General features: G+C 42.9%; 18 protein-coding genes and 2 long non-coding RNA genes across 30 annotated transcripts; 11 read left to right on the top strand and 9 right to left on the bottom strand.

Moving 5' to 3' along the window:
- Window positions 1-8,179: 8,179 nt before the first annotated feature.
- Oct-tyrr (Octopamine-Tyramine receptor) lies at window positions 8,180-48,208 on the top strand. The gene is made up of 3 exons (XM_076388350.1): window positions 8,180-8,305; window positions 30,148-30,347; window positions 46,871-48,208. The coding sequence occupies exon 3, from the start codon at window positions 46,888-46,890 to the stop codon at window positions 48,085-48,087; it is 1,200 nt and encodes a 399-aa protein (XP_076244465.1). The 5' UTR covers window positions 8,180-8,305; window positions 30,148-30,347; window positions 46,871-46,887; the 3' UTR covers window positions 48,088-48,208.
- A 16,196-nt stretch (window positions 48,209-64,404) lies between these two features.
- On the top strand, window positions 64,405-66,530 carry LOC143186290 (ionotropic receptor 25a-like). The gene is made up of 4 exons (XM_076389864.1): window positions 64,405-64,677; window positions 64,879-65,417; window positions 65,679-66,008; window positions 66,208-66,530. Exons 1-4 carry the CDS (start codon window positions 64,405-64,407, stop codon window positions 66,503-66,505), a joined length of 1,440 nt encoding a protein of 479 aa, XP_076245979.1. The 3' UTR covers window positions 66,506-66,530.
- Window positions 66,531-67,830: 1,300 nt separating this feature from the next.
- On the top strand, window positions 67,831-72,130 carry Ir25a (ionotropic receptor 25a). The gene is made up of 5 exons (XM_076389640.1): window positions 67,831-67,948; window positions 68,024-69,162; window positions 70,297-71,135; window positions 71,208-71,537; window positions 71,659-72,130. The coding sequence occupies exons 1-5, from the start codon at window positions 67,831-67,833 to the stop codon at window positions 71,999-72,001; spliced, it is 2,769 nt and encodes a 922-aa protein (XP_076245755.1). The 3' UTR covers window positions 72,002-72,130.
- A 34-nt stretch (window positions 72,131-72,164) lies between these two features.
- LOC143186163 (uncharacterized) lies at window positions 72,165-78,606 on the bottom strand. 2 transcript variants are annotated; one of them, XM_076389641.1, is made up of 7 exons: window positions 78,528-78,606; window positions 76,828-77,122; window positions 76,338-76,740; window positions 75,898-76,251; window positions 75,403-75,808; window positions 74,677-75,316; window positions 72,165-73,782 (listed from the first exon to the last, which is right to left on the bottom strand). In XM_076389641.1, exons 3-7 carry the CDS (start codon window positions 76,662-76,664, stop codon window positions 73,722-73,724), a joined length of 1,788 nt encoding a protein of 595 aa, XP_076245756.1. In that variant the 5' UTR covers window positions 76,665-76,740; window positions 76,828-77,122; window positions 78,528-78,606; the 3' UTR covers window positions 72,165-73,721. The 2 variants fall into 2 exon arrangements, with proteins under 2 accessions (XP_076245756.1, XP_076245758.1); XM_076389643.1 differs by lacking the exon at window positions 76,828-77,122 and having other exon boundaries at window positions 78,528-78,585.
- Window positions 78,607-79,621: 1,015 nt separating this feature from the next.
- Letm1 (Leucine zipper and EF-hand containing transmembrane protein 1) lies at window positions 79,622-84,260 on the top strand. The gene is made up of 7 exons (XM_076388400.1): window positions 79,622-79,783; window positions 80,145-80,596; window positions 80,657-80,827; window positions 80,894-81,208; window positions 81,289-81,762; window positions 81,893-82,324; window positions 82,392-84,260. The coding sequence occupies exons 1-7, from the start codon at window positions 79,726-79,728 to the stop codon at window positions 82,788-82,790; spliced, it is 2,301 nt and encodes a 766-aa protein (XP_076244515.1). The 5' UTR covers window positions 79,622-79,725; the 3' UTR covers window positions 82,791-84,260.
- A 149-nt stretch (window positions 84,261-84,409) lies between these two features.
- Mob3 (MOB kinase activator 3) lies at window positions 84,410-86,366 on the top strand. The gene is made up of 5 exons (XM_076388402.1): window positions 84,410-84,681; window positions 84,856-85,006; window positions 85,084-85,311; window positions 85,384-85,499; window positions 85,588-86,366. Exons 1-5 carry the CDS (start codon window positions 84,637-84,639, stop codon window positions 85,750-85,752), a joined length of 705 nt encoding a protein of 234 aa, XP_076244517.1. The 5' UTR covers window positions 84,410-84,636; the 3' UTR covers window positions 85,753-86,366.
- Window positions 86,367-86,415: 49 nt separating this feature from the next.
- Window positions 86,416-88,947, bottom strand: Uqcr-c1 (Ubiquinol-cytochrome c reductase core protein 1). The gene is made up of 7 exons (XM_076388401.1): window positions 88,794-88,947; window positions 88,181-88,399; window positions 87,721-88,106; window positions 87,458-87,651; window positions 87,226-87,395; window positions 86,906-87,160; window positions 86,416-86,842 (listed from the first exon to the last, which is right to left on the bottom strand). The coding sequence occupies exons 1-7, from the start codon at window positions 88,860-88,862 to the stop codon at window positions 86,702-86,704; spliced, it is 1,434 nt and encodes a 477-aa protein (XP_076244516.1). The 5' UTR covers window positions 88,863-88,947; the 3' UTR covers window positions 86,416-86,701.
- A 666-nt stretch (window positions 88,948-89,613) lies between these two features.
- On the top strand, window positions 89,614-92,786 carry Nup107 (nuclear pore complex protein Nup107). Its single transcript, XM_076388545.1, has 6 exons — window positions 89,614-90,136; window positions 90,208-90,698; window positions 90,807-91,014; window positions 91,097-92,268; window positions 92,345-92,596; window positions 92,655-92,786. The coding sequence occupies exons 1-6, from the start codon at window positions 89,614-89,616 to the stop codon at window positions 92,754-92,756; spliced, it is 2,748 nt and encodes a 915-aa protein (XP_076244660.1). The 3' UTR covers window positions 92,757-92,786.
- A 6,153-nt stretch (window positions 92,787-98,939) lies between these two features.
- LOC143185495 (protein Skeletor, isoforms B/C) lies at window positions 98,940-148,598 on the bottom strand. 2 transcript variants are annotated; one of them, XM_076388546.1, is made up of 13 exons: window positions 148,426-148,450; window positions 133,348-133,428; window positions 131,214-131,387; window positions 116,983-117,208; window positions 115,915-116,026; window positions 102,569-102,807; window positions 102,252-102,432; window positions 102,136-102,156; window positions 101,607-101,979; window positions 101,062-101,385; window positions 100,858-100,981; window positions 100,281-100,575; window positions 98,940-99,902 (listed from the first exon to the last, which is right to left on the bottom strand). In XM_076388546.1, the coding sequence occupies exons 3-13, from the start codon at window positions 131,278-131,280 to the stop codon at window positions 99,783-99,785; spliced, it is 2,082 nt and encodes a 693-aa protein (XP_076244661.1). In that variant the 5' UTR covers window positions 131,281-131,387; window positions 133,348-133,428; window positions 148,426-148,450; the 3' UTR covers window positions 98,940-99,782. The 2 variants fall into 2 exon arrangements, with proteins under 2 accessions (XP_076244661.1, XP_076244662.1); XM_076388547.1 differs by lacking the exons at window positions 133,348-133,428; window positions 148,426-148,450 and adding an exon at window positions 148,546-148,598.
- Window positions 148,599-149,864: 1,266 nt separating this feature from the next.
- On the top strand, window positions 149,865-151,486 carry LOC143185839 (protein BCCIP homolog). The gene is made up of 3 exons (XM_076389115.1): window positions 149,865-149,992; window positions 150,462-150,716; window positions 150,792-151,486. The coding sequence occupies exons 1-3, from the start codon at window positions 149,876-149,878 to the stop codon at window positions 151,329-151,331; spliced, it is 912 nt and encodes a 303-aa protein (XP_076245230.1). The 5' UTR covers window positions 149,865-149,875; the 3' UTR covers window positions 151,332-151,486.
- Window positions 151,487-151,547: 61 nt separating this feature from the next.
- On the bottom strand, window positions 151,548-157,312 carry LOC143185838 (uncharacterized). 2 transcript variants are annotated; one of them, XM_076389113.1, is made up of 10 exons: window positions 157,253-157,312; window positions 154,418-154,850; window positions 153,522-153,635; window positions 153,365-153,459; window positions 153,139-153,292; window positions 152,937-153,065; window positions 152,708-152,853; window positions 152,112-152,643; window positions 151,967-152,025; window positions 151,548-151,894 (listed from the first exon to the last, which is right to left on the bottom strand). In XM_076389113.1, the coding sequence occupies exons 1-10, from the start codon at window positions 157,295-157,297 to the stop codon at window positions 151,748-151,750; spliced, it is 1,854 nt and encodes a 617-aa protein (XP_076245228.1). In that variant the 5' UTR covers window positions 157,298-157,312; the 3' UTR covers window positions 151,548-151,747. The 2 variants fall into 2 exon arrangements, with proteins under 2 accessions (XP_076245228.1, XP_076245229.1); XM_076389114.1 differs by having other exon boundaries at window positions 151,548-151,888.
- A 16-nt stretch (window positions 157,313-157,328) lies between these two features.
- On the bottom strand, window positions 157,329-158,801 carry LOC143185840 (uncharacterized). The gene is made up of 2 exons (XR_013002962.1): window positions 158,330-158,801; window positions 157,329-157,656 (listed from the first exon to the last, which is right to left on the bottom strand). It is a non-coding gene; the product is annotated as an uncharacterized LOC143185840 (long non-coding RNA).
- Window positions 158,802-160,401: 1,600 nt separating this feature from the next.
- LOC143185440 (hexosaminidase D) lies at window positions 160,402-163,481 on the top strand. The gene has a single exon (XM_076388440.1). It carries the CDS (start codon window positions 160,616-160,618, stop codon window positions 162,368-162,370), a length of 1,755 nt encoding a protein of 584 aa, XP_076244555.1. The 5' UTR covers window positions 160,402-160,615; the 3' UTR covers window positions 162,371-163,481.
- Window positions 162,906-165,596, bottom strand: LOC143185443 (ras-related protein Rab-28). The gene is made up of 4 exons (XM_076388445.1): window positions 165,291-165,596; window positions 164,281-164,466; window positions 163,983-164,216; window positions 162,906-163,911 (listed from the first exon to the last, which is right to left on the bottom strand). The coding sequence occupies exons 1-4, from the start codon at window positions 165,363-165,365 to the stop codon at window positions 163,687-163,689; spliced, it is 720 nt and encodes a 239-aa protein (XP_076244560.1). The 5' UTR covers window positions 165,366-165,596; the 3' UTR covers window positions 162,906-163,686.
- Window positions 165,597-165,746: 150 nt separating this feature from the next.
- Window positions 165,747-170,426, bottom strand: Fipoq (F-box/LRR-repeat protein FipoQ). 4 transcript variants are annotated; one of them, XM_076388444.1, is made up of 8 exons: window positions 170,191-170,426; window positions 167,892-168,091; window positions 167,382-167,656; window positions 167,042-167,308; window positions 166,591-166,960; window positions 166,289-166,492; window positions 165,995-166,230; window positions 165,747-165,901 (listed from the first exon to the last, which is right to left on the bottom strand). In XM_076388444.1, the coding sequence occupies exons 1-7, from the start codon at window positions 170,299-170,301 to the stop codon at window positions 166,095-166,097; spliced, it is 1,563 nt and encodes a 520-aa protein (XP_076244559.1). In that variant the 5' UTR covers window positions 170,302-170,426; the 3' UTR covers window positions 165,747-165,901; window positions 165,995-166,094. The 4 variants fall into 4 exon arrangements, with proteins under 4 accessions (XP_076244559.1, XP_076244557.1, XP_076244556.1 ...); XM_076388442.1 differs by lacking the exon at window positions 170,191-170,426 and adding an exon at window positions 169,624-169,886 and having other exon boundaries at window positions 165,995-166,245; XM_076388441.1 differs by lacking the exon at window positions 170,191-170,426 and adding an exon at window positions 168,197-168,594 and having other exon boundaries at window positions 165,995-166,245.
- A 3,451-nt stretch (window positions 170,427-173,877) lies between these two features.
- Window positions 173,878-186,905, top strand: Zip99c (Zinc transporter Zip99C). 4 transcript variants are annotated; one of them, XM_076389902.1, is made up of 6 exons: window positions 176,018-176,322; window positions 176,516-176,700; window positions 182,751-182,861; window positions 184,392-184,669; window positions 184,747-185,305; window positions 185,394-186,905. In XM_076389902.1, exons 2-6 carry the CDS (start codon window positions 176,595-176,597, stop codon window positions 185,567-185,569), a joined length of 1,230 nt encoding a protein of 409 aa, XP_076246017.1. In that variant the 5' UTR covers window positions 176,018-176,322; window positions 176,516-176,594; the 3' UTR covers window positions 185,570-186,905. The 4 variants fall into 4 exon arrangements, with proteins under 4 accessions (XP_076246016.1, XP_076246015.1, XP_076246017.1 ...); XM_076389904.1 differs by lacking the exon at window positions 176,018-176,322 and adding an exon at window positions 177,086-177,292 and having other exon boundaries at window positions 176,588-176,700; XM_076389901.1 differs by lacking the exons at window positions 176,018-176,322; window positions 176,516-176,700 and adding an exon at window positions 173,878-174,097 and having other exon boundaries at window positions 184,395-184,669.
- Window positions 174,570-175,921, bottom strand: LOC143186324 (uncharacterized). The gene is made up of 3 exons (XR_013003037.1): window positions 175,796-175,921; window positions 175,451-175,694; window positions 174,570-174,921 (listed from the first exon to the last, which is right to left on the bottom strand). It is a non-coding gene; the product is annotated as an uncharacterized LOC143186324 (long non-coding RNA).
- Sil1 (Sil1 nucleotide exchange factor) lies at window positions 186,329-189,555 on the bottom strand. The gene is made up of 4 exons (XM_076389899.1): window positions 189,248-189,555; window positions 188,567-188,850; window positions 188,235-188,494; window positions 186,329-188,159 (listed from the first exon to the last, which is right to left on the bottom strand). Exons 1-4 carry the CDS (start codon window positions 189,363-189,365, stop codon window positions 187,406-187,408), a joined length of 1,416 nt encoding a protein of 471 aa, XP_076246014.1. The 5' UTR covers window positions 189,366-189,555; the 3' UTR covers window positions 186,329-187,405.
- A 629-nt stretch (window positions 189,556-190,184) lies between these two features.
- LOC143185932 (nucleoplasmin-like protein) lies at window positions 190,185-193,067 on the top strand. Of its 2 annotated transcripts, none has more exons than XM_076389262.1 (5): window positions 190,185-190,346; window positions 190,604-190,719; window positions 191,491-191,704; window positions 192,022-192,098; window positions 192,929-193,067. In XM_076389262.1, the coding sequence occupies exons 1-5, from the start codon at window positions 190,325-190,327 to the stop codon at window positions 193,037-193,039; spliced, it is 540 nt and encodes a 179-aa protein (XP_076245377.1). In that variant the 5' UTR covers window positions 190,185-190,324; the 3' UTR covers window positions 193,040-193,067. The 2 variants fall into 2 exon arrangements, with proteins under 2 accessions (XP_076245377.1, XP_076245378.1); XM_076389263.1 differs by lacking the exon at window positions 192,929-193,067 and adding an exon at window positions 192,396-192,631.
- A 1,615-nt stretch (window positions 193,068-194,682) lies between these two features.
- LOC143186289 (uncharacterized) lies at window positions 194,683-196,128 on the top strand. Its single transcript, XM_076389863.1, is given in 5 exon segments — window positions 194,683-194,796; window positions 194,863-195,027; window positions 195,029-195,469; window positions 195,567-195,769; window positions 195,837-196,128. Coding segments are annotated over 5 exon segments (1,215 nt in total).
- Window positions 196,129-213,974: the final 17,846 nt, after the last annotated feature.

Below are 213,974 nucleotides of genomic sequence, written 5' to 3'. Positions count from 1 at the left end.
CTCTAGGTTTTCCATGATCTAGTTTCGAATACTCGAATATTTGTCGGCCCGTAAGAATCGTGTGACGCTTTAAATCATGTCAACGAGCAATATCGCTCGATTCGACGCAACGATATCGCGCGGCATTTATCATTCCTACTGTCAAACCCATTGTTCGTAGTGGACTACTTATTCGTCATTGTGGGCAACGATTTGACTCGATTGATTGCGTGTGCATTTCGCACGGCTCGCTTCAGTCTCGTCGTATGGAGATTTATCAGGGCTCGTGGCACGCTCGCGGGTCCGAGAACCGAATTTAATTAGGCGATCACCAATTCAATTCGCGATCGATGATAAACAGTACCATGTTAAGTATTTGCGTAAACAATCGACCGTCCGCGGTGCAGCCGTGTTGTGTCCACCGATGCCGCCCGTAAATGCCGATAAAAATAATTAACGTTGCTTCGCTGTTTGACGCGGTTCCACGACAGGAAACCGATTCGACGCGAACCATCCTTCCGCGTTACGGCCTTTCCAGGCGGGACGTTTCGGTTACCACGCCTGACGCAAAAGTAATTGGACCCTCAAGATCACTTGCCCGACTGTGAGTGACATCACGAGCCACCCCTTTTTACGGTCCCGCTGTCGGTCCTCTCAAGATATATGGACGGCCGTCTTTGAATTTTTGTACCAGGGAGCAGCTTTGTGGCTACGCTAAAGGCCAATGCTCTCGTCCTCTCCTCTTCCACTTACTAGCGCGCGTCGACTCCGTCACCACCTGATTGCGTCCCTCAATCAAATACACTTCCCCTTTCCCTGATAGCACAGCGAAAGTTTCTCTTTTCGAATTTTTCGACCAGTCCACGAATTGGACTGTTCTCTTCTTAGCTATTCGAGTTGATTCACAGCAGCTCGAACACCACGGATAGTTTCGACGTGATACAGACGGATCGAGGGTAGCATTCTACTTGAAAATGCACGAAACGTAAAGGGGGAATCGCGGGAATCCCGCGAAAAATGCGAAACGAAGACGCGCCAAGGAACCCTTTTGTTCGCCGTTTAGAACAAAGTAATTCCTCTTTCCAGCGGCACCGGAAAGTTTTGAAAGCTATTTAAAGTTATTGGACGGCGCTCGTTATTCCGCGACCGCCTTCCGGTGGATTCACTTAAAATTAAGGAAACGTCGGCACTGATGGGCACCGTGCCTTGCGATGCGTTTGCTCCAGTTCGTCGAATCCCGCGAAAGTTCGTGTGAGCTGGTTGAATCCTACTGGCGGATAACAAAAGAAGGAGGGAGCAATTATGCCGTGGAATGCACTTCCGTGGATGATTTTTAGAAGTTTTAGTAGTCCTGCTGATTCTCACTGGTCCAGAAAATCTAGGTGCCGCGCGCGTCTCAAGGGGTTGCTTTCGAGGTTTCTCGAATTAAGAGCTCAGGTTTTCTTTTCAGGCAAGAATTATGTCAGAGCTCACGGAGCAGTTTACCTGGTTAATTTAAGTTCCAAGCTTAATTTTTTAAATTACATTCGTTAAAACTGACGATAATGATATACACGCTGTTTCTAAGCAAATACAGGCACTAATCTTCCGTCAGCTCTGTGACTAATAGGCTTAGTTGATAAGTGCTGTGTACTGACTACTTTTAAGATATTCGTCACTGTGCTTGAGTTTCGTTTCAAGGTTCAAACTAATGTGTACTTGATTTACTCATACAGCAATTGAAGGCGAAGTATAATGCCTCTTTGCTTATTTTGTATACTGTCAGAACCATAAATTTGCTAACGTAGATTGCACTGTATCAAGAAAGTGATTAGTAAATGTTTTCGCGTTGAGTTGCAATTCTGTGACAGATTGTAAAGACTTTGACTCGATTTGTATTGTTGTTAAATTCCAATGGCTTTGTATAGTAGTTCCTAATATATTTAGTTAATTAAGGAAATAAATAACTATTAAAATTGCAGAGAAAATTATGCAGGCAATTTAAATTGGAGAAGGGTGAATCCAACACAAATTTCATTTACAATAAATTACTTCAAAATTGGAGAAATTAACATAAATTTCAATATTGGAGAACAATAATTATTGACAATTTGCAAGAAATAATATGCAACATTATTGTTAATTACATATCTAATCAAACTTGTCATTAGAATTATTAATTTAGTCGATATATTCATCTTTTGCAGATTAATTCTCGATAACTCAATTTCGCGGGTTTAATTATCCAATCAGGTCATTTCTTGTTCTTGATGGGTTATAAATACCCCCACGAGACTGCGAATTTCTCAGATCAATCTCTGGCCTCGCCAGAGACAAATCTCCCCTGGGCCCGGGGGTCCTTTTGGTGATCACTACTCTGGAGATCCCCATGATGGAGGTGGAGAGGAGGTAGAGAAGATAGGGTAGAGGGTTGACGACTGAAGACAGGAGAAAATGATTAGTGTGAGTTATGGGGGTTAAGAAAGGATAACTTACTTTTTGGTTATAGAAAAGATAGGGTTTGTATATTTTCAGGTTTACCCCAAGCAAGTCAAGCTCTTCTATATGATGGTAAATGCAGGTAGATGTGTTCTTTCGTATTTGTCGTCAGCGTGGATAGGGAGTAAGAAGAAATCTCTGGAACGTAGACTGTTTAGGCGAATTTGTTGAATACAAAGCGTCGCCAAGTGATTACGGGCGAAAAGGCACAGCTCTCGTGGATCTCTTGAAGTAAAACCTTCTCATTTTTCGCTCGCTCGGGTTTCTTTTCTCTTCCATTTGACAGGCGTACCTCTGTTTCATATACTAACAATATCACGGTGTAATATTTATTGCTACAAGAACTTTGTCGAGAAATCGCCTCCAGACCAGCAGGCATTCGGATCTGTAATGATGTTCTGATAACGAAGCATGGCAAAAACATTTCTCGCTAGCATCAGAAAAACGTGATCGATGTAGTAACTCACCGTCTAACACGATTAGCGCTTTAAGATCTGTCTAAACGGCTATTACTCTCTAGAGAGCGGTTCTGTTCTTATCCATAACGATATTGCTTGTCACCTTGCAAACTACGAGTTGAAACTAATATCTTACGTGCAATTTTATCTTATTGCGAATTAAATGGTTTATACCAGAGAGAGGGCATGGATAATCTTTCGATTAATCGGAGCTTAAAGTTTCGCAGCGCAAGATTAAGGAATAAGATAAGATACGAAGAGGCAAACGGATTAACCGCTCGACTGAGCTTTACAAGCAAACTTAGGCGTTAAGGTGCATCTCAAACTTTCCTCGAAGTTTGTTTGTCCTGGCTCACAACAATTTTTAACAGCTTTTTTAATATTTACTTATGTTTGTTCCGATGGCAGACTTCTTTGTTTCAACCACATGTTGCTGGCATTGTGTGCAAGCAAGTCTCAATAAGAAATTTTCGCGTGTGCAATACCGTAATGGATAGCACAATGGAGCACTTGGGTAGAGCACTGAAAGAAGGAAAAATTAATGCATAGGTACTATAAAAGTTAAAACAACATACCGTAAACATTACTCTCACGAAGCTTATTACCTACTTCCACAACAATCCACCTTCACTCTTCAAACGCCATCATACTTCCTTTAACATACCTCAAGGAATAAAGGCAAGGGTATCAAGCCACCGAGGTCAGGCTCTCGAGGGAATAGTACGCAGATCCTCATTCATATTCTGACGAACGCGTTTCTTTTACAGCTCATCTTTCCTCGTCATCCGTGGTCTGCCTAGGAATCGGCAGCACGCGTGTCGCTCTTCAGGGTGAACTCCAGCCGCGACCATTCCCGAGGAAAACCGCCCGACTAAGTCTTCCATGCGCGCCGAAAAGGTGAGGTAAAAGTCACTTAATAAACGGAAGTGTTCACGTGCGCGTGCGGCCGCGCGTAAGCACGGGGGAAAGAAAACCGAAGGGGTCGAGGGTGTACCGGTAGGGTGAGCAAAGAAGCGGGAAAAGCAGAGGCAGTAAAACCGCGAGCGAATCGCTGCGTATTTCGCCTGCATGTCACAAAAGCCTCGTAGAAATCTTTGCAAGCTAGCTGGAAGCGCGAGGAAACAGGAGCTTCATCGAATTGAACCTGGACCACGGGACGAAGAGGGGAGCGCAAGGTTTTCGAGGCGTGTTGCGACGTCGCGTGGCACGGGGACAGGAAAATAGCCAGCCTCTGAAAATGCAGGGGTGGACAAAGGTGAACTCAGAGAGCGGAACAAGAAACGGGGAGGAGGGACCAAGGCTAACGGCACGCAAGGGGGATGAAGCAAGATGGTAAGCGCGTAGAAGAAGAAAGAGGAGACACAGGGAACGGGGAAGAAAGCGGCGAGAGGGAGAGACAGAGGGAACATACGTTTTTCAGAAAACACCGCCCCCTCGTGTCTCCCCCGAAACTCTTTCGCCCTCCCTCTCCGTTCGGCGGCCTCTTCCTTTTCCCTCGGCCCGTTTTTCCCAATTCTGGCAGCACTACGAGGAGAGAGTTTTGTTGTACAGGGGGGATCCGCGCATGTGCCACGGGGTTGGCTGCCTCGAGGACGTAACAGAGAACCGGAGACAGCGGGAGGAAGCGGGAAAGAGTGCAAGGGGATGCGAGCCGGTGCGAGAAGGACGAGAGTGGCCGAGGGAGCGAGGATACGTGTGAGAGTACCCTGAAGAGTGGCGTCGGTACTACGTGGAGTGGGAGGCGAGGCGAGGGGCGAGGGAGGACCGTTCACGTCTTTTCGACGTCGACGCAACCCCGTTGGCGCAGAATAGCTGCTCAGTGCTCGTCGAACGGCGCTGTGTTGCGACGGGACCATGCCGCCGCGCCCTGCACCACCGATCAACCGATCTCAGGTACGCGACGATTCATTATCATTCACGGTGTAATCGCTCCCCTTCGCCCGCGCGACAACCGCCCGTACCTGTTGTGTGCACCCCCAAGCGCTGTCACCGCGCGACAACCACGAAGCGTGTCCTCAGGCGGCCCTCGCGCGAGACGCGAGACGAACCTCTGTCTCGCGGTGCCACCCTCTCCTCCTGGTTTATCATTTGTGCGGGATCGTGTGCTCCGAGACGAAAGGGACACCCCGTCGGTGGATCACGAGCGTGATCAACAGTTTCACCCTCGACCCGTCGCGGTTCGCGCTTTTTGTTATGGTCCTGTGCCGCTACAGTGTAGCTTAAGTTCTGGTGAGAGCCTCCTCGTGCTTGGGTGTCCTCTGTCCACGATTCCTGCGATCGTAGGCGTCGATCTTTGAAAAGAAAAACTTCCTAGGGGTTGGACTCGCAATGCTGCCTGTCACGGGGTCACGCGCAATCATCGACCGGCTATTGATTAATTATAAAAGAAAAAGAGGGAACAGAAGGCAGCTCGAGGGAGGAAATTATTATCGGTGAAAGTCGGATGCATCTTCAGTCGGTGTCCTCGTTTTTCCCCGCGAAGAACCGTCGTTTTCTCCGTCTCGATCGTGAGCCTCTGCCGGCTCGAATCCTCGATCGCGAGCGTGATCCCGTCCGTGAAGAGGAAACAGGAGAGCGTGATTTATTAACGCGTCGGGGGAGCTGGAGGAGATTCGACGGTTCACGCAGCGTGCATTTCGGCGGAAGCGTTGTTTGTCTCTGGAGGGCTTTCACGGTGTCACCGGTGGGAGGGTGGGATACTTGGATGTGGAGTGCACGAAGTGGGTCCTTGGGCAGTTTGCGGCCTCTGCTTACCCTCGCCTCGTTAGAGGCGTTTTGTGTACGCCTCGAGAGTACGTGTGAAATGATTAAAACCATTTTCCGCGGCTCCCCCTCGGTCTTCCCCTTTCCACTGTCGCTGGCGGAGATCAAAGAAGCGCGAAAGGATTGCACGGCGGATCCCGAAAGGGGGATGCTTTTTACAGAGGTGTTGCTAGCAAGAGAGACGGTTTACCTCGTTTCCTTGCCGGCGCTAACCGATCTTCTCGTTTGAGGGCTTCAATGCGCCGCGTGGTTGCTCTCGTTTCAAAAGGGAGCCCGCGTTAATCAATGGTACAGTGCACGCAACGACGCTGAAATACTTTTTATTGCAGTATCATTTAACCCTCTGGGCATAGTTGCGTTATCGATAGAAAGGGTTCATTTTCACGGTTGAAAGGACCCTTCCCCAGGGTTTTAGAGACGGTGGTCTTGAATGGTCTTCGATGCTCTTGATTGATGAAGGAAAAAAAGTTAAATTAATGGAAAATGAAGGGGGAAGAGAAACTCTCGTTGAAAAGTTGGGGTATTTAGCCGATCGGTTAAGAGTATTGGTTCTCTTCGATTGCCCCGGGAGAGAAAAAGAAGCCCCGCCTCCAGTGATCCCGACAACTTTCTTACGTATATATTTTATAGATTATGGAGGCGTATCGTAAAGATAGTTAGCCAGTTAACGATAGTCGCGAGCACACTTTCCGCGGTTTCAATCAATCGAATTCGCGAACTGCTTAAACTTTCCTACGCGTCGTAACTTCGTTTCATATTGCTCTCTGGAAAAACGCAATCCATATTTTCGGCTTTTCGATACAACGATCATCTTTCCATTTTTCTCTACATATCACCGATACCAGTTACGTAAAACTGTTTTCGTTTTTCACCCATTTTTTATCACGAATTTTTATTTACGAAAGCTTTTCAATCGCAGCTCCGAGATTAAACAAACAGACGTCAGTTACACAATCCTCGACAAACTCTAATTAAAATCCAGGAAAACGTTCCATCAATTAATGTCGGCTATCAATCCGGAGTTAAACCTCCTTGTCAGCTTGCCAATTGAATTCTCAATCTTCTCTATAATCGAAGTGTCGAAGTGCAATGAAGATCTCGGAAAATTCTTTGCTCATCTCGGAGCAACCGAGATCCTTGTACATGGGACGGGAGAAGAAAAGCGGCGGAGAGGAAAAAGGGAAAGTAAAGGTAACAAATGTCTAAAAAATAACATTCTGCCTTGTTCCTTTTTTGCTTCGTTACGCTTTAGCAGTGATACACGCGAGTATCTCGGCCGCGCGACACAGAATAGATATTTCATTGTTACGGCTCGGAATATTTTTCGCTGACAGGAAATAATGCTCGTCCCGTCTTGTCTCGTTAGGAGGATTCCTGTAGCTATTCTTGCATGTCGCTCGCGCGCGCGTCCTTTATACCGCGCGCGACCGGATTTAATGGCACAGAAAGAGGACGGGAGGAGATACTTTTCGGTTGGCCGGTCGTCCCGGGAAACAAAGTTCAGTTGTGTGCCTTCGCTTCGTTAGGGAGGCGGCGAGCGGCCGTGGTTTTCAACCGATTCACGATAGAGCTTTCTCTCCATTTGCTCGACCATTCGTTTTCAACTCTACGCGAAAGAAAGACTCTCGCGATTCGATGGAACCCAGTATTCGACGAGCCATAACAACTTTGCGATTTACAGTGTTCTGAGAGATCTACCTCTCTATGAACAAATCCAAATTTTTACCATTTCTGATTCTTTTATTTTTAGTGGCATTGAGTTCCTGAATCCTCGGGGATTTTTATTTGGAGCGGGGTATTTAGAGTTATCTTTGTTTATAAAAATTGTCTAAATAGAAATTTGTAATCTTCATTTTTGAAAATCCTATTTAATAGGTCATAGTAAACAGGAAGCTCGACCATTGAAATAATCGCTGAGCTTATCATAGAACGCGAGATCGTTAATATGTCTGTCGTTCAAACATAACATCTCTGCAATCAGTACGTTCAATCTCTGTCCCAATTCGATTCGTGCCTCGGTCGCGTTAGTATTTAATAAACACATCCCGTGAGGGTGTTTAAGGGAATTGAGAGGGATTTCACGATCCACGATAGGGGAAAGTTTCGGTATCGTTTACCCTTCGTGAATCACCGAGCCGAATTTATGCGTTTTACATGGACGCGCCTCTCCCGTCAGGTCTCGATAAATATTCTTCGGCCCTCAGCTTTAGATGTTTGGGGGGAACGGAAGAGAGGCAGAGAGCGAGAGAGGTTTTGCAAGTGTTTCCGAGGTGTTAGTGAATTTTCGCCCCGCGTGCAGGGGAGCGGCATAGGTTATTGATTATCGTGAATGGCTTTATAAATAACCGATCGTGCAGGAGCAGCCGCTGGAGACGCGTAAATATCGCTCGCCAGGGCTCTCGATTCTTTAAACTCGCCACGACGATACTCCGCAGCCTCTGGCACTCGCGTCTCCGCTTGATGAAGTTCGGTCCCGTTTGATCGATGGCCTCGTAATTCGCCTCGAATTCTCATTTTCATTCCTGTTATTCGTGGGTGGTCGCAGCAGATAGACAGTCACGCAGGGAGACAGATAAATTCGACGAGCAAAGGTCGCCTTTATTCTACTCGACGTTTTATAAATGCAGGTAAAATTCTAGCTGGTTAGTGGAGCTCGTGAATAGACAATGCGAAAGTTTTAATAAACGCGAATGCAGGAAATAATTATTTTCAAACTACACGTTTTATTCTATCTTTAATGCACGGATTCGTTTAAGAGCCCGTGAAACCTTACATTCTATCATCTTTCTTTCCGGTAATGACCTCTCTTAATTCTGCTCACTCTGCAGCTGCTCGTCTTAATTTAAAATTGTACTACTGAAAACATGGAGGAAACTAGCCCATTGTTACGGGGCCTATTGTTCACTAAATATTCAAATACAAGTGTACCCTGTGTTGTTGCCCTGTTATATCATAAAACTCCAAGAGAAGGCTTTTTACGAAAAGCTGAATATCACAAAAATCATTAATCTGCTGACCTGTGGTCCCCAGGGTATTCTTCCCTTCCGCAGCTTCTGATAGCAAGTGGAACCTCTGCTCATATATTTGAGACACTTTGCGCTGTTTATTTGCGCGACATCCTGCGCTGTGCCCGCAGGAGAAGATGCCGGTGTTTACACAGACCATTTTTTCCACCCCTTTAAACCAGCTCTTCCGTCCCACCCCGTTGACCGCGATATTACATTTTTTTTTCCACTACCCATTTTCTTTTCAAAGTAGAATGTTTCTTTTCGTAACGCACCCCCATATAAAGTTTTTTTCCGACAAACGATCGACCACTCGAACGTATCAAAGTGATGGGCACTCGTCGGACGTCCGTCGTTATTTACGTAACGAGACGCGCTTCACCGAGAAACAAGGACGTAAATAGTTGCGTGTTTTGCATCAGTTAAAATAGCTTCTAATAAGGCGAGCAGCAAGTCGAGTGTCTCATCGGCCGCCAGCAGATCGTCGATTTTACTCGAGCCGCAACCACTTCCGTACCATTGATTTTCATTCAGCAAATAGCTCGAGACGAATGTGTGTGCGTCCGCGCCCTCGCGAACGTCGTGAAATTATTAAGGAGCAGGAGACAAAGCGCGGCACAATTGGACGGCGACAAAAGACGAATCAGAATTAATATTTTCTTTTTGCTACACAGCCAGCGGACGGGACAATTGACTCTGTAACTCCGCTTGTAAATATTTGTCCGTGAATGAAACGCGTCTTTGTTCATCGTTCTCCTTGTTGTCCTTTGTCTTCTGCCCCGGTAAATTTGCCGAAGTTCCTCGAGCGGTATCCTCGCGACCAGTGAAAGAAGCACGGCCAATCTCCAGATTGTCATTTGGATTGTCAGGAAACTAATTTAAAGGGAGGAAAAGTTAACAAATGGGTACGTCTAAAAATTAACATTGAGGACGGCACGACGGACGGTAGCTTTTATTTCGAACTCACAAAGAACACAGAAATTTAATCGACCTAGGACAGACTCGAGCTAAAAGAAAGAGTTTCAATTAAAACTGAAGTTTCCAATGAGAACTGTAACAGCGAGGAATTAGAATTAGAACTAAACTGGCCAGAAATTGAATGACGTCTTTCAGGGAAACGTGAGCGAGATTCGACAGCGAAAAGTCTAGAAAATGTTTTCAGTTCATCTGGGAATATTTCCCTGAAAATGAAAAAGGGTAGAAATCTTGGGAATTATGAATAATTCTCAAATGAATAATTTCCTCAAAGACTCACTGATGCTTCTGATCTGCACACATTGACCGCTGGGTACGTGACTTCTAACAAGTTCTCAAAGCACCTCCGCATTTATACTTCCAATGAAAAGTCAAAGGTGCAACAATCCCTGCAGTAGTTAATTATTTACTGCTCCCTAAATAGTATAAAGCTGAAACGCCCCATGTTTGATATTTTATTCGATTATAAATAGGCAAAGGTCTTTTGGTGCTTCATCGCTTGGAACTCTAAGTTCGTCAATTAACCGTGCTTCTCAAAAACGAATTACGCCGTTTCCAGGAACAGCTAGCGAGAGTTTCCAGTAGTATAGTTCTGTCTTTGCGCGACGAGTCTCGCGAGACGTAGATAACTTTATTCTTTTCGATCCAACGCCGGTATGCAAATGGGCGGTCTACGTACGGCTCGCCCTAACTCAACAAGCGGTCGCATAAATTTCATCTAATGTCAGGCAATTAAGGGGGTAACAGTGCGTTTGCACCCACACCCTCTGTGATCTTCTCCTCTGCAGCGGCAGGGAAAAGTGAAACGCGCGATTACGCGGTTTAAGAAAATTTAGTCCATGAAAATTAACCAGACGCGTTAATCATTCCTCGGCCGACGATTTAGCGTCGCAGAGAGCACCTTAAGTGCCATCCACTCTGCGAATCGTCGAGTCGCGAGGTAGATGGCATCATTCTCGCACGTGTACGGATACAATCGTTTCGGGACGAGGATTTCTTTATCGATACGCAAGAAGAACGAGGGCGAGGCATGTATTTTCCACAGCATTAACTTTTCCATTCAATTCAATTTATGAGTCGCCCTGAGATAGACGTCTGACTTTGAACGCGGTCATTTAAATCTACTAGCTGTGGAGTTGAGAATGTTGTAGGATGATGTCTCGGTGAAGATGCCAAGGGAAAGGGTGAGGGATAGATCGTCTCCAGAGAGATTATCATGTAATCACGTTAATTATTTCCGAGATTCTCGCAAATGGGTCACACCAGGGCGGCATGGTCTTTTTAATATGTACATTTATAGTCCATTTTTTGTGGAAAAGTAACTATGTACAGTTAAGGTTTCACTAAGATTGCAAGGGAGCCTTAGGCGTTCAATTTATTTACTCACCATTTTTTCACAGCGACCTTTGCGTGACTTTAGTCATTCTACTCATCGGGAAATGACTACGGATCTAGGTCTGTAAAAAATGTAGGTGTTGCTCTTGGTATGTCCCACATATTTGCTCGTAGAAAGAAAATGGAGTGATTGCACGTCCCCTCGGGATTATTGCCCACCTAAAAGACAAAAATTCTATGCGTCCCTAATTTCAAAGATATTGCACTGTTTCTTCTTGTACGCTGGCCGAGCAGCGTTTTTTCGAGGAAAGATAGAAAAAACAATTAATCAAAAGAGGTAATACGATAGCTGACGGCTGAAACTACTTGGACCGTATCAGTTAACGAACGTGAACCAGCGAATTTTTCGTCCATTTTGCGAAACTGGTCCAGAAGCGTTGTTTCCTTAACGCGATAACGCGAAATTAATTTCCAGTCACTCGACTAACTTGACTGACTCTTAAATCACTATCCCTCAGAAGCTAGATTAATCGAACAGAACTGTTTTCCGCTTCATTCTGCTCCCCCATTTTCCCTCATTTTTTCTTTTCTTTTTTGATAAAGCGATTGTAAATGCAGCACGCTGCACCTAACGCGAGATTCCCGGCTTACTTTGCGACGATAAACCCGCCGCTTTGGAGTTTCAATCGAGCGTGATGAAAGCGTACGTGAAATGATTAATTAGAGTGCAAATGGGGAGGGTGTGGGAACGCCCGGGAAAAACTCTGTCAGCCCTCCTCGGCAGGGGTGTTTCTTTTAATTAAAAAGCGTGCGTGCGCCGCCTAGTTAATTCGGCTGTACTCAGCAACCTTCCGCGAAGTCGTCGCGAATTCGCAGCCATTTCATCCAGCGACGCTGCTCCTCGCCGTTAATCGATCCTTCATTGTTTCGAGAGACACTCCTCTCCTTCTTCGCCCCCTCCATCGAGGTTGCAAGTCGGTCGAATTTTCGTTAATCCCTGTTTGTAGAAAACAAGTGGAGAAGCAGGGAGTTGCTTGGGAATTCTATGCAATCGCGGAAGCATGTGCTCAGCCGCTGATAATACGTTTTTCAAAATTGCGGTGGCAGCGGTGCGCACTGATGGCGGCTGATTGGCTGGAAGCGAGCCGTCTATTGTAATCGCGTGGCGCTCTTTTCATGCGAAAAATCTCTTACGCTCGCGTTTGCCCGTCTCCACGACGCTGGAATACGTTTCCTCGCGCGGTAATGTTATCTTTCAGGGCCGCGGTTTGTCACTTTTATTACGTTGGTTCGCCCAGTGCGGGCAGATTTCGGGAAGCAGCTGTTTCCGAGGCGCTCGTCCGTGGACATTTTGGACACACGATCCTCATCAATCCTTTTTCAAATTTAGTAATCTGGTAGCGTGGACTGTGAGCTAGGACTAAGAGAAAAATTACAGGGGGCCTATAGGCCAGGATTTCATGCTTTAAGGTGTCTCATTTCTTCGTATACGACTTACAAAAAAAATTATTTTCGAGATATTAATCATCAAACGTCTCGTTTAATTGGGAATACCTTTTTTATAAAATTCAATTTGGACCAAGGATTAAAAATAGTTATCCTCTGTAGGATCTTCTAAATAAGTAGGGAATATTCTACTGTAGTAACCCACCTTTTTTTATATGAAGAGTGTAATTAATCGTTGCGCAGTTTCGAGCCTCACAAAACCTTAATTCGACCCTGGCGGACGGAGACCCTTCGAGTGAGTTTGATAGTTCAAAGAGATTATCAGAGCAAAGAAAAATCGACTCGGCTGAGAATTAACGCGGAAAGGAGGTGGTAAAGTGCGAGTGTCATCGCGAGCGTCATTGCGGGCGCATCCTCGATCGCTATTATCTTGAACTGCGTGAAAAGTCGGCGTATGGAGGTTTCATTGTGTCGGGAAAGCGCTTTCCAATCGCGGTGCTGAACTCGTAAGAGAATCGACTGACTGTTAGCACCAATCGCGTTCCATTTTCCTGAGTGCTTAATCGGACGGAAATGAATGGCGATATTCCATCTGTATCGGATGATTCAATCCCTCAAATATCGGCAAGGTATATTTTCGGCACGATAATGGAAGGACTGATCGGCAGGTTTCGACTCCATTTTCGTGTTGGAGTTGGGGCACGCTCGAGTTTCAAAGTTGTTCAGCGAACTCCAAAAACTAAATCGTCCAGGTTGGACGATAGTGACGCGTGCTGGTATACTCCGAGCGGGATGGTCTGATTAAAATGTGGGACTAGTCACTTGTCTACCTTCTGCCTCAGGTTCACTGATGAAATAAAACTAGAAGCAACTTTCACGTGTGAATTATTCGTATCGAGGGTGCTTAAAGAGTACCTCAATATATGAAAAGATGAGGAAACCATTCAAGTTTGTTTTATTTTATTTAACATACATTGGCTTTTATATAGCGCAATTTCACACGCCCCATGTGGCCCATCGTGTTCTTTCCCACGTGGCGCGTGGGGGGTCAAAAATACATACATTGCGGTCAACAAAATTGCCATTATCATGATTCACGTGGCCATAATTCGCAATAACTGTATCACAGTTTAATCAGCACGACTATTTCAGTAGCGCTCGAAAAAAAAATTGAAAAACATAAGAGAGAAACGAGGGAGAGCCGCTCACAATCCCGTATTCATTGCATAGTGCATTTCGTTGTATCGCGGTTGGAATCGGAATTAAGAAATTCAAATTTAACGTCGACCTCGGTTAGCAGGCGCCCTCACGGAATATCGCCGCAGAAATTTACACTGAAAAGTTCATCCAGTGGTCGGTGAAACGCTCGCGACGCTTATCTGCCACCGCGCAGACGGAGTTTGCTCAACGTATGTTAAGGAAACATTAATTTGCCCGCAAAAGTTTGCTTTGCATCGTGCTCCGCATTGTATCCGAGTCGTCGGGCACGGTTAACCCCGCGAATAGCGTTTGTCGCCGCTGATCCTTCTCATTTTCGCGGTCTACTCGCGAGATCTACCGCAGTTCGTTATCTTCCCACAGGTTGAGTACGTGGGATATTGAGAGACAGCGTAGGACATCTGATCTTTGCGAGATTTTATACGCAGACTGCGTTTCGGAACTTGATCTGGACACGTTTCGCGTGTAGATTTCCAAGAAGAAAATCTGGGATCTAGAAAATTGAAACAAATATATGAAAAGTGTTTGACGGTGGCATAGACAATTTTTGGGAAAAATTGGTCAACTTTGACTGGCGATAACTCCGCGAAAAATCATCGAAGGAGCATGATTTTTTTTCTGTATTAAAGCTTGAAGATTTCACTTTAAGGTACTATATATTATTTTTAAGTTTATTGCACATCTAATATTGTAATCTCTTAAATCTGAGGGTATGTTTGTCATATTGAAAATCACAAACTTTGACGGGATGTATGGGCCTGCAAAAATTTTTTCCGGGAATACCGCTTACAGCAGCATAAAGTGCGAACCTTCGTCTTTGTTTTAAAAAAAGATTCAAGTCGATACGATTTTTTTTCGCAAAGTTACAGCACTTTAAAGTAACCCTTGCATTTTTAGGGTGCATTGATTACTATCAATATACCAGAAAAATGCCATGGGTACTTTAAAGTGCTGTAACTTTGCGAAAAAAAATCGCATCGACTTGAATTTTTTTTTAAATTAAAGGGGAAGAGTCGTACTTTATGCTACCGGAAACGGCATCCTTGAAAAAAATTCTGACAAGTGCCAGCATCCCGTCAAACTTTGCAATTTTCAACATGAAAATCATGCCCTTAAATTTAACAGGTTCCAGTGATAAGAGTGCATTAAACTTCAAATCGAAACGCACGGTTTTAAACTAGAAATTTCAGGCTTTCGGTTAAAAAAAAGATCACGATTCTACGTCCATTTTTCGCGAAGTTATCGTCAATCAAAGTTGGTCAATTTTCGCCCAAAGTCGTCTATCATTTTTTGCGTAATTGCCTCGCATGGCAAAGACACAATACAGTCGAAAATTGGCCCACCCTCTGTACACTATTAAGCAACGACCTAGCACGTTAACTTAAATAAGAAACTTTCTGAGGGTAGTAACTTCTCGCCGCTGTAACTCGATCACAGTGAAACCGACCGTGCGTGCACGCGCGTCCTCCCCGTTTAACTTGCTGCTCGTCGGTTCGTTTGTGCGGCTACGTTAATTTCATTCATTAGCCGCAAGTGATCAGGGGTGAAACGAGTTTGTGGTTCCTAAAGAGTTCGTGACTTGAATGAATATCCAGGGTGCTCAAGGTGATTCGCCATTTTGAGGGTGAAAAATAAAAGGTGCTTCCATAAACCGATGTTTCTACGACACTTGTGTACACTGGAAGATCTGGTTTATTGGAAGCGCTATGACTTCAAGTTACTCTAACTACCTGTGTCATCTAACCTTACAGTTAACTCAAAAGTTAGACCGCTCTAACTAGCGAAGTAATTTCACCGTGCATTCGTAGTCGAGCGGTTAGAATCAATTGCACTTTGTGTACTTCGCGGTCGAATAAACTTAACGTGCTCTGAGTGTGAACGAGAAGTGTTTAGCACAGCGCTGATAGAGGTCGAGTGGCTGTTTAGACTCCAGAGTTTGCGACGAACGATATCGAGCGGGATTTTTGCAGTTGCAATGGAAATTCCAGGTATTAGGTGCTTGTCAACGAAGTACAGTTGAGGTGTTAGCAACATTTACATTTTCCACTTGTTTCCTTCACTTTTTCAGCGTGGTTCGAACCCCTCGCCTTCTTATTTTCGATGTATTTCATCGGTGATCCTCGAGGCGCCTGCCCCATTTCCTCACACCTGACAGGTCAAAGTTAAATCGCGGCTACCTTTATGCCAACGTGGTGTTTGTAAATCGTCGCTTTGAACTTGAGCCTCGAGATGTTCAGCCCCCCAGACGATAGCCAAAGGCCTTTACGTAATTAGAGAGGCTCGGAAAGGGGAGCGACCGATCGCGCGTATCCCTGACTCTGGTTCCCCGATCGACGCCTCATATCCGCTCGAGCGCCAGTTCCTAGCTGTTCTTACCTTCGTCCACCTTGACTTTATCAGATTTGGTTTACGTGGTGCCCGCCGTCAGCGACGAGGTTCCGACCAGTTCTTCATTTCCGTGTCCCCGTTTCGTGCTCCCAGCAAAAAGAGAGCAGATTTTCCTCTCGGTGCTCGATTTCTATTTGACCAGTTCGCCAGGACCGTTCGGTAAGCCTCTTAGCATTTTGCCAATGGTACGCTTTGATTCGGTTGTCGTGACTTTTCTCGCGGTTCCCCGAGCGAACAGGCGCGCCGCGGAGCGGCGAGAGGAGGGGAGGAAAGCTGATTCTCTCGGTGCACTCACACGGGCCAACCATTATGAAAATACTCTCACACAGAGAATTATGGAATACGAAATAGCTGGCGTGCGCGTGAGATTACAAGGATACTTTGTAAAATTAATGGTACGGAAATTAATTATTCCGCTCGTCTCGGCGTAGCGGTGATAAACGTTGAGTTCCGTGGAGTGGATCGTTTAAACGTGAATTTCCAAACTCCCACCGCTGCTTTCGCTTTTGCTCCCATTCCATATCCCTTCGTCTCTCTTTTCTTTCTTCTCACCCTTTGAGCCCTAGCCTAGCGTTCGTCGCGATTGTAGCCCCGTCGAATTTTCAGCGACAAAGGATAGAAAGCTCCTATGGTGCAAGACTCTTTAGGAGCCTTCCCTTCTGGCTCGGATTAAATCGCGTTCGTGTAATTTCGTTCGCCCCTTCGAAGCGTCCAGTATTACACCTTCTTATGGACACAATCGTCCGTCAGCTATTCGCCTTCGTTCCTGAGATTCCTCGACGAATGAAGCAGTACTAGACGAATACCGTTTTGTGCTGGAGAAACATAATTAGAAGATCAATTCGTAATGCAATCGGCAAAGAAGTAATTTAGGACGCTGAAATAGGATGGAGGGTATCAAGTCATCTTTTTTCTTTATCTCTCGCCTGCTTTTGGGGTAGAAATACCTCAGGCAATATGATTGCTTTCGGCTTGATGAAAGCAGAAAGGTTTGAGTGAATTTATGTCGCTTTGAATTATACACTTAGGGGAAGACACTATGGAGTATGGATTAGGATGAAATTGAGGGGAATTAGGAAGAGGATGAAGAGTAGATACTGGGATAGAACTAGGATGGAATTATGAAGCTATTGGGAAGAGGGAGGAGATGGAACTTACCGCTTAATCGTTTATTAAATATTAACATTAACGAGTATTTCCAGACAGCAATCATAGCGTCAAGCGCCTTTCAATTATTCTGCACTCCTGACCTATTTCTCCGCGAGAATACGACGTCTCACGTTCTAACATTTAAGAAAAATCATCTTGAAGTACCTTAAACGCAGCTTTTATTTACGACCAAGTGTTTCTTTTCCCTCACAAGGCGATGAACTGTTAAATTTACAAGCTCCGTTGATTCGTCGAAGTGCGTCCTTGTATCACAGGTGCACCAGTGCACAGAAGGCTCGCCATAAAAATGCAAGAATGAGGTTCAGCGCAGATCTGAGCCTGCTTCCGGTGTTCGTCGTGAAAGCGATAAAGCTGAAACGCCGTGTAACTACAGGGCCGCTGTATCGGAACGAGAATCTTCCGTCGTTCCACCGATTGTGCTCGTTCCTTGAAACGACCACCCTTCCAGTTCGTCTCGAGTCGTTCTAGCGCCGTTTTCTTAAGTTGCTCTTCGTTGAATTAGCGATCCTCGTGTCCTGAACAGCGAGGGGATTCTCGTGTCGCGACAGGGTGGATTGAGATAAGCCCGATCGTTCTCGGCAGAAGGAAAATATAAACTGGTGTTCGACGTGGATAGGGGTACTAACGACAGATCTAAAAAAATCTGCGGCTAACGACGCCATAAGGGATGAGACCCGCGAAGAAAGGGCCGACTCATTACGAAAATTATGTTTTTAATTACCGAAGTGCATCGCATTGAGGCGGCCACCTTTCACTGCGCGATCGCGTTCCCTCTGTTGCGTTTCTTTTCTTTCCTCGTACGACTCCAGAGCTTTTATTCCTTCGTTGCGCCATGATCGCGTTTCACATAATTGACACGCGTTCTTCTTCACCCCTTTCCCACGAGGAACGCCCGGTTAACGACGTCATTGTTTGAGTTGCGGCGAGCGCGGTTATCGACGGGGGAGAACCGATCACCGCGAGGATCAAGCCGACCCGCAACTTTCTAATGGAAACTGTACGTTAGGTTGACGAGCCTCGAGGACGAAACTACCCCCCAGCAGTCTTTTGTTCGACGAAGACATGTATATTCGATTCGCGACCAGCCTTCACTCACCGCGAATGCACTTTTCAATCGGTGCGGCATATTCGCGTGGGCGAATGTTAAATGGCGGGGCAATACGTTCCCGCTTCAGGTTGAGAGGTCGCAGGCGCGCTGTTCTATTGAAGTTTGGTTGAGTTTTTTTGGGGGGTTCGCTGTACGAGCTCCCTGTGATAAAAAACGTCATTCATTGTGGTATAAAAATTGCCAGTTTCAATCTCTGCGCAAAAATGCGAGCGAATTAACAATGTAGCTGGGAGTTTTATGGGTGAAAGGCTTCGTGTCCCATTGGTCTCTTGATTAATTCGTTTCCCCGTGTCCATTCGTCGCGATCCTCCTTCTGTCGCGCGGAAGACAAATCGATCACCTCCAGCGATTCTACGCGTGACAATTTCTTCTATAGGGGAGAGATTGATCATCCACTGTCATTCTCTATATTCGTGTCGCGATTCCATTCGTCTGTCATCTCTAGAGAATGCGAGGAAGCTCTGTCGAACATGATAAATCGTATAAATCATTTTCAAAGTTTCTCAGATAAGGAGGAGGAAATTGGAGCAAATTTCTAGGCCAGTTAAATTCTGATTACAGCTGGATTCATTATCAAACGTTTGTATGTTCGTTTCGTGTCAATGGTACGCACACATTTGACATAAGATAAGCAGCTGATAGCGATCCCAGTGAAAATACCGTCGCGGCGTTAAGTGTATCGTAAATATTTTCCTCAGTTCACCACGTTTGCATTTGCTATCGGGATCTCTGTCTTAGAATATTATGCAAGCCCACGTGGTGCTAGGAACGAGTCAACACTCGGCTGCTAAACGCTCTACTCCAGCAATTACCAGCTAACAAGACGCATATCGGACATTAAGTAGTCACGGTATACCATGGGGATTTGTCAGGCGTGAGTAGTAATGGATCGTCAATGTCGGACGTCCCGAGGTTACAGCGCTGGGATTTGTCAGATGGCAAACAGTAACGAGCATCGTATCGCGTGCTGTCGTATCCAGTTACTGCCCGTTTACCATAAAACGATATTTTTAGTGCCATACCGAAAATTCTCATTGGACGTTTGTACATTTTGCATAGGAATTCATCGTTCTTTACACCGACGACTCTCCTCGAAAGATGACGAGCTATTGCATAGTGTAATCGCGAATTACATCCGGAGATATAATTCCATCGAGGATATTAGCTGCGATCTAATTGTTCTGAAAGCCCGATAATGTAATAAGAATAATTTAATCTTGCTTCGCGTTTCTGAAACTTGAAGGGAGGTAATTTCATCAAAATTCATAGCGCTGGGATTGTAATCGATGAAGAACGCTGTCTTCTTTAGAATTTAATTTCCTTTCCTCTCGTTCTGTCCTATCAAGAATTCTATTACGTTTTAAAACTAACGCCGTATCGTCGCGGATTTTAAGCGAAAACGGATTTGTTGTTGTTTTAATTATCGAGCAGCCCTGGGGGCTATCGTTCTCCTATGTTGTTTCACCGCGTTTTCATCGAGATTTCGGTGTATTTATTCACGCTGATTTCCGAACAGCCGTAACGGGAATACGTTCTGGTTGTGCACACGGTTCAGCGAGTCTTTTTTTAATGTTTCGACCCTTGGAACGGAATACTGATTCGGACGATTCGCGAGCAGTGGGCAACAGCAGAATCGCGTTCCTCGCGTGCCGAGTAACTCGATATCCACCCGCGGCTTCGCTCGCAGTTTCTTTCCGCCATTATCGCGGGCTCTTCGACGTTCGATAGCTTTCTAGGTAAATAGAACGGCGGTCCACAACAAAGCAAACTCGCCTTTTTACCATCTGGGGATCCTCCTAATATTCAATTTTATTGAGAGTTTCGCACAGTCCAGCTTTGTAGCGGCTAACGAAATAATGATCCTTCTTTGCGAGGCTCAATCGCTAAACGTATTCCTACGGGCCCGTTTCATGAATATAAACTACGTGAAAATATATTTATATAGCGAAAGGATGGGGTGGGAGGTGGCGAGATTATCTCTGGGGTGGAACATCGAGGGCAGGAATTTTGATAAGAACACGTCGAAAATCTATAAACCTGTAATATCGAGCCGCGAAACGCTCGTTCCGGCTCTTTTATGGTCGCCATCGAAGAAATACGGCGGGGATGCCGTGGCCGTCTGTTTTCTTTAGGTGCACACGCTCGATCGGACGAAAAATTGCGCCAGCAGAGTGAAAAATTGTATCGACAAGTAGCGGGCATATTCTCGCGTTCTTGCTGTCGAAGGTTCGACCGGAGGAAACGAAATGGAAAAGAATCTGTCGAACAGTCAACGGCCAACTACCCTTGTCTCTCAACCTTACACCGTTGTGCTTGCAACGAGATTCTTGAGTGTCATGGATCCTGAAAATTTCATTGCGTGAAAATTGGTGAAAATACGAAACATCAGCCGTGAATTTTGAAAGGGGGAAGGATTGCTTTCGAATAGATATTGACTTTTTGTTTTGTTTCAAAAGCTTTTATTCGTGCATGGTTCATAGAATACAGAGAGAAATTTATGAGTGTTTACGCTTAACTATAATAAAATATAGTCCTGTAATAAACGAGCTTGTTTTAGCTTTGTTTGAGCTTATATTAAATTAAGCGAATAATACGAGCAGAGTGAAAACACAATTTAATGGGGTTTTAGTCGGAGAGAATGCACAAAATTCCAATTAACATTTTTCTTACTTAAGGAATATGAACATTGTTATAGTTATTGCTCTGAAAATAAGCACCCAGTAAAGACTGAAACTTAATAAATTTGGAATTTATCTCCTGATGAAACGAAAGCAAGTAGAATATCACGCGTATCTGCAATCTTATGCGAAAACCATAATTATTATCGCGTTCGCCTATATTTATAATTCAAAGCACGAGAATATTTTATAGGACAACAATTTTGTGCACGAAGTGCTGGGACGTCGGTGAACAGCATTACGGTAACAGAAGTTAAAGTGAAACGTTGTTATCGAGAGTATGTTAAGTTCGATGTGGAAGTCGATGCTGAAGTCTCTCGGAGGGTATTTTTCAGTAAAAATATTTGAGAATGCGAGACGTTGGAGATGGTGTTTGTGTCTCTGGATTTCGGCCGAGGAATTTCGATAAAGTGCATTGGTATCCCTCGATATTCAAGCGCGTGTGTACATTCGCGAGTAAATATGCTTGAGGAACGAGCTCTGAGGAGGTTGCGAAGCGAACCACGCGGGAGGCGATTGCGCGCTTCGGGGACGATACTTGAATGACAAATAGGGGGATGAATTCGGCGTAAGAAGGACGCTGCGAGCATTTTCAAGTAGAATATCTGTCTCGCATAGTAACATCGGCTTTTTTATCTGTCCAAAATAATTGTTTTTCTCTGCATGCATTTTTCTCAATCAGAATAATAATAAAGGCGAAAGATGAATTTTAAAGTAAAAGGGTATATAGATCCTAAGCCAACAATAATAAAACAACGCTAGGTTAATATAATATTCTGTAACTTCAGCGCCACAAAACCCTTTAAACTTTTGACCTCAGTTCACGGGGTTGAAAGTTCTCTTTAGGCACTTAAGCAGCTCTCGAGATGCTCGAGTGCAAAAGGATCTTAAATTACCCACTAACCAAATAAGCCTGCATTACTACAATTAAATCGTCTATTAAACGAAGGCTGTCTTCTATGAGTAACCGACTGGCCCTCGTTTCTGTCTCTTCGCTATACGGCGGTTCTTTAATTCTCTTAACCTTTCTCTGTACCGTCAATTTTGGTCTCGCGAAAGCATTCTGGGCGCCATGGAAAGGGTATCTAAAGCCGAAAGGGATTTAAGGTAAAGAGGATTTAAAGGTGAAATAATCCTTGCTCAAACAGTGTTCTGAATTAAATAACGTTTTTTTTTGCTCCACCGACACCAGTTTTCGCTTCGACTTCTCCACAATTTAGGCCAAACTTTTCTCATCGCAGATAACAAAAGTACCATTTGCATGATCCTAAATTTTTCGTGAGGGATATATCGAAGAAGTCTTTAAGCTGACTCACGTATCCTCTGATACGACACCATTGTTCCTCCCCCTAGCAGGCTTCTGTTTCCCGCGCAAAGTCCGATAAAGCTTCCCTTGTTTGCAGTCTTTCCCATTCTCCTCGACGACGTTCTCCGATTTCTACGCGACCGCAAACTTCACTAACGAAATCCCGATGCTAGGTAACTTCGGTCCCCCAGTCCCTTGGCATTCTTTTCCATGTCTCGTCTTCGAGGAGGTGATTCTCTCAGCGGTCTCCGAGTTCTCCTGAAAAACGAGGGAAAAAATAAAGAAAACCCAAGCGTATCTCGGGGAATCGTAAATGAACGGCTCACGGTTCGTACTGTTTCCCCATTTTACGGTGTAAATAATAAATGTGGTGCTTGCCGTGCGCCGTTACGCCGCTCTTAGTTCCTGAGAAGAGACACTCTCTTTCTCTCTTCGCGTTTGTCGTACTTTCATTTAAGGCGCGCTCTTTCTTCCACGACGTCTCAGAGAGGTTATAGAATTCGAGATTCCCAAAGTGCCTCGTCGCGTCCAATCTCTTCAGCTTCCTTCCGTGCCTCGTACGAACGCGATAAGTTACGATACGTCGAGAACTTTTAGCTGTCCACTGACCTGGAAACGTTTCGTTATCAAATTGTGAGTAGCTATGCCCGCGACTCCTAAGTGAGTTTAACTACGTGTGTGCCAAGTTCGGGTGACCCTCTTGCGCGGTACATGCGAGTCATGTTCCATAACGATGGAGAAGTGGGTGAACCTATAGGGAAAAGTCAGTGGAAAAGTTCTTTTCGTCTAACGAGAGAGGCAGGGCCACACATATCCAATTACTGAACTCAGGATCGCGTGATAAAGTGGCAAGAATAGAGAATTGATATGAATGAAAGTAAGTCAGTAGTACTACGAGTGATATGTACAACACGACCGCGAATAAAGAGTTTGAAACAGGATCCATTGACACGAGGCAAGTTCCAAGCTTTCACGTGCTTCAGGTTGAAAGGAAAATACTTCTGAAACGCAACTATTCATCACTTCCGACTTATTTCTTCACGCAGGATCATTAACTTCCCATTTCGGAGCAGTAGCAGGTACGCATTCCATACATTCGACGCGAGTCTCGAGATGCTCGTCACGACGCGCTCGAGGGCATACCCTCGATCGTTCTTTTTCGAAAGTCCTCTCGCTCCGCCACCGTAGAATGACAAACAGCCGGCACAGATACGAAAGTAACGCAGCGATTCGTTTTCAAGAGTCGTTACTCCCCATTAGAAGCAGCGAGCTCGATACCTTCGGAACCGAAAATTTCATTTTCCAATGGAAGCTTGCCAGCAGCAGCAGCCACCAATGTCGCGTGGCGTAAACACTCCCCTCGCGTGTCTTCTCTCCACCCTTTCGTTTTCCCGCCTCTTTTGGATCACAGATCGTCCCCTTCTCTGTAAAACCTCGCGACGTCTAGGATTCAGAGGAACAAGAGCATCCTCGACAGAGCTTGCGATAAATGGACATGTCGATTTCGCGGGGGCGGGAAACGTCTGCTCCCTTTATCGCCACAAAGAGTTATTATATGGCCAGTCTCTAAGCTCTGTCTCTGTATATCACATTTATCGGCCCTTTATGGTTGCTCGATTTCGATCTCGACACCCCTTCACTATGCGCGTGAACGTAAATAAAGGCTGGTTCGAGGCTTCACAGAGAATTTATCGTCGACGTTGTTTGTAATTTCCCCCCGGCGAAGCTAGGGTGTTGCGCGCTATGTTGTTGAGAACTTGCTGGTTGCCGCTTTCAGCCAATACAGGACAAAAGGAGACGTTTACGTTATTACGCGCAGATAAGGCTGCGAGAATGCTGGCGCTAATTGCCTAAAAACCGAGGAACAGCTGCTGATACTCACGAGTCGGTTGTTCGTTAGGGGTGGAGAGAGAGGTTGTTGAAGAGGGTTGAAAAGGTATCGACGTCGGTGCTTTTTAAAGTAGCGAGGGGTGAGTTTTGGGGCTGTACACTTTTTCTTTGGCCCGGGGGAATAGGTTCCAGTAACAAGGTTTTATAGAAAATATGAAGAAGTTCGATTCACGAGTTTAACACATGTACGTGCCTGCGTATATGTATGTAACAGTAGTGAAGTCGAAGCGAACCGCTTCCGAATTGTAAAGCAAAACACTTCCATTCGTCGCGCAAGACGCTCGATTTTCCTCCTCTCCGGTTGAATGCATCTGCATGATTCAGTAGGTCTTTCTGTCGCGAATGGTACAGTCGCGCCCATGAATTTTGCACCCTTAAAAACAGGCCGTGCTTCGGGGAAAGAGTGGCCGTGGCGGCGACGCGAAACGTCAGATCTCGCGTGGGACGGAAACGAGGGGAATAATTTCGCGGTTGTTTCGTCGCGCCGCGTTCTGGTTATTGTTCCCGTTCACGGCGAATTAGACACTGTATTGGAAGAGCCTGGGCCGTTTCTCACGCTTAATCATACGTGAAACCGTGGCGGCTTTAAAATTGTCAAACGGATTCCGCTTGAGTCGCTGACTCGCCCCAATTCAATATCCCCGCGTGTTAAGAGTGAAAGAGGTGGGAGTACAGAGAGCAATCACAATCTCATCGCGACCTCGAAATTTCTTCTGCTCGTCCGTTCGAAATGCCACGAATTTGTTCTGCAGCTCAGACCAGCCAGGTTCCTTAGACGAGTCTCTCCCACGCCATCGAGTTGCTCGTTGTCGACGTGAAACCACCTCGCTCGCGACTGACACGCTGTGTACATAGGCAAATGGTTTAACATTTCGCGATGAGACGCGCGCGCTTGACAAATATGACCGAGTTTAAATGTATCGTGGAAGGTCCGTAAGGCTGACATCGTTCTGCCGTAATAGCTTTATCGTGTCGGTGCCAGCGCTCCTCTGCAGTCTGCCTCTACGGCGCCAACGAAAACGTTACATTTACACGTAAATGCCGAGCAGACAGATGAGAACGTTGCACGACTAGCAGTTCATTTGATTCACGGTTTTTCCCCCCTGTTTTAGTCGCAGTCCCCGATTCGAGCGAATCGTGGGTCAATTGGTAACTCCCGAGGCGTGTAAGAACTCAAAATCCCGATAACCGAGCTGGGAGATAAGGTAGCTCGTGCTTGAAAGTACTTTGTGACGCGTCTGCGTTGGAACGCTATGACTGTGTGGGCTTAAAGTTGAAAGGGTATGGTATTTATATAAAGGGATGCAAGATCGTGGATTTTGATGATGTCGAGATAAAGTAGATTCAGTGGGCTAAGGGAAAGGTCTGGAAGTATCTATTTCGAGAGAATTGCGTAGCTGGTGTCGTAAAATGTTTTATTCTATATATTGTTGAAGAAAAGGATGGTATGGAAAAATTTTGGGTGAAAATTGGCTAACTTTGACCGACGATAACTCCGCGAAAAATCACCATAGGATTGTGATTTTTCTGTTAGATTGAAGCCTGAAATTTCTATTTTAAGGTACTATGTATTGATTTTAATTTTAGTGCACTCCTACCACTGGAACTTCTTAAATCTAATGGCATGTTTATCGTATTAAATATTGCAAAGTTTGACGGGATGCATGGACTTGCAAAAATTTTTTTTGGGAATGCTGCTTATAGTAGCATAAACTTCAGTCTTTTCCCTATAATTTAAAAAAAAATTGAGGTCGCTGCGATTTTTTTTCGCAAAGTTACAGCACTCTGAAGTAACCCTTGCATTTTGAAAACTTAGCACTTTTCCATAAAAATGCAAAAATGCAAGGTCTACTTTAAAGTGCTGTAACTTTGCGAAAAAAATCGCAGCGACTTGAATTTTTTTTTAAATTAAAGGGGAAAATTCACACTTTGTGCTACTATAAACGAAATTGTTGAAAAAAATTTTTGCAGGTCCATATATCCCGTCAAACTTAGCAATATTCAATATAAAAAACATGTTCTCAGACTTATGGGGATACAATCATAAAGGTACATTATATTTAAGATTAAGGCATACTATCTTCATCTACAGATTTTAAGCTTGAATTTAAAAAAAAGATCATGATCGTGCGATGATTTTTTGTGGAGCTATCGCCAGTCAACGTTGACCAATTTTTGCCCAAAACTTTTCTATAGTTCACTTTTCCAAATCTTCTATGTCACCTATACTTTCTGGAAAGCCGCTGCGATGAATTTGTACCTGCGTCCTCAGAGTTGGTTGAAGTTGGAAGAAGTCATCCTTGATAAGATCCAGCTTCCATATCCATCAGCCATTAGAATACGAGGCTCTCAAGTCCAACCCGCGTTGTCAGTGCACTAGCATGTAGGATATCAAAGGGAATTTCAAAATAAAAGGGCCGTTTTGCTTTCAGAAACTGAAATGCATTTCCCGAGCCAGAATGATGCGCGGTGGGCTCCCAAAGAAGATTTGAAAGAGTCTTTGGTGTCCTTTTGATCTGCTGCGACCACGAAATGTCCAACGATGCCTTTTCTTCTCGGCAAACCTCACAGAGTTCCAGAATTTTTTCGTTTCTGCGCACGTTTCTACAACATTATTTACTCAGTTTGACACCTACTTGCGTTTACATGCTGGAAGCAGAGGCATTCGCTCTCGGAGTACCATGGTACAAGTTTATATTTTCACCTTGCATTATCTTTAATTACTTTAAAATTGCGCATGCACTGGCGTGTATGATAAACACATGTCCAAGTACCCCAGATATACAGCGCAGCTCGTGAAAATTATGCAAAACATGAGAGTCGGTGCAGTTCTATTTCTATTGCAATTTCATGAAAAGCGTGTTTAATTCTGTAATACTTACAAGCTTCTGTAAATTTAAGAATAATAGTCAGGGTCGTGTAGTAAAAAAAAAAAATTGAAGGCAAAACTCAGTAGGTAGGACACGTTTCCTTAATCCTTTGCACCTCTATAGTGAGTATGACTCGACATCAGTTTTTTCGCCAGGCGTAAAAAGGATTAAAAAGGAACTCGGGATCAATCTGTCACTGTCTAAAAATGAAGTCGAGCTGGTTTGTTACCATAAAACGATCGCCGAGCGGCAGAAAAAGCTACCTGGCGAATCGGCAAATGAGTCGGTGAACGGTGGCGATTGAAATTTACAAGCGACAGCGTATTCGCGGCTATCGACACGACACGATCGCGCGGACAACATCCAGCGACGCCGGTGATTTCGCGCGTTTCGCACGCGTCCGACGAATTCGAAAACAACAATGCGTTCGCGTTAACCGAAAAAAAGGACAAAAAAAAACTACTGACTGGTGACACGTTGCTCGAAGTCGATATCCCCTGGTCGATGGCTCCATAGGCCTCGGCAATGTGCAGCAAATTCTATCCGCCGGTGGACATTTCGTTACGTCCGTTTCGATTAATCGACTGGACAGAGCCGATGGAATCGATGGAAAATTTCGGTCATCGGACATGTGCCGCCTCTTTTCCAATAAAATCTATAAATGACATTACGGTTATCCATAACGCGCAGATATAAAATAATGTATTTAATGCTCCACCGTGTATCGATATCTGTACCCTTAAATAATATACACTCGTTTGGCAATTTCTATATTAATAATTGAAGAAGGTAGGGAATACGTGAACAAATGTACCCCGAATACCGTTAAATTCGTTGTGAATTATATTATTGCCTTACAGTTATTTCATATCGCCCATTTAACATGCGCGTTGCGTTAATTAACAATGTAACTTTTGAATAATTCCGATATGCCACAGGGAAAATATAATATAATGCAGGGCTTGTCTTTGGCAGTAGATTTACGCGACGTCGAGCGGTAATTTCTTAGTCAAGTTATCTCTGCATTGCGATTCCCTGCTGCGAGACACGATTTTACAGGGATTCAGTCGAACTCTCAATAGTTCCATCGATGCACGTTCGATCGTAAAAGGAGCTTGATTCGCGCGCCTCGCGGAAATGATATAAACTGTAAAGGCACGTCACTCGAAGCGACTACAAAGAGCTGAATTTCAGTCTTTGCGAGCTATTACCTACGGAGAGGTAGGCGAGCAATCGAGAATGGGGAGAAATTGTGCGTAAAATCTTTTGCCTGTAAACTCGACCCATTCTGATTCTGCTCCTCTGGCGAATGTGTCCTCCACCCTAGCTTTTTGTTTGATTAAACCTTGTTAATCCTGTCACAATGTACTTCAAGAGCAATCGTTCGTCTCGAGAAACGACCGGACTCTTTCAAGTCGTTGCAAACACTCGTTTCGAGAGTACAGGCTGTTCACAAAATAGCTAGCTGAACTTTCAGAACCTTTCTTTGACCATTTCTGGGTCACTTTGCAATTGGAGCTGTTCAGGGCGGGGTGCAGAGTTGTCAGACAAACAGGTCCAGCAGTGAGACAAGATATCAGGCGTTTCACATGAAGTAAACGAAGTTAGTGTAACGGTACTAATTTTGTCAGCGCTATCTCGAAAGCCGTATACAAGAAAATGGAGGGAAGGGTATTAAATCTCGCAGAGTTGTGTTGAAATTCGCCTAAATAGAGGCCCCTCGTTGCAATCCCGTTTTACGATCGTGGCCTCCCTTTCACAGGATCCAGACAGTTAAATTCGAGTTCTCTGTGTTTGGCCCGTCGATATGAGCCACTTCGACACGTCCTCGCAGCGGACGCAAACCGTATCGAGGATCGTTTCAGGATCCTTCTCGGTGCGCGTTCTTCCGAAACTGGGTTAAGACCCGAATTAAATTTTCCCTCGTCCTAGCCGCAGCGAAATCCTATTCGTTTGCATCGGAGGGACCGAAGGTGGGACGAAATTTCCGAGTGGATGCGGTGGAATCGTGTTTTCTTTCGCCACATTCCTCATGACACACCAGGAAATACTCCTATCGTGCGCGATCTGCCTCGCTGAACCGAACCTTGTTTAGAACGCCACTGTACGCGATTCGGAGACGACGTTCCTGGAGGAAAGTGACCGTGAATCATTCCCGTCGTTCGCTGAATCTAGCTTCGATATCAACCCTTCATATTTCAAGCAGAATATTTAAGAGGCAAGGTAAACGATTTGTGAAAAAGTAGTTAAGCTATATTATTACTATACAATTATAATCGATAGTTAGGTAGGTCGAATTTTTTCACTACAGTAGCCGAATGACAAGTCTGTCTGTCTGTTATTCTCGTTACTGCGAATCATAGATAATTTTACACTGTATTTTATCAATAGTGAAGGGCTGCAGCCTCCATTGCAGGCTTATTCTACTGATTTCGTGGTGTCTGACTTGAGACTTATTCTACTGGTTTCGCTGTGTCTGACCTGAGGTTTATTTTACTGACTTCGATTTGTCTGACTCGGAACTTATTCTACTGATTTCATTGTGTCTGGCTAGGGGCTTATTCTACTGATGTCGCTGTGTCCCATTCAAGGCTTATTCTACTGACGTTATTATGTCTGATTGAATACTTATTTTATTAGCTTTGCTGTAAAATAGAAAATATCGTTCGTAAAGTATAGGTGTATCAAAAAACCCACGACTTGGCCACTATAGCTCTATGAGACCATACCATCAAGTATATTCTCCATAGTTTCTATTCACCATAGTTTCTATTCCCGACAGTTCCCTACAGATAGGACAGAACCAAGTCCAAATGAATAGCAATTGAAAGCAATCGAACATGAATCAGCTCGCGGAGTCACTTATGGTTTCGTCCGCAATTTTTCATCGGCTCAACATTTCGTCAAGGGGACAGGTCGTATAAATCTCGTCGCGTGGCTGATGCCATTGGTGCCGTGGCCCCGAACGAATTCTACTCGGGAGATTCGATTCCGTGATTGATGAGAATCATCGCGACAAAACCGACGATAACGTTTCCAGGGGAGAGTGTCTGACTCTGGCTTTCTCTTCTTTCTTTCAGTTCCCCGCGCAGGCAATATAATCTACGATAGGAATTGATGATCCGCTCCAGCTCGACCCGCCGTCGGAATTGACCGATCGAAGGCCCGATTACCGGAAACGGACGACCAAAAATGTGACGCGCGGCGGACACTCGACGGTCGGGCCTCGAACAGAGAAGACTGGTGGACGACTACTGGAGGATCGACGTTGGATTCGACCGTGAGTATTCTCACCCACGAAATTATTTTCCCGACCGAGAGATTTCGACCGAAAGTATCAAAGGGTCGGGCAGACGAAGGCTTTACGTCTTCCGATGTCACCGAAATTGACGTCGTAGAGAATTGTTTTTCTGGAAATTTCCTCGTACCAGAGACCACTATTGGAGGTCTCGAAAAGAGTTCCCCAGTAAAGTACATCTGTTACACTTCACCGTATCGTCATATTTAACAAGCTTTAAGGAACAATCGCGATAGTAAAAAGTACTGCAATCTTCTGGGGAAATAAAGTCTGCGCAAACATTGGAAAAGCACGAGGAACCGAGGAAGATGCGAAAAGTTGAGTGCATAAAAAAGTGTACAGCAGAGAAGAAACATGGATCTGTTTGACCAATAATCCGCTTGATGTAGGTACGTGTAGTTTTATTTACGATCAGGGGGAGATTACACAAGCAGCATTGATCGGTCTCAAGGCCCGCGAGATTCGGAAATTTCGAGATGGCCCGAAGTACTTCCGGTCTTTAAAGCAGTTTCCGCCAGCAGGAAGTACACGACAGTGTTCCGGTTTTCTGCAGCGCTGCGAAGGATTGCATAATTTATTGCTGGTCCTCAGGGTCGTAAAACATTATGAACATCTCCATAATTCTCTGTCTGACGGCGGAGAACTGTCAGAAATCGTGTGAGCTCGTTGTAACCGGAGAAAATTGTGTCCCTCTTGTCCTGGATGTTCCCAGGCCTCGAGGAGGGCACGTCTGTCCGTGCGTAACGATTCAATGGAGGTTCGAGCAATTTCGGGCCCGCGGTTTCGTCGAAACGTCATCAGCAGCCCGTTCGCCTATAAATTATTCTACTGTCAACGCTTGACGGGATTAAAATATTCAGGATGCCAGGCGCAATTTCACGTTACGTAGAGCACAAACGACCGAAACACTTTTCGGTTTGTCCCGTGTATCAGGGACACCTTGTTTGTCCCGCGGTTCGCCGCGTTTAATCCTCTGGCTCGAAGTTTTTAACGAGACGATTAATCGTCCGAGTCGTGGCTATCCCATTTTATTTCGCGCGGAATCGCGTTCGAAACGGACGTGAGAGGGGGAAAAAAAAGAAAGAGAGAAAATGGTTGGTTGCGTAGGCGATTCGTTTGAAAAATCCTGGTTGTGTACCTGACGGTAGGGACGGTCATTAATCGAAGCCGTAATTGGAGTTTTAATTTGTCACTTTGTGCGTGGATAATGGAGCGTCGCATATTCGATAATTTAAATCACGGAGCGCCCGTCACGCCTGTTCATCCGGCCTATTACACAGTCAATTGTCTGTCTGTGCTTTACGTAACGCTTTTCTCCTTTATCTTCCTGTGTTTCCCCGTGTTCACCTCGTTTCCGCTGTTGCGCTCGTTCGAGTGGATGAGAGGCTCTGTGAGACATAGAAATCAGACTAGAAGATTCTCTGAAATAATTAGAAGCTTCATAGCCCGGGAGTCTCTGAAGACTTCGACGCTTGTAGACTTATGCGCGGTACGCGATGGCAAGTAGTAACAACCTGAAATAGTCAGACGCGCCAGACAGGCCGCGCTATGGAAACCAGGGCTCTCTTTAAAACTTGACTTCGTATTCACCTTTATATTTAATATTTGGTTTATTTTCTAGAATGATTTCTCTGCCATCCAATGGAGCAGAAGGATTAAATTAACCATCGTAACGGGGTTGAAATTACGCTACCGGCTTTCCCTGGAGCGCTCCTCGAGATTGGTCCTCGAAAATTTCAGAACAGCGATCGAAACCGTAACCCGGTTCATCGTCGAAGTCGATGTAATGGCGAATGCTCTCTCTCTCCTGCTCGAGTCAATTAAGCTCCATCGATTGCTTCGACGACAAAGACAAACCCAGGACTGCTCGGAACGGTTACGGTTTCGCTCATTGTCACTTTATTAACGGGTCGATCGGTCGAATTCGAAGGTATCGAGCCACGAGGGGACTCTAGCTATGAGTCACCTCTGCGTAAAACGCCCGTGAATTTAATACGATAGACGGGCACCTACTGATCGCTAAACAACGGAGGCACTCGCTTAATCGTCTTAGTCGCATGACAGCCTGAGCAACGGGGGCGGATTGAATAATGCGAGGGAATGAGCAGCGCGACAATAATGACGATTTTCGGAACTGTGTATTATAGCTGACTAATGGGTGTCGAATTAATTAGTTCCTGCAAGGATCTAACTATACCGAGCGAGGTCCTAATAAAAGGAAAAGGAGAAGGGAAGTTTGCTTCAGCTCTGGCGCCGCATGTCGCTTTGACGCTGACAAATGCAAAAGTTTTCCTCTTTTCGGCGGATGGTCCTATAAATGGGACAGCCTCGGCTGATGTCGCGTCCAGAGGATCACGGCTTAGAGACGCCGCCCCAACGAACCGTGCGGAGTTTGACAAACGTCACCGCAATCGCTCGTAATTTCTTCCATTCCGCTGACGAAGAGTGTCTTTAAGGAAAGGCCCATCCTGAGCGCGAGCTTCGCCGCTAAAAGCAATAAAGAACCGTCTAGCGGGTCAATGCGTTTACCAGTTCCCCTTTCTCTTCTGCCCCTTTCTTACCCTCGGCTCCACCCTGTCTCTCACTCTCCCTCTCCCTCCCTTTTTCTTTATTTTCATTTCGCGGCTGCACGGTACAGCCCTGTGGCGAAGTGCACGCGCACCCCGCAGCCTTGTCCCATTTTCGTCCCCTCGGATGCTTTCTAATTCTCGCGATACGTACTTTCATTTTTGATTCCTCGACTATCCATTCTCCTCTATACGCTGGTTTATCTGATTTAATATTCCTCTCGTAGGATTAAGCGTGATTGAGGGATCGAGAGACGGCAGAAGGGACGAAAAAACGGAATTTTTTAAGGAAATATGTATTTAAGATCAGGAATCGCGCGAAGAGGATCGTTCGACTGGAAGAAGGGATGGGAAATCGCTGCACCCGGGGTACTGCTGCAATACCCTTGGAGCGGTATTATCTTTCAATGAAATTGGTACATAGGATATCAATCCTCTTAGAAACAAAATTTCCCGCTGAGGAGCTTCGCTTTGATCCTTTCAGTTTATGGATTGTCGTTTTTCTGACGCTTGTGTACGATTTCGGGTGGAAAGGACTAGCTTTTTCTCGCGACGTGATTTTCTGCATCGACAGACTTTACCGAATTTTTATTACAGACCTTTTTACTAGTAAATTTACTGCCCTCGTTCCCTCAAATCCTGCCGCGCAATTCACCAAAAGCAAAAGACTAACAATACGAGAGAAATAAAAGAGAGGTTTAGAAAGAATCGACAGCGAGCGGTTCTTCCTAGCAATGTCGTTCAGGAGTGATCGTTTCCAGCGGATCACCCCAGACGACTTGGCTCGCCTCGAAATGCTCTTGGTGGCCGCTTTCCTCGAGCTCCTCGTAAAAAATTGTTACTTCCGCGCGTTTGCTCGGCCGAGCTGTGCTCCCTCGTCGCGGGATGCAGAATTCGCGTGCGCCGACGGTTGAATGTTTTTACGGCTGAGGGAATACGAGTCCCACGACTTTTCCTCCCGCCGCGCAATTTGAAAAGGGGAAGGGAAACTGGACTCCCCAAGACTGAGAAGAAAAGAGGGGTTTATTGCTCGTGTCTCGCGCGTCGCTGTGATACTCGCCGCGCGCATCCTTCGGACGTGAATGTTTCATGAATGTCGACTGTCGCTGAGAAATTCATGAAACGTGCTCCTCACGGCTGCGAGGACCCGAAACTCGTCGACGTTATTCTGTTGTTTCGTCGTGGTTTTTAGGGGAGTGGGACAGGCGAGGGAGGGTTCGCCTTGGCGCGAACCGTGGCTAATTTTTTCGAGTCCGTCTATTTTTGGCTTGCTCTAGATTCGTTCGCCTCGCTGCGACCGAATTGGAATTTCTAGTCGGAGTTAGAGCTGAATATGGGCGTGTAATCGTGGTGGTAATTGGGCTATTGTAAACTGTGATTTGTAAGTTCGACGAAACTGCCTGCTACGTTTCCGATAACGAGATTTATCGCGGTGCAGCTGGGGAGAGACCCGAGGAGAGCAACTCTGACCGCCATCCCTCCGGAGATTTGCGAAAACTTGCTGAACAAATGGAACAAATGGACCGCTGGAGTCTCGGGATGGTATCTCGACGAACCCCGAACTTCCTGACCAACAAGGATGGAATCAAACCGCAATAACGTAAGACTGTCCTTTTCGATGATAGTTCTCTTTGCTTAACGACATTTTTCTTCAGTCGACGCTCTCGGGATTCGTGAGCCACGTGTTGAACACTGTATAGAGCTACAATGTCTGTTTTAATCTGTAGAGATATGTAGGATGTTTAACTACAGGTGTCAGGAACTTTAAGGGGCGATTCTATATGCTAATGCAAGACGAGAATGAAATATGTCTGACTAGGGTCTTATTCTACTGGCATCGCGGTGCCTGAGTTAAGATTGGTTCTATTGGCTTTGCTGTGTCAGATTCTGGACATATTTTATTGACTTCGTTGTGTCGGAAGTGGTTACTGCAGGCCAGCAGTAGAATAAGCTCTAAGTTGGGCATATTTGTCGCGAAGTTTAGACATTTTCTCAACGATTAATAATACCGAAACGAAGTCTTAAACGCAAATTCTTTGCTCTTGATTTTCGTTCTCTTTTAACATGTAGAATCATCCCTTTATATTTTTGACATCTGTTGTCGACCACCCTGTATACATATTACATTAATCTTCTTTTGAAAAGGAAGTTGAACTTCAAATGAAGTATGCAAAGAGATTTCTCTGGAACTAGTCTACGCTGAAAGGGTTCAGGAAAATGTTATTCCATTTGTCAGACGTCGAAATTACTCTTGGAAATGACCCAATAATTCTGCGATGAAAGAATCGAGCGAAAAATAGTTAAGAGATTGCGGAACAGACAATTTTCTGCTTTTTTAACGTCGAAAACGTCACGGTGAAGTCGTCAGTGCGATCGAAACGATCGTCCTTGATTCTTTTCTGCCCTCCTCGGGGACTCATTAAGCCGCTTTCGCTCCGCACGCGAGTCCCCGGGATGAGATTACGCGATAATTAGCAAACTGCGCGAGCGAAGCCGAGTTTTTTGCATAAGCACGCCAACGACGACGATAGATCGTGTAACTGTTATCTGGAATTACGCTAAACAGTCTTGTCCGACGCGAGCAGAATTTTTTAATTGTACAGAGGACCGTTCTCCCTCTTTCGCCTTCTAACGTCGGGATGAGTCTCCGTTGCCTTGACGTGCATCTAAATTGCAAAAGGATTTTAACGCGGCTAATGTCAAGCTCGTTTCAGCGATCAATTAATTTCCTCGAGTAACTCTTGCCTCGCTTAAAAAGTTTCTGGATGCCCCCCGGTGCTTAATCCATTCAGGTCATATTACCCTCTGGTTCGAAGTAGACTTTCGTTAAGCACAAACCGAGAGCAGTCTAGTAATTAATGGAAGAAGAGAACCATCGCGCGGCATTTGTTTCATGAATCTCTCCACGCGTGCTGGCTTCATTTGCAAACATTAAAATTAACAGCGCCCGGGGATAACGAAAGCTTGTGACGTAAGTTGACCCTTCATTAGCGGGGTTGACGAGCCTGGTCGAATTTCGCGGTGGTCAATAATAAAATTTCGGCTGACTCTCATCGAAGAGAATCACCATCGCTTCCACAACATAAATTAAAGTAAAAATTATAATATTAGAATATGAATCCCTGATTATCCAGGATTACGTGGCTATGACCACTCTGCCGAAGTTTTACTCCTTCAAGAAACCGACGAAAATCGATTCTCTCATCTGGCCAGGCGTATGTAACCCGCGAAGGGGCCACGGGGAAGGAGCAATTAGCCTTCGTCGTGACTTTTATTGCGCGATGAAGAAAACTAGCTGGGATTTGGAAAGTTTGAAGTAGTCCTTGAAAATTTCTCGGCCCTCGTGGAGCGGAGGCAGACTCTGGGCGACCCTCGCGGCGAGGGGATCACGTTTGAAGGTGCATGAATGCAGAAACATAGTTGACCCGCGTCACGCTATGCTATGCCATATCACGCCAGGCCACGTGAAATGGAATGCATTGATTATGTGGACTTATCTCACGCTTCGCGGTGTTCAGTAAGCCTGCACTCGGTGAAACGTGCGTGCAAAATTTCGGGATAATTCTGGCGAATTTGAAGGAAAATTTGAAAGTAAAAACACTAGCCTCCGTGGTTCATCGTGGGAAATCGAGGTTGCTCCCCTGTTTCAACCCTCTATTCTCTTTATTTTTCGCTTGTTTTGTCATTTTCTCGCCTCTCTCTCTCGAGATATGCGGCTCTGTCACTTGTCAACTTTCCACAGTGAACGGACACACTGCATCGTCGGACCGTCCAGATGGAAATACGTTTTGGGACGCAGATCTTCGCGCGCGCCTCGAGATTGGAAAATGCATTTTTGCGCAGAGATCCTTCGGACGTTTCTGCACATCTGTGTCCCACCAGCCGCGTCGCAACGGGAATTGCGGCTGTCTTGTACAGTTTATGATGTCCGCGCCAAGTTACGGAACTTCTTGCAGCTGCGAGGAACGTGATTTATCGCACTTTTAACGAATTCCGCGCGTTAGCCAGCGCGCGTTTCCTGTATCGCATGAGAACTAGCCTCGATTATTTTATCCCGAGATTCGGACGCATGAATAACGAAAATTACAGTTTAACGCCGCGGTTATCTAAAGCCTCGTATTCTTCGAACGTGAGGGTAACTCTCCTGGTATCCTGAATGGCTGAGAGGCTGCTCGAAATAAGAACCGGAAGTTGAGGACTCCCCCAGTTTCATGGATTCAAATATTCAGAAGCTTCGAGACAGCTAGGAAAGTTTGACTAGTACGGACGAAACATCTTAGGCACTTTCTGTTCTGTCGTTCTCTGCATTTGCGACTATAAAAGTTACAAATTTTGAGAATCTCAATATTTGAGACTATGAAAATTCTAACACGGGATCTCTCGTTCGCTAATTGAATCCTAGCCACGTAAGCTTCATTAAGCATTCCATCCTCGGCAAGTTCGTGATCCAAACGCGTTACCATCGACGCAACTTGTTGGGAACAACGTTAAGCGATCTGGCTCAGGGGGTGCACGCTTCAGAAAGATCGATCCTCTCCGCCCTATGTTCTGATTGATTCATAACGTGGCTCGGTGCGGTAAATCGACTCAAACAACCCGGTGTTCGCTGCGATGTTTAATTGATAATGTTTCCCGCGATTCGTAAATAGTTGGTAGCCGCGAGAGCAAAGTGCCCTCAGAGGGTAATCACGATTCGACAAATTCCATTTCTGCCTGCTGGCGTTATCAAGCCCCGAATTCCCTCTCGCGAGAGCAGCAAATTTTATCGTGAGAAAAAGGGGGAGAGAAAGAGAAAGCATGGCACTTGCCTCGTAACATTTCATTTGTTTTTACAATTACCCTGGGCATACGTACACGCTGCGTTACGCAACTCCCTGGAACAAACATTGTTTTCAACGATGTCGTAAATTCGCGGGCAAGCTCGCAGCCCCTTAAAACCTGCGCATGAAATTTACAAAGTTTTGACAGGGTAATTTAGACTTGCCACGCGTTTTTCAACTTCATTCTAGCCGCAGAGAGGATTTGGTTCGATATAGAAAGGCTTTGGAAATTCGAGTCGATTGAAAGGTTGACATGCTTGCGTAATGGCCAAGCTAGATACTTCAGAAAACTTGGATCCTTAGAGTTTCACAGAGGAGAGGTTCGACAGAAGTTGAGGGATATTATATTCGTGTACAATGTATTCTGGTCGTCCCTTGGGCACCTGTTTTTTCAGAAACAAACGCACTTTTATTTGCAAACGAGGTGCCCATCGGTCAATTAGCGAGGATGAACAGTGAAACCCCTTTGACAAAGCAATTTACCGTGCACCGTGTGAATTTCCAATTTTGCTAAACCAAACATGGCCACGCGAAAAATTCACAGAGTCAATTTACCGAAGCGCATTTCCGTGGTAATATATCGTGGGCCGTTTTTCGCACTGGGCCCCCGTCCCGCTGTCCGTCCCTGTTTATCACGCATAATATATCAGACAGCTCATAAATCGCTGGAATATATTTCGTTAAGCCTCCATTCCGCGCAGGAGCGTTTTCGCTGTTTGTGATATTCTTGATCATGATCTCTGGTTGTCATGAATCACAGCCGCGCGGAATTTACTCGGCAGGGGCAAATCGTTTCATTGCCGTTCCCGCCTGCTGCTTCCCCATTATTTATGCGTTTCGCTCGCGGCGATTCAGGCTCGACGTTGCAAAAATTCGCGGGACAAATTGCCTCGAATTTTTGTCGAGCCCTGTGACGGGTCGCGAGCCACTAAGGCATAAAAGAGCGCCAGTTTTCGCCTGACGAATTCAGAAAGGGGTGGAAGACATAGAAACTCGACGAGGTAGAATTGACCGAGCCTGGATTTTGTTCCTTCGTCTGATCCTCGGGGAATCGTTGCTGAAGAAGCAGCTTCTGACGAGTCGAGTATAAAATTGAGTCCTGGACAGTTCGATCCAAGTAGAAAAGTTTCAATCGTCGATTTCCTTCACCTCTAATGCTGAAATAATTGCAGTTTCTGGGCGTCCTTGGCGCAACGTCGCCAGATGAAGGATGCGTGGTCGGAGTTCTTGGGCCGAATTGCATTGTCCTCGGCCAGTCGACTTAATCCTTGGAATCCGTGAGACTCGAGTGGCGAGAAGCAATTATCCGCGATGCAGTTAACGCTAATATGAACAGAAAAGGGCTGGGAGGCTGGTGACGGAATATTAGAAAACGGAAGTTTGCCTCGGCCCCTCGCAATCGCTGTTTCCACCTTGTCGAGGGGAGTTCTGCCTCTTGAAAGGGACTAAAGATCGATCGGACGGAAATCTTGGGAATTCCAAATTTCTTTTCCACTCCGCGTTTCATTAAAATCGTTCTATAATTATTGAGCGACCTGCAAGGGAGTTGCACTGAGTATGGGGGTGGTAAATAATTGGCTCAATTTCGGGAAAAATTACTGCGCTGGCGATTTGTATTAATTGCATTCTTAACTTATCTTTCTGAAGCGGAAAAATAACTGGATGGAATTTATTTTCAGCGACTTTAGCTTCTTTCGCTGTTTTTTGGCAAACGTGCGCCTGAAGGTATATTGGATTCACGATGCGGGGTGAGAAACGATCGTCAGCGACGTTTTTCCGTCAGATAGCATCCTTTCAGGGAAAAACGAGGAGCGCCGTAATTGGGTGTAGGTCAGTTCTTTCACCTTCGCCCACCCCCTTGGCCCATTCATTCCTGCGGTTTGTCCGATTCGCAAATTAAGGCGTATTTGCGTTGAACGCTTCAGATGTGCTTCCTCTACCTCTGTTAACTTAATTAACGTTCTACACGGCAGCTGACGGAGGTTAACTGCTTTCGCTGAGGCTTGCCGGAATTCCAGAAGAATAATCGCCACGTGAATAGTGGCCATTTTGCTGGTTCAATCGCTCGAATTACAGCTTTTTAAATTCTTTCTCTTCCTCGAGCATAAAAATACTATCGAAGCGCTTAAAAAGAAGTCTGACATATTTTCACAAATCTCTATCATTCTTTATTTTCTATCTCGTTCCATTACGTTTTCGTGCAACGACAGCGCAGTGCAGACACGATTTCCCATTAAACGACTTCGAATCAGAATCTATGTATACAGCTTAATTATCCGCGAATCACGAGTTAAACACAATCACACGCATGGAAAGTTTGCGCTGATATCGTGCCTGATAATCTGGTATCTATTAACGCTTCGATTAGCATATTCGGAAAGCCCATCTGTAAACAAGTAACGTAACCATAGCACGCGATCGTTCTTCGTGTCGAACCTGTCCATGGGTTTCATTTCTGATCCATCGACGGGACCGTTGAAGACCGCCATCGAGAATTTCCATGCCAAGCATTTCAATTTCGCCCGGGGAAATATTTTGTTTTCAATATGAACAACGAAGTAATATCAAAAGTGGAACGGAAGATCCCGAATCTTCGAGGGGGCTATTTTCACCCAGTTTCGGAGCACGGCTTCAGTAGCGTCTCCTTTAACAGCGGCGAATTATTAAAAGCGACAACCCCTTGTGTTCCTCTCTTACGCCTTTCTCGGCGAAACTTAAACTATTCCGCGTAATGGGGAGGGAAAAAACACAGAGAAAGCTCGTTGACGAAAATGCGGCGAACTACTTTCCTCTAAAGGCAACACTCGTTACGATTCTATTCAACGTGCCCGCGCCCTAGATAATTTACGTTATCGCCGTCATAAAGAGCAATAATTTCGCCGACCAAATGATTATGCATGGACTCTGAGCGAATATTCTCCGAATACGAGCTCACGCTTAGCGCAGAGGCGAACTTTATAAGCTTCCTCGATTCGCAGGAAAAATTACGCCTCGCACTTTCCGCGAAGCAGCGCGCGGCAATGTTCCCCTCGTAATTAAAATTGATTTACGACGGTCGAAAGAAACGAGATTCATCGCGAAAAGTGTAGGCACAGCGTTCCCTATCGTAAGCTTCCCCTGTTGCGTCGTCGAGTCGAGTTGTCTCCCTCGATTTCGAAATTCCTGCGTTCGTCTTAAGCCGCGGATATTTGCATGTCGACGCGGCAAATTAATTTCCCACGCGAGCAGAAATTCATTCGCATCTTCAGACCATGCGAGGAGAAATCTAATTTCCCGGTTGGAAGCCAGTTTACAAGACCGCGTTCACCGCTGAAACAGCTTCCACCGGCGTAGACGTAATGGGTTCGTCTCACGGCCATCAATCGCGGCGGCAGGCGTCGTCGTCGACGTGCGCCGCGATCCGAATTGCCGATAGACTAGCAATCGATGCTTCCCCGCGGCAGCGAGGGAGTTCTGCTGGCGACGGTGACACACCAACTCCTATTTACCCCGGAAGTATATCGAAACGGCAGTAAATTAGCGGCAAATCTGGAATCGAGGCGTTCCTCTGCACGGTCGAATGGCGCAGGGTACGTGAGGGCACTGCTAATGGGATTCGTCCGACGGAACTTTGTCAGTGGCCCGCCAAGGTGAATTACGATCAGATCAGGGGCTGATTCGTTGGAACGCTCGTCTAGCTGGGGGCGTGCAAGCCGCGTGTAGATAACAGGTGTATCATCGGTGCACCATCTGTTCGCGATAGACGAATTTCCTCGCGGTTTATTGGCAACGAATCGCTGTTATGCGCCGAAAGTGCTGGCCCACCGTGGAATTCTTAAAGTTCTTTGAAGCCGCTTGGTATGCAGGGCCGCGTCGACTTCGAATTTTTCGTTTAATCCACCTCACCGGGGTTCCTACACGTTGCTCTACTGTATTTCTATATTTTCCCGCTTCTGTTTGCCTGCTGCGCTGTTCTATCAATTCTTTATCCGTGCTTGTATTTACTCTGAATTTCCTTTACTTTTAGTACGTTCGCAAACTTCGTGATTCGTATTCTAAAATAGTTGTAATACTGGTAGTATTTTCTGTGTTCTTCTCGCTATCACTGCTGGCTTGGTTATCAGTGCTCCCTTCCTATTATTGCCTCGTTACAGTTACCGTATCCCCATTATTACCTTCTCTATGTTCAGTATCTTATTCCCATCACCTAAGGTATCTTATCTTCTATTATAGCTATTCCCAGTATATTATCCCCTACTGTCATTTTCACCCCATTAGCCAAGTCCTAATTATCGCACTCATGCCAGCAGCATATCACTGAATACCACATTCATTTCAGCACCCCATTCTCCTTCATTCTTCACGATCTCCCAAGCCATTCTCCAGTTTCCTCTCCACAGGTTTCCCTTTCAATCTCCTCCTTTGACTTCTCCCTACTCTGTCTATTCTTCCGCCCTTACTTTCTCCGCTCTCTGTTCACACACGTCGCAGACTCTTGCCTTCTGAACAAGCGACTACTCATTCCTCGAAGTCCAGTCAGAATATCAGTCACTCTGATCACTTGCCACACCGTTCTTTTGACACATTTCCGACCGATCGATACCATGCAACCGTTCTTCCGCTCATTACAGTTTAAAGTGCTTCCTCGAGTATCTATTAGTACGTCCAATATTGTCGCGGCATGACGCGTTCGGGAGAGCCATCGAAAATTCAGTCGCTCAGCCGTACGAACCGTTGATTTTATTAAGCTCTAGGACCCTCGTTCCTCCGTTTCCACTAGCTAACTCGACATCAAACGCCACCGAAAGATGCCTCGCTTCCACCCACGTGACCCCGCCGACCTATCGGAGTCGCCAGTTCCCACCATTTGCAAGATTAAATTATTTCAAAACCCCCAAGAAAGTGATCGAATCAGCCCCGACGTTACTTCATTTGCCCGATGCCCATTGGGGATTCGAAAGCCATGAATGGACCACAAGTCTGTCCAGCCTCGAAACGCTTCGCATCCCTCGGCTCAGAGGACAGCCTGGCCTCTCGGAAATCGATCGTCCCCGCGAGAAACAACGACAGGAAGGTATTAAAAGTTGCAGGGATAACAAAGGCAAAGCGCCACGCCAGCGTGTCGCCTTGTTTACACGGCACTTAGCCTCTCAGCTTCATCCAAGATAGACAGCGGATTCCCTCAGGGCTCGTCGGAACTTCAAAGCGTTAATGGCGACCAGTAGAACGTCGGTGGGCGCGAAACCTGGAATATTTCCCCGTCGGCGTTCTTCTCCGCGAAAGTGGAAGGTCAATCGAACGTCTTGAATCAATTGACATTTCCGCGCGGAGTGAGGCAGGAAGTCGCTAATGGCATGCGACACGACGATCCTCGAACGCGAATCTTGCGTTCTGCTATTGGAGCGTGACTTCAGCCCTGTATTGGTATCTCTCGGCACAGTTCGCCCCCGTCTCTCGAAACAAAACGCTTTCGGATAAGGAGTTCCTTCGATTCGAAAGTCATGTACATTTCATCCGTGAAACAGCGCTTCCTCCGGATCATTGATTCTGGGAAACAGGAAAGGAGTCTCTACGTCTGTTCTATCCGCTTTATTTTATACGATCCGCGCGGATTCCAAACAGTTTTCGAAATCGACGGCTGGCTAGGGATTTCTTCATCCTTCGGTAATTCTCACGCCTCGTTCCCTGCTCTTAGATCGCTTCCTTCGAGCGTCCTGTCTTTATCGAGGCTCCAATCACCCTGGAATAGTTGCGTTTCCTGGTTTCTTGTGTACCAAGGTGTCCAGAGCAGGCGTGAGGAGAATACAATCACAGAGACTCGTGTGGAGGATATAGAATCTTGAAAGGAATTGCGGTTTCCTGAGCAGTATTTTCTCTTGCCCTTTTTACTACCCCTCCACGGTTTATTTCTCGCCAAAATACGCGCCTGCTCTCGTAGGAATTTTTGATACTCGCGGATGAATTTTTCGACCCACCGAAAGCGCGATCGGCCACGAATCCGCGTATTTCATTTTCCCTGTTGGAGCGTGTTTCGCAAATACGGGGGCGTGAAACGTGTAACGAATGCCAGATGGAATTTACCCTGCAGATATAAATATTGGCGAGAATTCTGGATATCCGCGCTGGGGTATCGCGATACATCGAACCAGTGCGATGGATATTGTTGATAAGCTCGCGCAAACGAGAATGCGCGAGCGCCGCGTCTCGGTTTCAGCTATTTTTATTCATTACCCTCCCCGCCAGCGCGAGACGTATTTGGACAGAAGTGCACGAAATGAATCTCCGGCTTGTCTGGTCGTTCAAAGTATCGATCGGTGCATAACACACCGCAGAATCTATTAATGTGTCTCGCGGTATCGTCTCCTGAATCTTGAGGGCAGATTGAATTTTGCGCCCCCACTGTGGGCCAATGGTTACTCTTATCTTCGAGAGAGAAGTTCCATTGTGTAGGCATAAATGTTGCGTTTACTCCTTCATTTCAATTGCATGAGTTTGTTTCTATAACCACCCGCTATTCCTCTTTTTAATGCACCTCCATTTCGACTGCCAGATTCGGAATCAATAATAGATGGCTCGCTTGATAATCTACATTTCCAATGAAATATGTTCCATCTGTGAAATGCTCAAAGTTTACAGAGATAAAATTTCTCGTTCTCTCGGATGGAAAGCAAAGATACGTTGCGCTATCCCGGACTCCATAATCGATTAATATTTTTTAAAATATGAAGTTCTAAAAGGAAACAACGTTTCATACTGTATGAATTCTGTGGGTGGTGCTTTTAACTGTAAACATTCTCAAAATATTAACGTTGATGTACATTACGAGCGGTATTATTTCTGCTTCCCAATTTCAATATTCCAACAAAATCGCTGATGCAGAGAACTCGGGAACTGGTGGTATAAGCAGAAAAGTGAGGGAATAAGCCAAAAATAAAGAATACAATTTATTGATGTCGCCTTTCGTTTTGTATTATAGAAAAGGCTGAGTCCGCCAAAGTATAATTTAGGCGCCAGAAGACCACGTAGTGAGAGGACCTTTCTACTTACAGTAGACAGAGTCAATGGTCAGGCAGACCGTCTACCTCCGTACAATATTCACACCTAATCAGAATTTTCCTCCATTTTTTTGAGGACGAAGTGCAATATGCAAAAACATTTTTCCATATCTTCGACATACTTTTCCACGTAGAGATATTTTTTTACTTGTAGAGTATTTGTCCATATTTCTGTGCCTTCAACTCAAATTCAATTATAAAAAAGGAGCTTTAATGCATAAGTTGATGAATTATTTGTTATGAAAGTTTAATTATTGACATGTAAGATCAAAAAAAAGTATCACATTTTTAATCAGAAGTCTTATCTTCAATAAATGATCTGAATCCTAAAGGCATAGAAATATGGACAAGTACTCCATAAGTTTTCCAATAAACCGAGGAAAAAATAAAGACCAAGGAATGCTTTCTTTCCAATGAAAGATGGCATAGAGGCAGAACGGGGAATGCTCGCGCGCTTTATCCAGAAATTTCTATCGTTCCGCGGCGTTGATTTAAATTTCTAATGACCAGTGGTCGAATATCGTACGACCAGAGGAGATTGCATAACTAAGTCGAAGGGGCGTGTACTCTGCAAGAGAAATGGTTCGCTGTACCGCTGTACGTATCAGCGTCGAATGCCGGGGAATTTCCGTGGCATAAACACAAAGCCAGGGGTGAGGGAAGAGAAAGGGAGAGAAATAGAGGGGGAGGCAAGTCACTCGATAAGGTACTTGCGAATTTCATGGTAACCGCGTTGTAACGCCAACCTGTGTCGTGTAGGTACGAGCCACGGGGAATAGTCGCGCGTTAAAACAGCCCGAACAATCGTTTAATTCCACTTAAACGGCGTCCCACGCTTTTGAAACTTTTCCTTCTTTTTCGCGCCCCGATTGTCCCGCCTGCGTATCACCGTCGAACAATTCCTGAGGAAAATACCCATACCGCGCTGAATCTTCGGGTTTTCCCCTTTTTCTCTCTCCTCTGCAAACATTATTTCGTGGTCCGTTTATTTGGTCTTCCCGCTGATTATTTCCGTCTCTGGATTATTTTTCCGGCCGACGAACATCTGCGCCGCCGTTTCAGAGCTGATAGAAATTGCAGGAGCTGCAGGATCCCGTTTCGACGAAGGTAAATCCTGTCACGCTTGGGGAGCTTGGGAATAGAGTGGGTCGGGTTCGCGGGCAGTGTGTTTAAATGCTACGCGTGACGCAAAAGGCGCGTCGATTGTGGAGGGTCATAGGGCTTACGCACATCGAAATTCTGATGTCACCGATCAAGGATTACCTCGACACTGCTCATGGCTCTCTTTGATCTGCCGCGTGTAAAATCCTGTGCCACGCAACACGAGTGGATGTGGATGGGAGACTTGATGAAAGCAAAATATGCTGCCGGGATTTACGTGCCACTTAAAAAGCTGCCACGCTGGTCTCTGGTACTATTTTCCAGGTGGCTTTTCAAACCGAACGATTACGCTGGAACGCGACAGTGAATGCTGCTGGAAAATAAAGGATCCCGGGCAGCTGGGTGGATGAAAAAATACTTTGACCTTATAAAAAATTCAAGTTACACCGTGTATCAGAGAGGCTAATATTTCTGATTGCGAATGCACGATACAATGGGAGTCCTGGCTGTGTCGCTAAAAGCGGCTCTTGGTATGACTTATTATGAAATTACTTAGGCGTCCCTGATGAGGGGGTTCTAACGAGTGTGTCTACGGAGAGGAATTGGGTCGATAGACAATTACCGAAGTTACCGCAAGGAAGATAGCTTCAGCTGTACGAGGACACTTTGGGTGTAGTCACTCATCCTTTCGCCGAGATTTGGCACAGCCGAATTTTATCTCGCGTTTTCGTGGACCACACTTTTACTCGAAAGACCCAGCCCTTATCTCTCACTCATCCCGCCACTTACAGTTACCAAGTATTCATGGTAGCCATCCGCATAATACACTCCCCCGGATAATAATCTGAAATCATTAGAACTTAATGACGAGCGCCTCGTAACTTTAATTGCTAGAAGTTGAAACTTATTCATATCTGCTTAATGAGATCGATTCAAGATCCGTCCTTCATTCATCTGTCACTAACGAGCGCCTATTGTTTCAGAGACCAGCCTCGACAACATGAACTCCAGCGGAGAGTCAGGCGGCACGATGACCAAAGATTACGAGGTGGCTGGCTGCGGTCCACCGGAAGAGGAAACAGGCTCGAACTTGCCGGTTTGGGAAGCCGCGGCCGCCTCCCTGACTCTGGGCTTCCTCGTGCTGGCAACCGTGCTAGGCAACGCGCTGGTGATCCTCAGCGTGTTTACCTACAGGCCGCTGCGAATCGTGCAGAATTTCTTCATCGTCTCCCTGGCAGTGGCGGACCTCGCCGTGGCGATCCTCGTCATGCCATTCAACGTGGCGTACCTGCTCCTAGGGAAGTGGATCTTCGGCATACATCTCTGCAAGCTGTGGCTCACCTGCGACGTGCTCTGCTGCACGGCCAGCATCCTGAACCTCTGCGCGATAGCCCTGGACCGATACTGGGCGATCACAGACCCAATTAACTACGCGCAGAAACGCACACTGAAGAGGGTCCTAGCGACGATAGCTGGCGTGTGGATCTTATCAGGCGCGATCAGCTCGCCACCCCTGGCTGGCTGGAACGACTGGCCAGAGGAACTGGAGCCAGGCACGCCCTGTCAACTCACCAGAAGACAAGGCTACGTCATCTACTCCTCCCTGGGCTCGTTCTTCATACCCCTGCTGCTGATGAGCCTGGTCTACCTCGAGATCTTCCTGGCGACGAAGAGAAGACTCCGCGAGAGGGCCAGGCAGAGTCGACTAGGCGCGGTGCAGTCCACCAGGCATCGCGAGGCAGATGACGCAGAGGAGTCGGTCAGCTCGGAGACGAATCACAACGAGAGATCGACGCCGCGAGCGCACGCGAAGCCTTCGTTGATCGACGACGAGCCGACGGAGGTGACGATAGGCGGGAACGCGACCTCGTCGTCGAGGAGGGTCGCTGGAGGCGGCACCGCAGCCACGACAACCACGGTCTATCAGTTTATTGAAGAAAGACAGAGGATCTCCCTGTCGAAGGAGAGACGAGCAGCGAGGACTCTGGGCGTGATCATGGGTGTCTTCGTCGTCTGCTGGCTGCCGTTCTTCCTCATGTACGTGATCGTGCCGTTTTGTCCAGCCTGCTGTCCCTCGGACAGGATGGTCTACTTCATTACGTGGCTCGGCTACGTCAACAGCGCCCTGAACCCGCTCATCTACACCATCTTCAACCTGGACTACAGGAGAGCCTTCAGGAGACTGCTGCGCATCCGCTGAAGCACTGTCGTCGGTCAGCTCGTTCGGAAACTCACCTCGTTCTCGTTGCTCGTGGCGGCAGAAACGACCACGCGACTTCGGCGTTCAGCCAGAATGGGTCGAAGACGAGTCTCGAGAGATCGAGATATATCCAGTTTTCGGGATCGAGGATCTCGCTCAAGGGAAAACGAGAGGGATTGGTCGGGCGAAGATTGGTGGAGTGATCGAAGCTTTCGTTTCTTCGTTCCTCTTCTGTTCGTTCAGATGGCTCTCGAAGATCTAGGAAGTTCTTGTTTTAATGCTTCTTTAGGGTTATCAGTTTTTCTTCTTCTGGGTGCTTCCTTATCGACTCCACTGAGTCTAGTATCCTTCGCAGAATCTGCTCGCAGAGATTACTGTCGGTTCCACTTTTTGCTCCTCTTATCATTAGACATCGATATCCCTCCAGCGGTCAACAGAGTTCTCATCCCTTCACAAGAAGTCGAAGAGCACCTCAGAGACCTTGTCTGAGCTCTCTCCCAGTTAACTGTTTATCGTCTAGCAAGGAAAGCCAGCTATATGCTCTGTCCAATGTACGATAAAAAGAGGATTTCCTTGACGGTCCAGGCAGGCTCCAAATCGCTTGATGTACCTGCTGATGCTCTTCTTGTGGAGGCTGAAGAAACGGACGCTGAAGTACACTCCCAGCTCGCTTTTCAACCAGCTAATACCTCTGCGAAAAGGTTCTCCATCGTCCCAGTCGAAGGATGCCAGCACGGATTCCGTTTCTTCACCGAGACTGCTTAACCAAAGTAAATCTGACTATGTGATCTCGTTTAATTAAGATTCCTTAATCCCTTGGAAAAGCTAATAAATCGCTTGAAATTCGAACGGAAAGAAGTCGCAGGCTGGATCGCTCCACAGCCGTTCAATCGTTCCCTTTTCTTGGCTGAGGTTGCTCTGAGTTTCGATCACGATAATGCATCGAAAGTAGATCGGATCCAATCGGTGAATGCTCGATCATGAGCCATCGAGGAGAATCTCGACCCGCTTCGACAGGCACGATCGAAGCGCACAGTGGTTCGTGTCTGGCAGCAGAGTTGATCGTTCCATTTTCCCAAGGAACCTCGCCAGTGAAACAGCAGTCCATCAAAAAAAGGGGATTCAAATCATCTCTGGTGGATCGATGGAAGTGCAGCATTGAATCTTCCAAGTTTCCACCGCTAGTCTGTCAGCGTTTTATCTCTGGCACTGCGAAAGGTCACGAGTGAATTTGAAACTTTCCTGATATGAAATCTCGCGAGATTGTAAAGTTTTATTGATATAAGGATCGAGGCGAAGGGAGAAAGGAACGATCAGCTGAGAAGCGTTTTGAGACACGAGGCGTTTAAGGTCTCTCTCGTCGGCGATCTTCGATACAGGCGGAGCGACTCGCGTTTACGGATAGGAATTTTCTACGAAATCGACCAAGACTCCGCGTTAAGACGTTTTAGACGATAGATTTACGTATCCTAGACGGTCACGTGCACGCATTGTATCAAGGTTCTTCTAGCTAAGGTCGTGGCCGTAGGTGAATACCATCGCTCGACCTTCTGTCGTCTTATAATGGCAGAAAATGAGCCGAAGGATTTATTCGTGGAACAATGAAGAACGGTTACCCTCCTCTCGATGGCCGATGATCGTTCTCTCGAGTGGTCCTCGTGAAAGAACGTTTTGTTTGATGTCAACTGTTCGCAACCTCGACGCTCAGCCTTCCTTCCTTTAAAGAAACGCCTCGATCCCATGGTCACTCTGACAGCAGATCAAAAGCCTTGCCATGAGCTAACAGAGTCAAGGTCCCCTCTTTCAAGAAGAATCGCCTTTCAATCGCGTTTCTATTTCACCTTCGATCATCTACCATATTAACAATCTTCAAGGGAAGCTTTTTCCTTTTGAGCTCTCCGAGTTCCAATATGGCAAACTGTTATTCGCTCAGATTCATCGCTAGATATTCTATATTCTTCGCGAAATGCCCTTCAAGTGTGGAATTCGAAATTCCCTGTGCATTATACGAGAAACGTGGCACGATTTCGTATCGGTACAGCGGAGAATCGATAGCCCGTGAAACGAAACCGTCTTTTCTCGAAGAGTAGTCGTTCATAGGGCTCACGAGGAACTCTCTCGGGAGGGAGAACGCTGATGGGCCAAAAGCCAGAAGACGGAAATACAGTTCTTAGCAACGATAACGAGCGACAAGGCGCCCAGCGCGTCTTAAACGCGCAGCCAGGCGTACACCCACCCATTCATTATTATCAATCGCAAGTATTATGGTTGTGAATACTCGTAACAAAACTCAAGCGCTGAAAATAACTAGGGAAGCGTCGTTCACCTATTGACGAGGATGTCGACGTCTCGGTACACGTGTACACGCGCTACGTAAACCGGAAGAACGACGTCTCTGTATGAAATTATATTTAAGTCGCCTCCAGTCTTCTTACCATTGACACGCAATTGTACCGTGCACAGGATGGACGCGTTTCGCGCTAGCGGAATACAAACTTCGCTCCTGACGCTTCGACGCGCGTTGATGGACACGTTAATCCTTCCTCTGCTAAGGGTGACTTCAATCTGTGTCGTGCCAGTGGTTCTTAACCGTTTTTGTGCCATGGACCCTTTGGCAGAGTCTGCCAGAGCATTGGATTCTCAAGATATCGTGGGAATATTAAGAGATGGACTTTGAAAAGGAATATATTAATTAAATTGAAATGTGATTAATGAAGTACCGAGGAAACACCTTTAGGATGTCATGCCACGTACGCTTCTTCATTAACGCATTATATCTGGGAGCAGAGGTTTAGGTGCATACTCCCTCATCGTCTTTTCATGAGGTTCTTAATATGCCTTCTATGATCATTATCTTGTACGACAACTTAAAGCGCTCCTTCTGCACAAAAGTATCAGTCTCCTCGAATCAGACGCGTGGATGGTAAAGAGGAAGTCACAGAGCATCAAGATACCCAAGGAAATTGGTGGAGCAGTGACAGAGAGCCGGTCATGTGGTAATAAGTGGCAGTCGAGAGTACTACACTTGAGTGCGCCTATAAAATTGCTCCCTAGTGTAAGTGACAAGGCAATACGTTTAAGCAAACGAGATCGTCGCAGTTTGGTGTCAGTGCAGCCGTGTGAGAACCTTCCCTGGATTAAGAACCACTGTATTCTACTCACATTTGCATACGAACCTCCTCTCTCTATAATCAAAGTCACCCTTACGGAATCGCTACACTTCAGTCACATCGATACGCCGAGCTGGACGACTGTGCGCGACAGTGCGCGGACAGCTCGCAGGAGAAAGTTGAGTAATCGCGCGCCTCGAAGCGCTCGGAGTCGAATTAAACGAGTCGTCGATTAACGAGGGAACAGATGATCGCGCGGATAAGCTTGCGTTGAAACTCGACCTCGTCACCAGGGCACTCTATAATAAGGTTGTGATAAGGTTGTGACAACACGTTCGTAGCCGTGCTACGGACGACACAAGAAAATTTTTAATTATTAGGATAGACAAATGAACGTTACTTTATCCGTGGCAATGTCCAATCCGGCGCGAATTCTCATCCAAGAGGGGGACGGGAGGGAATTAAACGCGACGGTTGAATAGTTTTAATTGGACGTTGAAGCACGACCTCGAGGCCTCGCGTTCCTTTAATCCCTCGCTATATTTTCACGCTCGCCCCCGCCATTTCTCTTCTCCACGTTGTCACCGAGCCGAGCTCCCTCTTGTTCCATTCCACCGTCTCCTCTTTAAAAGCGAAACTCTTTTTCCCTTCATATCTGTCCTGTACCCTTTACCGCGGCAAATTGCATTAACGCGTCAGGGAATATTATGCCAGCTGGAGTTACAGACTCCTTCGGAACGCCCGTAAAACCAACCTCCACTTCCGCCCGTTGGCTTGCGAACGAGCAGCCAGGTGAAACTGTTATCGCGAGTTTGCTTCATCGTGTCCTTCGTGTTGATTTCCATGGATCTAGTTCGCTAATAAGCGCGAAGCGTGACAATGATCAGGATTAACTTGCTAACCAGCCAGCATTCCTTGACCAGGAACGCCCCCGCTGTGTACGGAATTGATTAAAGCCGAATTATCTCGTTTTGGTTGCGATGGATACTGTACAGGGCGACCCAGAAACACTGAGCTTTGGAAGCTTGCTCTATTATACTTGATTCAGGAATGGATACATAGGGAATACTTGCTAAACATAAACGTGATATTTAAATATATTCAAATTGTTATACAAATCACAATTTCAAGTAAAAAAAGGGAATTAAATTAATGACAAATAGCATAGATGATTAGTTCTCATGTGAAAATTAAAGCAAATGCATCGATATTTCTCCTTATGGTGGTGCAATTTCGATTATTGCTATTGTGTAGATGCTCAAGAGCAAAAAACATTTTCCATAGGAATTTCGTATATAATAGATCGCTTTCCCTGTTCTTTTTTTATTTTCCTTCCTATTGTTGCGTGCTTGAAGTTTCTGCAGCCCTTCTGTCGCGAGCTTTTAAATCGGAATGCGTCGCCCGCATCAAGAGGATGTTCGAAATTTTTCCGCAGCATTGCGCACTTTCCTCGTCAAGCAACGTGCCAAATGTGGAATAAAAAAAAAGACAGGAAATTTCGGGATCGTGAGCATTCGTTTCAACGGCCAGCGAAGTTTCCTGGCGTACGGTCGAACCGACCTCTGGACACGTTTTATTTTCCACGGAAGAGCGCGTTTCACGGCTGTTCCTTCTCGCTGAAATATCGAACGTTGAAACTGGAAGCCAGCCTCGCGTGTGCATTCCCGCGACCAGTCAAGAAATTAGCGTAATTGCGTTGAAGCAATCAGGAAGTTTTGCAAAGATACCTCGCTGGCATCAATCGGCCCGTTCCCTGTATCTTGACTTGGCCTGCTTTCTTTTCTACTAATTTCGCTCGAGAGCATTGTTTTCGAGTTTTCGCTCGTGCCGCGGCGATCGAATATTAAACTCGTACCACTGCGAGGGATCGAACCGCGTGCAAGCACTGTCGAGTGCAGGTTTCGAGCTGCGCCGAGTCCCATAAGTCTCGCTACCCATCTTTTCTCCCTTGGCTGCCTCCTTCCTTAACACAGAATTATTCCCCGTTGAGCGTGAAATCGAATTTCCTTCGTACTTGGCCCGATCCACGGGAGGATTAAGGCGATCCTAACAAAGCGTTTCGTATTCCCTCGAAATAATCGCTCGTACTTCAAAGTAATTGCTTCATATTTCCCCGAAGTGCTGTGTTCGTGCACCGTCGGGTCGTGGTTCAACTTACGCGCCGAGTTTCTCGGTTATTCTTGGATGGGAACTTCAGAGATGCGTAGATATATTATTGTACTATATTACAGATTACATGAAACGTTACATTACTTATACATTCGTATCAGCAGGTTGATTTTCAAAGAGCACCCCGCGGATCGAGCCGCAGGACATTTCCACTGTACCTTTGCATCTCGTTTCTGCGTCTCCATTTCCACCCTCTCCTTCCATCTCTACGTAATGATGTATTATTATGCTTTATGAGATCGACTGGGATGTCTATACCTGCTCGTGGGTTTCTCGCGACTGTTTTGTACGTTTTCGGCAAACTGCGAATCGATCCGCGAAGTGGTGCGATGGATCTTATATATAAATTATCATGTAATTGGGCCTGGTCGCCCGATCGAGAGAACACTACGCTAGATACATATAATATATACATAAATATTATATATATATACACACACATCTAGATATTAAACTAATACTCCATTGGTTGTGATTTACAAGTATAGAGCAATACAGGGGCTCGGGTCTCGCGATCCGAATCGCGCACGGAGCTTTCCTCTCCATTGAATTTCACGCGCTAAACGCTTTTCCTGTCGCCACGAATTTTCGAGAACACTCAAACATCCGCTGAACTTACCTGATTTGTACTCGTGTTTTACTTCAGAGGCGGGAAAAGCCGTTTATTGGAAAAAGATTAATAAGATTGATTTGATCGTTGAACATACTTTAAGAGTTTAGATACTTTAAGGCTTGAAGTACTTTATTACCGTTAATCGCGCGAACTGCTTGCGAACTTCTCGAATAGAAAATTTCTTGCGCGACGTTTCGACGAACCACATTTTTCTGTAACTAAATTTCGCAATAAGAAAGAGGTATATCCATACACACTGAAATTGTTAAAGTGAATTTAATGGACGCGAAACGAGTAGTTAACGAACTCAGTAATTCGACGCCCGCATTGAAAATTCGTCGGTTCCCCAGTATGACGGATCCTCCTCGATAACTTCTGACGAGCTTTCACTATATTGCACCGCGTGAAAATGCGGCTGATAAAACTCCCGCAGATCGGTCCCACAGAGCCGACGATTATTCATTAGCGAGCGAATCAAAAAAGAATTCCCTTCAATCCGGGCGCGCGGTCCAATTATGGAGGGATCGATTGATCCTCGGTCACTCGAACGCGCTCGAGTAATCGAGTGGCTTCCGTGCTCGGTGCTCACTGATTGTAGCTTTCGCTCGCGTTATTGCAACTCGTATTCGTTAATCTGCGGAATTTTCATAAATTTTAATCCCATCTGTGGAACTGTCGACGAGATTTTTCCGATATTAATTGTAAAATGAACGAGACTTGAACTGTGCAAGGAACATGGAAGCGTGTCGAACACGTTTGAAACGCGACGAAACGCTCGTTGCCGAACGAGCTTCCGTCGCCTGGGGCGAGGGAAAGAGAGGGTGAACGAGAGAGAGAGAGAATAAGAGAGAAAGAGAGGAAACGCTCCGGTTGCGTCCCGGAAACGCGAGCCATTGAGCGTACATGTGAGCCTGCCGCTTGAGTGTGTAAATATTAAAATAAACTCGATGAACAGAAAAAAAAACACGCATTTGTGTACGTGGAGCAGCATGCGGAGCGTAGGCGTGAATGGGCGAATCTGTCGCGATGCGACTGCCGATTGTGTATCTCATCCATCGCGCGGAGCGTTGTAACAGTGAATCTCTGCCGACGCAACAGTAGACGCACGAAATTTCGCGCGGCGTGGCGCGGCGCGGCAATTTCGACGCGGCCGTCTTTTCATCGTCCCGAATTCATTGCATACTTAGCCCGAATCCCTCCCAGAAGCTATTCCCGCTTCAATATCACCGGGCACCGTCGACCGTGAATCGTTTTAATTATTTTCAAGCCGGAAGCCGCGCGTCCCTCATTTCCATATTCTGTATACCGCGTCGGATTAACCGGCGACCCACCTGTACGCGGTTCTCGACCAATTTCACGAGCTTCGGTGCCTGTTTAACAGAGCGCCAGCTCTCGCTTAGCTCTCCCCGAAACTTGGGATCTCAGTTCCAAGCTTGAATTACTGGGGTCAATTAAAGCCGAGCTGGATTTTACATTTTATCAGATTCGAGTTAGGCGAATTCGTAACGGACATCGGTTTATTCTCATAGCCGGGGACGAGATAACGATAACGAAACTTTAATTAAGAACGTGGGGAATTCTTTGGGAGGCAGCTGGACCGAGGTAGATCGAGATCGGTGGAAAGAGCAGTCCCGTTTCGAGATTTCGTGCGTCTGCCGCGAGTGAAAAGTGAGGATGAAATAAAAACAAAAAATGAAAGAATATATATATACCCAGCGATACACCAGCATGTACCAGTAAAATGTGGAAACCCGTTTCGGGGTGTGATTAATCTCCTGAAAGCACCTCCAACCATTTTTCCCCGAGCTCGGTGCATACGCGTGCACGCTGGCGACTGGCTATTAAAGCGCGGGAATCCACGTTCTGGATCCAGGCACAGTTACGACGAATAAAAGCCTGCGTGTATTAAAATTTGCGACGGGCCCGTGGTATCAGAGCAAAACGCGCGAGTTTGAAATACACCCCCGTTATTATCCGAGCATCCACGAGCTCCGAGTCACGCGATGTTTTAATTCGATAGAACGATCTACTTTAGTTAAACCGTTCCAACTGTGTTCGCTGCCACGAGTCTGTTGTTAAACGTGATCGTGATGGACCGTTTCGAAATTTTCCCTTGCATAATTCGGATTTAATACAATGCCGCGCAATCGACGGCAGCAGCTTTCATAAACAGTAAACAGATTCGAATAGCAGCGGTTCAGGAACGAGGGATCTTTTCAGGGAAAAGTGTCGAATAAACGTGTTCGTTTGGCGCGCGTTCACGCGTTGCAGAGGATGATCGATGGATCCAGGACACGGCTGACGCGTCTAATCCCCCGCGGAGAGATTCGACGCCGCGACTGTCGCGCTTTGCTGCAATTTCGTTCGCGTCGGCTGCTGGAGTCGTCAAACAGACCTTCGATCTCTCCGATGTCGATATATTCCAGCAGGAAAAAGAAAAAGAAAGTATGAAATAAACATCGTCCGACAAAAATGCTTTCGTATTCTTGTCATATCTTTTAAATAAAACATAAGCCCGCGTTTATGCAGACTCTTTCTCGCCGTTTCCGCTCATTGGACGTACCAGCACAACGCCAGAGAGAAACACTTACAGCATCGTGTATTACTTCCGTTTACCTATTCTCTCTGTGCCTTCCCCTCGAAACTGGAATTCCGTGAAATTCTATTTTAACTAATACTGTTTCCATTTGCGAACGCAGTCTCTCCTCCAGCACAGATACAAGATTAACGGGCGAACGTCGGCCGAGGGAAAAAATTTTTAACGCGAACGCCAATATTTGCAACGTTTAAATAAGTCTAGCGGGGAGTTCATTCTCCTTGTTTATTCTCCTTTTCCCGACCGTTCCGACGGCTCCCTTCAGCCAGGGATTCATTTTTCGCGACGATGGAGGTCTATTTTTACACGTGGCACGCGTGCAAAAAGTTCGCTGTTGAAGCGCCTCGAGCTGAGGAAAGAAAGCGACGAAATATGCATATAGGGATGACCGTCGGTCGAATTCAATGAAAAATACATGAGCGCCGCTGCTGAGGGAAGAAGTTCGTTATCGAGGTAAGTTATATAATATGTGAGAATGGTGGCTACCACTTTAATGCCTCTGATTAATGCCTCGTGCAACGCGCCGCGATTTCTCTCGTTGTTTTTTCGACACGAGTCATTTCTAGTGTGTAAGTATCGCTCCGACGCATCGAAGCTGTCGGCGGATAGTTAATGCAGGTCGAGATTGCAGTGAAATACGATTAGAAAGAGTGTAATCTGGTATAACGCAGGACTTACGGAGTTTTGATAAAAATGATTGAAAAATCAATTTCACCGAGGCTGGCATGATACGTACTTGTGTTACTTAAGCTTTCAGTCGGCCTCGCAGACCTTGTTCCTTCAGGTGAAACAAGATTGAAACGATCTTGAATGCATAGGTAATGAATCAACCTGTTAGTATAGTGCACATGCGAGTAGTTTTTCAAAATATTTAGCTATCCCACTTTTAAAAAGTTGGTGAAAGATTATTGTGTCCCTTAAGAGTCATTAGGTAATACAAGCTACGTAACCCCGAGTCCATGGCACATCATTGTTGAGAACATTGTCCGTGGAAAATCTTAGCAAATATTGTTCGAAAACACTATTCACTTTGGACTGGATTCCTGAATGAAAAATATAGATACAAATTTGATAGTGTTGAAAAATGAATATGCATTAGTTTCTTTCGCGTACACATGTTGTTTCCTGTAAAGTTATAAATACAATCCTTGGAGCATTCATTCCTCAGATCCCCTTTCAGACTTCACTGAAACCTGCAGGTAGAGTAACTTAAGGGTATTCATACAACAAGCAGAGGACCTCCCTATTTCTCTGACCCTTGTCCCTTTTCACCCTGACAATGGAAAGTTCTTTTTTAATCCCTGACTTGTCCCTCATAGAATTACACTCTTACTCCTCTGGACAAATAAATATTTTATGTGGAAGAGCTCACAAGGGTAGACAGAAAAAGGGAAGTCCTCGTGCAAGTAGTTCAGCTCTGAAAAGGTAGAGTCACGCAAAGTGGCCCAAAGTTCGAAGAGAATTTCAAAGGGGATGAAATTCACGGGTAATCGGCGCAATCACGCAGAACGTTCGCATAATTAGGTGGAACGTTCGCGAATCGTTAATGGCGAGCATTAGGCATCGGTTCTCGAGGGCCACGCGAGCTAGAACGAACGTGCAAATCGCGATAGCAAACAGCGCGAGCTTTTCCCTTCCCTTTCGTTCCTTTTCGACCGCGGCACCCGCTGAAACTTTCCCTCGAGATCTAGATAGGTGCGTGGCTGCTCTTTCATTTTCGTTCCCGCGACCGAGAGACCGTTTTAATGACCATTGAAAGTGGACGCATATGCATGTAATACGATTTAGTTGGCTCCCTCCACGCCTCTTCCCCTGCTCGGCTTCTGACATCAGTCAAGCACGACTATTAGAAGTGGATGAAAGATGTCGAGGGTAGGATCAAACGCCTCGCTTTTGAAGGAGTTCCTCCCGCTCTATTTCCCCTTTTTTTCGCTTTACTTCAATTTCCTTGCTCAGCCCTTTGAACGCCGGTAATGGTATCCCCGTATCCGATACTTGCTTCTGACATCGTTCCGCATTAATTTCTCCCATAAAATAAGTGTGGAACACCCTCAAACGAATAAACGACCGGTTAAAATCGTTTAAAGGCGGCACTGATAAGCGGAGCAGTAAATAACTGATATCACGCTGAATCATAACACGAACGGGTTGATAACTAAGCTTTTATCTGGATCCCGCGTGGTCGCGAGCGTTAAGTGTGTAAAAATTGATTGCCAACGATATCGGTTTATTAAATTCGTCGATGCACATGCATACGGGCACGCGGCACGTTTATCAAGCGATTCTACCGCTGTAAATTGATAACAGCCCGATACTTATTAAACCTGCAATTACCGATCGATGCCATTTTTATTGCGACTGTTTAATCGGAAGATCGTCGAGAGATAATTGAAACGGCGCGGTCAATGAGCAAATTTGGGGAGCATCGATTTTTCTTTCCGCCCCGTCGAGGACATATCGGGAAACAGATTCGTTCGGGCAAATTCGTTGATGAAAACCATCCCTTCTGATGGACGAAGTAATCTCCTTCAATGACCTTCTTGTGTGTTAAGAAAAGCATCGCAGACGAAATACGTAGCTATTCTGTCCGAGAAGACACAAAGGGGAAATGAAAAATATACAAGGTACAGGAATAGCGAAACCAGTAGAATAAGTCCAAAGTCGGACATAACAAAGTCAGTAGAATAAGTACCAAGTCAGACATAGTAAAGTCAGTAGAATAAGCCCTGAGCCAGACACATTTTGTGTTAAATATTTTGGGCAGAAAATTAAATTTTTCAAGATTAAAATTCAAGATTATATGGTACACGTTTTGGGAGACAACAGGAATCCCCAATCAATCCTCGAATAATGAAATACAGTATTTATTAAAATAATTCCAGGTATGTCAGTTTCTTGTTCAATTGTGAGCAAAACACTGTACTGGGAAAGCAATAAGAGGGCACACACAGTGCTCGAAATTGACAGTGCGGTTAAGCAGTGTGGTTGAGGCAGAAACTGGGAGGCACTAAGGTCGTTGCACTATCAGCGAGCAGATATTATCAAATACTTAGCATTCATGCATTTCTGCAGCTGTGCGCCAAGAATGTGCGGTCGAAAATCGCTCTGCTGCCCTTTCGGGGGTAGTTCACCCTCCTATCGCGAATTTTCTGCACCATCTGCCATAGAGATAGAATCAAATAGTCGTCTATGCACCAGTGCATTCCAGAGACGAACTTGCATCATCATAAAATATAAAATTTCTCTGTATGAGGTTGAAGAATTTTCATTCGCACAAAGAATCGATAATTCAGCGACTCCAAAGTATTTGGCGCGTGAGGACAATTCTTCATACCGATCCTTATGCGTCTACGATTCGATAACGCCTGCCACAAGTAGGGGACGTATTCAAGAATAAATCGAGGATAATAATAGTCTTTATTTCCATAACTGTAACTGGGAATAAGCATGCCATCGTACTTGATATTCAACCAGATATCAGATTCCTCGCTTGCCGCCAGTTTCTGCAGAAATTACATAATTTTCGTGAATCGTTCCGATAAGGGCGTCCACCCTCCAAATGAAACTTTCCGTTAATCTGTGATAATGTAATTACATCGAAGCGCGGGTGGGTTTGTAGTGAGGTGCATACAATCGCTTCGGTTTAGCATTACGAGTACGCACAGTGTTTGCTTTCGATCCATTCACGAGTATATTTCGACTCCCTTTAAATTTATTAGGGCAGCTGCGGTCGGGTCGCTATGTATTTTATTGAACAGTAACTTTTGTTTACGCTCGCGTAACGCGTGAATGTTTAACCGACCACGTGAAGTGTTAACAAAAAACTCCGAGCCACTGGAAAATATTCAGATTTCATAAACACTATTCAAACTAATGGCTTTCGACGTGCTTTTTTTAAATTCCGTTCTGGGATAAAAGCTCGAAATTTCATCACACTAAAATACGATTACTCGCAAATACATTTTCGAATAGGTATGGGATGTCGAGAAATATGGAGCGGTGTCAGGGAGGATTTGGAGAGGCGATGCAAACGTGGTCTGTATTTCAAAAGGTGAGCCAAGGTATTTTGAATTTGAATTGTATCGAAAACTTTGGATACATAGACTGCCTAAAACCCAAGGGATGCGAGGAAGTGCTGTTCAAGTCCCTTCCTCTTTTCTTATCTATGTTCCTTGGGAGCACTTGGCGATGCCACGGAATCTCTTGACAGCCGAGAGGATTTCAGCTATCGAACTTACCTCGCGAGTATCTAAGAAAAATATTGTGCAGGGTGAAACTCTCGCGTTACTGCATTATAGAATCACGCACTCTGTACAAAGTCACTTTGCGCCGTGAAATGCTAGTTTCCTGCGCCGCGAAGTTGATGAAGTGGCTGTCGATTGAAGGAAGTATTCATCTCGTAGTTGAAGGAGCATATAACGAGCGAGGAGTCGCGTTCCTTGCATCGAAATGAAATTCAGGACCCAGAGTGGCTCCAATTAATTTAACGATTTCAATTAAAGCGAGAGTGCGCCCAAGTGACGCCGATTGGAATATTATATTGAACGAAAGTGCGGTAAATTCATAGATGATCATCAGTGATTTGGTTTGCAAATTTTGGCGTTAGCTAAAAAACGAGATTCAAGAATTGGGAATTGGGAACTAGGGGAAGGAAGTTCTGGAAATTAAAAGGCAAGGATTTCATTGAAGTTCCAGTTAAAGAAATGATCTGTTTTTTTGCTTTAGAATTGGAAATTAGAGGTAGGAAGTCTTGGAGATTAAAAGACAAGAGTTTCATAAAAATTACAGTTAAAGAAATGATTTATTTTTTAGGCTTGGGTCTACTCTAGATCATCCTCGGTTACAGTTTCGAATGATAAGACTCGCTTAGCGTCGCCCTCTCTGCCTCAGTGAACAATATAATTGCGTGATGAAGACGCATTGAGGGAGACGGCGATTCTCCACACGGAAGGCTCGATTTTCGTTCCAGCGATTGTGGTCTTTCGACTAGCGGACTCCAAATAGACGCACAGCCACGAAGACAATGTGGTACGTCGGGGGAAAATCGAAGAGAACGGGAAGCCCGACAAACGTATCTATGTATGTGCATGTCAAGGTGCCCCAATTTGCGTGCGAATACGTGGAAAAAGCTCGCTGGTGATTTACAATACAGCGCCTAACTATAGTGCCCGGCATTGTTGCGAGAAGGAAATACTTTGTGCAAAAAAAAATAGAGAACGAAAGGCTGAGTGGAAGCGTGTGAGGGAGACGGAATAAGAGAGGAGAGGGAGAGGCAAAATGAGGGAAGGAGAGGCGAGAGAAAGTAGTGGGTAAGCTTTGACTGCGTCATCCCCGCGGCAACCAGTATAGAAACATAGACGAGCTGGAGGATCAACCCTTCCCAAGATTTACAGTCACCGCTACGTAACACGAGCGACTTCCTTCGAGCCATCGAAACTTTCCCGCAGACGAGGCAGCTTTCCAACAACAGTCCGCGAAATTTCACGCTGCTATCTGCCTGGTGTAATTTAACGGGAATTAGGTTCGTTAATAGGCGCTGTTTCTGTGGTAGACGAGAGAAGTTTGGTTGCGTTTCAATATTGTGAAGGATGAAGGGACTTGAGACGTCTTCGACATGTGCAGAGAAGAAGCGAAGGACCCTCGTTTGACACTGTCAGTATGTTTAATAGCTCCTTTGTACGCGAGAGGCAGCTAGTGAACCTGCTTTTTTAAATCCATACAGGCTTTCGCAATTAATAAACCCGAGGTTCTCGCAGCTCGCAGTGTCGAGGAAATTCAATTTGAACATTCGAGGATCATATTTTTTTATTACCCCGCCGCACACAGAAGATTACGTTGGCGCGAGCTCTTCGTTCTTGAAGCTTTAAAAAACACCCCCAGGTGCGTTACCTTCGGTAATGCCTCGGCCAACATCAGCGCGACAATCAAAGAGAGTCCGATTTACCTTTGACTCGATTCCTCTTTTATCCACGCGACGATAGAAGGTTGTTAATTAAACAATTTAGCGCTTCGGATAGTGCCACGTTTTTTCCCCTCGTTTATTCTATTGACTTTTCCTGTCGCGAGGCAATTAAAGTTCGCCCGCCGGATAAACGAGCGAACACGAATTTTCATCTCCTCTCTGTCGTCCTTCCCGCCGCGATAAAATTCATAATCCAATTTTCGAGGTCGGAGGTGGCGCGATAGTTTTTTCAGGTGGCGGTTATTAATCGCGATGGCGAGCTCGCTCTCACCCGTGGCGATACACGGCAATATTTCGATGGGGGAGAAAAAACAACGGGTGGAGGCCTCGAACGATAAATTTACGTCGTTAATTCCCCGACAGAGCCGAATTGGTCTGCCTTTGTCGCGGCCACGCCGCTGCCAGCGGCAATGAATTTACAATACCGATATCGGCCCTCGCTAAAAGGTTACCGACGAATTAATAACTGATCGTGTTCCATAGATACAAACTCGAGGGTCACAGTTCGACGAGATCCGCAATTATATCGCGCTGGATGCTAGCCTTTCTCCCTTAGCTCGTTAATGATTTACCATTTTTTCCTGTTAAATCGAGGAGAGTTGGATCGAAGATTAAGGTATGTCTTAAGGAGGAGAAACTCTTATCGGTTCTCGATACCAGAGATTAAGTAAGATCTTCTATATCTGGACGTTTAATATTAGAAAAGAATATATATATAGCAGCGCAACAGCAATTTAACAAGAATATGCGATGTCTTGATTAAGAAATGGTGTCAAGTCGCATCGAAGAGAATTTTGCGGTCACGTTTCAGTATTTGCCAAAGCTTCCTTCCAAACGCGAAAGCTTTCTGAGCCAGGTTTATCTGGATGTCCGTTCCTCGTCGCATTAATTACCGAAAACCGTGGCAGTGGGTTTACCCGCGGAATTTATGGCATTGCACGCCGCTCGCGATTGCGATCGGAGTTGCATATAACGCTGACTATAACTCTAGAAGATTAATAATGCCTTAACTTCGACGGTGTTCGTCGCTCGAAGATGCCTACGGAGAAATTGTTAGAAACAGACATTCAAAGCGTTATCGGGAACCTTATCATTATGTAGTTCACTGTAAATAGCAGTTCTTTGTAAATTACACATAACAGTTCGGATCCTCGAGATCACAGAGTTTGACGCTCGACGCTGCACAATCCGAGGTCCTTTCTTTGAGCGTGCTCTTATTGCTAGTGGAACGAGACAGTGCTTGATCAGACGGCAGACTCCGCTTCGAGACGTCTCGCCTCTCTTCCTCCTTTTTCGATGAAAAGTCTACCAGACAGAATCTGTGCAATGCTTTCAATGTTTTACCGATAACTTCTAATAATTCTTCCTTCTCTTGAACAATTAAAAGCGATAACGAGAACGATTTATTCAAGGCGAAAGGGTAGCTTAAAATTTCGAATTACTTTGGAGGTATAACGAAGGAACGTTCGATAGTTTGGAACACGATGATTGCATTGTAACTTTCTTCGTTTTCAACTCCATTAAACTATGTTATATCTTCGAGTCCCTCAATTCCCAATCACGTCCCTGTCTTAAAGATTTCTCACGTGCCATAGACATTCGTGACACATGCCGCTGTCCGACCGAAATTTCCATGTGCGTTCTAGGAATCCAGCTTACCCTGCAATCGATACCTAAACCCAAACGTGCTTTCGACGTCTCTTTCGTTTGCCCCTAATAACGTTCCCATTCAATGCCACGCTTCATTCAGTCAGCTGTTCGTTCACGTTTACAGTCCTTTACACTGTTTTTTATTTCCTGTTATTGTGGAATGGTTTTATCATCTTCAGAATGCTTTCAGGCACAAAAAAGTGAATTAATTTGAAAAATGAGACCAGTCTACCGAGCAGTAACAGCACCCTCGCCGCCGTATGTCATGTACGACAACGCCACAGACACTTTTCACGGCTATTGCATCGATCTTCTAAACGATATTGCATCATTGGTGGGTTTTGATTACACCATCAGAGAATCATTCGACAAACATTACGGCTACAGGGAGGCTGGCAATGGTAGTTGGAATGGCATGGTCTACGAGTTAATGGAGAACATGTCGGACATCGCCGTGGGGCCGATATGGATCACGTCTGACAGAGCGCAGGTCAAACTATCGACTGGCTAGGAAAAACTGAATCAGCACCAAAAATTGATATCTCTATTCTCTTTTTGAATCGAATACTCGACAACTTAATTATATATCGAGATAAACTGGTCTTAAGAGACATACTTTTAACTTCTACGTTATTAAAAGCTTAAGTAGATAAAGAACGTCTGAACGATTAAACTTTTACTTCTCATCCAGGTGATGGACTTCACTGTTTCGTATCAAAAACAAAGCGGTTTCGCCATAATGATGCTGAAGAAGAAGAGGCAAATCCCATTTCTTAGGTTCTTAATGATCCTGGAATTGGAGGTCTGGCTGGGCTTCGCATTCGCTTTCTTCTTGACGATATTCCTATTATTTATTCTGGAGAAGTACTCGCCCTTTAGCTACCGGAATAATCGGGAAAAGTATCGAGACGAACCAAACGATCGATTCTGCTCTCTGAAGGAGTGCTTCTGGTTCGTGTTCACCTCAGTCACCCCAGAAGGCAGCGGCGACATCCCCAAGAATCTGTCGGGGAAATTAGCAACTGCTACCTGGTGGCTGTTCGGTTTCGTTATTGTCGCCGCGTACACAGCCAATCTGGCGGCTTACGAGACGCTGGAGAGATTAGAGAAGAACATCGAGTCCTTGGAAGACCTGAGGAGACAGTACCGAGTAGAGTATTCCACACTTGCTAATTCCTCGACATCCAGGTACTTCAAGGGACTGATGAAAACGGAGGAAATGCTTTACAAGTAAGATACTTTTGTTTCTTCTACTCTCTAGAAGCGATAGATGAGAACGTAGTCGAGAAATTTGTAATTTATGATGAGAGTCGTGTAGGTATTGTTTAGCTGTGTATCTTGTACTCGCGAAAAAGCGTTGTCATTGGGGCTTAGACTTGCATGAAGCTTCTGTGTTATTCTCATCTGCAAGCAAACAAGAGATCTAACTTGCCCCAGTTGCCTGATTCGCCACGGGTATTTGATGAAGGTACGATAAAAATGTCGAAACAGAATTTGGAGACGAATGGCCCTGGATGAGAGCACACCGGAATGGGAGAGATCCAAGTACGCCGTCTGGGATTATCCCTTCGAAGACAAGTTCACGAAGATGTATTACGTGATGAGCCATGTAGGATTTGTCCCGAGCGTGGAGCAAGCGGTGAAGATGGTACGGAAAGTAAACCGCACTTTCGAGTTCGCTTTTATAGCGGAAGCTATGACCATAAAATATCTGATGCTGACGAGTTGTGACTTCAGACAAGTCGGGAAAGAATTCAGCAAGAAACCGTTCGCCTTCGGGGTGCAAAAGGATTCGTCATTGAAGAAGAAAATCGACAAAGCGTAAGTCTCGAGTGACCTTATTCAATTTTATCATAGATAAAATTTTATCATATGAGATTTTAAATCAGTTTTATTTCTGTTTATTTTACATTAATTTTTATTATATTATTTTAGTATCGACGATATTACGTAACTTTTCGTTTGGAAGTTTCATGGAGGACAGTAAAATGTAAATACGATGACTAATGTTTATTTAAAGGATTGTTCAGTTGGCGATTCGAGGGAGATTAAACGAGCTGGAGAAGAAATGGTGGGACGAAAATCCTTTGAGAGCGAAGTGCCCAATCGACGAGGACTTGAACGTGGGCTTTGGCCTCGACAATTTAGGTGCTGTATTCTTATTGATCCTGGTCGGCATAATACTTGCCCTTTTAATATTGTGCTTAGAATACCTCTGGTATTCTCGTAGTCTAAAACAGAAAAATGAACAGGTGCGTCTCTTTGTAGAGACTTATAGATATGAGACAGCTTCTGAGATTGTTGAAAAAATGAAGTAAATGTTAACCCAGCTATGATTGATGCTTTAAGTTAAATGCCACGTTAAACTTTTGCTCTTCTGTAAAAAATGTAAATTTAAAACTGACATGGATTAAATCAGAAAAATCTGTGCTATCTTTTTTTACACCATCTTGCCCTTTCATATTTCAGCGAACCACCCAAATATAACCAATTTCTCAAAACTGTGTCACAATTTTTTTTCATAAGGTTCCTTGGTGATAAAGAATACTTCTGAGGTTAATGTAAAAATCAATACTTTCTCTCTTTCTTTTAATAAGTTCACGTAGCTAAAACAAAAGTGAGAAATAGTAAAATTATATAAAAAAAGTCTCAATATCTTCATAGGCCTCTTGCATGTTTGTCTTACCCTTTCTGCATTCAGGGTTCACCAAACTCAATCCCTTAAATTTTCCCAACTCAAACATGATTCCATTAACTAGAGGGCAGAGCGAGAGAGAGAACAAGGAAGCTCTGGAAAGGCAAGACAAACGAACGAGAATTAATTGACTATACCTAAAGTATATTCAATTTGCAACCAGCAATCAAACATTTCTCCTCCAGCGTTTATTACATCCCCAGTAATCTCGACAGCTTGAAGCACTTGGCTTTATGCGTCTCGCTTTGAAGTATTAATTCGCGCCTTTCAGTAATTTCCCTAAATCTGGAGCGATAGCGGTTCGGCGAAATCTGAAAACAATTTCAAGGAAAAGAGTCGCCCTTTCGCTCGAAGGGCGCTTTGCAAATTTCCACAGTTTCCAGTCACGAAGATATCGACTCGTCTATATTAAACTTTCAAACGGCGAGCCAGGAAAAAGCTAACGATCGGCTGGTCAATTACTAGATAACGAGATCTTGGGACACGCGACCAGTGACATGCAAATGCGCTTGAGTGTCGCGGTTCGCGAGGATCGTCACGCGTAACGCGTCAAGTAGCTTCGTTCCGTATGTGGTAAGGCCAGCGACGCTTGAGGATTAGAAAAAAGGGAGGAACGAGGGAGAAAACGAAGCGGACTGATACGAGGGATTGATTAGGTCATCCCCGCGGCAACCGATGGGCAAACACAAATAAAACAGTACAAGGGGTGGGTCTGTCTCGAGACTACCCTCAGTTACTTGACCGATTTCTGCACGCGACATCCCGGACTTGAGACGCGGCCCATGCAATCAAAATGCACTAAAGCAGTCGATTATTCGTGGCTTGGAAATTAACTGCGATTCTGTTGAATGGACTCGTCGAAGGTGGACCATTGGAAGGAATTGGAGAAGTGACATTTTTTGTGGAAGATATGTTAGTTTCCTGAGACTCGAATTTAGAGCTTGAAGAATGCAGTTTGTATGGCTTACTGTCATTTTGTGTGTCTTGGTTCGCGGAAGACTCTTAGTTCACGGGCAAAGACAGGGGACTGGAGAGTCCTCTGAAACGACAAGGCCTGTCAATATGTGTAAGTAACTGCCTTGCTTATCTTTACCATAGAATTATCTTAGAATATACAATTTTGGTCTTTCTTTTTAAATAGTCATAATCAACGACGAGGCCAATAGAGTGGCTAACAAGAGCATAATGGCAGCCATAAAAACGATCAAGGAGAATTATCCGAACTACTTAGGGAGGATATGGACTGTTCTAGTGAATGAATCCGACGTTAACGATACTCTAGATCGCATCTGTAATTCCTGGGATTCTGCAGTGGAAAGAAGAAGTACGAGAGTCCCCGATTTCGTCCTCGACACGACAACCGCAGGGCTAGGGGCGAAAATCTCGAATTCCTTCACGGCTGCGCTAGGAATCCCCACGCTCTCGGCGCAATATGGCCAAGAGGGCGACCTCCTCTACTGGAGGAACCTAAATATGGATCAGGCACGCTATCTAATTCAAGTGACGCCTCCGGCAGATTTAATACCGGAAGCGATCAAGCAGCTAGCGATCCAGCTGAATATCACGAACGCGGCGATCCTTTACGACCATAATTTCGTCATGGATCACAAATACAAGAGCTTATTGCTCAATGTCCCGACGAGGCACGTGATTAACGAAGCCTCTCAACAGGTGACAGAGATGAGGAGGCAACTTCCGCGATTACGAGACCTGGATATCGTCAACTACTTCATTTTGGGGGACGAGAGTACCATCAATATAGCCCTCGAGGCAGCCGAGTCGCTCAACTTCACTGGGAGGAAGTACGGTTGGTTCCTGCTGACCCCAGAGACTAACATATGGCCCAAGTGCGAGTGCAGGAACATCACTGTTCTCTTCATGAGGCCTGAGTTCGAGGGGGAGAAGAAGCCTTTGATAGAGACCAGCCTGCCAAAACCTATCGTGTCCTCTGCGTTCTATTATGATCTGGTTCAGCTCGGTGTCAAGGCGATGAAAATGGCGCTGGATAATGGAGACTGGCCTCTGGAGCCGAGGCACATCACTTGTGACGAATATAATAATACGAACACTCCAGAGAGGAAGCTGGATTTTCTTAACAAACTGAAACACGTCTATAGAAACATGACGCCGATTTACACTGGGATTCACTGGGGAACGAAGAATGGGGAACACCAAGCTAAGTTCAAGATGTCCATTCACTTGGTGAACATAGAGGAAGGAGTTGTTTCCTCCACTATTGAGAGCGGATCCTGGAATGCGAGCATCACTGCGCACTTACAGGCAAGTTGGAACATCGGAACGCCACAAAGAGTATCGATCGACGATTCTCCTTTGAAGCGAATGTCCACTGGTTTCTCTTTTACGCTTCGATCCATTGATCCGCTGAGATCTGAAGTATCCTTTCCTGTGTTCACTACGTGCCACGTTTGAGTAATGTTATCTACTTACAGAAACGGGCAATTTGAGGAGAATCCTCGTTACCCATGCGTGTAATGAAATGAGTTTTTTATGAACATTTGAAGACGTTTTATGGAGATGGATAAAGCGAGTGATGGAGTATAAAATCCACTCAATTTGAAAAAAGCGTCTTCAAAATGTATGGCATCGGAAATGAACGGAACCAATTGGCAGTGGAGTGTATGTGACATTATCTAGTGAAATTAGGTCGACCTATTGATCAGGGAAAAAATGGTAGTTTTGAGTCACGCGAGGATGGGGCTGTTCGATAATCGAATATCGTGGTGGGAACGTAACATTTTTGTCCCCAGAACATATCGGTTGAAATTAAATAACACGTGCAGGCGTTTGACAAATAGCAGTCGCGTACTAAAAATGAAGATTGATTCCCAAAAAAAAGGCAAAAATAACGAAGGCATCCATTTTCATTTAAACGATACTAGAGAAAATGAAAAATCGATAAACGATTTATGGCGTCCATTCGATTAATAACATTTTCTCATCAACGATATCATTTTTTTTAAATACCGAGAAGTGTAATAAAAAGGATTCCATGACCCTGACCGTTTCAAACTAGCCATTATCGAGATAGTATCCCTGACATAGGGCCATTACAATTATTTACGCTTATTGCTGATAGGGATGAGTGCTGATCGAGATAACACATGCAACTTTATTTGTTTATCCTATATATATATGAAGAAACTCGACCACGTAACCGTCAGCACTAATGAGCGTAGTTTCGCGTCGAATATCGTCGGACCTGTATTTCGGCTGACTTATACTACTTATACTACTGCAAGGATTACCCATATTTAGGTTTCAAATATCTGTTTCGAGAAATCATGGACCGACTAATTAAGAACTGAACCTACTAATTGCTTGCTTTTCCAACACATTAATTAATCTTCATCTTCATGTTAAACAAACCTTCAACATATTCTACATTCTGTGAAGGTGACGAACGACGACGTCATGAATACCACCGCAGTAAAAAGCTACAGAGTGGTCACCGTGATCCAGCCCCCATTTGTGATGTTCAACGAAGACAAGAACGAATACTATGGCTTTTGCATCGACCTTTTGAACGAGATCAAGGAAACAGTAGGCTTCCAGTACGAAATTCGCGAGCCAGAAGACAAGATGTACGGGAACCTGAGCCCAAATGGTAGCTGGAACGGAATGATGAAGGAATTAATCGAAAAACGAGCGGACATCGCGTTGGGTTCTTTGTGGGTGACAGCTGAGAGGGAGAGGGTAGTGGATTTCACGGTGCCCTACTATGATTTAGTGGGCCTGTCCATCATGATGCTGAAGACGAAGACCTCGACGTCGCTCTTCAAGTTCTTAACTGTCTTGGAAAACGAAGTTTGGTTCTGTATCCTGGCTGCCTACTTTTTCACTAGTATTCTACTCTGGGTCTTCGATCGTTGGTCACCGTACAGCTACCAAAACAACAGAGAGAAATACAAGGAGGATGACGAAAAGAGAGAGTTCAATTTGAGGGAGTGCTTCTGGTTTTGCATGACTTCTTTGACACCGCAAGGTGGAGGAGAAGCCCCAAAAAATCTCTCTGGAAGACTAGTCGCTGCTACTTGGTGGCTATTCGGGTTCATCATCATCGCTTCCTATACGGCCAATCTGGCGGCATTTCTGACTGTTTCTAGATTGGAGATACCGATCGAAACTTTGGAGGATCTTAGCAAACAGTATAAGATTCAGTACGCTCCAGTGTTAAACTCTCCTGCTTATGTTTATTTTAAAAGGATGGCTGCTATCGAATGGAAATTCTATGAGTGAGTAAAAATAAATAGCCTTTGGTAAAAATGTAGGATAGTTTAAAGTTGATAGTAACAAATGTTTTTTAGTATCTGGAAGGAGATGAGTCTCAACGACAGCTTATCAGACGTGGAGAGGGCTGATTTAGCAGTCTGGGACTATCCTGTCAGCGACAAATATACAAAGATGTTGCAAGCTATGGAGGAAGCAGGTTTTCCAGCCACAACCGAGGAGGCTTTGCGACGAGTTCGTCGTCTGGATTCGAACAACGAGTTCGCCTATATCGAGGACTCAACAACCATTAAGTACCTTACCATGACGAACTGTGATCTGGTTCAAGTAGGGGAGGATTTCTCCAGGAAACCGTACGCGATCGCAGTCCAACAGGGCTCCCCTTTAAAGGACCAATTTAACAACGCGTAAATATTTGCTCATCTTCTTTTTAAATCGATTTTCCATTTTCCAAGTCAAATAGATTCCTGTTTCTGTCTGACTTCTTTCAGAAGTTCCTTTGCTGAAATGTCTCTTCTTTCTACGCAGGATCTTGATACTTCTGAACAAGAGGAAATTGGAGAAACTGAAAGATAAATGGTGGAAAAAGAATCCTGAGAGGAAAGACTGCGAAGCGGAGAACAGTCAAAGCGATGGTATAAGCATTCACAATATAGGAGGAGTCTTCGTGGTGATATTCCTTGGAATCATTTTCGCCTGCTTCACCTTGGCTTTCGAGTATTGGTACTATCGACATCGCACGAGGGTCACCAAAATCAATCGAAATAGCCCGGCAAAGAGCAAGCCAACGAAAGTGAAACCACTCAAATTTAACTTACAGCCTGCTCCCACGCACGATTTTCAAATGTCTCAATTCAGATCGAGATTCTAAAACTTCTTCTACTAATTACTTAATGACTATTCACTTGCCAAAGTTTCTATCTCGTTTTCATATCGTACTACGATTTTAATGTTTGTTGTATTCAATAAAAAAGTAAAAATACTTGCGAAATCTCTCAAGGAATAAGGATGGAAATTGGAAATTAGAACCAACGTTCAGCGTTTGCAATGCCTTTATTTGGTTACTCCCTTTGCGTACATTATTTCGCGCAGAGAATACATGTTCACGTTTTCTTTTTTGTTTCATTCCCTCGTTTTCCCTCCGCTTATGACGTTTCACGCGCAACACATCATTCGTCGTTTAAGCAACCCTATTTGTCGCGCGTTATCAACCTCTCGCTCCGCTTACATATTATATTTATCTTCTCTCTTTTTCCCTTTCCTTTCGTTTCACAAAGGCATTCGCTCTCTAACAATGTTTCTTTTCGCACCTTCGCATACCTTCGACGTCGCGGTAGGCGTACAATTTCTCACGTTTACATGTTTCTATTCCGTTACTCCGTTTTTTCTCTTCATTTCACATGTACTTTCTTGATTATCCATTAGTTTCCTTCTGAGGGAGTACAGGAAAAGCATTGGGATACTGGATTTCTTTCGAAACATGGGATCAGATGGACAAGGGATGGTGGAAAATGGGAAACGGGGTAATTAATCCTCTAGGAAAGTTAAATTAATAATTAGGGGGAATACAATTAAGATAATCCATATAATAATTACGAGAAAACAACAAGAAAATAGAACGGTACTTCGATGGTTCTTGGTCTTTTAACGTCGTGCGGCACTTGTATCATCTTTCTCTCGCTTTAGTTTTCTTAAAATCATTTTCTATTCACATGTAAGTACTCCGTCCACGAATTTACCCTCCCAATTTTCTCGATGTGTCGCTCTTATCTTCCTTTTTTTTGGCATTTTTTCTTGGTTACATTTTTCCTTTCCCTTTCTCTTTTGCAACGCATCCACAATGAAACACACATGGAACGCCTGCACATCGGACGAGAAACAGAAAAAAGAAAAAAAAACTGCTCGCTACGATCTCTATATGTATATAGAAAACCAGCGCACTAATTTTTTACTTTTATTTTATTATTTTTTTTCTTTCGCTCTCTTTGCTTTCACGAAAGTTCACGAAAAAATTATCAACAAGCTACGAAACAAAAAAAAACGAAATCTCGTTGGACTACAATCTCGATACAACTTTTTTTTTCTTCGCTTTCTTGACGCGCAAATTCGCGCGCGCAAGCGCCCTCCGTCGTTAAACGCTGCGTAACATATACACTTCTTTTTTTTTTCATTTTACTTTGTTCCGTTTCTTTTTTTTTGCTTTTTTTGTTACTTGTCGAAGGGTTAATAATAATTATCTAAATGAACGTTTAATATTTCCATTCATCTCACTTCGGCGCTTGTTTCGCTTCGCTGCGTTTTACTCTTTTGCTTGTTGACGACGACGGGGGATTCTTTCATAATTATTATCATTAATATTAATATTATTATTATTATTAACGGCACCATCTTGGATACATGCATAACAAATTCCACATGCCAAGAGGCCTCCCCCTGTCGTACGTACGCGTGTGTACGTGTTCGTTTATTAACAGATTTGCGTCTTCGCCCCGGGGAAAAAAAAGTATATAGCTAAACGCTTCGATATTTCTTCAGTCATATAGCATTTTTTTTTTTTTTTAAAGCAGCTCGTATCTTTTTTTTAATCCAGTTCATAAGGTCAACGGACGCAAAGTCGTCAGAGGCTGGCATCCGAAGCTGCTACTGTGCCTTCTATCGCAAAAAAACACATTAAACATGTAACATTATAAACATGAACCAACAACTACGCGGTGGCTAAGTACTCAGAGAACCGTGCTACACGCGCTAGTAAGCAACAACTAAATCGCGCGTTTCGAACTTCCTTTTTTCTCCTGTTTTTTGTTAAAAAAAGAACCGATCGTTCCCGATGAGAATTCGTTCTATATTTAATATCCTCCAGGATAATGCTTCGACTTTCATATAGGACATGCTACATATCACGTCAATTGTTATGCACGCGTATAGATATATTAATTGTATATGAATAGGTGTATATATATATATATAGACATAGTTTTAGATTATATAACGACGAACATAACAAAAAAAAATATATTCCGTTCGAATTTGTATACAGGATGACCACGAACTCATGTGACACGAAGTAGTACAAATCAAAACGAACAAAAATATGTAAATATATCTGAAGGCCAAGATTCTTGTCTGCTCCAATATAAAATAGAAAACAAGTTGTAGTTCTCTACAAAAAAGATAAATCCAAAATATAAAGTAGTTTTCCACATGAACTACATGCACCAAATTCTTGAATCACAAGACTGATCATCCTGTATAACGCAAACAATTTAATGTTTAACAAATCAGCGTTAATTTTGCTTGGATCATTCAGCCAATAGCTCTCTTTGGTCTGATCGTACACGATTGTACCTCCGAACAAACGAGAAAGGGTTTGCGTTAACAAAAAGAACAAACGTAACGTTAACTCCGTGAGCTACACGGTAACGGGTCCAAGAGGAAAAAAAAAAAAAATGTTGCAGAGCATATGTACATAGAAAAAAATAAAAAATAAAAGAAACAAAGCACTCGACGTGTAACGCGAATTCTCTTAAAGGCATGTTATTCCTTTACCTTTTCCTATCATTGTGCAGAGGTACACTAGATCGTACCCAGCCCAGTTGACCCAATGTATAGCGATCTTTTTCGACTTTTTCCTCTTCGCGACTAACAGTATCTTCCACTCCGACCGGAGTATAATGAAAATGATCCTGTTCGGAGAGAATTCTGCGTTTGACCGGAGATCGAATGGGCTCGGTTTGAACGCACTTGTCGCATTGACGCACCCTGAATTTCAACGTTAAATTCGACGATACCGGGGGAATAGGCGAATCGTTCTCCCGATACTCCATGTAAGGACTCTCTCCGCCGGGAAGGTACAGCAGATTCCCTGACTCGGATCTGCGATACGCGACCCGCTCTAATGTATTGTTCACGGGAAACGTGGTCCCGTCGGCCCACTGACCGTCGTCCTTTATTGGACGAAAGTGTGTGCGAGCGGATGTCAGCAAATCCTCATCCGGTTCCGGATGACTGTTCACCTTCAGATTCGAACGAGATTCTTTGCGTGTTCCAATGGGCGTTTTACGCGGCGCGACTGGAAAGAAACAACTACCTGTCTGAGGACTGTGGTCCAAGGTAGTCAAATTATTGCCGAGTTCTTTCCAGCACCATGGTCCATCCATGGCCGAGTCAGACCAGTTAACGTTGCCCTCTGAAATAATTTATCGTCAAAATATCTGTTCACCTAGCTGTGAAATGTACGCAAGTCTATAATATTATTGAAATTGAGATATTAACCTGATTTATTTTTGTTACTAGATTCATCCGCGTAATCCTCAATGCTGATTAAATCGATGTCCCATGGAATAAGCGGCGAGTCGTCAACAATAGATTCCTGGTACGGTGTGTCGGTAGCATAACCATTGTCCGAGGTGGATAAAGTAAAGATTGTCTCGGAAGTGTCTGCTGGCCAGAGGGGTCCTGAAGGAATAGAGAGAGTAGGAGCTGCCCAAATAGAAGCCGTGTCCTGTGCATTGCCCGGTCCTGAATCCCAAAGTGCTTCCAAGCTCTCGTCGAACTTTGCTTGTAACTGTGCCAATCTAAGTTGATCTAATTCCAATTCCCGTTCTTTTTCCCTTTCGCGCTCCATTGATTTAGCGAATCCAAAACTTTCCTTGTCTTCTGACCTTCGCGTTTCAATACCCTGAGAGAAAAAAGCCGAAATAAATAAAAACATAATGAAATCTTATCTTGATATGACCTCCGTTCCGATCTAGCTTACATAACACTTACAATGGACATTTTAGTTTTTTTATTGTAGGATTTGTTGCTATTTTTGTTGTTGTTATAGTTGACTCCGTTGATTTTGTTATTGTTGTTGTTGAGGTTGTTATTGTTGCTGGTTGTATTGTTGTTGCCGAAGTTTCTATCTTTCCTCTGAGAAAACTTTTTGAGAGTCGTAGGTTGTAAAGCAGGAAATGCTGCGTAATATCTGAGAGCTCTATCGCGAGGTGTCAGTGACTCTATACTTGTTTTGGTTTCACCGTCAGACTTCTTGGATTCCTCCTCCTTTTCGTTTGAGCCACCGCCTTCCAAGTCTCGTAATTTCATGCATAATTCGTCAACCAGAGTTTCAACCCCACATTTCTGTGTAATTGCAATATAGGTGCACATACTGTTAGTCATAGACTTTTAAGTGATTTTTTTAAATAAGACGAAGACAGTTTACTTACATTATCAGCAGCACTTGTCAGACATTGCACAACAGCACGTCTTTGTTCCCTGTCTCCTTGAGTTGGCAGCTTTGCTTTAGGTCGGGCACGAATACGACGTCCTCCGTTTCTACCTGGGCCTACTGCTTCTTCTGGAGGACTAAGGGCCGAGTCGGGGCAGCGCAATAGGCTGAGTACAAATCGCGAGTACGCAACTGGGTCGATCCCCAATGCGTCCAAGCGTGCCTCTAGCCACTGGCGCAACTCCTCCTCGGCCCTTGTGCCAAACACTTCACCTCCTCCAGGGGACGCCGCTATCCCGACCAAGTGCAATGCCGGGTTCCTCATTTCCTCTTATTAAAGCTCCTCCTAGACCCAGGAACTTTCACGGACTCTGCTACCTCCAGGGTGATCATCTTCTCTCCTTAAAAATTAAACAAGATTTTCATATTGTGTATAATATTTGATTGAGGTGACGATGGACGAAGAAGCGAAGAATTAGTCAAGTTACCTATTTACAATAGAGTTACTGTATTATATTATTGTCCTTTAATGTTTCAATTTTACTGAATCCACCACCTCGACATTTACTAGCTTGATAATTTGTTCTTTTGCTTCTCTTCGTTACTTGTAATTTTTCACGTTTAGTTTCGTTGCCCACAATCAGTGGTAATATGTCTTGTGTTCTCAGTTACGTCGCTTAAAAATTATTTAGTTGCTGTGCACAGGTGGTGGATATCTTGTAGTAATGAGGCTGGCAGGTCTTAGCGAAGGATAACAAGTATAGTTTCCTTCCCATTTTGACACTGAAATTTTATAATTCTCTAATTACTCTTATGGATATTCTTAACATAAGAAGAATATTCACCATAAATGAATAAAGAAATACAAGTTTTATGTTTATTCTGTTCCTTTATTTCTATCATTAAAAGTATTTTATATTACACATCAACAAATTCGATGTTCTTATATAAGGTGTAAACTTAAGCCTATTAAAAAATAATACAATCCTCTACACAAACCATTACTTTTAATTGCAAGTAGCTGCATTCAATCAAAGTCTACTTTATTATTAGTGTCAATATATCATGCCAAATAAAAATAATATTCCAAAGGAAAACACTGTGTATAAAATAAGCCCGAGCCACTCTTCATTATCATTTCATATAGTTCAGTTTAATTAGTCTCTAGCAGTAACAAAAACTATTAAGCACATATCACACATAACAATAAACATGTGGAAGGAAATGAGTCACAGATATTTTTACTGGATACCTAGAAATCAAACAATGACTAATGTCATTCTCAGATAAAATACAGAGGTATATCCCCCATTATTTATTTCACTCTAACAAATGATGTAACAAAATGCAAAACGTTTAGAACGTTCCTACGTATCAAGCGTCATAAAGCCAAATCTGCTTGAAGTAGATACGCCGTTTAGTCGTCAGACAAAAGAAAACAATACGAAACCCTATTAATTTCTACTCGTTTATTCTTCTAGAACATAAAATTAAAATCGAAACAACGCAACGAAAAGCAAGCAACGCATGTTCGTTCGGACTTCAACCGGTCGTGAACTTTTTGCGCGAATCGTAAGACGCAATTAGAAAATCGTACGTTTACGTTACAAGCCTGTTAAGTCACGTTGCACGAACTGTGGATCTAGACACATATATATTCCACGTCGTGACTTAGAAAAAATGACTCCAACAGGCGTTAGAATATCCGATAGAGAAACTGTCCGATGTCATTGTCAGGTGCTGTCAAAAACGCTTATCGCCCAGATTACGCGGGGCTGCGCCCGATCAAATCGTTTCGTCACGTAGCCTACGACAGAGTTTCAGACTTTCGTACGCGTTATCAATCAGGCTCGTCCGTTCGATAGATGTCTCTCGTCGAATTGGTACAGGAAAACAAACTAAATCCGAGTGTAATAACGCTGCCTGATCCGACTGCTGTGCATCCTATATGGATCGCTGGCAGAGGTAACACTGCTTGGTGCAATGCAAATAACCTTGCCGATTGCGCTATGCGTTTCGTCTGAGTCATAGTTCTTCGTTCGCGTCGAAGGAAACGGCAGGTCCTACGACACGTTACGAAACGACAACAAACTCATTCTCATAAGCGATGCAGCTTGTCAGCGCGCCATGAGCACGCCTTGCACCTCTAGCACGACGATAAACAGAATTCTTTCGAATTTTGACATACCTGCATGCCTCGAGAGATGATTTTCACCCCGGCCACTTCTACACACCCCACTCAGAGAAAAACATGGCGGCTACTAAAAGCTTCGTTGCCCCTCCCCCCTTGCCAACACTGGCGATCGGTCAGTTCTTGCATAAGATTCGTTAGTGCGTTCTGAAATTGGTCTGCTTTCATGTTTTAACCGTAAATTGTCTGATTCTGATATTTTTTATAGATATGAATTGCAGGTTATCTTCTATTAAAATGGAAAGAAGAAACAATACTACGTATAAAGTCTGATCGTAACCTGCAGTTATTGTTCATAATCTATGGACAATGTCTATAAGTGTGTAGAAGACTTTAAAGACGATCGTAAAACGGATGATGCTGCTCGTTAATTGTAACCTGGAAATAAATGATTGTAAAGGTGTCTCTTGAGTATTTTAGAGCTCTTAATAATCTGTGTTCTGTAGCTATTAACCCTATTATATGTGAAAAAAGGTAAATTTTTAATATTCAAGGATTCCTATATTAAAGGCTGGTTTCTAATGAACTACGCACTAATATACATACCTGACTTTTTTAGTCACAATCATCCGATTTTTGTTCAAATTTTCATGAAGCGATTAATGTTTACATAGGGAAATTAAAATGACCAAATGTATAAAAAAATCGGTACACTTTAATTGATCTACTTGCATGTTTGCTTTCATAATTTAACAAAATTGAAAGCTGGTTTTCATTCAAGTCGTCCTACAAGTATAAATATTTTTATTTTGTTTAAAATATTAATAATGTAGCAATGCAAACAGTTTGTTATTAAATATTTAATGAATGAAGGTTGCAATAAGGATTGAAAAACCCTTACCTCTTGGTGGCGCGAAACACCCACAATAGAATCCCTATCTACATTTTTTTTTAAATTATTGACAACAAGTTGTAAATAAACGAGAATCGGTCTTCAAACAAAAATTTGTATTCGATTGTAGATGTGTTCTGAAAATACAAATATCATATGAATATGCGAAAATAATAGGAAACAGATCAATATTAAATCTTGCTAGTAATATTGGAGCCAGTTTAATGAACAGGCGATCTTTGATCTCCAATCACTATGTTCAAGGCAGAACATGTGTGATGGCCGTATTTTACCACATATTTGCAGAGAAACACAAGCCTGAAAAAATAGAGAAACTACGGAGAAAAACGTCTTTAATATAGAATGAATTCTTTAATTCATACAAAAAGAATGATGATCGGTCGTAGCAGAACAATACGACGTAAGTACAATTAATTCTAATCGTTATTGTAAGTTAAAATCATAATCTAACATATTCTGTATGTGTGCATTATAGATAATGTACACGTTATATTTATATAACAGGTGTAATTCCGAATAGAACTATTAATATCAATGACAGATTAACATAAATTTTCCATTTTACTTTCACATTCTCTCTTTTTAATTTTAAAATTCATATGCAATTCAGCGGAAGGTTATGTTGTTGGAAAAATGTGTTAAAAATAATACATAATATTGATTTTATAAACTTGTAAGAAATAATGGCTATGAATGAATTGCTAAACCTGATATTGTGAATATTTTTATTTTAAATGGTCTAATAGACACTTTTATTTCAGAACACTGCTGTTTCAAATTGTGGTATAATACCAATCAAGTACATGGAAGCCTGGCACTTATATACACGGGTAAAAGAGATCCAAGAAACAGCAGATTATTAATACATTCTACAATAGCAAAAAACAATAATAATATTAGTATACCCCATTTGCAACTGCGTACATTTTATGCAACACCAACATGGAGAAGTCAGGAATCATCTTCCAAAGTGGAAGATACTATAAAAAATATCAAGGAGCAAAAAGAATTGAAAGAAAAAACAGAAGGAACTGTTGTACAAAGTGCTTCAAAAGCAGTAGTCGAAAAGCCTAGCTTATGGCAAAAAGTTAAGGCCGAAATAATACATTATTATCATGGATTTAGGTTGCTATTTCTTGATATGAAAATTTCAGCAAAATTAGTATGGAGAATTTTAAAGGGAAAAGAACTTACCCGAAGAGAACACAGACTGGTAAATTTTAGATTAAATTTATGATTAAATGTAAATAATTGAATATTAATAATTTTTCAGCTTATAAAAACAACAGGTGATATGTTCAGGCTTATTCCTTTCTCTGTTTTCATCATTGTACCCTTTATGGAATTTTTACTTCCACTTGCCATTAAGCTATTCCCTGGTTTACTACCATCCACCTTCCAGACAGCAACAGAAAAAGAAGATAAATTAAAGCAAGCATTAAAGGTATAATGTGTATTTTTGTAATACATTTAATTTTATCCTTTTTTCTACAAAACCTTTCCATTCCAGATTAAAATTGAAATGGCTAAGTTTCTGCAAAAAACATTAGACGACATGGCTGTACAGTCATCCGGCTATAAATCGGAAAAAGCTAAAGAATTCGCCGAATTCTTTTACAAAGTTCGAACTTCAGGCGCAATAGCGACTAACGAGGAAATCATGCGATTCAGTAAGCTTTTTGAGGACGAAATTACATTAGATTCCCTTTCTCGACCACAATTAGTTGCATTATGCCGAGTATTAGATGTGCAAACTCTTGGAACCACGAACTTTTTACGTTTTCTACTAAGAATGAGGCTTAGAAGTCTTGCTGCAGATGATAAAGTGAGTCTACTTTTCTTCTTTTAATCCAATAGATTTGTTTTATGGCTACCAATTATTCTAATTCATATTTCTTTTTATAGTTAATTGAAAAAGAGGGCATAGATTCTCTGACAAGAAGTGAGTTGCAGCAAGCTTGTAGAGCACGTGGGATGCGTGCATATGGTTTGCCAGAGAGTAAATTGAAAGAGCAATTGTCTCAGTGGTTAGACTTGAGTTTAAATAAGAAGGTTCCACCATCTTTATTATTGCTTTCGCGAGCGCTTATGGTGCCAGAGTCTATACCTATGTCGGACAAACTGAAAGCAACTATTTCGGCTCTTCCTGAAACGGTTGTAGCTCGTACTCAAGGTGCAATAGGCGAAAAGGAGGGTAAAATGGATCATAAGACGAATATTGAAATAATAAAAATGGAAGAACGTAAGATTGAAGAGGAGCGACAAGAAAAGAAAGAAACTGAACCGCAAAATTTGGTCCATACGTTCAACCATGAGACAGACGAAATTACAGCTACAGATGTGAAAGTCTTGGAACAAGCTTTAGATTCTCTTGGAAAGGTTTGTAATGATAGCATAAGATTAGTTGATATTAGATATATTTAAGTCTAGACTGTAGTTGTAATCGCGATTTTTGCGAAAGGGTAGTAATCCAGGATTAATATTTAATAACCTCTACACCTTTCTAAAGGAGAAGAAGAAGATGGTCGTGCAGAAGGAAGAATTAAAGGAACTCAAAGAAGAAATGGCAGATTATCAAGAAGATCTGAAAGAACTTTACGAAATTAAAGCGGCTGCGAAGGGTCAAGAGGATATAGAAAGTATTAAAGTATCTAAAGGAGCCAAACGATTATTTAATAAAGTGAACAAGATGATTCGAAAGATGGATGCAGTATTAGAACAACTTGAATCAGAAAAGCAAGAGAAGCAGAAGGCAGAAAAAGCTGAGATAGATGAATCTTCTAAATCTGCTGAAGAATTAGTTAAAATAGACGAATTAATTACAGCGATAAAACGAATTCAAAATGTACCTGATGAGCATCGGCTACAACGCATAGCAGAAATTCTTGGAAAAATTGATGATGACAGAGACGGAGCCATCAAAATTGAAGACGTTCTAAAGGTAATAGATAATATTAAATAAAAGAATAATTGGAAATTTGTCATAACTCAATACAATGATTTTACAGGTAGTGGAATTAATTGGAAAAGAAGATATCAAGTTAACTAAGAAGCAAGTAAACGAATTAATCGAATTGCTCGACAAGGAAGAAATTTTAGAAGTGGAAGAACAAATTCAAAAGATGCAAAAGAGAGATTCGGAGGAATTAAAATGTGAGAAAGAGAAATATGTCGCACCGCAAACTCCAGTTCCCTCTGCACCGGTAACAACTGAAAAGGGCTACGGGAAAGAGGAATTAGAAGATGACGTAGATGACAAATATTCTTCACGATCATCTGAACAGAAAAGGGAAAAGTCTAAAGCAGTTCTCAAAAGTAATTCCTCTTCTGATCCGGTTAGAAATGCTCCATTAGCCCCTGGCGTACCACCACCGACAAAAAAAGCTGAAGGCTCTAAGCAGCTATGATTACCGCACAAATAACTATAAATTAATGTATGTAACTATTAATATAACCTTTTTATTGAACGGTGATTTAATAAGGTATTGCGTTTTCATCTCTATAAATATTGTTAGAAACTTTTCTTTTATGAATCAGTTTATATAGCAAAAATTTTAAATAGCCCTTTGGGATATGTAAAAAAGATAATTATAGAATAAACAATCGCAATAATTTCATGTATGTATTAACAAACGCTGTTACATACGTGACATTTGCTACTTAAAACGTCTGACTAAAAACGAAAGAGAAAACATATAATAATATAACTTTTGTATTTATAACGAAAGCAAAGTATGAATTTTTCATTAAGACTGTGATGCATTTAATGGCATCAAATTGCAAGATATCTGTGCTGGTCACAAACAAAACCTTGCATGCAAATTCTTCATTAATGCTAAACATGTTTTTAAAATTGTAAGTGACAATACTATTATCATTAATATCGGTGGTTAGCAATGGGATATTTTTATTTCAATAGTACACAATTCCGACATAATGTAATACCGTGAGGAATCATTCCACCTTTCCGAATATTGATTGTTACAGAATTTGTAATATACAGAGTACTACATTTCACTTCTGTTGTGTCGCAAAACTGTAAACATATATTTCTGTGATCAGAGATATAATGTACATTTATAGATAAAGTTATTTTACGAATTGTGAAGTACATAAACAGAGAACAATCCATTATGTGTATGTACTAATTATATATATCCATACATGTATACATAAAAAGTAATTATGTAAAATATGCAATTGAGTAATAAGTATTCATACCTTGCATATGAAACAAAATTTAAAATTCAATGTTTATAGAATGTTAATTGTACAACTGAAAGTATATGGAACACTGACATTATTCAGAATAAGTTTTAGTATAAGAAAGCAAAGTATAATTTGGCTATAGAACATAGAATTCATTCAGTAATGGATAAAGAAAAATAATATCAATTTGAGTATGCCAGAGTAGTAATGTATGTATATATATTTGCACAAAATTACCATACAATTATTATTATGATATGTATGAAAACTCTCATTTGCTTAAAAGGGAATAGGAATAGTAACGATGCTCATTTACTTTTTTACTTTTGTGCATTAAACTGCCGATTTATGTAATAAAGTATTTGTGTAAAAAATATCTCAACCGAAAATTCTTTTTTTCTAGTTTAAGTGCATGATTACTTGTTATCAAAAAATTTTAATCGCATAATCTAATGATTTTTACATTTTTTAATAAACTTTTAGAATTACTAGTAAATGCAATAGTCTCAAGATATTAAACATCTAAAATTTTCCATTTCTCTAATCGTAAATTTCAGTCAACCGACGTTTATTTAAACTATTTTAAGTTATTTAGGAATTATGGAAAATTATATGTAAACGCAATGAATGTAATTCGTATTAAATATGTAATGTTACAATATTTTGCGTATAAAATTACGAGCAGATGTGGTCAATGCACTTATCAGCAAATGACATTGGCACCACGGTCAATGTGTTAAGCGTGATTTTTAACATAGACAGCTCATCTGTGATGAAAGTAACAGTGGATTGGTAGAGTATGCATGCATACATATAAGGCGCTGAAACTTCCGTCAGAAATTATACATTACAAATGTATCATAAGATTCAACTCAGTTAAAATACTTGTACACAAATAAAAAATGAAAGAATCAGTAAAAATGTATGTGTAGTGAAGAATTTTGAGTGGTAATACATGTAAGAAAATAGATCGAAATAAATTCGCCCTACCGGTCACCTCGGTATTTGTATCATAATCTTAGATTCTGTGTATTTTTGACCGTGATGACTGCATTAAGTGGTTTCATGGAATTTTTTCAGAAAGGAAAGGTAAATATTAGTTTTCATTTCTGTTATATTCATTCACATTACAAGAGAACCTCTAACCTACTGTCATAAAATAATATTGATTAAAACTGAGTTTCGTTTTCAGTTTTTATAATGTTTTTTTCATATAGGTGTCTTCTAGAACTTAAATACTTTTTCCATAATTCAATGTTACAGACTTTTAGACCAAAGAAAAGATTTGCGCATGGAACACTACGATATTCCTTGCACAAGCAAGCACAAGCTTCCCTTAACTCTGGAATTAATTTAAGATCTGTTGTGAAGTTACCACCTGGGGAAGATCTTAATGATTGGATTGCTGTTCATGGTATTTCAAATCTCTGTTAAGATATTTTGATTTTTAGAAGCCTAGGAATATTTTCATAAATGATAATGTAATTTCAGTTGTGGACTTTTTTAATAGAATCAATCTGATATATGGCACTGTTTCTGAATATTGTGATTCTGCATCTTGTCCAACAATGAGTGGTGGAGCCCGTTTTGAATATTTATGGGCAGATGGTGAGAAATATAAAAAACCTACTGCTTTACCTGCACCACAGTATGTTGCTCTTCTCATGGATTGGATTGAAGCACAAATTAATAATGAAACCATATTTCCTGTATCAACAGGTATAAAATTTGATAAAGATAGATATTAGTTTAGATGTATATTGAATTAATTATGGAAACATTTTGTTACAGATGTACCATTTCCAAAAACATTTATACCACTATGTAGAAAAATTTTAACACGCCTATTTAGAGTTTTTGTCCATGTTTACATACATCATTTTGATCGTATTGTAGCAATAGGAGCTGTAAGTTTTTCATTCATGCCTATTTGATGAAGAATTACTATTCTGTTATGGCAGGAATGTGGTTTAAAGGGATGTTTTTGTGTTTTAGGAAGCACATGTAAACACATGCTATAAACATTTTTATTATTTTGTAACGGAATTCGAATTAATAAATGCAAAAGAATTGGAGCCACTGGCTGAAATGACTGCCAAAGTTTGTAAGGATACTGCTTCACCAACACAAACTACAGCACCAACAAACAATGCTAGATAGTCTAAAAAAAATGATCAAATACAAATGGTAACCAAATTAGAGAAAAAGAAGTAAATCATATTAATGTAAGTACAAAATTGAACAGATTTTTTCTTTAGTACTTTTAAAGAAGTATTAAGAAATTCATTATTAGGATACAACAAAACAGTATTTCTACACCCTTGATACTTATTTTCATTAATATTTAAAAAATGTTACGAAAATCATTAAAAGCATTACTATATTTTTAGCTATAGTAATAAATTATTAATAATTGTATATCTATATAGCTTGAGATTAATTTTCATAAGTATTCTTGCTTCAAATTAATTTGAATTGAAACAAGTTTGTGTATTAAACGTAGCAAGAATATTAAATTATTTATGCAATTATATCCTAGAAGTATGCAATTGTATATATGATTTTGCGCCTTTTGTATGTTGTATTAATTATGAGAACTGTGTATGAGATTAAATAATGCTTTAACAGAAACAGAAATAGAACAGCATATGTTGTATGATAGAGTACAAACTTTTAAAGGGGGGGAAAAAAAAATAAATCTGTTTCCGTTATGAAACATTGTTCATTATTTATAATCAAGTAATGAAAAATAAACAGATGTTACTAAGGAACATTTCAAACTTTTTCAATTAATTTCATCTTTTGAATTCATGAACTAAGGGATGCATTTTATGGGAACAGATGTATTACTTTATTCGTACCAGGTAATACATGTTCGTGAATCATCTAGTTGTTAAACAAGTATTAAAATAAGACTACAAAAAACACTGAAAAGTAAATAAAAGTTCGCCTTACGATGTTCCAATTTAAATAATAAATATGAATAATCGTAACAGTGATTAATATTTATAAAAAATAACTTGTATATTGTAGTCTTACTTCAATCTTATTCGTTTTACTAAAAATGACGTTTCTGGCGACTCATCGTAAATTCCTTCGGAGGATGTGTTTATACTCGTAAGCTGTACATGCCAGCACGAATTAGGTTGTAATCAGGCAGATTTTCAACTGGTCCAACTGCTGCAATTACTGGACACTGATCGTAGATATACTTCATACCAACATCATGGATATTTTGTGCGGTGACACTCTGCAAAAAGTGTCATTAATAACGAAGTGTACGCTATATGTTTCTCATTTATTCATTACTTACGTCTATCCTGGCTTCGAGTTCGTGAAGTGGTATACGTCGGTTATAACACAGTATTTGTCGGCCAATGTCTTCACAGATCGCAGTTGTTCCATCCAACTGAAGTAGCATATTTGTCTTCAGGATGTTCTTTGCACGTTCCACTTCTTTCTCTCTAACAGTTACGCACAATCTTATCCATTCACGTTGTATGTTGAATACAAAGTCTTCACAAGCCATAGGATCGCACACGAAGTACACACCCCAAAGACCTGTATCCTATAAAAATATACAGCTTAGCCATAATCTTCTTCAAAATAAAAAACACTTATAATAAATAGTACCTTGTAACAGGTATTAAAGCTTTGGTAACTGTGGCATAGTTTGGCGATCGAAGCTGCTTGAGCTAAGTGGCTTGCGCTGCTCGCGCCTCCTCCTTGACTGCGGTCCCAAGCTCCCATAAGAGTGTTCGCAACCATTAGAGGAATGTTGTCTGCCTCGGCCCATCCAGCACCTTCAAAAAATGTTCAGTTAGTTTCGTACTTTGATAGAAAACTATTTACATTAACTTTATACCTTCAACAGCAATGGCAATGTGTGCAAGAGGAATGGTGTCGTCGCGAACTCTTATTTCAGAACCTGTGTAACGACACGGTACATCTAGCATCGGAATTTCATCGTAGTCTGGTCCTTTCATTTGACCAAAATGTTTGTTGGCTAACTCAACTAGTGTATTATGATCTACACCACCAGCACCAGCCAAAACGAATCTGTAAAAAGTAATATTTGAGAATACTGGAATGACAATTTAGAAATGTTTAGAGTTTATAAATATGTACCTTGGTGGACCGTAGTGATTTTTTACATAGTTAACAAGATCTTGTCGTGTAATACTTTTAATGTTCTTAGTGGGACCAAGGATTGTCCTTCCTAGTGGTGTACCTTGATATGCACTAGCATGCAAATGATCAAAGACTACTTCTTGGAGATTTGTTTCAACTTCCTGCATCTCCCTTAAGATTACACCTCTTTCTCTTTCAATTTCACTCTCACCAAGCTTTGAGTTCTGTATGATGTCACTCAAAATTTCTACAGCTTTTGGTACATCTTGTGACAAACATTTAGCATAAAATACTGTTTGTTCCCTGCTTGTATAAGCATTCAAATGAGCACCCATGTTTTCAATTTCTAACTCTAAATCAGTTTGTGAACGTTTGGTGGTTCCCTGTGTCATAATTTTTAGTTAGAATAAAACTTTCTGATAATACCTTAAAAACACATGTAAAATGTATTAATTACCTTGAAGGCCATGTGCTCCATAAAATGTGCCACACCATTATTTTCCTCATTCTCAAATCGACTGCCAGAATCAATCCATAATCCTACTGTGGCTGTTGGTGCTCCACTATCTTCGCTTGCAACTCTCATCCCACAATCCAGAGTTGTAATTCTTGTTGCAGGTTGATTGATAAGCATTTCTTTTATGGATGGTGCTGTAGACTGCCATTGCTTTTGTGTCTAAAGAAAAGCAACTTATCTGGGTAAGTATAACGAAAAACTATGGTACATCTAATATAAAAGCTATCCTGCCTGTCACTCCTTAAGTTCACAGATACAATACTAATCGAGATGGTCTGAACGTATTGAGGTTATGATAGAGTGACATAAGTACTGGAACAAGTATTGTGGAATTCAATTTACTGAATACTGTTTGTTGTCAATTAAATAATAATTCACCAGTTCTCTTTTGTTTCTCAGAGTTTCAAAAAGTCTGTTCTCATTACGTAAGGATTAAATGGTGTCGATAGTTGTTCGACTCGATGTAAGGCTCTTGATTTGAGTGTAAGTCCACGAAAATCATCATGATATGTTTCAGTGATCCTATTGTAATTGTAATTCGTAGTTTAATTACCTTTACGAGGCTGGTCTTATTAGTATACGTCCGCAACGCGGAACTAACTTTCAGCAGACGAGTCGCCATTTTTCTGATATCCTCGCAACTGGGTACGAGCTTATGATAGTGATTCTATTCGAAACGGTGTTCGGAGTTCTCTCCTTTCGGCATAGGTGCCATTCATAGAATCGTGCATGAGAACCACTGGCGAAAAAGAGATCCCCTCCTAAAACGATCGATGATATGATGATGTCGACCTCTCGATACTCGAATCTGTCGACGAGATCTAAAAATCATACAATGTTTTTATTTATATCATTTTTTACTACCTTATTATACATTTATAATTGTCTGTGTAACTTACAGTCTATTTATTTAGTCATTCATTCGCTACCAGTGGATATGGTTTTAAAGAAACTCTGCAATTCATTTTGCAACGATAATAAATAACGAAATTTGTTTATTTGTTGCGACGTTATACAAATTTGATTAAAAATGATCATTGAAGCCATAGACCTACAAAATGGAGCTAGTTTAAATTGGTTTCAGATTCAGAATTTTAGTTTCAGACATGGTAAGATACTCTCAGCGACATCTAGTATTAGAGTTCTGTTAGAAGCCTTTGGCGCCATCTAATTATATTCCAATGGACTAATACCCTTAATTTTGGAGTTACCATAGGGAATTTCATTATCTACAAGGACCATTTTATATCTAACTGTTGGTGCCTACTGTAATATTCGAATACCGGCAGACTGTCAATGATCACGCTTTTGTAAACAGTTGCTAATCGCACTGAACAAGTATTTCTAATCGAACATTGTTAAATTTCTCAATAATGGACACGTTAAACGATACTACGGAAGAAATGGAGCGATCCATTCAAATGTTCAATCAAGAAAACGCTCAACGAAAATCATTTTTGAGGTTAACCGCGAAAAGTACGACTCCCAAGAGAATAGTTTTCCAAAATGTTAATCACATACGAAAAGACTTGGATGATTCGTGTCAATTAAACGATATTAGTAGTCCAAAACTGCTGAGCAAATCGCATCTCAATTCGAGGACTTTTAGGAATTGCGATATTCTGGACGTCGACAATTCGTTAACGCTCACACCTCACGAAGTACGCGATGTAATGGCTGCTTCTGAGAAAAATGACCTTACTTTGAGAGAAATGATGGAAGATAGTGGCGCAACTGGCATGATTCTGAAAGTAAAAGAGCCTTGGAAAGATGTCACGTCTAGATTGTATTATGATTTCTTACACAGTATACAAATGAACTATTCGGAAGCACAAGTGTTTGACACGGTTGCAGACTTTATACAGAATTGTACAGATACATTGGATATAATGAGAGGTACAAAGGCAACAGTTTATGTTAGAAGAATATTGATATATTTATAATTACTTTATTACTTTATTCTATAGGTATGCAGTCCAAAGTAGAAATGAATGCAGTATCTGAAGAAGAAATTGCTTTAGAGAATGAGAGAAACACATGGAGGCTGGTTTATTGTCTATATCAGAACCGAATAAATAGTCTTAATTTTCCTACTCCAATGGAGGATGAGTCAGATGAAAATGGTACTTACATATCTGAGAAAATTGTAATAGATAACTTATTCAAGACTGAAAGCTATATCAGGGAATATCAACTAATAATTGACTGGTTGGAAAAGAATGCATTGGATCAAGCAGATAAATATCCAACCACAGAATATTTCACAGACAAAACCCTTGCATGGGAAAATACAGTCAGACAGTTGCTTATGTATAAAGAAAAAGATCAGATCCCATTTCGATCGTCAAGGCCATTGGTATCATCTCTTGATCCAGATGCACCAATAAGAGAAGGTAAACCTCTACATGATCTGGACAGGGAAGATGACGCAAGACTTGAGAAAAGAATGTTTATAGAGGTATAAGGTTCTTGAATAAAAAATTAAGTAAATAAAAAAATGAATAGAAGGCAAATAATAAAGGTTTTCTAGAGTGATATGATGCTGCAAATATGTTTTATGTAATAGGTGCGTTGCGGCCGCCTCCAAAAAGCACAAGCATTAGCTGAACACTGTGGCCAGCCTTGGAGAGCTGCTTGTTTGTTAGGATGGATCCCTCATCATGATCCCAACTACAAGAATCCACTGTCAGATATCAAATTACCTATAGAAGGTAATCCCAATAGGAGTCTGTGGAAGTTGTGTGCATGGGAAGTGTCTCAGGATAAACGCGTAGGTAATAATATTATTTTAATTCTCAGAAATAATTGCAAAATAATGAAAAGCTTCTAATAATAATTACGCATTATTTAATATAGGTCTATTTTATCGTGCCATTTACGCTAGTCTTTGCGGGAATGTCCAACAAATGCTACAAGTGGCGTCTTCCTGGCAGGATGCATTGTGGGCTTACATGAAAACACTATTAGACATCAAAGTCGAAAGAGAAGTGAGAGACATAGTGATAAAAAGTTTCACAAACATGCCCGAAGAATACTGGAAAAACGAGATTTCGCTGGAGGATGTGTTTAAGGAACTTCACGCGTCGAAAAATCCAATTATTCGCTCTCAAGCATCTATGCCTGATCACCTAATTCAGAAATATCTGATACTGGACCAAATACCCAAATTGATGGAGGAAATCGAAACTATGATAGATACCAGCGATTGTTGTCCACACTTCCTACGGTTTTTAGCTCATCTAATATTCTTCATTCGACAAATCGGGAAAAATGTAAACGACAAAGTTGGAGATAAGGTTCTATTGGCGTATGTTCGTGTTTTAATCGAAATGGATGACCCGATCCTAATCGCTTTCTATACGGCTATGTTACCTCAGGAGGCTCAAGTGACTAACTACGCGAGTTACTTGGAATTTATAAAAGATTACGAGCAGCGCAAGAAATGCTTGGCTGCGGCGGAAGACGCGAACCTAAACGTAGAAGCAATTACAAAACTAGTGGTTGAAAGAATACGGTCCAAAAACGTGGATGTCGATCCCTCGGATTTGAAGGGTACTATGACTGAAGCAGATATGGAAAAGATCAATGCATTGGACTGGTTAATATTTTACCAAAGTCAACGAGAAGAAGCTTTATGGCAGACCAATGCTCTCATAAGGTACTTCCTAACGAATGAAAAAATTGACGCTGCGCGAAAAGCTTTTAATAAGATCCCAACAGACACAATCGAGTCTGTTATGGCTGAGTATCCAACAATGGAAGGGACTTTAGCAAATCTAACGTTAACCAATAATTTGTCAAAGAAAGCCTCCTCAGGCATTCGAGAATACCTTTGCTATAAAACTTACCTCGATGCTCAGGAGGGTTTCGCTGAATGGTTCTCTCACTATCATCATGGAAAACCAACTCCTCTGGAAGAATTACCAGCGTATGCCACTTTCACTGAAAAAGTTGCATACGAACACAAGCAGACACAGTATAATGTGGAAATGGAGAGATGGAAAGCTACAATGCAACATCACACAAAGGTTTGTAAATTAAAAGAAGAAAGAAAATTGTGGAATTATGAATGCGAAAATGTTCTAAATAATAATTTCTTTTCAGGCTGTTAAACAATTGTTGTTCAATGTTCTATTGTTTCCGGATGGTGGTTGGCTTGTCGATCCGAGCTATAACAATGACGAACCATGCACACCGGAGGAAATATCGCGAGAACGTCAAATGGAGAAGCTAAGGGAACTTTGTATACCAAAAATTACACTGCTTTTACATTCGGTGATGTCAGAAATGAATGAACATGCTGAGTGCATTCAATTAGCAGATGTTCTTGCCTCTGAGCAGTATCAGCTTTATAAAGTATGTATTTACAACAGTTTTAATTTTTAATAAGATGATTAACACTTGATTCTTTTAGGTGTTTCCTAAGAGCAGATTACGGGAGGTGTTCAAAAAGATTTGCGAGTCTTCCCTCGTTTTGATGGATCAAAAGAAAGATCCCTGGGGTTACCCAAAATGAATGCTATAGCAAAATTAGGCACTAAATGAAAATAAGAGGATTGTATATTTAATTGTACATGTTACATGGTATATTGTTCATGAGTGACATAGTAGACGTTTGTACAAAGGGCGGACGAATGTTTTTTATAAAACCAGTTTATTGTCAACCACAAGAAGTGAATATAAAATTTGATACAATGTTCAATAATTCATAATCATAATATATTATATACCTCATGATTACTTAGATGCTCCTTTTACCCAATCATTAATAAATGTAGCGCTGTTCAGAAGCTGTAGATTTAACGCGTGAAACATTGCGGAGAAAAACTTAAGGGACAATGAACGAGTAATACGATATCCTGAGATATTTCTTTTTCATTGTAGAATAATTGTATCGTGACTCCATGAGATTTCTAGCGGCCACTCTCTAATCTTTCGTGTCATTGTTATATTACTCATCGGACGTGGATCTGCATACAATGGATATAATACGTACAAACATATTTTTGATTTCTGCTGAAATTTATAGAGCAACCTTTCATTAAATAGTCTACGCATCGAAAGAAACACGATGAAGAAGAACGAATGCGCTCGTGATGCGTATGCGTTTGTGTATGTATTGTGGCATAATCGGAATTCCTCTAAATCTATTTCTTGAGGGGGTTGTAATGATGCTTCTTGCCGGCGAGAGCAGTCTTTTTATATTTTTTCTTTTCCATTATACAGTATGTTAAAAAAGAAGTGGTTCAAAACTTTGCAGGCTTGAAGTACTCGCTTAGAAAATATTTAGTCAACGTAGATCTGAAGATCAATCCCTCCAAGTCACTTTGAAAGTATTGATTCATGGATCTTCATTGGCGAACCACAATTTATTCAATTCACCGAGCGCTACAAGTCTAAACTTTTGAATCAACTCTCTCTAACACCCTGCACATTATTATTATATTTCTGTTTGACTTCGTTTAAGTCGGGAACACGCGCAAGTGTTCCCCTCTGTGCGGCTTGATGCGTATGCTTTCTTCGTTTCACTTTTGTTCTCGATACGGATAGACTAACTCTACAAATTAATTCGCTTGTTCACCGTACAGTGTGTGCATAGACTATATATCGAGAAAATTAACGCTTCGCAGGAATGCTTTCATATATCACTGAACGATCGACAGAAGTACACGTTTCCCTTAACGTTTGCTTCAACTACTTTTGCGCTACAGGGCTCTTAGCTTGAATCGAGTCTTATGAAAAATTATTTTACTCATCTAAATTTCTGGAAAATTATTTGCGAAATATCTTTTATTGTTGAAAAGTCTGTCTGACACTTAAACAAAATCCGAGAGCCCTGGATATACAGACTCGATAATAGTCGATAATACAATATCCATCACAGATCTTTCGACTTATTTCACAAAGCTGATAATTAATCGCTTGGATGTATTAATTTAATCTACTTATAGCACCACCAATAGGAAAAGAAACACAATTGTATTCGGAGAAGGGTATGTCTGACTAAAAGATGCCGTTTCTACTTACAGCTTTATGAAATAAGTTCCCTGAACACTAGCAATCATTCGACGTGTACCTTCTCGAAACGCACAATCTCTTAGCGTAGGAATCAATCTAAGTAAGATTATTTAAAAAAAAGAATGAAAAAAATAAAAGGAAAGGGTCAAGGAAGAGGCGATACACAGGGTGCAACATTGTACAGACGGTACAAGTAGCTCAAAAAGGGTCATGCTGCACCGACATTGTAATTTAAACTCGTATACATCTTTGTATGCAGTTAGTTAAATTTATCCTCATGTCGAGCAACTCGTTTTCGCGTTGATGGTGAATTTCTGACACGCGCGAAGCTAATTGAGCAAAATAAGAGAGCTTAAACCCCATATCCTACCTATTTCAGATTTACTCCACTACCTTGAAATCAATTTTTCGACTATTCTAATATAGGTTCCTTGGTTTCTCTATGAAAGTTACGAAATTATACAGTTAGAAGGCATTGAAATCGAATTCGCGCGTGTCTAACGAACGATGACCGCTCGAAACAGGAAACACGAGGATCTGGACGATCGAATTCGACTTTACAGTAACACGAGTACACGATTAATAGAGTTACCTTGTTTGATTAACCTAGTCTAACACGTAAACGTTGAAAAAAACGGTTGACAATTGTTACGATTCTCGATAATGCTACGATTCATCTCTTACTTTCTTTCATTTGTTTCTCTCGCACGCGAGGGCTCGATAAACTCGCCGAGACTCACCAACTCTCCGTACTTAACATGCCCCTCGACAGTGGTTGATAAATTTTCTCATTTTTTCTTTGCTTGTTTCTTCGTTAGTTTCACCAGCTAAGTTATTCATCACTACGGGACGTTCTAAATGCTAATGGGTGCGTGTCAGCGTGTTCGAAAACGACTTATCTATCGATATTCGGAAAGTGATTCTCCATGGACTTCCCTCCCCTTCAACTCTTCGCACTCGTGTCTGACCACGCAAGGGCTTATTCTACTAGGTCGCTGAAATTCAAATGCGATCCCTCGTTCAGCGGTATCAGCTTCTTAAATATATTACTTTTTAGTATATTTTTAAAATTTTCAAACGCAACTTAGGACGGTCCATTGTAACAAATTAATTCGTTTCTCTCCTTGGCAACGATAGAGGTTCTGATCAATTTCAATCCTTTCTACTCGACCATATTTGCTTATTTATATGAAAAGGTAAAGAAACCAGGTTGAAAGAGTGCAAAGAGCCGAAGCATTGATAATTACATTCTTCTCCCTTCTCTCTCGCTCTCCGCACGCCATGTTCTCATAGAGTGTGAAAATATATTCTACCACGAGGACAAGATCCAGAAAGATATCCAGTGTTAAAAGTCTTTGAGTATCTCTACGGTATCGTTGAAACGAGAAGACCAATCGTCGTACATACGGTATTGACAGTGTTAAACATCTCTCCAGATTTAATCGACACACCCTTAAAATCGCTAGTTTTAATGTTCCTCCTCATACTTAACGCTAGATTTTAATCACCTTAAGAAACAGAGTAGCTCCTATACTCCTTTACAATCCGCGACTCCTTGTACAGTTAGTAGATATTATCCTTAGCGAACAGTTCACGGTATCCAACTTGTTCCTTATTTCTTTTGATTCGAGCTTCCAAAATCTTCCTTAGACGGCTTTCGAGGGTAGGGGTGAAATCAGAGACAAAGACTGATCTCGAGGACGCATAATGGATTGTGTCTAATACTCTTACAATTAAATCCAGAGATACTTGAAACTAAAATATTCATCCTAAACGTTCCAAGTTTGTCGAGCTTTCGAGCCTTAATTTAGGGATATGTTCAACAGGGATATGTGAGGAGATATGGAGAAAGGAAATCGAGCTTTCGGTAAATGAGAGGCTACTCAGGGAGGAACGTTCTTACGAAACACCTAGATAGCTGGACCGAATTGAACGATAAACCAGATAGAATCGCGTTCTATCTCCTTTCCTGTTATCTGAGTGCCTTGAGTTAATCAGTTCGCGCATACCTCTCGACCTCCGCGAGGAATCGGCGTGCATGGAAGAAAAGTCGCGCGAGCGAAACGCTATCTGGCCCTTATCTACGAGACACAAAATGTAAACGCGTTTAATCGCTAAAGTATCGCTATCGGAATTCACGTCTGTATACCGAAACAAGACCGATCGTTTTTTGAAATATTTCACGGTGGTTGGTCGGTGGTACAGTCATTCCCAGAATCATCTCGTCTCCCTTCTTTTTTTCTTTAAAATTACACGTCGACAACAACGAAAAGAAAGTGTTTCTCTCTTAGCTTCTAAGCCATTATTTTCTTCTTAATCGCTAACAACTTGAGGGACGTGGGCGGGGGCTGCTCCGCGAATATTCGAACGTTCGAAACGGCTTATCACTAGATTACTAAGAGATGATACGGAGAGACAGAGAGACAGAGATACAAAGAGAGAGAGAGAGAGAGAGAGAGAGAGAGAGAGAGAGAGAAAGGAGAAGGGGGACGAGATAAAAAGATATGACTTTACATCGTCATTACCTACGATTCTCGCTTTTCTCATGTACACTCATTACAGTTAGCTTAATGTCGCCGATCGACGAGCTTATTGCAATACCGTACGCTCGATCGCTCGAACTTTGTACACTTACACCTCGAATAATTGATCCGTACAGATATTATATTTGTTCGCTCGACGACCGTGATAATCGTTCACCAACCGAATAGACCTATCTACTGTCCCGCGACGATCGTAATCGTATCATCACATTCGCTATGCTTATTGTCCTGACTAACAGGGCCGATCATCGACGTTTGTACTTAAAGGAATCGAGTACATTTATTGTCCGAATCTACCCAAAAAAACGGGTCACAGTGGACCGTATCCGTGGACACTCCAAAGACTTAAAGATTATACTTTCAATTGCCATCGATTGGATACAGCTCGCTGACCCGAGAAATACTTATGTACAGAGTGTTTGCCAATTTGTGGCACACGTTTTGCACATATCCAGCAGATCCATGAGAATGGATCGTATTCGTGGATCTAGAAATGAAACGGACTACGATCTCTGACGATTCTTTCGAGTCACCTTTTTCTACGTATCACATTTAATATAGTATTACTTAATTATTTTCTAGCGAAGAAAATTGAAGAACATCGCAACTTGTCGATACACACGATTGCACCACGAATTTACGAACACCCTGTAGAACTCCCTACCGCGCGACAGAGTTAACATTAACCGTATTATTGTCGGAACAGCTTTGTCGAGTTCGACTTTCGCGTAAATACAATTATTGTCACTACGTGAACTGGGGAACGGGACAGCAAGACGCACGCGATTCTTCAGACCACCCCCGCTTTCAGACTCGCGTCGATCATCTCGGAGCAGCCCTCTGAACATCCGATCCGGCAAGTCCGTACTATATTATTGTCGTTCACAGAAGTAGGAGTTTCATCCGCTTACATACTAGACTCTTCGTTTCATTCCCTTCGAAAAGGACTCGCTTCGAAAAAAGGGCCAAAGGGGGTGGAGATAACGGAAGATAATGCAAAATTAGAAAAGAATTATGCATCAATTTCGATCCTCTGGAGTGTTTTGCCGTTAAACATCTGGCGAGGAATCGGCTTCCAGACGTGACACGAACATCAAGCGAATCGTCTTCGTTTCTGTCGCTCAATTAACTTATAAAGGTAGTTAGTATGTATTCCTACTTAACACTGGTTTTTGATGCTTCTCACGTAAAAGCTAAAGCAACGCAGTCCAAACGTGTTCGTCGCTGACAGTCGCAATTTCTCTCATGACAGAGTTCACGTAAGGAACGAAGGTAAAATGAAGATTCGTTTATCACTGTCGCACGGTTATCGTTGGAGGTGGTTACAAGCGACAAACATCGTCTTGGAGAACGTCGAAAGCTAAACCACGTAAATTTCCGAAAGTTATCCTTTTATATGTATACATGTACCTCATGTTATGTATGTGTGCTTAATATATGTATAATATATGTAATGCATATGTTAGGTAAGTATGCATAGTTAAATACAGACTGGTCTTCGTGCGATAAGCAATCGGAGTCGTAAAGAATTTCCCGCTGCTGGTAAATTTTGAGGACACCCCAGCTTACTTAGAATCTGGATACGCGACAGTATTAAAAGAGGAAGTCTGTCTCTTCATTCCTCTACTTTTTTTACAGTGATTATGTATTTCTCTGATTTCTTGGTTGTACGTCTCCCATTCTTTACACGTATCACGATAATTACTATCCCTGGACGTCTCACTCTTTTATATTCTTTATACTTTTCTGCTTCTGAATACTTTCTTCAACATGGATTCTTTTTACAAGTTAAGAATTCATAATTTTCCTCATTTTTATATTCCCACTGAGGATACATTGTTGTAGAGTAGTTATTTGGATTCTCATAAATTTGAATTTGCAATAAAGGTGATTTCGAATGTTAGTAACAAAATAGTGAGGGCTGTGGACGCACAAGAAACCAGTTCCTAAGTACTACAGGGGTATCTCCTTTCCGAGTGGTTCCTAATTCGTGTTAATTAAAGAAGTTTCATTATCTGTACCCAAGGCACATATTATACTTTCATTCCGTTTTAGGAAGGTCCACTCTATGGTATGTACATATCGTTATAGCATTATTACACGTATAGGGGGATAGTTTGTAACAGTATCACCCTTAATTACAATAATGATAATAATATCTGACACGTTACCTTGTACATTTTCCTCGTTCTTTTCACCAGCGATTCCTTCATCGTTCACTACCCTACGTATTATTGTCAAGTCGACAGCATTTATAAATGTAATATTATCTTAAGTGCTACTTGATCTTTTAAAGTTACAATTATATTCAACTATAGCTTTGTGCAAAATTTACATTGTACATGTACCACCGATGCCCTCCCACGTTCCTCCATTTCCTCCCTTCGTATTTCATTAATTGATCATGCATCAATGTACGACTCCGCGTTCTATGCGTTAGCGAGTCCCCAGTGAACAACATTCGTTTCATATTATTGTCAGAATTTCCACTTTTACCCCAGTCCTGATTTATTATTGTCAGAAATCATCCCCCCTTTCTAAGTAGCTTCTTAAATTTCTTAAACGTTAAAAATCACCACGAATCTCATTCTCTTCTCGTGTGCCGTGTCTCAATACGTGTGTATGTATGTATATAATATATAGATTCATATGTATGTATATATATATATATAGAAATATACATATACATATATCGTATAATACGAAATATTGAATCTGATAGATCTTAAAAATATTTTGCTAATCTTCTTATGTACGATTAAACCTTACGTGCTAAGTACTTTCTTACAACCTTGTATCGTGTTCAGCCGATTTTTGTTTCTTCCTTTCTCCTCTTCTTCTTTTTCTAAATCTTTGAAAATCGCATATCGTATCACCATTGTTATTGATGTGTCGCTCTCTCTTTTCTCCATTTCACACGCCCTCGCCCCCGTAGTCTGTACACCGATCCCGCGTATTTTGCGCTAAACGATTCAAGGGATTCATCTCGATAGCATTAACAGACCGATGACTAACGTTGCGATCATCGATACGATCGGTATGGTTGTGCATGCGTCGCTCACTACGTTTATCTTCCATCCCATGTGATTGTGCAAGTAACACTAGGGAAATAAAATTTCGAAATTGGACGGTGCCCATTCTCGACGTATCTCATTAAAATTTAATAAGCATAGATTTAACCCTCTGTGAGGACACTGGGTCCATTTTGTTCACAGTGAATTCTGATCTTTCTGTAAACTTCTTCCGAATTTTTATTTTTTCTAAGTATTCCTATAAACATTTGACTCAAGTAACGAATGTACATTAAAATAGAGACTTCAGTAAGTATCCCAGAATTTTTTCAGACTTCTTGAAAGCTTAGGACAGTAAGAAAATAGTCGCGAAAAAATGGACCCAGTTAGGGTTAAGAAGAAACAGTAGATTGGTCCTCCAAAAATGGCTAAAGAGTAATCTTTAAATAAATATGTAAAGCATCATACCTGGTAGTACACCAAATCCGGAGTGTTCTCCTCCACAGTCCAGACGAGCTTGGCTGGATCACCCTTATCGCACTCCAACCTGAGGGTCTCGAAGAAGTTCTCAAAAGTCTCCATGTCCGCGCTCATATCCACCGTCTTGTGAACCCATTCGCAGTAACGGCCAGCCGCTGTAGGGTAAGGATATCCTTCAGCGTCGTAGTCGACTCCAGCGAACACTTTCTGTGCCATCTGCTGCATCTCGGTCTTTTGACCGAACCCACCCTCTGGGCTGTCGGTGATGTAAAGTGGATGGTACCTGCACGGGAAACGCGAACCATTACCTTGCTTCACGACTCCAAATACTTTCTTCTTTCCATGGACCGTTTGACGTTTAACCATCGCTTAGGGGATGCATTGCCAGCATATCGTATAAATACGTATAAATACTTGATTGATCAGAATGAACAGTAGGGACTGAATTATCGAAGTACGACGGAGGAACGTAATGCTGGCAACAGGTAATTAACAAGCATCAAACCAACACAAAGGGAACCGAATGCATAAACTAGATTGTTAATAGTTTGGAATTCCAACTCGCCTCGCAGGATTAGCAGGATCGTTCCCACCCTCCACTATGAACGTGTATGTCTGTCCTCTTTCGACGGTGATTTCTGGGATCAGCTTGTCGTTGATGTACCACGCGATGCCCCAGGCAGGTTCGCCTGTAGAAATTATCATTCGCGATTACGGCTGGTCTCAGGTCGATATCGTTCCAAGAGAGGAAGAAGTCCTTCACGCTCACCTGTAATCCTCGAGTAACCTCGTTTTCCTCCAGTAGGTCCGATCCGCGCGCTGAACGTGGTCTCGTTCGTGATTACCGCTGGTGGCCAGGCTTTCACGTCGGACATATCCGGGAGATTGTAGAGGGAATTTGTACACTCGCGGACGTTCTTCGACGTAAAATCGATACGAATGTCCTCGGTGGTCTTATCTAAGGTGCTCTCATGAGCATTAGCTTCTCCTCTCACATTTATGGGTCCTATTGCCGCGATTACGCTGGTTTCCGTGTCGGGGATCATTCTGTCTTTCACTGGCTCGTTCGTTCGTAGAGGTCTGGTGTAGGTAACTGAAACACACGGATACAATTCATGTAAAATATACCTACATCTTCACTTTAGTATCTAGCGAAGAAGAAGCATTACATTTCTTCAAGAGTTCTTGGACGTAGCTTCGGCAAATATGAAGCCCAATTTCTTAGTGTTAGATTTAATGTGAATCTCCATTTTAGTATGAAATGTTTGGAAAGTATGTCAGAACATGAAGCTGAGCAGTAAAACAGAAATCTACCTATGGTTATCCCGTTCTTTCGCTCTCCGTGCAAAAGGACGACGTCGTTCTTCCCTCCAACCCTCTCATCCGGACAGACGCCGCTTTTGCCATCACACTGGGCATAATCCGACATGTAGTAGTCCTCGGCGATGAATTTACCAGTAGTGTAGTTGTAAGCGACGACGACCACGTCGCCACCGATCATCTCAGGCTCTCCCTCGCGTCCAGACAAACCGAAGGCGACGTACTGATCCTCCCTGATGCGAGCAGATATTCTTATCTGTACATCCTCCCCTATCATTTCCCACTGCACCTGCACACGACCCTCTAACATCTCCTTGCAGTTGGTCAGCTCGTGCTTGGACTGAGGTGGCGGTGGCGTGCTGCTCGTCTGAACACAAGTGTAAAAATAGCCTTTTATTCGGGAATGTCTCGAGGCTGACGAACTCTTTTGCTCGAAATGCTCTAACGATTTATAGTTACTTGAAAGGAAAAGAAATTTGCTTCCGAAATGGTTGTACATTTTGGTACACTTTGCGTTACTTACAGGTTCGTACCACCATGGCGGCTATTCCCGATAAAATTTGAAAATATTCGATTAATTGCATGTCGAGCTTGCGCGCATTAATTCGCCGCGTTCATTCGTGATTCGGGCTCAGTTACCGTGATTTTGGTTTGTCCGAGGGCAGGTGGAACGTCGAGGTCCTTCGGGATGAAAACATGCCCGAAATTGTGCTTGTATGCGACGCACCACACCGAAAGCCAGTCGATGTCGTACACGGTCAAGTTCCCTGGCAGAACTATCTCGATGTCCTCCCCTAGGTAACCCTTCAGCGGGGCTGAACTGTGAACAGACATTTTCACTTGAAAACCTAAAACTCAGTTCCCTCCACGATTCGACTAGGGAATTGCAAAATGATAAAAGTGTACCAGTGATTAACATTAATAAGATGTGAGATCGAAGAAAGAGTGAGCCGTACCTCTGCCTCTCGTTGGGCACCTTGACGCCGAAGGGGTTGGGCTCAGAGCCATTCCCGACCCAGAAATAAGCATCGGGACCAGCGCCGTCGTAATGCAAATTGGGAATGTAGAAAGTTTTGCTATCTAGGATGGTGATGTTACCGCTGCGAAGACCGTGAGCTAGCCTCGAAAACTCTGGCAGCACCCTCGGCTTTGGCACTTTTAGGTCCGATGGGATGTAAATGCTGCCAAAGTCGACCTGCAGAAAATTAAGAGCACGTTTCATCCCCTGAAACTTTCTCAAGTCTCCCTTCTATAATGCACGTGAGCGTCCGACACGACTCAAGTTTTTCTACTTCTGTGCTGACAGTCTAGATACGTTCCACTTTCCACTGATTTCTCCTCGGCTACTTTAGGTAAATAGTTATTTCTATTAGACAGTTTCTATCAGTGTAAGAAGAAATTTTGTACCAGTATGATTTAAAGAGGGATTTATAGGCCCATCAAAGTCGAAATTTGACTGCTAAAGGTCAAAGAATCGCGAGGAGGGTCTCCCACCCAGAGAGGTCTCCGGAACAGGAACCGTCTCATCAACCTATCTTTCAGGGACCGCATATTTACACCCCCGCCAGTCGAAAAAGTCGATCTATCATTCCCTTACCCTCTGTTGAAGCTGACGCACCGATAGAGGCAGGTTTGAGGTCGTTTATATTCTAAGTTCCGTCAAACGTCTGAGTAAGCGAGACGAGAAGGGGCTGACAAGTGGATCGAGGAGAGAGAGAGAGAGAGAGAGAGAGGGGAGAGGGAAAACGGTGAAAGTAGAAAGAAAGATCTCAAGCGGGACCTCGTAAAATCCGAGAAACGGATTTCACCCTCCATACAGAGTGATCTACTCTCTTAACCCTCTGGGGAACGTTTTATGAAAGAAAATTCAGAGTTCGCGACGATTTCTCAACTCGTTTCGAAACCCCGACAAATCTATTCGCCTACCGCGCTGTTTTTATACACTTCCATGGTCCCCTTGCCTTTTCTCCTAGCTTTCCTTCTCATACACGAAACTACCAACAATGATATTTTGTCAGAATACCCCCATTCGAAGTGCCATTCATGTACAAATATATAAGAGGATGGATATCTCTACTCGCAAGAAATTTTCTACTGGGAAAATCCAGACTTTAGTCGCCGAAGATATTCTACGTTCTTCCAGGGATCTCCCGTCAATATTCCCCAATCGAATTAGAAATTCCATGAAGATAGGGGCGCGTCGGCGCTGCGATTAACCGCTATCGCCTCCCCCTCTCCCTATTTTTCTATTGTCTTTTTTATCGGCCCTCGAAAAGTGTGCCAAGAGTCGAAGATTGAAAAGTCGGTGAATATCTTCGACGTCTTCGATATTCCGCTCAAGGCTACTGTCTATACGTGCCCTGATTCCTGTCGTTTCGAGATGTTCTTTGGAACCCGCTCCCAGGACTTTTGTCTACGGAGGAATCGATACACGTGGGCACCTTGAACTGACGATATGAGTTTCCATATCAGGGTCGTTCCAATCGTTAAATTATTTGCTCTTCCCTTTCCGCCGTGGCGGACGTTTGTACGCGACGGGAACTCGTACAAGGAATTCCACTTGCACTGGATCGGAAGTTGCAGCTTGGGAAGCTGGAACCGAGGGAGAAAGATGTCGCGAGTTTCGGGAAGTTTACCCATCGATATTGTTCTAGTGGCTTTCGAATCGTGTATCAATGAACAGGTTTATATTCGAGGTGGCGGAGGAGGGAAGGATTCGCCATTAACGCGTTTAAAGGCTCAAACGGCGGCAAATTCTGAAGGAGGAGACTCGAGCTTTAGAAATGTTTGTCGACGGGACTTCGAGTCCAGGAAGATCGATTAATAATTTTCTGCTAAGCCCGGAAGCCAACAGCCAAGAAAACTTCTTCATTAGCCGAACCAGCACGCCTCAAAGGCAATGGCACGAGGAAGACGGTTCCAGAGTTGGCTCTCAGAAATTAATCTTGCACCGTTATACTCGCCTTTCAGGTATCGAGCTGGGAAATTAATGATGACCTTTATTTTTAAACGGTTCCACTCCATAAGGAGACATGAAAGCAACTCTGTGACTGTATGAGCGAGGGAACCATGGAAGCAGAAATGGGAAATGGGGAATGCAGGTAAAAGCAGATGAATCTTAACCTGAAGAGCACCAAAAGGAGACGTAATGAAGCTTTACAGGCATTAAGAAGACTTCTATTTCTATGTAATATCCCTCTATTGATTAAACTAATGTATTAAATAATAATTTTGTAATCTCAGCAACACAACCAGGTCTAGACTTGTCAAGGTTCGGATTATTAATCTGAATGAAGTATATGGAAGTATAATTGAAGAATAGATCAGCGAAAACTTTCCAGAGTTCATTTTCCTATAAGGAGCAGTCAAGGGTTGGCCAAAATGAGATCAGTGCTTCGGAAAGTAGTTTCTCCAGTTCCCCTCGACTTCACTTAGTCCCCCGATCGTCGAATGCTAATTCCATCGTTAATAATAATCATTATCAGCGAGCAGGCTTCTCCAAGGGGGGTTCGAAATTTGCACGAGCATTAAGCCCATTTCGTTTAAGGGCTCGTCAATCATATCCACCCTCGGCGAGCGGATTTGCGCGCGCGTACGCAGAGCTTGGAGATGCTGGATACCAATGAACTAGGACTCGAGCTTAATGGTGTTTTGAGTGGGCACGATGTACTCAAAATTGGTCCTCGTGCAAGAGCGCGACTCAAGGGTCTGTCTGACAGTTTCCACATTGAATCTCTAGAAGTGATTAAGTTTCAATTGATCGGATATCATCTCTGACAGTTCAATGCCGTGTAATAATACTTAAGGGCAATACATGATTCTTTTGCAAAAGGGTAGAATTGAAAAATTTGGTAGAGCAATTAAAGCTATGGAGGAATAAAAAGTATATTCCTTTGGTACTCATGACAATTCTAAAGGTCATTTTGTGTTTTACTAAAGGTCAAGTATATCTGAATACCTAGTGAGAAGGTCATATTACCTTGTTCCAAAGGCAAGAGGTGATCTCGTTTTATCACTTCCCCCGTGATTGCAAATTTGCTACGAAATAATCAAATGTGACAATGCCCACGCTTCTCGAGATGATGTTTGATGCTAACCCTTGACATTAAACTCTTTACCTACCGGTGAACGCTTTCTGATCGTTGCCCATACCCGCCCACGACTTTGTCTAGCAAATACCACGCTTTGTGCTTACTCCGATCGTTTAGATTATTTACCCCACTATAGAATATTCATAGCATTTTCTAATAATTGAGAAATATTGTAGTTTTCACGCAAATAAGAAGCAAATATGCATAAAACTGTATCGAATACAGCTTCTCCTGCGTTTTATATGTCAACTTTTGTTCAGAGGGTATCATGTGCTGTCCGAGGACTCCCATTGTTCTTGTTAAAATTAGGAAGGGTCGAGCATAATTGAGAATAACGTGAAAACGTCGATGGTTGTTAATTAGCAGCTCTTTATATAAACTTCCAATGTTTGAAGAGTAAATGAAATTTAATGCAAGCTTTTGAAATTGAAAATCGAAGATGGAATATTAAAAAGAAACAGTAATTTTATCTTCCAGTTGCAAATTTTCCAGGAAAATTGAATTGTTGCTCGTCCATTCCTATGAAATCAGGATCGTCGAAGACACCAGTAGTTTATGAACAGGGAGGCGATGGTCACAATGGCTCCTCGTCAATTCGATACCTTTGATCTGGTCGTTATACACCCAAGTTTCGTCAGGGGCTACGGCAGCCCCCGTAATAGACTGTTTATCTCGTAAGCTCGGATTTAGATTCAGATCGGGTACTATTATGCGAGCCACAATTTTGTGTATGCACGCATCGGTGCTCGAATCCTTACGCGTAATGTACCTCGTGTGGAAAGAAGATATTTTTACAAACATTGGGAAATACCTTTTTTCTACGATTGAAAAAAAGAGGAACAGGAAATGACTGAAATGTAGAAATATACCTAAATCAATTTTCGAGCATTTTTTCTCAGCTTTCCAAAAATAAAAAAAGAGGGTACGTGACCACGCCTTCGTTACGTTGATCTGGATTAAGATCCACGTTGCACCCCTGAACGCAATTGAGGGGGGTGGTCCCCGTGGACGGGCGCGATACGGCCGATTCCGATATACTCGTTATAGCGCGGACGGTCGCTCGAGCAGTCGATATTCAATCAAATAAATCCCCCTAACAAACTGGAGAGTTGGAGATAGCATCAAGAAACAATCCCGGAGGGGCGAGAAGGGGAGCGGCTTTAGAAACGGAGGAATCTAATAATTTGCCTGTGTAACTGGAAGAAAGCCTTTTACCAGTATTGTTTCTAGACTCTCAGAAAGACATTAACCTGATTACTTAATTTTTTCTATTGCGCAGTTTTGTGAACGATTCATTCAATTCCCTTTGCTTCTTGTATTAAATACAGAAAATTATTTTTCAATTTATAGGAACATAAAGTGTGCTTTGATTTTTGTAGAATGATCCCTGATCCCTTTTCCCACCCTTCCCATCGTTTTCGTCTTATTATTCCATGTTTGCCGATGATCTCGATCCCCCTAGCGATTATCCCCACACGGGACGCTAACGATCGCCTCTGATTCGAGGAAGAGGGATCGAACGACCTATCGGAGCGGTCCTGGACAGGTCATAGCTGTATATTATTTTAGCACCTTATCAGGGCGGTATCATCCCCAGTCAGCCAGCAGCGTCCCCCTTGAAGCTGGTCACCCCCCGTTGCGAGGCACACGTTCTTACGGAAATTGAGACATCGAGCCTCGTTAGGCTCGATAGCAACGCCCCTTATCCCTGTTCGCCGTCGAACGACAGCAAACGCACATCGTGTTGCAGTTTATTGCTCCCGACTTGGGATCCAGTCTGCCGTGATTATCGTTCAATGTCGTTCCTAACGGACGATTAAATTGATAACGCAGTTGGAAGGTTATCCTAACGTCGAGGAGTATCTAAGACTGCATGCTTAATCGTTCGTGGCATCGTGGAAAAGTTCGACTCTGACCCTGATGATTTTGCGATAAATTCTAACTGTGTGGAAGTTCGTTTACTTTTTTACTTAATACTAGTCCTAGATTTTCTTTGGGTTTGTTCAATTTGAAGGGTTCAGAAGAATCGCTGCAACCGTTCAGGATCATTCGACTCGAACAGAGTACGATCGTGTTTAACAAGGTCCAGACGCGACGCGTTTTTACGAGCCTCTCGTAAAGCTCCAATCCGAGGTCTGAACTGGAGCAATTGGCTGAAAGAACCTTGAAATCCGAGCTAAAAAGGACCGCTTTCCAGCGGAGAGTCCGTTGTGCTTTAAGTAGGTGATAAATTAAACGAGCCTCCCTCTTCGTGATACCTCTATATCTTAGGCGGTGGATTTAATGGAACTTTTTTAACCGAAACTTTATACTAGCAGGGATAAGCTCCCGTTAAATACGTTTCGCAAGTCTAATTACACGGATTTCTCGCGTCACCTCCAACTTCTTTCTGGATGAACAGGTCCCCTTCCCTCTGGGAGGATAACACTCTTTACTCGTCAATGAATATTCAAGATTCGAAAACCTTCAATTGACTCTCTATGCTACGAAATATAGAGATGCTAAATAATTTAACTAACTCCTTAACACACCCATGATAGCCAGGAGCGCAGCAAAAATACGCATTTCATTCACTACCTGCGAAATCTCTGCGAAACTGTTTCTGTATTTCTGTACAATAAATTCAAGGAAATCTGAGCGTTAAGATGTTGGTCCATGTGGAGTTCCAACTCTTCTACCCCTCCATCTAATTACCCACTACCCAAATACCCATAACAGTACCTCATCAAGAGCCATAGAAACCAAAGCTCCTATAAATTCATGAACATACTCTAAACAACATGTATCGCATCGAACCTCTATCGCCAGTGGAAGAAACTTTTCCCCGACCACCCTCTGAACGACGTCGCCAAAGTTGGAAGATATTTCACGCGTGCGGCACGCGTGCAGCGGGCAGAGGCACACAGACAGCGTTCACTCGCGACATGGTTGGAAATTTAATTGCGTGTTGGACCCCAGTAGGTTATCAGGGGCTGGCGTGCGCCGCGATTTCTGACTAGAATCAGCCAAGACACATAACGGCGCGGTGGGTAGAGCAACATCGTCGCCAGATTCCCACCCTGTCCTGCACGGAATGACGAAACTTTCCCGGCGGCAGGAGGACCGGTGGGCGGTCCTCCGGGTACCTGGAACTTTCGCAAGCTCTCGTCCAATCGGCGTGTCGAGAGCGGGAAAGATATATAGGTGCAGAGGGGAAGCGGATGGCAGAGGGTGCGAAAGAGAGAAGTCAGCGGGCAGAGGATCGGACCAGAAAGGGAGGAAGAGACGCCGCGAGGAACCGCGGAGCGGGGCGACAGAGCATCGAGAGGGAGAGAGATCCTCGAGAGGAGAGAAAGAGAGCGGAAGAGCGAGGCAGACGAAGCCAGAGGGGTGTCGGAGAGGAAGAAATGATTAGGAAGGGAAAGAAGCGAGAGAACAATTATAGAAAATGGGGAGAGGGGCGAGACAGGAGCAAAGAAAACCGAAAGAATGGATGGAGAATGAAGAGTATACGGTGGCCGAACGGTAGAGATAGGGGTGAGGATGAGGACAACGCGAGACAGAATGGGTAGGGGGTGGCTAACTCGGTGCGGAACGAAAAATGATAACTTTTGCTGAAATACGCCGGTGGTCAGACGCCGCGATGCTAACTTCGCTCCACTTCGCCTCGTTCCACTCGTTTTGTCCCTCTCGTCCTACCTCCCAACCCTCCGACGTACCCTCTCTGTCTGCCCCATCGCTGGCCAACCACTTCGCTCGGTATTTCATTTCCACGTCTACCCGTGTGTACTCGACCACTTATGTGTATCCGAATGCTGGCTACGCAGATACTGTTCATATGTACCGGGGGAAACTCTCGGTCGGCCGCCTCCACCCCCTGGACAGGGGGTTACTTGGACGGCGAAAAACTCGGGGCTGTTGGTGCTTTATATTCGTGTTAATTTTACACTTCGCCCGGGTAGTTTGCTTTCTGCAGCGCGCGATAAACGGGGACCGCTGCTGGCTAATGTTGCCGCGCTTAAACGAAGAGGAACAAATAGGCGGGGTGAATGGTTCGACCTGGATATCTCTCGGAATATGCGGATAGGAAGCGGCGCGTGTTAAAATCCCGATGGCGCGCCACTTTTTCCACGGCTAATTTTATACACTTTTGGCGAGGTTCCAGCGATGACTCGCTGCACGGGGGCTTGTGTGCGTGACTGCAGCGTCGTGCACCTGATGCACCGCTGCGGCTGCCCTGAAATGCGCGCGAGCCTTTGGGGTGGCTTCAAAATGGCGTCTTGCCACTATACGCGCTACCCTTCTGCGAGCTGCCAGCGTTGTGTGACTGTAATCGAGTTCTGCTTGCAAATATCTATGCGGAGGAGAATGCTGTGATTTATGGATCAATGTTATAACATAAATTATTATTTTTTGAAATGCCACTTGGATTGCGTGAGAGGTATTCAGTGTCAAATTTCACGAGTTTTTAGAGCTCCTTAGAAGAGTAAAATGATATTCAATTTGATTCTTCTTGATATTTTTCATTCTTCTCTTCTACTAGATCATGAAGATATTCTAATTTCCGAGGGATTAATATTAGAAGATGCATTAAAAGTCTCCCACACACCACGTCTACCTCTGCCACTACAAAAATCCTCATTATCGATGCCCGAGCAGCATCCCTTTAAAATTCAAAGAGTCGCAGGTCCTCTAGCCTCTCGGATCGAAGTATCTTGGCCCTCTCAAAGTGGAACCTCCGTCTTTGAGGTGTAAAGGTGGCCATCGGCTAAGACTCCTCAAAATGGCGGCTTCTCAAAGCCGTAAAAACGAGAAGAAGCTATAAAAAGCAGCGGCGGCAGTTGAAAGCAAACGATCAGAGTAGAATTCAGCAACGTCGTAGACTAGAAGAGCCGAAATAAAAACCAATGAACGCGTGGAAGTCGACAACAATCGCGGGACGAAAGAATGGGGGTCACAGAGGCAGGAGTGCAGGGCAAGAAGAAACGAAATAATTTTTCGAAAAATAGGAAAGAAAAGGAGAGGGGGGGAGGAAGGACTGCAGATACGCCAAGTACAAAAGGAGGAAGCGGAAGCGAGCGCGAGAATGGAGGTGACGAGGACGGAGGGGAAGAATTCCAGAGGGAAAGAGGAAGCGAAACCGAGACAGTGGAAGGTTAGACCAAGGGTGGAAGGGAATTGGGAGGGAGGACAGAGGGCAGAGAAGGGTGGGAAGATAGAGGCGAAGAGAAAGGGGAGAGCATCCTCGGGTAGCAGCCGGCAGCCAGTCAGCCAGCCCCGGCCAACATCGACCCGGCGAGCTGCTCTCTGCCCATGCGCAACAATCTTACCCAGGGCTAGTGATGGGCCCGATCCAATTCCCGACTTACAACTTCTCGTTACTTTTGCAAAACGAAATCTGCACGCTATCGTCGAGAACGAATGACCAACATGGTTCGCGACTGAACCAGCCCTGACACTAATAATTGCCACGTGGTTTGAAACTTGGACTTCAGAGAAATTGCAAATGGCTGTTGACACTGGTACTTCATGTTTTTAGGTATCTTAGGATCTACTTAGAAACGATTTCTTTGAATTCTTTATTCGTTTTTTGGATATTTCATGGAGAGACGTTTACTAGACACAGAGAGTGTCAGGGTAGGTGGAACAAGATGAGGCACGTGTTAATATGCACAAAGTACTGAAGTCGCTGGTCGCAGAAGAGTCTTGTCTGAGGAGGACTTTCTTCTTAGATCTTTGTCTGGTGACGGCATTGCTTAACACACTGTCAGCTGCATACTTTAGAGCAGACTTGCACTTAATAACTGGTCTTCTTAAGATTTCTGAACTATTCCTTGATCTTTGAGAGGGTACTCTGCTAACTGTTATTAATTTGTTAAATAAGTAGAACTCTCTTTTTCTTAATAGGAGATGCTATTGATGAAACTACTTGAATCGCTGCGAAATAAAAAATATTGTCCCATGTACCCACGAGCATTTTTCCTTTTCCTTTTTTACGAACACTTGTGTAATGCGTTGGTGTCATCCGTGAAATATTTGGAGGTGATATTACTGGTTTCCGATCGGCGATTGGCATCGACCGGCTGGCAAAAGCGAAACGCCATGGAATGTTTTCCGAGAAGTCCTTCAACGTGACTGGAAAACATTTGCCGTTCCAGCGCAATAAATACTGTCAATGCAAACGATTTATACGAGAGCTTTTGCTCGTGTTTTCGCAACGCCGCTCGACGCGCTTTTTTCGCGGCCGAGGACCGTGTAATCTGCGACAATATCTTTTCTATAAGAGGGCAATACATTTTTCCACCCTTATCAAAAACCAAGTTCTACATTACTAAAAATCCTCCCTTGTTGAGAAATAAATTTTTTATAGATTCTGCTATCTTAAAGAATATTATTCAAGCGTAGTTTTATTAAGAATCTCATTCCATCAAAAGTGCACGGTTCCCCGTGTTTAGAATCCGTTTGAAACGGTTATAAACTGACGCTCTCGCGGGCCAGAATCGTCCACTTGGTGCCACAAGCAGTCGTACTTCGTCATCCCTCCCCGAAAACTATGAGGCGTTTAATTAACTCCAGTGTTCGTGGAAAGAGAACGCGAATTCAGATGCAAATGCCGTGACACGCCCACAGGACGACCCCTTCTTCTTCCAGTTAAAACGCAACCGTTCAACGAAAACCGCTGCTTGAACGGACACCCTATCCAAGCAGAATTTAAATTCACCCTCGGGAAGATATAATTCGTCGTTTAAGAAGTCCAATCGGGACGTTCTGAAACTGATTGAGGAACGTTTTCAAGGCTCCAATAAAAACAGGCAAATAGGTCACGTTTTTTCAGAGACACTATACAGACGCAGATAATTTTAATCGAATTCTAAATCAATTGTGATAATGGTAGCCTTAATTATCGGTCATTCCTTTAATCGGAAGATTCCAACTATTTGCTCATTTACTGTTACTTTTTATAGCCTCAGACTCGATAATCGTATAAAAGGTAGAAGATTAAATTTGCTCATGTAATGTCGAAGGCACGTACGAGATCGAGGGATAAAGCGATTCGAGTTTTTTCATTTCCGCGTGATACTTCTGTGCGTGCAGTAGTTCGTGTCGCTCACTGATCAGACAGAAAGTGGAACGTTCCATAACAGCGTGGGGTAATATTTTTGTACCGTGTAGAACGATCTAATCTTTGTCGCTCCAAATCTATAAATTAAAACGAATCAATTTTTCCACTGCAACATTAACACAGTTACTAATACAGCGTGCTGACATTTAATTACATATTAATTGAAGCACCCTTTGCTTTTATATCAACGATAAAAATGTAATTAAAACATGCGTTTAATTTCAGAAGAAAATTCGTGCAAGATCGGTACATCTCGATCAGACAGTTCATTCTTTTCGTCATTCAGGAAGAACCGGAGGACTCTTTTTGCCAGTCATCTGTCTTCTTTCATCGCGGCTCCTCGACAGTGGTCAGAGTCTCCCAGGGGTCACCAGTGGGATACTGGTATCGAGAGGCAAAGGGGGATGCAGAGGTGGAGGGGAACGAGATGAAAGACCGATCAACGGCTTTAACGTTTTGGATTCCCCGAGGAAGCCCCGCGGATAAGAATCCCGTTGGCAGAGACCACTGGCTTCCCCTATCGCCGCGCAAAAGTAGCGAGGACGATTTCGGAGACCAGCGGTCGCCGAGGGGGACGCTGGGATGCTGGAAAAAAATTACTAAATCCTATCTGAATCGGTGGTCCATTGAGACGGCGGTTTGATATCGACCAAGGATATCTTTCCTCGTTCCTTTTCAAAGGAAGCCGCTTCGTGGATACGGTATATCGCGAGGGGGAGGCCACGGAGGAAAAAGGAAAGCGGAACAAGAAGAAGGCTTATTCCGACAATACATCCTTCGACGTAACGCGTCGAGGGTGTGCTGACTGACAGACAGCTCCTGTCTACCGGATACCCAAGCAAAACCTATGTCTACCCCTCTGTGTATCAGCCACCCTCCCCTCTTTCTCTTTCTCGTTCGAAGAGATCGGTACACCCCCAGCCGCCACGAGTCTTCTGTGAATCGCGGATAGAACGGAGAAGCACGTATCGGAGGGAGACGAGAGTGCTTCTGGGGATCGCTGAGATTTTTGGTGGTGAGGAAACAAATACGCTCGAGGAACCTTTCATTTAGTCTTTGACGAAATTAGTAGGCTTCACTCGATTTCTCTGAGACGCTGGAATTTGATGTTTTACGAAAATAGGAATGTATATCAGTGATATAAAATTGTCTTTTTAACTATTTCAGTAATACCTATATATTTTGATCTCAGTTTCAGTGAATTGTATGGTGATTTTTTTCGCGTTATAAGAGAAACTGCGAGCAGAGGTCCAAGAAGAAACACTACACGAGTAATAAACGAGAGAATTACTATCCCTCGTTACGTCAAAGTCACAAATTCGAGTCCGCCAAATTCGCACGGTTTTATATTCATTTTACGGTACAATATACTTCCACAGAGGCCCGGAGGGGCTCGTCCAGAGCTTAATAAATCTGTCCATCCCTTTCACGGCCCACCCTCACACGCCCACTCGCTTACCCACAAATCCACTCGCGTCCGTTGGTGCGCACAAAAGTCAGTATCGCCTTGCTAGAAATTTCCGAGGGTAGCGACGGGGCCCGAGGGGTGGAAGGGAAAGGGAGAAAGGTTTGAAACGAGCATATCGACGGCGGAGAGTCGGAGCTTTTGCTCTTATATTAGGAGGGCTTTAATATCGAAGTCTGAGGGGTGCTCCCGTACCGTGACAACCCTCCATCAGACACGCTCTGTCACCGCAAAACGCGCTGTCCGCCGTCTATGGTCCGTTCTACAGGGTGTCCCGTTACGATACGCGCGCCCAGTAAGTGATCGTCGTCCAACCTTTTCGGTATAAATCGATCCCGACCCCTCTCTCTCTCTATCTCGTTGAGTGCACCGATCAGGAACGTGAGTGGAAGCCAGACGAGCGCGACAACGGGGGTTGGGGATTGCCGCGATGAATGTGCGATCGCGATTTTACGATAGGAATACAGAAAGGGCTCTCGTTTCGAGAAATGCCACTTCGCGAAGGATCGACGCGTTGCATCTGATATGCGTACCTTCTAGAGCTTGTAGAGACTAATAGGACGAGGGAAGTTATACCCGCGAATCTGGTGGCGCAATTTTGGTGGTCTGGAGGGAACTCGGTTTAATATTAACAATACATTGCTTTTCAATTGGAAATTAATGAACCCTTCAGCGGCGAGTCTTCCTCGCTATTTTTCCCCATAGGAAAGAAGCTCTGGAGTGCAAAGAGTTAACAGGCAGGGTATGATTAAAAACACTTGGAACTTTTTCAGTCTCCTTCTATACCTATAAAAAAAAATTCTACAATAAAGTGGTACATTCTATCCAACTGAAACGAAGGCCCATTGAAATCTTGACGAGTGGAGAATCATAAAGCTGCCATAAGTGAGTATCTGATTCGATTAGTGTCGTGACAGCCCCAAACCGGTCGGGAAAAATAGGAGACGGAAACGAGCGGAAGCAGGGGAAGAGGAACGACTTAAATGCATGCTTAGATGCGTGCACACAACGGAGCGGTTGGATGCGCGTGTGGGAGAAGACGCGCGTGCACACCCCACGTTCCCCGAGCTTCCGTATCCATCTTACACGCACCATTGACCACGAATGCACGTCCGATAGGGCAGCGCCGTGGACCTCCTCAAAAATCAAGTTATCTCCATTCTCCGCGCATCGTGGGGTTTCAAATAAAGCGCCACGGGGGGTGGGGGTTGGATTCACCCGTCGGGGTGCGACGTCTTTTCCGTCCAGACCAGCCAGCCGAGTATGTCGCGCAAATTTATTGGAAATACCGTGCGCCAGATTACGAAGGATTGTCGTTTTGTTATCGGATTTTGACGAGCCTGAAGAATTCGTATGAAGAGGAAAAATTGTGTGGGGTACGAGGTGCTTGCGCTATTACTGATTTACTTTGTAAAGTTCCAGTGAGAGTTTAACTTAACACGTTATCTATCCCATGCATCTAACGTATAGTCTATAGCGATTTGGATAGTGTTAATATCGAGTGGTTGATCGATTTAAGTTGATACTTATCGTGGGTAGGAAGAGCACAGATTAATATTAGTTAAAATACTGTGCTTTGTATCTACCTACTTAGGACAGTATTGATGTTAGGGTAGAAAGTATAAAATGTTCGAATTCACTCACAGTAAATCGACGGCACCAAATGCTGAACCATTTGATGTCCCGGAATCGCTTTCCGTCAGGCAGCTTCAGCATGATGTCCGTATAGTTGAACGCTGGAAGTACCGACAGTTCCCTGCGCAGATAAAACGCAAAAAGACACTGAAGAATTTCCGTGTTCTCTATTGTGCCCGTAACTGCTCCGATAATACAGCGTTTCCTGCTGGCTAGCTCTAGATGCGATCAAACGCGTCGATTCGAAACGGAACATTGTCGATTTCGGGCAAACAAATCAACTCTCGTGAGTCGGGATAAAAATCACCGAAATAGAGACACGAAAAAAAGACAAAATAGTTATATAATTCTACTTAAAGTCGTCTACAACAACAAGATATATTTGGCAAGAGCAGGACTCTATTAAAATCGATGGCAAAAACGTTCAGCCAGTTTACGAGTTTCTTATCAAATTCTTACAGGAAGGAGACAAGCAGCAGTCGAAACGTAGTAAAGTGCTCGCGAGGATGAAATCTGAACGAGATCGCCGTATAATTCCCGTTTTATTAACTGCACCCCCGCGATCTTCTCCGTCCAGCCTTCCTCCTGTTTGCACCCCCTCCGTCCCCTAGCGCTCGACTACCCCTTCGCGTATAGCAGACTCTTTGAGATTCATTTCATCCCCTGGTTACGGTATGCCGCTTTCGTCCACTCCCCCGTTCCTTTACTTTCTCCCGCTTTTTTCTCGGCTTTGGTGCCGCCCGCGTGTCAACCCTGACCGCGTACGCAACCTTCCACGTTCTTTTTCATCGTCCTTGGTTACTCGTGCGAGAACGGGTAGTGAGTACGCTTTGGAAGCTCGACAGGAGCACGAAAGTATATGAATTCGTATGGGGGATGTGGCGTGGAAAGCAGTATTGAGGGTTGTTGGTGGTGGGACTCTAAATAGTAAGTAGTACAGTTTAAAAATGGGTGTGGCAAGTAGTAGTACAGTACGGATGGAGCTGCAAGTCTGAAGTCTGGCACTATTCCTGATTCTCTGCTCTATTTTCTACTCGAGGTCTCAAAATTATTACACAGAGAAAGTCTATCTCTTACCCGTCCTTTTCTACATCTGGATAGGGGACGATGATGCCTTGTGGATTGGGCCTGGGTGTGTTTCCCACCCAAAAGCATGCAGCAGGTGCTGTTCCATCGTAGCAGAATCCCTTGATGAATATCGTCGAGTCGTCCACAGCGTACACGTCGCCCTTAATTCCATGAGCATATTCTGTCAGTTTTCCAAGTGATTTGCCGTAATAATTGGGTTTGTTCTTCGCGTGACCTGCAACAGAAACCAATTTCCCACATTAGAATCAAACTAACTCAAAAAAAAAAAAGAACTAAATCACCTACGACTATTTTTAACCCTTCTTCTGCTCTGTAACCATCAAAGAGTTACACGAAGACGGTCGATAGAATTGAAATCCATCAGCGTATGCAAGCGCAATCGACCCTAAACGCTCAGGACCGCGAAAAGACGTGGCGATGGTTGGGACTTGCAGCTCGTGGCTGCGATGGGGAAGTACGGGCTTCACCCTCGTGATATAGGTTGGACGCATCACCGCCTCGATACAAAAGCCCTGCCAGACTGGTCGTCCGTAGTCGCGATTTGCATGAATTTCATTTCATTTGCTCGACAGGCCCATAAAGTCGGACGAATGAGCGGATCGGAAGAGGGCAACGCGGCAGTAAAGATCAGCGAACGTTTATACGGACGTTCGGAACTCGACCAGCCGATCGCCTTAAAACGTTTCGAGATTAGCGGTTGCTTTAAGAGCCCGCAGAGGGATCGAGGAAAACGGATTTCGCGAGATTGCTCGCGATTTATTTTCTGCTTTCGCTGAGACTGCTCCAATACGTTAGAAAAACTGAGACTGTTTCGGGAGATAGAATTTAATTCGTTTGAGAACGCTGAGACATGTTGATAGAGTTTTACGTTCCTGCTGGAATGTTTGAGGAATGTTGCAGGAACGTTTGATATTTTTCTCTTTTTTTTTTGGAGAGGGAATGGCAGTCTATAAATCTCCTTACTTGATGCGCAGAACGCATGAATTTCCCTTCGAATCTCGTGGAAATCGGCTTAATGGCTCGATCGGAGTTTCGGATTTAGAACGTACGAGCGCGTTTCTATATATGTAAACGCGTATTTTTAACAACTGGGTAAATCTCTATGCCATGGACCTGCGCCAGGGAATAATAAACAATGTTGTATTTTAGACGAGCTGGGTAGATCCTGAAAAATGTTGGGCATGGTCTATTTTGGAATACATAAAAGTACAGGCATAGATAAAAATTAAGTATCGGGATTCGTCACGGTGGCAATTCAATATTAATGCATTTCCAGATATCTGAAATGAACCTTCGCTGAATTAATCGTTAATCCGATACAATAATGTCTCTCACGATTCATCGAGCAATAGAATATTCAGGATCAACCAAAAGTATTTGGCGAAATCACGCGACGAGTAAAATAATTCGATCATAAAGAACCCATTGCCACGAGGACACGTTTAAAGTTCGTTTCCAATTAATTTCCATTGAACGCTCGGCTCGGTCCCGCGACTTTTGTTCCACGCGAAACACCACGTCGATAATTAACACGTCGCTGGGCGGAGGTGTTCAGCCGAAACGCATAGTCGAAGCTTTTAGTCCACCCTCCGGTCCTCATTCACCCCATTCGCTGGTCGCGGTTGTATTGGTGAACGAGGAGGTTCCGTTTCTTCTCCAGCCATCATCGTCGTTGTGGTGGTCGGTGCACCCTTTCGTAGCGATGGCCTCAAGAGCCATCGAATAGAACGCGTGTCCCAAAATATGTAGTACAATCTGAAGAGAGAAAGCTCCCCTCTAGAAATGAAGCTTACTTCACTTAAACTTTCGACTTTAAAAATAATTCAAAGCATTGTGCTATTTTTTACGGTGGGGTGTAATAGTCAATGAACTAGGTACACAATTCACAATAGTGACAAACTTCCATCACAAATTTTGAGCAAATAGTTTGCTAGATTTTAGTCAAGACTCTAGAAGAAATATAAGATTCAACCAACGGAAGTTTGACTGTGTTAGCTAGCTCAAGCCAGGACTTTGAAAGCCTATCACTAGTCATCGATACAGCAGGATATTACGGTGATGCGACAATGAACATAGTGATCGCTATCTGGCCGGTATTGGGGATGTCACCCCTCTTTGCGTGATCGCACCAGCGCGTACGGAATCGGGCACGAGGCGATGAGATAGAAAGAGAGGAGAGAGACAGCGAACGGAAAGAATGGTGCAGCAGGGTGGGAAAGGAGAGCCCTATAGAAACGACTCGAGACAGAGGGAAGAGAAGGGTGGTAGATATCTACTAGTAAACACGCGCACACTATCTCGGCAGCTTGTCCATGAGTGCGTGCGTACGCGCCACCACCTAAACTACCCCCGACTGGTGCTTAAACCGCCTCCCCTTTTATTATGGGCCGCGACGGTTATTGGATTGTACCGTGCTATTTGTTGGCTGCCACACTAATGGATCCATAATCACCGGGACGAATTAACGCAACGACGGTCGCGTTACTTTAAACATTGCGCGATAGCGCGACGCTTCTTCACGCTTCGTGACTCCCCGGGACATTGGCAAACGATTTCGTGTGCCAATCGCCGAGTGATTAGTTGTGGACGAATGGTGGGAGGTAAAAATGCATCAATCAGTGGGACTAATTAACATACTAGTCTCTCCTTTTACATTTAAATTTAACTCCCAAGGTGCAATCGTAGAGATATAGTTGCAATGAAAATTCCAGCAAAAGTAGATCAGTAGAATCTCTGACTATTTAAAATTTCTCTGCTTAGAGTTTCCTACATTAAGTATAATAACAGTAAGAATGCAGTAAAAGGCATCGATGAAGACGTAACTAGTAAACTCACAGTATATTGCCGAAGAAAATAGAACTAGCTATCAAAAGAATGCTTCAGGTTTGAATCTCGTGGTGCTTCAGTGATCGAGGTCCTACTGTGCTCATCATTGGAAAAATCTCTCACTGACACACGCGTGTGCCCTCGACGCGGAATCGTGACAGGCGTCTCGGCGAGGGACTAGCGTATATCCTGAGAGGCTCGTCTGAAAGCAGGATATGATCCCGGAGTGGCGAGGGGGTTGCACGGTCAACATTTGAGCGGAGTAAACATCGCCCAACCGTGTGGCGCTTCTTCCCTTCGGCCTCCCTGTCTGTCGATGAGACTCCGAATCGGCCGCGCAACGTCCGCCGAATGCTCCTTCTCCCTTGGCCCGGCTTGCTCCTCGGCGAGTTTCCACGCGGCCACCGCGGGGAATACCTTCGCCCGGGGCATCCTGGCACAAAGCATATTGCATGTGCTCCAAATACACAATTGCAGCCGGGGAGGGCTCGTCGGGGTTCGTTACCTTCTGGCGTCGATGGTCTTTGCTCTTTCGATCGGATTCAACGGACCCAGCGGATGCTGCCTCCGGGCACTCGTTTAATGAGGATAGTCATGAAAATTCCACTCGTTAACTTGCCCCGCCGAGAGAGAAACGATGGCAACGTAAGGTGTCTGTGCGAGAGGCTCGTGTGAAATTAAAGAATTACTGTGAGAATTCTTGCTCTTTAGCTAGGGAAATTGGAAACAGAGCTACTGTGAGCAGAGAAACGAAGACGGTTGCTGTGACACTATTCTAGGAATTTTCAAATTTTCGAATTTTTGAATATTTGAATATTTGAATATTTGAATTTTTGAATTTTTGAATTTTTGAATTTTTGGACATCCATCCATTATCGCTGAAAAATTGCACTCGACCTTGATTGCATTAGTCTGCACATGAGATCACTGATACCTCATTCCTTCTGTATTTCAAGATTCAGCGATTTAATTAAAAGGAACTGATTTTTCGTCGCGATGAGAAGTCGACCGAGATTTTTATGGCTTCGTCCATTTTTGCCATGCCTCCAGGCGGACATTTAACGGGAAAAGTCTTGAGAAATTCTCTTGTTACTTCGCTTTTAAAGAAGCTACGTCCCCTATTCAACAACTCGTATTTTTCGATCTACTGGAAACCGTAAATTACAGCACGTTAATCGACGAGTCGCGTATTTTCAGTTGCTTCACGATTCTGTGACAAGCGACTGGAAAAAGTTCTTCTCGATGCTTCTTTTGTGAAGACCCAGTCTTCGTCAGTCTTGAGAGCGATTGGAGAGTGAATGGGCAACGACTACTTCTTTGTTGTATCGTACAATCGAGAAGCTACACATTATATAACCGTTCTACCGGGAAAGACATTACAATTTTATCATGCAACATTTCTCGCATTGTTCAATCAACTGTACAAGCCAGAAACAGGATGCACCAGCTGCACCATTGCGATTTAAAGTTCACGCACGATGATCTAACGTATCCAGGATATTTCTTACAGTATCTTACACCATCTAGCAGAGTCATTAGCTTTTTTATTGCTAATAAATATTACGCATGAATCCTTACTTCCGCCTTCTTTTGAATGAATGCAAATTCGATTCTTCGATTACGTGTACATCGCGTGCAACATTTCCCAGCATCAGCAAAAGCGTTCCTGATTATTCTGTAATGTCAGCCTAAGCTTCGTGAGACCGATTTAACCCACAGAAATAGCGGCCGATAATCAGACCACGAAGAATAAATTTGATCTGACTTTACACGCGAGCCAGAGAGCCGTTTCTTACCGGATCGCTGCGTAACCGACTAGACCTACAAACGTAGCTGCACTTTCACTTTCGTCTCGCCTGCCGGCCGGTTTCGTTCGACAACAAACAAGACAGTGAGAAATCACGGAAACGTCGGGCTGCAGGCGTGAACCTGTGAGAGAGCATCGGTTTATCGATCAGGGGAATCAACCTGTACCGTGTCAGACAAAGGAGGAAACGAAAATCCCTTCAGAAAAGGGACTGATTCAAAAACAGACAGTTTGATATTATAATAGAAACTAACATTGAGCACTTACTATCTTTCATTACAAACTTATCAGTAATGAGTTTACATCAAGAAAGCACAGTAATTCTAAAAGAATCTCCAAGAGATTCAGAGTTTCGAAGACCATCTACACGGAGGATTGCAGCGCGATGCACCTCGATAGCAGACGCATCTCTGCCGGCGTTTAACCGAGGGAGAATTTTATCGTGAGACACGCGTCAGAGCAGAAGTGCCAGCGCGAGTTTTCGAGGAAGCTCGACGCGTTCCATTGTCCTCGAGAGGAGAAAGTGGCGTCGGCGCTAAGGGCCGAGAGGAGACTTAAGACGTTAACGAGACTAACCGGATTCATCGCGAGCGGAGGGGTGAATCTTGGCGAGAAGGGTGAAGAAAGCCGTGGCATCGGGTGGCACTGATTTTAATCAAGATATGGCCTGGCAGCAGCCAACGGCGGATCAAGTGAGCCGGGCCTTATCGATTTTCTAAGTGCTCCCGACCAAGAGGCGAGTCGCCGCGACACGACGCGACACCGACTGAGAATGCGAAAGTAACGAAGCTGCGGGACACGGTTGCTGGATGCATCCGCGACGAAAGAGACGGACGTCCGAGGACCCTGCTGGATATTCGATTACTCAGACGTCAACTGCGATCTCCTGTCATTCGATTACACGCGAAACAAGTGCAGACTCGGATCGCGCGTCTCGATCGATATTGCGTGCATCGTTTGATGCACCGAATGGACAGCTAGGGAGAGCGATAATGCAAGTTTTTTCACGTGTCATTCCTTAAGGATTTAAGCTGCAAGCTTTCCAAAAGTTGTCGATATTTTTCTACTCGATACTTCAAGCGTGGCCTAAGAGTATAATACAACAATTTTATTGTAAGCGGATCCTTGAAACTCACTGCAGAGCGTTTTAGAAATCTAAGGGTCTTGCTTCTCTAGTAATGTGCTGACAATGACTCGAGAAGTTTAAGAGTGGAGTAATACAAACACCTAGGTCACAGATTTCCGATAGCCGAGCCAAGATCGTATCGCTGATACTCAAATTCCGCAGGGAAATTTCTGGAGGTCTCATTAAATAAGCTTTGAAGAGACTTAATGTCATGTAGTTATTTGCACACGTCATTCATAATAAAAGTTAAACTGTAATAGGCCTTGAACAACGTCAGAGAATTGTCTCAAACTGACACAGAAGAAGAAAAGAAGCTGAATAAAAATCTTCCTTCTCCAAATTTAAAAACTGTCTGTTTCGACATAATTGCATGAATATTCAAGAGCCGAGATTACCTTGGACTTTACGACTCCTTAACACGTTTAAAAAGAGATTAAACACTGAACCAGCCCCGAGAGAAGTTTGACCCGTTTTCCTCGAGAGTAGGAAAAATCGGTCGGAAGCAGTCGAGACGCTAGAAATATCTCATCTTTTCTCTCGTCTGTGAGCAACATCAACGACTGGGAAAAGGAATTCGTTCGGCAACAAAGACGGTCCTCCCCGTCGAGAGGAGGGCTCTTAATCCGTGCATTCATTCGGCGCGCATCGGTTAATCCGGATAATTGTCGTAGACAAGGCAATCTCTTAATTGATCGGGACTTCAGACAGCCTCTGCCTGTTCGTCTTCGGAGAAGAATACGAATGATATTTTTTTGTCGTTTGCCCGTTAAGAGATTAAAGCCAAGGGGTCGGTCGCCTCGTTTTAGATCCATTATACTCTCGGGAGAGGGGACCGATGAGGGTGGAAGGGCGTCAGGAGGGACAGGTGAACGGAGACACAGACTCGAGGCGAAGATGCAGAAGCAGAATCCTGGGTGAAAGGCGAGGAGGCAAAAGGGAGAAACTGAGTAAGAAAAATGGCAAAGGCGGGGACAGTGGCACAAAGGAAGGTCAGGCAAAACAGAGAGAAGAGGCAAAGCTGGAACCTGAGAGAGATTTAGCGAAAGGAGAGAAGGCGAAGGGGTGATAGAGAGAGGGGTAGGAAAGCAGGAGGGGAGACAAAAAGGAGGAAGAGGAGAGATGAAGAAAGGGCCGATGAGAAAGGGAGCGAAGGGAGAGGGCATGCTGAGCTTGCAGAAAGGGTGGCTGGTGATGCGTACCGTAGCTACCTCGCCAAATGCATTAAGACCACCCTCCACCCACCCCCGACGATATCGAACTGACTGTGCGACTCGTTTCTCGTCAGGATACACCGCGTTTCTCGCGTGCCTCGCGAGCTGCGAACGAGCCTCTATCAAGGTTTACATTCTGACGTGCTTCCACGAGCTCTGAGAACAGTCGACACTTTTCTGACCAGGGGAAAAGAGGCAGAGAAAGAAATGGGATTCTGGGGAAATAGAGCTCGTGACGGGAAGACGGTCTCTGTGGCTCAAGGTGTTCTGCAAACACAACTCTCAACGCGGAAAATAAAAACGAGGCTTAAGGAACCCCACAATATTTCTTTCCTATACGTAGTATACATTGTATTTACTCAATTTCTGCTGTGCTACCTTTCACTTCGATTTACCCCACTGGCCTGTCGATATCTTTTCTAAGAAAGTACTAATAAATAAAGCGAGTGTAGCCAGCGGAATTTATGATTATTTATTTGTACGGGCAATGGAATACTATCTTTGATCAGTAGAATGCTCAGTGAAAGCCAGCTTAAGGTAATGGCAAGGGAGCGCTATCTTTTAGATACTATCGACGGGCTTTTAAGTGACTATACCAGTTGGGGGATGGTAAAAAAAGCGAACAGGTAGTCAGTCGATTTACTTACTTATTCATAAACTCTATAAATAATTAAAAAAGAAAAATTCTTCAATATCCTTCTAACTCAATACCTAAAAATCCTTTTAACCCAGTAGTTAGAAGAGTGAATAGAGTCGTTAGCGAAGTCGGATAATCTTTGATTAATCGCGTGCGAGTTCTGAACGCGTGACAGCTTCTAATGCCAACACGTGACAAACCAGGGCGATATCATTATCGTCCAGAAGCGACGCTGGTGACCGTGTCATCGTCCACGACACGATTCACGGTTCCACCATTCCCTTTCTCCCCCTTCGACGCCATAGTTCCCACGAAATTCGCGTTACAACGATGGGGCTGCGAACATACGTACGTACATAGATGCACGCGCGTAGCTAGCACCTCATTCCAATCGATATGCGACGACATCCCCATGGGGAGACATTCATATCGCAGTGGAACTCAAACACGGACCAGAGACACGCCGCCGTAATATCGCCACCCTTGGCCACCCCTCCTGTCCCATCGATATCGGAACATTTGGTTGCCAATTTCGGCCCCGATCTCGACCGCCTCCTATTTAGACACACCAGGAGGGCTATCGTTAACCCTTGACGGTAGCAATTGAAATGTGATTCGTACATGTTAATTTGGTAATTGAAATACAGGCAAGTTTTCGTGTAAAAGGTGTAAATAAATATCTATGAGTCTTGATATTTCTTGTTTCTCTTTCATATCTCAAACAGAAAGTAATTAATAATTAACTTCCCAATAGCATCATTGGAAACGAGGGATGAATGCAACAACGAGAGCCGCGGCAGGATACGGTCGATAATGACGTCGTGTCGGAGCACGTGTCACTCGTTCATCTAATAACGCATTATGCACGCTGAAAACGCGTAAATTATATTCGCATCCAATATCGTAGACGAGAGGAAGCCAATCGAATGTCTCATCATCGCACAATTAACGCATTCACATCTGTTTCCTTTTGGAGTAGTTTATCACAGCGTACAAGAACTGTCGATGTAATTATCCAGTTCAAGCAATCGCTGTGTACTATCACGATTTCGATAGACGGATATTGAAGCAATAGATCTGTCCATGTCGAGATGGGCACGCGGCAGAGGTCTGCAACGTCGTCGAAGACGTCCGCGGTTGCAGACCATCAATCGATAGCCCCAGGAATTGGAATCGAGCATCGATAACCGAGAACACGGGCTAAAGATGCGGATAATATGGGACAAAGGTGCAGGTACACGTTGGTTCGATCGTAGATTTCCACGGGCAATACCGTTCCATTAGTTAAATTGTTTCCCTGATACGTCCACGCTCTTTGACTCCTGCTTTCATTTCGTCGGGTCAGGCGGACCTACGATGCAATTCCGGCTGATTCTCTCCCCAAGGAACCGATAAGAAAATAGCATGAAAGAAGAAAGGGGAGCCGTGGGGAGACGGGTGATCATTTGATTGCGGATAGATTACGGCACAGGGGTTGTAGCGCCTGACAATGCAAACCGAACCGTTTTATATTGGCTCCCAACCGATGCGCGATACTAATCCGTCGATGGAGTCGGACTTTTTTGTGCCTCCACAGGGGAGAAGTCCTTGGAGGAATGACAGAATAGAAGAAGGGGATAAGAATATCTTGATTTCTCTGAAAGATCCAATTTTCAGGGCCACAGAGGAGGACAGATTGTACGTTTCCTTATCTGTGATAAGTCATCATCGAAGAGGTCGCGTATGGGTCGGGCTCGCGAATTAATATGGGCCACAGGTGGGCGGTTAATCGATTCCAGAAACATTCGATCGAGAAGTCCCTTCAGGGCGCCCCGAATCAGTCGTTTACATTTATTAACGGGAAACCACAAAGTTCAGGGTGGTCGTCGTTCGAGCCTCGGCCCTCTGGGAGCCACACATCTGGTGAGCAAGCAACAAGTACACGCATTAAATGTACACCCGTTACCGACTCCAATTACTCGGAGTACCCTGTCTCCTGCACGTGCACATGCGGTCCTCCATTTTCGACCGCGCACTTGCCTTTGGACACTGGCGAGTCGCTCTGAAATTTCAGTCCGATTGCTATTCCATCGATCGCGGCTATGGTCACTATAAATCGACGAAAATTTTCCATTCGACTGAAACTGGTCTTTGGTGAAATTGTCGATCTCGAATGGACCTTGTGTCGAAGGTAAAACAGTTCGATTCTGATCGAACGTCGCGTCGGGTTACGTAGGGCTTCTAGGTGTGTCGTAATTTCTGGTACAATGTAGATCATGGACGATAACGTCGAATTCCAGGACTCCGTAACCACTGAGAGACGCCAGGTATTCCTTTTATTTGTGTCAAGGTGTCGCAGGAGCGAGAATGGCAGGCATAATTGCTCTAGATCGGATTCTATGAAAGAAAACAGCTTCAAGGGAAACTTGTTATTGGAATTTGTCTCCAATTAAGTATCCAACTATCCACGATATCCAAATCGAATTTTCGTTGCCTGTACTCCTGCATTAATTTAATATCGCATGTGCAAGGCAAATGTATGCAGATACAAGCCAGCATGCCAAAATTTCATTCTACGGCTCACTGCGTCGACAATTACACGAGTGTGAATGTACAAATACAGAAGATCGGAAATTTCAAAACGTATAGAAATAATCGTGACTACGAGAGAGGTTGATTCAGTGTCTGGCTGACCTATTCCACTTCCACAGCACCGATGGGGATGGTGGGGTGCTCGCAGGGGAGCGTCGCGGTGGGGACACCGCGGCCTGAGCGCTCAGACAACGCCTCCCACCCTGGAAAAAAATAGTCGAGGTGGGAGCGACGCTAGTTGAGCGCTCGGACAACGCTCCCCCACCCCTGAAACGTCGCTGCAGGGGCTACTTAAGCTTCGCGATGCATCAGGTTCGCAGGTTTACTCTGCTTTGGATGTTCCAGTGAAGAGCAGTTCTATTTTATGTCAAGATGTGTGATGAATGAGATTTTCCATAAATAGTTTATGTTTGCTTTACATAGGTATCAGTTTCACTAATTTCGTAATGAATTAGGAAAATAGTAGAATGGCTGTGCAGCTACAGCTCAATCTACTAGGACTACCGATTCAAGAAGTCTCAAAATGAGAAAGTTTCAACCAAAGTTTCGATCCCAAGACTCTCTTACTCATTTAAAAAAGTTAAACCAGATCAAATATATAGAAATATATTAAAAGTTTCCAGCTAGCTGGCTGCGTATTCCATATCCCCAGAATAACAAGTCATCGGATGGGAAGAAGCCGAAGTCGCGTAACAATCTCGCTCGGAAAGAATGGAAGATAGCGGCCCTGATATGCATCAACGCACACCGATGCAGTCGATTTTTCCCTCGGTCTGTATGCAGCGGCGATGCATATGGGAGGCCAGGTCCCGGTGCATGCGCACGCGTGCCACCGAGTTTACATACTACACACGTGTTACTATAGATGTTACTACGGCGAGTACTCTGTAATCTGACACAGAGTACGGAGATTGAACCCGGGCGAGCGGGACTCGTTGAACCGGAAGTAATCCCGCGGGAAAGCAAGACGAAAAAAAAATATGGAGCGGTGGGAGAAAAAAATTGCTCCATCACTTTTGCAACCAGCGATCCCGCAACTTTGCCATCGCGCGTCTAACGTCCATTCTTCGCGGTTTCCGCGAGGTTTGCGCGACGTGTTCAATGTAGAGTCATCCACCTGGAACTCTCTGTACCTTCCCCCTAATATTTCTCATCTGAATTCCGCTCGATGTGATAGCTTTTTCGAAGAAGATATTAAATGTCACTCGATTTCCCGTTGTCTTTCCGCGAACTGTTTCGCGTCCATCAACGCTATGATATCGTGTTATCATCCCGATGGAAACGAATTTCCGAGAACGTACGAAGTGAAATGCGTGAGATTTTTCATAAATACTCGTCTGGTGATCGACTGGCTTATTCTACTGGACTCTTCCCTCGATTGCAGGGGAAAGGGGCAGGAGGAGAGTGAAGAGGAAAAATCTGCGGATTACACGCGATACGCGTCGCGTTACCGACAAGTGTCCAGTGTAATCTGTAAGCTTGCGGATTGAGCACAATCGAGCCCGACTCCTGACCCGGAAGTAATCCCTGCAAAGGAGATAAAAAACGTGGCTCTACTACTTGTATCGTTCAGATACTCGCAACGATGCCACGAGGCATTACCCACTCCGCATGGGCGCGCACTCGAGAGACCTTATGGGTTATTTCAGATGGACGCACCATGAGGGTATTGTACGATTCGAGATTCGAGTGCCGATCGAGCACTCGACCGAGCCTTTATTGGAAGTTACATGTGCGCTTCTGGATTTTATCTCTACGAGGGTGCAGCGTGTTCACGAAATTTGTTACGAATGTGTTCTTGATACTGGGTAATTTCTAGTAGATTAACTGGGGATAGAGATGGGGAATATTTCCGTGCCTTTGTGTCCTTAGAGCATATTTTTCAGTGTCTGATATTCTGTGTAAAAACTGCGACATAAAAGAGAGAAAAGAGTCAAGTTCGCTGAAAAAATGCCATTAGAAGGGAATGGCCTGGAAAAATAGTAGAGGTAATGACCGTAGAACTTCATTACAAGGTGATCCGCCGTGAAAGATCTCTCCTACCTTAATTCGTTTCGTTTTAATTTTCCATAACTCAGGATATTTCGCTCTTATCGAAAATAATATAGATGTATCTGTCCTTGGAGGCACTTGGAAATGAATTTTCGATGGTCCTAATTCCAAGGTAAAATTCAGTAAAAGAGCAGAATCAACCTCGAAGTCTCTCAAATGTCTCCAAAAGTGGACCAAACGTGGAACAATCACGAATATTCCAAAATAAACCTCTTTCAAATTCGACACATGTTATCGCTGCTTGCATGGATATAATGAATTATTCCAGTCTGTTCATCTCCATCCGAATTTACGCTTGGTCCTCCAGTATTATTTCCTTCTCAGCGGTGAAAGACAGAAAAAACGCTCCTCTAATCCCTTCCACCGTTTAATCCTTTTCCTCACGCCCAGGGAGGAAATGGTGAATTTGAAAAAGCGCGGGACACGGTCCATCTCGCGTTTTTAGCCCAGGGGGACGCTCCCCTGGAACGCGCGCGCGCATGGGGAAACGATAATCCAGATAAGCCGCTAAATGCTAGCAATTTGAGCGGCGGGATCTCCAGAAACAATATTCCGTACTTGAAACCGACTAATGCCGGCTAACAGCCCACGGGAGCTCCTTATACTGGGTGCTCCAGCCAAATGAACGTCTCCCGAGTAACTGTATTTATAATAGAGCCTCCATCGAAGCCTGCCTCGAATACGCGCTGGGATTACTGGCCCCTAGCTCAATTCGGTGCAAAAGCAGTTCACGATCTTCAACGCTGAAGATATTCATCGAAGCTTGCGATTATATGCTAAATAGTGTTTGCCTACTCTTCTCTCTGACTTCCAAAATTTTCAAACCTCTCAGGGATCTCTGCATAGACTTTTATAGAACTGGAAATATGCAGGTAATGAAATAAATGGAGGTATTAGGTTCTATGGGAATGAGAGCTTTTCAACACTGAATTGTTTGGAAGGGAAATCGTGGGTAGTGTTTATGTAGGGTAATTAGGGCTCACGTGTGTTTGCGCATGTGTGGAGTTCTTTTACCGAGTTAGTCGAAAATAATTTTGGGAAAGCGAGAAAATAAGGCAGGGCACGTGGAGAAAGAAACAAGGAAGAGAGAAACAGATATAAAACAGGAGAGGCCAAGAGGAACTCGCAGAGAGGAAAAGAGAGAGAAGAGTCAGTGATGCGGAGTGAAAGTCCTCAAGTAAAAACCAGGCCAGGGCTTCGTATCTCGACGAGAACACACCAGGGCCATTATGCAATTACGGCGACGCACTTGCCGGCGTCTTTTCAGCGGTGCCTCGGACCGTCCTCGTTTCCCTTACCAATTTACAGTCTAAATCGCTCGAAGTTTTGAAATTACGCGTAACCGCTACTCCCGATACGCGAAAATTATGTTTAACGAGCAGCGGGAGACCATTTGATCGATTAACGCCGCGAGAGTTATGGGATTAGCGATTTCCACCTCCACTTGGCGTATTTTTTTCAAAGCCTGTTATCGTAGACTACCAATCGACGAGGTGATAGCGGTAGGTGACCCCAGAGTGCCTGTAGCCAGGCGTGTAGAATGCAAACCGACGTGGGAACATCGAAAAGCTTTTCAACACGGAAAAAGACTCGAATATTGAACGGCCAACAGCACACACGATTCACTTGAAATACAGTTCAAATACTAGCGGGGGTGTTACGTCACGGCCACGAACGGTGCTTTCCAGAGAGCCATGCTAGAAAACAATAACTCAACTTTCGCTTGCGTCTAAGGCCATCAGGGTACACATACAGCCAGGTCGACGTCGAGGAAGGGATCAAAATTCTCTGTAATTCCTCCTCTTTTGCCAAGCCTCTACGATCAACTTTCCCTTTTATCTAATCCTAGCCTACGATTGCATCGAGCGTGCCAAGCGTGCAAGAGATCGGGAAACAGTGTCTTCAGCGCCCAGTAGCTGGGCAATTATGTGACGCAATGGTCGGCACGCGCCTGGACAAAAGCGTGTTTTATTAAGCAAAACGACTTACCAAAGTCCGACGTGGTGTAGGCGAACAAAAGCAGTCCGGAAATGAGCCGCAGTGAGGTCGCATCCATGTTTCGGTTCCGTTGGCTCAGGGTCCTCTTCTCTCCCGCTTCACCGTTCACACGGACGATGGCACATGTATACACACACGGACCACACGCGCGCACTTACGTTTGATCTGGAATTCGAAAGGGAACACTGTGAAGCCTTCGACGATGCCCGCGGCTTTCCTCCTGGCCCGTCTGTTTTCTCCCCACCCCCACCCTCTCTACCCCCACGACGCGTTCTTCGAGCTGTCGCGGTCAGAAAATCGTCGTTTTTTAGAAGGGCACGCCGAATGAATATCCTTGAAAACGCTTCGTCCGCGAAAGAACATCGACGAGGATTTCGCGTGTTTATGACTTGCTCTCTTTGATGGAAAACGTTTGAAATTTATTTCTGGAACCTGGGCATTGAGATGCAATGTGGAACTGTTTATATGAATCAGCGAGTTGTGAGGATAGTTTGATGAAATTTCGATTCTAGAAAGTTGGACGGAGAGCTTGGTGGTAACAACGTTGATCTCTTTTATAAATTTCATTCGATGAAGGGACTGAAGGCGGGACTTGCGGCGAGTAGAGAAGACCGAGAACCAATATTTGTCGCCAAACAACGAGAAGAAACTAACCACAGTGAATCGTGTTAACACTTAAGCCGACTGGTCGAAAGAACTCTGTGGAATACGGAAGGAGAGACGAGAGGACTCCTGTGGAACGTGTTGACTATTGACCGAGACAACGTCGACTGAGCAGAAATTTACCATCGGTCGTGTGGCGTACCTTTCCCGTGCGGGCTCGCGGCTTCGAAAAAACTGCCGATGTGGTCTGTCTGACCTCGACAGCCCACGAATTCTACTCGCGCTTTCTACTGGCGTGTGTTTCCTTCTTGAGGAAACCTTCCGTGTTTCGTAGCTATTTGAGATAACAGGTAGGTTTCGAATTGAAGTCAAATTAACACAGCGATTCTAATATTACAAATTCATGGGTGGCTCATTTTAGCTCGTTAACTGAGACAGATGAATTAAGTAGTTATTTAACACTTGCTATATAAGAAACAAGTTAGCACGACGTCGATGTCGAAACAATTTAACGGGGCAAGCTACGGTGAACCACAGAAACTGTAATAAATTCAAGCTAGCTAACGAAGGTTTCACTAGTCCAATAGGTTCCCCCTATAGTGTAGGCTCAACAGAGCGATGTAGAACAGAGGAGAGAGTCAAGGCGCAACGCAATCGTGGAACAATTAAAATGCTATCGGCGCAATCGTCTCGGAGTTCATTCACACGACACACCGTTAATTACCTCGCTCGTAGTCTAACTAAAAATCCAATGGAAAAAATCAATCAATAGAAAACAAGCTGCACATCAATGGCGACACGAGTCATGCAATATTATCCGCGTAGAAGGTGCATGCAATGTTTCATCGCGTTATGATGGAGCGTGGTTCGTCGATAGTGCGGTGTCAGTCGTTGGAAAGTAGAAATGGATCGTGCTGGGTTGGACGCGCCATCTTCTACGCTACCACCGCGGTGATTGAAGTTGTGCATGATTTATGACCTACTAGAGTTTATGGTTTGTAGGATTACGATTGAAGAATCGAATTTTTCAGAATACTTATAAGGAAGAGTACTTGGAGAACGAAAGAAGTAGGTAATTCTATACTTGTCACGCTTTCACTATTAAACTACGTCCCAATGATGCACGGTCATATTGTTAATAATGCCTGGACATCGTTGGGTGTTTTCTCTCGATCGTATCGAGGCTAATCTCTTTCTACCGCTCGAGATCACACGAAAATTGAATAGCGTTTTCGTATCGGCCGAACAGACAATTTCAATTGAAGCACGATTTTCAGTTCAGGTGATTGAATGATCGTATTTATTATTTCTGCGATAATCTAGTGTTTTGTTATACACAAGTTCATTCTAACGTGAAGCGCTTAAATTGACGTTTACTGAATACTAATTTTATGTAACAAAGTATTCAGGGGAGGGATTTTTTTGCAATTATTCTTTTCTCTAATCTGAATTCAAATACGAGACTGTAATCTGGATCGTCTAATAGCTAGTTATACTTAGTATTTCTTTAAAAATTAATTACCTTGTACCGTCACGGTTTCCCACTTTATCCCGCATTCTGCGCCCTCGTTGCACCCCCAGTCATCCCTCCAATTATTCGAAACTAGTACCAAGGATCACAGAATACTTCAGTTTACTAACCACCAAGCGTTGCACCTCGAGGGACTCGAATCAGACGAAAGGTAACTCGCAAACTAAATACACTGACTTCTAGCACAGCTTTCAGAGGAAGCAAGGGGTGCACCTGACGTTACGGAATGCGCGCAACCAAACAAGGCAACTTGCCTGAAGGATCTAAAAACTTCCAACAACTAACCACACAAAAAATCGAAAAAATAATCAAAACCAACGAATGCTCCAAGTACATAGCACGAAATGCCCAAGAAAAGAGCAACAAGAAGCGAAAACCAGTGTCCTGAATAAAAAATCCCAGGTGAAATAAACCCAAAAGGGGAACTGTACACAGAACGATCAGGTAAGCATTCCCTCGAATCGCGCAACGTCAAGTGACCAGCTAGAATCGAAAATTCCCTCGTGACGAACGACTTCGCGAGCCCAAAGCGCACAAGGGTACCGCGCACAGAACAGTCACGAGCCGCGACACTGGTCCCTCTCGCCGCTTGGCGTCGAGTGACCACACGGAAGTGATGCGACAAGAGGGTCGGAAAAACAAATCTCCCCGATGGCGAGTGAGGCAGGTGAGGGCGACGCACAGAAAGGAGCCGTGCACAAAATAGTCCCGCTAACCTTTCGAGGTGGGCGCAGCGCGGCGCGGCGCGGCAGAGATAGCAGGGAGAGCCCGCGCTAAGCTCGCTCGCACCGGGTGCGTGGAGCGCGCGTTTTCGGACGTGGAAGGACTGAGCTGGGGGTTACGCACGTAGCGTACGCGGCCTCCGGGACATGTATTGGCGGCCAGGGAAGCTCCACCTATCGCGTGGCAGAGTGGGAGGGCACAGGGACGACCTCGAGCTTGCGCCCTCGCCCCGAGGTCCGCTGTTCGTAGCACAACCCCTTCCTTGGCTTTTTCCCAACTTTCGAGCTTGCGGTGCACCCCCCGCCGACCCTCCCCCCGCGACCTGGCTACCCCCCCGGAACCTACCGCCCGACGTAGTCACCATTACCGACGCCGACTCTGCGCTCCAGTCTCACCCCTCCCCGCGACGTACCTGAAGAGCTGCTGCCCTAACACGGCCACCGCTAGCGATGGGACCAATACCCTCGCGACAACTTATCCACCCACCTTCGGGACCCTCGATTGTTATCGGATAGTGTCTCTCGGTTAGGTTGAAAACTTCTCAGATACCGACGTACACGAGGGGTAATGAGGAGGATAGTTTTAACGGGGGGAGCACATGCTTGGAAAACTTTGATCGGGGGTTACTCGGTCCCTCTGGGATTGCTGTCGAGACTTCTGGTATAGGTGGAACATGCGGCCGTGGGAGGAAGACTGAGGATGCTTTCAATTGAGCGTGGGAGTGATTGACTGAGAACTTTAACTTAGCTTCTTATGTATTTCTACTTGCTGCTTTTAAGGGTTTATCAGATTTTATTACAACCTTTACACTCCCACGAACCTTTACCCTCTGTGGGCTTTTTCAGTAGAACGTTGATGGGAATCGTCCTACACGATCTTTGTGACTCTCGTGATCGTTTCAAAATGCGTCAAAAGCTCCCAAATAGAGCCCACCCACGCTGCTGTGCATAGGTCAGAGTTCGAGAAGAGGACAAGTGAGTGGACAAAGAAGCTTCTTATATGATTGAAAGCGACTTGGTCGTAAAAGTAACGGAAGAGAGTATTTCCATGCGAGCCGATTCAGAGGATATCCGTTTCGGGGTCAAGGGTCGACTTCCTGTCGAAGACCGCAGATCGACGCCATCGCTAAGTGGACGCAGACGAAATTTGGACTCCGCGAAACCAGACCGCAAGCACGTCGAGGATTCCAGCGTGGTTTCGGGAAGGGTGGCTGGGTAGAAGGGGTGGCGGGGGGCTTTTGCAGCCTGTGCCTTCTTGTAAAGAGTCGTGGTTAGCTGTTTCGCTCTCCTTGTAAGCCCCCCTGTGACCCCTCCGTTTCATGCGCCTACCCCACTCCCTTTGTGTTCGCAGCCGACCGTAGTCTTTAATGAATGTAATACGATTTCGTTGTCTCGGCAAAGAATTCGAAATCAGCTCAGCGGCTTTATCTGTTTCCACGACCGCGACGGTTTACGCGGCGCAGGGGGAGTAAGACGAGCTCGAGAGGATCGAGGGGGTGAACAGCCAGGTGGAAATCGAGAGCAGGAGAGACGAAGAAGAGAAAAACGATCGTAAGGAATAATCGAGGGAGGAGGATTTGATAATTGCAGTCGATCACGGAGGAAAGTAAACGTTCCTTCGAGACAAGTTCGAGTGGCCCAAAAAGAGGGGTGAAATAAGCGGCACGGAATAAAAAAATATTAAAGCAAGAGAGGGATTGTAAAGGGTGCAGCCAGGGACAAAGAGAGGATTAAAATATAGAAATAATCCTGGAGAGGAACCAGAGATGCTGTGATAGATAAGATAAGAAGAAAGAGAGGTAAAAAAAGAGCAAGTCTCGGTGTGGTCGCGAAAGCTCGGTCGAATGGGCGTGTCTCGGTGCAGCTTTCGGAAAACGGTGGTACAAGCAACCTAGTCGAGTCTGGGGGATGTTCGTGCTCGCGAGGACGAGCGAGCGATAGCCCTTTCGATCGTTTAATCGCCCTTCAAACTACCGCTTGCTCGGTAATTTTCGTTTCCGATAAAAATCTCCTGCTCTTTTTTTCCCCCGCGGACTTTTCACTCTCGGCGTTGGAGGGAAAATCAAACGATAAAAGTGACGATGTGTCGACGGCCGCGACGGTCACGCCAACTCCCACTTACCTACATTAACACCTTCACGGTCGTTATACATTTGTGACATTAGTTTCTGGATCAAATTTAATGAGCTTGTGTTCTATTGTGACATAGAGCGCCACGTAAAAGCATTGCTTTTGATTTTGTTAATAATTGACCACTTCAATAATTAGTTTTAGTGAGAGGTTAGAGCGATTAAATCGGTAATTGGAGCGAAATCTCTTCATTACGATTTAGAGAACTTATTGAAATGGTAGAATATCTAATTATAGCATATGGATTTTTATTTCTAAAAAAGGTGATCAAAATCGATTTCCTGAATTGAATGATATCTATTATAGATATCGATTATAGAGTAACGAATTTTTGGAACGATGACGTTTCCTCATTTTCAAGAGACACGAGGAAACAATAACATGTTCGAGCATCTGGGATCGAACAGGAACGAATATCGAGTGGCATGGTGAAACGATGACGTTGACAGGTTCATTAAAATCGAGCACGTTCCATCTGCCTTCAATCAGCAACCGATTTAATTAAATATATATTCCGTTATTGAGCAACGACAGGTAATAAGCGCGTAACATAATTTTTGGAAAGGACTCGCCGATGCGTATTTTCGCGGCAAACCCGTCAAATGTCTAATTGACAGCGAGCTGAACGATTTAATTTAATTTTTGAGGCGAAAGGAGATCTGCTGCGTTTCGCAAAACCGATTGTTTTGTTAATTCTAACGAATAAATCTTCATAGAGATATACATGGTCGTTGAAGATTAAAGCAGCTGCGATTGAAGTGCTTTCAGAGTACGTGAAGAAGAAATTTATTATATCACTGATCGAAACGTTAAAGTCGACAATAAAACGGTCCTCCGACTCGGTGGGTTTCATTCCGCATTCTTTCCAATTCGACTCGCAGAAAGTGCGCCACATGATTTGCTTCTTAGAGAGGCCGGGGCTGAATGGCAAATCTTAGTCAGCTATGTGCACGTAACGCATTGGCACCGTGGAAATATGACGGTATTTCAATGAGAAATGAACTTCTTGCTTTAGCCTCCCTAGCTGCATTATATCGAACGTTCCATAGTAAATGACGTGACCAGGCGAATCTACCAGAGAAAATATATTGAATATGTACAGTGATATCCTTTCGTATGACTGTTTGTTTCTAAGAGAATCGAATTCGAAGATTCACTCGTCTGACATAACACTATCCCATTCTACTTGTCTTCAAAACCAGTTTTATGATTCAGAAGACAGCATTCTTTGAAGCCTACTTCTAGAATTTTATTTTTTTTGTCATTCTTGAAGCACACCCTGTATATTAATATTTCGCCGACCTTTGTATAGTATATCCCTGTGGCAGGAATACCACTTCCTGTCTATGCCCTTAGAGAAACACAGGAGTTCGAGTTTCTCCAAGCTTCGTCACGCAACGAAGCATCCTTTCGGGGCTTTTGCACTTTGGCTATCTGAATCCAACGTCCAGCAAAGGGAGGTTCGTTGTAAGTTCATCCCATCGAGTAGCAGACATCCGATAGAGCGAGTTGAAACCGTGGCTGGTTTTTGTTAGCGAGGGTTGAACGATAACGACCGTGCTAATGAAGCCACGTAGAACACGAATGCTTCGAAGAAAGGGCAGTTGTGGTTATTAAGGGATGAAATAGTTTTGCTAGGGCCTAAATACCAGTAGCTTTGTCTTTGTCTGCAATTTATTCACTAAATTGTGCTCACAGAGGAAACATCTTACCTGTCTACGATTTTGTCGTACTTTCGCAAGATTATATCACCATAAATCGTTGCTAAAGTACATGCGTCAAAGTCTGAGACAGCTAGGTGCCACCCTAGTCAACAAAAGGAATAAAAATTAGATTTCGTCGAAAAGGAAATTCCCCTTTCTCATGCCTTCGATCGTTTGCATAACTCTATTATCATCAAAAGCTGCTCCCGCGATCGCAGAAGCCTTTATACCGATCGTCCAGCGCCTCTCACCCCTCAAAAACACAGGAAATTCTCGCACGAGCGACGGTACATCGATAAACCGGCTGTTCGAGGTTTCGTAAATTCGTTTCCGTCGGGAGGAAATCGCATCATCATCTCTCGTCGCTGTCTGTATCGGTTTCGCGCGGAAAAAAGTAATAACGTATCCAATCTCACCCTCGTTCCCTCTTTCTCTTCCGTTCGGAGCATTTCCCTTTCTGTCTTTTTCTGCTTTTAAGGGGCGCAAGCTCGTTCGTGCGATGCGAGAAAAGACGAAGCTGAATTTCGAATTACTTGGTCTATCTATTTAATCATTTTTTTTCAATTCTACTACTTTCGATCAAGTCACAGCTGCAACTCCGTTGCTACTCGTATTCTGTATAGAGTGGTTCAGTTATTGTGGTTCAGTCAAGAAGAGTAATTTTCATGAGAACGTATATAATAGAACTGTTAAGATTAATCGAATTCAGAGTAAGTACGAATTTAGAACCAGTTCATTATCGATTCAAGAAGTTGGAAGTTGACACCCATCATAAACAGACAATCTAAATCAGCTCTAAGGATTTTACAACTTGAAAGATTTTGAGGTTCGAAACCCAGAAAAAATGCACTAAAGGCAGCATAAACCAGAAGATGCATTCCATTTCTAGCAAGAAAATAAACCCTAGCACTCCCCTTTTCTCAACGCAACACCACTGTTTCTCGATAACCAAGACAAATAACAAAAATCGAGCACCAAGAGGATTCCACCTCGCCTATCCCTCACAGACGTTTGCCTCCTGCCCCGAGGAGTTTCGGTATATCTGAAACAGTTCGAAGCAAGCGAGCACGAATAGCGCGCGCCTGCGGAAAATAAAATTCTATCTCGGCGATTCACGCGTCACCGTTCCTCTCGGAGTTCTCTGCCCGATCGAAGAGTCGATGGAATCGCGGCGCGATTTCGCGGATAGAACGATAGCGCCATCCGCGAGGGTAAGTCGACCGATGCTCTGATAGAACGTCGCCGATCTAGCGTGGACAAGGAAAAAAGAAGCTAATGGGGCCACGTGGGGAAAGCGTGAAGGGGAGGAGGGGAAGCTGAATGGGGCAGGATACGGAGCAGGTGTAGGTGGGACACAATTAAAAAAAGCTCGAGCCACGCTTTTGTCCACAGCCAGCCGGCACACGAGATCTCGCGCTTCCCGCGAACAGCGCGCGCGCGAGCTTCGCAGCGCTTCCTTCAAAAGCTCCCTCTCGCTCTCTCTTTCGTCTACACGCACCCCCTCCCCCTTATTCAGTCCCCCGTCCCTTTTCGAGCCCTTTGTCTTATTTACTTCTGCCTGACAGGCCGTCCTTTTTTCGCGCTCTCGAACCTCGACGAGGACGCGTATCTCGGGTTTTGCCGCGCGATTTCCGAACCGCTCACGCGAGACGACGTATTCGAAAATGATATGTTTCTGCGAGCGGCGCAGGAAATGAGACGACCTTTGTGATGACTCCGTTCCACGGGGCGACGATCGATCGCGATTCGAGTGAGAAGTAAATGGAGAGTTCTGCGGAATAATTTCGCCGATCTTTATAGGAGTGGGATTTCGGCGATAACAGAGTGCTATGGTATGAAATCTGAGCCATGGAGACAGCGGTTTAGAAGGTCTACTCGATCGAGTCGATGTGCTGGAATGTACGACGAATGCGGCCACGGATATCCCTGTTCTTTTCAAGTGGAGTGTTTGGAGAAACTGACTCGATAACGGAGTGAAGAAAATGGGATGCCTTTTACAATATACATACAATATACAAGAGGGTTGTTTTAATATACATTTTGCAACAAAACTGAAGGATCACTAATGTTGAGTCGAAAAATTGTCGTTATTTGAATTGCTGTAACTTTGTAAAAAAAAATGATCTAGTAGTGAGCCTAGGCTCATTTTAAAGAGCAAAGCCTTTACTTTGAGATCCCCGAATTGAATTTTTGAGGAACATCCCTGTATACTGGGCTGCGAGACAAGAAACAGAAGGTGAGTTTTCTACAAACATCTTCCAAGTTCAAACATCGGTAGACAGCTTAATAAATTTTTTTTGCGATCCATTCAGTAATGATATTAAAGGTGGAAGCCTTCTCTTTCGAATGAGCCCTTACTGAGTGATCTACGAATTCTTTTCGCCGAGTTATAGCACTTTGAATGAAAAGTATACCTTGAGTACCACTTTATTCAAAGTGTACCTTGGGTATTACTTCAGTCAGAACGCGATAACTATTCGAAAAAAAATCGTAGATCATTCATTAAGCACTCATTCGAAAGAGGAGGTTTTCACCTTCAATTTTACTTTAGAACAGATTGCAAAAGAAATTTATTAAGCTCTGTACAGACGTTTGAACTTCGAAAATGTTTGGAGGAAAACTACCCTCTGTGTATTATAGAATAAATGAGCTGGCAAAGCATACCAAAGTTCTTGCAAAACAAATTGAACATTCCCTAACACACGATCTATTTGCCAACAATGTCCAAAATTGCAAGCTTCGTTTCCCTCTTCGAGAACGAAAGATGACGGAGGAAGTGGAACGCAATTTTCGCGTTCTTCCCTGAAGTTTCTATTGGTTACAGGGCTCAGGGTCAGGCGAGAGCGAGCATTATGTCAGAAGTTTAATATCTTCCCTTCGCAGGCAGCCTTTTGAAGCTGCCAGCGCGGCACGTGACCAACTGTATTTGTGTAACAGACTGTAGACAATATAGCTAGTCAAATATCCCGTTCGATCGAGAAACAATGGTCGGACCTTTTTCGAATTCTTCTCCCATTTAGACTGGGATTCTCCGCTACTTTATTTGAATTTCATTTAAAACATTCAAACAAAGAGAGGAAGAAGAAGTCTGTTCCCTGTAATAACGATTTCTTTTAATTAAACAGAAATTGAAATGAGCTCGGCGCACGAATAAATTCCCGAGCATTTTCCATCCTCGAAATATCGACGATCGTTATGTCGATCGCAGGCTCCGTTCGATTAATTCGATTAATTGCGAGTCATTATTAAGGACAACCACGTACGATATATAATTCGCGCACACGTGGCCGCGCGCTAGGGTAAATGCATGCGCGGCACAGTAGAGGGGCCAGCATTAAAAAGATAATTAAGAAGTGGAAGACAATGGACGTTCCAATCAAAATTCAAGGCAGACAGCATTGTGCCTCGGCCTTGTGCTCCGTTCCCTTTCCTTTTCCCTATCTTCCCCGTAAATGAGCGCGTTTTTCTCGCTATTAAGGTGCCTCGACAATTTTTACGAGTTCGCAGGATCGTTCGAAATTTGAAGAACATTTTATTTTTCATTGAAAACCGAGCACAGATACTGGAACGAATCAACGATCTTTTAATTAATATCCGTGTTGGTGGATCGACCATCCGCGACCGAAATGTTAATTTGCGAGCAAATATTGTTCTACGCGACGTCGATTCGCGCAATTATTCCTCGGTGGATTTATCTTAGAAAATAATACGGGAAGCGCTGTGCTCCGGTAATTACTCGGCGAGAGAGCGACAGAGAAGGACGGAGAACTAAAGCTAACAAGCTATCGAACGCGGAGAAGTAGAAGGATTTAAATGTATTGCGGAAATCGAAACCTCGTGACATCCTGTCGTAATGAGAGAACAATGTCTCGGGGAAACAAAGAGGAGTAACAATTGCCACGGTGTCTGCCCGCATCGAGAATTACTGTAATTGTCCTGGGTCACGGGAAATGAAGTAACGCAGAACCGAGGCGCGATTGACTTTTCCTGTATCGATTGCAAATTTCTCTATTACACAATATATCATAAAATATAATAAGCATGATATTGGATGAGTAAATAATTAAAAAGTTTCAAGTGTATATGTTGCTTAGTATGCAATATTTTCTGTAATGTTGCAAATGTCTAGAGCATACGCCTATGATTATTACAATAGACTGTATGCATCAATAAAGTATATTCTCCTCCTAATTGTTCATCATCAAACACACAAGATCGTAAACGCCACATAATCAGATTGCCGCTCGGGGCTATACACACCCCTTGTCTATCGTCAGCGAGGGAGCAATATGAAATTGGTCATTGACGGGACACCTGCGGGGTGTTACCCACCCCCTCTGATCCCTCAAAGAAGAATGTTTCGCTTCCTGTATCGATTACAGTCCTCGTTAAGGGTATCTCATAAAGCTCCTACATAAAAGCCAAAATCTGTCCCTATATAATGAGCATAAGCATGAATCATTAGGTGATCCACAATACATATGATGAACGAGATTTTCTATAAATCAACAAGCACTTCTTTCAGACTCCCTCCATTTAAAAAAAAAAAAACTCTCGTACCATCATCTTGCAAAAAGTCTAAATCAAAGGAGAGCACTCAAAACTTTCCTTTGGTTCATTGAAACACGACAGAAGAGAGAGAACAAGAAACAGCGAAGAATTCGACTCACTATCTTCCCACGATTAAACACTGCAAGCCAAATATTTGATCACAGAATCGCTAAAAGCTCCACAACCCCTATAACTATCAAAACCCTGAAATTCTACTCTTACATGACCCACCTTAGGAGCCAAAGAATAGAGAAAATATCACAGTAACAATCAAACGAGGTGCAAGAAAGAGAGTAATGAACTCGTAGGGAATAATCAGTGGAAACGTCGCGAGAATGCAGAGGGAGTTCCGTATCAACGTCCGAAGCGAAAAGATCCCCCTCCCCTCGGCGTGGCGCGGCTAATTAATTATCCGAGCGGCGGGGTAATTCGCGGTGCTCGGTCGGCCCATTAATGCAAGCATGCAGCGTCGAAGGGTCGTAACTGCTCGCCTAGTTACATAAGTAGGTGCAAGACAGGAGGCGGCAGCAGCCGGCCGGAGGCGAGATCGTAGGTTTATTGATTCGGTTTTCTCTCGCGGGTTGAGTTTTTTCCCTCCCCCTCGCCCCATCCCACCTCGCCGCTGGATCCAGCCAGTCCTTATCCTACCCGTTGCTTTCTGTTGCACTCCCACCCCAGGCATCGCGACGTTCGAAGTAGGACGCAACCTTCGGGAGCTCTTTCCTATCCCGTACGGCCCTGAATGACCCAAAACGCTATCAAATTAGTTCCCCCGTAACGTCGACCATCCTGTTGCACCGTTTCCCCCAGTTCGACCGCCTTCGAGCTTCGATGCCACTCTGAATATCAATTTCCAGAGGACTAGGTGACTCTCCCCCTCCCCCGTTTGCTCTTCGCGGCACCCTGGTGAGGAGAAAAGTCTCGAGAGCCTTGCTGTGATCTTGACCAACTTCTGCGCTATGGTGGTGAACTGATTTCAGTTCTTAATCATTCGAGGAATCGGTGGCTTCGATGAGAATGCTCGTTTTTGCTGTCACGTTCGCTGTAATCTTGGTTTTATGACGCTTCACTGAGAAGGATGGTTCGCCAAAGGGATTTTTGATTGATCTGTGAGGTTTGAGCTTTGTGTCAAAGGAGACCTCGATTCCTAGACACATGTGGAACGAAATTAGTGGAGGCTCTAATAAGCGATCTACTTATATCGTTCGACGATATTCGCATGGCGAAATTAATAGACCCATTATCCTGACGATACAATGGCATTACACAAGCCCCGAGGCTTCTTCGCATAACAGTCCAACGTTATAAGGAAGATTTCTCTTTGGGTAACGTTGGCGTAATACAACGCCTTACCTCCATTCACCGCGACGATCTATTCTGTCTTGCGAGTTATTAGTCTCAAGCTCGTTCCATTTCCAGTCGCGGCACGATCGACTATTTTTGTCACGCGTGCGACAATCGACGGCGAAACGATCGCCACGCGTAATTTTCGCGTGAAAATGTCGGTCAGGGGATGCAGTCGAAACAGACGTGTTTACTCCTCTTGCTCAGTCCTCGCACGCGTCGACGCACACTGAATAATAACGCGACGGAGACGCCTTAAATTCGTCAGGGTAGCCGAGCGAGCGGGGGTGTGAAACGGTGCAACCGGAAACGACGTTTGCCTTCGCCCGTGGAGAGAAAACGGGGCCAGAAAGGACGAAGATAAAGATCCCGCGTCGTCACGACGCCGATCGTGTAACGTAATATTCCCAATCCGCCGCGGAAGCTTTAGAAACGAGATAAAGGAGAGCTCACTGGATATAATTAATCCTGGCTCTGTTACAGGACGCTCCACGTGGCGTGGACACGAAGGAGATGAATATTAGCACATTAAATTCACATTAAAAGATCAAACTCGAAACTTTAAAAACATTTAAAACTTGATAAAAATTAGTGAAATATGATCTCCCAATTTTGGAGACTTTTCTGAATTCCAATTCTAATACTTAATCTGAAGCATTACTACTTGAACACTTTTCTTAAAATTTCGATTTTTGAGACCCTTTCTGTAACCAAGATATAAAATTGAATATTTTTGCTCTTTTATACATATCAGATTCACCCTCAAAGTCATGGGTCATCTTTTATGGAGCGACCTGTACGTTCCTAGCAGTTTTGTTTCTCTCAGGTGCAACCGAGAACGGTGGAGCAGAGTAAAGTGAGAAAAAGTGAGACACGGTTAAAAATGACGCGTTTTCCGTGGGTCCGATCGAAATGAATTTACTGTTTACCCGGGGGTTTCTCGACGACAACGCCTCCGGGCTGTACACCTCTTTATCCGCGACAGAGAATTCACCCGACGATAGCTTTTGGTCGCGCTTTAAGGGCTGCTGCCATTAAACCGTGCCACGGCCCGCTGAAATGATTTGCGACGCGGGAAATGGGCGAACTTTCCACCGCTGATACAAACGACCAGCGAATAATAATATGGCAGCTCTATGGGCTAAGTAAGAGTTGGCAAAAGTGAAATTTAGTGAAAAGTCATTCTCGGCTACAGCTTTGGATTTATGGAAGTCGAGGTCTTATCACGTAACCTTTCACTGTTTGCATGGTTAAAAAATTTGGAAGATTCATGAGTAGAAATATCGATTAACTAAAGATGAAATTGTTCTAAATAAATGTAGTTGAAAATAATTCTGAAGTTGCAACCTCTTCAATTCCCTTAAGCAGTTGATTACCGAATGCCCCAAAAGCTCCGTTTTCAGTTCGACCCCCTAAACGCCACCCTTCAATCCATAGTTCGGCAAACAGTTTAGGAGTATCGAAGTCCGAGTAACACGAACATCGGGAAGCAGAAAAGCATGGCATCACGCTTCGATATTACGCGATGGAGGGTGCTGCCCGTTTAAATAAATCGGGGGCTTAAGCATGGCCCTTCGGTCTGGTCAGAAGGGCAGGCTTCGAAATCGAGAAGTTGAAGACCATCGCGATTCCCTCGCGAGGGTTGCGGGTCGTGATTTGCTAAAGTGTTCCTTAATGTGTTTGGAAAAGTGGGGATGCATCTGACCCTCGCCTACCCTATGAACTCCAATTCTTCGAAAAGAACTGATAAAAATATTCCATTATAGGGTACATGTTTATTCAGGATAATACGAATCTGACGAGCAAGTTGTACCAATAATAGAAAAATTCCCTTTGATAAGAGCAAAGCTCCGCCCACGCGTTCGATCGTGACGTCTCGTGACGTATTGCGACGTAATCAGTCCAGAGCATTCTTCCCTCGTAAAGGAGCATCGACGGCGAGAATATCTATCGGACTGAAACAATTTTAACATCCACCTACGTCGCCCTCCGAAAAGGTCACGGTGAAAAGTACTTTAAAGGTTTTGACGCAGCCTACGTTGACAGGGGAGTCGATTAACTCGCCTCGATTTGCTCTAAATTTGCTTGCGTGTTACGTAAGGCGTAGCGATCGTCGCAAAGTGTCGAGGTTCTTCCACAGAATTCGACGTTATAGCGACGTGGCAAATATTTAGAAAGGAATAATCGATGATACGAAAATTGAATAGCAATTAGAGAAGAAGAAGTGGGCGAGCGAAACGGTGAAAGAAGGAGGGATGTTTAATACAGCGGCCTCTTTAAACTCTCTTTTGCAGTCTGAGCGAAAGACGCGCGACCCCTAAATTGCATTTGAATAAAGCAATTTGTGCACGCAGCGTAATCCAATTCGGGCCTTCTTGCTAGTTTTCGCTACGCGAAAGCACCGATAAATCAACCAGTTGCGCCGCGCATCGAGCCAAGCACACCCCTGCGATATAACCATATGGCTTAATTTCATTCGTTTCGCCCTGTAATTCCCACCCCGCTGAAAAAGAAGCACCGCGGACCACAACTACATCGCGTCGTAATATTCTCATCCGAACTGGGATACGATCCCGATTTACTTGTTGGCCCGTAATCATTGGGGCGTGAGCGTTCATTAAGACCTCGAGCTTTATCCAGGGAACACCTAGACAATAAACGCTTCGAGCACAACTCTACTTGCCACAACCCATCGCATCGAATGCTCGGCGAACGATGCAACAGTACGGAACAGTCTAGAGCAGCACATTCGAAATCGCGCAAAATCAATAAACGATTAACTCTTACTCGCCCCCTCTCCCTGGTAAACAGCGTTACCCAAATTTTGCCAATGGTCGCCAAAGGACTTCGAGATTCGGTTAGAGTCGCATTCGCCTTGAAACGTTCGGTTCGAGGCGTCTCGATCTTGACCCAATTTCGAACGGCAACACCGAACGAGACCATCTAAGAAAACAGCGAGGGGAAATCAATAAACCAAAGCCCGCGGAGTGACGGTTCAAAATTATAACATCGTCTGTGGCCTCGGCCGTTAATCGCGAATACAAGCTCGGTTTCCCTCGTGCCGCATGTCCAACGAGATTCGGCGGTTCCCGTGTTATCCATGCACGCTATCGAGTTAGAGTCAGGGGGAGAGGGAAACGGCGTAATTAATCGTCAATCGCGTTTTAGGAACCGCTCCTCTTCTAAAAAGTACGCTTTTGGAATATTTGGAAATTCGGAGCGCAACCAACCTCTCGTAGCGTCGCGCTAACGACGAGAAAGGAAAGAGGAAATTGGTTTCGTCCATTTCGTTTGGCGGAACGACGTCGTTTATGGGGCTGACGAAACCTCCGCGAAGCAACGAGCAAAACGTAACGCAAAGGAGCACAGACCAAGGCAGGTGAGACAGCTATGCTATGGGGCAGCGCTAAGGAACACTGAACAGCCAAAATGAAAAACATTGCAGTCCTGTGTACGCGTGTACGGGGTGTCCCTGAACGGGGAACGAAGTTAACTGGGTAATGGGGCTCGAGAGAGTTAGGGGATGGGTCTTGGTAAACGTGGATCTGCGAATCGAGTCTTTTTGAGATATTCAGATCTTCAACAAAGAAGCTAATAGTAAATGTTACTATTACTACCTATATAGATATGTAAACAGTATTAACTTGTAATTACGCATATTCCAAGGGTACCAATTATCTGTTAATACCCTGAACTTCTCAAGGCATGAACTATAAACACTTCATGGTACGTGTAATCGTAGTATTCGCTTTTTATCTACAAACCTGAATATCTCTAAAACATTTAGCTTACAGATCTATGTTTACTATGACTCTTCGTTCCCTTTTAGGGGTTCTATTACTCATTAGTCAACTGATTTGATACTAATCATTCTGAAACACCCAGTATATATGGAACAGCCCGGTGGCGGAGGGTAGCTCGATCTCCAGTTACAAAATAATATCAACACGCGAGAGGACAGGGATAATTACTCTTCTTTATTCCAACATTTTACTCGGAGAAAAGGCAATATCGCTCATCACTACTTCTAAACGTAAAACTTCAACTGCTACTGTAAATGGCGCGAAGATTTCCACGAACATATATCGATACCATCAAGATGCAATTAACCACTCTGATGTAAATACAGAACTCAAGACAATAGGAATGATTACTCTCCTTTCTTCTACCATATTCTATAAATAATAGCTACTCATTGAACTCGAAAAATGACCAATTAAAATTCTACTTATAAAAGAAATAAGGACACAAAAAGTGATCATAACGTGCGAGGCATAGTTGCCTTAAGAATCCCAAACAATTTCGACTTATTTCCTGGTAATCGAGCCGATCCTCGATGCACCGAGGCATTGTGTACATACATCGATACACGTATATTACACTTCGCACGCGTATCGCGGGCTAATCGATGGTTACAATTAACGAAACAATGTTCGAGAACATCTATTCAGCGGAACATTTAGAAAAACACCAGATAAAGAGAGATAGGAAACAGAGACATACAGAAAGAGATATGTATATGTATATATATGTATATAGAAAAAAGAAATAGAAAGAGAGAGAGAGAGAGAGAGATAGAGACAGCCATCTCACCGCCCGCCACAGCTCAAAGCACTCACGAAATCTCACGGGGGGGTAGATCACGACAAAGAGGGCCACCGTAGTCCCTTTTTCGTCTGACAATATTTTACTCTACTCGGGGAGACAGACGGGTACAGGCTTTTCCGTGTATTTATAACCTAAAAAAGCAACCGCACTGCTCCCGTATGCGGACCGGTGAACGCCGTGGTGCCACCTGACAGACTCCGGGAAATTTGAGAAAACAGGATTTCCTTCGGCCCATGCGCGTGAACTTTAATCGAATTTTCCCGTCCCAGTGCCGACCACGGGGAGCGCCTTCGCCTCGCTGCACACGCACGGCCCTGACGTGCGTCGAAATTCAAATTTCCTACCTCCGCGAGAATTTGTATTTCGCGCGCCCCGCGACCCCCAAGTGATCCCTTCCCATCGAGAAAATGTGACTTCCCATTTCTTTCGATTAGTTCGTATCAACATAGCCGTAAGATTATAAGAAATGTTTGTTTAAAAAATAGGTTCGCGTGCGCGGCAGAACGAGAAGCGCAGGATAAATGGCGGACATCTACGAGAGCGGTGAATACGAAATTTCTGATGGTAATTTAGTCGCGAGTATGTAGCCTGACTCGTTTGCTAATTAGGCTTTAACGTTCTTACGTTGCATGCAGGAAGACGTCGGAAGAATTAACTCACGTTTTTGTTGAGTCGGTGGGAGCATCCTTCCTTCGTGCGAAAAACTCGAGCAGATTAGCACGACACTGAACGCTAAACGGTTGGGCGGTTAATGAGCTGTGACTGATTGCCTGCCGCGCTTCGCTGGAAATAGTGCACGCTGCGCCATCTGGTGATCGATGGTGGAACTGAAATTTATTTCGCTTTTATTTGGATTTGGTCTTCGATTTATTAAATAAATGTATCGCGTACTTCTGTATTTTGTAGAGAGATTATTAATGTTGTAAAATGTAGTAATATTAATGTATTATTCTACTACTCGTGTGGAGATTTGTAAATGTATAACAATATATAATGTTTTCAAAGGCTGGTCCTTTGAAATTTTAGCGGTAAAGATGGAACAGGTATATTAAATACAGAACACAGCAAAAAATAGACATATTAATTGTTTGCAACAATAATTTCAGTGTGTCCATTACTTATAAATAAATAAAAGTAAAATTTCAGTTTTTCAATATTTGTACCATTTATGCATGATCAGTTTTAAATAACTAGAACCTAAACATAGCTCTTACCATGTCTGCCACACTGGCTTTCGATTTGTTTGTAACTGTCTATATTCTGAGTTATGAAAAATTTTGTAGACTGTAAACAATACATGTTTAATAACAGCGATAAATTGCCAACATTCTACATGTTAATGTTAATTTCTAAGTTACACAAGTCGCTATCGATTGGTCAATGTTTTTAAAGGCCCTGAGAGATATCATAGTGACAGTGTATCACGTGGTCTGAAACCGACTGAACCGTCATTTCGTGACAATGGCTGCTCCGGTGAAAAAACGTGATATTGAAAGGAACGTCAAGAACAAGAGTAGCGGCGATGACCGCAGCTCGACGAACAGTGAGGAGAACGAGCATGACGCGATGGAGGAACAGGTAACATTTTTTGCTTTATTTTTGTTGACATACGGACGTACTGGCAGAACCTAACCTCGCTTTTGAACATGCGGTTGCTGATACGGTTTCGGTTTTAACGATTATTTACGATGCTTATGACCGTTACGAATGAAACGGAATAATTGAAACTGTTACCTGTGCTTAAATATTGAACGAAATTGGGAAATCATTCGATTAACTGTCATTGGCATCAACGTGGTCGTCATTCTAGAGGGGCAATTTTTTATTTCTTTTTTACCTCGTAATAAAAACAAATTTCGTGCTAGGACGATGATTCAGAGGCTGATGTGACTAGTGTAACTATCTAGTAAATTAATTTAAGTGCAACTGAGAAAAGGATTATTTTTGAAAATTACCTAGGCTAAGTAAATCAAAAAGTACAATGTGTTAATGATTTAAATATTAGGTACGAGTTAGTGTGGTTTAAATGCAGAATTTTTGTAATTAGGGAATGGAAATTCAAGTAGACTTTGAAGGAAGGAGTCCATTAGATCCAGACTATCATGGCATTAAGACCCTTTTACAACAACTATTTTTGAAAGCACATATTGATTTAGGTGCTCTTACAGAGTTGATTATTTCACAAAACTATGTGGGTTCAGTTGTCAAACAGTCAGAGGACTTAGAAGGTTCAGACGATGAAGATAGTGACATTAATGATGTATTTGGTATTACTACAGTAATTAATTTATCCAGTGGACAAGTAAGTGATTCATAAGTAATATAATAGGATTAATGAACCAGTGCAATTAATTATGAAAACAATATTTTGTTTCAGAACTACCCTTGTATACAACAGCTTAGAGAATTGTTGAAACAGTTGGCTAGTGAACATGCAAACGATGCAACAAACAACATGATAAAACATGTTCTTGAGAATGATTCAGAACCTCTGGGTTTACTGATTAATGAAAGATTTGTTAACATTCCTGCTCAAATCTCTGTGCCATTATTGGAAAATTTGGTCTCTGAAATAAAGAGGGCAAATAGCAAGAGGATGCCATTTAACTTTTCCTACTATGTATTAATCTGCAAACTGTACAAAACGGAGGACCAGAAGATTGGAAAGAAACTGAAACACAAGAAAAAAGACAACTTGGAAGAACCAACTACTATATGGAGTAATCCTGAGGAAGAAATTTTCGCAGAAGAAGCGACGTACAGTTTTGAATTTTCTGTCGAAAAAGAGTCAGACAGTGGTCTCTCCGGGACATGGACAGAAGGAGACGACGAAATGGTACCCTATAGAAGGGTTTTGTTGTTCGAATCTACCAAATTGCAATCAATTATCGACAAAATAAAAAACCACGTTTCCTAATCAATCGAAAGGACTAATATTAATTCAACTCATATTCCTAACAATACGCTTGACAAAGACAGTTTCTCTAATATCTTTTGTACAATAAACTGTATCATATATAATGCAGTATATGTAATCAGCTTTTTATAATACACCTTTTTTCATAATGCTTACTGCAATCTGTTTCCAATCACTTTTCCCATAACCATCTTTTATTCATTACACGTATAAAAATATGGAGCCTGTACATTTTATTCGATGGTACAAAAATTTATTTTCCGATGAAATAAATAACGTTACTTTGAACAATAGTTTCGTAGAATAGATCTTCGTTTAAAAGAGTGCTTATCGTAGTCAATATAACAATAATAATACGTAACACATGCTTAAGCTTTCTAGATAACTTTGCACATCTGCACTAATAGTACCTATTTTTACGTCGGTGCATCAACCGATTGATAAGACTGCTTTATGGGATTGGCTCTTCTTCTCATGGTTCCTAAAATATTTAACATTTCCGAAACAGCTGGCGGTGCACTTTCCGCTTCCTGTCGTCTTCTTCTCTCCTCCTCTCTCTGTTTCTATAAAAAATCATTTCATTAAAGAAATCTTATCCCCAATAAAAAATACCTTTCCGTGAAAACACAACTCACATCTGTCTGTTTGAGCGTGAAGCGTCCTCCTTTTATCTGATTAATGATATCATCGATAACTAAAAGAAAATTAAATCACAAAATTAGTCATTTGACACTTGACACGTTTTTCTCAAGGACCAGCGAAGTCCAGAACGCAAATTACCTGGTTGTTGAACAACCGTCGGTGTTTTCTTCGTGATTCCAAGCATGTTCTCCATGTCGGCCACGGCGTTGCATTCCAAATTCAATTTTTCTTTCGTCAGCAATTTGATGGACGATTGACCACAGTTGTTGAACGTCGGTGGCGGCGGGGGTGGAGGCAAAGGAGGCGGTGGTGGCCTAGAAAGTTTCTCCTCCAGCTCGCTGATCTTCGCCTTCAAGCTCTGAACCACTCCTTGCAGACTTTCCACAGATTTTTCCGCCCTTTCTGCCCTCTGCATCGCAACCTCTAACTCCGACTCAGCTAGCTTCAATTTCTCCTCAACTATTTCGAATTCTACGTTCGACTCTTTCTCCTCGAGTTTCTCTTCTAGCATTTGTATGTGGGAGGCATGGTTCTGCTGCTCCTCCTCCAACAGTCTCTTCAGAGATTCCACCTCTTGGAGGACCGTTAGTAGTCTTCCATTAGGGTCATCACCAATTTCAGCCATCAGCAGCGCGCTTTGATGAGCCAACACATTCCTCTCCTTTTGCACCTGTCAAGTACACGTAAAGTATTACTTAATTTTAATTCTCAGTTAGGATAAACGATGAACCTACCCTTTCTGCTTCGATTTTCATAATTTTCGCATTTTCTTTTTCGCGATCGCACTGCGTCTTCAACGCCTGCACCTCTTCAGCAACCATCTTCGTAACCCTCTCCATGTTTTCTTTGTGCACCTTCATCTCGTTCACTTTCTCTTCATCTGTAATGAAAAATTCATTAGAGAACGGGTGAGCTTCTATTAATTAATATTTAAAGGGAAACTGCAAAGAATTCTTTAATTACACTTTTGTCTGAGAGTCTTTTCTTCCTCCAATTGCGTCGTCAAATGCATCACCTGCTCCTGCGCCTCGAATTCTTGAAGCCGAGCGGAATGTAGCTCCGTCTGAAGCCTGGCTATCTCTTTACTGAGTTCTGGAAGATTACGTACTTTCATAAATAATCTCTATGATCTACAGAGAAACCATAAAGTACAAGTCTCATTTACCTTTCACTGATTCTCGCAACTGGTCGAGATCTTCGAAATTGGAATCAACTTCGTCGGATAACTCGAAATCTAAGGCTCCATCGGGATTATTTTGCATGGACTTCTGTGCGATGATCTGGGATCTTCTCTTCAGCTCGCGATTTTGTCTGTACCACTGGAAATAATTTTAGTTCGTCAGTAAATCAGAACTTAGGACAAGGAAACATTCTATTTTTCTGTAATTTACCTGCGAAGCTTGTTGCATGGCCTTGTGCATCGCACCTGTCTCCACATCGTACTGATGTTTCAGTTGTTCGTATTCCTTGCATACTGCCTCAGAAACTGGGAAAAGGGACAGATGATTAATTAAGAAATGATCATGAAGAAATATCTTACTAATTTACCTGTTCGTAGTTTCTGTAGCTTTTGCTCTTTCTCCTGAATCTGAGACTGCAGAGAGCTATTTTGCATCTGCAGCTGTTGAAACTTCTTCTCCAAGTCGGCATGTTCTTTATTCGCTGCGATTCAGAAAGAAGAAATTTAATTATACACGCGACGATCCCCCAGCGATATTTTCCTCCTATCAATTTGTAATCCTGTCGCGTATGCTCGCTGACTAATAAAACGTCACAGAGGTCGTTTTGCATGCAGGAGTGAATCACGACCGAATAATGGTTAAGTTGCATTACAGATGATTGGCCGTGAACTATAATCACGCATCAGCCACTTCCCTTTCTCCGCGTATCTTCGTCAACGCCTGTCTCTTACTTTACGTAAGTCTATCGCGGACACCTTCAATTCTTATAATAACTACTCAATAGATTTATCTACTCAATGTAGAGTATGCTCTGAGAGTAGATATAAAAATTTAAAAAAAATCTTCCAATGTTGTTGAATGTAGAACGATATCTCGAATTTGTGGAATTAGGTCGTCTCACTGTCAGAAATAATCTCTATAAATTCTCCGGAACAATCGTATTTTTCAGTCGCGTAATCCTACTCGTTTCCAAACGCCCACACTATTCCTAGAACGAAACCAATTGTAAAAACCATCGAATATCAACTTGACCAAAGCGTGACTGAAAATTTCTGGAAAAGCGTCTATCGCGTTCCACGTTCATCGTCCCTCTCGCAGACCCGTTTAATCGAATTAATGCCCGACGCCGACGTAGGAAGAAGCCGTGTTTCGTCACTTCTTTAATGAGTACTAATGGAATCATAATAAGGTAATAACAACTTTGCCCACGGCCGTCTACAAACGCTGATCAACCCACGAAACTCATTGCGAATCATTAATTACCGGTCTCGCTCTTCTGCAGCAACAGCTTCCGCCTCTTTTCAGACTCCTCGTACTTGCTCTTCCACTTGTTCTCGATGCTGTTGCTGCGATTCAGCCGCGTGAACCCGTGGTCGTTCGTTTTACAGTTGCCGATGGTCGAGTTGGTTAATTTCTCCTCGGTGTTCCGCACCTCGATGCTCGAGGACGACAAATTCCTCGAGCGAAGCTGGACGGAAGCGTCGAGCTTCTCGAAGGACGCTCTCTGAGCGGCCACCGACACGCCCCTGGACAGCTTTTCGAAGGATCCTCTGCGTGGCGGGGAACATCTCTCCTGGGCCTTAAACACGTTCGATATCCTCGGCACAGGTATATGCGAGTGAATTACGCTCGAGGATGTCCTCGGCGGCTCCGTATTCAGGACGATGCTCAGCTCCGACTTGTTCATGTCGACCCTCTGTGAACAAGCAAACGTTTGCTTTCGTGAGGATCATGGTTCTGTGGATGGCGATTGCAAGTGAAACAGTTTCTATTACTTATAACTCCTGAAAGTCTTAAGTTTTGCAAATTTTTTGCAAAACTTTCGACATTCAATAGGTCTTCAGAACTGGGTAATATACTTCAATATCTTAGAAGCAATTGCGATATATAGATAGTTTTATTTGAGCCGTATTATTAACATAAAGTACCTATTAAAGAAAGTTTAAAAAATAGAAACTGTTTTTCAAGACTTTCAAGGGTTTTAGGCTTCGAATCCTTTTGAAGTTGCGATTGAAAATTTCATCACTAGTCTCGACTGTCCAGTAGACCACTTCGCCCACCATCGCGTCTTCTAGGGGGTCTAGAACGCTACGCCTATTTTAGATATGGAATTTCGCGGTCTTTTTGCCGGTTTCCGCGTCTCCTAGAAGCTCTGCTCCCTCGCGTATGGAGCAATGAGCGTAGACGGTACGACTTCTATATTTAACCAAGAAAGGGTATTCCTATTGAAGTGTACTCGAACGGTAGAGGGTTAATAACATCGGCGTTTCCTAAAAATAATCGTATCGGTCTCACCCCCTGCGGCCCAGTCGCCGGTAGAAATAGCCACGCTGTCAAAACTCGTATTCGTGACTAATCTCGATTCCAGGGATCGTGGAACACTAAACACTGAGCAGGAGATAACGTGTGTTCTAAGCACACGCGATCTTAACGGGAAATGATAAACTGTTACGTCGACTCACTAGTCACGTTATCGATAACGAAGTCTACAGTTTCTACTTGGAATTGTAACAAACATCGTCCAGAAGACAGGCCAAATGTCGCTATTCAAAACACTTCTGCAATATCGATCGACAGCTGAAATCGATCGCTCATCAACAGCCGCTCCTCGAATTTTAAACGTCCCCGCCGCGGGTCTTGCGTCATTCTTCAATTGTTCTCCATCGTTACGATTGGCATTGCTGCCCATCGAACAGATGCCATCCCCAGACACTGTAAAAGCGATTTCCGGAGTGCTGCTGTGTTTACACAGTCACACGATCGCTCCTGGAAGCGAAAAGAGCCCCTAGATCAGTGCTCATAGCGAGTCTCTACGCGTGTTCCCTTCGTGGGAGTCAACGAGTTCTCCCGCAAACGTTTCGAAGCTAATTCGTTGGAATGCGTGCGTCACGGTTCCCATGAATGATGGCTAACGGGGCCATAGACGACGTCATTCTGGAAAGTCTGACGTTTCGGCCACCTTCGCGATAGGCTGTTGGATAAGGGCCAGCTTAATGACTGTGGAGGCCTTCCATTTGGCAAGATTGTCGACAATGCTTGCTTCGAAGCCGAATATTGATCTTAATTGTGGGGTGACTCATGAATTTTGGTTCCCTCAGTTATGCGTGGCACATTATTCGTATCGAAACTGGAAAAAGTGAACGCTCATGGAAGCTGAAGATCCACGAAGTACTCCTTACTAAAGACTTCCTATAGCCTTCATTTGTAGATTAGTGGACTTCCCTTTCGAGGAGGGGTTTATCTGGTTCCTGTGGCAAAACCACTGCGGAACTGAGATCGTACCACCGCCTGCGGGAATACCGTGGATACCAGGGTCGTTTTTACCGGCGTCCAACTATTTTTAATTCACGCTCGGCGTCGCGTAAATCCCTCCGACGATGGACGCGTTCAGGAAGAGCGAAATGATAATTTCGAACGTGCCGTGTGACGCGAGGCGAGGCCGCGGGTCGACGGTCACGTAGATCGTTGCACTTTTCCATCGAGCCCTCTTACCACTTGCGATTCAGTCGATCACCTTGTTGCTATCGTTTCACCATTTACGTTACTCGACTCGAGAACGACGAGGCCTTCCTCGTCGAGGAGGAACGATCTCCTCTCGCGACGACCCAGGAAGAGTCATTTTGCTTCGGGGCCATAGTCGGTCAAGAAAACGAACGGCCCCGTGCGTATTTCTACGTTCAGAGGAATCACGTGCTGGATTGCCCCCGCGGAAAGTCTATCAAATCCTTTCACTTTTACTGTTTCGCTCTGGCGGATGTCGAACGCTGTCAAAAGCAGCTGCAACGTTGTCCAACGCGATTTCCCGCATTCCTTTTTTCTACCTCGCTGCTACTATTAGTATCGCGGTCGACGTTCACGAGGAAAATACGAAGAGAAAGTAAATCGTGAATAAAATTTGAAAAATAGTCGAGTGGTAGCTCGGAAACAGTAACTTACGATTCTTGGTCTCAAGTACCAACACCGATGATGAACCAAATTCGCAATGTTAAACCCAAGAGATCACTGCATCGTAAGAACAAATACTGCACAAGGTGCTTCACTAGGCAAGAGATGGGAGACGTTCAAACGAAAGGTCGATCGAAGGAATGAAAGGCTCACCGAGAGGAGGAAAGAAGGTGCGCGTTCTCCGACGTTCGCGCGCATACTGCTCGCCTGACCGTAATGTCACGTTATCTCAGGAGGTCCCAGACGCGACACGAAAGAGGCCGGGAGTGCGTGCCCTTCCTTTAATGAAAGCCGTCGGTGTGTGCGCGCCTGTGGACGCAAGGTTTCCTTTCCTCATTGTCAGCAAAAAATCGCCGCGCACCCGCTCTTTCTTTTGTTTACGCGCGATTTCGAAAGAGACGTGGTTGCCAAGGTGCCAATTAATTCTTTTACAGACGATCCTCATTTTTTTCTTTTAATTACCCCGGGCAATTTCGAAGGGGGCTTTGTCTTCCATTGATGGGCCGTAAAAGAATCCTCTATGGACTGAGTTTTCTTACACGGTGATGCGATAATTGCTGCTGGTTGAAAAGAATAAAAACTCTATAATTCTATAGCCATAAAAGAAATACTATTATTTAGATCGCTAAGCTCCTTTATTAAACATTAACTAAAGAGGATTGGCTCAGTTGAAACAGAAATTCGTAATGCTAGCGAACCTTGCCTGTTCCTAAGGTTTCAACAAAGGACAACTGTCTTTCGATACTCCTATTGTATCGTTCAGACAACTGAAGAACGTACTCCAGTGCAATTGGTCATTTCTCAAGTGACACTGTTCTCTTTTATAACACGCTATCACTGGATCTATCAGCCGTAAGAGACACTCGAGAGTATGTATCGCTGGCTTCAACGAAACCGTGCATATGCCCACGGTCGAAACTTTCCATGGGTGAACGTGTAACATTTGGCTGTGGTAGTCATCAACGCATAACGTTGCCTAATCGAAAAAATCATCGGGTAACACGTTCGCCGCGATCTACCTGTTATCAACGTTGACAAATACGAGCTGTGTGTTTAAAGCATTCTCAAATGCAAAATAAGCAAACCTGGCTTCGTCCTCGACAGACATGGTAATGAATATTAATGGAGAAATTTTGAAAGGGAACCTTTCTACGAGAATATGATACGAAAGGAGAAATTACAATCTTCTTGATCCTTAAATCTATTGTATTGTACTCGAATGCTACGCACCAGTTGCCACCGCGCCTATAAGGTGGGTCAGTGATTGCACTCTCTTTGAGGATCGATGGCGATCTCAATTCCCCCGATCCAATTGTTTCTTTCTTTCCACCGCAGCTGCGTACACGTTCGCGAATAAAAACTGAGCAAACGTAGATACGTCTCGTTCATACATGCATGGAAACTTGAGTCATGATTTCTGAATAATCGGCGAAGCCAGTCTTTGTCCTCTGTTCGGTTGCTACGGAAGCACGTTGACGCCTTTGCGGTTCGCACGAACCGTGGATATACAGAGAATGTACATATGTACACAGTAGATTCGTTCTGCGAGGTCAGACCTATATTTTTTTCGTCACTTGACGATAACAATTTCTGTGAAACGATACATGTACTTTTTTTGGGGGAACCCCTCTGTATGCCACACTTCTGACAGAAATTCTCTGTATTTAAAAGTTATATTTAAGTGATACTATAAGTTACATTGTACGCGTTTCCTGTACCTAAACTGTTAAACGGCGATCGGCAGCTAGCTTTCCATTCCTCCTTGCAGGCTTATTGATCGCTAACTGCGCAGCGAAGATCTACTGCGCAGGAACGTCGCGATTCAAAATCCAGCTTTCTCCTTGGCATACACTGGTATCAATATTTTTACGAGAAGCAAATATTTTTTCTCCCGAAAGTCACATGTTATGCTATATCAGTGTTAATTAATATTGTCTTCTAAGTCCTCGTCTTGAAGTATAATCACTGATAAGGAACTTTCTCACTCTTAGTAATATGCGGTCCAGTTTATGTGGATGTGCAGTAAATCATAGTTTTTATGAACGTAAGAAGATTATTACTCGAATCAAAGGTGCACTTATCACGAGGTTTTCTGTGGGGATTTGCACGGGAATCGCGAAGAAACGGGCATCTGCTCGAGCGCGTGGTTCAAACTCCCGTCGAGTGGCATCATTAAACAGCTTTATTGTCTAGAATTATTCCCCTACTCTCATCATAACTAAAGAGTCCGTGAGTCACGTTCATTAAGTATGTAACGGGTGGCGGTAGGGTTCGCGGAAACTGGAAATAAGATAAAGGAGCAGGATTTAAGATTTCGCCCGTAGAGGATTCGATTACACGACCGAGTCTCCTCCGGTTTCGCTCGTCTTCGATTTTTTCTCTCGTTAAATCTACGAGAACTATTTTTCCCCTTGCGTGGACCTTCGTTTGGTATTTTATGAGCCTAATCGATACATATTTCAGTCGTAAACTGGCAAAGGTTCGAATCGTTTCATTTCTCCGTGTTTTATTCTTAAATTGGTATGTGAGATAGCAGGGGAAATTTCGAGGAAACAAAACTTGAGTTGTGGCCAACGAATGTTAAACAGATCTTAAGTCAAGTTCGTCGAGAAATTATACTCCCGACGGATCTCGTTAAGCAAATCAGATGCAGAGTGACGATTCGTTATTTATAGGTCAAGCGCATGGCATTGGTAAGCCTGATTTTAAAACAAGCCGCTTTAGATAAAAATTCTGTAACATAAAAAATGAATCGTTAATTAGTTATAAAAATCTATCTAATATGCGTGTAATTTGTTTACTTTAAATATTGAATATATTTTGATAAAGGTTGTGCAGTTTTGTTAATTCGGGTGATTAATAGACCTGACTTTCTTGACGAAGTTACTAATTAAATATTCATTAATGTATATATACATAGATATTTTGAATCATTTGTGTGACAAAAAAAATAAAGAATGATTAGGAATTTAGGAAATCTTGTTATCGAATTCTGAACACTTTAACATTGAAATATTTTTGCTTTCCTAATGTCAAAAGCTTATCGAACTGCCTTGAGCTTGGATTTCGTTGATACACTTAAACACAGAGATTTAAATCAGAGATATCAGAGAAACATGTTACGCAACCATCTTAAAAAGCGCGTATCATTTGGTTCCACCGGCAGTTGCCCAGCCTGCTTCTCGATAGCGTTTATCACTATAAATGCAATGAGAACAATCTGCTATTTCTGTCATTAAGCTGTGATAAAGAGAAGAAGCCTGTATTGTCTTCTTACAGAAATTATTTAGAAAACACCAAGTTATATTTTAATGACGATACTGTGTACTGAATAGAGTTAGCGTAAATTACGAGCTTAAAAAAACAATCGATACAATACATCGTTTTTATACGAATGTCGTCGATATGAAGTGAAAGGAACGAAGAAATCGTGTTGCAAATATAAATAAGAGCATTAAAGTAAACGAAAGTAATAATAAAGTGATCCAATCTTGATGTTCTGCTGGACTGACAATCATGACGCGACTAAGAGGCAGAGCCTCTTTAATGATAATCGTAATGATCAGTTTTACTTTGTTGGTTGTTATTTATCATATTCTGAGTAATGAGGTCGAGAACATCTCGTCCAATAAACTAAATCCGCGACTGAAGATTGAGGAAGTCTATCCACTAAGCGATCTCACAGAGAATCCACGTAGCATGGCCAAGAAACAGAGAATAGAAGCTCATATATTGGAAAAGTTGAGGAGTGGCGGAGGAGGAAAGTTGTTCAATGACCTCAATTATGATAGATTGGATTCAGACAATACTCCTCTGTTCAAGGGTCATAAAATTGTGCATCTTGATTTAAAAGGTGCTCCTCCTAAACCAACTTATTATAAGTACCTGCTACGTTTGCTCAAGAAATTAGGTGCCACTGGTATACTTATAGAATACGAGGATATGTTTCCCTTTGAAGGAAAGATTCAGAATATCAGTGCTGGTAACTGCTACACGAGGAGAGACATTGACAACATTCAAGAGATCGCTAATGAAAATAAGCTCATTGTCATACCTTTAATACAAACATTTGGTCACATGGAGTTTGTTCTTAAATTAGATCAATACAAAGACTATCGAGAAGTGCCACGATATCCTCAAGTTCTGTGTCCCACTTACAATAAGACTCTACCACTAATTTTTGAAATGATAGATCAAATTGTGGAGGCACACCCCAATGTGAAGCACTTGCACATAGGAGCAGATGAAGTGTATCAAATAGGAGAATGTTCTAGGTGTTTGGATATAATGGTTAAAAGGCAATGGGGTAAAAAGCAGTTGTTCTTGGATCATGTTTCTAAAGTTACAAGATACATTAAGGATAAATATCCAGAGCTCACAATTCTCATGTGGGATGATGAATTTAGAGAAATTACCTCACAGGAAATAGTAGACAGAGGTTTGAATTTAATGGTAGAACCAGTTATCTGGAAATATACTACTGATCCAGGAGCTTCATTAACAGACCAATTGTGGGAAAACTATGCAGCAGTATGGAAGGATGTCTGGGTTGCTACAGCTTTCAAGGGTGCCACTGCACCGGATAGATACTACACAGATGTTTCCTATCACATGGATAATCATCAGCACTGGCTAGAGATTATTAGTAAATACTCTGCTCAGATCAGATTCAAGGGTGTTATCTTAACAGGATGGCAAAGATATGACCACTTTAGTGTGCTTTGCGAGCTCTTACCCTCTGCTATTCCATCGCTTGCTATGAACTTAGCCATTTTACAAGCACCAGATTTAAGCAGATTTCCAGTAGATGTGCCTAGCTCTGTAAAGCAAACACTACAATGCGAGGGTATGATTTCCTTGAGTATTCCGGAACCTCAGTATGGATGGACCAAATGTAGTTACCAAGGTATAGCAATCTATGCTGCTATGCTACGACTATTTTCATTGACTATAGAAGTCAATAGAATGGAGCAAGATAACACGTTCAAAGGATGGTTGAAACCATATAATATAAAGTATTCTTTCTCGAGTCCTAGTCATGTGGAGAGAGCAGTTGCTGAATTGGACAGGTATAAAATGGAGATAACATATATTGAGAAAGAAATGCGAACTGCTATGGAAGAGATATATGATAATTACACTATACAAGAATGGGTGGAAACTTACATCACTCCTTTGAATGAGAAATTTACTCAATTGTGGGAAGCTAAAGAAAAAGTATTAGAGAAAAACGTATGGCCAAGGAGACCACTAAGAAAACCTGAATTATAGTAAGATAAGCGTTAACATTGAGAAGCAAATAGCTACTACAACGCGTAATAAGAGACTGAAGACCATATTAGAATAAATAAACGGCATACCGAGATATTTAGAACCCGTGTTTTTTAAAAGGACGAGTAATCGATGGCGTATAAAGATCTATTGAAGCTATAATTTTGCACCTGGTACGTTTAATGTATAGAAACTCTATAATCTCTATTCGAAACGGGTAATCAAAATCTATCGACTACACCGTCCGTAAATTAGTCGCATTTGAGTTATTTTAAACAATGAGCAATTTTTTAAATCGTTTATGTTCAAACTAAAGCAATTGGACGCTCGTAAACACGTAGAATAAGTTTTCTAATTAGCACTTCTGGAAAATTTCAAGTTTGTATATATCGATACTGAGCACTTCTCGTTCCACGAAGTGTTAATTTTAAAATTGATTTTAAAGTTAGTTTACTATAATGACGCATCGTTTAGAAAATTCTATATTGTCTTACGAATTTATATTTCTCTATTTCTTAAGGAAGGGAAATGCCAATTAACTTATTTGCTATTTATTAACACTTTTACCTTTTGATGCTTCCAATCCGTATTGTTCCAGAAGGACGCACAGATTTTACCCATTTTCTTTTGTTAAATGTTCACACTTCCTGTCGTTAAATGCATTTTATGTTTGTACGTTTGTTACGTTTTCGTATATATAACATTTGCATGAATAGTGCCATTAACAATTAGATGTAGAAGTTCGTCTGCGATTCTTGTGATTCGTTCACTTCGAGCAGAAAAATTGATTCGTTGTACCGTTAAGTTTTATTCAATATTTTACGATACTTAATATCGACACAATATTTCGTTCCTCCCTACGACCTCATAATGAAATAATCTTTACCGACTAATTCATTTCCACGAGCATTTCTAATATCGTCAAAGTTTAACACGAGTTCATAGCATGTAGTCGATCTAAGATCCTCTGTATGTACATTATTACATGTATCATATGGCTATTATTGTAAAAGTATTTTTAACGTTGTTACGTCGATCCGTATTAACAATTATTACCGCAAGTAGCGAGAATTCTATCAATAAATAAATCTGTTTTTAAATCTATTGCGAAGACACTGCTGATTTATTGCATTGGCCCCTCAAAGTATATAAGTGAACTTTCAGGTAACGATCTGAGATAAGAAAAAATATTCTTTTGAACATTTTACATATGTACATCTCTAACATTTGGAAATTCATAATTATCGTTTTGGAGCATATCTCTGAGCGTGAAAATAATTGTGTCGTAGAGATTCAGCGATCCACCGCGACAATTCTCACTGCAAGACGCACACACTTGATTTAGAAGAGGGTAAATGGGGGTAAAGATGAATCTGAGTTTGCTTCTTGGTAGGAATTCGTTTCACCACTTTGTGGACCGTGCTCATATCGACCGTGTCGCCGATTTCCGCGACGATTATAGGTTTGTGAAAGTCTTGATCGGTTTTCGTTAATCGAACCCCCAGAATTTGAGCTGCTAGCGACACCATGCATAGAGATACCTGTAATCAAAGTGTGTCTTCAGGATACTAATAGGAAAAAAATTTAATTAACGAAAGGGTAGAGTCTTTACCGCCTCGCCAGTTCTTGCAGACACATTATGACAGGGAAACCCATTTTCCGCGGCGAATTTGTGACTTCGATCCCTTTTAACCGATCTCTGATGCTCCATGTCGCATTTATTTCCAACCACTGCCATCAGTGGTGTCTCTTCATGACTGCTATTCAGTCTTCTGATTTTATCTATCCATTCATCCAGCACGTCGAAGCTGAAACTGTTCGTGACGTCGTAGACTAACAGAATGATCTGAAAAGGGGTATTCTCGTGAGAAGATGCTTCTTTTATGTATGATCATGCTTTTTCTTCTTACGTGAGCGCCAAAAATATATTTGTCCAGCATACTGCCATGAAGAGCGAGACCACCGACGTCCCACAGATGTATGTTCACGTTTTTGTAACAACCCACGCTGATGTTCTTCAGGAAGAAGTCGATTCCAGATGTCGGGGTGTACTGTCTTGAAAATTCGTTGTTGCAGAACTTCTGGGCGATGCTCGTCTAAACAGGGATTCTTGAATTTCAGTTATCGAGGATCGTTGCTCGATCAGTGGGTCTCCTACCGCCTTTTAATTCGAGGAGCAAGTTTGCTTGCGTACGAAATGCTACGTGTCTCTTTGAGTCAGTAAAAAGGATAGGAATTTCAGACGTATTTGAGAAAGTTACCCAAGTTTCCCTTCAATCCGTTCATTACTAGTTTAAAAGTAAAACTATAGTACAGGATAGCTACGTCGATCGAAATTTGCGTGTTACGTTCCTTCCCTAATTAATAGTGCAAGCTGTAATTACTTAATGCGACCTAAGAAGCGGCTGCGTTATTAATTAAAGAGGTAAAGGCTCTTCATGAGAGGAAGTAATAGCAGATATGAGACATCTTCTATCACAAACATGCAATCTTGTATATAGAACATTAAAGAAACTATAATAACAAACATTTTATTATCTGTAGAACACCCCAAATAATAGATGCTCTAAATATTCTCCAAGTTAACAAAACTCTAAGAAATCCCTCCAAAAAATAAAATAAATTTCAACACATCACCCAGTAGTCCTCATTGCCTATAGAAAAGCGTATCTAAAATAATTGCACTGACCACTACGCACGAAAGAAACAAATCGATACGTTGCTTGGTGCCCTGAAGCTCAGTCACGCTGAACTCGCAACAAACATTCAATCAATTTCGACGTTGAAGCTTCGATACTCTCCGAAAATACTTAGTTAATAGAAAAACAATATTTGTCCCTCGATGAAAGCACAGAAAATTAAGAAGAAGAAGAAAACGTTCGCGATTGTAGCACTTTCGTCGAGACACTTGGAAACTCACTTTGCCGGATGCAGAATCACCGACGAGGACGATTTTCAGCCTCTTGGCGACCAGGTCCTCCTCGATATCGGACATTGGGGAAGATCGGGAAGGGAAAGGGCTAGAGGAAGAAGCTCGTCGAGGAAAGTTTCGGGAGTCATGCGAAAAGTTGTGGCTGCCACGACGGTTCTGCGTCGACTATAATGCAACATATAAACGAAGGGTCTGGCATGTGGCTGGAGAGAATGAAATCGAGCGAATCGACCGACCGGGCCGTGGCCAGTGCGACGTCGTCGTCGTCTACTCGCTTGCATGAATAAATTAGCGAATAATCGATAGCGCCTGCCGACACTATTGTGCGTGGCTGTCTTATCGATATTGCTCTTGGAAAACTTTCCCTCGATGGATTGACGGGGTGGTGAATTATAGTCTCACGCTTCTTCGTGCGAAGGAATTTGTGCAATAACTCTGAGACCCTTCAATTTTAAATTGTACATTCGAACGATTGTCTGACAGTGTATAATAGATTGGATTAGCCGCATATGTACATCTTCAAAAGTAGTGTAAAAAAATATACATCTCATTCCTTAACGTAGTAATAGAATCTGGTCGTAGTTGCCACGGTTCGGTACCTGGAACAGTGATTCATTCACAAACACTGTATTTCATATTATACAATTTTTAGATTGACGATAGACTTGACTATTCGAAGATAAACTCATTACCTAGTTAATGTCTTTATTCATCCCAGTAATTCATCAACCATATGGAAATCCGTGTGCATCCCTCGCAGCGTATGTACAAATATTTATTAAAAAAATATTCTTAATTGAAGATTAGATCCTTGTAATTTGCTAGGAGGTAGTAGTTAGACACCCTGCAGCAGGTTGTCGTCCGAACAACCGTCAGTCTGTCGGCACGCTCGAAATTCGCTTTGACTATCTCGTAGTACCTTCCATCACTGGAACACATTAAACTGACCGTGGTACGTGATATTGTATCCTTTCCCTGGAACTTACCTCAGCCCTAAGCATCGTAACTTGATGCATTTCACTCGAAGTATATCGATAGCTTTCTGACTCTTGTCTGAAAATCGAAGATTCTCTGGATCCCAGCGCAGCTCCAGTCGCTCTAGGTTCGGGACGTTGTTCGCGATTCCATCCATCAACTGGTCCACGTGAATATTCACGCCCAATCTCTCTGGGGTTCCCATCACGAGAATTCTACGAAAATAGATTTCCAAAATTGTAGAAGTCATTTAGTATCGCTCTATCAGAAATGTGTCTTGTTCGAAAAAGCCTTATCGATCGACGAATCTTACTTGGCGTTGGTTAATATCGGCAATACGCTCTGCCACAACTGATCAGTGATATGAGGCATGCCTGACAACGCGAGACCCCACAATTGGTGGCCATATCTTGAAAGAAATTTGTGCAGAGCGTCGTCGGTCAGATTATCGGAACTGTCCAGATCCAGGGCGATCAGATTTCTAGGATTACCGAGCTCAGCCCAGGCCTTCAGCACGCTGTCATTAAAACCATTTAGCTGGCCTGCGCTGAGGAATCGGAGTCCTGGAATTCTGGTCAGCATGTCGATCAGACATTCCGTAGATAAATCTGTCGCAGTGACGTCCAGCTCCTGGAGGCTCGACTTTTCCCATTCTACTTGCATCACATATTCGCTCTGCAGATCTATAAAAAATTCAAAATGTAGATTTCAAGCTATCAAAGTTAAAGAAGCTGGAATAATTATGTTGCGGTGTATTTGGCTACTTGTTCCCTGCATGAGGAGGCACTTGAGCCTTCTGCTTCTCTGAAACAGTGTCTTCATCGTGGAGCCGACAACCTTGGAGCAGAAATTTACGGCCAAGCATTCGAGTTGGATGCAGTTCGAGGAAAATGCATCAATATGCGAGTCGTCCACGAAATTGATCCCGTATAAATTGATCACCCTCAAATTGGGAGTCGCTGATTTCAGTTTATGCACGTTTATGACCTCGTAGATTTCTTCTTCCTCTTCCTCCACTTTTTCGTACGTTCCTAGACCACCAAATATGTACAATTAAGCTTAATCAAATGGTTGAAGGATTTTATTAGTTATTACAGTAATTACCTATCAAATGAAGGATCTCCAAGCCATTGATGAAGTTGTAAATTTTCCTCATGAAACCTTCCATGAAAATTACCTCAGACAGACAAATGCACATGTATTTCAGTTTCGTAGGAAAGGCCTGCATCTCTGAGAAGTCGTGCAGCTGCATGGCAGTCGAGAAATCGAGGAGCATGTGAGTCAAGTTAGGGCACTTGTTCGCTAGTTCATGGAGGACGGTGTGGGTGATGAGTTCGATGGGCAGCTCGATGTACCTCAACGATGCACCGAAACGCGTGCTGCGGCATACACAAATATCCGTCATTATACAATATTTTTTAACATATACAGGGTGTTCCAGGTTTAAAACATAGATCGTTGTGACAAAGAATTTGGAACTCCCTGTACATGCTACATAATCCCAGTGTTTACAAGTGATCTTGGCAAGTAGAACACTTTGGCCACGTATTTCGGGAATGAACGTTATCTGCCAACACATTCTGCACTTTTTTCGTCTGTGGAAGTGTCATCTACCTGATCAAATGTAGCAAATTGTCCAATGAGTTGACGTGCAGTCCGCTGATTTCTGGTCTCAGGGATACGTGGGACCACAGACGCGTGTCGTAGGCGATTTGCCGCCACCTTTTGCACACACGTGCCATGCTGCATATTTCACGGTGGGAGAGGTAGCTGAAGACGTTCAAGATCACCTTGTCTGGAAGCTTCTCTATGGTCTAGAAAAACGAAAAGTCGTTGAAAAATTAACTCTGTCCTTCTGCAGCTCGAGTTCCAAAATAATGGCGAGTTCTCTGGGTTCTTTCTGAGCACTAATCACTTACTGTGCCAGCGAAACGACTTTTAACTACACCGCCCTCGGAAACGAACATCTGAGACGTTTCCACGGCGATTTGGCCCCAGACATCGACACCCCCGAGATCCATCTTGCTGTTTTTTCAAAACACTTAACACGATCGACGATTTATCCAAAGAGAGATGACAGAATGGGTGCAGGGTCGGTTCGACTGCTATTTTCGATCGGATTTCAAGATCCTCGGGATCAACTCGCGTGGCGGAACTCGCGTCTCGACTTGGTGTTCGCAAATCAAACTTTCCACCATAAAGGGGAACGTGATTTGCCACCGAATCGAAGGGGAAGGAGAAAAGTATCGTTCACGATGGACGCGGATGGTGAAAATCGCGGCGCACGTCGGAATTCGGGGAACCCAGAAGTTCTACGTCTTCACGGGATTTCTAATCGGATCGCGCTTGCGCGACGTCCTAAATATAAGACTTGGAAGACCCGTCTGCGCTTTAATTTTAAACTCGTTACCTGCAGCCAAGGTGCATTTCCTTGTGTTTCCCGTGAAACGTCAAATTCCCAATGAAGTTTATGAAACATTAGCAAGGTTCGATTCTTTCTCTGAGAAATCAATTACTAGGGAATAAAATGAAAACAATGACGAAAATTGTTGGGACGTTCGATTTATTTGAAGATTAGTGGGTGGTTACAAGCTTCAAGAGATGCTGAAATTAGCAAGATCGATTGATTCTTTGGAAATAGGTACAAGACATTTTTTTGTAGAATTATTTAAACTGATTTCATTGGTTCTTTTACGGATTAGGGATTTTCTAAAAATCTGCCAAAGCTCCTTGGCTCATTTGAGACTTGGAACTTATCCGACACGAGACCGACGATGAGAGAAATTCATGCACGTGATAATCGGGCGAGAATATATGTACATATATACAATATGATAAGAAATAATCAATCACCTGAAAAAGAGAACTCATTCTTCTTTTAACAAACAATATAATTATTGGGATTGATGCTTGAAGATATCGAGACGTCGAGTGTTTTAATTAAATAGCAAGATGGATTAAAGCTAAATAATAAACTTCTAGCTTAATCATCCTGTTGATTCATTTTCCACTAAATGACATTTTTATTTTTCACCTCAGCCCTCAGCAGTTGAGATATTGTATAAGAAATCACGTGTCGTATATTTTCCATCACAGGAATCGATGATACGTGTAGTTAGTAGGTTTCCTTAATTATCAACTGGATCTCGCATTATCTAGAATTTTTTATGATACTGGCAACATTGTTACGCAATGCAGGAACACCTCTTTTAACGTTATGCTATCTTCCACTTGGTGGTAATCAATTGTGTTTAATGATGCAATTATTTTTCACCGAGAGATTTTTTTCAGAATTGGAAAAAGTAGAAATTGTTTATCCACTGTCCTGTATTAATCAAATAGTTACCACATTTGATACAATTTTGCGGACATTGGTACCGACATCCTCCCTTGATATAGCGCTCGTGGCATGCTCTACGTTCAACTGGTGCCAGGTGCTCATCGCAATAAATCAAATCCTTTGATCCAGAGAGAATCCTTTCAGTCTAACACTGTTACTATGTTACAGCACAAGATCACAACAATCAGCGTTCATTCTTCATTCCCGCATATTACCGAATCAAGAGAGACGTTATGGTGAAATAAATCTAGAACCAATTAGTCAGAAAGCTGCCAGTTGACTGGGCCATACTAGGATACACTTCAAACGGCGTCTGTGGCATAATTAGTTATAAATAAATACAAGCAACCAGTCAGACGGGCAAGCAGAGACAAGAATAGGTAGATCCCATGACTATACCCTAGCGACACGATCAAGAAAAGAAGACTTGTCTTTTTCTTGATATCATTATTCTTTAATTTATCACCCCTTTCAATTTGGCGCAAATGTTATCCCTTCCTCATGGAAAACAGCGAGAACAGCTTTCCATAAGACTAGGTAAAGATAAGAGTAATCTTTGTACGATTACTTTACCGTGTTACATCGCTTTACAACTTCCACGTTGTCTTCGTCGAAGGTGTTTAGCTGTTGCAGGGCCGCCTCCACGCTCAAGACGTTCCAATTCGACATTCTTCGTAGGTCCATGATGAGGATATCGCGATGGATCGAGAAGGGATTCAAACATCAGATTAGAGCTTGGAAGTTAGAGAACACTTTATCCTTTTGCAGACCATACAATAGGAAAGATCACACACTGACATCACTTTAAGTGGAAATTATTTGAACTTTAAATGAGTTAAAGATACACTTTCACAAAGTTAGTTACAATCTTGATGTAGTTGAGATACGTAATAACACTCTAGAGACAAATGATCGTGCGACAAGTATTCACGCAAAGATTTATGCTTTCCACGGTGGAATACGAGTTATGGTGTAACGAGGAGCCCGAGATTGCGTACGTTTCTTGCTCTTTTATTTCTGAGAGTGATTCAACTCTAGAGATGAACGGAAGTGCTGGTCCTCCTACCAACTTTTGGAATTGACGTGCCGATGCTCTGATTACGTAATCCTTCACGAAGCATGACTTTTCCCCGTGAATAGGCTTTTTCAATACTTTTTGCCAACTTGCTCGAAATATATGCAACCCTCGATGCTCCCCAAAAATCGACCTACTCGGTCATCGTGATGTTCTTATGCTATGCTTCTGCTCCTGGTTCGGAGGTAAAAAATGTAACTAAAATAATCTTAACTTTCTGTCGTTCCTTAAAATAGACTCGCTGGAGTGCTCCTCCCCGCAAGGATGCACAGCCAACAGAGAGCCGTTACGTTTTCTTGCGGGACTTTTCGAAATTTCTAAAATAAAAGGAACGTTCGATCGTGTTTAATATTAGTGCAGTGATAAAGTCGGTGACAAAGGTTGCGCAATTGGATTCATGAGAAATGGAGTCTAATTTTTTATTAAGAGAATTAATTTGAGTATTAGGAAGACTTTTAATTATTAACAATATTCTTGAGAATTTGACAATTTTTAATCGATTCGGTTTAGTAAAAACTAATTCTTGAGAAGTGTTCAAAACTGAATGTGGTTTCTTAAAAGAAGTTTTAAAGAAACATTTTTAATTGCCCTGAAAGTCGATAAATTTTACAAAGTAAAATGTAAGATGACATTTTATGCAATTTTACTTTCCTACGATCATTCATAAAAATTTTACGACCGAGAAGCATCTTGCAGGCACGACAGTTGTTGAATATCCTTTTGATTACAGGCCAAATAGGTACCATTTGGCTGAGCGCCATTAGCAATTTGATTAATTAAGGCCACACATAATGTAGGTACAGCGACAGCGGCTTTCCAAAAACCTACTCGACGTAAATCTACTCTACACATATTGTTTACAATCTGACTTATCTCAACTTGTTAAACATTTTCTTTGCTCAAATAGAATTTGAAACGAAACATTTAAGATTCTTGTACCACATGTCATCGAGATGAAATTTTACAGCCATTAATCGAACCCTTTTCATTGATATTATTTTTTTAAAGGCATTGCAAAAAATGTGTATGTAATTTATATAAGATAACATATGTGCATCATATTTACGAGTTATCATTAAAGATGGCGTTACAAGTTTTGTATTACCTACTGTAGGTACACAAATCTGGAAAAAAATGTGTAAATATATTCGTTCAATGAAAATAGCTTTTTTTAACGGATATTACAACGGATGCTAACAATAGTCTAGTGTAAAGAAGAAGTAATGTGACAGTTAATCAATCTCTATTAATAATTATTTATATTTTATGAATGCATTGGTAAACGTTCGACCGGATGGAAATATCGGTTTCCATTTAATCTGTCTTCTATACATGGCACCACAATCGCAATATATTATCATCAGACTTCATTGTTTCCGCTCTTTGTTTAGACTTTTTACTAAACTTATCAGCCGCAAAATAACAGCTCTAATGCTTAGTGATTGTTATCTAAGCAAAAGTGTGCGCTAATCGATCTTCAAAATGGCGCTGGGGAAAACGGTATGTATTTCGCAACCGTGACTGCAACAAAGTTACCAACAACGATGAGAAAAATCTTGCTGCCGAACTGAAGTAGGAAGAAAACATAAATCGCGAAGAGTATTACGCGTAAAAATTCAATCCTGAAATCTCGCACTGATTACATTAAGTATAATTATACCTGTAGATTCTGATTACCCGAAAATTAAAAGATAACATTTCTTTTTATCTCTGCAATACTAACGTAAAGAGATACTGACAGATAGTGTATACAAGTGTCGAGATAAAACGCTAAATATCTGTCCAAGAGAGACAATGAACATTAAAAATTGTGCAATAAAGAGTCGAGACAACAAATGAAACACAAAACTTCGATCCCCCATTTTAATCGCGTGCAAAAGCATCAGCAAAGGTGTACAGCAGCGCCCCTATTGATTTCAGCGCTTGTCAGTAACAAATGTCACATTCTTTTTATATTATTTAAAATATCGACTTTCATCTTATAGAATATTAATTTATAACGCTATAAGTTTATCGCTATCGTCTTCCTTTTCTCTCCTTTCTCCTCTTTCCCATCATCCATTTCTCTTCTCCATCCAAAGTGTACAGTTCCCTCTCCGTCGAGCGCCAGTGACTCGACGTAGCGCTTCGGTAGCTATAAAAGGGGCCGCCTCTGTCGTAACGCGCATTAGCAGTTGCGTCGGTATGTTGAGCGGGTGTTATTGTGCGTTATTCCTTATTCGTCGAGAATCAACAACAAATACAACCGATCTAGAACACCAGGTCTAAAGATCAGTGCGAATCCTATCATCAATCCTGCATTCAATCCACGGAAACCTCAGTCAAGTGCAACTCCCAAACGACAGCCGAAGAGCCTAGAGACGTTCTTCGTCGTACGCCGTTGTGTAACCGTGCTCATCGTTTGTGGCGGTAAAAGTGACCCCTTCGGTTCGTCGGCGGCCACGTTTGTATGTCATTGGAAACAATCATCAAGGAAGCAAAGACGAGAGAACGAACCGTCTTCCACAAGTGACACATCAACGTCGTTTCTGATAGTGGCCCTAGCTCGATGATACGAGACACCATCACGTGGAACACGGGCCTAAAGATCGAGGGAAAGAGACACGCGGCGAGAAGCGAGGAAAAGAGTAGGAGCAGACGGACACGAGAGTCTCAACGGTAGACTCTGTTAGAACGAAACGCGTCGGTCGACGATCATCGACCCAGCTCTGGTCTCTTGTCCCCGCATCGTTGCGGTATGAAATAACAAGAGGCTTAATTTGATCGACAAAACCGGCGACGGTAGAGGCGGCGACCGCCTGATTCGTAGCGTCCGTACTCAGTCCTCAGTGTAGGCTAGTCGGTCGCTCGGTAGTCGTTGTCTCGACGATTTCACGGCGTCCCTTTTCTCCCTTTGTTCCCTAAAAGACGCTTGACCAGTGGATGCCATTCTGGTATAACTTGGGAAACGCAAAGGAAGTGTCCTCTTGAGGGTGTTCTGTAAAGAAAGAGAGGTTATCTTCGAGTAAACAGACTGCTAAGATCCTTACAAGAGACATATGATAGAGATTCTCAGTGACTTTTGCTCGTCGAGTTTTAGTCATTCAAGAGAAACGTAATAGAAAGCCAGTGGGAGAGAAATTTGTCAGAGAAGATATAAAAGAAGGAATTTTGACAAGCACTGTTCGATATACAAGCGCACAAACATGGCGGCAGACATGTGTATACAGAATTGCACTGAAAACACTGGCTATTTGTATGAAATGATCACCAAGGAGATGTGGACGCCTTGGGAAACCGCGACGGAGTACTTTGAGTACACCCCCTGGCTGTTTTCCTTGCTAGGCAGCACCATGATTGGACTCACTGGCATCTTCCCTTTGTTGGTTGTCCCCATCGACGAAGGTGCCGATTTAAAGACTGGAGGTAATTCATTTACAGTTGGCATCTAAGAAACGTCTTTTAAGTAATGTTTTCCCCTCTGCTCGAACGTTGCATGATTGAAATAAAATCATGGTGTTCTCTGCAGCAAGGGATTCGAGGTACGCTTTCTCTCGAAGGGAGGTTATGTGTACATTTTGACCGCGCACGCGGGAAATAGTTCACGATAGGTTAGTACATACCACGAGACGATTTCTCACTTTGCAGTGTTGTGTTGAATTAGTCTAGTCGTTTCTGCTTCTATTATTTTTTAATATTCACACAGATTTAGTGAATTTGCGTCCTTCTTTTCGATGGATTTATCGATCGAATTCGCGTCCAGTCGATAAAAGGCGATTGATGTACTTCGTGATTATGTTAATAATTGAAGATTGCTCGATTAAGTCGGTGCTTCTGATAGATATAATTCACAGATAAATTTCAATTTAATTTCGAACAAAATATTAATTCACTGCGCTAAAAATACGTTAGATTACATTATCATACCAGAGAAAGAAGAAATCATTGCATCGTGACGCATGCGTTGAGCAGACAAATAAAAGACTTCTTCACGATGAATCAAGCCAGATAGATACATTACGATCTTTTGTATGAATAATAACTTATCCTCGGCAAAGAGCGGTTGCACGATTGTTAGCGATTTGAAATTCATTGCTGCATAAATTTCTTATCGCGTCGAACCTTATCGAGTACCGATGCAAATACGTTCTCTAATCACGCTGTTCTCGTTCTACCATGCTATACTTTCTCTTGCCAGCATGCTTGTGTCCATTCCTCAAACTGACATTGCTAGTTAGTATTGACATTCCCTGCAGAAATTTGATTAAAATACGAAATTAGGTTAGAGGTGAGACAGACTAAGGTAAATATTTTCACGGAAGCGATTTGCGTCCGTTTCTAGGTCTAATGTCACGAATTCAGAACGTTTTGTGTTGTTGCTGTCGACGGAATTCTACCATTATTTACACGCGATACTCGCGAAATACACTCGTTTATATTTTGGAACGATTGTTTTTATTTTCACAGAATTATGTAACGTTTATGTTAACGGTGAACTTCTACTCGAGCAGCGTGTTCGATTAGTGACGCCACGATTTACCGCAAATTCTTGTGTAATAGCAAGACCACGTGATTTCAGTAGAAACGTGAAGTCAGTCCTATCAACTTCATAAAAACACTTGTAAAGAAAATATGCTACTTTCTATACTACTGTAACTAACAATTGCAGTAGATTAAGAACTCATTTCCACTCTTATAAAACTCTCCATTCGAAAGTCCATAATCATGGAATTTAAAACACAACCATTACGTGGAAACCATATTTGAATGGTCCTGTACCTGTTTCACCTTCTCCGCCTCTAAGACTTAAAACATTGTACTTAATGATAGGTTATCATTCTTAGAAAGATGTAGCCGAGAAAACAAGATAAAAATAATGTTTTATTACACCAGGCAGAATTCTCGAGCGTTTAAGTAGAAACGTATATGGCCACGTGAAGAGATTCTACTGCGCATATTGTACTCTCGTCCGTCGTCGGCGTCTTCTTTGTGCCAACATCTTCCCTGTAAGCGTATTCTCGTCCTGTGTGGGGAAATTCTTCGTAATCGGGTTGGACATACGCGTTGTTGCTCGATATATTTTTAATTCATCGTCATGTTCGATGAAAAAAAAGGGAGATATACTTCTCTCTCAATTCTCATGCACTGCAAGACACTTTGTATCATTGTTTGGAACAATAACTACAATTTAGAAACGGAAATGTTTCCAGCAGAGATTTCAACTTCCAATTATGAAACAGGATAAGAAGTTCGTTACAAATTCACTAGAATCGCAGTTCTCCATTTCGTCATCGAGGGGTAGGTAAATCTGACTTCTGCGCACTCTGCAATGTGTGCCATTTCGTCAACTTCGCAGCGCCCTCGACCTAGCTGCGCCATTATTCATTTACGCCAAGAAGTTCTAAAGACGTAGTTACATTCGAGGGAAACACAAATGGCGTAAGAGCAGGGTGGATTCATTATGCAAGCAGCGTGATACGCCACCGAAATTCGCTCGGCTTTGTCATCATGGAGACTGCTCCTACGCCAATGGGACGCTAGCAAGGTCGTGGAACTTGTTCTCGGTTGGCCGCGTTGGTAGAATGGAATTTCGTAGCGGGAGGAAATGCAAACGAGGTTCTACGCGTATCGCGATTAAATTATATATAAAAGTAAGTAGAAATAAGACACATATAATACCATATTGTTAAATTTCTTCTTTGCTATTTGGCAAATGGTCTGGAGCGACACTACTTCGACGCATTCTGTAAATTGCGTGACTGCAACAAAGTGAACAAAGGAGTACTTTCATCACATTTGTGGCGTTTAAGACGAAATTGTTTGACCGAAATTCGATTTTTGCAGACATGCTAGAAACGTAGAATTATGTGCGTCGAAAGCTACGAAGGTCGAGGAACTCGCCAGGCACAATGGAAGAATACGAATGAAATGTTCACGCGGGAGGAAGGTTCACTACATGTGTACGACTATTATTTCAACTATGTTCGTGACGAATTTTGTTGATAGAACAGAACAGATTGATACCAAATGTAAGAAGTCCTTGCGCTTATCCCACCTCGAATGATGCGCCTATTTTCTACTAACACAGTATTGCTACATTGTGTATGGAAATCGATATTATTGAACAATTTGGGTCACTTAAATGCCAGTTATGCAAGCACGGGATACGGAGAAAAATAAAACTTGATAACTGACTATATAACTTATTGAAGCCCAATTACGCTTTAACAAAGTCACTCTCATTTGCAGTATGTTTGACGGAAAGAGACGTCGTAGCAAGTGATTCACAGATTATTATATTGTTCGTGATACTCGAATTCGTTGACTCATTATCTTCTTCCTGTTTGCGCAAAGATCCGCCATAGTATCCTGAGAAATACGCAGCAGCGGAAATTGAGGTATTTTTATTTACAGAATCATTGATATAACTTGGAGTTAATTTTCAACTTTAAAAAGCCTGGCTTAGCCCTCTGGGAAGCTTCAGGGGACCTGCAGAGTACAATGCGGAAGAGGATAGTTGACAATGCCATTGCTCTTTTTATTGGGAAATGTACCGTTGGACCCACCCAAGAATTCCAAAGACTCCCTTCTTTCTGAAGGGAGGATTCCCCCATGCAGCATGTAAGATCCCAGCAGCCAGGAGAAGAAAGCGGCAGCTGCTACACCTGGCTTCCCAACATAACTTCTGATTACACCTGGATGTGAAACTGCAGAAGCGAATCGATAATGTTGCAGGCTTTAGTTGCATTTTGTTACCTGGCGCCGCTGAAAACTTGCTAAAGCAATGCTTTGCAGTGGTTTCTCACCTTTACACTCTTGCACGAGGGTCATGTTCTGGAATATTCTTTTAAAGGGCGATCGATAAACGGCAGAGGTGATTTAAATGGTAAATTGCATTGGAAAGAGGGTGAGAGGATTCGATGCGATTTAAATCGCCTCTGGCGCGACTAATTCTCTAAGCGCTCCTTTTTTTCTATCGTTTCGTTAATTTCTTTTTTATCCCCTCTTTGCAAGTCAAATGGGTCCTTCTTCGTCGAAGCACGTGACTCATCTGCTTGCTTATTCTTCGCCAAGCTGAAACGCCGCGGTTGGCCGTTGACCTTCTTCGAAAACAGGATTCCACTGCTTCCTTTTTTTCGTCCGATATTTCGCGCTGGATCAAAGGGGGTGTCCTGTATAGCGTTACGAGACCCTAAATCGATGATGCAAGATTGCGCAAGATAATCCTCCGTGTTGTAACCGGCTGCACTCTCAGTTGCATGTCGTTGTAGATAGTTCTTTTATGAATTGACTTCTTGAGGGAAGATTTCGTAAGGCTGCTTTTTCATTATAGTCTGAGAGAAATCGATTCGTCCCTCTTAAGCCAGCGACAGAGATCCCCACCACTTGTTTTTACCACATTTATCATCTCTCCCGAATCTCACAAAGTTGTGAACATATGCTCTCTGCTTTTTCGTCTAGGGTAAAAAAGTTCCACACTGCAATTTACTACCTATACAAAAAATAGGCCTGATATTCTAAATAATTTTCTATTATTTAACCAGCTCCATTTTTTCTACGTCAGCATTATACAATTTCATCAAACAGTCCCAGGCATGTTCTGAAGTCGCTAGATTGACAGTAAGTCAAGCTGAACGACTATTTAACACGCGACGAATCTCGTAGAAAATTCTGGAAACCATCGGACGGACGCTGCGCGTTAAATTGCAGCTGAGCTGTGGCCTATCACGCTAACAGTTACCGCGGAACGAGTCCATTATCATGCCTGTTCTCTCGATGTATCCGCCCACGAGAGCATCGCTACAGAGAGACGCGTTCTCTATTTCTTTTTTGCTCGATTTGATCGCTGTCCCGAATCCATTTGACTTTAATTCTGGCATCGGCAGCTGCGGAAGGCACTCGCAACCCAGAGTTTCTGTGAATGCTCTTCGCACGCCACCTGATCGATTTTTCTATCCTAGAAGCAAATAATGTGGTGCTACGTTTTGCAGCTGGTTTTCTTCCTACACGCGATTACGTTTCTGGATTGTTTGGAGGAAACGAATTTCCAGTTGGCTCCAATTCTAATTCTCTGTTGGACTGGGAAGAATGAATCCTGAATGAAATTGCCAGCAAGAACTTTTGGTCTGCACTACGCAAATTTCAGAAGCTATAAGACGTTGGAATGTTCCAGTTGCAATTATTTAGGGAGCTCGTGTAGTTCTTGTAACCTCGAGAACGCTTTCAGGTCGATATTAAACTTTTTCGCGAGTTTGCACCGCGAGATAATAGCTGTGACATACACGTATCGATAATGTGATATTTTATTCGAGTGTTTTGTAGAGATCTATCAGCTGCTACATAGTGTAACGTACACGTTATCTTTAGCAGTCCTTGTAATGGTCATCCAATTGAAATGTTTTCCATTAAAAAATATTAAGGATTAAATCTGTTTTGCGTAATTATCCGCTGATGTGACGTTTTTGATAAGGGATTATGGAAAGCAAATTAAACAATGATTTTTCGATACAGTATCGAAATGATTGATAATTTTATTCGAATACTTTGGTCTGCAAAATATCATGTGTTTTTTATCTGGCGCGTTTTATCATTATCCTATGCAACTCTTGCTCTGGATTGTGAAATATTACTCATTTCAATTTGTTCTTAGAACAGTGTTTATATTTAAAATATGACAAAGACTTTAGACGATATTTGTTAGCTATCTTTTCTTTCTAGGAAAATGTAGTTATCAGCCCCCAAAATATTACATTACAAAGAACGTAGAAGCATTGAGACTCAGACACATATAGTCAGAATGAAATTGAGTACTTGTTCAAGGCCAGTGGGCGGAGCTACCCCTACCACTGCTCCTTATGTTTCACCACACCGCTCACCATTGGATAAGATAACCAAATATGACTTGCTATATCAAAGAAGTGGTCTGGAATAGCCAATTGAACTTTGCTCAATCATTTCATCACTTTCTGTCACCTGTTATTCGCTAATGAATATCTATCATTCTCGCTTCGAGAGGAAAAAAAGTACATATTCACAAGCTACTGCGATGTGATGCATGCAAAGGCATTAATCATAGACAATTATACGTTTCCTTCTAAGATAGCGCAAACTGCAATAGTATCACAATGTTTCGTCAGTGGAAAAAACAAAGCATGATCAGTGAATTGTTCCAAGAATTGTATATAGAGTGAATGCTCGCGACACGCGCTGTTTCACGAGAAAACGAGGCGCCATGTGACACAGAAACGAAAAATTCAGTCGTTGAACGCGGTTTTAATAATTCTGTTAACTCACGATCGCATAATGCGACTTAGAAGCTCGTTAGACAAGATAACAGAAATTTATTAATAATCACACTGGTTTCTTTGACGCACTTGTTTACAGTCGCTGCTTCCTCGTCACGCGTCCAAACTTATTTCGTACTATAAGTTGCATATACTGGGTGTTTAAAAATTGAGCGAGTTACCTATATCAATATTCTACAATTGGAAACAAGGAGTGAATGTTTAAGCCAAGTGACGTTTTCTTGATATTATCTCAGCAGCTTCCTAATCAACCATATTTATCTTATATACAGGGTGTCTCAAAAGTTTAACAACACTCAAAAGGAAAGTGATTTTCTCGTCTAACGGTAGAATTACATCATGAAAGTTAAAGTAGCCTAATTTGCAATTACTATTACGTTACCCTTACATAGATAATATTTTCACCGGGAAAATATTTCAAATTATGCAAGTTGCGCAACACGCAAAAACGTTCGCGTAATTCGATAGCAGTCGTTCGTGAATGTAAACGAATCCCTGGAACGGTTTTCCGTCGCAGTAGTTTTTATCGCCAACGTGGCTCTACTAATGTTGTTACTAATTACTTGTTCTTCGCGTCACGGAATTGTATGTATCATTGCTTTGTCTAACGGTTGTACGTTGAACAAAAATATGTGAATAATTTAAATTTGAAGATAAATCGGATGGAGAAGTCATAACGTGTTCGTATGATTTTAGTTGCAGTAAACATGGAACGTGTGTGATACGTAAACATTGAATGATTTCAAAAGAATATCAGATTTATTTCTTTGACATATCGATTGTACGAGGTCAGAGCAAGGTTCGTTAGGCAATGAAAAGAGAAAAACCGCGCGACAGCTGTGCTAGCATTTAGATACACGAGTTAAATGCGTTTCCATAGACGGAAAATTGAAGACACGACGACACTAGTTTTATTAACCCCTGACCGGCGTACTTTCCGAGATAAAACTATTCCTTGCCTGGCTTATTAACGATATGAATATAATTATCGCTATTGCACAACGTTTTTCGAATTTAGCAGAGTAATATTGATTAGAAGTTAATCTTCAGAATCCCCTCGCTTTTTAATCCTAACGGTTTCATATCAGAAAATGCATATAACGTAAACAACCAGGATGATCAATTGCAGACACGTTTTTCCTGCTTCGCAATATATATATTTTAATGAACGAAAATACCATAAAGAACTCGCCGAGGAGCTTCTTCGAGCGACTAGTCGATTTCTTTTCATTTTCTTGGATGTTTGCACGATGATGGTCGTGTGTGCATCATAATTTACTCTTTACATTCACGTCGTGCAAGATAAATCGTTCGAGTATGGAAAAACAAATGGAACGTTTTTGCGTTATAATGTATAATGTACAAAGGCGACTTTTCAAGCTGGAGGGTCATTGCACTGGGAAAGCGTTCGACGAGAAACGGACGTTTTTCAGGTTGAATAATTACTATTATATCAACAGTGCTTAACGATTCTCGTTTGCGACGTAAATAAATTAATCGAGAGTGCAGTGACCGCCTTGAATATACCGATTCGTTGTCAATTAGTCTGCACTATTTTTAAGTGCTCTCGATCTTTTCTGTTGAATGGATATGTAGGACAGTAAGTTCAGCGACCAACTACCATATGAGTGTTCCATTTCGTGAGGATTCTAAAGGCCAATGAGAAAATCAGATCCTTTTTGAAAGGATGTTTTAAAGAAAAGCGATATGATTAATTAGTATTTTAATTTTTGCTAAAATTTATATTGTCATTAGAAAAATTAAGTGCTTCATCGGATGGTACACTGAAGATACGTCCACGTATTTATTAATAGTGTCCACTTAACAATCTCTTTTGCAAAAAGTGGATCAAGGTCTACCGTGCAATCATCTTGTCCTCAATGATTACTATCACGCTATTTCTTTGAATTTTTGTCAAAACCCTTTGTTATATTTTTTATGTAGTTTAAAGGGAAGTGACGCAATGACTAACAGAGAAAAATTAGCTGGCGTTAAAGCGACCGATCATTTGAGACAAAAGAGAAACGAGATTCGAATCGTAAATTGCTCGATTGAAATACGACTGGAGTGCAGGGCGAAGATATCGGGTCGACCCAATAATGTTCGAACGCGGGTCACAGAAGAAATCAGTCGAGGGTAAAATTGTTGGCTTGAAAATTTATCGTTGAACGACACGTACGGGAAAACTTGATTGTAAGTTCAGTTGAGACGGTGAAAAAGCTATTTGTACTTACACATTAAAAGAAATAAAAAAATTTGAAATTTGAAATTTGAAAATTTGAAATTTGAAAATTTGAAAATTTGAAATTCGAAAATTTGAATTTTGAAATTTGAAAATTTCCGTTACTTTATTGCGTGGGTTGAGATTGAAGAACAAGTTGCTGGAAGTAATTTCATCTCTCTGAAACGATCGATGGGCATTAGGATGAATTTGATCGCCTCCTACGTCTTCTAATCGCCTTTAAAGTAGATTGTAGTAACTTAGTCGCTGGATGATAGTAGATCCTCCTACATGTTCCAATTTCACTAGAAAATCCCTTTACATATTATTCATGCAAAAAACATATTATTCAGTGATGCAAAAAAAGCTTTAAGCTTCTTCATGGAATACTAATTACATATCCCCAAAGAATTTCTAATAAACCTTAATAATTGAGTAGCCAAATGTAACCGTAGCAATTCTATTTCCAGCGTTTCCTGCGTTACCCAATTTTCCACGTTTCTCAGCTTACACCCCGATCTTATTTAACGATTCATTTACATTTCTGTTACAGACAGCGCTGGCACGCTGAAAATACTATTGAGCTTCGCGGTTGGCGGCCTTCTGGGCGACGTCTTCCTGCATCTGCTACCAGAAGCATGGGAGAACGACTCACTGAAAAGAGGTAAGAAAACTCTGCGTGAAATCAAAGACTACGTTCGATCGAAGGCAAAGAGAAACGCACGTCTAAGTCTCGAGGCAGATTCTAGTTGGCAGTAAATTAACAGCAACCGGTGGCTCGTCCTTGTCTGCAATATCATCGCACAAAATGCCAATAGAGGCGTTTCGCGATTCATTCGAACATGACTCACGGGAGATAACGAGCGAAATAGTTGCGTTACTGCTTGAATAACCCCCCAGCGAACTTCTCTGTTCAGTTGCCTTTTCATTATGACAAAAGATGCCTGAATGTTTTCCGTAACTCATGTCTAGTCCCATGAAGCTAACAGGCTTCACGATACCTAGAACGATCGATGGATCGCAGCTCCAACGTCATTGGCAATTGTGTAACATAAATTATGTAATAATGTAAGCGAACTGCGATGTTACGAAGAAGGATAAGTCACGAGAGGTCAACACAGTCTTGCTCGGCCCAGTTATCGTGCTCGCTGAAGTTCAACAGATTATATAGCTTTGTCGCGATCTAGGATGTTGCCAAGATCATCGATCGATCGCGACGCAGTATCTCTAGTCCATGTCACGCTTATTTGCTCATCCGGGAGATCGTTCAATCGAGTGCATGTGCGCTTCACGTGTGCCTGCAATTTCTTCCTGCGAGCGCTACACGTGAGATGCAAATATGTCAGATAACACTGCGTTTCTTTATCTGATGTTTGAACTGTTTTTAAGTGTCTCTAAGTACTGCGGACACATTAAAATAATTGCTTCTTTGATAGTTAAAATAGTTAAGTGCTAGTAATCATGTTCCTATGTGTATCGTTTTGTACAACATGGTATATTTAGAAACATTAAAAGAAGTTAATTTGTATTTGCAACGTTCCTGGTCAATGGTACCCAGTTAAGCTCTCATTAGAGAGTTGAAATTCCGCGAATGGGTTAAATACCGCGTTGGTTTCGTGGTCGAATTCGTTTTTAATCCAACCCTTCGTATCTAAATTACACGCCATTTAAGCGAGACTGCAATTCATCATGTTAGATCCTCTGCTAAGCGAGGCTTGAAGCGAGCGGTCCTCCACCCGGTCGACTGCTTTGTGAGCGGTTCAACCGACTCACCCGAACCCCATTGTGCTTCAGTTGCGGATTTCAATTGCTGCTTGTCCTCTCCTAAATTAAACCGACTCAGTCTACCTACGGTTTCCCAGTTACCACCTCGCGATCGAGGATCATTCGTTTCCCCATGAACGATCGAGCAACTGGAGAAGTCTGAAGAATCTGAGACGCACTTCTAATTCCTGATTTGTCCAGCGAGACGGTTGCTCGTACTCTGTAAACGTACATCCACTTTCAATACAAGTTCAACGACCCCCTGACACTAGGTCACTCGTGCTTGCAAACGCATAATGAAGCGACTTTGAAGACGCGTCACGCGAACGTAACTCAGAAGTCAAAGCATTTGTGAATGTCATGCATCGTGAGGCTCAACTCGTTGCCTAGAGAAGTCGTTTTGGATACATAGAAACTTTTTCTATTTCAGCAGCGGATGCTGGTCATTCGCCGATGACATGCAGTCTATGGGTGCTCAGCGGCTTTCTGGTGTTCGTCATAGTGGAGAAGCTCTTCAGCTTTGAGAGAGAGTCGGATAGCGAGGAGGATGAATCTGTAATAGCAAACAAAGAGAGCGAACAAGAGGCTACGATGGATACGGAGAAGGAAATGGAGAACAATAACTGCATCCCTTTGATCGGTACCAACTTGAAGAATGGGTTCTCGAAACGTTTTACCAAGATTGATTACTCCAAGGCTATTGACGAGGTAACTAACGCAGCTTAATTTAAATCAGCACTTTAGATTCATGAATGCAGAATTTATATAGCACACTTTTCCCTCAGCTGCAGCCTTTTTTGGAAAAAAAGAACGGCTACTCCTACTTGCCAGACTGCAAAGAGTCACATAAGAACGGCTTTGTCAATGGTATCAAGCCGATACTGATGTGCAACGAATTATCAAACTCTTTGGGAGGTCTGCCGCTAAACGAGGCGAAGGATTGTCTGAAGAAGCTGGTAAAGAGTAACGGTTTCTCCACTGGTCTGACGAAAGAATGCGCTGACAAGAACACTCAGATCGCAGTTGCTGCTTCCAATACTAAAAAGACTGCCAAGAAAGAGAAGTCAAAGCACATAACCGGCTATCTGAATTTGATAGCCAACGTTATTGATAACTTCACTCATGGTCTGGCTGTGGGTGGTTCTTTCCTTGTATCGCTCCGTTTGGGGATGCTCACCACATTCGCTATCCTGATACACGAGATACCCCACGAAGTTGGGGATTTTGCTATCCTACTACGTAGTGGATTCAACAGATGGGATGCTGCGCGGGCGCAGCTTTTCACTGCTACTGGTGGCATTTTTGGAGCCATGTCTGCGGTGTCATTTTCTGGCGGTGAAGTAGGTGGGTGTCCATTTAATCCAGTGATACTAAGTTATTTTTTTGAAAGGATAAAAACAGAAATTTTAACTACGATCATTTTTCTTTTCAGGCGCAAAAACAAGTTGGATATTACCCTTCACGGCGGGTGGGTTTCTGCATATTGGCCTGGTGACTATCCTGCCCGAACTGCTTAAGGAATCGAATCCCAAAGAATCCTTGAAGCAACTTGCTGCGTTACTCTTGGGCATCGGTGTGATGGCTTTTCTGACGGCTCTTTGTGACTAGGATTGTTTCGTTTTTGTATGATAGTGTTGGGTGCAGAAATCGATCTACTATGTTGATGCGTACTGAGAGTAGATTTCTTCTTCTTATATCTTAGCGTCACTCGGTACGTGTCAGAACAGTAATTCGAGATTGCCATAAAGAAGTTATTCCATGTATAATACTTGTTGCTCAATGCAAGATGGGTCTACGTCGTGTTGAACAGTGTAGAAGCAAGGAACGACTAACGACTGATCAAACTCTTTTATAAATTTCATAATGTTATCTATTGAACTTAGGAAATGATAGTTACTTATATTTTTGAAAGATGATATGACTGGTATTCTGTCTTTTTTCTTATTCACTCGGTCCAATGCTGATTTTGAGTTCTTCTGTGATTCTCTTAATTTTAATCGGGAAAAATTGAAAGAAGGAAATATGTATGAATTGTTTTCATAGTTTTCGATCGCTTATCAGAAATTGTATTATTGGCAATCCGAAATTATAAATTGATAGCCTTTGTAAAATATCGATAAATGAATTATCATTTCTTTCCAAAGATATTGATGCACTTAAACCTTGTCTAGAAATTACACACGCAAAACCAGTATTGACGTATGACTCACGTTATGAAACAAATCGTGTACATAATGTTTATGCTTCCGATTTATAATTAAAAAGCGAAATATGAGATTCGTACGAAGAATGTGTATATTAAGCACTGAAAGCAAAGCATATTTTCGGATGCAAATGTCGATTTTGTTCGACACTTGCACATCGATAGATATATATTTTCAGTTCCTACAGTTTGTTGTAAATAAAGTAACGAATTTCTCTGTTGTACTGTGAAAGCAAAAAAAAAGTTTATATATCAAACAAAAAAAAAAAAAAAAAACAACTCATAAAAGCATTATATAAAGAGTCTGTAAAATTGATACATATAGATTCACTGTATTTAATTAAAAAATATACTTGAGAGATTATTTAAAATTTAAGCATTTCAAAAAGGGTTGCGAGATTAGACGGAACGCGCGAAAACGATTTTGTCCGTTTTCCTCATAGGCTCATGTATCTGTTTGAAAGATATATATTTTATAAATCGCACAAAATTAAATACAGTCCTTGTACTTAAAAAAAAAAAAAAATAAAAAGAAGAAAACAAGGTATTCTTTCACTGAAACATTAAAGAACACATGGTACATGAGCACCTTCTCCAACCACCGTGTAAATAGAAAACTTACGAAGCTGGTTTAATCAGCGATTTGGCAAGTATATTTTCTATGAACTATGACTACACGAGCAAACTGTTCATATGTAATCATTACAATTTGTAAATAAAGTATGTTATTCTGTAACACAATTTTAGGTGTCTTAATATCACATCTTTCTTCTATAGAATGGTAAAATTAGAAACAGTACAAAATAATTTATTAAATTATGTTAGAACACAGGAAACGTAACAATTGTCCGCTATTTCATTACAGACAAATAATTTAAATATCTTACACGCTATATGTACATCATACAACAATACGTCGCATACACTCGATTTATGATACATTATGCGTTCATTCATTACAAAAATCGATCACACGTTGTAATAACCTATTTTTACATATGACTAAGTAATGTTTTTGTAAAAATGAATAGTTACCTTGTTATTCAAAGAATAACAATATCTCTTACCAAAACTGATCTAGTAACAATTTTTTTGGAATATTAACAATGGATACACAATATATCCACGCGAGGAAGAGTTCCATCATGCAGAAAACTTTATACAAACATAAATAAAAAACGTCACAGCATAAATTAGAATCTTGGAGCTTCTTCCTTGTGAACAGACAATAACTCTTATCTTTACAATTCATCATGAGGAATTTCAGAAACTGTCGATTGAAGTTTTATGATTAATAGAGTAAGATTCTGCAGAATTTCGTTCTCATCTTGGTCTATAATAGGATCTAAATTCTGATAAAAATTTAATAAATGCTGTATAATTGGAAGTAAAGTATCCCTGGTTTTTCCAAATTGATCTTTGCAAACAGGAATAAGAGTGATCATACTTTCAGAAATAGTTTCAACAAATTCGTAATTATCGCTTCTATACTGATTATTAAGTTCACGTTTGAAACTCTTTGCCATTAAATTGCTTAAATGCTTACAATAATCATAGGCCAGTAATTTTTGTTCAATGTTCGCAGTTGCATACGCATTTGTTTTTAATTGTAATAGTTCAGCATCAGTGACTTCTTGCAAATTTTGCCTCTCAATGATTAGGTCATTAATCAATTTCATAACTTTCATCTGTATTTGTAACTGCTCATCAAGTAGAATCTTTCCAAATATTTCTATTCCACCATGATCGATCCATACCTTCTGAGCAGCTGGAAACTGTCTTATTAAGGCACTCAAGGCAAATAGACATCTTGACTTTACTTCTATTTTACTATTTGTGGATAATATTTGCAGAAGTTTTTGAACAAAATCATTTTCTAGTGCCTTCAATTGGACTTTGGGATTAGACTGAACTGCTGCACCTAGAAGCCTTAATGCTTCAGCCTTTATTTCATTATTTGTTCCATTAAGACAAGGTGATATGATCTTACTCATACTGCAATTGAGAAAACATATTAAAGTTTTTTCTCTACTGGTTGTTATTCCCAGAGAATTCTTCTTTTATACATACCCTTGCATATCTGTAAATACTTTGGCATTATCAACATGATGCAGCAAGTATTCAAGATCATGTAAAATGTCAAGAACTTTCTCTACTTCCAGAAGACCTAAAGTTCCCATGTTGATCCCATCTCTATGAGTTTGAAACTCTTGGAAGTAAACATTCAATAACTCTGCACCATTTGTAATATTTATTCCAATTGACTGAAACTCTTTCTTCAGAGTTTCGTAGTCTCGAAACTTTTGCTTTATCTGTTGAGCATGCTCATCCTACAAATGTGAATAATGTAGATTAGAAGAAATTATGTCTGATATGGTAAATCTTCAGTAAAAAAAAATTACATTTAACTCTGAAGCCCTTTCTGCATCATCTTGTTTAATTTTTTTCAATCTTGCTTTCAGTTCTTCCAAAGGATACTCAAACAAATCAGATTTATCTTTCGCTACAGAAAGTGTTTGTTCTTCAGCAATTGGCTCTTCAACATACAATAATGCAGAACTTGTACGAGTATTATTTGAAGTTTCAGAATCTTTTTCCTTTACTTCTTCGCTGTCCATTAACTTTGCTTCTGTTACTCCAGTTTGAAAATTGTGTCTCACATGTAATCCTTCAGGTATAGGTGTCCCTGATAAAAAATGAACATCAGAGATGATGCAACAATGACATACATTGCAATTTCAAAAATCCCATGATCGAATTGAAAAATTAATTGCAGTATGAATCCTCTTGCACCTTTAAGGAAAGTTCTGTATACGTTACTGTTACGAAATATTCTACGATATATCGTGTTATAATATTTTTAAGATATTTTGAGAGATGAGAAAAATTAAAATCCTACAGAAATTTAATTACATGTTGAGTAATCTTGCACTTCAATTACGACACAAAAACAATCGATTTGCATTCTTGGTGAAACGAACGACATCAAATTTGACTGACGTGGTCTTAGGTAGATTACAGTTGCGTAAAAAAGTAGTCCCAAAATGCATAGAATTGAAGGGATTAGACAATCGTTTACTCACCCTTTTTTACGGTTTGCCACTCACGAGTAGGCACAAATGTCGTCTCATTTTTTTCCTCCTCGCCAAAAATTACCGGCGACGAGCATAAACAAGTTAGGATAATTATATTTGTCCACATTCTGACGAGTTCCTGTCGTTGACCGAGGGCTACAACTTATCTCAAGATACGCCGACAACTTTTTCCTCAAATCTCGTGAAAAATTTACTACGTCTGCGTTAATCGTATCGAAACAGTTCCTCGATTTTTTTATCAAACTCTTTCATCGCGCTTTCCTTCAATTTAAGTATTATTCACGTGTTGCGCCCGATATTTATGCCGTCAATGTGTCGATGCTAGTTTCATGCTTTTGCCACTAGGGTTTACGTAGACCAATAAGCGTTCGACACGATGTTGCCAAACTTTCCATTCAAATGATGTCTCACTATTCATTAAACGCGCCTCTAACTGATCATTCCCCATTCATGAATTTATGCAATTAAAAGAAATTTGTAGATTTTATCCCATAGATTTGAACACTTACAAATTCTTAGGGTTTACATTTTATCCTCTTCATTTGGGAGGACATATCCATCGCCTATGCATTAGTCTTCAATATTTTAACATTCGATGAGTAAATCATCGGGAATACACTCCGTAGATTTGTATATTTGCTTTCCTGTATTATGTCAAAGATTTTTTACTTGAGTATCCATAGAAAATTGTGAAGAAACTCAAGCAAAGTGTTCTTATCTCTTCTTTAATGCTATTTTCCCAACCGACACAACGGTTCGGGCTAAGGGATCCCCTTTGCAAATCCATCAGTGGTGTTCTGTGACGTTATAAATGGCAACGTTGCCTACGATACTTGTGGACGCATTGACCAATCAAAGAAGAGAACGTATTCTGGGCGCGCAAGGCCGAGTACGCGAAACTCATTTGCTACGCGTTCGTCTAGCACGTGCGACCACTGTTCTTCGCGCAGTGACCGTTGTGCGCGCGGCGTCTTTGGCTTCTCCACTTTCGTTCGGCACGCACACTCCAACGGGGCCCCTCTACACGTCCGCTAACGGGAATCCTTTAATATCAAGTCGATCGCCATGGCAGAGGAGTATCTCTACGGTAAATATCAGAAGCCGCCTAACCGTGGCCGTCGTGGCCGCCTTATTTTCTGGCTCGGCCCGATACTTTCGGCGCCGTTGGCCATTCGACGCGAGCGGTACTATGGTCGAGACGCCGGCTGGCTTTCGGCCATTGTGACGACGAGGTCCCATTGTCCCCAAAGGGCTAACGAACGTTTGCGTTTTTTGCTCGATTACGATGCGACGGCAATCGGTCGCGATATTCTGTGCGCGTACTACTGTGATTTGTGTGTTCAGGAATCACCCTTGAAGGAGCCAACTCCAGCGAGGTATGGGATCCGGAACACAAGAACGACGACGCAGACGGCACGAACCAACATTTCGGTGCCGACCAGAAGCTTATCATAAAAATGGTAAGTCGAAAGATACCGACGAAGTATGATTTTTCTTAGATCCCCTCGGTGTTCGTCGCTCCACGACGCGTGCCGTTTCAAGGATTCGTGCCAGTCTTCCGTTAGGAGCTATAGATTCTCGATGACGCGCGATTTTGTCGGCAAAGATCTTCTTAAATGAATTCACGGTGTAGGTGATCGGCTTTTCGCGAGTTCAACGTTTCCTGATTTCTGGGAACGGTGCGACTCATCTCTCTGTGCCGTTACATCAACTAGACGAGAATGTGTGGCCAATATTCGGCGTCACCCTTGATCACGATTTTTTTGGAGTGCTTTCATGATCTCCTGCTATGTTCGCGCGCAAATTTTTAACCAAGGGATTGGAAATTTTGACGATTTCTAGTTCTTTGGCTCGCGAGGTGATCCCTAACCCCTATTGGTCTTCGAAATTTCGAGAAATGAAGAAAATAAAAATTCCCGCTGATGTTTTTCGGACGCGTTGATGGCGCCTTCGTTAATTAAGAATTTATGTATATTTGAGTATGCAAATTTTCGCTAATTTCGTGCAAATGTTACGACGTTTCAAACCTATATAATTTGGAGTTGATGATTGATATTTTTGAGTAATTACTCGTAGTAGTTCTAATTTTCGGCTGTTATATAGAAATTCAATGTTTTTAGGATGTTATGAATACTATATGTAATAGCTTGAATGTTCGGTGTATTGGTATTTCTTAGTCACGTGTACTAAGAATATAGCATTTATATCTTACGTTTGTCTATTATTCATAGGCACTCTTAGGTCCAGAGGCTAAACCTGGAGAGCTTAATGTACTACAGGTAGAAGCAATGGGATTGAAAGGTCCTATTAAAACACCAATTGCTCTATTAGAGATGGGAAAAACAGCACAGATCATCTTGGATCTTAGTTTTCCCGACCCTCCTGTCACATTTACTTTGGTTAAAGGCAGTGGCCCTGTTCACATAGTAGGACACAATCTTCTTGGTAAGAATCTATATCTCAATTATTTTCTGCTAAGGTTTCGTTGTATTACGATTAAAATTTATATAGTAAAGGGCGATAAGTGTAATGGGGCGCCTCTTGACAAACTTTTGGGTCAACTTTTATATAATTCTTACTTGAAATTCAAAGGAAGTTTAATGGATAAAACATGTATTTCAAATTTTAGGGGAATAAAATACACGTGTGAATTTTTGTATAATTAGTAACTAATTAATAAAGCATTATCGTGCGTTCCTATCAGAGGCCAAGCAAATTTTCAAATAATATTAAGTAATCGTGTATTAATTTCAATTTTTTAGGTACACACATGGAAGAGTTTGATGATATGGATGATGAGATGGAAGAGGAGAACATTGATGACGATGATGATGATAAGGTACCAAAAATTTAACGATACTTTCGAATTAGTTAAATAAATACAAGCAATTTTGTACATGTACATATTAAAAGTTCTCTGAGAATTCGTTGCGAAAGAAAAAAAGATTGTATTTCTAACTGACATTCTGAGCAAGATATATCAGGATTATGAGGCCAGAGAAAAAAGTGCAGAATATATTGAACCAAAAAATTTAAACAATTATCTGAAGTTAATAGTTCTTGTTATACTTTTATTATGTATGTTAACAGAAGAAATAGCATTTCATTTTCTATATATTAGGAATACAAATTTCAGGCACTGCAAAAGAAACGAAAGCATACTACAGATGGTAAAAAAAATGGCACGAAGCGTGCTAGGATGGATGAAGCTGTAGACAAATAGAATGCTAATATTATAAATGCTGCTATTCAAGCATCCCCAAAAAACGAGTTTAATCAGGAATATTTTAAAGTCACATTACTTTAACATTAAGATCTGGGGGAGGGCGGGCTCTGAAGATAATTATTTAAGGAATAAACGAAAGTCGTGGATATACTTTCTGTGTTTGTGTTTTCATTCCATATGTCTGTTTTATTTTTTTGCATAATAAATCATCCCATTTTGAAATAATTGCTTTTATTCTTTACTCATCTTGTTTCCTCTTTTTCTGTTTCTGCATTTATGCTTTGAATACTACAGGAAAAAGAAACTTACTAGAATGTCAGTAATACAATCTTTTACCTCAAAACATGCCTTGCTTCTTCGTAGCCTTTTCTATCAATACTGTTTACAGCTACCTTTATACAAATTGTTCAGTTTTTATATGGTTTCTTATTTTAATATAATAGGAACCAGAAGATGAGGAAGATGATGAAGATGAACCCAAGAAGAAGAATGCCAAATTATCATCAACTGCAGCCAAATACAAAAATCAAGCTAATAAGAACAAGAAAAAATAAGCTCGAGCCTTAATATTATGGAAACACAACAAACTTTTAAGTTAGGCTAATAAACGTAAGTCCATCATTATCATCCGCATTTATGCGAATCTAGTATCGTTTCATCAGATTATCAGACGACAAACGTTGCCTTCCACGTTTCTACGACACAACTGGACTAAAAGAAACAATATCAGATTTTACTGGTCCACATGAACATACATTTTACTTAAACAGTATAACTAACGATTCTATAAGATCTATATTTAGCCAAGATACTTCTCTGAATGCCTTAGAGGAATGACCCTTCAAACGTATTAGACAAACTCTATGGGATATTAAAAGATGTGAATCAAAAATTATTTTTTTGACAAAATTTTATAAAGTTGGAAGTTCTGAGGGCATTCTTCTGAGAGCCGATCGCACATTATAACTTTGCTCCTTACTTTGCTACAATGGGATTAATAGAATGATGCGATTGAAGAAAAAAAGGAGAAATCCGCGGGATAACGCGAACACACGGGTTTTAAAGGGTAACTGAGAGAATATTTGGCCCAGTTGTTGTTAATAAAGTTAGTGGAAAGCGCGGACGAACTTACAGCGAAGGTATATTCGCATTGTTTCCTTTTTTGTCTTCTCCAATGCCGTGTTCACACATCGACATTTCCAGTGATACGCAAGCGTACACTATTCTAACCGTAGCCATGTAAACGCGATTTAAAAAACGAATTATAATGCCCTTCAACGAAAAAAAAACTAATTGCGAAGATAACGTTCCAAGTGTAATTTATTATTTTCGTGTGTACAAGATGGGGAAAAGGGTAATAGTCACAGAGAAGAAACCCTTATACCAGAATGTTATTAATGACTGTGAAGAGGGTTAAAAAAGTTAATAAGGTCAGAATTAAAAGAAACATATTTGCGCGTCATCTCGACATTCATTCCATTTTGATGAAAGGATTACAGAAGAGGGGGTTACAGGTGTACTACACAACACAATGTGATGCTTTTACATCAGTGTTATATGCGATGAAAGCATATGTAAAGCGTGTATGCAACACGTTCTTGCGATTGATAAGTAGTCTGTACACCTATTTTGTACATATACGATACAATAAAAAATTTCACAACTTTTAATCAGTATCGCATGATGTAATTTTTATTTGCAAAGTTTTACCTCTATCCAAAGAATTATTTATATTAGTCTCTATTGAATCGAAAAATATATTAGAACAAGTTGCGTAGGCTAAAGGAGTTTGACATATTGAAGCGTTTGTCATTTGTCAATGTAATTGGGCACGTCTATTTAATTTAATGAAAATGCTTTTTCGTCATTATGTGATCGAAGGAAATTGCTTGTCCGTACAGTTCTCGACGTAGTAAACTGAAAAACATGCCGAAGTCTTTCATCGTGTAAGAAGTATATGTTCTATATCCTGTATTAAGGATTTTGAAATTGTCTACGAATAAACAGAACCTCAAAACTTTATAAATTAATATATTAACTAAATTTCACATGTAATTTTTGGTAAGTTATTTCCTACTAAGTTATAATCGAACTTATAATGTAATAACACGTTTCAATGCAGCGTAATTTGATATCAGAAAAATTAGACCATTAATCTTCAGACTCATCGTTCGAACGTAATATTTGCTATTATGATATGCAGAATATCAGTTCAAAGAATAGTTTGAACAAATGTACAGACGTGAAAGTTTCTTGTACAAATGCAGAATGTCAAATTACAAACGAGGAATTAGTGAATTTACACCAACAGGTACAGATATTTTAAGTTATTCTGCATTGATGATTAATAAAGAAATTTCGTGTGAATGATTAAAAGGTAATAGACCTGAAGGAAACAGTTATCTCTCTAGAGAATATTATAAAAATAAAGGATGTACAGCTGCAAAATATGCAACGAGATAATGAACGATTATCAGTAGAGTTGAAGAAACAACAGCGAAGCGTCAGGAACATCAAACGTAAAATTTAAAGGAAACTTCTGTGAGTTTATCATCATCCTTAAATGTATCGCATTAATTTTAGAGCAGTTGGACGACGAAAGGTTCTTTTACCAAAGAGAAAAGGATTATTTCAATGATGAAATGCAACGCCAAAAGACACGGTGCGTTAGTGGGACTTCGAGATTGCAACAACACAGAAAGGAACTTGAAGATGCAAGAGAGTCCTTAGAACAAGAGAATAAGTCCCTTAGGGAAGAACTGAAGGAAAAAACTCAAACGACGTATAATCTGTGTATAAAATTTTTGCGAATGAAATATGCAAAAGATATGTTGAGGCAAAAGCTGGATCAGTTGTTAAATGAACACTTACAAGTAATGTCAGATATGATGGAAAAGCTAGATGAGGGCAGAGGAGAACTCAATATCATTGTATCAGAAAAATTTCAAGAACCCCTGCCTTTGGGTAAAGCAAGATTTCTACAGGTGAATTTCATTCAAGAGATACGTTCTCCTGATTGTTCTTTAACTCTTTAAAATTACCATAATCCATAAAAAAGATTATTATTCGTTATACTGTCAGGTAGTGCAAAGGAATGCTCGACTGGTTCACGAGAATGCGATGCTCAAAGTTCAAATTCAGCATCTAACTTTAAATATAGAAAAATTAAAAGGTTGCACGCAAAAACCGAAGTTAATTAACGTCGATGCTAAAATTATTACTAAATTGACCGAACAGAGCAGGAAAAAGTGCAATAAAGATTCGGCAAAATGGCTACCATTTCAGTAAGAAATATCTTCATTTTTAATTTGTCGTTTATGTCAAGAATATATTGAATTTGCTTATCGGTAGATTGAATGTAAATGAAGTTGAAAGGAGTATGTCACTCACCAAGGTCTCCAGTCATCAGAATTCTGTTGATTATGCCGGCGACGCGAAACTGATGTCGAAAATTCGATTAAATAACTTTAAAAAGTACGTAGACACTGCAGTAGGTGAGATTCAAACTGAAGGCACGCGGGAAACGCAAACGCAGCGTGCTCACAGCGCTCCGGAAATAGTGCGGATAGAAGTCCAACGAAGTTCAACAATTTCTCAAACGGATTGGTCGACTGACTTTCGCGACGCCTCGACGAATACATAAAAAATTGTTTAAATGTTTTATTTGTATAAATGTAAATGTTACGAATGTCTCTTCGTACTTATATTCTTGTTAGAAAAGAAGTATGTATTAATTGTACAGTAAATGCAATTCAAATAAGATAATGTGAATGCGCCATACCAGAGGGTGTTGTTCGGTTTCAAATATGAAGTCATTTCCGGTTGTCTATTTCTTGGTGCTGAAGTGGCGCGAATTAGTTTTGCATAATTTTTGTGTTAAAGTAATCGTAACAGTTGAAAACTTGGAATTATTGGTTAACAAACTGAGTGGGAATGTTCATGCATAATGGTATGTGTCTTAAAACAATATTTTTAACAAGTTTTTCAACTATTTGTGTCGTCACTCTATTGCCAATGTAGAGCTGAATAAGATCTTAAATGTAGTCATTTAAAAAGATGTGATTTTTTATGTTTAGAACATTAAAGTAGTGATACAATAAAAAAAGGTCATATTATAATTGTATATGATTAAAATAAGTCGAGAGTATTAGATAACCGCTTTTGGTTTCGCCTCTCGTTTTCGAAAGAAGTAAGGTTTACAATTCGTTACGTACGCATGCGCAGGACAAAAATGGCTAGATTATTCTTTAAACATTTCTTGAAAAATAGAGACCAAAATAGAAGTAACGCAGTAATAGTTTCAACTTTCAAAGTTTTGAATATTCAAATTTTTGAATTTTTAAATTTTTGAATTTTCAAATTTTTGAATTCTTGAATTTTCAAATTTATAACTGTCAATATTTTCAATTTTTCAAATATTCAAGTTTTTTACATTTTTATCATTTCTATTGAAAAGTTTTGTTTATCGACTTTTCTAGTCGGTACATACCGACTGATTTGATGGTCATGATATACCGACTGTAGCGATTATCTACACCCTAGGTGGTAAATCATGAACTACAGCATTTTCATTCCGCTGTGCCAGAGGGCGCATTTGGTTTGAACGATGCGGTAGTTTCCGGTTCCCTTTACTCGATGTCGAATCGGCGCGAATCAGTTTTGTGTAATTTCAGTGCTAAACGACGATAACAGCAGGAAATCTGGAGCCTCTGGTTGACAAACTGCCGAGGGACACTCGTCTGTAATGGTGAGTGACTCGAAGCAATACACTTAACATACTTTCGAGCAATTTGCATCGTCACTCTGTTTCTACTGTCGCATCGAGTTAGATCGTAATATAGAGCAACACGCACAGGCATACTTGACACATAGCAAATAGCAACTCATTTGAAGTAATAATTCTCGTGTCATGTGTCCGTAATAGAAACTAGTTTAAACGGCCGTGAAATTGGTAGACTTCATAAATTCATAACAAGATATTCGGATCGTTAATTGCAATAATCGTAAAACATATACAGCGCCACCTGAGGCTTAAATAGCTTGTCAAACAGGGCGGCCGATGGGTTGCTCGAAAGGCAGCTCCGTTTCAGCGGATTTTTTTCCTCTGGCTTTAACTGCCAAAACTGTCGAATGAAACTCGCGGTAGTCTCGATTACGGTGCTCGCGGGCGGTCATCGATATTCGCGAAATTAAGGGCCGTAGAAGGAATCACCGGGGCCCTGGTACTTATAAACGTCATTACGACAGAGAGTTTGCGATTACGTTAGAACGACGGGGCCGTGTGGTATGGGTACGGGTAGAAACGGTGGCTCGGTGAGGACCATCGGTGTCCTCGTCTCGTTTCCTTTCCTTCTCTCTCTCGTATGCCACGGCGGAGCCGGTTCGAGGCGAAGCCGGGTTTTAACGATCGGTCATTAAGTCGCGAAGAAAATTGAGACGTCCACCTCTCGGTGAGCTCATACCCAATTGAGTAGCGGCCTTAATACCCCTTATGTATTATCCGGTAGGCGAAGTACCTTGTTAAACGGATCCGCCATTTCTTCTTCTCACTTCGTGTTTTTCCATCGGGGGGATCGCGCTCGATCGAAAACCCGACACTGCCGTAACAGCTCCTCACTCCCCCTCCTCTTTTTTTTTCCGTCTACACCGTGTCTGTGGATATTTCGAGTCTCTTTTTCCCTCCTCAACGTTTCTCGATTTCAAAGGAATTTGGATTTCGTTAATTAAAATACGGATCTTTTATAATTGAGTCTGATAATGTTCGTCAAAGAATTGTCTCATTCGTGACTAAAGTGAATCGAATTTCTGTGCTTCCTCTTTTCGATCTAATGAGTCGAAGTTTCTCTTCGATTCTGAATCGCACGGGGCACAATCCGATTCGATCCGTGCCACTTACTTAGGCGACACCTGTGAGCGTTCTCTCTGTGCACGCGTAACTGCGGCCGATAGGTTAACGAGAAACCCAGCTTTCCGTGACACGCGTTTAATCGTCTCGTGACGTATATTTTCCCCCCCTCAGCGTGTCGGATCTTTGAGTAATGGGTCCGGAGAACGTAACCGTCGATCCTGATTACGGATCCTGATTGGGGGCATTAGTGCAGGCGCTGGTTATCGGCCATCGGACGTCATGTACGGTGTGAAGTCGGCATAAATACGCCGCGAAAGACAGTAGATCACTGATGGATTTCGATGCACGTCGATCGATGGCTCGCGATCGGCAAACTGTTCGGACTTCTACTACTTGAAAGCTTGCCGGTCTGCTGGGTAATTCGTTTGGAAAAGTTACTTTCGAAATGCCTCAATTTTTACTATCCGTGCTATGATAAATGGGTAGCCTGAACGAGATTTATTCTTAGAATCCGGAGTGTTCCTTTGCCTACCGATATTTTATGATGAACTGATTTTGCATCGAAGTAGAGTTTCGAGAAAGATGGAAGTTTTTGAATTTTTGAATTTTTAAAGTTTCGAATATTTGAATTTTTCAACTTCCCTTGTGTTTTCCTCTTTTCAATAATTCTTAAAGTGTCTCAATTATCGAGATAGAAGTGTTAACGTATAAGAATACCTATATTTTGGCACTACTTATGAGAATCTTAAATACAGTTTGAGTTCCAAATATCTCTGAGTCTACTTTTAGTGATCTATGGAATAATTCCATTCCTTCAGATAAAAAAAATTGATGCAGGAATAATCTACAATTAACTAAAACCTCTAAAGGTTGCCGATGTATGATGTAAGCCTCTCGGTTGTCGATTGAACGCCTAGGTGGAAGGAAACGAATTCAGAAGCGTAAAAGCGTCTCGCGAGCAAGTCGCATTAGCGAGGGGGCATCCGTTATCGGCGATCGGGCGCCGCGGAACAGGGCGAAACCGGTATAAATATGCCGTCAAAGGACAAGTAAGATGACAGCTGCCGTACATACGTAATATTTCATCGCTAACAAGCGGACAACGCGCGACTCGGGCCCGGTTATGCCATCCATTGTCGAAGATTACATCGTTATTTCATTGTTTTACCCGCCGATTCAAATTCGCTTTTTGCTCGCCGCCTCGCGCGGCATACATGAATCAATATGTTCCGTAATAATCGAGTTATCGCGGGACGGAACGTTTTCCTCTGGCAGAAGAGACCAGAGGAGAGAGAAAGAGAGAGAGAGTTGTCGTAGAGTAAGTTCCCCGCCTCAGGAACATCCTCAACCGTCGTTTTTCATCGAGACGTCGCGTTCAACCCTCTTACTTCCAATTCACTTTCGATTGTCCACGCTGACGACCTGAAACAGCCTTCGTGGCGCATAAATTAACTGCGGGACTCGTGATCAGTGGTTATGCTTCGAATTTGAGGCTCGTTTGCGGCTTTAGTTTTTGTTTGGTCTGTTGAAGAAAAATCGTCGATTCTCAGCACACTATTGTAACTTATTCTTCATCATGAATTCACAATGACTCCACCATACTACTAGATACACTATACCACCAAATTTCTAGTCGACGTAACTGGAACAATACACTAAAATTAAAGTCAGACAATCACCACTTTGATAACCTTCATAACTAGGTTCACCATTTCTTCTCAACACAATGTCTCACTTGTGAACAGCTCGAAGATTTCCTACTCCTCTTCCGAGTCATAGAACCCAGCACCCCCTCCGACCGATGACTTCGTTCGCCAGGAAGGTCGCTGCTCAATTTTCTGCGAACGGCCGCGAGTCGAAATTAATTAGGTCCTTCGCAGGAAGAGCTCGAGCCGGGAAGGATATCGAGCGTCGAAGGGTGGCGGGGACGAGGCCAATCGTGCGCCTTCATTGCCCTCGACGCGTTTCAGGCCGTGAGCGTTAATTGGCCGGACCAATTAATTCCAACAAGTTCGCTCGGTGCGATTAGTGCGCGCGTACGTGGTGGTGTGGTGTGCTCGCACACATGTTCCCTTCTCTACCCCCCCTCTCCCTCTGTCTACTCCTGTCCCTGGTGCTCCGTCGCTGGCGTAACAAGCAGAGGCTGCGGACACCGATCTGCCCCCGGAAAACGAAGAACCTGTTCCACACGCGGTGGAGGTTTCTCGCATTCTCGGCTGATCCCGCGACACCAGATACCGTCGTTGTTCCATCGTGCCTTCGGGGGAACAGGAATCGGACGCAATAACGAAAACACAAATTACGGGAGCATCGAGCGCCGATCGTCTCGGGACGATAATCTTCTCGGGACTCCTGGTGGTCGGGAGATTATTGGAGCCGTATCACGAGAGCCTCTTTCTTCCCCTATCTTCTTCGCGTTCTTAGCATCGCGACGCCGTCGATAATTAGGATCATCGACGGTCAGTTGTCCAGTTTATGCACTTTTGATGAGACTATGAAGGGAATTTGGAAGTGGATTCAGTGAATTTTAAGTTTTATAGAGTTCTCTTCTTTTTCTGGGATAACTACTCCGGCTTGTGAAAGGTCAAGAGTTTGTAGTCTTTAAATAGTCTTCATTCGCAGTCTTTCAAGTTTCGCTCTTCCTTTCGGAGCAATTTCCTCCAAAGTAACCAAATTCCTGAGATTAATTATAGATCAAAGGTTCAGATTAAATTCCTTATTTTAAGTAATTTTCATGAAAATTCGAATTGACCGAGTGAGAAGGCCGCGTCAGAAAATTTATCGCGGCGACTCTCGGCTTCTCGTCCGGTTATCGGCGGTGATCTCGATGCTCGCTGATAAAATATCTCCGCCGTCCTCGTTTGGACGACACGCTCGTGTCGTTCTGTCCAGGACTTGATTGGCGCATTAAATACGCGAACGTATGCGTAGTTAGACCTCAGGCTCATGGAACGAGATAGAAATAAAGTCGGGAAGTATAGCGCGAGCAGTCTCTGGCACTTTCGCCGCGAGGAAAATTAATTATTGCTTATAAATATTATTATTTAACTGTTGAATACTCTTCGACAATAAGGTATAAATTATACGATATTTAATTAGATTATCTGCCAGAGTACTTCGGTATAAATTTAAGGACTTCAGATCAGAGGATGAAAGCTATATTTTCAGCATCTTCTTTAGTGGATTTGAAACCTTAGATTCCTTCAGTAGAAATCTCTGCATTAGATGGATTACAGAATCACAAAATTACTATTTATCATATTTTGGGAGACCTAACATCTTCGCAAGATTCATAGGGGTGGTCGTGCATTTTCTTGCACGAAAAAAATCTAGTACTGTGAGTTTATTCGAGATACGAGCCACCGTTCAAAATTAGACTCGGGACGCGTGTATACTCTACGTCTGGAAAGTCCACCTATGAGTCTAAAAGGTTCAGTGGAGGTACGGTGGAGAGAAGGTAAGCCGGAGGTTGATTTATCGGCCAATTAGTCCACCGTACCGGGTGCGCTTCTCTGCTGCGTCTCACCTTCCAGATGATATCCCAGCAAAGACCGGCACATGGGTTAAAACGCCAGCAGAGAGGGTCAAGGGAGAAAGAAGGGAAAAAGAGAAAGAGAAGAGTGCAGTGCCGTAACTATGCGATCCTTCAAAAAGGAATCCCATTCGAGGAAGGAACGTCCCCTCAGTCTCCGCGGCCAGTCGAAACACAATTACACTTTTCGTCGATCTGTTCCACTTGTCCCAACACGAGACACTTATCAAACTTTTGTTAGATGATCAGTCTTCTGCTACCTCTGCGTCATCGATGAGCGCTGCTAGTCACTCTTGTTTTCACTGTCTATGTCAAAGTCCAAATTCATCAGGCTTGTATGTAGTTATCTGAGGACTCTGGTCACCCTCTCCCCATCATACTCAATAGTTTATATAAGAGAGATCCGAGACAGACTCCGACTCATCCATATCACAGTCGTGTACTCTAGTCTCCAGTTACATTTATGATGTGCCGTCACATCGAATAGCTTAACATTTAGTTGTAATATCCAGATTGTTATATCTACTTAAGAAATGTTGTCTATGCGAAAGGAAGACTTTCCTATTCAAAACTGAAGGAATGATCGACAGCAAACTGGGTCAGCTTGAACCGCAAATGATCTGCAGGGAAACATATGCTGCACCCTGCGCCCCTCCATGTCGTGGGAACGACGATATTTGTTTGACACGAGATACGACGTCTCGTCTCTTTTTTCCCCGCGTCTTCTCCGCCGCTCACGACGACTCCATTAGGCCTCGGATCTATCCCAATCTGTGGTCGGCGGTTAATGGTACAAGCATCCGTTCGAGTTGAGCCGCGGGCCTCCGCTATCTCTTCTGTGGCGTTTGTCACCGTGATGCCGTTTAACGTTTAGCATCGTCGTCTCCGGGGGCGAAAATAGACGGCGGCCTGCCCTCTGCTCGCTGCTGTTCCCAGAAAAATGCCTGACGCTCGGGGAAACAAGATTAAAAGGCACTCACGGCGAGCGCTCCAGCACAGCCGACAACCGTCACCGCGACACTCAGGATACACGCGAGAGACCGTGTCCTGACGCTCGATAAGGGGAATAATTGTCCGTGAGAGGTTCAGTGTTATCACCGTGTGCGGTGGCTAGCGAATCGGACACTGCTTTTGCTAGAGGTTCTAGACTTCGATACTTGTTTCGGCGATGCTTCTCCTTTTGAGCAGTCACGCATTTTTGAGCGATGGTTTTTAACTCTGTAGTGCCAAACCTAATGAAAATTGCCAAGCCAATATTTCCCTAGTTTTCATGCATCCAGAGCACATTCTGTACTCCCCAGGAATTCTTCTAGAGTACACCAACTAAAAAAAATTGATTTAATATCTAGTTGAAAACAGGGTTACTTACATTTTTGAGAGTTAAGGTTCCACCTTATCGAGACCCAAAAATTGGGAATTGAAAATAGTAGGTATTAATATTCCAGTTCCATGCCTATAGTTTTGGAGATTGTCTTCATAAAAAGTTGGCCGAATCAGCCAGGAAATGAATATCCCCTGCATTTTTATTTCCCTAATGTTCCATCGGCTAGCGTTTCCTATTACTAGCCGAATGAAAATGTAAATTGTGAGAAATGAAGGAGGGAAAGCGGGAACCTTGGCCCCCGGCTATCGCGCGGTTATTATGCCCGATCTCGGCGCAGTGTTCCGTTATATTCCGCGGAAATGAAAAATGCGTTGCGCGGAGGAACGGGTCGCGGATATTATGCGAAATATATTCGTCAGAGCGGGAAACAATTACGTTGAAACGGGGCCTCGGCGAGCCTCGTGGGTGTTCGTTCCTGCGAGCCGCCGCGAGCGCTTCTGATAACAGTATTTCATTTTAAGGATGCTCCGTTCCGCGAGACGAATCCCTCTTCACGTATGAAACACCTTAAGCGAGTCGTGAATCAAGCTGGCGAAAATATGAGTGGCCACCACGGAACTATTCCCTCAGGACTTAACGCGATATCGTGTTAACTGATGCTGTTTGATGAATCGCGTCCTTCCCCTCCGAGCTGTTCTTAAATCGCCCACAGTGTTAATTGATGAAGGCGTGTTATTACGAGCAGGCCCCTTCGGTTCGACCCTCGAACCAGATTTATGCCCCTTTTTGCGACGAACGCTCTGCCGATTTCTTTCTCCGAATTCTCGCGTGTCTCCGACCCGATCCGCCGCGCGATGACACGCGCGTTAGCTAATGCTCGCAACACGACGCGGACCCTTTCGCGCGACCGTCATTTCCATTCTCTTTTTCGCCTCCCCGTGACGCTGACCCCCCTGTACGTGATGACTCGCCACCGCCACCATTAGATCTGCCGGCTCCAGTTTCACTCGCGCCGATGAGAAACGAACCTCGCGGCCTTCTACTGCGACATGCTCGAATTCTCCTGATTTCAGCCTTAATTTGCACTTCTTGGGGACTCTTGCGATATTGTGCTGGACTTGGGTTTCTTGCGCCCTCTTTCTATATTTTTCGGAGACTAGAAGAAAAAAAATTATTGAGACAGAGGGTTTAAAATTCTATATTTTCAAGTCTTCTGGGTTCCTCCTTTTGATCTAGGTATTTATGCTACTGAATTCCAGGATTTAGCTTCGATCTTCATCTCAAAATTAGTAATCTTTTTGGTTCCAACAGAGGATACAGGTTTCGAGTATTTCTAATAGACGAAAAATGGCTCCTGTCATTCAATGGTCTTACCAGTGCTACACAGTTTGTCCTTGTTACTCTCGCAGAATTCACGAAAAAGCTCGAAGTTGTGAACGTCTACGGCGGGAAATTGTTGGTAAATTTTCGAGTAGCAGCCATCGCAGCTCGCTTACACGGTACACGGCTGCGGAGGCTGGTGATCATGCGGATAAGCGTTGCAAGAGGTTTATGGTTTTACTTTATTGCCCTGGGGGGGCGATGCATTGTCAAAATGTGTTATGGCCGCGGTGTATAGAGCCTAGTTTAATATCCTGTCTGCGTTTAATCGTAGCGGTATTAGAGTGCGGGGCCACGGGTGGTCCCATTAACTGTCCGCCACGTTGAAGCGGCTTTGCTTCACCTTCCACCGAATATATATCCGACCTGTATTTGCGTTATTAGTTCGCCGCTCTAACATCGTCAAAATTTTTCTCAACCGCGAGATTGCTGTTTAACGCGTCGAAACTTTGAGCCTTCCCAGAGTCGACGAAATTAAGGGAACAATGGGGATGGGCCAATCTTGTTTACCGTCGTTTAATCTTGTTCCTTTAGGAGATTTCTATGGCTTCTTTAGCTGGAAGCTGTGGATAATTACTCCTTCAACTGTCTCGCTAGATATCTTCAATTTGTGGAGTAACGATAGAGGATTGTCCTGATTAAAGTTTGGTGTTTTTGAAAATTTCTCCCCTTGTTGTTTCTTGAACCAGGCTTTATTAGTAGAAGCCTTCGCAGCTGGAGATGTTTACTAGAGATCGATATCTTTCAGTGTTCCTTTTCTACCAGCGCGATGCGTGGAGTTAAGTAGTCGCAGTCAGTGGCAAAACGCGAGGTGAAAGTCGTCCATTATGGCGGGGCGTTAAAATCGTGATAAATTTAATTTCATTGCCAGCGAGCGAACCGAACTAATCGCCACTGTTTCAGATTTACGGTCGGGACGACAGTTCATGCTTACTGGCTGTTACGACTAGCGATATTAATGTTGGAAACGATAACAAATTAACGAAGTTGATTATTCTGTGTTTCGATATGCTCGAACAAGTTCTAGGCTTTGTAAAATTCTCGTTCGACGAGAAGCTTGACCACTAGTCACTTGCTTTTAGATTATGTTATCCGAGACATTTTTTTTATAAACAATTTGATTAGATTTTACTACTTTACGCTTTTTAAGTCACTAATACCGCTCAGAATGTTCATATTTTATTCTACTCAAACTGAACACTGTTCTCATTCACGGACAAATGTTTCTAACTGTTTCACAAGTAATATCACGTTTGTCTTTTACGCGAATATCTTCATGACGAGAGATTCAACCACAATTCACACACCGTAAATACGTACGCGAAGCGTTTCAGATATAAGTTGGCAGCCAGGCGAAGGTGCAGCAAACGCGCGGCCTGAAACACTGTGTCTGGGTCGTAAAATGCGTGCTGTGGTTTAAATCTGTATTCATACAGCAGTGTGACTCCTGTGGGCATCATTCTGTTTGCTGTTTAGCCGAGCTCCGTTTGCTCTTTCCTTGGCTCTATTATTAATTCTCAAAGTAAACACTAAGCAATCGAGACCTTGCTACTCACGAACATGAAATACTTGAACAGAGATTTTTTACAAAACATGCTTCAAATTACAAAAATGTATCTCATCTCTTAATACAGTAATGTACGTATGAACTATTACATAAATATTTTTTTTCGAAGAATTCTGAATAAATGTGGGAACCTTTGTCTGCAAATGTTACTTATTGTCCGCAGTCCATAAGTAATCAGCTATCTACAGTTTCTCTACCATAATCGACTTCTCTGTTCATTATTCATTAATCATAACGATAGAGAAAAATTAAGCGCACATTGCACTTTCCTCGTTTTTTCATATATTCTCAATCAAAAGTTATACAATGAAGTTCCCACACTTATATTCAAGAATTCATAAAGTTCCACTGTTGAAGCATTATATGCAATGTCGGGGATTAAATTTGTCTTGCCATTGAATTGGCTGTTTCTCAATTTCGACTTATACTTTGATATCGGTCTCTCCTTCCTGCCTTTAATTATGAACGCAGAGAGGGGGTGAGCAGGGAAGGGGGAGGGTTTTTAAAAAAAAAGACAGAAGGGAGACGCGAATGGAACAATGGGAATTACCAATTTTAATTCCCATCGGCAGCCGATGGAAATCACATTCAACGTGGAAGAATTTATTGAACCGTGAACCCGCTCGGTGATTCCACGCAAAGGGACAAATAGCGACGATACTGTTTTCTAAATCAACCGCGTATTATGCATATGCATGGGCCCCGCGTATTCGTCCGACTCAACGATCGGTAAATTCGATAAATATTCATCGGCGGACGTGGTCAGCCGTTAGACCCTGAATTTGAAGCATACTCGTTAACTTGGGCACGTAATGTGACCGCGTGTGCCATTAGTTTGTTAGTTGTATTACTTCCTTCAAAAGCGTTCTGCAACTGGATCGTACAGGGAGTCGATAGAAATTCTAAATACCTTCAACCTCCATTTTTTGATCCTTCTAAAAATATGAATGGAAAGAAGCAGCTATTCCAAGATCATTAATTTCAAAAATCCCTCTGTCCTTAATTAATTGCTTCCAAATATCCCAATTATGCCTCAGGGGGTGCAACAAAGACGCAGCCAATGAAAAATTCATTACTCGATTATAAATCACCACTGCTTCTTTTTCATGGTCACCAATAATAACGTTTCTTGACGATCTATCACGCTTCGCACAGAAATTGCAGGTGCGCCTGCTCCGATCCTCCCCCGGAAGCTTCCGTCAGCGCTCGTGCCCAGGATTACGCAAGATAAACGCTTTTAATTATTTTTCCCTCCCCCGAAGCACCGAAACCCCTGAATCCCTTTGGCAAACACGAGTAATACGAATCACCCCCGAGACAGGATGCAGCTCTTCACCCTCTATCGGCTGCTCAGCTTTGCTCTCTCTCTCTCTCTCCCTCGCGTGTAACTGCGTTTCAGGAGGCTTTGTGCGCTTACACGCACGCGCGTGTAATATCTGCAGCGGCGTAGACGGGTCCATTGACCATGGGCTGCTGTACCATCTGTGTATATTTTTGGGGGAGGTTGACGATCACTTTGGTTCCCAGGGATGAATTTTTATTTTTTTTTCTTGGCGACCTTTGATACTAGTCGTGTAATTCTATTAATGTTGGGGGATGATTCTTGTGCTTTTGGAAATTTTTATGAGAGTTATTTCGACAGTGAAGAAGGCTGAGAATCTGTGAGAAGCTCTTTCTGTTCTGTTTTTTGCTGTGTTTCAAGAGACAAGTGTTAACCTAGATCTACTATCTCCAAAGCAGCTGTTGCATCCCCATCTTTATCTTGTTAAACTAGAATATCATTGGCTGGGCCATCGAGTTGCGCAAATTTCCAAGGCGAGGTACGCCATTGCTTAGGCCCTCGCAAGGGACTCGAAGAAGCAGCGGAGGCAGCTATAGGGGGAGGGTGAGGTGGTTAGAAAGGTGCACACGTGGCGCGAGAGAGAAAGTGGCTCTTTTAACAGGCCATTATTGTGTGCCGAGGACATTTTCCCGGGCCATTATTGTATCTGACGATAAGTCGGGAGATAACGGAGTCGACCGGGCGTCCCGACGTCCCCCGTCGTTCTCTCTGGCCGCGTGCGCGAGAAAATCGGGCTACCTATCGAGATTTGATCGGTGACTAAGCGTCGTTTGTTAAGTGGCTCTTATTATCGCCCTCGTTACTCGATCGCCACCATTCTTGCCCCTTTTCGCGAAGAAAATGTTGCTCCAAGGTTTTTGGAAACTCGTACACTGTTTCAGAGAAGTTTGTACACTATTCTAAGGCTTAACATCTTTTCCAAGTGATCACCTTTTTATTAATCCTCAATTTTCCAAACGAGAAACTTGGGACTTACTTGTCCCATGTCACACCGAATCCTCCAGCATTCTAAACCGCGTAGCACAGCCGAGATCGCGATCGAAGCGAACCGAGCAGCGAGCTCTAGGTCCCAGGACCGTTCAAGGATCGCAAGTTCAATTAGACCCACGGTCCCATGCTCGACGATCTTAATTAGCTGCGGGTCTAAGGTGGTCCAGGCAGCCGTAGATTAGGAAACGTCGATAGGGTTCGTAATAACAAGCGACATTATCCCGTGGAGTCATAATTCCGTCCGCCACCGATAGATCCACGGGGCAAAAGGGAGGTAAAAAGAATGACACAGGAGAGCAGGAGCTGGACTTTCGGTGGGAGGGGGCTCGAGGGGGCAGCCCTTCAATTATCGAGCGCGGCTCGGCTCACGAGGCGGCCATGTTGCACGATCCGATGTGTCCGAGGTTCGGTGTCCATTCTGGACACTCGTTCGGGACTGGCAGCGGACTCCAGCGGGACTATTGCATATGTATTATATGCGATTGTGTTCCGAGAAACTTCTGGCCGACATACGAGGACTCTGTCCGCCGTTCTCTCCTTCCTCCTCGAGCCAGCCCGCGGTGCGCGCCTCTTCCTCTGTCTTCAGGGAACTCTACCAGAGTCACTTTGCACCTGGCTCGTGTTCCACCTCGTTCGCAGCTCTCGTTCCGAGCCAACTCCTCGCCGCGATATCGTCTATCCCCTTCCACCTATCCTCGCGCTCCTTTTTTCGCCCCCGTTTCGCCTCCTCCGATCCATACCCCCCTCGCTACGGTTCCACGTCGATCCTTCTGCTCCTTCTGCTTTATTGAGGGGATGAACGGTTGGCGGACAAGAACGAGACGCTCCACCGTCCATCTCGCCGCGCGATCGTGCGACCACTGTCGACACAACCAGGGCAAATTCGACTCGGGATGGTTTCTTCGGTCATGATGATTGGGAGAGGGTTGGTGGAATGCTCGAACATGCTTCCTGCGCGGAAGGCGTGATCGAGAAATTCTGAGATCGCAGTCCCTGCTTTCGGAGCAGACAGCTGGCTGTTGTGGGGTTTTGAGCTGGATCTTTAGTTTAGTTTGGATTTCTGGTCCTTTGATACTTCTTTTTAGGTGATCTTCTATGAAACCAAGATTCTGAGAGAACTGAGTGATAATAAGTAGGTAGATTCGTTATTAATCGCAGTATTTTTCAAGTTATGCGGATTATATGTAGATGATTGTATTATTTAATCATACGTATTGCATAAAGCATTCTTCCTGTTATTGCTTCACTTGTGATAATTCTCTTATAATGTTCGAATAAATATTACCTGTTTATTGGTAGCTCGAAGACACGTCGAACAGCAGTTCGCGTCCTTCTGTCGATTGACGCACGATTCTTGACTCCCAAATGTCAATGCCTGCGCCCTGTCTGTGGCCCGAAGCATTGACCCTCGGCCCAGGTGATTGTATTCCAATTATTTTCATTGTAAAACGATTCTAAACGAATCGGTAATCGGTTCACAATCACCGGATGTATTACACTCGATGTGACGGTTTGAAAACGCATTAAGGTCCATTAGCCGAAATAATTTTAAATGCAGACGTAACTACGAAATTTTACTACTTCGCCGCTGTCGTCAATATTGAATAATAGTTTGCCCCTTAGACGAGACGCTTCCTCCTTATCAGCTAAGTTCAATTTCAAGTGGCTGTCCCCTATCGAAATTTGTAATTCGTATTTAAATCGTATCGATATCTTTCATCGGCTCCTGATTTCCATTTAAAGAAAGGCCTATTGTAATTGCGCCGTCCTCAGCTTGTTTGCGCAAAATTAAGCAACTACAAGTGGCTCGCATCGGTAATGCCACGGTCTCGATAAGTGACCTCATTAACGTCACCCTGGAAAATATTTAATGCGGTCAGAATTAATGACCCTCCAATGATGCTAATGCAATTCGTAATCGTTTTGCATGCTCTAGACGAACCGTGAGAAATTGTTACTTTGTTCGTCATTCTGTTATTGCGATGGAGCCTCAAAAACACAAGGTCATTATCTATTTTAGAATTAGATCGTATTAGTATTCAATCAAACAAGGACATGTCTCTCCAAATACTAAAAAAAGAACAGAAAATAGTTCACTAGTATTATAGAATGAGTAAAATTTTAAGGACTCTATAAGAATTCTCTAAAAAAATTCGTTCAGAAGTTTATCGATGGTCTCCCTTATCGAAGGGTGGCGTCGGAATTCAGAGCCCTAGTCCGTGAAAAATTCCCCCCTCGGAGAAAACACCTGAGCCTGGTCTGGGTATCGGGCGCGGGTTCACAAAGGAAAAGTCGTAAGTCAAGAAGACGGGCAGACGGTTCCCGTGTCATTTGTCATCGGTCCAGGGCGCAATTGTTCGCCGAGCCGTGCCGCCATCTTGCCACCCTCCCGATACCTAATAGACCACCCTACGCATTCAGCGAATCGCGATGATAAATCGTGAAATAATCTCGTCCGGACGGCATTATGTTGGATTTATAAACGGTCGAAGGATGCTTGGCCCGAGCTCACTGGCCCGTGAGGCTGTTTCATTTTTCGCCTTCGACTTTTCGACCTTCCGCCGCCCCGATCGAGAGCCTGTCACCGATTCGATCCTAATGACGACTTTATGGGAAGTAATGTGTCGGTAATATATTTTTAGAGGAGATTCCTTTCATCGTGATTCCTTCTACCGTGTTCGGTGGCTCGATTAAAATTGGGTTTGAACGAAGAGCAGAGGTCCCTTTGCTATGGGGACTTTTCAGAGTGTTAGGATCAATGGAGATTAGAACGTGATCATTTGTATCTTGTAGAGTATTAACTACTACAAAGCGACGGCTTGTAGTTTTATCAGAACAAGTAGGTTACAAGGGTACTCAGAACGGTGACTAGCGGATCCTCTTAAACTTGCAAATTCCTCTGTCAAGAAAATTAATTGCCCTGTCAACGTTCTGGTCTCAAGTATCCACACTACCCATTTTCACGAGACCCTCCCACGGGATTTAGGTATCAATGCTTACCATTAATTTGGCTCATCCAGCTTCAACGACATCTTGCAGTCTTCCTCGTTCACTCCATCCACTTTTCCTCAATGAACCCTCCACTCTCCAGAGAGTCTATTTCACACGAATTTCTGCAAGCGTAACTCTTTTATCAACACTGTTCAAGATTCAAGATCCTTCCGTTTATTCGAAGAAAGAGGTTGTTCCCTTTTCGAAGCGATGACGAGCGTTCTTCGCGCTTTTCAGGGACGAGTTCATTAATAGCCGCAAGAATGAACAGCTCGAGGACACGGTGTGAATGCGTCGCGTCCCATTCAGCCGCTGAGAGATTTTGGAAAATCATTCGATGGGATGAAGATGTTCGGTCGGAGTGGGGCTTTGTCCAGGATTTCACGCGGCGAATTCATTCAGGAGAGGTGCTCCTCGGTGAATGGCCACTCGAGCCACGGTTATGATCTCGAGAGGATCGATTCTGCGCCACTCGAATGGACGTTTGTAGTCGAAAGTGTCCCCCGATGCGCAAACGACCCCTGGTCAGTCGATACATTTATGTGAAATTGTTATTGGGAGCGTCCTCCTCGTTTTCGGGGACCTATTCTGTCCCTTCGATGCAAACATAATGCTGTCCTCACTCCGCTCGAAGGAAAACCATTATTATGTATCGTCATATTCTTGGGGGTGAATTAAGAAACTTGTTTGAACACCATTTGTATTTTCCAATTCGATTGGAATTATTTTCTATCCGACGTCTCTGTTATTTAAAGGGATATTTAGCGGCATCGTTCGATTCCTGCCACTTTCGATCCCCATTCGGTATCACTGTCGAAGCGTAGCCAACTCGTTTGAGGGGAAAAATATGAGTAACAGCTCATGGTAACGGCCTCGTAAAGAGGGCTTTACGGTATCGTAACTTTCGAATCGCGCAGTTCGCGCGGCCCAGTCGTAAAAAGCCTATTATCTAAGGGCTCGCGGGTTGCGCCGAGTTTGATAATAAATCTGACATAATTATTTCACTCGCGTCTTGCGTTTTACCGTCCGCTCGAATTAACTTCTTTCTTCCTGCCGTTATTCCTCCTCGAATAAAGTGGTCTCCGAACGATTCCCTCGAAGTCGCCCCTGCTGCTTCCATTGATTAAACAATTTCGTTACGTCAGTGCTCATTATCGAGTCCTTCAGGGTATTATCCGCCATCGTCTCTGGTTTTGTCCCGTGTATCTCTGTTCCGAGTGTTTTTCTCGTTGTTCTGTCCCCTGAAAAAGGCGGAAAAAAGGATCGCTGGGATCGAGTGGAAGCAGCGGCCATGCCGATATCCGGTCGCCTCGGCGACGGAATAAGCGAAAAGCGTTTTACAGAGACAGAACTCGAGGGGATGGCCTCGCCGAGATTTCGCTCGAAAATAGCACAATAGCTCATCTCCCGGCGTTGATACGGAGCCCTCCTATGCTGCGCTGACTTATCGAGTGAGGCATATTTAATTTCCGTTCAACGCTGCCGCGCCACCCACCCTGCCCTCTCGCTCACACGCGTCCGCAACCCTCGCGCTCGTTCCTGTGCCCCACCTACACCGCCACGCTTGCACGCCCATTCACACCTACTCGCCCCCTGCCCCATACCCCCGCGCCTGCCACCCCCTTATCTACCCTTTTCCAATAAGGCTTCCTACTGCGGAATTACCCCTTTTGCTACACGGTACAATATTCGCTTTCTGTGGGACATTACCAACCCCGTGTCTTTTCCCGCCGGTCACTTTATCATTCGTCGAACGCCTCGGCAGCATCCCTTTGCCCTCGTTTCGATTGTGATTTGTTGGACTTTTCAATTACTTCAGACGATGGGAGTGTTGTTTTCTGGCGTTTTGTGTGGAAAGAGATTTTGAAGGCAAAGGGTTGTCGATCTTTTTAAGGATTTTAATATTATGGGTTATTTTATTTTATATTTTAGGCAAGTACGTCGGTTGTGAACTCTTTTAGGATTTGCGTAAAATGGTACATTTGTCTTGAAACCACTTTACTCGGAATGTCAGCATGAGCAGACACGTGGATTCCCCAGTTCCTTGAAAAGCTTTAACACTCTCCTCAATCCCTCTTCTCGATTGTTCTCGAATGAATAAAAGCTCGCATAACGCAGCTCTGGGTAAGGCAGATACAGTTCGCAGCTCATTTCCGGCTCGAGAGTATTCCTCATTAGTTGTTGCACGTTTAAATGCCACGGTCTGCGATGTAAGCGCTCTCTCGATGATAAAAAAGCGTTTAGCAAGTTCGACGCGTGAACGTAAATAATCGACTGCCTCGACGCAAGAAGGAATATGAGAGCTTTACAAAAATTTGCCACTTAGTAATTTAAACCTATCAAACCCCTAAAAAGAAAGTGCATCTTTCTAAAAAACTGCACCATAGTCTAAACTTCGATCTTGGATTCGCAGGTTAATAATATTCCCATAAAAGCACTGAAATTGTCTGGCGGTGGGAAAAAATATCGCGGCTCAACGTTTCCTTCCTCGCGAGGGGAAGAATTACGGTGGCCA

This window comes from Calliopsis andreniformis, chromosome 12, assembly GCF_051401765.1.
Source record: "Calliopsis andreniformis isolate RMS-2024a chromosome 12, iyCalAndr_principal, whole genome shotgun sequence".
In the NCBI taxonomy this organism is placed as follows: domain Eukaryota; kingdom Metazoa; phylum Arthropoda; class Insecta; order Hymenoptera; family Andrenidae; genus Calliopsis; species Calliopsis andreniformis.
The sequence above is the reverse complement of the archived record's forward strand: the minus strand, read 5'-3'. Positions and strand labels throughout refer to the sequence as shown.

Coding starts and splice junctions, on each gene's coding strand:
- Oct-tyrr (XM_076388350.1), top strand. CDS start 46,888: ATGAACTCCAGCGGAGAGTCAGGCGGCACGATGACCAAAGATTACGAG.
- LOC143186290 (XM_076389864.1), top strand. CDS start 64,405: ATGAGACCAGTCTACCGAGCAGTAACAGCACCCTCGCCGCCGTATGTC. Junction 64,678..64,878: donor TCACGTCTGACAGAGCGCAG/GTCAAACTATCG, acceptor CTTCTCATCCAG/GTGATGGACTTCACTGTTTC. Junction 66,009..66,207: donor AAGAAGAAAATCGACAAAGC/GTAAGTCTCGAG, acceptor GTTTATTTAAAG/GATTGTTCAGTTGGCGATTC.
- Ir25a (XM_076389640.1), top strand. CDS start 67,831: ATGCAGTTTGTATGGCTTACTGTCATTTTGTGTGTCTTGGTTCGCGGA. Junction 71,136..71,207: donor ATCGAATGGAAATTCTATGA/GTGAGTAAAAAT, acceptor AATGTTTTTTAG/TATCTGGAAGGAGATGAGTC. Junction 71,538..71,658: donor AAGGACCAATTTAACAACGC/GTAAATATTTGC, acceptor CTTTCTACGCAG/GATCTTGATACTTCTGAACA.
- LOC143186163 (XM_076389641.1), bottom strand. CDS start 76,664: ATGAGGAACCCGGCATTGCACTTGGTCGGGATAGCGGCGTCCCCTGGA. Junction 76,252..76,337: donor TGACAAGTGCTGCTGATAAT/GTAAGTAAACTG, acceptor GCAATTACACAG/AAATGTGGGGTTGAAACTCT. Junction 75,317..75,402: donor TAGTAACAAAAATAAATCAG/GTTAATATCTCA, acceptor AAATTATTTCAG/AGGGCAACGTTAACTGGTCT.
- Letm1 (XM_076388400.1), top strand. CDS start 79,726: ATGAATTCTTTAATTCATACAAAAAGAATGATGATCGGTCGTAGCAGA. Junction 80,828..80,893: donor AATTAAAGCAAGCATTAAAG/GTATAATGTGTA, acceptor TTTCCATTCCAG/ATTAAAATTGAAATGGCTAA. Junction 81,763..81,892: donor CTTTAGATTCTCTTGGAAAG/GTTTGTAATGAT, acceptor ACCTTTCTAAAG/GAGAAGAAGAAGATGGTCGT.
- Mob3 (XM_076388402.1), top strand. CDS start 84,637: ATGACTGCATTAAGTGGTTTCATGGAATTTTTTCAGAAAGGAAAG. Junction 85,007..85,083: donor TGATTGGATTGCTGTTCATG/GTATTTCAAATC, acceptor ATGTAATTTCAG/TTGTGGACTTTTTTAATAGA. Junction 85,500..85,587: donor GTATTGTAGCAATAGGAGCT/GTAAGTTTTTCA, acceptor TTTGTGTTTTAG/GAAGCACATGTAAACACATG.
- Uqcr-c1 (XM_076388401.1), bottom strand. CDS start 88,862: ATGGCGACTCGTCTGCTGAAAGTTAGTTCCGCGTTGCGGACGTATACT. Junction 88,107..88,180: donor TGGAGCACATGGCCTTCAAG/GTAATTAATACA, acceptor ATTATGACACAG/GGAACCACCAAACGTTCACA. Junction 87,161..87,225: donor GCTTTAATACCTGTTACAAG/GTACTATTTATT, acceptor ATATTTTTATAG/GATACAGGTCTTTGGGGTGT.
- Nup107 (XM_076388545.1), top strand. CDS start 89,614: ATGGACACGTTAAACGATACTACGGAAGAAATGGAGCGATCCATTCAA. Junction 91,015..91,096: donor GTCTCAGGATAAACGCGTAG/GTAATAATATTA, acceptor TATTTAATATAG/GTCTATTTTATCGTGCCATT. Junction 92,597..92,654: donor AGCAGTATCAGCTTTATAAA/GTATGTATTTAC, acceptor TGATTCTTTTAG/GTGTTTCCTAAGAGCAGATT.
- LOC143185495 (XM_076388547.1), bottom strand. CDS start 131,280: ATGGATGCGACCTCACTGCGGCTCATTTCCGGACTGCTTTTGTTCGCC. Junction 101,980..102,135: donor CGCCATGGTGGTACGAACCT/GTAAGTAACGCA, acceptor ACTTGTGTTCAG/ACGAGCAGCACGCCACCGCC. Junction 100,576..100,857: donor GATCCTGCTAATCCTGCGAG/GCGAGTTGGAAT, acceptor TTTCCCGTGCAG/GTACCATCCACTTTACATCA.
- LOC143185839 (XM_076389115.1), top strand. CDS start 149,876: ATGGCTGCTCCGGTGAAAAAACGTGATATTGAAAGGAACGTCAAGAAC. Junction 149,993..150,461: donor ATGACGCGATGGAGGAACAG/GTAACATTTTTT, acceptor TTTTGTAATTAG/GGAATGGAAATTCAAGTAGA. Junction 150,717..150,791: donor TTAATTTATCCAGTGGACAA/GTAAGTGATTCA, acceptor ATTTTGTTTCAG/AACTACCCTTGTATACAACA.
- LOC143185838 (XM_076389113.1), bottom strand. CDS start 157,297: ATGCGCGCGAACGTCGGAGAACGCGCACCTTCTTTCCTCCTCTCG. Junction 153,636..154,417: donor GCTGCAGAAGAGCGAGACCG/GTAATTAATGAT, acceptor TCTGAATCGCAG/CGAATAAAGAACATGCCGAC. Junction 152,854..152,936: donor AAAGACTCTCAGACAAAAGT/GTAATTAAAGAA, acceptor TTTTCATTACAG/ATGAAGAGAAAGTGAACGAG.
- LOC143185440 (XM_076388440.1), top strand. CDS start 160,616: ATGACGCGACTAAGAGGCAGAGCCTCTTTAATGATAATCGTAATGATC.
- LOC143185443 (XM_076388445.1), bottom strand. CDS start 165,365: ATGTCCGATATCGAGGAGGACCTGGTCGCCAAGAGGCTGAAAATCGTC. Junction 164,217..164,280: donor AATATATTTTTGGCGCTCAC/GTAAGAAGAAAA, acceptor ACCCCTTTTCAG/ATCATTCTGTTAGTCTACGA. Junction 163,912..163,982: donor CTGCAAGAACTGGCGAGGCG/GTAAAGACTCTA, acceptor CTTTGATTACAG/GTATCTCTATGCATGGTGTC.
- Fipoq (XM_076388441.1), bottom strand. CDS start 168,298: ATGGATCTCGGGGGTGTCGATGTCTGGGGCCAAATCGCCGTGGAAACG. Junction 167,657..167,891: donor AATTTGCTACATTTGATCAG/GTAGATGACACT, acceptor TGTATGCCGCAG/CACGCGTTTCGGTGCATCGT. Junction 166,493..166,590: donor CCGATATTAACCAACGCCAA/GTAAGATTCGTC, acceptor CTATTTTCGTAG/AATTCTCGTGATGGGAACCC.
- Zip99c (XM_076389900.1), top strand. CDS start 173,878: ATGGCGGCAGACATGTGTATACAGAATTGCACTGAAAACACTGGCTAT. Junction 184,670..184,746: donor ACTCCAAGGCTATTGACGAG/GTAACTAACGCA, acceptor CTTTTCCCTCAG/CTGCAGCCTTTTTTGGAAAA. Junction 185,306..185,393: donor ATTTTCTGGCGGTGAAGTAG/GTGGGTGTCCAT, acceptor TTTTCTTTTCAG/GCGCAAAAACAAGTTGGATA.
- Sil1 (XM_076389899.1), bottom strand. CDS start 189,365: ATGTGGACAAATATAATTATCCTAACTTGTTTATGCTCGTCGCCGGTA. Junction 188,851..189,247: donor GTGGCAAACCGTAAAAAAGG/GTGAGTAAACGA, acceptor ATTTTTTATCAG/GGACACCTATACCTGAAGGA. Junction 188,495..188,566: donor AAAGGGCTTCAGAGTTAAAT/GTAATTTTTTTT, acceptor TCACATTTGTAG/GATGAGCATGCTCAACAGAT.
- LOC143185932 (XM_076389262.1), top strand. CDS start 190,325: ATGGCAGAGGAGTATCTCTACG. Junction 190,720..191,490: donor AGAAGCTTATCATAAAAATG/GTAAGTCGAAAG, acceptor TATTATTCATAG/GCACTCTTAGGTCCAGAGGC. Junction 191,705..192,021: donor AGTAGGACACAATCTTCTTG/GTAAGAATCTAT, acceptor TCAATTTTTTAG/GTACACACATGGAAGAGTTT.